This window comes from Carassius gibelio, chromosome A23 (assembly GCF_023724105.1).
Source record: "Carassius gibelio isolate Cgi1373 ecotype wild population from Czech Republic chromosome A23, carGib1.2-hapl.c, whole genome shotgun sequence".
Lineage (NCBI taxonomy): Eukaryota > Metazoa > Chordata > Actinopteri > Cypriniformes > Cyprinidae > Carassius > Carassius gibelio.
This window is the reverse complement of record NC_068393.1, coordinates 23,966,914-24,255,271: the sequence shown is the minus strand read 5'-3', so window position 1 is coordinate 24,255,271 and position 288,358 is coordinate 23,966,914. Positions and strand designations below refer to the sequence as shown.

At 37.7% G+C, this 288,358-nt stretch overlaps 4 protein-coding genes across 5 annotated transcripts in view; 1 reads left to right on the top strand and 3 right to left on the bottom strand.

Moving 5' to 3' along the window:
• The window catches only part of LOC127945121 (serine/threonine-protein phosphatase 6 regulatory ankyrin repeat subunit C), a 21,931-nt gene extending 16,282 nt beyond the window's left edge, over positions 1-5,649 (bottom strand). Inside the window, exons 1-7 of the mRNA XM_052541701.1 lie at positions 5,497-5,649; positions 4,777-4,860; positions 4,528-4,606; positions 2,849-2,919; positions 2,503-2,703; positions 1,185-1,272; positions 481-623 (exon numbers count right to left, since the gene is read on the bottom strand). Coding sequence (XP_052397661.1) covers positions 481-623; positions 1,185-1,272; positions 2,503-2,703; positions 2,849-2,919; positions 4,528-4,606; positions 4,777-4,860; positions 5,497-5,523 — 693 coding nt within the window. The 5' untranslated portion in view covers positions 5,524-5,649. The remainder of the gene's footprint in view (positions 1-480; positions 624-1,184; positions 1,273-2,502; positions 2,704-2,848; positions 2,920-4,527; positions 4,607-4,776; positions 4,861-5,496) is intronic.
• A 971-nt stretch (positions 5,650-6,620) lies between these two features.
• LOC127945141 (transcription initiation factor TFIID subunit 8) lies at positions 6,621-10,123 on the top strand. The gene is made up of 8 exons (XM_052541738.1): positions 6,621-6,818; positions 7,396-7,555; positions 7,725-7,823; positions 7,957-8,019; positions 8,112-8,236; positions 8,337-8,484; positions 8,581-8,723; positions 9,571-10,123. Exons 1-8 carry the CDS (start codon positions 6,771-6,773, stop codon positions 9,709-9,711), a joined length of 927 nt encoding a protein of 308 aa, XP_052397698.1. The 5' UTR covers positions 6,621-6,770; the 3' UTR covers positions 9,712-10,123.
• A 20,158-nt stretch (positions 10,124-30,281) lies between these two features.
• LOC127945147 (uncharacterized) lies at positions 30,282-48,493 on the bottom strand. The gene is made up of 5 exons (XM_052541745.1): positions 48,307-48,493; positions 37,232-37,408; positions 37,068-37,150; positions 32,620-32,772; positions 30,282-31,716 (listed from the first exon to the last, which is right to left on the bottom strand). The coding sequence occupies exons 1-5, from the start codon at positions 48,386-48,388 to the stop codon at positions 31,525-31,527; spliced, it is 687 nt and encodes a 228-aa protein (XP_052397705.1). The 5' UTR covers positions 48,389-48,493; the 3' UTR covers positions 30,282-31,524.
• An 18,956-nt stretch (positions 48,494-67,449) lies between these two features.
• LOC127945120 (plexin-A2-like) lies at positions 67,450-242,226 on the bottom strand. 2 transcript variants are annotated; one of them, XM_052541699.1, is made up of 32 exons: positions 241,778-242,214; positions 214,389-215,717; positions 206,532-206,714; positions 168,793-168,927; positions 140,433-140,533; positions 134,116-134,239; positions 130,133-130,286; positions 128,381-128,477; positions 124,552-124,666; positions 122,862-123,062; positions 121,734-121,830; positions 121,194-121,393; positions 114,756-114,907; positions 111,057-111,174; positions 108,674-108,810; positions 107,752-107,919; positions 106,373-106,466; positions 97,664-97,903; positions 97,364-97,507; positions 96,370-96,604; positions 94,511-94,653; positions 93,646-93,914; positions 89,094-89,160; positions 88,004-88,150; positions 87,541-87,700; positions 86,600-86,703; positions 79,323-79,422; positions 76,260-76,450; positions 75,952-76,121; positions 75,611-75,823; positions 75,271-75,421; positions 67,450-71,037 (listed from the first exon to the last, which is right to left on the bottom strand). In XM_052541699.1, the coding sequence occupies exons 2-32, from the start codon at positions 215,589-215,591 to the stop codon at positions 70,942-70,944; spliced, it is 5,709 nt and encodes a 1,902-aa protein (XP_052397659.1). In that variant the 5' UTR covers positions 215,592-215,717; positions 241,778-242,214; the 3' UTR covers positions 67,450-70,941. The 2 variants fall into 2 exon arrangements, with proteins under 2 accessions (XP_052397659.1, XP_052397660.1); XM_052541700.1 differs by lacking the exons at positions 67,450-71,037; positions 75,271-75,421; positions 75,611-75,823; ... (17 more) ...; positions 121,194-121,393; positions 121,734-121,830 and adding an exon at positions 121,845-122,731 and having other exon boundaries at positions 241,778-242,226.
• Positions 242,227-288,358: the final 46,132 nt, after the last annotated feature.

The window sequence follows — 288,358 nt, the reverse complement described above, 5'->3', positions numbered from 1 at the left end:
TCCCCAGGCGCCGCAGCATAAATGGCTGCCCACTGCTCCTGGTGTGTGTTCACGGTGTGTGTGTGTGTGTGTGTGTGTGTGCACTGCTGTGTGTGTGTGTGCACTTCAGATGGTTAAATGCAGAGCACGAACTCTGAGTATGGTTCACCAGGGACATCCGATTCACTTTTTGGCCTAAGATTTGATCTTTTAAAAATGATTCTTGTGTAAAAACACTCTACATCACAATCAGTTTTGACTCATGTCCTAGGGACGAATAGCCGCTAGGGAAATTTATATGGGTTAAAAAAAAGATCATGTTGTCCAAACACAATGTTTGAACACAGTTAACTTCATATTTCTGATTCCTTATCCCGTATTGCTAGTATTTTTAATCTAACGAAGATGTATTGTCAAAATGATTTGGGAACAAGACACCTTATACTTTTACTTGTCCAAAAGACAGGTGGAAAAATGTTAATGTCAAGGCCTGGAACTGACCTCGGCTCCATTGCGTAACAGGTACTTGACCACATCGACGTGGCCACTGGCAGCAGCAGCGTGGAGAGGGGTGTATCCCCGCTTATCCTTACAGCTCTTATCTGAGCCCTGAGACGCAAGCAGCTTAACCACCTCCAGATGTCCTGAGAGAAACAAACAGGTTAGTATTATCAAAGTCCCTTTAAGGCAAGTCACATCACTCGGCGGCCATCTTTGAAAAACGCCTCTCGGGCATGTAAGTACAGCTCCTCTCTTTGAATGGGGTAACATCAAATTCTCCAAAACTGTTCCCCAAGCTTATGATTACATTTTATTTTTGAAATCACCAATGAAATCTGACAACAACGGCCTCATAAATGTTGTTTCTTTTGCTAAAATAGCCTTAAAAAAAAAAAAAAATTCAGGCTAGAGCAGGAAGTGCACGTGCAGTCCTAAATGCACGTCTCCGAACCCTAGATCAACCTGGACTTCTAATGGCAGCTGCAGTGATGCGAGGACTTTACAGATTAGTGATTGGCTCTTTTACCCAGAAGGCGGGGCTTTGTTCAATATAGAGTCTCTGGTATCACTACATCTTCCAGAAATCAACACGAAGTAGCTAAAGGTGGTGAAACCAATCTAATACAAGCAAAATTACTATTCAGCTACAGAAAACACCAACAACACTTCTGAAAACAAAACAGAACAGAACAGTATATACTTACCGAGGTAAGCTGCCCAATGAATGGGCTGCCTATCCTTCTTGTCACTGGCACTCAGATTGGCTCCCTTGTTCAGCAGCAATTTAACCATCTATTAGGCAGTAAAAGTACAAAGTTACATTGTATGTTTATTACTCCAAATGACTCCATATTACTTATTAACTCCAAAAAGCAGAGTTTACATCACACGTTTTAACATATACAGGCTGAGATCTAAAAACAAACTGGCACCAAGGAAGTAATGGTATTTCAGTACCAAGTTACACAGCATGTGAACAATGTTGTGTCGAGAGAAAGAAACACTGACAACAGAGAGCAGAATAGAGCTCTTAGAGATCAAGGATATCTATGAAGTACATATATGTCATTAATATAAATGTGCGCGAGCTGATAGAAACGGCACGCTGAGTGTATTGTTACCCAGTATTTTTTTTTTTTTTTATTACAAATGGCATGAAAATACAGGTATCGGTACTTGGTATCGGCAAGTATCAAAAAATAAAAGTATCAGTCTATATCTGAAAAGTGGTATCAATAGTAATACATTTTTTTTTTTAATCTATTACACATCAAGTACTAAAGCATATGTAAATCATACATCTACTTGCTTCACAAACATTATTGCTAATAACTATTTTATCTACAGTGAAAGTTGAATACAAATAATTTATTCATATTCAAATTAATATATATATATATATATATATATATATATATATATATATATATATATATATATATATATATATATATATATATATATACACACACAACATAATTAAAAATATCCAAGCATTTTAATATATTTAAATTATTGTGACTGTGCACAAAAACATTTGGTTATCTCAAATATTTAATATTGAAAATTAGAAATATAAATATTTTGAAATATTTAAATAGTTGTGATTGCACAAAATGTGTAGTTTTCTCCAATTAATAATATAAAAAAAATTACACACACACATACATATACATACATACATACATACATACATACATACATACATACATACATACATACATATATATATATATATATAATTAAATGACTACATTTCAAGATTATAAATGTAATGTATTGGCATCTGCTATTGACATTTGATATTGTGACAATTATACAAACAGTTCGAAAAAAGACTAAATGCAGCGAAGGTTACATTAAATACTACATCAAAATGGAAGCATCTGTATTCGGGGCTATTCAGCAGCGTTTTGCACTTTCGGAATCTTGTGGAGAGCTAAAACAATGATGTTGAGGGCTGAAGTGGCCTACCTTGTCTTTTAATTCACCTGAGTGTGTTAGAGGAGTAATTCACCCTACCTCCTGGTATCCACTCTGAGCAGCGTGATGCAGGGGCGCTCTGCCTGTGCGGTCGGCCATATTCAGGCTGCTCACATGGGGCAGCAGGGTCTCGACGCAACGCATGGCTCGGTTGGCCGCCGCAATGTGCAGTGGTGTCTGCCAGAATTTATCCCGCACGGTAACGTCAGCTCCCTTCCTTAGCAGCAGCGCAACAGCTCTCTGGGTAAAAAAAACAAACAAAACAAAACAATAAAACAAAATGCATGAATCATATTTAAATTGCTAAAAATGCTAAACAATGGCATGAGTAAGCTGTGTCAGACAGAGCCTCCACACAAGCATATAAATCACGCAGGCTGCTTACCTCATTTCTGGAAGCAGCTGCTCTGTGCAATGGAGTAAGCCACACATGGTCCTTTGCATTGACATTCGCACCTATGCAGTTAAGTGAACCAAAAACACACAAAAAAAGGGAAGAAAGAAAGATTTAAAGTTAATAAATGACTAATGCTTAAGCAATACTTAATTATCTGCTGCAAAGCTATACACCATAAAGCAGAGCCTCCCACAAAATAATGCTTATATATGACAGGTAATCAATAATAAAACACTTAATTAATCTAGGGCCTTCATGAAACAATAGCATTATAAGCTGCATGTGTGTGTAAATGATCACAGTGCCATTCTTCACTCTGAAACACACACTATGTAACTTGTTTCATTGAAATTGAGCCTTTGATTTAATGATTGCGATTTAATAAGACCCTTATTTAAGTTTTACTTTAATTATGCTACCTGTTTGCTTAATGTTAGATTTGATTTAGTTAATTATTAGCTCTTCATTTATTTAGGAAACCCTGATATAAACCGCATTTAGACGAACGGGTATGACATGCCATTAATGTTACTATTTTGTAGTGCTGCAACGACGCGTCGAAGTCATCGATTACGTTGACTACAAAAATATGTCGACGTGTGTGAAATGCGTCGACGCGTCACACTGTTTGTTTACATCTTACGTAATGGCATACTGGGAATGGAGAAAGTTGCATTCTGTCACAAAAACAGAGACCACTGTTATCAAAAGTATGGGAATACTTTAAACAGAGGACAAATAAAATGGCCCTTTGCTCCCTTTGCCAAACCGATATGGTGTACCACGGCAGCACAACTGTGATGCGCGAGCATCTCAGAGGAAAACATCTTGGCGCTCTCCGGTGTTACGGTTTAACTGTTTACCGTGTGATTTGGTGGCCAACTTCCTGGTTCAGGTCTGATATTCTTGCGCTTGCAGCATTCTGAAAAGTTGAGATGTTTTTAACTCGATGCGGTGCGGACGCGCCTGGAAAAAACGAGAGCGTCGCACCGCATCGCTTCCATTTATCACGCGCCTACATTGGAAATAACGAACTTGAGCACGCAAAAAACGCGATATGTGAACTGCCCCTTAAAAGACAGTGCGCCGCGAGACAACAGTCACAAACCACCAGCTCCAGATCTCTGGAAACCATGCTAAACCTAAGCAGAACCCTCACTACATTTTATGGTTTGTGATGCTAAAGAACATTACGTCTCAGACAACTGTAAATTTATGGCTACTGTGGTTTAATTATAAACGCTATCATAAGCTCATATTTACCATAGTAAAATAATTTTCTTGGCCTCTTTATTATTTTATACTGTAAAAACTTCAACCACATAGGTTGAAAATGAATAAAGGTTGAAAAATTATATTAGAAGTTGTACTTATATTTTTTTTGTAAAGTTGCCCAAAGGATTCATTAGCGAATAAAAAAAAAAAAGAGCATTAGATTAATTATTTATTGTTATAAAAATAATCGTTAGATTAGTCGACTAATCGAAAAAATAATTGTTCGATTAGTCGACAGAAAAAATAATCGTTAGTTGCAGCTCTAATATTTTGTGTATGTCAACAAGGCTTTAATCCTGTATTGATCAATCAGATTTTGATACTGGAACTATCTGTTTCATAGCAAAAAATGTAACAGCATGTGTTGGCAGCACGGCTGTGTAACTTCAAACCTGCGGTGATGAGAAGCTCCATTATATGAACGTCCCCCAGCCAGGCAGCAGCATGAAGAGGTGTGCGGCGCTCTTGGTCCTGACAAAAGCAAGCATAAAAAAAAGGTTAACAGATTTTTTTTTATTTCCTTTCCACACAGCTCATATGTACAGTCGGTCATCCGGAAAATCTGTCATAGTTATGACATCGCATATGCAGATGAGACACATAATTCCTGCTCACAATAAAATACACCATTCAGAACATACCAGTGCATTGACTTCATCTTTCTTGTGCAAAAATAACTTCACTTCTTCTGCATTTCTATTAAATATGGCCTGGACCAGAGGCGGCTAGAGGAGGAAGGAAAAAAAGGTGGATGTTATTATGATCCTGCTATTAAATATGACAACAAATTCAAACATTTAGCTTGAGAAGCTTCTGATTACAGTGTATAACTTTAAGTGTCAATTATGAGGTATGATTATAATCAAACACGATGATCGTTGAGTATCATAAGACAGCTGCAACAAAACACACTGCAATTGTATCTACGTAGGTATGAGAAATTTGCAAACAGTACTGTTATATAAAGACATTATTTAACAAAAGCGTGAGTATTTGTTAAACATGTTAATAAACGTGTGCGTTTTAAAAACATTAACACATAATAGATGTGTTCCTATGCGGCTGGCTGACACCCAGCTCATCAGGCTTAGCACGCTGGCTAACGTCTATGCGTGCTAAAGGGTTATTTTTCTATTTTAACACCTCTTTGGAAGCTCTATACCCATATTATATAGTATAAACGTGAGATTTACAGTTAAATGCATAACAAAAACCCAAGTTTCGATGCGAGAACTATGAGGGAAATAGGACAATCCATCGTCAGGGAGCTAGCTAACATTTCAGGCTCTGCACACAAGCGCAGAGAGCGAACAACAAAACTGCTTGATTTACGCCATTCATGGGGTTTTAATATCTCTCACCTGGTCTGAAATGTTGTGTACCCCCATCTCCCTGTGTCAGTCGGGCCGAAAGTCCCTCATCAGTAAGGAATCGAGGCTGGGAAACCAAGACAACAATCAAGCGTTGCGATTATAGACGTAATGAGTGTGTCTGTCTTTAGCTGGTGAGGCAGTTGAAAATAGCGACCCCAGGTGATGGCCGCCCGCTGCACCAACTTTCACAATAAATGCCCGTGGACTAAACCTTGCTCTGGAAAACGGGTTTTAAAAAACTTTAAGGGGACCCAAATGCGTTCTCCGCTAGCAAGGTAGCCCCTTATGATATATAAAGTATATTAAATATACAATTAGTTATATATTTAATGAATAGAGTTCCATTTATAATGTGTGTGAAAACCAGCCTGATATTTATTATATTGAATACTATCTGGAAAATAAAAACTATGTTTAAAACTATGGCTGGAAATACATGAAAATGAAATATAGTATGTAATAAAATATATTTACAATTAATGTTATGATGTCTTTTTACAAAGCAGAATGAAACTAAATGACATAAATGTATATAAATGTATTTTTTTACTTTTTAAAGTAGCTTTTAATTGTATCTAAACAAAATTATAATTAATAATTAATGCACGTGAAAGTCAAAGAGTTTATACAGTAGATGTTCTACACTAAAGGGTGGTTTTATTGTTTTTCTTTTTGATCGAACAGGACGAGAATGCTTCTGGTTAGAAAGTATCTGCCATTATAATTAGGCCATTGTTTGCTTTAGTTTTTCGTAACGGCATGTGTATAACGCCTTCTTCTTGTTCTAACCAATGAAATAAATTCGCAAATCTTCCCCAGTTACTGTAAGACATTTTAAAATGTTGCACACAAACAGTTATCAGTCTTTTTAAACAGGAATGGAGGAGAAACGTTTCCCGCATGTTGTGGTTCAAGTCAAACTGACTGTCAAAGGCTATGGCATCCAGACAACAATTTCTTTATATCTGCAAAAATGATATTTCTTTTCTGCAATATGTCCCATAAATGACATCAAATATAACACACAAAATTCTTATCTTTATATTTCAATTTTTTTCTTTTTTTCATAGGTCTGCAAAGATATTTTTTGTTTTACTTTTATTTTGGAAACGCGGCGAAAACAACAGACTTCCGGTGGCCCTGTTGGAAATTCTGATAGGGTTGCCATTATCACCAAATATATAAACGTCCACTACAGTTATTAGGGAGTGCAGAACGCACAATGAGTTAATTTCCGAGTGCTAAACACCAGAGGAAAAACCATGGCAGATTCTGTAGTGATGGGGAGCGGATCTTTAAACTCCGGAAGCGTAAATATCTAATTTCATTGTTATTGCCTACAGTCTGCTAGCTTAGCCAAGCAACACTTACTTTGTTTTTTGTTTAATATAAGGCACATTTAAGATAAGAACTGTCATACACTTTTAAAGTAGACGTTGTTTTATATGCAAACACACCGGTCTTTTGCATTGTTATGTGTAAAAAAATAAAAAAATTATATATATATATATATATAATAGCCCTTACAATAAATGTAGTGAGGCTGTGTAGAAACAGTTCAGTGTCTGTCAGCAGAAAGTCTCAAACCAAATGGTCTTCCCTACCTAGACACTATTTTATGGCCAGACATGCTTTTGGAACACCCTTATGATGCCAAACATGCTAAGTAGGCAGTCACCACTATTTCTGAAAAGGTCTTTGCAGAGTCAAACTGGTCTCGCAGTCTGACCAGGCTGGAAGAAGACCAGCAGTACATCTTATACTGGTTTAATTTTTTCGATGCGAACCATAAGTAGCAGCAACCAAAACTTGGTTTTGAGAGAGTCAAACATTTGCAGTTGGACATCCTGATCTTTAATACTCTGTTCTTTTGATTAATAATTGCAGCGCTCGGGGAGCAGTAAGGCCAGCACAAGTCCTACGGAGAACTATCAGCTGGCTCGGAGACGCACGCTGCAGGTGGTGGTCAGCTCTCTTCTGACAGAGTGTGGCTTCGAGAGCGCTGAGAAAGCGGTGGTGGAGACACTCACGGAGATGATGCAGAGCTGTGAGTCCTTCCCTTATCTCATGCAAGACACCTGTGAGGCTTGTCCAAAAAAATACAAATTATAAATGAATTTAATAATGATTTATGTAATGGTTTTGTTTCAATTTTAGAATGAACACAAGTTTATTGTATGCATTTTAATATTAAGATTATCAATATCTTTTGATAGATATAACTGAGGTTGGACGTTGTGCGAAAGCAACCTGTGAGCACACAGCTAGAAGCACCCCTACACTCTCTGATGTGGTCGTCACACTGGTCGAAATGGGTTGGTTGTCATTTAATCAGTTTATTTAATCTTAGGAAGTATAAAAGATTCCTCTTCTCTATGAGGTTGAATCGTGTTCATATGTTAATACGATTTTAACTTATGCGGATGTTTACTTTTTCCACAATCGCAGGTTTTAATGTGGATACTCTTCCAGTGTATGCCAAAAGATCCCAAAGGATGGTCATAACTGCACGTAGGTTTACCATATTTCACTAATATATCTCTTTATCTTATATTGTCTGTAATGTTTGACCCTGTTTAAATGTACTCTTCTGTATTTAACAGCTCCAGTAACGAATGCTCCAGTCATCCCAAAAGCCCTCGTGGCCGGACAGAAGCGCACTCATCCAACATACATCCCCGGTCACTTCCCTGAATTCCCAGATCCTCATACATACATCAAAACACCAGTGAGTTATTGCTCACCTGGTGCCTTTACATAGTGTGACTTTCAACTTAACAACCAGTAACATAAAGCTTCAAAACATATCTCCCATTTCTGTGTTTTAGACCTTTAGAGAGCCTGTGTCAGATTACCAGGTGGTGAGAGAGAAGGCGGCATCACAAAGGAGAGATGTGGAGCGCGCGCTCACCCGCTTCATGGCCAAGACAGGAGAGACGCAAAGCCTTTTTAAGGATGACATCAGTGCATTCCCTTGTGAGTTTTTCTGTCCTAAATACTGCGAGTGTCTTCCTTTTACTTTGACTGCCCTTTTGACTTTCTAGTTTTATTCATCTTTCTGTGTGTAATAAGTAATTTCAGCAAAGCCGAGCGCCATCCCTTACCTCAGCGCCCTGCTGCCCTCTGAACTAGAGCTTCAGACAATGGAGGAGACCGATTCATCTGAGCAGGATGACCAGACAGACACAGAGAACAACTCTAGTCACATTATTCAGGCAAGCATGAAGCATTTTTTCTCTTCAAAATTTTTTGTAGAACATACCTGCTTGTCTGTTTTTAATTATATTTATTAGTTTATAAAGTATATATTCATACATCGATCAGGCATAACATTATGACCGCTGACAGTTGAAGTGAATAACACTGATTATCTCTTCATCACGGCACCTGTTAGTGGGTGGGATATATTAGGCAGCAAGTGACCATTTTATTCTTAAGATTCTTTTGATGTGTTAGAATCAGGACAAATGGGCAAGTGTAAGGATTTGAGTGATTTTGACAAGGGCCAAATTGTGATGGCTAGACGACTGGGTGTCCCAGTCTGCAGTGGTCAGTATCTATCAAAAGTAGAACAAGGAAGGAACAGTGGTGAACCGGAGACAGGGTCATGGGCGGCCAAGGCTCATTGATGCATGTGGGGAGCAAAGGCGCCCTGTGGTCAGATCAGGTAGAAGAGCTACCGAGAGCGCGTGCGAGAGAGACAGAGAGAGAGAGCCGTCTACAAACAACACCAGTGCTGTCTTGCTCTCTCTCCCTTGCGCATATTAATCAATTGACACAATGGTGTCGATGTTTAAATCATTTAAAATGAGAATGAACGTGTGCTCACCCCATTTTTGTTTGTAAGAAAAAATATCGCAATATATATCGCAGAAAAAAAAATATCGCAATGTCATTTTTTTCCAAATATCGTGCAGCCCTATCATAAAGTATGCCTGATCGGTGTGTGTGTGTATATATGTGTATGAGTGCGTAATATTTCAATAACTATTTATTTTTGTTTATATATCAATTATTTTGTTTTTAGTAAGTACTAATTTTGGAATCTTTTTTTCTTTCTAGGATGACCCAAGTACAGATAAGGAGAACGTAGTGCTGCCACCTGGTGGTGTTGTGCCTACAGGGAAGGCCAGTGAGGAAAACATGATTGACAACCCATATCTTCGGCCAGTCAAAAAGCCCAAAGTGAGAAGAAAAAAATGAAAACTGATATATTGACTCTGCTACTTCTACATCAGCTGGTTATGATGGATGATGACTTCTTAGCACGTGCTAATCGCACTGTGCCCCTTGAAGTTACAGCTAACATATGAAGAACAAGAGTCTTCAACAATAGCAATTTGGAAACCCGCAGTAGTCCATCATGTTACTGACGCTGGACTCTTATTGAATGACAGACTGTTCTGTACATCTGAAAAATATTAGATGGAATTCAAACAAGCAACTTCACTAAAGTTACACAGTTGATATTTGGTAGTTTGTTTAGATAAGCCTTCCCTTAAAACATTTAGTTTTTACAGTTCTTAACACATCAGAAATGTGATGTTCTCTTTTGATTTGTATGTATTTGTTACTTATTTGTGAATGATGGTAATAAATGTCTTTCATCGTTTAAGGCATCATTTCAAAAGGACAAGTTGAAAAACCAGAATTTGGGGATAATGTAAAATCTCCTTTATGAGCATGTGTCCTGTATCCTATTACTTTACTTACTGAATTAGTTAAAATTTAAGTAATATGCATGGACCATGTCTAATATAGAATGTGTTATGAAATGGAAATGGGAAAAGATGTCTTTTACAGCTTTAAAGGGATACTCAACCCCAAAATGAAAATCCCTGCTCAAGGCACAGAGGGTCAAGGTTCTTGATAGAGCAAAAGTGTCTTTACATTTTTAAAATGTTCCTCACACTAAAGAAAAATTAAAACTTCTTTGAACAGTTCTTTGGAGAACATAAAATGGTTCTTATGACATTTCTGTAAAAACCTTTTTTTTTTTTAAAGCAAGGCAAATAATCATATTTTTGGTATGAGAAAATTCATTCATTCTCCTGTGTTTTTTTTTTGTAAACCATAATACTATAGTGCAAAATGGCAAATTACCTTAAAACTACTGTATTGTTTTAAGTGTAGTAACTTTTTTTTCTTGTTGTTCATACATAATTCACACTGATTTATTACAATATTAGCAAATCGAATTTTTGGAAAGTATACAAGTAACCATACTATACAATGTTTTTGTGAAGCATCGAAGACTTTTATTTTTTTTTTGTAAGGCAAAAAGTAGATAAATACTCAAGAAAGATTGTACTTTCTTTAGAATTGTAATTTTAGCCGTTTATTGACCATATCAGATGCAGCAGGTAACAAAAAATTACATTTCTGAATACAAAAATGTGATTAATACAGCAGAATCTGTTAGATTTTTGGCTGTTTTTATCATCAAGCCTAAACAACAAATGTCAAAAATACATAATCAAATAAATAATCAAGGTTACCCAGTACTCATAATATAAAGGACATAAAATCTGATGTTTCTGGGTCATGCAACATGTCAACCGTCTGACCAAACAAATATCACAAAACTATATGTACTGTAAATAAGAAAGGTTAATTAATAATCAAATTAGACTTCGACAGTGAGCTTGACACATTAGTCAAATATGTTTTTTCATTTTTATACTCCAAAGCTCTATAAATAGTAAGTTTACATCCTAAAAATCTAAACCCTATCCCTAACCCTATCCTATAACCAGTTTATTTGATTGATATATTTCATTGGCTTGCAATAAGAATGTGACATACCGTATTTGAAAATGTCCTATTCAGATTTGATTCAGATTCAGATTCACTAAACTTCTCCTAAGACCAGCAGCCTGCGTTCCAGGTACTACAGAAGATACACTTCAGATCGACATCAGATCACATACACACACAAACCTTCAATCTTCAGCTAGGTTTGAAACAATATGCACAATAACCACACCATATACCACTTTCCAGATCAGTGCAAACCAGATTAAAATGACAGATTAAAATTTTCATATGCTATAGTTTCATCTTGACCACAAAATATATACAAACTTTCCATCTAGTGGTACTTTATGGTATTGTAACCATGTCTGACAATCACCTGTCTGACTAAATACACCCACCTTATGGATCTGTCACTTTTTGTGTTTACCTGCAAAGTTTATGTTGGATAACTTTATTTATCCCGTGTTGTATGTAATTGCACAAGTATAATAAATTCAACTTGTTTTTGTATTGTTATCTTGATTTTAATTGTTATTATCACTCACCATTCTGTTAAATGTATTAGAGGTGCTGAAATGACTTCAGTGCTCCAGCGTCGTTATCTGTCCTTCATTGTAACCGATTTCAAATGGTGCTAGAAACCCCAAAAGACTCTGAACACCAAAAGAAATCGGTCAACCTTGGTTAAAGGACACGTCTTGGCGTCGAATACAAGATGTGTTTACATAGTATAAAGCATGAATGTTGTCAGTTGTATTTCCCACCCCAAGAACACTGATTTCAAATGGTGCTAGATTCGTTTCATCGGCACTCTAAGACACCACTTGAAACCAGCTTCCAGGAGGAGACACGGTCAGGTTCCACGTCAGCTGCTTAAACATAACTTGGCATCACTCCTCAAGATGGCAGGGCTTCAGACAAAAAGACAGAAAACAAAACATTATATAGACACATTTCATCATTTCGACCTTACTGTACACGGTACAGAAATTAATGTTGAGAGAAACGTCTTCTGCTTTTCCATTAATATAACATACAACACTGGGATTTAGCAGAGCTGTCTTTGGATCATGAGCTTGCAACCCAAAACAACAAAATGCTAAGGTTTCTGAGCTTTAAATGCTATGTGAGGAATCCCTCTGAAGCTGGAGGACAATGCTGACTGACTGATGGCACCACAAGAACAAGAACAAGCCCTTCACTACTGACTATCCTGCTCTTACATGAGCTGTGATCTCAACGGCAGAGGGCCGTAAATATATATGTTTGGTTTAGCTGCTTGTAAATCATATAAGCATGTGCACAGAATAAAGAAAAGCAAATAGTTAAAGAGAAATAGATGTATCCGGCACTCTGATTTAGCTTGGGAATCATATTCTTTTACAATGTTTTGGTCATGTGACCTTAATCAGGCATTATTTGGGGGGTTTAAGAACCCTCAAAATAGTAACATTCACTAATAATAATAATAATAATAACAATAATAATTATAAGTGTAATAATATTTAACAAAATAAAATATTATTATTATTAATGATATCAATAATGTTTATAATGAATGTAATGTTTCAGCAAATAAAATACTGGTTGTAATAAAAACTGTAATAATATTTTTAATTTGATATATATATTAGTATTTAGATGCCAAACCATAAACAAAACCATACGAAACTACAGGTTCACTTGCAACAAAGCTAAACATGGTTTCTGGACTAAATTATTAACAATATGCATTTATTAAAAATACTATGATGATTAATAAAACATTATCTCAATATCAAATAATAATTCTGATTATATTCCTAATAAATATAACATTTAATAAAGTAAACGCATTTACATATTAAAGATATAATGATAATTAACAAAAGGATACATTTTTTTAATTAATATTTGAATGCTATATTTAATACATTTAATAAAATACAAGTGGTAAAACATATATTATAATATAATTAAATACTATAATTAAACTGCAATACATAGTAAAACTATAATAACTAATTCAATATTTCCAATTGGCCTATTTCTCAATGGCTGCTAAAGGAACTGTGTAGGAGCTACAGTAAATGCCAATGCTAACCAGCTGATCTCTGTTCTCCACCTTTATTAAAGACCAGCAACTCAAAACTAAATCCTTGCAGAAAGATTCACACCTCGAACCACAAAGAACACAAAAGACAAGAAAGCCCACACCTCCAATTCTGCTAGGAAACCCAACACGGCTAGATTTCTTCCACAGAGGATAATCGAGGAAGAGCACAAAAAAGGCTACTTTCATCTTGCACATCTTCTTCCACTTGGTCGCTTATTTCAAATGCGCAGAAGGAAATGCTGTTTAACGTTAAGCAATATAATTTAAAGCAATATTGATTTGAGGATAAAAGATAATGTGGTTTCGTAAGCACTTGATACAGCACCCATAACAAACAAACGCAGTGGCATAATGCCAGTGAATAATCATACACGAGACAATGCTAATTTGCAATCTGACTAAGCAAATTTGGCATGGGTGAAAAATTGTGAACAGCCTCTGTTTGTGGGCTTTAAGTTGAAAATTGCCCCAAAGGAGATCACTCCTCGCCTCCGTCTTTATAGCTACAGCCACTTTACAAACTGAAACATATTGTATTTCTTGTGTTAATCTATAACTCCTCTAAGCAAATGAGAATACTAACTTGAAAATCAATATCTGACATTTACAAATAGCTCTCTTTCAGTGTTCTAGTACAGCGAAAGAAAAAACGATTCATATAATAAACAGGCTATTTATTTATTCGTTTGTTGCTGATGCTAGCTGGGTGTCAAATCGAATTTTACTTCGCTGCAAATTCATCTCGTAGAAGCTAGTCAAATTAGGAAGATGACAAGCAATAAACAAAACTACTCCATACTACCATACATACCACATCAAAAACAGCTTCACTTATTAATATTAAAATTATTAATATTATACCATTTTTAGACTCCTAAAAACCTTATGTAAGATTTTTCCTATTTATTCTGTCATAATTTGGCATATTATTAGATCTCTCCCTCTCTCTCTCTCTCTCTCTCTCTCTCTCTCTATATATATATATAATGTTGACTTTCATATGAACAGGTTGTAGACACTAACTTTTAAGTCCTGATGCGAAAGCAGTCGAGCGCCACAGCTCTAGAGAACGGCCTGTATGCTGAGAGCAGTTTCATCAGTCACTCAGCGGCAGGGAATGTGAAGCAGCACCTACGCAGGCAAAACAGGAAGGATTAAAGAGCAAAAGCAGGACAGAATATGTGACCAAACCAAGGTGTATTCAAGCTCGCATATCAAAATGCCATTCGTTTGGCTTTTACAACTACTAGAAAGAAATCAATTTTTATTATTTTTTTAAAATTTCAATAACAACTACTCACTAGACTTGCGGCGTATAAAGTTGAGCGTCTCTAAAGAGGAGAGTTTCATTTAGGTTGTTGCTCTGTTTTGCTGCCACCGCCGCCGCAGTCTCTCAAAATGAAGTGTGCGCAGGAAATGGAGAAATCTGGAAGGGAGATTCCTGATGCCAGTGCTCTGCGAGGGTGTGGCGGCAGGTACTGCCCTGTAGACGGACGTTTGCCAAGGTTTTTTTGTTCTTTAGACATCTGTGTTCTCAGAGCTTCTCAAAGTCTTTGGCAGACTAACATCCCACTCACCGGACATATATCCCCTTAAAGATATTACACCTTCCTCCTAAACTTTCGTGCGTGTGTGTGTGTGAGAATCCTATCTTTTTAAATGTCCATTCCTTCAGATTGATTAAAAGAGTTTCCGTAAAGCAATTCAAGGATGTCAAAATATTTTCCTGCCTTCTTTAATTTGCTCAACGACTGCATTGCGTGTTTGTTTTGAGCCGTACTGCAGAGCTGAAACATGCCCCGGGAGCTCGGTAACACTTCTCCGACTGATAGGACAGAACTCGTGGGAGTTTCCCGGCCGAGAGGAGAGCAGCATGGCGACAGTTGCTGTTTAGAGGTATCCAGTTGCCCCTCTCACTTTCTTCTGGCTGTTTGTTTGCCTTCGGCCTGTTGTGCAATATTTATAAAAGACTTTAAGGGGGCAGCTTTGTTTTTCTGATGACAAAAAAAATCTAAAACCAATATACAGAGAAAAGAAACAAGCAAATAAACAATGAAAAAATGTAATTAAGAGACAAATGAGTTCATAAAATAAATAAATAAATATATAAGCATTATTAATAAAAGTATGTTTTTAATAATTAATCCCTAAAATATGAAGAGAGTTGAAGTACATGTTAAAATAATTAGTTGTATTGCATAAATAGATAAATTAATAATGTTCCCAAAAATATACACTTGAATTGATTTAACAAATTGTTGAATTCTATACTTACAATACTATACATTGCCTAGAAAACTCACAAAAAGACAGGTATGATGCTTTCAATACGCAATTTATAAGTAAACTATTGGAACAGGACAAGAACAGCTTTTAAAACATAAAGCTCAATTACAATTTAGTGGGCAGTCTGTTATAAGTATTCACTTGGAAATCTATTTTCACCAGGTTTGTTTTACTTCGTGACAAAAACAGCAAAAATTAATGAAAGTAAATATAATCAGGACGAGTTTCTGAAAGGAAAAGGCCTACACTGACATCGTTATCATAGGGAGCAAAAGTACCAAGATGAATAGCAGTGAAAAATAACAACAACAAAAAAAAATACAATCTGCGTCACAGCCTGATCCTCGGCCCAGACACCCATAGGTTAACTCCATCGTGTGGCGAGCTTCATCCATAAAAAAACGCCCCTGCCACGTGATAAGGAGGATGAGGTTGACGGGGATGCAATCCCCTCTGGCCCTCTGGTGTCTCCAACGTTTGCCAGAGCTCCGGTCTGTGGCGTTTAATGCAGCATTAACAGCTGCAGTGCAGGCCTCTGCCTCACACACACACAGACACACACTCGGACGTAACCTGGGGCCAGCACTGCTTGACACGCAACAGGTTTCAGGACAGAACTGTTTCCCTAACAGAACAAATCGCGTGCACATAAACTTGTAAGATGCTGTTTTGACACTGTCCATCTAAACAAGAAACTTGGTGGTCAGTTGGAAGAGGAAGAAGGCATCTGATCAACTGATCAAATCAGAAGAAGAAAAAAAAAGAGACTATTTTAATTGTACAATCATTTGGTATCGTAAAACAGCAAGTGCCACATAAAGTCAATGGAAATGATTGTATTATATAAATTATTATTTTTTTTTTTGTGAACTATCCCTTTAAACTGTTTTAAAATTATTTACTCACTCATGTCGTAAGATATTTTGAACACCACTGGGGAACAAAAACATTGGTCCACACTGACTTTCAGTGTATGGACAACAGAGACATTCTACAAAATATCTTCTTTTGTGTTCCACAGAAGAAAAAAGGCACAGAGGTTTGGAACGACACGCGAGTGAATAAACAATAAATGATTGTTCATTTTGGGGTGGATTATCCCTTTAAATCACACGCTTTCGCACATTTTTCCATTGTGAGGTTCTACCAATCTCTCTGAAACAACAACCCTCTACTGTAACAGAGTACTCACAAATGATAACATTACCTTGCAGCCAATCGGATGAATCCCTCCAGCTGCTTTCCAGGGCTAATCCAATGGGATTTGGAGCAGCGAGAAAGTCAGAAGCACCAACTAGCACCTGATAGGAGCAGAGCTCTGTCACTCATCTCTCTGATGCGGCTGCATTAGGAAGTCTAGCGCATGTGAACTGGATGCCTGCCAGTGCACAGTCACCAAGAGAGCAAGGTAAACAATTTCTCTCTCTCTTTCTCTCTCTCTCTCCCTATCCCTCTCATTCTAGTCCTTTCTCTGGTTCCCTCCCATGACATTTAGAACCATTTCATGAATGTACCCCTCCTTCCGGACGCAATTTAACTCCTGTATTGAAGGTGAGATGCAGGGAAAGAGGTGAAAATAGTCATACACCAAAAAGAAAGTGCAGTAAATATGACTGCGCCACCGCTTTTGTTTATAGAAACACTGCAGAAACAAACGCTGTTGATGGAAGTGTGATGTCTGCCCTCATCCCTTCCAAAAGATCACTAATTTAGCCGAGGCACCTGCTCTTCTACTCATCCTCCCTAATATATGGAACATAATTAATGCCATAAAGTAATATCTTAGTCGTCTGTCCTGATGTCTTAAGAAACCAGAGACTTATCTTAGGTCAGCCTGACAGTGAATAGCCTGTTGTATATGACTTACCTGTTAAGAAGAGGCAGAAAAGATTGGTGTAATGTATATCGGTATCAGTATCAACCGTAATTATGCGTAATGCGATTACGGTACGATACGGACCCTTGCGGTATCCGATGTGGTTCGAATAACAGGCAAAAAATTATATTTATATGAACTATTCAGATATCTCACAAGAACCTTCGAAAGCAGCATTTGTTTTGTTATCGTCGTTTTGTTGACCGTTTATTTGCCGCCTCGCGACGCCGACACACGCCCAAGCAAACGTCGACACACACCGAACCTCTGCGCACACAATCCGAGAAACTCTATCACGTTCTCAGCATCCATGTTGGAGCTGCGATTGTGGAGAAACGGACTAAAACGTGAAATCAGAGTGAGTCGAAGTGGGAGAGAAGAAGAGATGGAGAAGAGGAGGATGAAAAGCGGATGAGCAGACGAAAGGGCTGGGATACACTCACAGGTAGGAGAAAAGCACACATGTCCGAATCCTCTCCTCCTAGCTGCTGTTTTCCTCTCGACGTGAAAAAGTGACGTAGCAACTAATCCAAAATCGCTTTCTCTCTCTCGCGTCCTCCCTCCCTCTCCTCACCAGACCTCCACCCTCTCCTCCTCGCTCTATTTTCATCTCGTTGCAACAGCAGAATCGCTGCCGTTTTTTCAGACAGACACATGTCTACATAAATAGATCGCTAATAGACGCATACAAACACGCTCATTGTGATCACACAGACAGAGAGTTGCCGCAAACGCTCCCACAATCCCTCGGTCTCCTTCTCCCTCAGTTTGACTCTCTAGCACATTGTGACGCAGCACTTAATTCTTGGGTCTTTTGCGCTCTGTGTTATGACCACACAAATGCAGCGTCTCGAAAAATCCACATAACGAGTGGGAAAGTGAGAGAGAGGCACGGACACTTTGATTACAGTAGGCTTCTTTCTTTTCCTGTCTATCTGGTGTCCTCCTCTCCCCTCTGTCCTCCTATAACTGTTTCTCTACACATCACCCCCCCCCATATCTTCAGCATCTCATCTGCCTCTCTGAGAGACGCGCTGGTGTCTCGGTGAACTGAGATGACGGTGCCCCTGTGATCACCTGACAGCCTGCAGCTTTTAAAGGAACATCGCAGAGCTCCGTTTCAGTTATGTAACAACTGGGCTGTTTTGTTTCTCGTGTTTTTAATCTCTGCCTATTTGCTCGGGCTGTTTCAAATACCCAGGCTGTCGGAGGACACCTAAATCAGATAATATGTGCAGGAGAGTATCTTGAATCTATGAACATCGCAACAGACTAATCATATAATGTCATTCCAATGTTTGGACAGATTAGAGCAGGGTAAGATATGATAAAGGACTTTCTGATTAAAAGAAAACAAGAGGCAACGTAGAATCATGGGAAGGCACATCAATAGCTCATAGACTTCTTCTTCCTGTTTTGAACTACAGATCTGTAACCATGGAGACAGACAGCAGAACAACATGGATTATGTCACCATATTCAAAACTGAAGGGATGCATGAGGAAAAAGGGAGGGTGAACCTTGATAATCACATGTGGAAAAAAAGGATTTCATTATTGAAAAAAAAAAAAAAAAATTATTAAATGAATTAATACATGCATTATTAAAATAGAAGAAAATAAAATGTAATGAATTGAAGCAAACCAAATACAAATAAAATAATAAAAATATTTAATAATTTATTTATTTATATCTAAAAAAATAAAATAAAACAGGAGGTCAAAGTGATCATAACTTTGTAAATTGTAATAAAATATTAAATGGATCTCTTTCGGAAAACTGGACACAGAACTACTGCTTCTCTAAAAATCTGATCATACATTGCCTACACATATTATAACGCTAACATATAACAAGAGATGGCTAAAATTGCTCTTTGCTCAGAGTTGCCTGACACACTTTAACACGGACCACAATTCCCAGCATGCTCCTCCATGTGACATCTCAATCTAAGTGTGGAAGTGAGGTAGGTCAGCTGGCAGGGTGCGCGGCAGCCCGCAGTGTAATGATACACCACCAGCCAGTGATAATACTCCTCTCTGCTCCAGTTTATATGTTAGATTGAGAGCTGAACACAGCATGAAATGCTACATGATTTTACTCTGATATATCTTTAATAATATTTGTCTTTAAGTAATCAAAGATCTGCTTCACGCCTAAGGAGGAGTTTCTTCGTCTCCCTAATGGCTTATTGAACCACCTCTCATCGCATTACAACTGTGTATTGATTAAGGCATGCTAACTATACAAGAAGATACAGACCTATGGAAAATAGACTCTACAATGAACTAGAACCAAATACTTGTTTGAGACAGAATTAAAAGTTGATCTGTCTGTATGCTGGATTGCTTTTCTGAATGCAGATTAAAACTAGTCACAATTCATGGTGCATTTTACCAAAGCTGTCTTTCAATTTATTTGTGTCTGGTTTTATCAGGACAGCTATTATGTAACATTACATTTATGAAGGCATCTGTTGAGCTGATGGCTGGTTCGACTTCTTCAACATTTATCAGTTTGATGTGCAGCATTATAAATATCATGAAGCCAAAAATGCAGAGATGCACTTCATTAGTTCAGGCAAAGTAAATAATATCAGATATGGGAGATTTCAATGTGTCAGAATCAATGAAAGAAATATAGTTATTTCTTTATTTAAGTTTTCTGTTTAAATGTTCGCTGGTTCCCACCTCCTTCTTCCAGATCTACAAATTTTGTTATATTATAAAATTATAATGTTTTAAGTTATCACTGGCCATGACTGCAGCAAACATTTGACATTTACATTTTTAATTCATTTGGAAGATGATTTTGTTCAAACCAAACCCAGCCTTAAATATAATTGGTCCAAACTGCACTCCGCATAAGCTTAGTTTGGCCACAGGTATAGTTTCTTGGCCTTCATTTTTTGGGGAAATCCGGTCGTTCCAATAGGAATCCACTCAATCAGGTGTTTCACATGAGGGTGATAATTTTTCTCATCCAGATTTCACCTATTTTCAAACTGGTCACTTGAATGGGCTGGAATAGGCAACCGAAAACTACTCGGTTTGAAAGTGACTGTGTGAGTTGTGCTTTATACATCACTCTGCTATTTGACAACAGACAATTTGGGCATGGTGCAATCTGTTTGTTCGATCATTTTAATAGTTCACATCTACTAATTTTCACAGTCTTAAATGTAAAATAACCAATTCAATCACCTTTGAGGTTTGTTACTGAACTTACTTATCTCTTTGAACTCTTTCTAACTTCATTTTACCCCAAGGGCCAACCAATGTAGTTTAATCTCAGACAGAATTGGCCGTCCAAATCAAATTAAGGAGCTTTTTTAACAAGAGGCTTTGGTCACGGGACCTTTAAAGTCTGCTATAGCACCAATATTTTTCTCTGTCATTTCACACAGGATATAAAGCAACAGTGCATGCTAATTAGTGCCCTTCCTGTATGTCTGTCTCTCTATTTATGCAGTTGTCATTAGCAGCATGCAGGTTAATTTTAGCAGTGTCATCTCTACATAGTAGTCCAGCTCCTGTAGGCTTAATCTCTCACAGTAAGACAGCCTGGCCGACTGACTACACAATGACCCTGAATGACGCAATGCCAACGTGTTCGCTCAGATAAACCTTGGCAAAACAGAGAAATGAGATGAAGATCTTGGCATATATGCTAGTAAAGGCAGCTGATTCTCATGGGTTTTAATACATGGTGAGAGTGAATTCCCATTATTTACATCTGGTTAAGGGAAATAGCAATACAACTAACTTTGCTCTGCTTATTTGTCTTAAATAGATGAAAAACTGCAGATTTCCTCTATGAATGGAACAATAGTCCCACACCTAAGAAGTGAATGCACGTTCTTCATCATAACCTAAAAATTGAAAAAAAATCTCAGGGATGATTGCTTATATGTATACTCATACCTTTTCAATATTGTTGTCATTCGTCATCCCCGAATCATCTGAAAAACAAAAATAAATATTTTTTATTTAAGAGAAACTGGTATAAATTGCATTATAGAGATTTCATAGATATCCGCAAGTACAGTACGGCACATTTTAAACAACGGCGAGTTCACCCATTCCTGAGACAAGTTTGAGTTTGTCTGATGAATAAATACAATTCATCACCAAATTTCAAATAATTTTGGCATTGAATCATTCCCTGGACCACTTAGCACCAGATGCATTCTCAAACTGAGTTTTAACAACACTGATTTCTCCTACTATCTCCAATTATTATACTGATTTGTCATATACGTCACATATATTTGTTCCCTATAAAGTAATCTGAGGTTAAGTGCCTTTATTCAGTGGCATGGTAGTGATAATTAATGAATCATGTCATGGGACTTGAACAGAAAAACATTAAATAAATTAATAATTATTAAAATAAACAACCGGATTTTTTTTCTTCAAACATATACAACAATGAATTATTGGCATAGGAAGACACTTGTCAGCTTTGTTTACATCAGAAATAAAAGGTGCGCACTTGACTAAAAATACCATTAGCTGATAAATAAGAGGCTGATAGTGGGGTGTAAACTTAATGTTTGCCTCACGGAACATTCAGAAATGAAAATAAGGTCCACAGAGTCAATAGGTTACATAAACCCAGTCATATAATATAATGAATAGACATTATCAGTGAACGAGCCTTTCATGCAAATCAAAGTTTATTTGTGCGCTCAGGACAGCAACTCTGGTTGATGATGTCTGTGAGGAAACTTTTTATATGCTTTAAATAGCTCACCTGTTAGGTGGCATTCTGACTGTCTGCTCCAGATGAAAACACTTTACACGGGTCAGCGCAAAGCACAATGGGTTGTAAATAAGAACTGCGTAACATCCTTTCTCTGCCACGCCAAGTAGTCTATGCCAACCACTCGCGCGCGCGCGCACACCTGTGTCGCAGCAGAAAACATTCCTCCTCCCTGCAACCCTCACCTTGCTTTTTCTTTCTTTCTCAGAATCACCTTTATATTTAACAATAGACAATATTTCTAAGGAAACAAGTCTAGGCATTTCCAGAGCATCTCAGTGAACATGACTGACAGCATGACTGGGGCATTAGGACAGACTGACTTAATGGTCTCAATACCAATACAAATGGTATGAAATACTTATAAATACACAAGTCTCGTATTTGACCACAAAAACAGTGAGATAAAAAAAGTTCATCAATCTGTCCCACATAAAACAGCCTGTTTTTCCAGACGGTGGATTGTTTAGAATAATGTAAAGCCCAATGTTAAGTACTGCACAACTTTACTAGATAGAAAACACTCCTACTAACCTGAACAAACGTGTCGATAAGGTTATTCTGTGTGGTGGCCATGTCAAAGGATGGATGGTACCGGCTTCAACTTCATTTTTAAATTATAACGCGTCTTGTTGCCGAGCACATCGAATTTTCCACAGCGCCACAGCGAGGCCCCGCCCCTCTCACACACCCCCGTTTTCTGATTGGCTGTCTGTCTAGAGCGCAGTGTGTCGTCAGCAGAATCACATGCTTTTGACGCATGTTTACAAACACTCGAGCGAATCACATGTCCTAGAGCCGTATTGACATGTTTCGAGACTGCAGGGCAATTAGGATGTTAAGCAGAGGCATTTTCCTTTGCGCTTCATTGTGGTGTGAGACGTGCCTTACGACAAATTTAAGTGTCCTGTCATCGAATGTGACCACACTATGCTGCAAGAAAAAGGCGTTTCCAATCTGTTGGTGAAAGTCTGATTGGGTGTAAACGTGGTGAACATGTTTTAATTTCTGATTTAAAGGTCATTTTGATATTGTTTTTCCTCATCTGACAGAAATAATACAAAACAAAGAGAGCCCCATTAGACCCTCATGACTATTTGACAAAACTGTCTGTGTATTTATTTTCAACGTTTAATTCAAAGGCATGTGGTGATCATCTTAACATTCACATTTCTATAATGTTCTATTGATATTAAGAGAGAAAGAGCCGTGATAGTATGTAAGTGAATGTATGAGTACATTGCGCTGAACATAACTACATTGACATTTATAGATTTTCGATTAATATTAAGATAGAAAGAGATGGGTCATAGTGGGACAACGACAATATAATTTATCATAAAATACAGAGCGTGTGTACTTTTAATGTGAAATAAAATAAAATCAAACAATAAAATAAAAGACGAAGTTTTTCCAGCTGCATTTTGTTAGTATACAGTAGTAAAATAACATGACAAAATATAGGAACAGCGCATAGTCATTGTTATTACAGCAGAGGGCGAGATTTCTCCAAGAAAAACATCCAAGACGCTCACATGGATGAGTTAATGTTCTTAATCCATGATTCAAGTGTTATGATTGTTTACATGCTGGCTTGCACTTTATTCTGGGCCTAGTACACAACTTGAGAAGAGCTTTAGATTATACCCATTTTGTATATGTTGCTCTAACTGTATTTCAGTTCTATGATATTTTTTTGCCTAATATGAATCCAGAGTTGTTGTTAAGATCTAGCTAGTTTATCAAAAATTACTTTATTAAAATACACAAACAAACCATACACATTTAATACTAAATCCAGTTTCATTATAGAGAAACAAACAGTTGTATGATTACAATAGAATGGAATGTTCAGAGTTGAGCTGAGATGACGCTTGATTTGGGAGTATTTAGGAGAACAGGAAATGAAATCACCTAAATGTGCATTGCATCATGTTGGAAAGAAAGAGACATGTTTTCCAGATTCTGCATAGTCTTCGTCAGACACTGTTGTCTTGAAGAGAGTTAACACGACCCACAGAGAACAATAGTCATATTGATTGTATTTTCATCTGCTGTCCTAATCCCTCTTATGAAACCAGTTTTTTTATGCAATGATGACATTTTTCCTTTTATGTTTTTGATTATTTTTTGTATTCAGTACAATATTACCTTAGGGCCATATTAATTTAACCAGCAACCTAACATAAAATTCATTTATTTGATGTTAATAAGAGAAAGTATGTTAACATTAAAAAAAAAAATGTTTAGAGTAAAAATGAAGGTGATGTGCAATTGAAAAAAATAAACAAAAATAAAAGATAAATAAATCTGAAACATGCAAAAAAGTAAAAATTAAAAATGAAATAAAATGTAATATATATGTGACCCTGGACCACAAAACCAGTCTTAAGTCGCTGGGGTATATTTTTAGCAATAGCCAAAAAAAACACTGTATGGGTCACAATTATCGATTTTTCTTTTATGCTAAAAAATCTCATAAAGATATGTTGTAAATTCATACCGTAAATATATAAAAACTTATTTTTTATTATTTATATACATTGCTAAAAATTCATTTGGACAACCTCAAAGGTGATTTTTCTCAGTATTTAGAATTTTTTGCAACCATTAGATTCCAGATATTCAAATAGTTGTCCGATCTTAATAAACCATATCAGTGGAAAGCTTGTTTATTCAGCTTTCAGACAATGCATAAATCTCTATTTTAAAAAACTGACACTTAAAACTGGTTTTGAGGTCCAGGGTCCCATAAATATAATATGAAATATATGTATGAAAACTTTTATTTTATTTTATTTGACAAACATCCACTTTAATAAGTACATCAATACTGAGCTGTTCTATCAATACAGAAGCATTCTCCTTTAGTTCTTCTGACGAACTCTTATGCATGTTCCAAACAACAGTTGCTGACCTTGCACATGTGGGAAAAGGTGATAGCATGCTTGACCTTCATAGCTGCAGTAAAATGTTATGATTCAGTAATATTCTTAAACCAGATGACTATCACACTGTCATATGGCTGGGTTATACAGGCCTGTTCACACCCAGGCTCACAAAAACCCCTTGTCCCAGCCTCCTTGTATTGATCTCAATCAGGGATGGTGGGGGGAACTTCACGAGGCACTTATAGCTGCTGATTGTATACTAGAAATACATTAATGCTTGTGTAAGTGTGGCTTCCAGCATTGGTAGCTTGACACTATGGCTGTCCACATTGTGTATTGTGTTGTTTTTGTATATGCATAAATGTGTTAGAATCGATAATAAAACATCATACTTTTCACATGATGAAATAAAAACCCCTAGGCGTCAGAGAGGGTATATCTGTTGAGAGATCACTCTGGCTTGGACAGCTTGGTATGTGCTTATGTGTCTAGTTTAAAATGTATTATGGACACTCCCTTTAGGTCAGACTAAGGAGCAGCATGGCTGTGTCAAACTCTCACGCAAAGATGGATGGATATGTGCACACGCCTTACATGTGTAAGAGACGATATGCTTTGCACCACTTTGTCTTTGTGTATGTTTATGTCATGTCTGTTTTTACATAAATAAGCATTTTATTGCTCAGAGTTTGCTCTTTCATAGTTTAAAATAATATTTTGAGTTTAGTCCAAGTTAATGTCAACTGACAGCATTTGTGATGAATGAATTTCTACTTGGCTCCCAACAAACAAACAAATAAATAAATACATACATAAAAAAAAACATAAATACAGTAAGTTTTAATTCATATTTATGCTGCCAATATATACATATTATGCCAATATATTTTTACTAATATAAATATATTTTTAAATATATATATAGTTTTTTCCCGTCAAGTTTCATAGAAATAAGCCTATCTTTGTTTCAGATTCAATTCAATTCAAGTTTATTTGTATAGCGCTTTTTACAATACAAATCATTACAAAGCAACTTTACAGAAAATTATGTTTCTACAATATTTAGTAGTGGCTTCTGGTGGTGACTGTCAGTTTGTGCACGTTTGACAGGATTTTTAGAAAAATGAATACAAGATGTAGTCAGCCAGACGATGAACATTATTAATATTATTAATTAATAATTATTATATGATGCAGTCACACTTGTAGCAATATTTGTTAGTTCTGTTTATTGATTCAGGGTCAGCATCATCTCTTCTCAGATATTCTGGATCCAGACTGGAGCTTGTGTAAATCCTAGTTACCACGGATGTAAATAAGAAACGAAAATAGAGACATCATTAGCTGCATCCAGATGTTCCCAAAGATACATGTAAGACTTCTACTGGGGAAGTACTCTATTGAATCTCAGTGTTGTCTTGCTCAGAAACAATTTCATACTGATGAGTTTATTTCGTAATTTTTTTTTTTTTTTTTATATAGGCAAATCTGATCTTTGGATTGCTGCAATAATATTTTGTATTTTTCTCCTCCATCTAATGTTTTACAGTGAAATCTGGAGCTCATCCAGCACCTCCCTGTGACCCTCCCAGTAAGGACACTCTCTGACTGCTGTCAGTCACGTATAGCTGTGGATTATGTGTCCTCTATACTATCTGTACGCATAGGACACTGATGACAGTCTGTGTGTATTAATAACTGTCTGAGACTGGAGTTGCATGGACAATGGAATGAGGCAAGAACTAAGATGAAGAGATGGATTACTCTTAAAGGCTACACAGTCATGGATTTCCAGGCAAAATGAAGCCCTCTGGAGGGCCCTGCATCAATAAAAGGCACAACAGTCTATTTTGTTGCTTAACTGGCCTTGAATGACATGATGCTGATTTCCAGTCCTTTGCCAGTCAGGGATCAAAATTCAGTTGCTCGTCTTGCAACAGACATCTTTCCATCTTTAGGAAGTAAATGTGTCATTAAAAGTTTATATTAAATATATGTTATATGTTATATTGTGCTTTTGAAAGCAAAACACTCATTGTGGGGTTGCAGAGTTGGATGAAAACATGCATGAATCATATTCAGCATGGCTAATTCTTATATGGAATTTTTGTTTTGTTATGTACTTATTATATTGATTTTCCATATTATCAATAACATTATATTTTTTTCTTAAATCATATGTAAGTCACAATAAAACTATCTTGGAAAATGTTTTACCTATCTTTATTTACCTTTGTTACAAATTTTTATCCTTGCACCATACCAAGACTTTCAATCTTAGTCCTAAACAAAAAGCAATAATTGTTGCATTGTTATTATAATTTTGTGTGTGTGTGAAAGGATTTATACAGTACATGTTTGTACTCAAATTACAACTGCCCCTCAGTTGTGCTGTCATTCCCATCATGACCAACAATATTGCTACTAATAAATTTTTTTCCTCCAAAGGTTACTGTGGTTACATGTTGATATAAGACATGTGATTTGGAAAGAAAAAAAAACACAGAATAATCAAAATAAATCTAAATAAATAAATTTAAATATTTCTTAAATACATATAGTGTGTAGATTTCTATTTAAATATGCACTGTACACATATCTTGTAAACGTTTATTTAGAATGCAGTTAAATAATACTAAAAATAATGCACTTTTCACCCTTCATCCGTCCTCTATCTTTCTTACCCTTCGTTCACCTTTCTCTTTCTGTGACAACAACAGACTCTCCTGGGATTCTCTAACCTCTCCTCTCTTGGCTGGTGTTACATTACATTCTTGTACTTCTCCGACTCGATCCCTCAGCAAGGCTATCTAACCATCGGAGTGAGGCTAGGGAAAACTCAACGAACCTCACAGCTGCGACAACACACGCCTTCACAGAGCTGACAAGAGAAAACACCCTGCAGACTTGGGTGGGAGTGTGGATATGTGTGTGTGTGTGTTTAATCTCTGACTCCTTGTGTCACATACTCTCACACACAGAACAAAACTACATTTTCTACTAGAAAAACAGACCTCCGGAGGGGCATTGATGAATATCAGTGAAAAGAGGTCTGGTCAAAAAAAAGAACAATTGTATTACCATTTGTCTGTTTAGCTATTTTATTCTTGGAAGAAATGCCATCAAATATGAATATGGATAGATCAACAAACTGTACAGTCTGTAAACCCTTTATTTTACATCACACTTGCATTTTTATGTGTTGAACAAATGGTTCCTTGTTTGGTAATGCTGTAATAATACCCAAACCAGTAGGCCTAGTCTGTCTCGTATCTTTTGATGACCCCAACAGCCACCCCCTCCCCACCATTTACCATTTAATGTGATTTTATTGGAATTTGCAGTTAACGCTTAGTGGAATGGAGGAAGTTGTTAATTGGTTGTTATTTTTAGGAAAGTGGAAACATTGACAGGATGGAGAAAATGTGATCTTAAGTCATTGGTTCTCAATTCCAATCCTGGCGACCCATAGCTCTGCATATTTTGCATGTTTCTCTTATTTAACACACCTGATTCTGATAACCAGCTGGTTAGAAGAGAGCCCTATGCATGAACTGTATTCCGACTGACAGGGTCCCTACAAGTCTTCATTGCTTCCTGCTCCTTTAACTTCAGAACATTCATTCACAGATCTGTGCTACACGGCCTGTGGCGTCTTCACACACAGACAAAACTTATACTAGAGAAGTGTCAAATGTGACATAATATACCTCTGTAAATAAATACAATTTATATTCACATCTTGCACACTTTATTGCCCTTTGAATGGACCATATACGCTCCCTTCGATCTGGAACATACGTCTGAAGTAATATACAAAATGTGCGAAACAAGGGGTTGTGAGGACTGGAATTGAGGATCACAAGTCATGTTTTCAGTGAATGTCTTGAAGCATTTTTTTTTTACCCTGCAGTTTTTTTCCTGTTGCTTTAAAGGGTTACTTCACCCAAAAATTTGTCACAAATCAGTTACCCCACATGTCGTTCCAAACCTGTAAAAGCTTAGTTTGTCTTTGGAACACAATTTAAGATATTTTGATGAAAACCGGTAGGTTTGTGACTGTCCCATAGACTGCCAAGTAAATTACACTGTCAAGGTCCAGAAAAGTATGAAAGACGTCATCAGAAAAGTCCATCTGCCATCAGTGGGTCAACCGTAAGGGCCGTTACATAGTCAACGTGAGAAACGCGAGCAAGCAACGTGAGCGATGCGAGCGACGCGCTCCCTTTCATAGTCTAAACAGTGGACGCAAGTGTCACGGGCGATGCATGTATGCAATTCACCGCTCACGCAACAGGGTGTAGTAGAGTCGGGTGATATTAGTAGAGTCGGGTCGCGTGATATTCAGATCACAATGGCAATTAAAGAGGAGTGTATTATTTGAATGTAATTGCGATGAACTATCGTATAAATGTGGATGAATACGTATAAGTTAGCATAATTTTTCCTCTTCGCCCGCCATTGTATTCAAACCTTCTTCTTCTGTAAACACAATATACTTGAATTAATGTACAATACTTGCAATGTCGCCCCCACTGACAACGCATAGTATTGCGTGCATTGGCGCGTCGCGTATCAAAAACTAGGACGACACATTTAGCTACGCACCGACGCACAATGGCAGGTGAAGCGTAATGATGCGTAGCCTCGGGGACGCTTATGCGTACAGATGCGTTGACTATGAAATGGCCCTAACTTTATGAAGCAACGAGAATACTTTTTGTACGCGAAGAAAAACTAAAACAATGACTTTATTCAACAATTAATTTTTTTTGTAATGTTAGTGTCTGTTTTTAGTCTGGATCCAGGTTTTTGAGAGCCTGGTATTGAACTCATCTCTAGAGTATTTTATAGATTTTTATGCTCGTTTAGAAAGTTTAGCATGAGCTTCATTTCCAGGAGATTATATTTGTAATATCATGATTATCCAATTTCCATTTCCGATCAGTAGCAGAACTCAGAAAGCATGGGACAGCAGTCAGTAAGACAAACACTGACTTGCTTTCTCTTAACACAAGTGCTATGATTGAACACCAGAATGTTAAAAAGTTGAATAGTTGTTCATATAGTTGTCATAGTTGAAATAAAGGACATGATATATACATTTAAAACATAATTTTTCTGTTAGTTTATTTCAAGAGATACAGTAACCCTAGCACCAAAATCTGACCCGAATTTTCTCATTCTATTGGAATGAATTTATTATAACCAAAAGCGATGATCCAGGGTTTTATGGCTGCATCCAGTTACATAATGTCTTTGCCTTATGGCTTTTTTACTGTGTAGTAGCAAACGTAGATACAAAATAAAATGCACCCACCCAATAAATGTCTAATAATTAAGGCAGGTCATTCAGTCTATAAACACTACATCTAAATGTCAAGAATAAAAATATTACAAAAAGAGTATAATACTTGTTTACAATGTACGGTAAAGCTGTAACTTACTTCAGAAATGTCAGATAACATTTAAATGTCACCCTGAGCAACAGTGGACTTGTGCAACATATCTAATTGGTATGATTTTATGTTAAGTGTTGTTTGCAGCAATGAAATGGAGTTGATGCATTTATGCTTGAACAGAGTTTTCATATTCAGCAACTCCAGAAACAATTACTTTGTCATGTAGTGATATTAACAAAATTATACAAGACTATTAACTAGTCAAATCCTACTTTACACAAAGACGAACATATAAAACATTTCATACAGTCTAGAAACACACAAACAACCTGTCGCAAACAAAAACACAGCTCACGTCAATTGGATTCTAAAATGTTTCTTCATGGTGTGATGTGATTTACTCTCAGCTGAAAGCTGTGGACTTCTGGGACAGGAGCAAGGATCCTCCTGGCATTCCGTTCCAGCCCTGGCTGCTCTTATGGACGCCAGCAATGACTCATGGGAAAGTTCCCCACCCCACACTAGTGCTGTATTATACTGAAAGGGACTAAAATGATCTTTTTTTGCATCATATTTTGATTGAATTTATAACAATATGTTCTTGTTATAAATCACCACTGTCATAACTGGCACTTACAACTGCTTTCATAACATACAACAATCTTTCATCAAAGGTCTTTAGCATTGACACGTTTACATTTATTTTTTTAGATAGGAAGGAGGTTTACTTGACCAGTTATTTTATCCCATTTTTATATTTATTATTATTATTATTATCATATATTTAACTGCACCTCAAAAGTTGTTCCTTGTGAACATGCTGTGTCATATTTACATATAAATGTGGGAATTTCAGTCTTTTTCTCCCTTCCTACGGTCAAGGTCAATATGCAGTAGATTGAGCTGAGTTTAAGCACCCAGACCCTTTGTGGCAGATCGGCTTGTTCACAGCTCAGTGTCTGCTGTTTTGGTAGTAGAGTGGCCGTTGGTGGCAGCAGGAGAAGTCTGGGCCTTCACTGCCTCTTGTGACTCTCCGTTAAGACTTGGCTTCTCCTGGGGCTCGGGTTGATTTAGCGGGGCCACAGACACAAGAGTGTTGCCTTGGCTCTCCTCGCCAGCCATGTAAGACTCCTCAGCCTGTGGAAAACAAAATACAAGCAAATATTTTTCTTTTTCTTTTTCTTTTATTATTTAAATAGTTGTACTACGTATTATTTTTTAAGTTTACAAAGACAGTCAACCTCAGGGGTATCCCCAGAGCATAAAATGTATAACTCAGGAGACTTAATGGACTTTTTGTTAAATGTCAGCTTTAACTGAGATTATGTTTCTTCTAAAATTGGGATGAATAACAATAGACACAAATGACACAATTGTTGACTCGTATGAGTGCACTAAACTACAAAAGTTGAGAATTTCATTTTTAGTCAGTGTTTTTGTATCAGCGCTGATGAACAAGACCCTTGAACTAAGGTCATGGTGTTCTTTGAGCAGAATATGATAACTTCAGTAAAATCATTTTTGTTTGATGGAATATTTTTTTCTGATGCATCTTCAAAGCATATGGCTTATGAAATCCTGCTCTATGAATGTAAGTATTGTTTTCATTGTAAGAGGTCTGCCGAGAGTGCACTTGGTTTCACTTTCATCATTTCACATCATTTAACAGAGAAGGAAAACCGCTTAGAATTATTGGCAGAGGAGATGAAACAGTGTTTCACCAGCATGTGTTGTGTGGTTCTGAGCTTTCGATGAGGCAAGTGCTGGAGGAACTGCGCTGCTCTGATATGCTGCCAATTGTTTCCTTCTTAATTACGAACTTGGCAATGTACTGTACAATGAACTTGCAATTAAAATGCGTGCATAAAATGGTAATTTGATTTGGAACACTTCATGGTGGAAATACAGAAGTGAAAGAATGTGTAAATTTGCTTCAAAGGTTTGCATAGTGTTGAGTTAGAACATGCAATCACATCCTCCGAAAATTATATATTAATGAATGGGATGTTTTTTCTGGGGTTCAGTAAGTCTGAGACTCACCAGTTTCATGCCTTTGCTGTTGGTTTGGCAATGGTACTTGTAGTAGTATATGGCAATTATTAGGGCAGCAAGCAGCAACCCGGTCACCAGCAGAGGCACAAAAACAGCAGGAGAAGATCCAGAGGTGGGATCTTCTTCTTTGTATTCATTTGTCTGTAGAAAAACACGTAAACACCACGATGTTAACAAAAAGAGGGATTCAATATTGGGGGGTTTCAACAGCATTTTTCAACAGCATCAACAGAGTCATATTTTGTATGTTATCTGATTAAGTGATGTTGATTCAGTTTGGGTGTCTCCTAACAGCAAGCAGGAATTTTTGTCCTAGGTCTGTTTTGATCAAATAAAGCTGATTACAAATTAAGCCACTGGTATTGGTAGATATTGTATATTTAATTGTGTATGCTCATTTTACCTTTGCTTTCATCTAAAGCTCAATGAAAAGTAGTCTTTAGAAACACTGATGATTTAATAACACTGTGAAATTGGAACTTGAGCAAATCTTAAAATGAATATCCATGTTTCATATTCTACATTATACTGGTATGAGACTATATCAGGGTTCACCAAACTCGGTCTTGGAGGGCCAGTGTCCTGCAGAATTTAGCTCCAACCCTTACCAACACATCTGAAAAAGCTAATTAAGGTCTTAATTGGTATACTTGGGTGTGCGATAACATGATTTCTGATCGTGGATGATTAAAATGTCTCCACAATCTGCTTTTTTTTTAAAAGAAATATCGTAGTATGCTAGAGTGCACAACGTATCAGTAGTAATTCTGGTGCCTCCATCTCTCTATACTCTACAACATGACTTACAATGTTAACTCAACGGTAGAGTTACACTCACAGGACACTGCACTTATTCACAATCACAAAAGTTAGCTTTTCGTACACTTAAAGCGTGCACGCAGTAAAAAGCCTGTCAAACAGCACCTGGCTACTGAACTAAGTTATCTTTAGCATCTACAGATAACCAGCTGGTTTGAAAAAAAGATGCTCCATGCATAAACTGTGTTCTGATTGACAGGGTCCTGACACAGTATTCAATGCTTCCTGCTCCCTGAGAATGGAAAATTCTTGAATTTTGAAATTTACTGCTCTGAACATTCATTCAATGATTTGTGCTATGCCATGGCCTGCAGCGTCTTCACACACAAACAAAATTTACTATAGAAGTGTGAAATTTGACATAATACACCTCTGTAATTAAATACAATTTAAATGAATGTATTGCACACTTTAATGCCTTTTTTTAAACAATGTTCTTGCAATTAGAGCTGGGCAATATGGCAAAAAAATAAAAAATAATCAAAATTTTTTTCAGAACATTTGACTGATTCTTGATTTTTAACTAGTCAACTACAACATGATTCAAGTAATTTTTTTCTTTATTAACCCTAGTTAAAGAAATGTATTTTTCAAGTGCACCACGCTTGAACTTGTCAACATGATGGATTTGGAGAATGCCTATGGCTCTGGCCCACATCAGTTGATTGATTTTGCCCTCGACTTATTCTATGAGCTTACTGGTGTTATAGACATAATTCTAAGCTATTTTGCAAATTTGAAGATCTGAGCACGAAATAGTGCAGGACTTCGGTTGCCTCCCCTCCGATGCTTCATGGACGACACCACAATCCTACTCCAGACAGCAGCTTGCACAGAGTGGCTCATCAAGAGGCTGGAGGATCTGATGAGCTGGGCCAGATTGAGAATTAAAGGGTTACATCACCTGAAAATGAAAATTCGTCCACCCTCTTCTACTCACCCTCGAAGCATCCTAGGTGTATGTGACTTTGCTCTTTCAGAATAAACCAATCAAAGTTAGATTAAAAATTGTCCTTGCTCTTCCAAGCCTTTAAGTGGGGTAAGCGAGTGTTTGTTGTTGTCAACTGTTCAGAAGAAGTGAAATAAAGTGCATGCATCTGTAATAAAACATCCCTCACATGGCTCTGGGGGTGAATAAAGGCCCCCTGTAGTGAACCCCTGCGTTTTTGTAAGATAAATATCCAGATTTCAAATGTAATAAACACTTTTTTACTCACTTTTTTTAGATGGCCAAGTTTCTAAATCACTCAATCTGGAAGGATAGGCGAGTGGATACAATTTCTTTCCAAGTATGAATTCCAGTGCACTCTGAGCAACCAATAAGAAGTTTTGGCAGAGAGTACTCAGCTGAGCTCACGGACAAGCATATGGCAACTACAGTAATAACTCAGCTGAAGGATGGCCTTAAGAGAACTGACCAGAGCTACCTTTCTGGCAAGTACAAACTTTGGTGCTACCAGTTTACTCTTTACTAACATGTGATGTGGCCGCTGAAGATGCAGCAACAACAGTGGCAAAGCTGCCATTTATATCCGCAAGTGGCTTGGTCTGCCGCAATGTTTTTCCAATTCAGCACTGTTTGGAAGAAATGATCTTCAGCTTCCAATAACGAGGTACAGGCAGGCTCCAAGCGGGAGCAACCTTTGGAGAATTCCCCAAGCCAGGTTAAGTTTTATTAGATCAACTTATGACACACTTCCTAGTCCTGTTAACCTGGCACAGAGGTTTAGGACTGAAGAAGTCTTATGGAATGCAGCTCAGGGAACCCTCCACCATATTTTGTGCGGGTGTAAAATTGCTTTGGCTCAGGGTCGCTACAGGTGGCGTCATGATCAGGTGCTACGAAAGATGGCAGAATACACAGAAAGAGCAAGGGTGTTGGTAGCCACGAGGGATTACAGCCTTAAGAGTCAGCCAGTCCAATTTCTAACAGCAGGTCAGGAAGAGCAGAAATGCTTTTCTAAGCACAGGACTTCAGTCCTGGCTAGTGGAAGTGACTGGTCATTACGAGTAGACAGGTGGCTGCAATTCCCCACTTCTATAGCGCAAACCAAATTGAGACCAGACCTTGTCCAAGATGAGCAAACAGGTGATGCTAGTGGAGCTGATAGTGCCTTGGGAGGATGCAGTTCAGGAGGCTTACGAGTGAAAAAAGTCACGATATGCAGAATGCTAGGGAGAGCAATGACTTACACAGTGGCGATAGGCTGCCATGGCCTTGTGACCCAGTCGACCAGCTTCCTGAGAGGGTTAAGAAGACTGTAAAAGACCTTGCTGAAAATGCAGAGAAATGGAAGAAGCAACAAATATTTTTTGCCATATCACTGACCCCTACTTGAAACTTCAGGGCAGGTGTGTTGAAGCAAGTTGGAGCTTAATTCTGCATGACATCAGCCCTCCAGTATTGTGTTTGGTGACCCCTGCTCTATATTATACTTTATTTTATAATTAATTATTTTATTTAAAATTTATATGTCATTTATTGTTTTGTTAATATATGTAGCACACCCTATGCTTTCCTAATTTAAAAAGTTTGCACTCTTCCTGACATGCACACCTTACACCAAACTTACCTGTTGTACAAAGTTGTTACCCCTTCATATAGCAAACAAAAAGAAGAAGTGAACATGAAGGAGTCTTTGTGGGTTACCACCTCTCCCTGCCTTTCACAACACATGTGTGGGATATATTTCATCCTATGGAGCCATGATAGAATAACCAATGCCTATCATGATAAAAAATATATATACTGATCCTGTGCCTATTGCAGCTATCATCTCACCCAAGTACTTTCACCGGTTTCAGATCTCCCACCAGTGCTTCTGTCTAACCTCTTTCCTGGGTTCATAATCACATGCCAGCAGTAAGAGGAAGCCCTTATTCACTCCCACTCATTCATCTTTTGTGTAGAGGGATTATTTATAGCAAATTACAAAACAGGATCTCCCTAATCTGTGCTCACAGGCATCAACAGCTCAAACTGGCCAACTAAACAATATCCTCTCAGAAACAAAGCTTCCTTCCTTTTTAATACGAACGGCTGCAGATGACAGCAACTGAAAACATCTGAAGTCACTCTTGTCTATCGGTTTGGGGCGGCAAAGTAGAGGGTCTTGTAAAGTCTAGTAGAGATACTGAATAATGGAGTTTAGATTGTTTCTGATGATTTTTTTGGGGGTAAATACGAGATGGGTACATTTGTATGTTGCTGAAATAGCCTTACTATAACATGTAAATTTAAATATAAATTCAGTAACACAATATTACTTTGCAAAGAAATGTATTTTGTAAGTACAACAATGGAATCAAATGTAAATATTTTAAACTTTTTTTGCATATATGCATATATAAAATTATATTTATAGTAGTCTCCTAGATTTTAGTACATAGAATGTATTAAAATCCATGTACTTTTCTTTCAATAATACCATTGAACTGCTATGGTACAATAGTATTTTTTAAAGTAAATTACAAACAGTAACAAATAACAAGACAATGGGTACTAAACCAAGAACTATGTAACCACTATGTAACCATCTGTTTTGGAGAAGTGCAATGGTAGTGCTATTGTATACTTGGAAGTAGATTGGAGTAGTAGTATGGAGGAATGGTATTACCTTCTGTCCCACCTTGAAACTTTCCAATTGTCCTGTTAGAGGTGTAGTCAGGTTGACTTGAGTATCAGTGAATAATTGAGGTGCTACAAACCAAAGAATCAAGAATTAGTGGTATCATCAACTAAAAACAAAAGAAATTTGTGGACAGTATTGAGGGCTCATACCAATTTTAGTAAAGTTATCAGAACTTGGCTGGCTTGTTGTTTCTTGAACAGCAGTTCCAGAAGTTGGTTGTGCTCCTGGATCTGCTATTGAACCATTTGATGGAGATTGTGTTGATGGAACTGCTGTTGTATTAGTTTCCGAAACGGTCGGATTTGTTAGGTCCTGTCCCCAACAACCTATATGGAAACACAGAAAATGTTCAACATGTCAAATAAGACAAGCTTTAGGTTGCACTTCCAACTCACCTTGGTGAATTATGTAGCTTCATATTACATAAATAATGAAGAACATGATAAATTTGCACAAAATTGCCTTCTCGTTTATTTTGTTTGAAAAATAGCTCAAAGCAGTAGTTTTTTTTAATTCCAGTGTTAATTTCAGTTATATGTCCATTTTGCTGACATGAAATTCTCACTCTGATTCAAACTGGTAACTTGTTTTTTTGAACCATTCATTAAAAGAACTGACTCAAAAGAGTGTTTGTTTCAGGAATTAGGCTACACTAGTTGTGTTGTGTGTTACTTAAGCCCCTTTCACACTGCCATTCCGGCAAATACATGGGTAAAGTGTTCCGGCAATTGTTCCCGGGTCGCTAGGTGTTGCACTTTCACACTGCCAGTGATGACCCGGTATATGTGTTTGCTTTCACACACAACCCGTAAAGATCCCGTAACAACAGGTGACATCAGGGCATGACGTGTAATGTACGAGTCGAAAACATTAGGCACGTTATGCTTTCACTGAAGCAAGCGAACGATCTCGGCGTCAGCGCGGAAAGTGAGGAACTAACTGATCTCTGCTTCATACAGTTTGCACATATTTTTTCGTCGCGAACGTTGATCTTCCTTCAAAACAGTCGGTAAAAGAGTCGCGCGATAACGTGCGTCATCACTTTGACACGGAATTAGATCTGGCTTTTGTTCACACAGCGCTCGTCCCGGGTTGAATCTGGCAATGTTACTAGGTCCCCGACCCGGGTTCAATGCGGGAATCAATCACGGGACGTGGTTGCTTTCACACAGAAGGCGACCCAGCAATGTTCCGGCAATATGACGAGTCCAACGTGCAGTGTGAAAGGGGCTTAATTGACGTAAAAGGATCAGTTCATTGGAGTCGTTTATTCATAATGGGACTATACTGGTTGCGCAGTATGTTTTAAATTCACTAAAATAATTAGTTAATTAGAGTCATTTTTATGTGGATCAGACTACACTGGTTTTGCTGTATGGTTTTTTATTTACTAAAGAGAATTTGTTCATGAAAGTAAATTGTTCGTCAATTGGATTGTACTGGTTGCATTGTGTGTTTGTTTTTCTGTGTAGAATGTGATGTTATGTTTTAGTATCATATTAAATTCAAAATTCACTTTCTCTGTTAAGATAAAATATATTTTCATTTGCCATAGACAGGTGCTATAACTTCTGCATACATAGCACTGATGCAGGCAAACTTCTTAATGATAATATAATATAAGATATAAGATAAATATAAGATAATTAACAAAATTATAATACATATATTACTTAAAGTTTTGCAAAATGGTACAGTTTGGATTTTAGCAAAGATTTTCATGACACCCATTCATTTTATATATCATGCAGTCAATAAGGGTTTGCAGTATTTGTGGAGAGTGTCAGATCCTCCTTACCCTGAGACTGCTGCTCAGTGTTTGCCAGCAACCCTCTATAAAAATGTGCTTTGTTTCACACCGCCACTCTGCATTATTAATAACTTAAGCAGGGGGGTAAATGCTCCTGAAACCGACTTAGCAAATAAACGTCACCCTCGAAAAGTCAAGACCTTTCTTTGTCTTTGTTGTACATTACCACACTCTTTAGTGAAGAATTATGTCTCAAGTCGTGGAATGCAGGAAGTGAGTGGCCGGGTGTAAAGTACGAATGCATTCATTTGCGCATTTGTTTTAGGTGTTGCATCCTCAACTAACTACGCCATAAACGACAGTCATTGAGTGCTTGCTAAAAATAATATTATAAGAAAAACTAATGAACTTTTCACTTTTGACAGACACATTCAAAATTAATAATAACACACAATAGATAATGATTATTTTCCACACTAAAATCTTTTTTTTTAAGGAAACAGGACAACTAAAAATTAATTCTTGTGATAACGCGCCATAAATACTGTACACAAATGCTCAATTGAGCTTAAGTAGTATTGAATCTGGAACAGTCATTTTAGTGGTTTTCAGCAAAGAGTAGAAAATAGCAACTGAGCTCTAAATCTTGAACAGTATCTGGTGTCATTTAGGACACCGCACATTTTGCCATCAAACTTGTCATGCAGGCTTTAGAATGCCATCTGGAGCTCATGCTGGGTGGTCTTGTGTTTTCCTAACTAGCAATACTAGAGTCTGATACTCTGATACTAATCATAAACTGATTCTGCATTTGTCTCAACAGGTGTGACTATATCATGGCCGTTATATTTTATGGCAGCGGTGCTGGAACAACAAACCTCATTTTTTTTTTAGTTAACACCAAGAAATGACCATCTGTGTTTGGTCAAGCTGAAATCTCCTAATGATAGCTCATTTTCTGTTTGTGAATCTTAGCATTTTGTGATTTTATGGGTGCATGGCCACCATGATAGGCCTCACTCGAACTCACAGCTTGAAGCACCCCTCCCTCATTACAGAAACACCATGAATAACTTGTAAGCACTTCTATCGGGCTTGATACTGTGCATGGCGAGCCATATATTTTAATTGGCTGAACTGGGCATGCATTCTACAGCTCTTAAAAATTTTAATAAAACTAAGCGCTCATTTACACAAGCCAAAACCTGACATGTTTATTGATATAATAATTGTTAGGAAGAATGTTCTCTCTTCTCCTTATACCACATAAACAAAGCCAGTGTACATGAATGCCTTTGTATACTTCTGTATTTGTATGTTTCTACAAATGAGAAGCTGCACACTCTTTTTTTAATGTGTACGATGACAAATGTCTTTAATTGTGTACTAAACAAAATTCCTCTCCCAGCAACAGATGATCAAGCACACTAGCAATGTCCTGTTTGCACACTTTCTGCCCTAATTATTATAAGAAATTAGTGCATCGTAGTTTTGAAACTTGGGATTTGAAAGTAAATTAGCTAGATGTTATTTGCTAAAATACAAATGCAAAATAACCACAAGGTGTGTTTTATTGATATCTTACACTACAGTGAATCCATCATCCATCCATATAGCATTGAACACTGATAATTTGTGACAATTTGTGAGTAAGTCTTATAGACTAACCAATGAATTTCCATGTAAATGTTGTCCCTTAGTGACAGGGGACCTCTGATTAAACCTTGTGAACACAATTTTGTATCCAAGCGGACTGATAAAAACCTTGTGTTGTGTGAAGTCGGCCAGTCAAATCTGCAAACACAAACAAATTTCTGGAAGAGTGATAGTACTCCACCTAACCGCTTTGGTGCATGTTTTTCATTCACCAATAGAACGGAAATATGACCAGATTCATTGTTTTCCTAAGGAAAGTGATACAACAGGGACCAAAATGTGCTCTCCAGATTGGTGAATCACTCTAATCCATTCCTTGGTGTTCTGGCACATCTGGGATGATGTAATGAGACAATCTCAGGCAAAGACTCTCAAAATCCCCCATGCTCTCAGCTGTACATGAATGGATAGTAAGTAAGCTTAGCCAGACACGTTCTGACAGCTCTGATATAAACCTGAGTGTTAATTCCTCCTCCTTCTTCCAGAATCCCTGGAAACATGAGAAATGCAAATACAATGCTTAAGGTTATTTTAAAGTAAGAACGTCATTTAATGGATAGTTCACCCATGAAATAAAAACTCTGTCATTTACTTTTTCAATTATGCAGATGATAGAATTTTCATTTTCGGGTCAACTGTTAACACTTGGTTAAAGGTTTTTAGGTTTAAGATTTTTATCTTTACGTAATTGTGCAGAGCTAGAAAGACGGCAGAAGCACTCCAGATAACCCTTTTTAATTGGACTTGAAAGCATTTTAGGTCATTTTTTGATCCTTGTCTCTATAAATGTCCAATGGGCCTACTCATAAGACTAAAAAGATGTCACTGTAATTTTCCCAGACACATTTATTTCTGGGACTCTAACGGCATGTCTGCTTTCACGCTGATTTCTGGGTGGTATCCTCGGCTCAATCCCCAGTAGGAATGCAGCGACAAGCGATCTGCCTTTAACAGCTCTACCCCCATTAATGCTTAAATCACAAGCTTGTTGAACTCTTGGACAATCTCTCTGTCTTCCAAACAGAGCCCTCCTCTTGTTCTTCTGTCCTCACACAGATCTGTGATGTGATTATCAAGCGGGACAGAAGGCCATCTCAAGATCTCTTATCTCTGACCTACCTTTGGGTCGGCTTGAAACAGGAGAAACCTAAATAAACAGCTTAGTGCAAGAAGAAAGAGTGTGATGATGGATGTAGGCAACTCTAAAGGGTCAGTAATCACTCTAATAATCACTAATGTATTGTCCAGCAGGGTGGAGTCCATCTCTCTCCATCTCCAGATGCACAGATGTCAAAGGAAGCATTCTCCTTCCAGTGTACTTTGTGTTAATCATCGGGCTTTGACGTCTGCAGCCGGTTTGGCTGAACAGCATCCTGGGACTCATCGCTTCTCCACCCAGGCCATAGAGACCATGTCTTGTTGATGAGAGTCAGATGCAGCCGAGTCACCTCTCTTAAGCAGGTCTCAGCTCTATATATTCACTTACATCATTCTGTCATCTATCATTCTATCTATCATTCTGTCATTTTGTCATCAATTCATCCATCCATCCATCGCTCTTTTGGGAGGGTAGTTTTACGTTTTAAAACTTTCAAAGATGACTTGGCTTTTCTCATTTGACATTCCACTTTTTAGTAGTATTTGTTGTCTTTTTTATTGGTTTATTTTTAAAAATCTTCCAGCGGAAGCCCCTGTGATTCACTGTTGGTGCAATCTCAAAATGTTGTTTTTCAAAAGGTCAAAGAAATTTAAAGGCACTGAGAGTTTACTTAGCAATGAGGCCACAGCCCGGTTGTTTTCTGACAAAACAAAAACGGGGTGAAGGAATTATTCAAATTAGTGTCAGGCGTGGAATGTTCCCCAAGCCAGACAGGATGTAGGTATATCAGATAGAAACTATAGACAGTGTGCTAATTATTCACACAGTACTCCCATTCCCGAGCCCTTTGGACTCATTTTGAAACGTATATGTAATTAACCTATTGGTAAGCCCCGCCCCCTTAGTTACTGTTGCTTCCTTGGACAAACGAACTGAGCTGCTCATGTCTCACAATGATAGCTGTCAGTGTGGAAACCTTGTCCCACAATGTGATTGCATCATTTTGGACACAGCAGGGCCACCATTCAAGTGGGAATTAAATATTCTATGGAGGGTTATATAAAAGATTTTAAGAATAAATATGTTGGGTCACTCGAAGCAAGGGTTTACAGATCACAATGCAAGCGGGAGAAGTCTGTGTGTGAAATAAAAGTAATGTACCAATAAATCACATCACTGGTACTTTGTGTGTTAGCTGGGGATGATTTGCATGAAGGTATGATATTCATTCTTTTCAGGAGCATTTTCCATGTTTGATTAAAGGAACCCTCCACTTTTTTGAAAGTAGGCTCATTTTCCAACTCCCTAAGAGGTAAACAGTTGAGTTTTACCATTTTTGAATCCATTCAGCTGATCTCTGGGTCTGGAGGTAGAACTTTTAGCATAGCTTAGCATAGATCATTGAATCTGATTAGACCGTTAGCATCTCCCTCAAAAATGACCAAAGAGTTTTTATATTTTTCCTATTAAAAACTTGAACATTCTGTAGTTACATAGTGTGATAAGACCGACAGAAAATGAAAAGTTGCGGTTTTCTAGGCCAATATGGCTAGGAACTTATACTCTCATTCCAGCATAATAGTCAAGCAACTTTGCTGCCCTACCATGGGTGCAGCAGATGCAGTGATATTACGCAGAGCCTGAAAATCTTAGCAACTCTGCTATTGCTACAACTACACAAACTAGCTGGGACTATTATGAGGCACTGCGTAATATCACCGCCAGATCCGTAGATCGGCTGAATGGATTCAAAAACTGTAAAACTCAACTGTTTATCCCTGGAGGAGTTGGTTTTGTGTTCCTTTAACAGTCTATGTTAGTATTTTATATTCACCATGGTAACTGTTGTTACCATAACCCAAAAAATGGCATGTAATTATTATTTTGTGTTATTTTGTATATGTATAAATGACTGTGGTGGCTCATACTAAATTGTACGAACAAAAACTAGTTTGGGACTGCTATTTAATAGCCTGTTCTTATAGGCTGTTTATTCATCATTATTAGTCATGTTCTTACAATCTATTGGTATTTTAAGTAAAGGGGGACAGTACTTGTGTGTGTGTGTGTGTGTGTGTGTGTCAACAATTTTTGAGAAATAACTTTGCTTTATTTTTTTTAAACAAACTAATTTATTTCACAAATCTCCTAAAAAAGTTGGTCATGAAAATAAGGGTCTCATGGCCAAACCAAATATTATTGGTTAACGAATGTTGCAGAATCTTGTGTTTTTAATACTTTAAACCTTGTTTTTTTTTATAGAACACCCCCTACTGTCTGAAATAGGCATCTTCTTGTCACCCCCCTCTAACTGCCAGTAGCCTCCTCCTTTTGCAGCTTACTGTCAGCACCACAAGCATTGCGTGGCTGCAGATGTCCATGGACTATTTCCAAGCTCTTGTTCTGTGACATCATCATGCAGATCGATTCAGACAATGTAACTGGATCTCTCAATGTTTGATCCGCTGTCATGCTCAGCTTATACAATGCTTGGAGAAAAGGACACAACTGAAAGACGTGTAGGGGTGTTGGTCCGACTATATTTTTTCTTTCTGCCTTTTTTTTTTTTTTTTTTACTTCTCATCACACATAAGAATAACTGGGGTTGGGATTTGCCCCCTCTATCAGTTTCTGGGTAACCTTAACAAATTCCCTGTGCTCTGTAATGTGGTAGTTAAGGAGGAAAGACACAAGAAAGTCCTTGTGCTTTTGATGGCAAGCAAAGGCTACAATCTTATGTTTTCAATTAGGGAACATTAGGTAGAATTGCCCCAGTGTTGTGCTGCTTGCTGAACATTAATTACCCCGGCAATAACCCCACCGGTTCAAGAAGCTTAGCCAAGCCACATTAGCTCTGTTTATTCCTCAGGCAAAATGGCAAAAACTGCCATAGAAGTGCAAACTTATCCATTAAATTACATGCATATAACGAGTATTACTAAAACACAGCAATAATATAACTCAGTGTTTGAATGTAATAAGCAATTCATGAAAAGGCTCTTTTCACAAACAGGGTACAGTTTTCTAATAATATGTATTTCATTTGATATAAGATAATATATATTTAAATAAAACATTTTATATGTATGCAATAACATTGACATTACTAACTGACTTATATTTGATTTATTTATATATTTGTTGGACCATTAATAAAAAATTTTTTTTTACCTTAATCATGGAAAATACACAAATACATGACTACATAAAGCATGTTACATAAGTTTCTTATCAAAATGAACACATTTAAACTTGAAGGTTACAATGAAAGTTTCTGAGGATATGAAACTTTGCCATCACTTTTCAAGTTGCTATTTGACGATGATGATGATGATCCAATTGGCAGACTGGGCCCAACTGGTGTCTTAGAGTTTCTACTCGTCACAGATTTTGTTCAACCACAGTCTAATTACACACTAATGTTTAGACTCAGGATTTTGGATAGTCGTATTACCAGAGCACAGTGTCAGAGTGAGAGCGGTTGGAAGCTGCATGCCAGCTGTGAGAGACACAATAACAGCAAAACTGCATTAGAGTGCCAGGGGAACTACAGAATAACAGACTAATAGAATAACAACAAACCCTGATACAGTATATATTGAGATTGTCTTGTTGTTCTCATTTAAGATGATGTACTAATTAAACATGACTGTTAGTTGTTATTTTACATTTGTTCATAATATGCTACATAATAGTTGCTCTGCGCAATATACTTAATTATAAGTGACTTGTAACATGTAGATTGCCATGATTACTGTTTGCTTAGATGAGCAATGTCACCTTTATTTATATAGCACTTTATACAATGCAGATTGTGTAAAAGCAACTTTACATTGAAAAATGTCTGCTGATAATGCAAGAAGACAATAGAAACAGTCAGGTTATCAGTTTAAGTCGGTTCATTGCTGATTCATTGATGTCATCGTCCAGCTCATTTCAGTTCTCTTACAGTAGTGTCTGTGCAGTCAAGTCAACAATGTTGCCAGAAATTGTGTCCCTAACTAATCAAGCCATAATGAGAAAATGAACTGCTTAGTTTTCCACCCTTTCAGTTTCAGTCAATATGCATCACTGAAAAGCCAGAGACCGAGCACACCCAAATCAGAGTGATGTAAGAAATCCTACAGCATTTGTGTACAGGCTCCACACCCCTGGGTTTTACCTCATTGGAGGATTTTACCTCACCGGATTGGTCTGGGACTAGACGAATGCCAGGCAATAGCTAATGGCCATGAGAAAATGGCAGCTTCTTGTTTTTATTGGCCAAAGTGTGCATCGCCACATTCATGAGCCAAGGAGAAGGTTCCAATACAAAGGTACACAGATATGAGGTCTATAAGCTTATCATTTATCTCCTTGCACCATAGTGACCCTTGCCATTTATCTTGTTTTTATCTTGCATGATGCACTTGCATGCTTGAATTTCCTCTTCCTGTGTGCATTATCTGTGTCTTTGTGTAGCTAAACTAATGAAAGTACGCATCTGCTGTCCACTAAATAGCTTTGCTTGTACTGTCCAATGCAATAAAAATACTTTACATATGAAATAATATTGCCTTTAAACATCATCTGTGTTGGGCAGTTCAGGAATTACCATGTGTTGGTTCAGATCAGAGTGGATGAATTGGCTTCTGTTGGTACAGTTGTTCTAGGGCTTGGATTTTATCCAGATATATAACTGTAATACACCACCATAACAGTTTTAGGACCGAGAAAATATCTGCTGGGAGCTAAAGACATGTGGAGGTGTTTTCTCAGCCAGATTCAATAATATTCCATGATGCTTGGGCAGCACCAACCGTTATCCTGGCACCTGTCCACTGAAATGCCACATTGCTTCCAGGGTGTATAATGGGTGAACTCACAACTTGGGAAAACGTGGTAACTGAAATTCAGGGTGGCTAATGTAACTATGGGGAGAATGTGAGATCAGCTAAACACATTTGCCAACAGACATAGTGAATCATCGTTCCTTGCCCTTTCCATCTATAGGTTGAGGAAGGTTGCACCTCTAAAAGAGCAGTACTTGTGTTGGGAGGTCACGGTCTCATTTAAACCGTGGGTGGCCAGTTGGAATGCAGTACTTCTATGTTCTGAGTCTTTCCTTGGAGCCCTCATTCAAATACCATGTAATTTGACCCCTTTTAGCCACTTAGCTTTGGCTAATTTAATTCTGCAGTAACTGTAGAGTGTCGTTGCCTTTCCACATGGCTGAAACCACTGATCTGGTTATCATAATTTGAAAGTTTTTCATGTCATGTTTCATGTTATTTAAAACATATAGCAACAATATTGCTGACCGTCCATTGGCGAAGTCTCACAGGAGTGCCAATTGCACTGTATTGTCAAGCATTTAACAGACTAGTGGGAATGGAAACGTATAGTGCTTTGCGGTCTCTAAGTAGGGATGGGAAGTGGCTTCATTTTAACAATGTCTTCTTGCAACCTCTGAAGTCTTAACAGCAGCATGGCTTTTACAGCCTAATGAATTCAGCTGGTTTACAGTTTCACATTACTCTTATTAAAATCTCGGAGCAGAACACTTGAGGATAACTATAGGAATGTATGGCAGATTCACTTAAGACTTCTCATTACACTAAAGCTTTGACTAACTATGCAAGTTTCTATTCACTAACAAGAGATAGTGGGGGCTGCCTAATTCAATTTTTCGTTTAGCTTAAAAACTGAATTATGTTACTGTTTGGGGATAGGTATGGAAGTCTCTTTTTTGTAGTTAAGATGACTTTTTCTTATAGAAAATTATTGTATTTTTTTAAATAATGTTTCGGTTTTTCAATTTTAATAGCACTAGTTTCCTGGTAAATATTTGTTCGCTTCAGCTTGAGAAGCTGCTCCGTGTTCAAACCTTCCCACAATTAAACCTGCTCAACAGTGTTACTCTCACTTCTTGGGAAAAGGGAATAGGGTGTACAGCTCAGCCCTGAACCTGCCCACAAGGGCGTCACTAACAAACCAGCTTTTTTTTACTCCTTTTTGAAATAACGGACATGTAGTAAACTCCCTGGAAGGAGAGTGCCTTTTACTGTTCATGTAAACATCCATCTATATACCTCCATGAGAACACAAACCAAGCGATGTGATCCACATCTCACCCTACAACAACTCCACACATACACTTGCTTTTCAAAAGGACAATTTCACCACAAGTAGTCACAGAAAACAGGATGAAGATGCTTAACAGACTCCTCAGACAGTTTCCAGGCTTTTCCAACCTCTTCAGTCCCTAAACACACATATACGCCCATGTTTCAGCCAGCTCCACCCAGACGGAGAACAGGATATAGACCGCAAATACGATCAATGGCATGTTTCCACTCCACTCCAAGCCAGAGCCCTTTGTTTGAGTTTTCCCGCTAACTTTTTAACTCCGTCTTCTCTGAGTAAACACTACAAACTGCTGGCTGTCTCATCAATCAAGGTGAGACTGTTTTAGAGTAAAATTGAATAAAGGCCACTTTAACCCTAAATACTAGCATTCAAAAACAGTGATGCTTTTACACAACTTCCAAATAAAATGTATCCACTTACTGAATGATTTCCTAAAAAAGTATGAGGAAAAACACATGCAATAAAAAAGCTTGACAATAGATGATACAGAATATCAACTAAGAACATAATAAGAGTGTGCAATCATAAAACGCTGCATGTAAGGCACAAAACTTAAAGTACAGTTTACAAAAGGCTTTGTATAAACTTACTGTGAAGCAAAAGAAAGCTGAACATTAAAGCCGGAGCCATCGTTTTCCAGAGCTCATTCATTCTTCGTACAGCCATTCTCATCTCTGAGCACGCTGAGGTGTGTGAGAGTGTGTGTGCAGGCGCTGGGGCAAGGCTGAGAAAGTTTAGGGGTTTCCTGTGCCTGAGACAGAAATGAGCTGGACACAGGATAAAGCATGGCTTGTGCTCCAGGGGGTTTATATATCTCCACTCCCCCCACATCTCTCTCTCTCTCTCTCTCTCTCTCTCTCCATCTTCTTGCAGGGAAGGACACTTCTATTTTCTTGTTTTCTAATATAAAAATGTTAAATATAAAATGTATTTTTTTGACATTTTATATAGTTTTATTTATTTATAAATCTTCAGAAATGTTGTGGTTGTATTGGTAGTTTTCTAAATATATTTGTATATGTCACATGATCCTACAGAAATCATTCTATTATGGGGATTTGGGGCTCAATTATTATTATTATTACCACTACATTAATAATGGTTCATATCATTGATGTGTTCTTAACAGTTTTTGCTGCTTAATGTTTTTATTTTATTTGAAAACTGCGATAAATTTAGTATAACAACTTTTATTTGTTATTCCATAATAATATTATGATGCTTCATGGTAGATATATAAATAATTTAAATGTAAAGAATTTCCTTAATTTGTACTCGATGACATTCATTCTGATTTTATATGTCATATTTGTGGCTTTATATGTCATGATTTCACTTTTTCCTCAGTATAACCCCATAACCATATGACCACAATAAGTATTTATTTTTTATGTGTTTTTGGTGTTGCAGTACAAATCTAATTTTTCTGTATATTTGAGGACCCAGGGCTGGCTGAGTGTATGTACCTGGGTCTAAACAATTGTAAAACCCAGATTAAATTAAGTTTGCATGTCTGATTTGCAATTAACAGTTCTCTTTTGTTATTTAAACTATACCAAATGTTTGATGTATTAAGAAAACTGTTCCTTCTTCTCACTTCTCTACAGACTCTGTGTTTAGTTGATCAGCTTGTGAATGCACATCACGTCACACATGCTGGATTTGTGTGTTCCTGGACCAAGTAATACAGTGAGTCATCTTTAACCCTCAATCATCCGAAAATACCAACACATTCACAGAGAAGGGAAGCGCAGAACAGAAGACAAACTGAACAAGCCAACACGCACATGCACTAATACATTCAAACATGCGAACACCCCCATGCAAACACATATCCCCTGGACAAACAAACATTTTTCCTCAGGGCGACTGGGTGGGAATCATTCACATATATCTGTGTGTAGGTGCTGCACAGAGAACATCTGGAAACAGTGCTGTGTGAGCAGCTTTGTGTGTTCTTGGGGACTGCTCGCAAAATTACTTGTCAAACATTTCGACCAGATGGGGTAGGGAGTGGAGAACATGTGTCCTCCTCCCACGAGCATGATTTTTTTTTTTGATTTCCCTCTCATTTTGAAGTGAGGGGAGTTTGGGTGAAACTCACGCTGTAGCCCATTCCTGACCTCTCAGAGAAGAAACACACTCTCTCTCTCACACACACACACACACACACACACACACACACACACACACACACACCGCAACACTGATTTAGTTCTTCATGTTCTGTCTTTTTGGAAGTGAAACGATCGATAGGCTCAAGCATACAACATCCACCTGGTTTGTCCGGTTTCTGGCCAGCAGCAGTGGGTGGAGTGGGACCTCCTAACACCCCGGTGCGAGGAGAGTCTGAACGCATGGCCAAGACTCCACATATGGAGCCACACGTAACCTGAGCTGTTCGCGTTATGCAAAGAAGCCACTCCAGTTACAAATGGCCAACATGTCTCTTGAATGTATCAATGATGCACTAAATAAAAAGAACAAAGCTGTAAATGAATTCCTGTGGCTGTGGTTTTATAACGCAAGATGCTCCAGGCTCTTAGCATGACCATAACTCACAGGAAAACTCATCTAGTTTCTGCTTTAGAGTGGATGATTTCTTTTTTTATTCTTAAGCTGACAAATGAAAAATGAACAAGCTTGCACTTTTAACAGCAGTGTAGTACGTAAGCAACTATTTAGTGTGTGCATTTATCAAAAATGAAGTTGTACTCATTACAATCCCGAGGAAACTTAAAAATGCAAATATCTCAATTGTTATTTAAAGACAGCTATGAGATTAAATCAAGGGCAAAATAAACTCTTAATATTGTTTTTTTTTCATCTGTCATCCAAGACATAATTTAAATATTACCACCTTATGTTATGGCCCTATACTTAACAGTTGCTTTATTTGTTTCTATTTTTTCAATACCAGTCAAAGGTTTGGAACAAATATATATATATATATTTTTTTTTATGTGTTTGAAAGGTTTAATTAAGGCTGCATTTAATCAGAATTACTGAAGACTGGAGAATTGATGTTGAAAATTCAGCTTTGCCACCACATAAATATATTTTAAATTGTAAAAATGTTTCACAGTATTTACTGTATTTTTGATCAAATAAATGCAGCTTTGTCGATCTTAAGAGTCCTTTATTAAAAAGTGTATTATTCCAGTCTTTTGACCAGTAGTGTATTTTTCATCTGAGAAGAAAAATCAGAGAAAAAGTTGATGTATTAAAATATAACTGAGCTATGAAAGAACAACTTCTGAGCAATAAGATTGTCCTCACCTTTATCCCGGAGTACCTGACAAATTATGTTGTGGGATTATTAAATTTATTCTAAATAAACTACAAACATAAAATTATATAGATTTATCTTGTCCTCACATTCTTTCTTGTGACTCCTCCCTCTCAATGACACACAGCTGACTGAGAGGCTCATTATGCAGCTCATTATGCAGGCCTTTGTCTTCTCAGGTGTATATCACAATGATATTCATGATAGTTGACGCCTACTCGCATATGACTTTTACCAACAAAAAGTGTCTTAGAAAATTTTAATCAATATATTGTTTTCTGTGAGTGAGTAAACAAGATGATTTTCACATAATTTAGAAAGAAAAAATCCAGGCTACAAGCTCCAGTTCTCAAAAAGTCCCGGGAACCAATATTTTGTATGTGTTTTATTGCCTTATTCAAGTGTTTAAAAAAAAAAAGTTTTTCACTTACCACGCATACATTTTTTTTCTCAAAAACTAAATCAAGTACATACATACTGCTCACATATTATAGCCCAGTTTCTGCTGATTACAATGAGACTAGAATTGAGCCATTTAGATGTGTATAAGAAACTGAAAAAAAGCACAAATGGCAGGGGATGACAAAACTTCTCCAGGCCCCAAAAATACCATTAGATTCCCTTAGTATTTCCTCATGGGACTCGAACCAGCATCCTTCTATTCACCACTATATGGTGCACCACCCTTACATAAAAAACTGGGTGGGGAGATAAATCTTAGTAGTATGCTCATTTCATGTTCGTGATATTTTCTACTTTCTGTCATTTCTTGCTTGTGGAATGTGTCATTTTGGTTTACATAACATGAAACATTTAAACATGCAGCATTCGTGCACATTCGCACCACTAAAAAGCACATTCAGGCACCTGTTTTGAATTACCATTGGGAAGGCTAATCATCTTTTTCTTCCTTCTTTTTTTGTCTCGGGGGTTTTAAACCCTATGCCTCATATCGTTTATGTTCTGCCTCCTCCTTCCACGGCCATGCCTGTGAAAACACAGAAGGAATGTTCCTTCACTCAGTGGCTCCTAAAGAGGGCAAACAGACCCTTCCTGTGGCCGAGGGCCATGTCTTGAGCACCATTCAGGCATCATGAGGCACAGCGGGTGGTGGGTTAATGGTCAGACACTTGACCTTCTGTGACCTTGTTTATATGTCAGTCCATGCAGTGGCAAGCTGGGGGATGGTTTACACAAACTGCCACAATATTACTAACATTTCACTGGATAACTTCCACATAGAGTGCTTAAGATATGTGCTCATGCATATTAGTATTAGGGCTGGGTGTTAATAGGGCAGCTAAAATAATTGTAAATAAATATGATGACATTTGATAATACTCTGTTCCAAAGTTTGGGGTTCATAAAATGTTTTTGAAAGGAGTCTACAATGCTCACCAAAAACCTTTTAAAAATATATTTTATAGTAATTTTTTAGTAGACATTATTCCAGGCTTCAGTGTCACATAATCATTAGAATATGCTTATTCTATGCTCAATTATTATCTAGAATAATTTTTTGCTATTATTATTATTATTATTATTATTATTTGCAATTATTTGATGAATATCAAATTCAAAAGAACAGAATATGTTGTTAATTTATGAATGTTATGTTATTCATATATTTGAGCAACAACCAGCAAGTTAAAAACTTTTAATGCAGGAAGTAAAATATAGTGATTAAATATGATTAAAAATAATAAAAACTGTAAACTGTATGTTTCTACTAATAGACTGTCACTAAATGAATACAAGAAAAAAGTTTCTTAATTACTTAATTATTATTTAATAACAATTATTTACAGGTACCAAAATAACAAGACATAATAAAAACAGAAATATTTACCTACATATTTTTTTTTGTATCTACAGACACAAGCAATGCTGCAGTCAGATCTTAGAATCAGATTTATCAAACTTGACAGTCAGAAAATTTGAACTGATTCATGTTAAAATCTACAGTGTATCATATTGTTATAATGATGTTATGTCATTATGATTATTTAATTACAATTAAATCATCATAAGTACTCGGTTTATGTTTCTAGGCGGAGATAACTGGGGCTGCGAGACTGCGGTTTGCATGCAGTGATGCTCCTGTTAAGCTGCTGTGCATTTCTCCAGTGTTCATAATTCACAATTAATATGTCAGGGGATGAGCGATCCAGTGCAGTGTACAGATCAGAGGTGTCTGAACAATGCTCTTAGATGGCCACTGTCTTGAAGAGTTGAGTTCTGACCCTAATAAAACACACCTGAACCTCCAACTTCCAGGCAAGTCTGTTATACTGTAGCTGGCTGGAGGTATACTCTGCAGGACGTTGGCCCTCCAGGACTAGGATTGGACACCCTGCCCAATTTGAGCTTTATTTCATGTTCACAGCACAAATATTTTAGGATGAGTTACATACTGAAGTTTAATACTTATGATTAGAGGTTTGTACAAATTGAAGCATCAGTAACAAATGCATGTGCATGTGAAAGATCTTTAATCTTTAAAAGGCTGGGAAATAATTTGTGAAGCAAAATTGCAGATAAATGAGCACAGCTGAGCCCAAAGCTCCCTAATTGTTTTTAAATGGCAACATAACTTCCACCGGCCAACTTCCAACTGTCATGACAAAAGCTTCTGAAATCTATAAATACACTAAAACGACACATGCATAATGGCCTCTAAATTCCTCCTTTGTCTGTCCAAACAAAATGAAGGGCCTGTTCAAACAAGCAGTGATCAGACTGACCAGGACCAGGCCTGTGCTCACATCTGATGCCAAATGTGACATTGATATCTTCAATGGATACTTAAAAAAAATAAGGAAACAAACAAATGGCGAGCCAAAAAGAAACACAGCGACAAGCAGCTGTTGAGTAAAATGTGGAACGATGGTAGATTACCGGAGCCACTGAATGTGTCTATCAAACACATTCAGGAGGTGAGAATTGAGCTCCCATCTGAAAATAGGCAGATGCCGAGGAGCTCACAGGAATCTGGATTGCATTCCTGTAGAACGAATGTGACTGAAGTCACTTTCTCCAGGAAAAGCAGGAAACAATACAGGAAAACCTGTTCTCTACAGCGTGACAGCCAACGCTCCCTGCTTCCTTTCCAACTACTGCCTGCTTTCCTGTCTTTCTTTGGTATGTGTATATTTGTGAGTGTGAGTGTGTGTGGATATCTGACCCCCTGTCATGAAACTAAATGTGGACATCACTGTGGGAAATGACCCTCAAGATACTGGCCCAGGTCAGAGAAACTGTCTCACACTTATTCTATTGCACTGATGGCATCATTCTATTGTTCGGGGGGATGGATGGATGGATAGATTGACTTTTGGACATTTTTCAAAATATCTTCTTTCGTGTTACATGGAAGAAAGGAATTCTTGCATGTTTGAAATGACTCATGATGATGAGTAAATGATGACACAATTGTATTATTTTCTAGATGAACTATCCCTTTAAGTGAGAATTTTGCATACCTTTTTGAATTTCCAAGTGGTATTTTCCTCTGGTTAACTTAAAGACACAGGAAAAGAGACAGACCCTGAAACAACATTCTCCAAACCAGAAATGGACAGAGAGTGCCGTGGCGGATTGAGATATGGTTATTTTCTTTGAACTGCGTTTGTGACACATCTGTACTGGTTTTATTTCTGGACTCTTTTAAGATCAATCCAATGAGGGCATACAGATGGAATCCATTATAACTTCCTGCCAGATCCATCCCTGAATTGACTGAATTGTCTATCTTGGGGGCTTTTCATTAATAGATAATTTACAACAAGGCAGCCTGATTTAAACAAATTTTAAAGGTGAAATATGTTTTGTTTTTTTATTTTAGGATTTTTTGATCCCTGTCCCAGTTTAAAGTCTTAAAGACTTTATTCATGTGCTGAAATTAACCTGCATTGACCACTGTATTTCTGCATGGCTGCTTTATAAATATTTGTTGATTATACTTTATGAGGAGTCTTAGTATTTTTTGCAAAATGCCAAATATAAAGGCTTCAGAGGTTCAGTTGGGCTTTGAAACATTTAGTCTGGGCCAGTTAAATCACTTCAGGCCATGGCCGCTCGATGACGAAACAGACAAATGTGCAAAAGCAGAGAGACACGTGCCTTAACGTAACTTTTTAATCTCTCTTGACAACAAAAACTTTTTATAATGATTGTAGTTGAAACTGATAACATTCCAGTTGTCACCAGCAACCAATAAATGATGCTATACAACTCAATAGACCACTTACAGCTGGTTGGTTTGACTCTAATCACTTTAAAGTTATGAGGCTAAATTGTTCATGAAATGCAGTGAAAACTTCAGAACACCAATCTCTGTGTTTCTTGCTCTCTTTCCAAATTCCCCTTCATTTGTTCTAAACTCCTCCATCATTTCTTCTCTCTTTTCTTTCTTTATAGCCTGTTGTCCAAGCTGAGCATGGGCAGATGTTTGACTTTAGCAGTTGTCTCAGGAGGGAGGGCTCTCCATGTGCTAATAAAACATCCTCACCACACCCAACAGAAAGCGTAACCCCAACAGTATGGGAAACAAAACACAACTCCCATTTAATGGAGTAAAAAACAAGAATATGAAAAAACACACAATTCACATCTTACATATGTGTCTGCTTTTGCACTCACATAGAGGTCTACAGTGGCTGTCAAAATCATGGACACTTAGGATACACTTAAAAATGCATAAAATGCACTTAAATTCATTGCAGTAAAACCAAATAGTTTTTATTTGAAATAAACATCTCAGGTTAAGAATGTAACCATGGTTCCCTGAGTAGGGAACGAGACACTGCGTCCTCTAGGGGTCGCTATGGGGAACACCTCATCGTGACCCGTGTCTAAAGCATCATTGAAAAAACACCAACGAGTTGGCCGGTGACAGCCCCTGACGTCACTACTGGCTCGACTATGGATAAATAGACATAAAAAACCACATCATTCATTTCTGAAGCTTGCGACCGAAGCATGGCAGGGAACTAGAGGACGCAGTGTCTCGTTCCCTACTCAGGGAACCATTGTTAAATTTGTAACCTGAGACTAATGATTATTATTTTTTTTTTTGGGACAATTTGTTAAAATAAACAATCCATTTAAAACTATTCTAACTATTCGAGCCGTTCATGCCAGACTGAGGAGAGAGGTGTTGTAATAATGTAAAATATGTGAAAAATAATGTTTTTCGAACAACCTAGTATGAGAGCATGTTCTATTACACCCCCAAAACAAAGCATAATAGGAACCTGTTTAAAAGAAAGATTTGTTCAAAATTAGATTGATTTGATTCTCAATTTCGACTCACTGATGAAATCTGGTAATAATGGTTTTTGAGGCAACAGCTCATCATCTAGTAAATACGTAATAAGATTTTAAATATAGTACACAAGTTGCATTGACTACTTTTATGGTACATTTACACATGAGAGATGGAAACCTGTGCAATTAAAAAGACAAACGCATAACACAAAAGTCTGCCTAAACACACAAATGAATTAATTTTTTTTCTCATCATTGGTGCCAGTTGTATCTGTTCTAACGTGCGTTTGGGAGCCAAATACTTGATTTATCTGTCGTGTTCTGGCTCTGATGTCGGTTTAACCACAAGCTTCATTTCATCACCTCATATTTCTCTCTCTCACTCACTTGCTCTAAGCTTGTTCTGTCTTTAGCTGACTGAAGAGGACAGAACACACCACATGACCAGTCCTAATGGGTGCTCATTGGGTGGCTTGGCAGCTCTTAAAGTGATTTATTGTGAAATTCTCACATCTCTTTCAGACATCAATATAACCCTTAAAGTGAGACCTAAGGGATATATCAAGAAGAATAAAGCATAATTCCTAACCCTTTAAGAGCAGTCATTTCATAGCTTAATACTTCTCACAGTGCTGTTTTCACTCATACAGATTTTATTCATCGTCTACATGGTTTTCACTCCAATCTCTCTCATTCTCTCTCTCTCCGTATAGTCTGATACAATATACCAGACTGAGGCCTATCTGCAGAATGAGCATGAGACGAGAACTGAGAAAAAGAAAACAGGGATTCTGCATTGTAAATTCAATTCTTTTTGTGTGAGCCTGGAATGGCATGCAGTTGTAAAGCATGTCTGGGTTTTGGAGTCTATTTTTACAGTAAATCTTTTGAAGCATGAAGTGTTATTAGTGTTGGAGAAAGCTGGAACAGAGTGGAATGGGTTTTGCCAGCAAAGGCTTGTGAGATCGATCCATCATGGAGGGCACGCACATGCTTCTCATTATATCTGCCATCATAATCATATCTAAACTGAGGTCATGCTGTTGGACTGTCATGTTTTCATTCGACGTATTTCTCACACAAGCATTTTGCATGTGATAGATACCTTGGAAAGCTTATTCAACACAGTAACCTGATAAATAATATCTGTATGAACTCATGAAAATGACTCATGAAGATAAAGTCTTCTATCTAACATTCTAATTACAGTGCTTGCAATGCAAGGTAATCCTCAAACATTATAATTTTCATCTTCTCTATAATTTTCTGCAGTTAATTCAGCTTGAACAAACACGCTTTCAAATTCAGACTTTTTCTTTTAGGAACTTTCAAAGAAATAAAGAAATCTCTTAGAATGTTCAACATTGATATAATCAACAGCAATGAGGTCACTGAAAGAGTTGCATAAATAATTTGTGATCAGTGATTCTTCTTGCATTTATTTGCATATTAAATCGTGTCTGTTTTCTTTTTCCTCGCATCTGTATGGCAGATTCCTTCGGTTTTGTCTGATATGTATGGTTTATGTTTAGTCTAGTGTTAATTCACCTTCTGCCACTCGATGGCAACATAAGACCAGTAAAACCTACTTTCACAGCAGACAGCGATGCTGTTCCATGTTGCAGTCCTGCCCTCTAATGGTCAAACATACAATCTTCTGTGGACATCGCAATTATCATGCACATCATATTTCATAAGACAGCAAAGTCTAGTAAAAGCAAAGGCTGCTGGGAAAACATTAAACAGATTGTTTCTTTGATCCCCAAACATTCGTCATCTCCAAATGCATCACTGAGCTGCATCTGCCAATGTAATGCATTCAGTAAAATTTATAAACCTACCTACTACTAAACCATTGTATTCAAAAAGTGGTCGTTTTAAATGGATTTTGAAATGCATGAGACCTGACTGAAAGTGTTGAGCAACACTGAGAAACTAAAACCTCTATAGCTACTGAAATTATCTCTGTCTGTATGCTAAACGATTATTTTAGTAAAAAAGAAATGTACAAAGTGTTTATAGTCTTGTTGCAGGTGTGTGTGTGTGTGTGTGTGAGAGAGAGAGAGAGAGTGTATTGTTTGCCTCTAATGTATTTGCTCTGGGCTTGAGCACAGACTCGCAGGTTCTATGCATCAAATATTTATCTCACAGTAACTCTTATGTCTTAAATAATTCTCAAAGAACTCTGGCAAAAGCAAGCCCTTACAACCCCAGACACGCTTCAACCAATAGATTCAAGGAAATACAGAGAGAGAGAGAGAGAGGGAGAGAGAGAAAGAAAACTATTGGGGAAAACCCAAAACTGACACAAAGTGAGAGATGTATAGAAATTGTTTAGTTTAACTTTAAAATCATGTCTTTATCTAAACTAAACTGACGTGCAGTACAAGCATTGGCTTCAGCACTTCTTTTATATGGTTTTTGGTAAAGTTAATAAACTTGTACATTTTTCGTGTTTACGATTTGACCCGTATGATTTTCTGTGGAACATAAAAACAGATATTTTGCAGAATGTTCACATTTCAGATAAAGGCAATCTATAATAACAAAGGACTGTCAAACTCCCCCCAAAAGAAAATAAAAATTCTATATAATGTGTGTTTTTGTTTAATTTTATTTATTATTATTATTATTATTATTATTATTTTTGCATGAATAAGGTTCAATTAATTTCTCTCTGCTGTAGATTTCAAAATCTTAATTCAGATTAGTAAGGCATGTTAATAGCATATTCAATTTTGAAAGATACATAATGACAATTATTTTGGGGGGTGAACTTAAACACTTTATTCTTTTAACACTTTTATTTCCCTCCACAGAACCATAAGAATGACTGATAAAATCCTAGATCTAAAATTTCTCCATGGCTATACTATTTATTTAAGCAGAAGTGTGACTACAGAAGGCCTAATTATTTTGTAATGCAGTTTCATTGTTGTTGAAATTATAGTTTAACATTACTTAATCGAGACTGGACTGTACTTTAGCGAAATTTAATTCACTTCATCCATACATCTATTGTAACGTGACAACTGAACTCAAAGGTGCGCAAACAGAACAGGTGCCGTTGAGTATATAATTGTGGTGGTAAAGGAGAATAACAAACATTATTTATTTGGAATTTGTTGAGGAGGAAAACAAAAGCTTTTCTGTTAAATGTAAACAGGCCTGGTTCAGGCCAGCCCTGATTTTTAAGCTCAGAACTTTAAAAGTTTCTATTTACGAAATGTTTTTGCAGTGTTGAAATATGTAGCCAATCACAGACACATCGTTTGATTTATTGAATGCAATAGCCAATCAGAGGTCTTTAAGTTAGTCTTGACTGCTAAAAAAACGCCCGTTTTTGTTTCAGTGCTGAGTAGTGCACGCTCGGGAATAATCTCATTATGACAAAGTTTAGAAAATATAAAACTATAGATTCAGTGCAGTGTAGACCTTTGTGAGATTGCGATTACCTGAAATGAGAGGCTTTTTACTGGTTATAACAATTCTGAACTTCTAATTGGAGCTTTAAGGACTCGTGTCAATACAGTTTTCATGTTTATATTGAAATAAATTAACATTGTGCATGCATTTACTTATTGTAGGCTATATGTTTATGGCTTATTGTGACTCACTTACTGAGGAATAAAAGCTGCAGTCAGTTAACTAAGAAAATTGAGCTTCGACTGACCTTAAGTCATGTCACATGTAACAAGACTTTGCAGTTTTACGGATCAAATAGAATACTGGCTTGACTTTGATTGCATGTTCCAGTAAACATTCTGCTGCTAATCTTTAATTTTTTTTTTTTTTTTTTAAATTCTTTCTTTGCATTACTCTTTTCAACTACATGTCACAATCTGAGTGATCACAGTGGCAAACGTGGGAAGAAATGCCATGTGTCAACATCAAAAACCTGTATTAGTTTGTGTTAAAGTGCAGCAAGAATCTTTTCATGTCTCTTTTATGTCTTTTCATAAACACTTTTTCTGAATATGTTCTTGTCTTTTCCAAGTCTTTTACTTGGTTTGAGCCATCACATCAATTGGCAAAAATGGTAAGAAATGTTGTGTGACAACAGACCTGTATTAACATGTTAAAATGCAACATACTGTATATCTTTTATTCTGCAAATCAGTGTATTTTGGAAGATATTCTTCTGTTTCATTCTTTGCATGCCTATTTCTAACTACATGGCATGGTTTTAGCCATCGCAGTGGTTAGAACAGTAAGAAAGATCATGTGATAACAAAACAATTAACTTGTGTTAAACTGCAACTGTTTTATTTTAATTATTATTCTGGAAATTCAGTTTATTTTCTGAACATGTTCTTCTGTCCCTTTTTGTTGTTGTTGCATGACCTAACCCTTTCCATGCCTTTTTTTAAACCATCACAAGTGTGAATATGGTAAGACAGATCATGTGACAACACAAAAAAATTGAATTAATGTGTTAAACTGCAACATATTATTATTTTTTATTCTAGAAAATCACTGTATTTCTGAGCATGTTTTTGTCAATTTCTTTCTTCGCGTGACTCTTTCTCAACTACATGACATGGTTTGAACCGTCAGTTGTAAACATGGTAAGAAATGTAATCTAACAACATCAGAAACATATTCCAAGTTGTGTTGCAATGTAGCATGAATCTTTATTCTGGGAAATCACAGTATTTCTGAATACGTTCATTTGTTTCTTTCTTTGCATGACTCTTTCCAACAACATGCCGTGGTTTGAGCCACCACAATAGTGAAAAATGGTAAGATAACAGCAATACTGGAATATATTAAAGGACATTTTAAAAGATTTAAATCACTGAATCACTGGTTCAGAACAATTGATTTTGAAGTTTAAAAAAAGCTTCAGAAAGCAATGTTTCAAAAGCATGCAACACTGGTGTACTCTGTCGTATTTTGCATTTTTATGGTTTTCAAATATCGACGGACTTAGGGACCCATCACTGATGAATTATCGAGAAGTGTGAGGGGGTGTTAGGTGTTTTAATTAGCAACTGACCCTAAGAGATTCATAGGTAGCAAACATCTGCATACTGTATGTTAATGAACATGCCATCAGGACACTCTTGGCATGCATATGCCCAACTATGTCTAAAGTCAAAGTGTGAGTGTAACAATGAGACTGAATTTGGTTAACAAGCTTTCAAATGAATGCAACATTTAGATGTGTCCATCAGCAATATATATTGACATGACTCGACTGCTCAACCCAGATGGTGTGGGAGCGTGAGGGGCCACTGAGGGCCATTGAAGTACTCTGCATTTGTTTACTACACTCTTCCTACCGCTGTCAGGGGAAAAAAATGAGAAACACTCAAAACATAACGTCAGAACACTTGAGCTTAGTGAGCCGTGTAGTTCAGTGATACTGGAAGAATTACAAGTGTAACGAGACAGGGAGAACATTGGAGGAATGTAGAACCAAGAAAAACTCCACTTTACTGCTTTATTCTCAACATTTCTGACAGAAACGAGTGTATAATACTGTATGTTGACATTCTGAACAGTGACTCACAGAGCAGAATCATGCCAAGAATAATGCTTGTGTAGAGCCTTATGAAGTCTGTTTTATCTTTTCTCAAATTCCATGGTTTCATTTTCCAGTTTTCCATAGTTTTAATGGTTGATTTAAATGTAAAAAAGTCAAAAAGTCTATCTAATCAATTGAGTTCATAAAACTTTAACAATTTACTAATTTATCAGAATGTTAACACTTACAGTGCCTTATGAAATGTTTTATTCTTTATCTATTTTTTTTGTGAATTTCTAAAAACTGGTACTAATCAAATAAATCCAAACTTTAGCAATTAATTGTAATTGTGTACAATTTTAACAATTCCTGCCATTTCTGGTAAAGTTTTACTGGTTGCACTTTATTTTACAGTACGTGTACTAACGTGTACTAATAGTGTACTTACAGTGTATTTATCTAAGAAAGTTCTGGTAATACAAGGTAACTACATGGGGTAGGGTTAGGTTTAGGGGTAGGTTCAGGGTTAGTACCTAGTTATTACATAGTTATTGTAATTACTATAATAAGTACATAGTATGTACATGAGGAACAGGACTGTAAAATAAAGTGCTACCGTTTTACTGTTTATATTCAAATATAGATGGAAATTTGTGTGATATTCCTTTAAAATAAAAAAAGGCATTATTATTATAATAATTATTATTTTTTACTACTACTACTACTGTGTAAAATACATTTTATTACTATATACTTTCTTATTCCTTATAACTGCAAATTTGGCATTGAGAGAGAAAGAGATAGAAAGAAAGGAAAGTGACAGATAGATCAGGTGAACAGGCCATCACTCTATAAATAACTCTACTTGGAGGGTGATTTCACCCTGACGTTTTCTCTCCTCCACCAATTTTCCTTTAAATCAGTCTTAAGACATGCCCCTCTTTCTGCACACCTCATTCCTCCAATAACACAGAGCCGTTTTGACCTCTATCTTTGTTCCTCCTGTACTCTTTGAATCTCATGCTCTTTCATTCAGAACCTTACATGTTTTCACAGTCTGATTATTGTGCTCTTTTCTTCCATTCTCTTCCTCTTAAAGTTATCATTTCATCATTCGTTCATTAATCCCTGATTGCCCTCCTGTTCTCATCAGTATTAGCCACACTGCTCATTCTGCTTTGTCTCTCCTGCCTTCACACGTTCAGCTCTTACATCCCCTCATCATTTCCTCCCACTCTCTCTCTCTGACAGGTACCCTGTGTGGACAGATCTTTGAGGCTTAAGTTCTGTAACTATCCTCGGGGGATGTGGTGACTAGCCGCTGTCAGAGAAGCCAGGATTAGGCTGTCTGCTAGAGGCCTGCAGATGACAGCAGTGCCCATCTCCCCCCCTTTGGCATGGCTGGAGGACCCCCATAAAGTTGAACTGTAGATAAAACCAAATTACTGATCAAAGCTTCTGGATTTTGTTGTGGGTACATTACAGTTACTTTGAAATAAACATAATTTTAATGTGTATTCTATGCCACTGGCTCTCTAGTGGTCTGTGAAGGCATGCAAATGGTCTGTATATTGATTAAAAAACAAAAAACAAAGGTAAATTGTAAAAACAAAACTGTATATAGACAAAAAAATCAACTTTTTGAATTAACAATAAATTAACATATTAATCTGCTAATTGCATTTTAATATGCTAAAAGTATCGCTTATCACCTATCTCTCAAGTGAACACTCTATCTACAATCTGAATTAGGAGTGTCAATGGTCCACTTGAGAGATAGGTGATTGTAATGCACTTATAAGTCTGCGATCCGCCATAATGCAAGAAGAAGAAGAATGCCTCATGCGCTTGTTGCTGTGAAGTGCATTCACAAGAGTTCTAACAGTTCGGACATTGTGTGAATCAGAGGTAAAAAAAAAAAAAAAAAACCTTTATTAATAATTGTCAGTTTCTTACACATAACGATCATTTTGTGTCTTTACTAGGGCCGGGACTTTAACGCGTTAATTGAGATTAGTTAATTACACAAAAAATAACGCGTTAACTAAGATTAATCAATTACAGAAAAAAAATTCCCGCATTTTTAATAATGTATTTTTTGCACCGCGGAACGTTTCTCACTGGATGAGTTTCGGCGGATCGATTATACTGGAGCACCAACTAGCGTTCGCATATCACCGCAGCAGCACATCGAGCCTCAAGTATCACCTCAACGCAAAACATATAGCAGCTAGCGTGGACTTTACACTTTATGTTGAACTATGTATTATTTTGTTGGTGCAACAAGGTTTGTTTTGGCCAAGGTTATTGAGAGTTGGACTTAGTATGTTATGGCCTCTGAAGCAACAGAGAGATGTTTTCTTATAGTCAGGGTTTCCAATGTTCTGAATGTAATTGACAGAATTGTGTTTTACTTAAAAAAAAACACTTTACAGAAGGTTCCAGCACCTATAAGCTTCCTGAAAATCTGAAATGTACTATTTCTAAATTGTTTCTAAATATGCTATTGCTACACTTCATGGCAAAAATTGCACTGGTCTGCTAGACTTGGTTGAACAAAAATAAACAATATTTTGTTGCTTAAGCTTATGTATTCAGTCATTATTCAATGGTATACTATAAATCCATGTGAAAAAAAAATTACTTCTCACTGTTCTCAGGTCAAATATTTATCTGCGATTAAAATGCGATTAATTTCGATTAATTAATTACAAAGCCTCTAATTAATTAGATTAATTTTTTTAATCGAGTCCCGGCCCTAGTCTTTACACATATATGTATCGTCACAAGCCGCAGGGTTTAATATGGATTTGTCTGTGCATGTTTCTTTATACTCTCATAGATTCTGTTACCATTTTCCATGCATTGTACGGCTGAGAGACTTCAGCGACAACAGCTAAAAATCCTAATTTGTGTTCTAGTTAAGAAACAAAGTCACCTATATCTTGGATGCCCTGGGGGTAAGCAGATAAAGATCTAATTTTCATTTTTAGGTGAACTATCCCTTTAAACAAGAACCTCTTTTGACAAACATTCTTAACTTGGTATTGAAAGCTTCTTACATTCCCACATAAAAACACATCGATAAGCCATCAGCATTCACAGTGAAGCATCACGGCACTCCATTGATTTGAGCAGCACCTCAATGGCGATTAAAGGTCTCGGCAGAGCACATGCTAAAATATTTATGACTGGCTATTACGTGGTTGATGGTGGCCCTTTGAGCCACTTGGACTGTATGGGACCTTTATCTATTTGACCAGCTAATTAGCGACAACCCTCTCTATGCTAGCTAATATTGACTAGTTGCATAAGCATCAATGACAGATAAATTTGTTTAGCAAGCTACTGCATCACTCTGCAGGTAATAAGAAACAGAGCCAAACCACACATCCCCATTTTCTTCAGCAAGCCCAGTGAAGTCCCTGCTGAAAAACACTGCATAGCTGCTATCCGGCATCTGTTGTGTTGTGGTTGCTAGTTTTCTAGCATGGACTGCTGCTATGCTGGGGTCTCAACCAGGCTTCTTAAAGAGAGAGTTCACCCAATTCTGTCATCATTTACATCACTTACATTTCATTTTTAAATAAAACTGATTTTTAAATAAAGTTGATATAAATATGAGATGAAAAAAAAAAGTGAAATGTTGCCTTGGCAATAACTGAAATAGATATAAGTTGAAGGACTAAAATGACTAAAACTAAAATATAATTAAATAAAATGTATTGAAGCTATTTAGAATGACAAAAAAGTAATAATGTCAAAAACATAAAATTACAAAAACGCTTGGATTAGAGCAATTTAAAAATGTTGCCTTTGCAATTAACAAATTCAAGTTGAAGAACTAAAATGACTAAAACTGAAACGTAAATACAAATTAATTTTAATCTATATACTGTTGAAATCAACAACAACAAACTGTAATAAAATGACATAAGCACATAATAAAATTACAAAAACTGACCTAAAATTAAAATAAGTGAAAATATAGAAATAAAAGCTGTTGTAATAGAATGTGAATAGATAAAACTAAAATAACAGACCAAATACACAATTAACTTCAGTTGAACACAAATCTCAGTTTTTGTAAAATTGTACATACATTGACAGCTCAATGTCTTTATAATTCCATTATAAAATATGATTATAAAATTGATTTAATTGATTTAGTGATATGTAATGTTAATATAAAATTTTTTTTTTTAGAAAGCATGTTACAGCACACATTTCTTTGTTACTGAGCCACAGTTGCACACGTGTTTTTTTCTAATTTTTGGAGCTTGAACATCCTAGTAAAGCTAAACGATTGCTAACCACCATGACATTTCCTGCCATCACACATACATTTCCTATACATGTATTTGATGTTTTCATCTGAATGAATTTTGAATGTTTACTCAACCACAGTATGCCACTAAATCACTACCTTTCAGATGTTACGACAACATTCAGCTGTTTATGATGTACGTCTCATGGGGCAGGGTCACCTTAGTGGTCAACAGCGAACATACTTTGTGTTTTAAAACAGTGAATCAAGGTTGCAGTGAATAAAGTTACAAAACACATTGCCTCAGGCTGTATTTGTTGGTTTCCTTGCGTGAACCAGACATCTGTATTGATTAAAAACGGGCACATCCACCTCAGCCTCCTCTGGGGGCATTTTACATGGCCATCCAATCAGAAACCATTGGGCCATTACCATTGTAATGTAATTTGTCTGAGTGTGGCGTGAGAGAAATGTCCAGCGAGGGATAATGGGCACGTGAGAAGACAAACTGCAGCGCTGGGCTGTTTAAGCTCCATTGGTTTCCTTGTTATGCAGCGAGTCTGAATGTGAGTGCTCATTGATGGCAGGGTTTAAATTGCATCCCTAGATTAACCCCAAATAAGTGGGATGAATGTGTGGCCATTTTTCACCTCGGGCTGACAAAAGCGACTCGAGTAGAACCACCATTTTTAACCAGTAAATTTTATTTATATATAACAACAGTACAAAGTGAATCCTTGGCTTGCAAAATAGGTGTGCTTCATATTTACAATAGGTACACAGTAATATAATAAAACCAAACGAAACAAAAGCAATTAAAAAAACAAGACCGACTTTTTTTCTTTTTAAATACTTTAACTCTCTTACAATTTTCACAACACTTAAAAAACAAGAAGAACAGACAACCATAAGTGTTATTATTATCATCGTCATCATCGAGGTCATTATTATTTCTATGTACTATGTTACAGAAGTCCAGTGTCTACAAAGAGAGATTCATTTATAGCTTTGCGTGATTAAAAATGGAAGGATATTCACCTCAAACTGACTACAAAAGCCTTTCTCGCTCTCGCTTTTGTTTCCTACGATTAGTAATATGAAGAGAATATGAACATTTCACTTGTTCGTAGCATGCTATTCCATCACAGAGCAAAACATGAGCTAAAAACAATAAAAGTGCACTAAATTGATTCCAAGACTGTAGATTTGTGCCAAATATATAAGATTAGCAGCAGTTGTGACCGCCACAGATGACTGCTGATATTTCAGAAAGCTGCCTAGCACTGTCAAATTTTACTCTGCTCTGCAGAATAGCGCAATAAAAATTATAATTAACTTTTTTGTCTTTTTTTAGGGATCAAATATCTTCAAATAGACATTAATAAGTATTGAGCTACTGAAATCTCTCTCAACAAAGTGCAATTTCCTGTGCCACATCATTTCGAACAAAACGTTAGGACCAGAATATATTTTGTTCTTAGATTAATTTTTTTTTTTTTATGCAGGAGAGACGTCCCTCCTCGACTAATGTGGCAGCAAACAAGGTTCACATTAAAACTGAATTGCATCCTGGGAAAACCTCAGGTGCTGCGGAAGGTCTCTTGCCCTTATTGAGCTGGGATGAGCTCTGATAAACGGAAAACAGGGAAGACTATGGATAACCAAAAGTAGGAAGCTTTGTCATGTACCCTAATGTCACTAACATGCGACATGTCATGGAAATTCATATATGCTATGAATATACAGTGTGTGTTAGTTAGAGAAATGTGCGTTTGTTCAGAAATAGTGGAATTACTATAGTTCGTCCCTAACTTCAAGTAATAGTTCATCACAAAATAGAAAATTTCTTACTTTCTTCCAGTGAACACAAGAGGAGAACATCCAAACATTCTCAAATCAATATACATTTACTTGACAAGTAAAATTATGTAAGATAAGAAGTTTTTAGAAATGTTTTTAAAATCGAGTTTTTGCTTGAAATAAAAAATATTAGCGATAATTTTGACACTGACGCTATTTACTTTAAACTTCGTTACCTCTCCTAGTTTTTTTTTCATGTAATAGCTCTGAATTATTCTTTTTATTTAAATATTTTCAATGAATGTGATTCAATTTCCAAAACCAGACTAAACGATTCATTCAAAAATGTCTCTTTTAAGACTTTATTTTAGTTTATTACTTTCCCACATCAAATCATAAATAAGCTTTCCTTTGATGTATGGTTTGTTACGATATGACTATATTTTTTGTCTGAGATACAACTATTTGAAAATCTGGAATCTGAGGGTGCAAAAAAATCTAAATACTGAGACGGAGTTGTCTAAATGACGTTCTCAGCAATTTATAATTAGGTTTTGATATATTTTTGGTAGGAAATTTACAAAATATATTCATGGAACACAATCTTTACTTAATATCCTAATGATTTTGGCCATAAAAGAAAAATCTATAATTTTGACCAATACAATGTTTTTTTTTTTTTTGCTATTGCTTAAAATATACCCCAACTTTTGTGGTCCAGGGTCACATATATATAAAAATTTTTTTAATTTTTTACTTTTTTGCACTTTTATGATGCTGTTTTCCGTCCTTTGTGAAACATAAAACTGCCATTCACCATTCATTGCAACTGTATGTCAAAGATCGACCAAAATAATTCAAACCTTTCAAAATTTCTCCTTTTGTGTTTCATGGAAGAAACTAAGTCGAACATGTTTTGGATGAGGACGAGTAAACGCTGATAGAATCTTCTGGGTGAACTATTCCTTTAACAGATTCATTCATTCATTATCTTTCATGCGGCTCTTCTTTTGTAATCTCCTGCACTGGATCCTATTTTTGATGTGTATTTTTTTATCTCCTGATCACACTGTGCACACGACTAGTTGAGATCAAAGGCGAGCTTCAAAGCAGCAGAAGGAATCTGAAGCTAAAGGGGTCTGTCTCTCTCTCTCTCTCAATCTCATTCCTATGCTTCTCGAATACTCCAGCAGACACCACCCAGCACCCGTCTGAGCGAGGGCATGCTTCTTCCACCCTTCTTTATCGTCACGCTAGCTCTCTTTATCTGATTAGTCACAAACACAGCTAACAAAGACAGAGAAAAATGACACATCGCTGATTAAATTAACTAGAAATAACAGATTCAATGTTCTAAGGCCACAGGGGGAAAAGAAAACAAGCGCCATTTGAGCCGTGTCAGTCTATGTCTTCACATCCGATACTGCATTTTACCGTATAAACTGAGCTGAGGAGTCTCTCCCTGATACCTCTATGAACCTAAGATGACTCTGACCTGAACGACCTTGTCTATTTTGGTTCGGATGATCATCAAAAACAGCTCTACCTGCCATCATGCATTATAAATGAAAGCTATGTCGTCTTTTGTTCATGCGTTCTGTTGACATACTTCATGTCAGGCAGGGGAATAAAAGAAAGGGGGAAAAAAAAGAGATCGGAAAAAACTCACTCAAGCTATTAAGATCCCAGACACATAAAGTATTTTACAAATACTTTATATTTACAGATACCGTTCCAAAGTTTTCGTACCTGAATTTGCAAGTGGTAAGAACGAAACTTAAAAAAAAAAACAGATGTTTTTTACAGTATACAGGGTCCGTTCCCTTAATAAAGCATCAACCGACAAGTGTGTAAATAAGTGATCTTTTGGCACTTAATCCTGACGGGTGTGTACAGAAAGGAAGTGACATGGTATATTACATCATCGGCGTCCCTTCGAGTCATCCACAACTCACCTGACCTCTTGGCACTTGAACATAGGCGTAAATGGGAAAGGAGACATTATTATTATTTTTTTTATATATGAGGTACTGTATAATGCATGCAGACTACACACACATTGGACCATACATAATAATTAATACTCTCTGGTAAGATGATGTCAAGCGAGTCCATTTTCGTTTGAAAGGGAAGGTGGGGTTTCTCCATGCATGATTTGAGCTGAATGTGCTACTCGTCGCCGCTTTCATATCTGAATCTCAGCAGCACTATTATGGAGAGGGATTTTCAGTTCTTTAGGACGACGTGCCGTGGAGATCAGCTCAACTGACTCCTATTTTAGAAAAGCAACAAAAACGCGAAGACAAAATAGAGTAAAGTTTGTACATTCACATATGCTTACATGTAGAAACCAGGACGTATGCACATAGAGAGACCATAAAGTGGGTTTCGTCCAGTTTGACACTGGTTTCTGGTCGACTGTAGAGAGCTAGGTACATGCTGGCTGAATTTTGGCCCACTTTTGTTGGAGTTTCATTATCTCCCGGACAATGTTGATGCCTTTTGGTCTCGAAAGTCTAAGTTTGTACTAGCCTGTGTTGGTAGCAGCCACTGCTTTCCAAGAAAAGAAAGAGAATTGAACTTTCGCCACACCAACGATGAGGAATTACAATAGCCGACTCAACAAAACAAACTCAAAAAGCACTCATGTATAAAAATAAAATTTGGAAGTAAAAGCCATCAACTGGACGGTAATGGCGAGGCAGTAGATGTCCGTTTCCTTCTTTCAAATCCTCCTGAAAAGGTTTTAGCAAGCACATTTTTGAGGAAGTATTAGTGTCTTACATCCATCATGTTAATCAGTGCTAGGCACATTGAACCAGATGAACTAAAAAAGAAAGCCAACCAACCAGATAAACAAAAAATGTGCCAGGAAGCTGCTCCTCCCACAATGTTTTTTCCCTTGGAAAAAATAAAAACACAACTCCATAGTTTCCACTCCTGATCCCATCCTCAAGACAAAAGCCTTGTGACCTGCAAAAAGTTGTCCATTGGTCTTAAAGGTGACCTCTTCACAAAATTGTAGAAAAATTGTCTCTAGCCAGTGTTGCTCTCTTTTGTGTGTAGAGGCTTTGGATGATGGTTTGACTGATTAAAGGTCTTTCATCCTTCGTTCCAGATTTAACTCTCTCTCAGCTCTCCAGTGACATGGCAGCGATGAGCTGCTCCACTTTGTAGGCCAGTCGTTGTTTCTTCGCCGTCTCGTCCTGTTCCAGTGCAGCAGTGATCTAGGAAAAGAACACAGGAAGCTGTTAATCACTGTATAGCGTTAAGACAGATCTCAGGTGAGCGGGCAGATTTTGTATACTCTGAAGAATATGTGAAAAAATCAAAACATTTATATATCATTTGATGTGATCCCAGGACAGAAGGGGAACATGGTCACAAAAATGGAAAGACTCTATAGCAGAGGGGAAAAAATATATAAATAACTAAATATATATATATATATATATATATATATATATATATATATATATATATATATATATATATATATATATATATATTTTAAAAAAAAATATATAAAATAAAAATGATTGAAGTTAAATCATCAATTTTATAATTAAAAACTATAAAGCATTTAATGTGATCCACATGACAAAAACATGAAAAACATAATATATTAAAATATATAATTTAAAACATGAGTGAAAAAAAAAAACTAATTACTTAAAGGTACATTAAGGGTGCTTAAATAATAATACAATATGATGTCCATTAAAATAAAATAAATTAAATTTAAAATAAGATGTTACATTTTTTTTTCTAGAACATAAGAATGAAATGTATTGAAAAAAGTAGAAATAGGAAAGTCTCTCGGCAGATACTGAGTATGTTATCTAAACATACAGACTGACTATTAACACCTGCAAACTGACGAGAACTGATTTGAAACAACAAAGTAGAATTGGGTTCAATATGACCAAAGCAGATGTTTCAACTAAAACACGAAACTGTTTCAGACAACCATTAAACACGTTCTCCAGACGGCATACTCTATATCTAATTATCACCGACCAGTTACTGCTCACTGTGATAGGAGACTTGGACTAATTTTCAGCATCTGAGAGAAAAACTGCCAGAGACTTAATTTCATGAATATTTCATTAAAAAGGAAAGTATAACTTGAGTCTGACCCAAACCGCAGAGTGCCATCCCTCATTTCCATCTTTTTTTTTTTTAAGCATAGCAGTCAAAAATGTCGAGTCACATTAAAAGAGGGCAGGCAGACAGGATCGACCCCTCTCTGTGCCCATGACATAATCTCTGACTGCGGTGTCAGAGGAACACGGCAGGAAATGGCATCGTGGCTTCTGTCTGCCATTCATTTGCACATCAAACAGTGAAAATAATGGGAAACTAGATCGATACAGGCACATCTAGCAAGCCAAGATGGGGCTTCATTAATGATAGCTTTTTTAAAATGATGGACGTGAGAGCACTGGAGGGTGGATGTATGTAGAAATCTCCTCTTGCAACTGCAAAAGAATGATTGATTGTAAACAAAGAGTATGTGGTACATTAATCACAAACTCAAAGTGATCCACTGCTTCCAACTGACATGTTTATCCAAACTATACAAGTACTGCTATGGTGAAACCTAATTCTGATTATCCACACTTCTCCAGAAATATTTTGTAGAATGTTCACTCTGCACTTATTTAAACATACATCAAAAGCATAAAAAGTGACTGTACAGTGACTATCAAGCAGTTTTATTTTAGTATTATTTATATACTTTACTATTGTAATTTTTTATTTTGAATAAGCTTTTATTTTTAGCCTTTGAGATTATTTTAATTCTTTTTTTTTTTTTTTTTAACTGTGATAAAATGTGATCTGGCTCTTTAAATGCCTTGCTCAAAGGCACAATATCTTAATCTCTAAGAAATCTGCAACCTTTTTGATAAACTTTAGGATCTTTAATATATGCAATACCACCCAATACATCCAAACCAACCTCAGATTTAAGTTTCATCTCTCTGAAAATAAGGAATTACATTAGTCAATTTACCATTAAACTCAGAAGCATTTACATGTAAATAACAAATCTGGAAGCCATCAATTGGATCGTGAAGCACTAGATGTCTGTTTTATCTTCACTCAGCATCCCTGTATTCCCAGTACACCTGCCACTGGAGCCCAGTTGGGCCCACACCTGCTCGTTTCGCCCCTGTGGCTGTAGCTATGGGGCAGGTCATCACTCCAGCAGTCGCTGCGAGCTTGCGTTAGAGGTTCACAGCATGAGCATGTATTCAAGGAGGAGCGCGTGCACTGAATTTTTCATGCATTTCAGCACAGCTGCAGGAGCACTCTTCACATCATTGTGTCTGATTCAGTCGCCTTCATTTTAAGAGGAGCGCATATTCTCTCTCTCTGTCTAGCGCTCTCTCTCTCCCTCTCTCATCAGGTTAAGTGCTCCAGAGCACTGACAGAGGTAATTATTTTCAGTTGTCCTATTCGTATTGTATAATGAATCTGAATTACTGCATGCAGGTACGGAGTGTCCCGCCGCACACATTTGGCTGGGTGAACAAAACAATGTTCTCCTCTTAGCATTGTGCTTGCATTTTCTTTTTTGGAGTTTGGCAGGGAAAATAAACACAAGCAGGTGGCTTGATGGTCTTTACTAGTGCTTTCCAAACATTGTTTCCTCCCACATGGCTCAATTTATTGACAGCAAAAAAAAGTTCATTTTAACTATACTATATTGGATATTGAATATAGTGATTTTATCTTAAAACATTTGGAAAAGTAAAGTATCTGCATCTTGAATGGTTATTGTTTTAATGCCCTCATACATACATACATACACACACACATACATACATACATACATACATACATACATACATACATACATACATACATACATACATATATATATATATATATATATATATATATATATATATATATATATATATATATATATATATATATATGTATTTATACAGTTGAATTGCAGATTAATAATAATACATACATTAATATCTACATGAAAGATAAAATATTTGGAACTCAAATCAACATTTTATGTCCATGTATTATATATACTACATTATATATATATTTACTATTTATTGATTTATATAAGTAGCTGTATATTTACACCATTATTGTGACATCCCCCCAGGTTATATTAATTTTAGATTATAATAATTTTATATGATGAACTATTATATAGTTTTTAGTGTATATTCTAGTACTTAGTGTATTTTTTATTCATATAATTTGCTATTTATAGTCACATTCTATTTTCTGTCCTTAAAACAGTCAAAAATAAAATAAATAAAAAGAACGTCAATTGTGACACCTCTACAATTTGTTACAATTTTTAAATATAAATTGACTGATTTAATCTACAAATCAAACTTGAAATCTTTCTAAGTACCCACTGGAATCTGAAGTATGCCTGGTATAAACATACTCCTGCATTGGTAATCACTGCTCTATTTGTAGAAAGACAGACCCTGTGTGAAAAAGAATGAATGGGACACACACAAAAAAGAGGGATTGAGAGTTTGCGGGAATGTGAGGACAAGAGAAAACAGACTATCAACCAAAGAAACTATATTTACATGAGAGCGAGAGGAGAGGCTACAGGCTCTCCATGCTGCCCTAAATGCTGTGTAAAGTAAAGGTCAGACTAATGGGTCCCCTGAGTGGAGCTGCCATTACGCTCGGAACATCTCCATCGTGGGCCCTACTCTAGCTCTCTTTGTGTCAGAGTGGCTGTCAGTGATCTAGCTGTGTGTAATCTTTCTCATCACAAGCCCATTCATTCTCGCTCTCTGTCTGTACCCACACTGTGCATAAGTGTGTGTGTGTGTGTGTGTGTGTGTCTCTGTAGCTTGCAGCTGCTGGCTTTAGAGACTGGTGAAAGATGACATCATTCTATGAAACTCTATTTCATGAGTACATTTTGTTTCAAAGTGTTATTCCACAAGAATGGTTGTATTGTTTTAGCACAAAATGTATATGATTGAGGATATATAAATACTTACATATAAAAGTATAGACATTAACTGATTATTTTTTTGTGGTTTACTATCAGGGTTTATTAACCAATCATCATCTGTCAGCTAAACTTCAGTAAAACAATAAAGTTACAATATAGTACACTAAAATGAAAAAAATTAATTACATTTAGTTTAATTTAATCAAAATTTTATCCAAAGCGACTTACAGTGCATTCAGGCTATCAATTTTTACCTAATTTTAACCTTTCAATTGGGAGTCAGACTCTCTAACCATTAGGCCACGACTTCCCCTTAGCCTAGAAACACAAAATATAAATATATCTTTTATAATTTACTTTTTGTGGCTATTATCAGGTATTTTAGGCAGTGGAGCCGGAAGAGTCAGGAAGTCAGTCTTCATTAATATAATGCTAAAAATCAATAAGGATTTTTTGAAAATGAGAGTTGACAGCTCGTTTTGAAATTTCGGCTCACCTCTTCGCTGTACTTGCTAATGTAGGAGTAAATCTCGTTGAGGGCACTGAGCATGTTAAACTCATTGGAGTGCAGTCGTGCCTGTTCTGCCAAATACGCATTCATGTCCTGATCAGAGATGGCTGGAAGCCTGCTGATGTCAGCGTAGTACCTGTGGAGACAGCCATGATAGTCAATACCCTAAATCAACTTTGTGTGAGCGCTTGTTTGCATTACTCAATTATTAACGTTGTATGAAGGAAGAGAGAACTATGCGGTTTAGTTTGTTACAATACTACAAAATACTAGTAAAAACAGAAATAAGAAATTAAAACATTGTTAATACAATTAAATTTTTTACCTTTCTACCCAGTTCTTGTAGTTGGGGATATCTTTAGCATAAAGCAGCTTATTAGAGGGCGAGTCTTTGCCCAATCTGTGTTCAGATGTGGAACATGAGTCCATGAAGGTTTGAGCCACCACAGACAAACACGCGTCCGTGATGCTGCTCTTGTGGATGTCAAAAACAAACTGGGGATTCTTGATCACATTCACCCAAAAGCGAAGAGGAAGGCTGTGGGGGATTGATAGACACACACACACAGAAAAAGAATGGTTGCATTGGTTTGTATTTCAGATACCGGGTAAAAACATCATTTTCATTCCTGAGGTTAGATAGTGCGTATGAATGTGTCGTCTCACCAGTTGCTTTTCCAGGTGTGACGGACGTCGGTGTCATGGATGCTGTGCTTGTCCGCTTGTTCATCCAGGAAGTCAAACATGTATTTAATAGCTAAAGGAAGCGCACTGCCTCTGTGCACCGTGCTGAAAAGAGTCTCGAACAGATCATCCACAAATTTCTGTAGTGTCCCCTAATTGACAAAAGAAGGACAGACTGTTGTGTGTTGACAGTTGACAGACTGTTGTCGTGTGTGTGTGTGTGAGTGTGTGTGTGTGTGTGTATAAAATGTTTTATTTTTACAATTAACCACTAAAACTAGAGGTGGCACCTTAGTAGCTAGCAAGCGGGTGAGGTAGATCTCAGACACCATCTTGCTGCCGCGGTCGCCCTCCTTTTGGTCTCCGTGCTCATGGTTCTTCACCAGGTGCCAGACTTTGACTCCGCTCTCCAGGTCCGGGGTGATCATAGGAGCACGGGAGCGCAGGCTGTCTGGACTGCCTGTGTACCGGAATGTCGAGTCTGTGGGAACCGAGAGAGAGAGAGATAAAGAAAGAGGATTATGAAGTTCCTACATCTCCATTGTTCCATGTTGTCATTCGTTGGGATGAACAGAAAGAGCATGGCCCTCTCACATTTCATTTACTCTGTCTAACTCTCCTCCTCTCTCTCTCTCTCTCTCTCTGTCTGTAGAGAGAGTATTGTTCGAAACTGAGCGAGATGAGTTGACGCTCTCTGGCCTCTTCTTCAAAGGCTTCATAATTGGCTGGTCCTGATTCATTGTGCTGCAGACATGCTTTAAACGTCTGCATCGAAGGACCTAATCAATGCATCTAAAGATTTCTAATGAGTTAAGCTCCCCGCTCATCCATCTTATCTCCTTTTCCCTTCCATCTTCGCGTGTTAAGTAATCAGTCTCTTGCTCACTTTTCCAATTAGATGTGTGGCTTTTTTTTTCCGCAGTGGTTGAGTGCTCTCTTGGGAGGTTGGACTGGCTTCTCACAATGGTGCAATATATTCTTTCACGTCCTTTCAGAGTCTCTCTCTCAGTTTCTTTCCTCATCACCTGGCTTCAAAAGGAATGTGAAACAGCAAAGCAAGGCAAATAATCCTGGCTATTTGGAGACAGAAGTGGAATTTTGAGCAGATCAGCATCACAAGGGAGATGGCCAAGAGAACTGGTAGTGTTAGCAGAAGGGGGTACAGGAAGAAGTGGATTGTAGTTTCAATCCACCTTAAGCTACTGCCAATTTACAGCCCTTTTGGCCGTTGCCACAATATTGGCATTGAGGGATTACTGCTAGAGTGTATATGTGTCTGTATACTCTACAGAAAACTGGACTTGTTGTAGCCATTTAAGAAAGTGTATTTTCTTTTATATTATTTATGTTTAAATATTATTGGTTTGTGTTTTGTTTAGTTAAATTAGCTAATTAAGAAAATTGTACCCGTCATAAGGGGTGATAAATCGAATCACAGTACGCCGGAAGAAGAATAGAATTGTAGAATTATTTTCTTTGGAACGAATTTCGTTTGGTATATTTGTATCTTAATTTAAATACATTTTTTGTTGGTCTGTTACTTGTCTAAATAAATGGGAAGAATGAGCAAACGTTTCATGAAATCAAGTGCTTTCAGGACAAGGCCCGATACCATGCTTCCGCGGCCAAGACAGAACTAACTAGCCCTAGACACCACTTTTGTTGAATTTACAAAAGTCACGGCGAAAATATGTTTTGCAAATGTGCAGTCCGAATTGAATATGATGATGAGATAGAGGATGATGCTAAAAGATAGTTTTTCTGTTGCGTTTTCTTTGCTGGCCGCATGCAAAAATCATCCAGCACATCCAGTGAAGTCTAATTCACAAACAAATGATTCCTGTGATTTGGCTCTTTAGTCAAAAAATATTGTGTTCCAATACAGTAAACTATTCCAGCACATAAGAAAATAATGCTTTGGTAAGTATTAATTTTGACAAATAAGTCATAATTAAATCATTAAACGTTGAAATTAAGAGAGTCATACCAAGTCATACTTATATGTCAAAAATATAGTACTAATTATAAGATAAAAAGTAAATAAAATAAAATAAAATAGGGTATTTTAATTAATAGTGTTAGGGTTGTAATAGGGTTGCCTTTTCAATGTGTATGTTGCCCTACTCATCCAGTCAGAGGTGTGTGAGCAGTGTGTTATTTTGGGCCAGGGGGTGCTGGCATGCTAAATTGAGCCAAGCTGCTAAGTGTTGAGCATTAAATTGACATGAATCAATCAGCGGGTGCCTGTGCACAGCTGTGCCCGCTGTGCCATGGCATGATTGATGGGCACCGAGGCTCTGCCAGATGAGATAGCTGCTTTTTATGCAGTACACACAAGAGCAGGTTGTAAAAACAGGCAAAAACAGTGTTGTGCTACCTCATTCCTATTTGATGAGTTCCCTAAAATATACAACAAGCCTTTTGCAATAAAATAGATCAAAGTGTCAAATGTGACCCTAAAAACTCTTAACTACCAAATTCAGGGGGAGGACACAAAAAGACTGAGGTCTGTTGGTTAACGAGAGCATGGCTGAGAAATAAAGATAGCTTTATAGAGTATTTCTCAGGTTGCTTGTTGCGTCTTTGGATATTTGGAGTGCTCCCTGAACTTTAAATGTCATTATATTTACAGATGATAAGAGACAATAATTAAACTCTTTCATTATACCGCATATACGTGAGACACATACTCAAGCTTTGATTAACAGAATCATGTAATACGCCGATGCAGGCTTAATTTCATGTGGATCTAGTGAATTGAGACCAGGTGAGATGTGTGTGTGCATAGTTTGGCAGGGTTGCTAGGTGACAACGCACAAGGGGCTCCATTTCATCACTCGCCCTGGTTTTTGGCTGCGTGTCATTCAAGTTTTTTGCCCATGTGAACTATTTAATTAATTAACAATCAGAGAGTGGCATGCAGCTCAGTGTGATGGTAAATGAGAACGGGTCAGATGGGGAGCCCTGTGGCACTCCCTTATAGCAACGCTATGGGGAAGCAGCTAATGTGTCCATTACGGGAGGTATCCAAACTCAGCTGAGTAATCAGCATTACTGTACTTCACACAATAACTGCTAACACCGCTCTCTCTTCCTCTTACCCTTCGTGACATGGTCTCTCGCTCTCATTCTCTGGTGCCCAGAAGGCTCCCTTGGGCATCCTATGGACTGCAAAGCAAAACTGCATCCGTGGCTTGTGCTCACAATCGTAATTAAAAGCAAATCTTCAGCTTTACCTCAAAGTTTACCTGAGTTTTACCTCAAAGACCTTTGTATTGTGAAACAATGAACAAACTTCAAACTTCTAATTAGCTAAACAGCCACCATCATTATCATCTGACAAATATACTCACCATATCTACTGATAGAAGTCCGAGAGATGCTAGTTGTGGGTGGAATGTTGTAGGAGGACGTCTGCTTGGGCACCAAAGCAACCACACAGCGGTCTGATACCTGTACAAGAAATACAGTGCTAAAGTAAAGCTTCTTTCCTTTGCCTGTAATCCTTATTTCACAGTTTTTGGTTTCAAGACCTCTTATTATCAAGAAACGTTCAAGATAGTGAAGCAAAACTAATGTTGGTTTATTCTGCTTTTGAGGAGTTTATGTTGCTTCAGAATTAAATATATTTTTACTGAACAGATTCTCAGTATCTATTGCTTTACAAAAACGGTGTGAAATTGTTACGTTTCTCCACAGTCCTGAAATAAAGCGACATTAAAGTGCTTCAAAAAGATCTGTTCTAGTTATAAATGTATAAGGGGTGTTCACGCTGCATGTGTTCCTTTTCTCGGGTAAAAGCGAGAGTTTCGCTTCTCCTGTTTCTCACAGAAAAAGGATTGTGATCAGAAAAGAAACCCATATTTACATATGACAGTATATGAGATCTCCTTCACTGGGACGCTCATCACTCTACAGCACCCATAGATGTTGGAAGGAGTCAAAGAGAGAGAGGGGGAGCCTCATTGAAAAGTAATGGCATCGTTCTGCCTGTTGTGCCTTGTACACTCCAGAAAGATAGGTACAGAGCTGAATGAGTACAAAATATAGCTGTAAGCTGCAATATGAGCGGTCCAAGAATAAGAGAAAGGAAAAAGGATATTAAATGCACATGTATCACCAAGGTTTGGACATCATGAATGCAAGGTTGAGGTAACTTAAACTGAACTGATATGTTAAAAATAATAATAACTATAAATTAAACAAATATTTTTTTTATAATAAAAATAAAAGTAAATATAAAAACAATAATAAAAATCTTACTTAATTTTTTAAATCTTATTTAAAAATAATCAGTCATATAAAAATAACCTGTACTATAAGCTTTTAATAATCGATAACAATATCAATAAATAATCAACACCGTAATCAACATGGCTTCAGCTGTATTCGTGGACAAAGATTAGAGATTAGCTAAGATTTAGAATGGAGGGTAATGTAAAAATACAAACACAAAGGCAGGCCAATAGGAAGAGTTTGGCAGATGAGGGAATGTAATGTTTTAGTCATTTAGAGGATGAGAAAGTAGAAAAGAAAAGATGAGGTTATGTAGTCCAGGACTCTCCATTTTTCTCTGTCTGCTCTGGAGTGCTCACGCTCCGTCTGATCATCTGAATACATCTGAACTGTCAAGGGCTGCAGAGGAAATTAGTTCTACTCTTGTGCTGATTCAGCACAAGAAAGCAACTTCCTGAAAGCAAGCTGGCAAAATCCTGGCCGATTCTCATGCTATATCTGGTGCTTATTTTGATCTCTATGTTAAGAGCACATTGTAAAAAAGCAAGGTGTGCTCTGATTGGCCAGCTATCCAGTGTTTTGTGATTAGCCTAATGCCTCAGTCCAGCTGCTCTTCTCGTGCACATCCAATCATCGGTTCTCTTTGGCAGTTCAGTCAATGTACTGTTAAGCCCAATTTATACTTCTGTGTCAAACTATGTGTAGTACGGCATAGCCGCTAAACACACAGCGACTCCACAACATGGCGGAGGCAACAGTGAGAATAAAAGTTATGCCTTCTTTATTTGGGCGATATTATGCAAATCTTCCCACATTGTGACGTAGACATCTGGGGCGTGTCAGAACGAGCCGTTTTAGGAGAGCGTGGTTGACTCTTAACTTTTATAAAGAATATCTCTTTGGATTTGAGACTTTAATCTTTGCAACTTTACAGATGTTCTTTATGCACCAAGTGCTTGTAACACTCCAAAGAGAAAGGAAAAAACTTAAAATCGCATCATATGACCCCGTTAATGTTGAAAATATGCTGATTTAATGTTGAAAACAGGTGTGCTGCTTTTTTGTTTAAACCGTGATACATTATTCAGGTTTCTTTGATGAAAATTATGTTCAAAAGAACAGCATTTTTTAAATAAATAAAAAAATCCATCCATCCATCCACCCCCCCACACCCTTCATCTATCAATACATTTCCATACACCACCTACTAGTCATATATGATTATGATAATGATTTTATTCATTTTCTACTGAAAATAGATCAAAAACCTCATCTATAATCCAAATGTCTCTCAGATACTAGTGAACTAGATCAAGTGCCTGAGCCTTAAAATCTCCTGTCAACATAAAACATCACATTTTGAGTCCATTTCATTTCAGAAAACCTCTCTGTCCAACATAATGGAGACAATAAGCACCTTCTGAGCTCCTGTGAAGGCTGAGGGTAGTTAGGAGTCTTCACTCACCTCCCTATACTCTCGCGGCCGATGATGGTGTTACTTTAGCCCCTGTACGCCCCCACAAGCACCAGCCCTATTAGTGTAGGTTTCTCCTCAGCTGACCCTAGTAGACCTAGTGACTGGAGAGACACTTGAAAGAGTCCAGGACTGTGGACGAATCACCTCAGAGAGGTGGCCAAGTGGGATGACACTCTCAAACATCTTTTTTTATAGCTCACTTTCTACCTCCATGGGTTGTAGAACTGGTAAGCATTAAACATTAGTCATTGGAGAAAAAACAGAACATTATTTGGGGTAAATGGGTTTGTAACTTATTTTTGGCACCTACAGTAGCCTCCCGCTCAATGTACTGTACAATCTACTGTTCTTCTCTCACAGTAGGTCTCTACGGTTGAGGAGGCAGCCGTATGGAGCCTAAATGATGGAGGGGAGATACATTCGCCCTTGAGGGTTAGTCCTCAGCAGGCAAGCAGGCGGTCCGCCAGTGGGTGTGAAAGTGATAAAGGGTTAGGCTTTCCTCATGGTAACGTTTGCATCATGCAGACAACTGACCCCTTTTCACCATGTATCTCTGATCCCCCTGTCTTCATCTTATGGTGATCCGCAAGCTAACATGCCTTTAACTCAGTGGGGAAGGATGAGGTGATGTGTCCACCATTCTGTCTCCTCTTTGAAATACGGCAGGCTTGGTCACGCTAGCATAAAAAGCATGAAACGCCTTTGCCACATGATAAACACAGCAGAATGATGAGCATTTAATAGCATAAACGGATGAAAGCATCATAATACAGATGTCAAATTCATTTAGATGTAAAATAAGATGCCTGAAATCCAAGGGAATTCAACTCTATAACTGGTCAAATATACACTATAATGTACATCTACATTGCATGTCTAGTATAAGTGATGAAAGACAGTTAACAGACAGACTTGTATGTCAGACTATAAGTCCTTGAGCTTTGTCAGCACTTGAAAAGACAGCTTAAAGGGGGGGTGAAATGCTATTTCATGCATACTGAGTTTTTTACACTGTTAAAGAGTTGGATTCCCATGCTAAACATGGACAAAGTTTCAAAAATTAAGTTTTAGTTTTGAAGGAGTATTTTTGTTCCAAAAAAACCTCTTCCGGTTTTTCACAAGTTTCGGAAAGTTTTTTTCGAGTATGGCTCTGTGTGAAGTTAGATGGAGCGGAATTCCTTATATGGGTCCTAAGGAACTTCTGCCGGAAGAGCGCGCGCTCCCGTATAGCAGAGGAGAGAGAGGCTGAGCACAGCCTGATCAGAGCGAGAGCATCGCGAAAAGTCACAAAAGGAGTGTGTTTTTGGTTGCCAGGGCAAGACAACCCTGCACAGATTACCAAAAGAGAAACAGCATTAAGGGACCAGTGGATGGAGTTTATTTTTGCAGAGCATCAACGGAGTTGTGCAAGTGTTTTTGTTTGTTCCCTGCATTTCGGATTGCACATCGTTTATTTCTTAAGGATAATGCAGTCCCAACGAAAAAGGGTCACGATCGTGTGTTGGAACCGCAGGCGGTGAGTAAAACTGCTTCAAATATCTCAGTGTTGTTAGATCAGCGCGTAAGCACATCAAGTTAAACAACATGCGATGTTGTCATCAAAACTGCACTTTCCACATGTACAGCTTAAAAAAAAAAAAAAAAAAAACGCCATAAAGTGGAACTTAGTCATTTTCCAGACGCCTTTGCTGATGCTGCTCTTGTTAAATTTCAGCCTCTGGATCTGTGTCACAGCTTCCACATGCTCTCAACTCAAAAGCCTACTGGCGCTCGTGATTCTTTAGCTCCGCCCACACGTCACGCCTCTAGGCGCTCGTGTTTTTCCGGGAAAAATCGGTACAGACTATCTTTCTCTTAGAAATATAATAAAAATAAAGACTTTTTGGAGTTATGAAGGATGCAGTACTACTCTATAGGTACTCAAGATTAACAGGATATTGAGTGAAAACGAGCATTTCACCCCCCCTTTAACCCATGGCAGTCAGGACATAGGATACAGGATCCAGTACTTTGGGATTACTGTGAGTGTCAAAAATCGCTCTGGCTGTGCTTACAACAATGCTGTAGAAACATTTGTGGACACTCTGATGTACATCAAATGCTTATCTTGTATTTAAAATGCTTGCAAAGCAAACAAGCTTGTTGATCTTACTAAGTAACTATAATATAAACATTATAAAATATATAATAATATAATATAAGTATGAACATTACTCAATGTATATATATGATACTATAATCAGGAAAATTGATTTAAATATTTAAAAGTGAACTGGGACTATTATACTATTATTTATTACATCATTAGATTATTATTCCTATAACGCCAATGCACATCAGCAGCTCACCAGGAACACCAACAATCTCAGACACCTTGGTCCACGCAACATTTTTTTTTTTTTTTTTATAAAAAACGTCATAGATTATTGGGAAACCATTCACAGCAATAATCCTCCACTTTGCTTGGGAACTAATGTGGTCGGAACCAAAGTTTACAGGGCTGCGTTCACTGGAATTCTCTCAAGCGGTGGACTTCTACGTTCCGATTCGTTCCCAACGAACCGCGTCATAGCTCATTACCATAAAGTTAACCTGATTTCAACTCCCCTCGACACTCTCAACATCCAAGTTGCACGGCGCCACACCGGCTCACATTAAAAATGAATGACTTCCGGCCATTTTGACGCTCTCGATGGTGGCGGTGTGAACGCACAGTTAAACAGGACTGCTGGTGAATCCAACCTTGTCTGTTTTTAGAAAGGTTTTGAGCACTTGTCAGATAGTCAGGTTCAGGTAGACCAGCTTAACTCCACCTTAAACAAGTTAAGTCTCCAAATCTAGTTTAGGTTTAGGTAACTAGTGGAGTTTACATAGTTTTGCAGACTACTAGTCAAAGTGCCTTATTGAATGGACTGTGCTATATAAATATTGCAGTTACATTCCCTGTGAGGGATAATAATTACACACATTAACAGAGAGCTGTTTGTTTAATTTGTTAATGCCAGTATCTTTCATGCTGCTCCCACTATTTAAATTGGAAATTTGAGGAGTACGGTGGCCCCTAAGGGACAGGCTGCCAGTCCTCTGTAATGTCATTCAGCCTACGCAAGGTCAAGAGACTTACTGATTTCAAGTACGAGTGGATGAGCGTGAAAGAAGAAAGAGAGCGAGCAAGTGGGAGAAGCAGCAGAGCCTAGAGAAAAACGACCACGCTAGCGTTCAGACTAATGAAAACTCTTTTTAGACTAGTGCTCTAATCAGCGCTGTGCAATCAAATGAGCAATCAGCGAAGAACACGGTGACCACAGGTTTATGAAGCCACAGCATGAAACGTCAGCGAGACGCAGCTGCTGATTATACTGTCTGCTCTCTTAAAATATGCCCTTACTCTATTGAAGAACTCTGCGAATGGCTGAGACTAGCATTTCAGGAGAGGTGAGGGTGCTTGTGTGGAGGGCTCAGGAGTCATGTATTTTAATGCAGTGTTCTCTACAGCTCCCTGCCTTCAGTTTTCTCTGTCCTTTCTCTAAACTCGATTTCAGCAGTCTCGGTGGAAACAGCAAGCGTTTATATAGCAAATAGTGAGCTTACAGCTCCCCAAGCAAGATACCTTGTGATTTACTTTGAATCTTTAAATATGAATATGAATATCTCATCTCTTAGATGTTGCTCTTTCATAGAGACTTTAAAAGTCGCCATTTGGTATCCATCTCATTACTGTCTCAGAGAAACAAATTATATTTATGTATGTAGGGTTTCATGAATACAAAAGTCACCTTCATAGTTTTCAAGCAATGGGACATATAATATATATATATATATATATATATATATATATATATATATATATATATATATATATTTAAAACATTGTAAAACCATACCAATATATATAGGTAAAGGTAGTGCTCAACACTCTAGAAATGACATTTCCTTTAGTTTCTGTTTTCTCTCTTCACGTCTATCTCCTCCTCGGATCATTATGACAGCACATATGAGCTCTTTCAGTAGTAAATATAAAAATATCTGTGAGGATGTCCTTTGGCATCTCCTCTGGACTTAAAAAGAGGCTAAATCTGCAGTGGACATATTCTCTCTCGCTCTCTCTCTCTCTCTCTCTCTCTCTCTCTCTCAATAAGTGCTATTACTGTGTTATCAGGTAACTGCTCTGACGTGTGCTGTCTCTGTGTGGTGTCTGAAGTAAAGACAAGGTAAAGGCTGTAATTAATCCACTAAAGTTAAAGGACAAAATCTCTCTCTCACACACAGACACACACGAACACTTTTCCAGCTACACACTACAGAATTTTCAGTGTGTTTGTCCTCTATTACACTGTCCTGTGTAGTGTGATTCAGAGAGAGATCAGCTGTCACTCGCACACCACAGCGAGACATTCTGGAGCACTGTGAGATAAAGGAAATGTTTTTTGCTGTCGTTGTTGTTGTATTGAGTTTAATTGTTGTTTCATGTCCTGGATATACACAGGATTACTTTTTGTAGCATGTTGTCCTTCTTGCTGCATTTTTTTTTATTATACCTGATGTTTTCAAAGTACTATAATTTACAGTTTTCTAGCATGATAATTTTGTAATTATATTATATTGCTTTAAAGAAGTCTATATATATATATATATATATATATATATATATATATATATATATATATATATATATATATATATATATATATATATATATATATATATATATATATATATATATATATATATAAAATACTGATTAAAACACACATTTTTGCTATTTTTGCACTGGGGAGATGTTTACATAGTACATTATATTCTTTTTTTCTATCAATAGAGCAAAGAAAACCCATGAAACTTCTATTAATGTTTACTCGTTTAGACAGAAGAGGGCACCATGAGATTATGTACGAGCGTGTGTGTCCTCTTTTGTACCTGATAGTGCATGAGAGTGTTGAGCCTCTTCCAATCATTTTCAATCTTAGTGGTGATGTCTTCATCCTGCAGGACCACTCGGGCCATTCGTCCCTGACGCCACTCTGAAAAATCAACATTTGCCATTAAAACAGACACGGTGAACCTCCCCCAGCTCAAAGCAGATTGATTTGATTCAAATCTCTCAATGTGTCTTTTCACCTGGGTGAGAATGTGTGTGTACACGCGGTAGGGTATAATTAAATGCTAAAGAGTGAGCTGATAGGATATAGACGGGCTCAGAGTGAGAGTGATCATTGATTTTCTCCTCTGTTGAATGGGGTTTATTAGTTTACGTGGTTGCCAAATGCACAGATGATGCCTGCAGAAACCTACCCCCAACACACACACACACACGCAAAAGCAATGCCAGTTTTGCAGTTACAGAGAGAACATCATCATGGAGGAGATTGCTCTGGCCAAGGTGCTGGAAGGATGATTTGCACTGCTGAAAGGGGCCTTTTGTGCAGTGTGTGTGTGTGTGTGAGATGGGTGTTTGTGTGCCAGAAATGAAATGTGGAGTCAGTCTGTCAGCGCCGTCTGTCAGCTTTTACCTGGGTCACACACACACACACACCTGCTTGTGTGCATGCAAAAAGTGTACATTACTATCACTGTTTATGCATTACAGACAACATCAAATCAAACTAAAAGAAGTTTAAATTTCTTTAAAAAAATGTGAGGTCATTATATAATACTTTTTATGAGTTAGTAATTGAATCATTCAGTTAACCGATGAAACAATGAGTATCTTTGTTCAGGAACACTGATTCATTCAGGAATTAAACTGTTTTTATGGGTGAATCGCTGGATCAATACAATATAGTGTCTAAAACGTTAGTTACTCATTACTAATTCCTTACATAAGCAATATCAGACTTGTGTGCACATGTTAAACTCACCTAGGTCCATGTCCACAGCTTTGGGTCTCTGAGAATATGGCATGTTCTTATACATTGCATCCAGAATCTTTTCTTTGACCTGCGTGATGGTGTCACAGTTCAGAACCTTGACCGGGATCTCTGGGCTGTTCTCGTTCTCTGGGTTGACGCAGTTTAAGATCTGGAAGTGATAAAAAGAAGAATGAAGATGACGAGATGTTGGGCTGTGGTCTGTGAAGCCATAGGTGCGGAGTGTGGCTCTGAAAAAGGCCATTTCCTGGCACGAGAAATCTAATTTCACACCCTCTGCAGGACCCCAATCTCAGACGTAGCAGGGTATGAGAGACTAATGAACACTACCATCCCTCGGCCAGATTGTCTGCTTTCAAACACACACACATAGTAACAGAACTAAAATACTGTACGTGAGAGTTTATCAGCTGCTCTGTTTATTAGTGTGGCTATGAGGTTGTGTGATGCTGACCAGAGTCTTGTAGTCAATCTGTTGCCGGATGAGTTTGTCCTCACTGAGGGAGTATCTGGCCTCTCCGGTGATGGCGTCTATAGGGCCTTTTTCCATCTGCTGTTTTATAGCACAGTACAGCATGAAGAGAGGCTCACCTGCACACTCCTGTAGACACAAACACCAACACACATTTTTATTATTATTACTTTATCACTACTTATACACTGACTGGTCTAAGACTGTGGAATATAACACTAGCATAATACTATTTCTGCAGTATATAGTATGTACACTACAATTCATTTTTTTTTAAAGAAATGAATAATATTGAGTAATGATACATTCAACTGATAAAAAATGAGAGTAAAGACATTTACAATGTTACAAGATTTCTATTTCATAATTTTCTAGTTCATATTTTCAAAGATGTCATTTAGAGAATTAAATAGGAACATAATGAAGTCATGTGACCAGTCAATTAACATCATGTGTTTTAACAATGTATGTAGCAAACTACCATTTAAAATGTTTATTATTGCATGATGTGTACAGTTAGTATGCAGTATGTATTATATTATGCACATATATTGTTTACCTGGACAGTTTATGACCAACATGAAAAAAAAAAAAAATATATGTATATTCTCAAAAACTGACTGGTAGGTTTTATGCAATTTCCAATTGCCTTTCTGGGAAACAAATTTGTGCTTAAACATTCCCAGGTTGCTAACATACGTTTCTGCCAAACTACTCACTGACTGGATTTGCCCCATTCATGCAAAACATAAAAATATATCTTAGTTTGAGACCCTTAGTAACGTGATGTCCTTGAGCACAACTGAACTCTATACCGTTAAAGTCCGACCATAATGTCTACACACGTTAATGTCTTTAATATTTTCTCATATTTCTCAGAGACTCCAATTATTTGAATGAGCTCCTACAAACACACAAACTGTAGCTGATCGTGACATGACTGGCGCTTCCTGTCTAATTGGGCGGCTCTGAGCCAGAAAAAGCTGCAGAATGATCCAGACTTCATGCTGAGCGTCACAAGTCTGTCTGGAAGAGACTAGTACTATTACAGGAAGCCATAGAAGCAAGTTACCTTCAAGAACTTATGAAGCAGGAAAGCAAACCAGTTGGTTAGCATCTTCTCAGCAACAGACTCGGTCCTGAAACACACAAATACACCAACATCAGCAGATGACAACACTTTTTATCAAGAATACCTGCATATTTCCTCCTTCCCCTTTAATAATGGCTGGGTTCTGATGGAGAGGAAAACAGAAAGTGTGAAAAACATCAGTTGCCTTCCCTGTCAGTCACTCCAGACTCTTCTGACCACCCTGTCTCTTTCTTTCTTTCTTTCTTTGCTTTGTGGGACGACATAGAAATAAACCCGCAAATGACAAACAGGGATCCCTAGAGCTGTGGGCAATGATTTGGGAAGAGAGAAAAGGGAGCTGAAGGTTTGTAGAAGACAGAGCAGGTAGAAAGCTGAAGAGTGAGGGAAAGATAAGGCAGACGGAGGAAGAAAGAACAAACAGCACCCCGACGGGAGTGGTTAACGAGCATGAAAAATACATGAAAGGTTTATTCCCTCGTTCTGACAGCTGCCTGCGCTTGTGGAATACAAATTCCTCTCTTTGCCTGCAAAACATTCCTCCCTTCACCCCGGAAAATACTTTTTCCCCCCTCTGTCTGGCTCTCTGTGCTAGCGAGTATTATGTTCACTTATGGACATTTCAAATACACATAAGCATCAAAGGACGATGTATTATTAGCTGCATAATTGTCACGGTGATGTCTGCGATGTTATGTGCTGTCACACACACTCTGCTCGGCCGGCGTGGGGACGGTGAGGTAGCACACCGGCAATTTACTCAACAGCGGTGAGAGAAAATGACTCTCTTAATGCATGTGGAAATAGCTATGATTACACTGCTGAGACAACCCGCAAACACAGAGTGTGTGTGCATGTGTGTGTATTTTGTTTGAGGGGGTCTCAATTCAGGGTCACACGTGACCCCGTGAAAAATGAATGGAAAGACAAGATGAGGTGTGTTTATAGAGATCAGGTCTGGAGGGTGATGAACTTGAATCACTGCATATCCATGTGACCAATGCGAGATGACTAAAATTAAACTTGACACGTTGTCTCAAAAAGGTCTCATGAAAAACAAAGATATGCCCTTGCACAGGACATGTAAAGATGTCAATCTAGTACATATGTACATAAACTGATTAACAACTTAAAAACAGTCCAGACGAAATGCAAGAATGATAGCCGCCTCATTTTAGAACAGGTTAGTCAAAGCTGATTTAGGTGGTCACTGAGCCAAACTACTTGTTGGTGAAGACCTGGCCTTTTTTAATTATGACACCAATTTTGGCATATTTCATTGGTATAAAATACAGATTAGGAGATTTTCATATTCAAGTAGACAGAAGCTATACTAGAAAACAGCCATGATGGCCACTGAGTGGATGGACTGCTTTAAAAAAACAAGGTCTTTCGTGGTTTCGTGTTTGTATAGTAAGTTAAGAGTCCATTAACGTAAAGATAATGTGTTTTGCATTATACTGCATGTTTTTCTTTTTTAGTTTTTGAGGTATTCATCCATCTGGGTTAATGCATTAGCAGATAATAAATGCTAATTTTACTGAAAGAACATACGTGGCTGTCAAATAAAGAGGCCGACAAATTATGCTTATTTAGTAATGGTGCATTTTAGTGAATAAATCAATGGCAGCCTCACACAAAATGACAAAATGAGAGAGACGAGAGGTGGGCAAATAGAAGGAGTGATGCAAGATGGAGTGAAACTAAGGAAAGTCGTCATGTTTGTGACAAGAATGTCAGTCAAGCTGAGGTTTCTCTAAAGGACAGTGTGTGTTTTTGTGTTTTATTCAGCAGCATGTGTGGCGGGCTATACAAAACATTGTCATGTTTATATATTCTCTTTTAAGCCTGTCAACTTTCCTTTGTAACCAACCTTTTTTCTTCTGGGTCTGTGAGCTGAGGGACTTTGGATGCAGGAACGAGAGGATACCTGTGTGTATTTGTGCACTGATGTGTGCATTCGTGTGTGTGAGACTGAGTTATGAGCTCTGACACATACATACACTACAATGACAGAGCGTTTGATGCTGGTTGCATCAGGTCTTGCAAGAGTGTTTCCTGTCTCTTCTTTCCTGTCTCAGTCAATCAACGATAAATGATGGACGATGACGTACACCCCCCCCCCACAAATAAGGGCTGAATTACCGGTTACTGAAGTCAATTTACCTCCTTTCAAAATACAGTACCTTTGTGAAACTAACTGCATCTGGTTCAATGATTTTCATAAACTAGTTTCACAAATGGCTGAAAAATGAGTTCTAACAAATAAAATGAAGTGAAACTGATCAGGAGTCAATACATGGCTTCAAAATATAATTCCGATCCACAGAAGTCAATCTCCAAAATCTCTTCATCGCAACCGAATCACTATTTTCTTTCACCAGGAAGCACAAACACATTGCCCGTTCATCTCCCTGTGAGAGAATGAATGAAGAGGAAGTTAATAGTAGCTATTAAAGCACCTAAATTAGTTTTTGCATCCTCTACAACTTCATCACACCAGGCTTTTGTGAAATTCTGCCTCTGTCTGCTCAGAAAATGTGCTTTTCCCCTTTCTTCAGCATTTTCTGTCTTTTTGCGTGCTTGCTTTTTTTTTTTTTAAAGAGTTTCATTAATGAACTTGAGGGTTTTATTAGCTATTAGCATTTTTATGAGTTGTGCATGTGTGTGTATGTGTATGTCTTAAGGGAGTAAAGGAATGCTTCATTGAAGGGAGGACACACAACACAATGTATCTCACTAATAGTCCATTCCGAGACTCTGTGTGCATGCAAATCCCATTAGGTGAAAATACACACGCACACACACACACACGCACACACACACACACACACACAAACACACACACACAAACAGCCAGCAAGAGCGTGCCTGAGGCCATGGAGCTGTTCCATTTTTAACCACAGTCCTCCAAAGATATTAACATGAGGGAGTGAAAGATAAAAAAGAAATCTCAAAAGTTCAGCGAAGAAGTAATTTGCTGTTGGAGACGCGGCCTAATGGCTAGCACTGACAAATTGTGTCATGGTGCTCATGTGGATGGCAAAAAAAGGGGCCAAAAATGATCATTACCTGGACATTGTATCAAAACAAAAAATGAGGTAGAATCGAGGAATCAGATGTACACAACTACAACAAAACACAAACAGAAACCATGCACTATACATGCAGAGCTGTGGTGAGTTGCAGGCGATGCAGGTTTGAATCCCACATCCCTTATTTTTCTCCCAAGTCTTTTTCTGTAATGTCTCTGTCAATAAAGGATGGTAATAAAACACTGAAATCTTTTTATGCACTGTATGGCTGCATATTTAATTCATTGTGGCTTTCCCACTGAAGTGATGAATCGGTCTTCACTAAAAAAATCACATTCCCCTGCTGATCCAGATGGGACCAGAGGCCCAGAATAAGAGAGTCTTGTGTCTCCATATATTCCATAATCAAATAAAGATTAAATAATAATAGACAAGCAAATATTAATGCCAACTAAGCTTTAGGCCATTTGAAATGAAACGTACAGTCACTCTGATGACCGCAGAGACCAGACAGGCCCTTGTTATTTTTCACAGTTGGTTATCATTAAATGCAAGTGGGTCACTTTATGAAAATAAATGAAAGCACGGCAGAAAGAGACAGATTTGTTTGGTTTCTAATACAGCGTTCTTGTTCTCCAGATACTTCCTGGAAAAGTGAAGACACGGATCTGCGAACAATTCCAAAAGGAGCATGTCGAATCGATAATCTCCTAAATTCCCATAGAGAAAAAAATGAAAAAAGTGTCATCTAAAACCACGGGCCCCTGATCCCCCCGGCCCAGCCTGCCAGCGCGGGGGATTAGTGTTTTGTGTTCCTAATGACAGCAGATAACGAGAGAAAACATGGCTTCTGTCACGTTAAATAACAGCGTAATCCACATTTCCCCTGCATCTATTTACTGTGACTACTAATCAGTTAAGTCATGTAATGAAAGACCAAAAATCATTCAATAAGATCGAGAGACAGCAAACAAGGAATGGCCGTGGTGTTTGTTTGGCCTGTGTGGTTTAAATATTCAAAGTGTGATGTATAGATGATATAGCGCCGCGGTCGGCGGGAACAAATCACTTCCATCTGAAGCTAAAATACACTTGGCCTCCATCATGCACTTAGCCTTTGGGCAACTCTTTGTTTAATCATTATTAGTCTAAATCTTCTAGTTAACACACTGCTATGGAAAGACTTTGAAAAACCAATACAAATTTGGAGGGAAAGCATAAAGGAAAGCCAAGAGCAAGAGAGAGGAAAAACAAGTAGATCTGAGCTGCTCATGAATGTTTTATGAGTACATAGCGCTCAAATGATAAGTGACACTGACAATGGGGTCGTACTGAGAGACTGGAGGGATGTAGAGTTATGGATCATTAATCAATATAGCTATTATGCTCGGGTTAGAAAACACAGCAAAACTTTGAGTTCAGTTAGTAACGTATTCATTCAACACTACAAAGTAAACGAAAAACTAACTGAAACCAGAAACATAAAGTGAGCTGCAAACCTCCGGAGCAGCAGTTTGGGATGGTTCTTGCTCTCCAGGTTCTTGTCGATGAGGTCGGACAGCAGGTGTTTGAGCACATCCGTGGCGTATTCCAGTCGACCCTGGAGAGCCGTCATTATTAGGGACGCCACGTTGCCACGGTCACGCATGGAGAAGGAGCGCTGCATTTCCAGTGTACGGATGAATGTCAACAAAAACACCTTGTTGTTTATCAGCTGGGCAAACAGCTTCAGAGCTTTTTCAACGCACAGCTGCCCATTACCAGACACCTGGAACACACAACAACATCATTGCTGTTAAATACAAAAATTTTTTTATGAGCCATCTACATCTGTCAATGTACTAATATCATTAATGCATATTTAAATAAAAAACAAGAGCACATGCTACATGAAAAGTTGTAAATTATGCAATGTCCTAAACAGGTTAGACTTTGTCTTTTTCTTTCAATTTTTGTGGGATTGTACTAGGCAGTCTCATTGGTCTAAAATCCTGTTCCAAATAATTGTTAATTAAATTTCCAATCTCATTGCGTAACTTTCTAATGGTAATTAAGGATGTTACAATGTTATATTATAATGTAATTGTTGTTTTACTTTGTCCTTTCATCTCTGTTTACAAACCAACATTTAACAATTACATAACGTTTGCAATCCGTCCCTTTGCGTCACCTGGGGGTAGTTTCGCGAATTCATTTAACACGCGACTGACTTGCAGTTAATGCCGCGGCCCTGTGGCGGTGGTAACACCCATTCTGATTGTCCACCTACTGTATGATTCTGTCACATGGCACAGAAATGTGCATTAACTTGTTAGAAAAAAAGTGTTGAAGAAATAAATCCTCTTAGCATAGACCGCAGCCCACCTCCAGCTCTCTGAGCACAGGATGGTCCTCGATGCCGGGGAATAACACTCTCATGGTATATCTGCGGTAATCCAGATAGGGAATACCGGCCCGGTCTAGATCACTCGTCAACTCATTAATGTCTGTCTGCAGTTCTGCAAAAGCTGAAAACAAAAAGGGGGATGAGAAAAAAAGAGAAACAATTTCAATACACATTCATAGTTCAATGTCCAGGTCATGTAAAACACACACACAAAAAAAAAAAAAAAAAATTATATAAATTATATTATCAAGCACATTATCATAAAGTTCGAAATCTCCAAATGCAAAGTAGTTATTGTTGTACTCATATATGCTTTAATTCATGCTGATATATTTTTGATGAAAAAACAAGAAAAAACAAAAAAATGTTTTATTCGTTTAAATGATTTTTTGAAAATCACAATTAATATAATAATAATAATATAACATTATTAATATATATATTATGATATAAATATAAATATTTTACCCTCAAATGTAAAAAAGTATTATAGTAATGAGAATTTAGAGAGGATTTTTTTTTTTAACTCTCATCAAAAATATATAATTTCTTATTTCAAATTTACATATATGATATATGAACTGGAACAGAAACTTTTACTGTAAATATGATATATGAGGGTGATTCTTGAGTTTTTTGAGAAGTTGTAGTCACATTAAAGGTCCCAACGCAACGAAACCCGAACTGCTAAACTGCTAATCAGCATCTCTGAAGACTTTTTCTCCAGTTTGATGTTTTTATGAAGGTTGTTGCAGGCAAACGAAAAGAGCAAACCAAAATAACCTCTCAGCTTCTCTCTATTTATGGTCACTCACACAAACACAAACACACAGAGAATAAATTGCAGGCTGCTGAAGTGCCTGTCCCCTGCTGCTGGAGAATGGAGGTGGGATGTCTTTAATTGGGTCCATTCTGACAGAGCCTGGGGCAGCACTCTTCCCTGAGGGAGCTATCTACCTCTCTTTCTCTTTCCCCTCACGTTTTCACGTCTCTTTTCTGGAACGTTCCTTCTACCTTCTACTCTATCATCTCCCCTCACCTGTCCTCCTCTTCATCTCGGCCTGGCGTCTCTCTCTATGCCTTCTCTATCATCTTAAACTCACTCTCTCACAGGCGTTCATGGATTGCAGGACTCAGTCTGCCTTTTTAATACTTCTGCATTTTAAATTCCTTGTTGCTCCAGAATCAGTCAACACAAACCTTATCCTCTCAGACCAGCTAACCGTACGTCAGGGATGCTCTTTCTTCTGCATTGTGTGTAATAAACGGTTTTATCTGTTCTGTCCTGAAACCCTCAAATGCTGATTTGTGTTGCATCGCTCTAAAGATTTAATTGGTAAAAAACCATTAACAGAAACATTTGACACTTCAAATCCATCCTGTGATATTTCGCAATCGCCAAACCCAATCATTTCTTGTAACTAAAAGAGTGTGGTGTTTGCAACACCAAGGTCATGGGTTCCATTCCCACATCTACTGATAACACATATATATGTTCTTTTTTTTTAAATGAGCATCTTTATCAAGCTCCTATGTTGAGTTTCATTAATTTTGCTTTATTGGCAAAGAAAGGTTATTAGTTAGTTATTGAATGTTTAATTTTGAAAAAAAGGGCAATGATATTTTAATAGCAACCTGATAGAAAAGCTCATAAATCTTATACGGATTTGTCAAAAGCATATTAAAATGCTCTTATCCGACTCATTAAACTATGTCTTTTCCAGGACTCCAGTCCTGTTGTGTGGTTGTAATTAAGCAAAACATTATTTTCTCCCAAATAAACACAAATAAGCAAAAATGCAACATAGTGGAAAGGCGATGTCGGTGTCTTTCTCACCTTCTTTGCACTCCAGCGCGACCCTGGACTCCAGGTTGTCCATTTGCATCTGGAGGCGTTTGAGTGTCAGGTCGTTCTCGCGGGATTTACGCTTGTAGGCAATAAGCACAAGGATGACGATGATGAGGAGGAGGCCGCCGCCGGCAGCGATGCTGACAATGGCAGGAAGAGTCAGGAGGCTGTCAGAGAGGATGTTTACTGAGCCGGGGGACACATGCAGACCACCGACCTGCACCTGAGAGAACAAACCCACATATATTTACACATGAGAATCAATCAAGAACAAATGCACACACAGAGATACAGAGTGTAAAACTCTCTGGGCCAACAAAAACATTGAAAAACCCACACACACACACATACACATTGTGTTTTGGGCAGCACTAACAGTAATTGGTTTTCTGTTTCTAGGGAACCAGGTGACAGCGGCAAGACTGTGGTGAAGGCCTGGTCTGAGTCTCAGCCGCCGGTAGAGCAATAGTAAACATTGAGACATTTAACACCTCAACAGCACAGGTCTGAAATCTAGTAAACAAGTACTGAAGGGCCCTTCAAGCATGTAAAACAAATAAAAGCACATGAGACACTGTTATCAGAAATCTGACTCATTTTTCAATCAGATTATTAGAGCTGACTGTTTTCTTTCACAAAAACAGAGCAGAAAGGAAAAAAAAACACTTCTCATGCTCAGTAAGACTATGTATTTATATAGTAAAAATTACGATACAGTAAAATATTATTACAATTTAAACTAACTTTTTTTCTTTGTTAATATATTTAAAAACTTTGATTCTAGTGAATTCAAGTAATTTGCGCATCATTACTCCAGTCTTCAGTGTCACATGATCCTTCTGGAATCATTCTAATAGGCTGATTTGCTGCTCAAGAACCATTTCTTCTTATGATCAATGTAAAAAAAAAAAAAAGTTGTGCTGCTTAATATTTTTGTGAAAACTCATTTCTTTTTACATACTTATTTTTGCATACATCTTACCATGATTTTGTACTGGCCGGTGAGATTCGGTGGCTCGCACAGCAGTTGAGACTCAGATACAGTGACAGAACAAGGAGTCTCTCCTATCAGAACAGTGTAATTAAGCTTCACTCCTCCAGAGGCCGAAGGAACCAGGTTCTTACCCTAATACACACACACAGCACATGTGGATGATGGTTAGGTACAGTACGTTTGAAAAGCTTACACTACTGACTGTTTCTGTGTATATAAACATATTTGTGGTTAACTGATCTTGCAAGTAACATTGGGTCAAAGGGTCAATCGTGATGATGGAAGTACCTTTAAAATGATCGGTGAGCCAGGTTTCTGTTCCAGTATGCCATTGGTGCTGAGAGGCTCAAAGTAAGGGTTGGGGTAGTACATGAAGTTAGTGTTGTTGTAAACTAGAAGAGCTTGCACATTATTGAAGATGAAGCCAAACTCGTCCGCGTGCTTGACTGAGTCCAAACCCGGCCTGTACTCGGCTGTCAGCGAGGGAGCCAAACAGCTCATAGTCGTGATGTTCAGAACCTTACACACCTGGAAATGAGAGACAGAGAGAAATATGCTTCATTTTCATCAGCATATTTTCCAGAGTGATTGTTATTCCTTGTTTCATCTCACTTCAGTTCTTTCCCATTAAGATCCCTTTGGTACCATCTGTTTTCAAGTGTTTTACTGAACTGAGAAGACTGCAGATGCATTTAATTTTGTTAGACAACAACGGAGCTGAAGAACAAATGAAAGTATGAATAAACAGAAAAAAAAACAAATCAGGAACAAACCCAGAGGGAAAATATTAAAAGTGTAAATTACGTTCTTCTGAATGAATCAAGCCATGTCACATATTATTGTGAGGCTTTGTTCTTCAAGATAAAATGAGCTGCACATCTAGCACAAAACCTGTCAGGAGCATGCCTGGGTCTTCTGATTTTAGCTGGAAAAATGATTCTTTGTTATTGTCTTCTTGCATTATTGACAATTTTTTTTGAAACTTTTTGACGCTGTAAAGCTGTTTTGACACAATCAGTATTGTGCGCTATACAAATAAAGGTGACTCGACTTGACTTTGAACAAAATAAATAAGGAATCATATTTTGCTGAAAGAAAAATACTTAAATTGGGGTTATTAATACAAACTAAGAAATGTTACTTGAAATAGTATAAGCATTCCAAATATGATGCCCACTAGTTGCCAAAGGCATCATTTCTCATTTTAGTTTAGTATAACTAAGTGCTAAAATAACTTAACTAAAAAAATAATAAGAACTATATAGACGAAACAAAACAAAAACATAAAACTAAAAAATTTAGAAAAAACAACAAAATTCCAAAAACTTTATTTTAACTTAAAAAGTAATAATTGTTTTTAATTTAAAATAGTTACAAAAACTATAATAGTATATCAGCGATACTAAAACAACGATATTGCAAGTATATAATAGTGGTATTTGTTTTCAGTTATAAAGGAATTTAATATTTTGTTTTAAATAAATAAAAGTAATGGGAAATGTCATTGCATGAAAATATTTCCACAATAGAAAAAAATAATCCTTACAAAGGTTACATTTTCTGTGATATTTACATTTTGCAGAAAGATTAAACAATCTAGAGCTTGATTGGTCTCTCTGGGTTTGTCTGGAACCTGCAACACAAACAACACAAGCTCAGTGTATCGCTAAGCGCTAAACCCCGAATCCAATGTGATTACACTGTTGGGCTGAAATGATGCAAACTGTAGCCCTCTCATACCTCAAGTGTGCAACAACTGTGATCAGTACCACATAAACATCAGCAGTCACACTTGACGGATGCACTCATGTCTACGTGCACGCGACTAAACTATTCCCTTGGAGTAGCAGAGAGCAGCGCTGACTCTCGAACAACAAAATTGATTGCTGTGAAACTCTGACTGTGCCGGGAGGTTTTCATCTCATTTCTTTCTGCTCCCGACACTCAGGGGATAAACTTAATTAGAGCTAAATATCTTCAAAGCACGGCAGGACAAGCGAGCACAACACCTCCTACTCGCATCTTGCCTCCTCGCAGCCAGAGCCACAATCGATATCAACTTATTTTGACCACACAAACTTTATTTGCGCGAGTTTGAGGGTGCATCTCATTGCATAGCTTTTGGTTGCTCATTCCTTTGCTCTTCCTCTTCACTTGGTCCTTGAAGTGTGTATAATAAGTGATATTTATCAATTCTGAGATTGAGGTGGTTTTCTTGTCAGTGATTAACTGGTATTTGAACAGATAGCTAACACTTAACGTCGGCGAAACCATAACAATTAACAATTTTCTTTTACAATAGTGTAATAATATACAATAGCTCTCATTATAACGTTAGTCTAAAACGTTAGCAGTTAATGTTCTGCATTTCTGTTTTGAGCTGCGCGCTCTGAAGATGACCAGTAGAGTGACGCATTTGATAGCATGTTTTTAATCAATGGGTTTCAACTCATAATTTCATTTAGAATACGCTTCATTATTTATACAACATAACGTTAATATTAAGACTTATAGGCTATTTACAAAAAGGGCCTAAATGCACATGAACATTTCTGCATATCTGAATGCCTCCTTTTGTGGACACGTTCTTCACAAAAAATGTGCAGAAACACGGAAGCTAAACTCTAGGAATTCATAGCATTTTAGTATAATGGTTTTCTCATTATAATAGTATGTATATAACACTCCCAGTCATGGTTATTAGTATTCTACATTGTAGTTTGAACTGCTCGTGCTGTGCGCTGAAGAGATATCACCTTAGCAGCCTACTACAATGAAGTGCTTGACTCAAAACCAGATTGGTAGTCAGATTGGTAGTCGAATCAGGCTCCTCGAATCAAAGCATCGATTCGTCGACTATTCGGGGTCACCCCTACTACAGTGATGACAGTGGAGCACTGTTCCAGCACTTCTTCTGTTCATGGACCACCTCTACCAAACACTGAATCTGCAACCTTTGTGTTATTAATTTGAAAAGCCATTATAAATGCCGCACAATGCTGCTGGCCAGCTAAGCAGGCAAGATAAGGGTCCAATGCAATTGAACCGTATGTGTGTTTCTCTGTCCTTTCGTGGCAGTGCCATGTCAGAGACAGATGCTGTGGCCACAATCAGCCTGGCACGGCCTGGAAGAGCCTAGCGCTGCCTCTGCATGCCATCTGTTGCAAACTGGCTGGACGCGCACTGGCTGTTGACACATTTTGTCTTGCTTCGGTTTGTTTCTTCACTTCCGCCCACATCAAGCTACCAGTTTTCCAACAGTGGGGGAAAAAATTTAGCTTTCCACATGGCTGGATTTAATTAGCAGGTTTTAATTGTATTTTAAATAACACCTGCTGTAAGCAGAAGGAAATGCAGATACTGAGCTGGTCAAAACCAAATGTCTTTTATAGCTGCACTTCAGGGCCTGCATCAGACTTATAACATCCGAGTTACTCTCCTGTCCTTCGATGACCAGGCTGCAGTAGCTGCAGGTATTTGGCTGTGGAAATAATTGGGATCCTTTACTGTCTCTCTGAAATAATTGGATTTCATGAACTGACACATGACTCAGCACAAAGCACAGTCCTACCCACCTAAACTAATCAATCCAAGCACTTTTCTCGGGCTTGAGTTGCATAGAGATGGGGCTCCCTGGCTAAAATCTGGCTCAAGTTACTCAGTGAAAATGGTAGTGATGCCGCAAAGGGATAGTTCAGCTGAAAATGAAATGTCTGTTATCATTTACTCTAGGGCCGGGACTCGATTAAAAAAATTAATCTAATTAATTAGAGGCTTTGTAATTAATTAATCGAAATTAATCGCATTTTAATCGCATATAAATATTTGACCTGAGAACAGTGAGAAGTAATTTTTTTCACATGGATTTATAGTATACCATTGAATAATGACTGAATACATAAGCTTAAGCAACAAAATATTGTTTATTTTTGTTCAACCAAGTCTAGCAGACCAGTGCAATTGTTGCCATGAAGTGTAGCAATAGCATATTTAGAAACAATTTAGAAATAGTACATTTCGGAAATTCAGGAAGCTTATAGGTGCTGGAACCTTCTGTAAAGTGTTTTTTTTAAGTAAAACACAATACTGTCAATTACATTCAGAACATTGGAAACACTGACTATGAGAAAACATCTCTCTGTTGCTTCAGAGGCCATAACATACTAAGTCCAACTCTCAATAACCTTGGCCAAAACAATAAAGAGTTCAACATAAACTGTTGCACCAACAAAATAATACATAGTTCAACATAAAGTGTAAAGTCCACGCTAGCTGCTATATGTTTTGCGTTGAGGTGATACTTGAGGCTCGATGTGCTGCAGTGATATCATAGACAGTAGTGATATGCGAAGCGAACGCTAGTTGGTGCTTCAGTATAATCGGTCCCGCCGAAACGCGTCCAGTGAGAAACGTTCCGCGGTGCAAAAATAAGTTATTAAAAATGCGGGAATTTTTTTTCCTGTAATTAATTAATCTTAGTTAACGCGTTATTTTTTGTGTAATTAATTAATCTCAATTAACGCGTTAAAGTCCCGGCCCTAATTTACTCATCTTGATTTGTTCCACACATGCATGCTATATTATAGAATGTTTCAACTGTTTTTGTACATACAATGTAAGTAAGTGAGGAACAAAAACAACAACATTGGACCCCATTGACTTTACATTATATGGGACAAAACAAACAATGAACAAAGACGTTTTTAAAAATTGCTTATTTTATGTTCCTCCAACGGAAGAGAAGAAAGTCAAACCTGTCTCACACACACACACACACACACACACGTTTGACTTTCTACTTTCTTGTTTTTTATATATATACCACACACACACACACACACACACACAGTATATTATATATATATATATATATATATATATATATATATATATATATATATATATATATATATATATATATATATATGTGTGTGTGTGTGTGTGTGTGTGTGTGTGTGTACACAATGAAAGCCAATGGGGTCCAAAAACACAAAGTTGAGCAAATGATGAACCTTCCCTGCTTGACTGAAACTCAGTACAGTGTGAACAGCATGATATCTTCTTCTGAGCCCATCACAGCAAACTGACATAGGAGAATAAAACGTTTCATGCTAATGACTGAGCAGAGCTGCCCACCAGCTCTGAATTATGCCCTTTGTTTTTCAAGCACATGCACTTGTAACTATACAATGGCAAAAAATGAGATGGCTGGAAATAAGGACGGATGTAGAACTACTGTAAGCATCTGCACGATTGTAGAAAAATGTGGCTCGGTTAAATGTTAAGATGCTTTTATCATCCATAGTTCTTTATGTTTTTTTTGTTGTTTTTTTTTCCTTATCCGAGGTATCTGGGGAGTTCTTTGACACTGATTGGTTGGAGCATCTGATTGCTCCATTTTAGAAGGAAAAAACTGAAGTGCCTTTGTGATCCTCTCAGATAGTGGTATGCAACGCTTTAGGAATCTGACTCCAGACTTCATTACCCAATCTCTACGCCGGTGCACGTCAAGCTTTTTTTTCTTTTTCTCCTCCTTGAGAAAAGACAAAGGTAGAAAAACGAATCTTTTAGCTATAATCAGGAAAATGATTAATGTCTCAATTGCAGGTTGGTGACAGGTACAGCAGGAAGCACAAAGACAATTGTATGCCGTCCATTCAGCTTCTGAGAACCCCACCAGGTAACAGAGAGGAGGAAGAGAAGCAATTTGGGGAGGAGGCAAAAGACAGTTTGAAAGCTGCCTTAACGGGCACTCGGCTCTGATTTCTAGACTCTACCGCTGTTTTGTTCCCCACCTCCCTCCCCCAAAATACAGAGGAAAACGGGGGATGAAGAAATACATAATCTTAAACTCAACCGCTAATAAAAATGCAGGAAATCAAAGCCTGCTGATTCTTTGGTGACGATGCCTAAGAGGCAAAAGCCAACCTTTCTCTGTCTACCTGTTTTTTTTCACTCTGTTGTAAAAAGTAAGGGAGATAAAGAAAGAGACGGCACTAGCACCTGACACATCAGACAGCGCCCACACAACATATTTCACGAGTCCCTTTAAGAACTCTAAGAACTCTGGGCTCTTTGAAGCGTGGAGGAACACGGGGCTTCTGTCACTCCTCATTGCGCAGTTGGTGTCTCTTTTACTAAAAGTGACTTTCAGAAGAACTAACCTGCACATGGGTACATCTGTACTGCTGGGGACTGAAGTGCAGTTATGCTATCGGGAACAGAGGAAGGAAGACTATAGAAGTTTGCTTTCACCTCAGCAAAGTAAAAGACAATGTGTGATTACTTCTGAACATGCACCTATTGTACAAAGAGACCTGTCATACTTTATGGCTCCTAATTTAGTTTCATTAAGAGCATTTCCCACCCTCTCTCTGACTTTTTTGTTGCTTTTAAAGTGATAGTTCACCCAAAATGTTTCCCTTTTTCACTTTACTAAACTGTATATATACACGTCTGAGCCCGAAAAAAATCCTGAACGTTTTTCCGCGGCTTGGGGGTTGTGGGGGTAGTCACATACACAGGGTTATTTGGCAAAAATAAAGATAAGAAAATTATTTTACTTTAAATTAATTAGTAACGTACATTCCATTGCAATTAGCCCTTGACAAGCTCAGACTACAGATTATGGTGGGATATTTGAAACAGCAATAAAGGTTACTCACTACAATATGGTGCAAACACATGTAACATTTAGGATGCTTTTGATATCAAGTTTTGCTAGTTAGCTTTATCCTTGACAGTGTTCAAGATGACCTACAATCTAAAACTTTAAATTTTTTAAAATTGTTTTGTTTAAAATAAATAATGGTAAATGAAATGCTAGGAAATGAATATAAAATAAGAAGTATACAAACACAGTTTACTACAGAAAACCACAGTTCAGTTTAAATGGCAACAACAAAAACAACTTAACTTAAACAGGGTTCGTACAGATACTGCAAAATAAAATTCCAGGACTTTAAAGGACTTGCACTACTTTTTTGGTTTTCAAGGACTAAAAACAGATTTCACTTATTAATCAACAATGTTATTATCTTTCAAATTTAAATTAATTAACTAATAAAACGAAATGGTACAAATAAAGTGCAAACAATGCAATGACTGTGGCAACTGTAAAATTTGAAAGGATACTATGGCAAAGTTATTGCTTTCCTTATTCAAACTTTTTTTTCATACACTTGGAAAATTATTATCTTTATCATGCTCATAGACACCAGGTGTGTGACAATACGCTTAGTTCACAAGGTGAGACAAAATGCAGATACTTGGTTCAGTAGAATGAGACAATGATTAAATACTTTAAGAAATTGTTATACTTTAACAAAATATTTGTTTTGTAATAACAAAAAGTAAAAGAATGCAGTTGTATTTTGAAATGTTTTAACTAATCTAGTGCTTAACTAATGATTATTTTGCTAATCAAGTAAACTGATCATTCTGACAAGTGAGTAATCTGATATTTTGTAGTAATACTAATAAAGCTAAGTGGAAAAACAGGCTTTAATACCTGCAGAGCGCGCCAATGTTGTTTCACGATGTTTAATGTGATTCAACAACATTTAAATCCAGTTAATTTTAATATCTGGCCACATGCAAAGTAAGAAACTTTTATTTTGAAATCGTGATGTACAATAAATAGAATATTTCGAAATATGTTGAGGATTAAAAGATTTACATTACAAATCAAGTACATTTTCCCAGATGAACCTAAAGCAAAAATCTTTTCAAAAATCCTTGTAAATTTGTTCTAACAATAATATCGTTCTTATGGAGATGACGTGATTACTCAGTTGCTTTTTAATAGATTTTCTATGTAAATATGATGCTAGATGGAAATCTATGGTAATTGCGCCTCACAGCGTTTTCAATGTGTCGCGCTCGAGACCCAGACTTCTTTTCCATTCATCAGCTAATGCGCGTCTCGTGTTTATAAGAGCAAAAACTTCTGATTGGCTAGTAATGTTAGTTTGGTTGAGATTGAAAGCTGTGTTCCTCTCATACATTTGTAGGCAAACTCGTGAACACGAACATGATATTTTTTTTTACATAGGACAACTTTTTTTTTTTTCACGCAGCCAAAAGCCGCACACTGGATACCCAGCACTGATCCGGAGAACTTTAAGCCCTGTGATTGTTTATATACAGTACTGCATACTTTACATTTACAAAATAATACAAATAAATCAAAGCACAATAATACAACAGAAGCTGGCTTTACCATCTTTCTGTCTGACCACACTGACCAATCCTATTCCATTAATTAAACTCGGACCCCATGCAGTGGTGAGCAAATTGAATTTGTACTGACTCCTCAGCCCTTATTATTTTTGGGATGTCTTTAAGCTGACCAAGCCATTCTGTCTGCAGTTCATCATCCATTGAAACCTATTAACCAATACAACTCTCTTTAACTTGCCACTATCCACCAGTACCGGCTCGGATTAAGCTGGTTTTATGTAGGATTCTGCAAATAATGCCCAACAAATTCCAGTTCAACAGAGGTGGTATGAGCAGAGTAAAATGCCTCATCTGCACCACTTTGTGCAGACTGAATAATTCAGCAGGATACTTAGTCGAAATTACAGATACACAGCTTGAAAAAGAGGTCACGCAGAGGCTTGTGGCTAGGAGATATATATACGATTTCTGGAGATGTGGCAGTGAGTCAGGACGGATCTCGCCTCCATGGGTCAATAGAAAAGACAGTCTAACGCATCCCAAAAAAGGCAGAGTGCAGATTGTGTGATCCTCTCTCTTCTGAAAGTCACCGATAATTAACTCAAACCTGCAGACAAAGCATCCCACTTCTCAAGGTCGTGCATCTCTGAGGTCAAGCTGATACGATTTGGTTTCACTGCACCGGCCCTCGTGAGATATCAGCTCACATGAGAGAGCTGTTCTCCCAGAAGCCCCTGAGCTCAGGTAACTAAGGTCATTTCAAAAGTGAGGGCGGATAATTGAGAAACCAACGATAACACAAATGAAGCTACTCACGTTTACAGATTCCAGCCCGCCGTACTTGATCCGAATCCTCGGCTCCTGGATGACATCCAAGTTAGTCCCAGTCACCACCAGAGGTGTGTGTCCACTTAAAAAAAAACAGATACAAGATGATATAAATGTGAATCGGGTGAACGTAAATTTTTTGATGCAGAAGTAACTCATCTCCAATTGAACCAAAACTTCCCTTAAAACGTGTCTCTTTGTGATGTGGTGCTCAAAAGATAAGCATTTGAGAAAGTCCTGATTAAAGATGCTTTTAACTGGCTTCAGTAGATTTAATCAAACATACTAGACGTTGTCTTTGAACATACTAAAAAAACTAAACAAACAAAAGCAGCGATGAACCTGCTTAGCATTCTGGGAATGTCCACGGCTTTATAAAGCACAACAAAAGAGCCGAGCGTCTGGGACTGGATTGGGCGAGGAGATCTAGCTCTAGGTGTTTAAGTTCTTTACTCTTGAGCACTTCATTAGCCAGGCGCCGCTCGTGAACTATCTCTTTAAATCTTCAGAGCTATGAAAAAGCAACCTTTTAGCAATACAGTTTCCTTGTGAGCATGATAATATGTACTTATGTATCTATGTGTTGGATTTGGTGTAAGTGGTTCTTTCTGCGTTTCTCTCTCTAACTCCAGCTTGGAATGAACCTGTATCTCAGCATCACTTATATAATCATTCTCAGCACATTCTAATTCTGTCTCAGTTTTGCTACTGAGCTAATCATGTGCAGCACTTTCATACGAATATGTTGAGGCTCTGTACAATCAGTCCAGTTCTGAACAGTGAATTGCTTAAAAATCATTCCAAGGGAAAGCTTACCCAAATTATGCCATGATTTAAGAAATGTCTCTTTTTTTGCCGATATAATATAAGTCAATGGGCTCTCATTTGGTTCCCTTGGTATTGCATTACATGCTGTTATTTAAAGTTATATTCAGACATAAGACAAACTCTACAGACTGTGCAAAGGATTTAAAGACTTCAGCAGCAATAAATATTAGTAGCTCCTTTTTTAGATCTCAGAAGTGAATTACAAAAGCTTTACATTTATAAAACCGATCACCCTGACATGGTGCAACTCATTTTTTTTTATATAAGATGAAAGGAACTGAATGCAAGTCACTCAGTTAATAATTTTCATGAATAACACAACAACATACAGCCTTGAACAAAGCTGCTAAACTGCATTCAGTGAATCAGATCAATTTCTTGGAGCAATGTGTCTGATATCCATGCAAATGGTATTAGAATCATCAGCCTCAAAAAGTCAAAAGTGTTTGCTAATAGTGATTTAAATGCAAGCTATTTGGCCAAACTTTCTGATATGCATAATCCAATACTAAAATACTGCATCATATATGTACAGTTACCTTGCGATGCTCCATTCCGGTTCAATGCGTTGAACGGTGGGGTCGTCTATGTACTCAAAAGTCAGGCTATCTTGGACCTGGGCGCGATCCACGCTCACGCTGATCTGAACCGGCCCCACACCCGTCAGAGAAGGGGCAGAGTAACACACAATCTCCGTCATAGTCCGTCTGTGGACAAAACAAACAGATACAAACCAATCAGATTCTGACAAGAGACAAAGCATGACACAAAGTTATCTTAATAACAGATGGCATATATATGAATGGCGCTAGTGGTTGGCTTTCTGCTTTTTCAACTGCAGTCTTTTCTTACAGCTCTCACTGAAAGTGCTACCTGTGCAAAGTGAGCATTAGTCAATCTCTCTGCAGTGTATTAGAGTGTTAAGCTATTACTTATTGCAACCTCTACAACACCTGAATGCATCATCCTTCACGCAGGAACACAGAGCAAAATAGAAATCTGCAGTTAGCCAATATCGCCTTAAAGATGTATCTCTCTCGCACTATAAATCACTACAATCAGCCTCATCTTTCAATTGTGAACCTGGAGAGATGGAAAAGGAGGAAATATAGGAAGACGCCTGACAGAGGTATGATATTTACATGAAAAATTAGAGAGAGAGGAAGAGGAAACAGTTAAAGAGGAAGAAATCTAGAGGTGTTTTTTTTTTAAGAAAGTTTAAACAGTAAATAATCATTAGCTATCTTTGATTGATATAAGGCATGTGTAAAAGGAAGAGTAAGTGAAAATATTGAACATTAGCCTCTATTATTCACACTGACGTAAAAAACAAAAAACAAATCAAGCTATATTATTAATTATTATTATTGTATTTTCACATTATTACTGAAGATTTATTTTGATAAGCTAAGTCTCTTAAAATAGGGACTTAATGCGTTATTTAAAAAGGCTGACTCTTACTCATAAAACTCGCAGGTCTGGTTCCCAAAAAGCACACTGACGCTGCTGCCTGCCCCCAGGTTTTCCCCCATTATAGTCACTTTAGTTCCTCCAGACTCTGGACCCCGACTGGGAGACAATCCTTTGACCGATGGCATCTGCAAAGACAGAAAGAGAATATGGGTAGGAAACAAACAAGAGATGGAGACAATAAAAAAAAAAACTTTACTTAAAGTTCAAGATGCCGATTATTTTTCTTTTGATGTCAAATAAACTTAATAATCTTTGTAATATTAATTACCCTGAAAAAGGAAACTGTGTCTCAGTACTAAGCTGAATTATTAAATTCATTCCATTTAGTTCCACTACTAGCACAGAAATGACAGCAAAGCTTTCTGAATCATTTTCTGAATCTGAAGCTGCCTAGATATGGGTGGCTGTTCCACGGAAGACAGTTACATCTGTAAATAACAACTGTTCTTCATCAGTCTCATACGCCTTACTGCTCAGCTCATAAAGTGATGCTAGCACACGAAAAGCATGTCTAAGGATAAATAAAAGGCTTTTAAAATGTTGTACATTAACTCTCTAGTTCCCAGTTCTCTTCCTTTATTGTTCACAGGGACTGAAAATAGCAGATGGAGAAACAGAAACAGGCAGCTCTGTCTTAAGAAAGCACATGAAATGGCTGGTGGCCGACTTCACACGTGCATTGACTAAAAATGAATTAACACCAATTTTTGTCGCGCCTCGCATTGTTCTACAACTGGTGGGCCGCTTGGGGACCCCATGTTGTCCGACAACATTTGGCAGAGCTTTTGAGATAACATGCTGCTTTTATATTTGACTGCGATATGAAAGGCATGGAGGAAAATCACACGCACGCTCACACAAACATGCAGAAACGCATACAGGAAGGGGCTGAAGCGCATTTGTAAAATAAACAGTTCCCTTAATTAGCAGAGGCTGTTAATTGTGGTGGTATGGATAATTGTTGGCCTTTGTTTGCGTGTGAATGCTGCTGTTGACTATCTATTAACCCCAGGCGGGCGGATGGGTGTTTGAGACAGGTGCGCAAGAGTTCCCACAGGTGCTCCTCTACGACAAGACAACATGGCAACCATCCTTCCTTTGATTCGCTTAATGGCTGTTATTGTCTCCGTGTTCAGTGTGTGTTCCCTGTGGTGCTTCGTGTTCATAAACGCTCAATATTTTAATAACCGAGAACAAGTTCTATTATGCTGACGAGAGCTTCGCTACTTAAGGGAGGAAGCAGGGCTGCTGTTTTACCAATAACAATGACAAACACAGCGGCAATCTGTACATTTTGCAGAGCCTTTTGTGCTTGGTGAGTGCATTAGTTCAATAAACACGCTTTTCTTTTAATGTCCTAGCAAATACACTTGTAAAGAATGCTATTAACCACTAATCTGCGGTATCATTTAAGAATCTACTGATAGTGCACAAAAACACTACTTTAAAAAGGGCTAAATATAGCAATTAGCCGATATAAATGTTATGCGCACCATAAAAAGGTTAATTTAATGACCTTATGGCTTTTAATGACTCAAATTTGAATGGAGAAACAGTTCCAACACATTAATGTGGTTTCTATATAACTGTCTGGACAGATACAAACAATCCTGCTACTATAATTTAAAATTAATAAATATATTATAAATATAGTACTGGATTTGCTTCTAATTTGCTCACACGAACAAAATAGCATAAAAGAGTATGAGGTTGTATATAGTCTATAGTATTTAACCAAATAACCCCCACATAGCATACAGGAATCATATCTTCGCAGATCTATACAGGTGGAGCTGGGGAAGGTGGAGGGTTTCTGAAGCAAGCTGCAACTGCTATGGTAAGCACTAGTCATATATTTGAATGTTGAGCATTGAGTTTAGAGGCTACCGATACAGGAGATAACCAATCAGCTGTGCCATGTTATAATGATGTCATTAGGTCATCTAGAGTTTCCTGCCAGAACTATCTCTCTCTCTCTCGCTCTCTCTCTCTCGCTCTCACACTCTCGCGCTCTCTCTCTCTCTCTCTCTCTCTCTATATATAAATCGGACGTCTAATGAAGATATGGACTTTATGCCATATGAATCTATGCAGAAATATGTCTTTGTTCCTAAAGAGTAGCTATTTGAACAGTTGAAGTACAGCATGTTGAGCTCTGAGTCACTCCCTGTGATTTGACATTTTCACGGTTAAAGCTCTTCTGAGAACAAATCAACCTCGGCAAGGTTCACCTGTCTAAAGGCATAACATTAAAGTGACCTGTGAGTTTTCTTCAATGGACCAAGTAAAGCCCAGTTTAAAACCAAAACAATGGCCAGTTTCACTACTAATTCACTGCATTATTCAGATGTAACAGAGCTCAAGGTCTTACCACAAAGGAATAGAGTTGAGAAGAGCGTGTCTGGAGCTCTGGTTTACACTCCCCTACACACAAATGGACCGGGCCGGGTTTACTGTCTGTGGGAGCTGCATCCATTTCACACACGATCCTGAAAAAGAAGTACACAATGACATGTTACATATAACCTTGGCTTCAATGAAAGTCACCTAAATGGATAGAAATCTTTGTTATCACAACTTCTGTTCATGCAATCCTCTTAATCTGGATTACAAAGTTTAATGTTTCGGGACTGACTCCAGAGTGAGGAAGCAAAGCATTTAGAAGTCATCCCCAGTCCTGGCGACTGATCAGTATGTGACTTTTCCTCTCCCTCCATTGATTTCCTCTTTCAGTGTAATTTTTGCTTTGGTTCCTTGATTGCTTTAGCGCACACATTCCATTAGTTGAATTGATAAGATCACCAGCATAAGGGAATGCGATGCATAGACATCAATTTATATAATCATACCGGCTTATTTAATTTGTCTACTAACCTAGTAGTCCAGTAGTGGACATGCATACATCACAAGAGAATTCTGTCATTTTTATTATTTTCTTTTTTCTGACATTGCATCATGGAATAAAATGGCAGACTTGTTTGTCTTGCTACAGTATGGCTAATTACAAAGCTAGCATTTTATGCATTCTAAATGCACAAATTATATATATATTTTTAAAAGATTTAACAAAATTATAGCTTGGAAATGTCAAACAAGAAAACTATTTTGCTCACAAAATTATATTCCCCTTGACACTGTTGTCACACTAAATGTTTTTTTAGTGTGGTGGAAATGACATCACAACTAAGGGGGCTGTACATTTTTTTTTTTTTTTACAAATAAAAAAAGAATATTAATATGGTGAAATTTTCTCATTTTTATGATCACGGTTTAAAAAAAAAAAAAAAAAAAATATATATATATATATATATATATATATATATATATATATATATATATATATTATTTTTTTTTAAATAAAAATAAGGATGCGGCAAAACTTACCAAAAGTTGCAAATATAAATTATGTTTTAATAAATAAATAAATACCCATAACAATCAACCCCTGGGATATTTAAGTGCCTGAAGTTGCAGATACATCCAAATACAGAGAGCCAGTAACGCCCAGCACAAATCAATACAGTGTTATCATGCACTCTGATCAGGGAGCAGAATGATGCTGCTACATCATACGGGCTGATCAGGTATCGCCACAGACGGGTGGTCAGATCAAATGACATAATAAAAACACAGCCCACTGACTGGCCCTCAAATAAAGTAAACATGAAACCGACATGAAAGTTAAAATCTGAGTTGAAAGCACGCGGGGGGCGGGTGTGCTGCAGTCGATGTTTGGTTGATATCGAGTGTTCGCATCATCAGGGATGACTGTCAGAACGCATGCGGCACAGACTGCGTGATTGTGGGCGTGATATGGCTTCCTGTGGTGAGTCTGACAGGCTCGGAAGACAGCATTCACAGCTGTTCGCAGTGCACATTATGCCCTCTCAATCACTCTGAGTGGAGGACTTTCATTCTAAAGCAATTAAAGGTTGTAAAAGTTGGAATGCTCAATCATTGCTGCTGCGTGGTGCAAGTTCAGAAATAGGCTGTGGCAGATGCTGTTATCACACCATTTTGTGTATGAAAAATGCACCTTTCTTCATTGATACCCATACAAAAGTAGCCATGTAAAGGTGCAGTCACATTTACCTTTGTTCATACATTTTTGTGCTTGAAATCCAGTCATTAATATACTTTAGCAATCCATGTGATTGGGAAGTTTTGAGTGAGGGTACAAGATTCCTCACACACATAAAGTTGGCCACGTTAATTTGTCATGTTGAACAACAGAAAGTTACTTGGTTTGAAAGTAATTTATATGTAAGCTGTGTTTCATCCATCACAAATTTTCATTAATGTGACCGCAACCTAATACAAGTGTGTGTTCATACTCTGACATATTAAGCTATGGTACTTATATAAAAGGCCACAAATAAATCAAAATTAAATAATCTACAGCAAGCTTGAGTATCTTAAGTTGTACAACTTTTGTATAAAATGACCAGACAGGACTGTTGTAACACAGATGTGTGCTTCCCATTTCCGTCTTTGGGTTTGATGGGGCCCAATGGTGCATTCTCCATTTCCTCATGACACCCATTCACCGTGCCATACAAATGAATCCACTCCCACTCGGCTTCGTCCCGCTCGGATTCAACTGCTGTCAGAAGAGAGAAAGGCTGACAAATCTCCCTCCTACAGCCGGCAGCACGCCACGCATTTCAATTACCGCACGTTTCCCCGCTCGATCCGTCTAGCCCCACCTCAGCGGCAAAGAGAGGTGCTGTGGAGACAGACTCCACCTGCACGCAGATGCTGTGTGCTATTGAAAACCCCTTACAACATGATGCCACAAATGCTTGAAAGCCAAATATTTAGAATGCCTGTGTACAATAAGGTTGATGTGAGTTTTAATTTAATGTAGAATCGCCTTACATTCTGTTGAACTGGACATGATGAATGCTGACATGAGATGGCTGGATACAGTGACACAGTGTCCTAGTAACCCAGTGCTAACCCAGGGTTAATATCGTCAACTGATAATGAGGAGTGTATTAAGTGAAGAATAAAGAGCACCAAATACATCCTGGGTATTTTAAAGCTGAAATTATTTTGATGCTAATATACTTTCTTATATCACAGTTCAATATGCAGAAATTAATATAACTAAACCTGTAGGTTGAGCTCTTCAAAGTGTAAACACTCTGGAGATTTCAAAACATCTTTGTTTAAGAATTCTGACAAGCTTGACACAGCAACAGCTCAACCAATGAAATTAGTTTGGGGCTGTTTGTCTGGCCAATCAAAAAGAGGGGAGTGTTTAAAGGAAACCTGTTTGAAAGCAAACATTACTTATGCAATTCTGTAATGCTAGTGTGCAGAAATGACATATTTCACCTTTTAACCGAAATTCCTTTTTTAATCAAATTAAAATTGAAACAAAAAAGCTGAGAGCAGCCAATTTTCTGCATGTCCTAGCAAAAATTACTACTACAAATCATCACGTTTTCGCTCCTCTAGCCCAATTTTTACCCCAGGAGGTTTGATATTAATGATGAAATCCTGGCTTTAGGATATTTACAGACATGGTTAATGACAAAATCACAGGGATAAATACAAACAGATGCTGAGAAATGGGAACCACTGCAGGTCTGCTCAACCCAGGTCTGTCTGGAGTCTAATTAGCGCTTGTTTCTGCTTCACAAGAGCCCTGGTCACTGCTGACAACTAGCCTTTCAGATGGAAATGTTTTCCTGCCAATGTTAAGATGTTTCTGTCAGATAAGACAGACTCGATAGAGCATAAAGGAGAAGACCATAACCAACCCTGCCTTTCATACTTAGCCCTGATTGGTCTCTTTAAGCTTGTGATATCAAAGCAGTGTTCACTGGATCCTGTGTGTGTTTAATGGACTCATCCTGTTGTGCTTTCAAGCAAACTGGATGAAAACCAGAGGTGTTTTTTCCCATGAAACAGCTTCTCAGTATGTGCAAAGCAGGACATTATCTTTTCCAGCGCTTGCTATTTTGAAAAAGATTCAAGAAAAGCTAAACAAGTTTCATTCTAATCTCAGACACACTTTAACAGCATGAATTCATTGGAGTTTTACAGATCTACAGTCACTCACTGTTCAGCAATGATGTAGCCGTCCTCCTGTGGGGTGCACTGGATTCCTGCTACCTGCACGTTGTTGACCATGTCTGAGAAAGACAAACCCAGGTTCACACCACGGATGGTCACTCTGGTGCCCCCTTCTGGTGGTCCGGCCACTGGGGTCACCTGAAATGAGAGAGGAAGAGTCAGTGATTCATTCAGTCGGTAGTTTATTTTTTTTGGAAACCATTCAAAAGTTTGAGGTTAAAATATTATTCTAATTTAAAATGTTTTCTATCTTATTATAATTTAAATGTAATTTATTTCTGTAATGGCAAAGCTGAATGTTCAGCAGCCATTATGCTAGTTCAATGTCACATGATCCTTCAGAAATCTTTAGAAATGGCATAAAAATTATATATTATCAATGTTGAAAACAGTTGTGAAGCTTAATATTTTTGTAGAAACCATGATCCTTTTTTCAGTGTTCTGAATAGAAATAATTCAGAATAACAGCATATAGTTAAAATAAAAATATTTTGCTACATTACAATTGTATTTTTTGACACTTTTAATCAATTCATTGCATCTATGCTGCACAAAAGTATTACTTTTCATACTTTTTTGAATGCAAGCGTTTATATAACTCATACTAGTTTGGAAGGACATGAATGACATTTGGAGGGTGAGTAAATGATGACAGAAGTTTCATTTTTGGGTGCACTATGCCTTTAAAGATTTAACATTTTAATTTTTTTTATGCAAAAACATCAGGAAAGCCAGATATATATCTGCATAACACAGTGACATAATTAATCAAGTTAACACGCATAAGCCTTAACTAGTTAAATGTCTCAAAATTAACCTTTTAAAAAGCTTCCTTTTAAAGATAATTGTTCATGGCATTGTTTCACTTTAATAGCACCAAATTAGATATCAGTAAAACTCATTGTGGCAACTTCCTATCCTATTAAAGTTGCATAGTACTTTAAAATTGTTCAGTATATCTGCATGGCTTTGTCACAGGTAATAAATATATCAGGAGGCTATTTTAGCCCTTGGAGCAGCCCACCCTTTCATAAAATGCAATATGGCCACTCAGCGTGACCTTGGCTCTGGGTGCCAAAAGCCTTGTGTGCTGTTAAAACCCAAGAGAAGCTCAGCCCTGGATCCTCTCCAGAACCAAATATCACAGAGAGAGAGAGAGAGAGAGGGCAACGGACAGAAGGCCAAATGCACAGTACAGCCACTACATACACAATCAATAAACCATTTGTGTGCAGTCATGTGGAAGTAAAACCAACATGATCAAAGCTAAAGCATCTTCTAAGTGTGCCTGTTTACTGCTCTAGAGCAGTGCGGTGCAGGAAGTGGACTAGATCCTGCAGTTGCTCAATGGGAGGAGTGTGTTGGTGAGAGTTTGTGTGGACATTAATCACTTGGGATGTAAAGTAAGTGTGTCACTAGTGAACCTTAGGGTGGAAGTTTATGAATCTTTTATTGCTTCTTGGACAAGACAAGAACAATAAGAGGAAGAATGGAATGCTAAAAATATTCATATCGGTACGAGTCAGCATCCGACTCAGTATATCTAAGACTAACTAATTACAGAAAGCTAAATAAACTGCCGAAACAATTCATATATCTATATATACTTTTTTTTAAAGCATAAATGTTACAATTACATTACTTCATATTAAATAGAGCATAAAACATTTAGCATTGTTAATCTACCATTACATCATAGATTTCAGCAGTATGTTTAAATAATTATACATGGAAAAAAAAGGTTTTATATGACTTTTGTCGCATACTACACATTTGGACAAACAGGCTTGCGGTTATTCTTGAAATGCGAAAATAAAATTAGAATTATAAAAATAATACTATAATACATAAAAAGTAAAACTGTATAGCTTTAAAAAAAGGATAATCCAGACTTCATCTACATTAAACACTGTGAGGTTATGTATTTAAACATTTATGCATACTGGAATTAATTTAGCATGCAGCGTATACTGCACACTGCAAAAAGCAGTACAACTATCCCACTCGAAACATATTCACACCTTCTTTACAGATTACATACTGTAGATATATCCTTACAGATGCAACCTTATTATTTATGCTTAATGACTTGATAATGAAAAGATGGTGGAGTGTACACTGGCGGCAGTGCTTTCATCTGTAGATTAAATCTCATCAGCTCTTGTGATAATAGTCTGGGCGTCAGATTCCAGCTTCACCCCGAGTGCGGTGCTGTTCTGACTAGCCATTACAGACATCAAATGGGCTTTATTCATAGAGCAGAAATATCTCTCACACTGACTCAATACTTCAAAGTCTCGTCCGCCCACTCGGAGGTGAAAGCACTGCCTTGTTTGACCCAGAAGACGGCCTCCTCTGCCACACAGCTACTGGTTCCAGAGCTACAATTTGTGCCCGTTTGCAATTTCACCATCATTACAAAAGCGACTGTCTAGATTCTAGTCACGGAATGACAATGTAGACTTCTTGAGAAGATCTTCAGAGTTCTCATTGGTTGTTTGGCTTTGAGTTATACGGACACATGCACACAGAAACAATCCCAGCCACGGGCCAGTGTCATGTCTTAAGAGTGTCTCAGGGACAAACAGGAAGTCTCTTCATTCTTAATGCATGCTTTTTTTTTTAAAGCAGAAGCCCAGCCTGGATGCTCCTTACCTAACATATACCTGGGCATCATGTCCTTTTGCAGGTAAAAACTGTTATTGTGTGCTGCAGACAGTTTGGAATGGTTCTTTCATTAAGCTAATGCTTAATACCAGCACGTTCTAATCTAAATGGGATGCATTTCCTGTCCTCGGAGGGTTTTCACCCGCTCAATTGCTATGTATAATTAGGAAGCTGTAATGAAAGTGTGCAGCGGGAGGACGAAAGGTGTGATTTGTTCCTGGGATTCTTTTCAGCTGATTCAAGCACGTCCTAAATTCACATTGAGATGCAATTTATGGGCTTGATAAAACTCAGCTTATGACTTGTTTCTTGCTACATAAGCTGCACACTAAACACTTTATTTGCTCTTAAACGTCCCTGTGGTTGGCTGCGATAAAGCCTGAAAAAGGAGGGAAAAGTAAAAGAGGGCCTTGGTTTGAACTTCAGCCAATAAAGCGAGTGTTTAAGCAAGGAAAGAAAGGAACGAGGGACTTGAAAGTGGTGCATCCGGTTTAAAATGGGAGTTTGTGGTTGAGTAAGTCCAGCTGAATGCTCTTCTGTAAATAGACATGTGACTTTGTGGAAAGGCTGTTTTGTACTATACAAGCGTTGTAGCTCTGATGGGAGAGAAGGTTCTATCAGGCACAATATCATTTATTCATATATATAAAGGTCTCTCTCCCTGTCAGTGTTGAGCTGTGTGTACCTGTGTGTATGTGTATGTAAAACATTATTTCCTGAGGCTTTGGTCCATGTTTTGAAACAAATTCATGGATGGCTGCAATTGCATTTCAACATGGCTTGTGACATTCGCTGACCGGGAGATCCTTGCCCCCCAACCCCCAACTATACACACACAAACACACACTCAAATATATATATACATATATGAGAGAGAGAGAGAGAGAGAGAGAGAGAGAGAGAGAGAGAGAGTCTATAATAGATTCTGAATATTAAGCTATATTATGCGTATTTAAAATTTCTGTTGTATTTATTAAAAGCAATGATCAGTAATAATGAATTACTCAAAAACAAACCAAACATCAATATTGATATAAAAATGCATTAAATGTCCAAAATTCTAAATGTTTTCATGGCTGATCCAAGATCAGTTCAGTGAAGCACGAACTGACACCAACCTTTTCCGTGACTGAGCTACTAAGAAGAGGCTGAGAGACCATCTGAGGAAAAAAGCGATGTCAAGACCAGCGTCAAGTGCTTGACTTTCCTCCATATTCATCTGATGCTGAACCCTCTGCTTTCACTGAGGACTTAAGCCTCATTAATATTAATAAGTCTTTAGAGGAGGGATAGAGTGCTGCTTAATAGAAGCATTAATCATTCATGACTGTCATTTTCTTGTAGGCAGATCTCACTAATGTCTATGTATTTGCACAAATCAGCTTACGAATGTCTATATTCAGACAAAAACACACAGGAAATGACTAAATTAAGAACAAGAGACAATCGTGGAAACAATGGCTCTAGAGGACAATTTTTACATTTATGTGCTAAGTACTAATTTGCTTTGAAGGAACTGCTCCACTGTGTGTGTTTGAAACAAAATTCAGTGCTCTTTTCTACTTTGATGTGTGTTGGGGTTATCAACCTTAAATCATGGACACTATATATTATATAAATACTAAATTTTTCATAAAATTGTGTGTTGTATTTTAAGACTGGCCTATAAAAACCTGTAGTAGCATATTAAAGTCTTCACATACTTTGTTAATATAGTTGCATTGCAAAGCCATTTAAAGTAATCATTACTCATTGAAATGTAGTACTAGTGTATTTTAATTTAACTAATATATATATATATATATATATATAAAACGGAGGGATAAGTAAACATTTAGCTGAACTTAAATTTGTAATTTTGGTAAACAAAATCTTGTATTTTCACAAAAATTTACAGAGCCTCTGTTGCACATCCTTAATAAAAAATAAAAAAACAGATGAAATACAAAATTCAAAACCATTACTATTTAACAAAAATAAATACATTATGAAGTTTACTAAGTAAAAACCTTCCAGATAAAGGGTATAACATAAATTTAGTAACAAACACAAATGCATACACATACACCAATACTGCTCCATCGACAACAGAAGCTGTTCATAACCTTAATTTGCCTATTTAGCCTGAATGAAAACAGACAACAGGAAGTTATAACCCTTACTTTTTAATTGGTTGGTGTGCACATAGGGCAACAGCTTGTGATATGCAGACTGCAAACAGCCACTTGAATCAATGAATTCCATGAATCAGGTACTTTAAACACAGAGCACTGGTGCGTTACCTAAACTAATTAAACATCAAGTCTCCCAGCAGACACACACACACACACACACACACCCCGCACAGTATGCCATCAATGTTCCAACATTGTGTTAATTACAAGAAAACGTGAGATATTGGCAGCTAAAGTGAGTATGACTGACGATGAGAGTGGCAGAGAAGCTGAGACAGAGAGAGAGATATCACTCGCGATACACAAAGCTCACCTTTCTCTGAGAGTCTGTGAATAGCAGAATCAATAAAGAGCTCAGTTAGACTACAGAGTAGAAATATGCGTGGATGGAGACTCCTCCACATAACTCTGTGTGTGTGTTCATTTGAGTTATGAATGATGTAGAATACATATTGGTATCGTATACTTTCATCAGAAAAGCATTTACTCCAGTCTAAAATGTCACATGATCCTTCAGAAATCATTCTTATATGTTGATTTGGTGCTCAAGAAACATTTCTTATTATTGTGCTGCTAAATACTTGAGAGGAAACGGGGTTGCGTTTTCTTTCATGATTCTCTGATGAATTGAAAGCTCTATAGCAGTGGTTCCCAACCTTTTTCAACTCGCGGCCCACACAACCAAACACATATGTTTGCGCGGCCCACTTCAAAAAAATTAACTGACCCCGCTATTGTTGGGTTAATAACTTAGTACTCAGAAGCTAGATTTTAAACTATATTTATTGAATAAACTAGGGCTGTGCGATATGGAAAAAAAAAAAAAAAAACTATCGCAATTTTTTTGATCAATTTTGCAATTGTGCTTTTACAGTCATAAATGCATTCAGGATTAATTTGAAACATATTTCCAAAAGAAAACCAAACAGAGCTTTATCAAAAAGTTGTAACATCTCTAGAACAGACATAAGTCAAAATTATCACTATAGTGAAGATGTAAAAAAATGTATAGAAAATAAATAAAAAAAAAAATCCTGTATACAGGGACTTTTTTTTCTTTTTTGCCATGCATTGTTCATAGAGCTCATTAATTGTAGCGGTGCCTCAGGTGTTTGCAGTGTGTATACAGTATGTGTATGCGGTCAGCAGTGAGAGTGCATAAATATAACGCGAAAGCACATTAAAATAATGCACGAGTGCGAATCTCTCTGTTCGCAGCAGATTTCCTTTGCTCTGTCACAAAACCAGTTGTGCTTGCTCAGATACACGCTGCTTTGCGAGGAGAGAGTGTGCACACTTAAAACGTGTCTCCTCTCACTTAAACTGCATCCTGTTCACTAACAAATTCACTCTATGCTCATGTGTTAGACATGAATTATTTTCGCACGTTTTTATTTCTAACCTTTTACCGCAGTGAGAACGCTCTGATCCGTCAACATTGGCTCAGAAAAAAGAGATCTCTGGAACACTTTACTTGGATTGCTCAATACAGGCCAGCTGACAGTACATTATCTATATGATATATTTCCATATGTATCCTAAATGAAAACCAGAGCGAGGCCTGTAGAGAATATGTGACCCACCTCAGTGATTCGAGGGTTGGTGCACTTGACGTTTGTGCTGGCGAGGTGAAGCCAGCGGCTGGTGTAGGGGTTGGACATGGGACAGTGCTGGCGTAGGGTACAGCGGCCCTCCATACTGCACCAACCACACTGGAACTTCCTCTCAGCCTTCAAACACACGCCACAGCTGTCTCTCTGAGCGCCACACTTATACAGGTGCACTGTGGGACACAAGCAGAAATGACTGAAGTAATAAGGATTTTTTGGGGTGTAAGTTTTCTGACTTAGCTTGACCTTTGCGACAGTTTGGTAGAGCTATTGATCATAAATGTATCAGGACTGATGAAATGATGAAGCTCAGCACGACTGTGATGCTTAAGAGGTTTCGCTGAGCATGAGAAAAGTAGCTTCATGGATTTTTCTATAAAACCATGGAATGTATAATAATCAGTCCGATCAGTCACCTCAAATTAAATTTAGGGCAGAATGATTTTGGGAGAATCAGGTTACAGAGTTTTGGCTTAAAAACACACTGATTTCGTGGGTTTCTTTAAGTGTTACCTTTGATGTTCTCAGGATTGTCAATGATGAAGTTTCCATTCCACACCACTGAGAAATCCACCGGCAGCTCACTGATCCTCATCCCTTCATACAGGTACTGCAGAGAGACGGAGAGATGGAAAGAGCTTGTGACATTTTCCTGACAGTGCAAACACTCAGATAATGTAAAGTTTATGAATTGTTTTATTGGATTTTGTCTTTGCTGTGTCAATTATTGATTACAACATGCAGCCAAAAAGTGAATGAATAAACTGCAGAGTATACAAGCGAATAACACGAGAGAGAAAAAGAGAACGAAAGAGAGATGGTTTGACTGTATTAGTGCTTTTATTGAGTTACTCCACACTTGCATCATCAGTCTGAGCAATGAGGAAGACTTTCAACACTCCTATATTCTACAGCTTGGACACTGAGCTCCAATTGCCTTAATCTCTACTTGCATTATGTGTATGTATGTGTTCATTTAAAGGTTATGACAGAAAGTGAGTGAAAAGTGGCAGTAGAAAAGTAAAATATGCCTTGGCTGTGTTAATTCATGATTCATCACAGCGTGCTTTTCTGGATCTACGTTGAGATTAAATTGAGGCATAAATTGCTCTCTTACATACTGTAGCTTAGATTATTTTAGTTACATTTAATGCACTTTAAGTATCAACTTTGTTTTTCCTTAGGACAAACAAATGGCAAGTGTTGATGTAAATTAAGAGCACTGTGTAGCTCAGATCATTTAGGGTTAGAAAGAATCCAATGAGAAATGTTTCAGCACTTGAGACCTGACGTAATATCTTGGCAAATAAGAGCTCAATCTGAGATGTTTTCTGAGGATTTTTTTCTCTCTCAGCATAGAGCCAGTTAGTATAGCTCAGATAATTTGGTCTTGGAAGAATTGCATAAGAAATGTTTGAGATCTTGAACTTTTTCGATTGCACACTTGATCCTGTTTCCTAGCAAATCTGAGCACAGTTTGAGACACCGTCGAGATCTCTTATGCAACTTTTCTATGTGAAAAAAGCAGGAGACTTGAGCATATTAAAAAAATGACTTGTTCTTAGTTTGTTCTCAATAAAATATAATTGATGTCTAAGAGAAATAAATGAGATAAAAATACACATGCAAACCCAAACATACCGAGCTGTTCTGGCACTGTACGCTGGAGCTGTTGAATCTGAGCGCCGTAACTCTGTGACTGACTCCTTGTATGTGTAACACACACTCGTAGCCGCGCTGACCCGACTGAGGTTGCGGAAGGTTCCGGGCTTTTAGTGTGATGGGCTTCACCTCCCCCGCCGGGATCAGGATCTCCTCGGAGCGGACCAGCTGAGGACAGTCCTAAGGGAATGAATGGAGTGAGAGGTGAATGGGTAGTGAAGACAAACACGTGCAAATACATAAAATCATAAACCATCCAAGTGTACTCAGCAGACAACATGAAAGCTGAACTGAATGAGCCTTATAGAAACATACAGCATGCAAGAAATGCACACACATCAGCTTCAGTTCACACACACACAAAACCTTAGGTTCTCTTTAAAAGCAGGTTGACGTGTGACTCTCTAAAAGCTGTGTGTGGAGATGATGTGCACTAGTAAGTCAGCATGTGAGAGCTTACACACTTACACACACACACACACACACACACACACACACACACACATACACACACGCACACACACACTTCATTTCAAAATGAAGCTAAACACATAGCTACACACTTTATGTAAGTAGGCAAACACAATGCAAACATGCAGTCCTGTTGAAAAATAAATTAAGATAATAAAAAGATATACTTACAGATAAAAAAAAAAATTATAAAAATAGTGCAACAAAATAAATAAATTACAAAGGCATCAATTAATCTTTCACTTAATTAAGAATAACTTAATTTATGCAAAAAACACAAATAAACAGATGCTTTACTTAAATGTACAAAGTGTCTGATTTTTTTTTTTATAAAATGAAATAAAATAAAATACAATAAAATAGTGCTATTTAATAAGAAGAAATAAATTACGAGGGCAACATTAATTAATTGTTGCGTCTTTCGCTTAAAAGTATAAATTAATTTGTACAGCTAAAAGTTTATTTATTTTTTTATACTTGAAGTGGCTAATATAAACAAAAAAATATATAAAATATAAAATGTTTTATTTAGTTTTATTTATATGTAGGAAAATTGTCTTCATTTTACAGAATTAAAAAAATATATATATATATATATTTTATTTATAAACCATTTCTGCCCTTGAAGATTTCCACACAAACTTTTATTATATTTAGCTAACTTGTATGACAGCAATTTTCGCCCTAAAGGTTAACACACACACACACACACACACACACACACAAATGCATATGTACACAAACACACACACATACAAACCTGCCACACAAACACACACACACACATACCATGACTGATGGTGCACCGTAAGGAGTTTTTGCTTGTTTAAGTATGAGTGTGTGTTTATTTTGTGCATATGGCTTTGTGTGAATAAGTGGGAAGTCTGTGTGTGCTGTGAGGGAGAATATTCCGGATATTGACTGCTAATTGCTCGCTGTGAGAGGGTGAGCAAGTGTGTTTACCACCTGACAGGGTGTAATGTAGCACATTGATCAGCTGAACACCTGCAAATGCACACACACACACGCACACACATACACACACATATGCATGCTCTCTAGTGAGGCGACCGTCGACTTCACACACACACTTTTTCTGCAGCTAATATTGGAAGCTCTTCCCCAGAGGTCTGTGATCCTGTAGATGTGCTACTGAGAGACTCTAACCTGAACACACAGTGTGTGTTAGTGTGTGTACCTCTGAGGCATTGACGCGTCCCTCCTGGAAAGAGCAGCTGGAGGGGTCGTGGGTGCAGAGGTTTCTGTACTTGCACCAGTGGCAACGGAAAGAACTGGTCACACAGGAAAGACACCTAAACAGATGGAAAGAGTGAGAGAGAGACAGAATAAAGTACTATTACCACTCAGATGATGTCCCTGGTTTATGATCCAAAGCCATTTTTGGAGGGTACTGTGAAAGTAGTCAGCATAAAAATGTAGCTCTGGGTTTTAGATTAGCAATGGGGTGCAGGTTGTGCCTTTGAGACCAGCACTGCTGTGTCCTTGACCTTTGCGGCTTAATGCTGAATAAATTAAAAGTGTGCTGCGGATATTTGCATGTGCCACTGAAACCCACATACAGATGCACTGTGGCTCTGCAAAGGTTAGAACTCAGGTTAGAACTATTATCACTCTGGTATTGAGACATACAGACTTTATTAAGACATATATTCATGCTGTGATATATGATTTGCATTAGGACTATATTGTCTGTGAGTGAGACAATGGACTGCCTGAGTGAATACACATCTCAAAGGACATGAGACGGAATCTAACTCTAATTGCAATAACTAGAATACTAAGTAGTCTAATAGTTAATGAAAGGAATTTTGTTTTATAGTTTAAAGTGTAGTTTATAGGTTATATGGACATTTCGAAGAGAGTCATTTAGAGCAGTACAGGTGAATGCCTGTTTACACCAAGTCCAATACTGCTAACCAAAGTAAATGATTTTGCCTTTGACAATATCAATACACTTGTGTTAAATGTAGCCAAAAAAAGAAAATGGTTTGCATTCTCAAAATAAAATTTTGCACCAAAACATTACAGAACTTATGACTCTGATTTCAACATCTGAACAACAACAACTAGCCAAGACAGTATAAAATATTCTGAAACTGTTTAAACTGGTTTAGAACAGTCAAATTAGTTTTCAATTCATATAATAACATGATATTTCAAACCACCTAAGGAAAATGGACAGTTATTTAATTTACAGATATAGTGAAGTGTTTGAATGTACAGCTATTTTTGGTTGTTATTTAGCCTTTCACGGTACGTTAATTGCAAGCACCGTCTCACGGGAACAATATGAGTCTAAGTGTTACATTTAAGGATAAAATTTAGATAAACCAGGGTTGTGATCTTGTATTGCTTCACTTCCTGTACACAATCTTTATAGCAATATAAATAATATTCCAATATGTAGTAGGCAAACCATGAGAGAATACAGCCATACATTATGAGCATTGCGTGTCTCCGTGTGTGTGCCTCCAGCGGTAAGCTCTCTATTCATCATTTATATGCAGATGAGCACAGCTTACGAGAAAGAGCACGTGCAGAATCCATAAAACCAACATGTTCCAATAAACACTTACATCAGTCCCTCCAATTCAGAAGCAAAGGAACACGTAGAGGAACATGTCATATATTTGATGTTGAGGAATCTTGGAGACACTTCTAAAGCTATAAACCTCTACAGCACTTTGGTGTCCAAGAGTTTGTGTTTTCTGCTTGGTGGTTAAATTATGCAGAAGGATTTATGCTAAAATATTAATCAGAGCCGGCTTGCCATTGGGCCAATGGGTTCAGATGGGCCAACCCGATTTGGCGGTTAAAAAAGATATATCACAGTGTACTTAATCACTCTGTTGGGTATTCATAAAACCATTATTAAGTGTAATGTTTTTGAAATTGAGAATTATACAGCATCTGAAAGCTGAATAAGCTTTCCATTGATGTATGGTTTATTGGGATCGAACAATATTTGGCCGAGATACAGCTATTTGAAAATCTGGAATCTGAGGGTGCAAAAAAATCATAATATTGAGAAAATCACCTTTGAAGTCGTCCAAATGAATTCTCAATAATGCATATTACTTATCAAAAATTAAGTTTTGATATATTTATGGTATGAAATGTACAAAATATCTTCACGGAACATAATCTTTACTTAATATCCTAAAGATTTTTGACATAAAAGAAAAATCTATAATTTTGACCTATACAATGTTTTTTTTTAGCTATTGCTAAAAATATACCCCATCAACTTAAGACTTGTTTTGTGGTCCAGGGTCACAAATTAGAGCATTTTACAGCATTGAAAGATTAAGGGAGAGTAGAAGCGAATCTGGTAAGGCTAAACATGCCAAACATTTAGGCAAAGAGGGCCAACGGAGCTCGTTGTGATGTCTTCCACATGCAAGGGGTGCGTGATCAGAGGGTTTGGCCACAGAGTATTTGTTTGATTATTTCCAGACCTGTCAAATGCTCGAGTGACATGGTCGTGATAGAGCGAGGAAGTATCGGGAATGGGGAGGGGAGTGAGTTTTTCGGCGGCAACCAATCAGCTCACTTGGAAGCTACCTCTTCTTGAGCTTTTTAGAAAGCTTCCAGCTTCCTGGGGGGCTCTAGGATCTCCTGCATCGAGCAGCATCTGTTCTCCGTAGAAGGCACCAATATGATGTGTGGTTACAAACGCACATGAGAGGCTAGGAATATACGCTAAAGCACACATAGACACACACAAGAGGGGAGTTTGGAAGCATGGCGCAAACAAAGACACCAAGCTCGCTCAGACACAAGCGGTTGTTTATCAGCGGGCCTCCTGGAGAGTCAAGATGCAGTCAAACTCGCTCTTCTCTGATCAGCCATCACAGCAGATGAAGTGGAATTGAACTGTGACAGACAGCAATGCCTCCAGCCGGAGCGCCAAACCCACAGCACACTTAGACTCAACAATTCAGACATCTCAGCCGCCCTCGACACATGAGAAATGTCAAGAAATCAGCCAGAATTCGCCATAATGGATGCTTTTTATAGCCATGAGGCCCTCGCCAGTCATGGAAAACTGCAGCCTGGGTGGGACGTGACACTAGCATCCTGCAAAACATGATTTGGAGAGTTCAAACTCCCTGCAAGAGTCTGGTGCGGCGCCAGATACAGCCTTGATAAACTCTTTGAATATTATTAAAACGCCTGTGGGCCTAAAGAAATTCAAAGTGTTTCTGTATTGCGTAACACTTTTGAAACATTCACAGCATTCTGAGTGAGCTGGTTAAGCGCTGTGACACAACGCTGATACTCTACGACACAGGAAGTGAGAGAAATATCAGCAGGGCTGCAAATGTGGGATGAATACATCATAAAGACAAATATCACAGCAACTCGCCCCTGGGTAGATGGTATGACACATTGTGTATTTCATGATGTATCAAAAAAAGAATTCAGATTGAGTCATAACACTGAAAAACATTCGCTATACGGTAGTTGTGCAATCAAAAACAACCCTATGTAGTGTCAAACAATTTAACCAGAACCAGTTTATTCTAAGGACACATTTCTGGACTTCTTGTTACAGATTCACTTGTAAATGCTATTCCAAGAAAATCTTTTTTTTATCTTGAAAATCTTTAACTTTGAATAAAAAAAGACTTACACTTCCGCTGAAACAACTTAAATTTCTGCTGGTATCACAGACTGTATGGTCTACTAGATACAGTAATGCTAACCAGGAGCCAAATAGCTATTTAAGAAGAGTTTTAGCAGACTTGAATGTAGTGTTTTGTTTAAATATAAACTTTTCCATTAAATATTTTTCCAATAATTCTTATAATTACTAAAGATTTTCTTTGATACATGAGAGATTCCGGATGTATTTTAAAAAGAAAAACCTGTATAGAGGGACATTTGAGCCATTTTTGCTCAATTTAACCCATCAAGGGGAAAAGATTGAGAAATTAACGAGTTCTCACATGCAATTTTTCTTAGCTCTGTAAATGAGTTAAATGAAGTGTGTGTATACTCACAGCTGGTGCACGCTGCAGTTGTAGAACTTCACCTCTGTGCTAATTAGCATCTGACCCGTTTCCTTCGAGTTCAGTCTGAGCTCGACACCCGACCAGTCTGAAAAGAGAGCAAGAGAGTAAGAAATGAGAATATTTCTGTCACATCGCATTCTGTTGTGTTTGGTTTGCCACCCTTTTTTCAGCTTGCTTCACGCTCAAGCTGTCTTCTGATTAATACTTGGCATTCCTAGCATCATATTCTCACAGTCAAGCAGAGCCTCGAGCAGCTCTGCAATGCGTGGCTTCCAAACCAATATGAGCATATTTGGTGCTTTTTTTTTTTTGCTTTTTTTTTGGAGCATGCTATTGTCACACGAAACACAGCTGAGCCCTGCTGTTAATGTGAAACCGGCCTGCGGGCGGCAGCGTCGATGTAATGACGGAGGAGCGGCTGGCAGCGCCGCAGAACACCAGCCAGGCCAACCCCGTTTGGCAGGGAGGCTGCGTGGAGAATGCCGATCTGCGTTCAGACCAAACACTCGCGCTCGATAAGCGGCCAGCTCTTCATACTCAAATAAGCACAAGCTCTGTCCCAAACAGGCAGCGATTCAGCTTGCATACAGTGTGTGGGAGTCAGCCGTGACCCGAAAGCACCACTTCCTCTCTTCTTCCCTTCATCCCACCTGTTTCCGCTCCTTGTAACAGGGATGAAAGGGTAAAAGTTGGCTTTTTAAACGTTTTTGCTGCAGATGTCATGAAAAATAACTGACATGCAATTCCTAAATGCCCAACCGTCTCGTGCCTTGCAGCTATTGGAAATAAACTAGGAATAGGATTGGTCACACCAGCCACTCAATGAACAGGTGTTTTCACACATGATCGATGCTCATATGTTTCTATCGAGCCCGATTCAGTCAAGAGAGAAGCGGCAAATGTGAGGCACAAGGGGATTAGATGACATTTACCATTAGCGAGGCCACTGATTGGATAATGCTCCCCCCAACAAGAGCATGGGGGATGTTGGTAAACAGAGCTGTCATTTACTATGGGCTGGGAAGAGATTATTGTGATTCAGATGATCACAACCAACTTCTGCCGCATATGCAGCCATCTGCTTCCCAGCAGAGGTTAGAAAGGAAACACATGTCGAAATTTATCCGTAGACGAATGTTAGCTTTTAAAAAAAAATCAGTGTAATCTTGCTGTAAAAGCGTTGCCAACAAACTGAATATATATACAGTTACACCAAGTGGTTTTCTGTGGAACAGGATCCTCTACTTTTGGTTTTCCACACTGCAAACCGATCCCTGATTATATTCATAACCACAGATGACTCTAAACCGGATTGTTGATCAGCGTTTGGGAAGAACTCCCTCCCTTGAGCTATTATGGGTGGGGAGAGGGCAGAGGGCTCGTCACCTGTAATAGGCTTAAGTGTGTCTGAGAGCACGCCTGTAGCCCTGGGGCCGACCCGGGGTCGGTGTAGGCTCATTAGAGCCGCAGTTGTACGTGGCCGGTGGGATCGATGGTGTGGCTCGAGTGTGAGTCTGAATGAAGACCTCATTAGGAAGCGAGGCTGCTGGGTACACTAGTGACGGTCTATTAATAGAGCATCTATACAAGAGAATAGAGATCACCTCTCTGAGGGGAGCAGGTGGATGGTTGGATAAAGAAAAAAATGATGTCAACTGATAGGAAAAGTTGAGTACATGGAGAGCAGGAGACATCAGAATTATTATAATTTTTTTTAAATAAATAGTTTTGAATAAATACCTTGATCTGTGGGGATGATGGGAACATCTTTAGCAGCAGGAGAAGTGCAGAGAATTTGATTCCCATCCACTCTGCCCTCAACCTCTGTCAGGTTCCCGAAGGAGCATGTGATTCCAGCAGAAAGATCCGGAACATCTGTCACTTTCACCAGGAGCTAGACGGAGGAAATAAATCAGATTAGAACAGTAGTTTTCATAATTAAATAAAACTAAATTAAATAAAATAATCTGAATTACTTTCTTCTATTGAGTTCAATGTAATGCACTTAGATATAGAAATGTACATTTTGTATTTTTTTTTTATTTTGATTAAATTATATATTTTCGAAAAAAGAAAAAAAATATATATATAATGATAATTATTACAATTGTAATCATTTATGTGTAATGTATATTATATATATCAAATTATCGCGAGTGGGTAGAATCAGTACCACGGTCTACATGTCTGAACCATGAGTGCTATTCTCCAAGCTATGGCTCCGAAAGAAGCTATTTATTACTGATCAAATAACCTCAGTCTTTTCACATGGGCAAAGTTCATTCGGCAGCATGCAGCAGATGGTCTCGCACAGCATAAACTCCAGCCATCATTACAGACTTAACCTTATTAAGACTCCTGCTCAAAGAGGGCATTTGACAAATCCATCCGTTCTTTCTCTGTCTTTGTAAAACATCTCCTGCATTTCACACCAATGCTCTTCCAAAGTCATTCTCCGGGGGACCGGTGACACACAGGATCGAGCTCACAGGCTATAAATACACACTTTTCACATGCAGGCTGGTCTTCTCGTCACTGAAGAAGAGGACAATTATTAAAATAATTGTGACATTTGTTAAAAATGCTAGGCTGGTTTTTTAATTTTACAACATCGTTTTCAAAAGTTCTAACTATCATGCAGATCTTCATAGATTATGTACATTCAGCCTATCTCATTGAATTCTCTTTTGAAATTTCCAGCATCTATATGCCATCTAATTATTTCAAGACCACAAGGATGTTCATTTCTGCACTCTTCAGGCTAGTGCGCTGAGAGCGACAGCTACAGGATCGCTAATTAGCTGACTTGTTATTTGTTGTAGATACACAGGCTGTACTCATACATTGAGACAAGGCATTGTTTGCGGTTAGCGTGGTCTATAAAGAATTGTCTGACCATAACTACATTGACGAGGCGTGATTGGTGTCTCTATGTCTCTGATGTCCATGCCTTTGCTCCTTTCATTGCGTGTTTTTTTATTTTGCAATGTGCATGGAGGGCTGATTGTTGCTAGCATTTCTAATAAAGGTAATTTGATTTTTGCTGCTTTTCATGCTCCTTCGGCACACATGCGGATGAGTTTTGTTGTCATGGTAATGGTTTCCCTTCATCGTACGACGCGGCGAACAGCGGTGACCCTGTTGTCATGTTGTTGAGCGCTACGGCATGACAGAAACATCTAATTTAGAGCCAGACGCCTCATTATCTTAATCAGGTAGCTGTGATACAGGGACTCAATTATCAATTATCTGGACATCACAATTTTTTCCATTAACCAAGGTGAATACCTTCATACGTTCTGGTATGCAAAAGTGAGGTCTTTTTTGCTTGGTTAAAAATTGCGTTGCTAAAAATAATGCCCAAAACACGAGTCGTAGCCCTTAATCGATGTCTCTGTCTTCTTGAACGCAACTCCTACTCTGGCCCACACGCTTATTTGGCATCTCACCCACACAAATACCTTTCCCAAAGGCCTCTCTTTCCAGATCTCTCGCACTTTAAGCCCTCTCACACAGCACACACTTTCCAAACCCAAAACCAGTGTTGTAGTCGAGACCAGCTCATTCGAGTCCGAGTCCAGATCGAGTCCAGAGAGGGTCGAGTCCGAGTCAAGACCGAGTTCAGAAAGGGTCGAGTCCGAGTCAAGACCGAGTTCAGAAAGGGTCGAGTCCGAGTCAAGACCGAGTTCAGAAAGGGTCGAGTCCGAGTCAAGACCGAGACCAGAGAGAATCTTCAAGAGTATGTCAAATGTTTGGTGGAAACAATAAAGGTTAAAAGGGCCACATAGTATGTGGTGTAAAGGTAATTTTATTAGTATTATGAAGTGTTACTTGTCAATATTAAGTGCTCATTTTCACATAACACCGTTGTACCACTATACACATCCATATAACCTTTCTAGTACACATACAGTAATATTACTGTACGACTCTATATTGTAATTCTACATAACACTTCTAGTACAAGTAACATTACTGTACCACTATACCTGTAAATGTTCAACTGTAACAGCTTTTACATAACTTTTAACCTTGAAGCTTAACTAATGACTGCTAATATCCTTACAATGTCTTGGATTATGTGCACTTTAGATGTTGTGAAGATTACAGATGGGCATAATTACTTTTCAAAAAAATAAGTGAGGAGACCATCCTGCTACCCAACCAAGCACGATGTGGTCTCATGATCAATCCACCCCGACTAAATACTCTCTCTACTGGTGCAGAGGAAGCGGGGACTGACAACAGTTACCATTTTATCACTTTCTGTAACAGCAATGGATAATCTAATGCTAATTTCACTGGATGGTGCGTTTTAATGCAGGGTAAAATACACACTAGTCAAAGTTTTTTTTAGTTACGGAGGGCATACACACAAGAGCCGACTGACTGTCCAGGAAAATTTTATCCAAAAGTGTGTATGTGCCAGGGGAAGAAAGCTGGATCAAATGCCATATAAGTTCAATGCATTCTGTCAGACATTTTTGGGGGGGAGATGTTTAGTGTTAAGACAGTTAGTCTGTGTCTGTATTCATTATATAATTTAATTAAACAATGTTTGTTTTTTTTTCTGCGACCATTTTGTCCTACTTTGTAAAAATAACACAGTTGAGAGAAATAATGTAGCAATGTGGCTTTCTGGAAAGCGGGATCACTACAGGCGGATGGCAGGAGGGTAACTTAAGGCCGGTGACACACTGGCTGCGTGGCGTCTCTGCTGCGTGCCAGAAGCGTGGTGGCTGCTTCGCGTTTTCTGTGTCTTTACACACCAGAAGCGTGCCTGCACGCGGCGCTTGGCGCACTGCTGCTGCTGTAGGAGACATAGAGGGAGACCGCCGAAAAACCAGGATCTTGTCTTCATGACAACAATATCAACTTTTTTTTTTTTTTTTTTTTACACACCTACTGATAGGACACCGTCAACAGTATTGACGGCAAAATAGAGTATGTTTGACAGGTGCAATATTTGACAATCGATCATTATTAATTTATTTTTTAAATTACATTTATATCTGAATTTATGTCAACCTATAGACTTTGAAATATCTAAATGTCATGAATTAATATGTATTTGTGTACAAAATGACATATAAACATATTTTCCTAGTATATTTTGCCTGGAAACGCTTCCAACATGCATGCGTGTGGCGTGAAAAATAGGCGTCGGTTCTATTTCTAGCATGCACGGGTTTTCCGCGCGTCTCACGCATGCAGTCTGCAAGATCTAACCTGTTAACATGGGAGCCGAATTAAAAACAGACACGCCACGCATTGTGTTGCTGGCCTAACGTTTCACGACAAAAGAAAATCACCAGTCATTGGATTTGTCAATCATACATCAATTTAAATAAACATTAACATACAGTAGAATAATCATGAAATATTTTGATTGGGACTCGAGTGGACTCGGGCATAAGTCCGATTCCTAATATGTTCGAGTCCGAGTCAATACCGAGTCAAAATGCACACGAGTCCATGACAAGACCGAGACCATTAAAATACGGTCTCGAGACCGAGTCCAAGACCGAGTCCGAGTCTCGAGTACTCAACACTGCCCAAAACTGTCAAAATCTAGACACCGCAATGAAAATTAATTAATGGGGTAGGTAATTCTTGCTCAAAGGAATCCATGCTAATTCATTTTAGTCAACATCACCTCGAGGTTGTTAAGGTGTTTGTGTTCTTGTGAGTCAAGGTTATAAATGGTCTTCGAGGTGTCTCACCGGAACGCTGGGTTCAGACACAGCGATGCTGTCTGGGTACACTGTGGCTTTCACACACTGGGTCAGTGTGGCGGCGAAACGGTATGGCTCGTTTGCCCGCTCACAACGATCCCTTTGAGAACATCTAGAAGAGAGAGGGAGTGCATAGTAATTAGTTGTGAAAATATTGAGACAACCACAAAGACTGATGTTTATTAATTTGGCAGACACTGACAAATTACAGTCCATTCAAAGCAAATATATTTATTAGTATATGTGTTCCCTGGGAATCAGTAGAAGGTAACCCTTGTCTCAGCACATATCAAGTTAATGAATGATTAACAAACCAATAAACAAAAATAAAATTAATTTATGTGTAATATTCATTTGATATTCTTTCATCATTTACCCACCCTTATGTCAAATAAAAATAACGGTTATTTCTAAAACACATTTAAAAACAACGGGTGGATGCACAAGTGCTGTACAATAACATAACACATGCAAAAATATATAAAGCATGATAATAATTCCAAAATTCAAAAAATTGACTCAATTCCAAGCTTTCTGAAGCCAAGTTAAAAAAGGAAAACTGAAGCAAAACTTTATTTAAATCATTATTTGTTGAAAGCAATCTCTGTCAGAGTTTTCAGATCTTATTCAGTTCATGAATGTTGCATTAAAACACGTCATGCTAGATTTGATGTCTATGACAAGACATACTAATGAAGTTTGATACCAGTTAAATCTGGCAAAACAAATAAGCATTAAAGAGATTTTAGAACTATAAAAGAGGGTAAGATTTCATATTTTTGCAGTTAAACAGTCCTCATTTTAAAAAAAGAGCTTCTCCAATGTCACTTTTTTACTTGGAGGAAAAGAGAAAACATGGATTTGGAATGACAAAACGGTGAATAAAAGTTCTGTATCTGTAAAAACTGTAATATTGTGAAATATTTTTACAATTTAAAATAACTGTTTTCTATTTTAATAGAATTTATTGATCGAAAGAGTATCTCTTTGACTTTTAAGTGTGGTTCATTCACACACAAGCTACATAAGCGTCACTGCCGACTTCAGCTGCTGTCCTTGGTGCTGAATTTTTTTATACAATCACTCTCCCAAAAAGAGCAATCTGTAACTTCTAATTCCAGACAAGCTGATCAGACATCACATGACTAAAGCTGTCATTACTGCCTCAAGCCAACAATGTTCATGCCTTAGACGTATAAAATTCCAGAATACGTCCTCTTATTCCTCTCAAAGTGTTTTTACTTAGAGGAAAGCATTGATAGACAGGAAAATGCCATTTTTGATGCTTTGCATTTACACATAGACTAACAGAAGCTACTATGGTTGATATAGTTCTGGTCATCCTACAGTTATAAATCTCACTGTTCTTCAGAAAATCTTCTTTTTTTTATTTAGAATTTATATTTTACTTTTCACACCACACTCATTCAGCCTGTCACTTGGTTTCGACTCAGCCTCCCTCTCTCTTTGCTCCTCTATCTTTGACAAAGAGCATGTAGGCTTGCAATTTGCCGTGTCTTTTTAACCTGCCTAATGCTCTGGGTGGGGGTGACACTTAATGTGCTTTCAGATGTCCAGGACGGCTTGTGCATACTTCACTCTCTGAAAACGTGGGTGTGGGTTTGTCTGCACGAGTGTGTGCATCTCTCTGAGCCACCAAATCCAGGCACCAGGTTTGATTTTGGAGGAGGAGGTGGGTGTACTCAGGATGCTGCGTTGCCATGGCACCAGGAGACAGCCATTATAATTTGTGTGAACATGTAAGTGTGTGTACTTAGTGGGCAACCTCTTCTCTCTCTTTCATTAAATGAAGTGTGTATGGTTCCTGCACAATTCAAGGTTTCTTGCACCAAAATGTGGTGTTTTAGTTGGACTCTTCCGTTTTCAGCATCCACTCTGGCCCTTAGAATTAAACGGGTCGTTTTAGCAACTGCGGGCCAACCTTTAATATGCAAATGAACTCTGTTATGATTGACTAAACTCTTTGCATTGACATACTGCAAACTGAAAGCTACTGACAAAATGGTGTTAATTATGAATAAGCGTTGATATTTAAATGTGGTAGTAATACGTTAAAAGTTGTGTATTTGACAAGCTTTAAGATTTATGAATGACCTGTTTTCAGTGTGCATGTGTGTGTATGTGTGTGTGAGGGAAAGAGAGAGAGAGAAAGAGGAGGGTAGTGGTAGTAGTGAGTTAACCTTTGGGTTCTTCTCTACTGTCTGCTTTTATCCCTGCGCAACAGCCAGGCTATTACAGCATCTTTTCTCCTTCTAACACACTCAACATACACACTCAACACTGACGAGAAGAGACAGATGACAGGAATAGAAGTAGGAGTTGTGAACTCCTTCCTGGGAGGATCAGATGAGATGGAGTAGAGAACAGAAGAGCCACGATGAGATGAGTAAAGATGGGACAAGAGGAGAGGATGGGAGATAAGGGACAAAAAGAGAGGAGATGAGAAGTGGAGACAAGAAGTAAAGAAGGAGACCAGATGAGACACTATACAGACAAGGCAAAAAGAAGAGATCAATATGTAATTAGGAATTTAGCCGAGCACCATCCCATATGACCTGAACACAGACCAGCACCATTTAAGTTCAATAAGGAGACCAAGGAGTAAACGTGTAGCCATGTAATGAGCAGCGTATTATTGTTATAACCATAATGATGCTGCTTAAATGAATGTGTGCAGATATCAATGACATTTAACTGATCTGGGGTTGTTGTAGTGTGATGAGCTGTGTTATTGCTGATTGCCAAATAATTTATTTAATGTGTTATGACTATACTTCTCTATATCATTCTAAATGTGGGACACGTAAGGTCACTGCATTATGAAACGGGATCAAGATCATTCAGCATGCTACTTTATACAGTTCTGGTGATGGTAAGAAAGGTAACTGAAGATAACAAAAGCCATGATGTTCAGTTATACCTGAGGTTGTTGCCACCTATCTTGTGCAAAATCTATGGCTATAGATTTGGAATGGTCTACAAGTACTGCATTCTGCATACTACATTATTAAGTATGTGGGAAAATAAACTACTCAAAAAGCAATGATAAATGATGCATGATAAACATATATTAGTAGCTACATTGTTATCACATGATATCAACCCGTTTAATAAATAATAAAACAAAAACAATATTACACAATACATAAAAATACTATTTATTAAATTAAGCAAGTCTAATTAACACATTATTTAATAAACTTACGTATACATTTTTTATTATTCAAATTAATAACAATTAAAAGAAAATAAAATGTACTGATACATTATAAATAAAATTAAACAAACTCGGAAATTATAAAACATGAATGCATAAATTAATTATAAATTATTTAATAAAAAATTTTTGATTAATATAATTATTTTCAGAGTTATACAAGGTGAATTTCCATCCAATTAAATACTGTATTAAAACCAGGCCTGAATATAAAAATATTATAATTCCCAATAAACCTTTTTTTCAGGTTTATTTTTCACATGGAAGGTCAAGTCTTGTGCACTGCATTATGGGACACAACATCTCACATATTGTACTCTGGGCATTCAATGCTAGTCTCACTCACACACACACAACACACACACAACACACACACACACACACACACACACACACGCGCACACACACACACACACACACACACACACACACACACACACACACACACTTTCCAAACACTTATGTATTCACTTTCCAAACACTTATGTATTCCATAATGTTAAATACACTCTCATACTGTCCATGAGGGAAAAATACCCTTAGACTCCAGAAGGTTAAACTGATCAGGGCTGAGATTCCCCACCTCCCTCCTTCTCTCTTTAATGAGCTAAATCCTAAAAGCGATTAGGATCTGTTGGAATGATCCCTGCTGAGCAATTGCGGGATCACTGATATTAAAACAGCCTGTGACCTCAAAGGAGTTCAGCCAATCAGATCATCTCCAGGATTAGTGTTCTCCACGGGCCGAGGAGATTAGTCCTCATCTCTCTAATTCTCTCTCCTTAGTCCTCCTTTTTCTGTCTCTTCCCAGTTTCAGCGTCCCGTCTAACTAGCCAATGAGAGATGTATCTGGTTCTTATGCCAGAGAGACAGATATCAGACAGATGCTGTTTGCCTTCATAGTCTAAACACTGGTAGATTTAGTGATGCCTAATATACTCATAGACCATTACCGCATTACATACCTCTTCTCACTCATTTTTTTCTCCTTTCAATCACATGGTGTGCAGCAGCTGTTGGTAATTATAGGAATATCGGCAAATCACACTATTCTGAACTAAGGTAAGAATAAAGAGAGAGATGTTTCGCACACTAAGAGCAGAATTATGTTGATCTACAAAAAAGCATAAAAAAAAAAAATCATAACAACAAGGCAAGTACAATAAATAAATACACTTGCGTTCAAAAGTTTGGGGTATTTTAAAAAAAGAAATTAACATATTTATTCAGCAAGGCCACACTAGATCAATTAATTGCTGTTCTTTTGAACTTTTAATCAAAGATTCCTAAAAAAAATGACTGAGACTGGAGTAATGGCTGCTGGAAATTCAGCTTTGCCACCTCAGGGATAAATTACATTTTAAAATACATTAAACCAGAATGCAATTATTTAAAAAAATATATATATAGTTCACACTATTACAGTTTTTACTCAAATAAATGGCAGCTTTGGTGAGCATAAGAGAAAAAGTTTTGAACGTTTTTGTAAACATCTAATGATTCAAATAAAACTGGACCGTCTTTCAGGACCGAAAATTTCAACAAACAGCAAGAATTTTTTCTTACAAATTTGGAACTTATATATAACTTCATCAAATCAAATAAATGCAGTGCTTCTTTCAAAATATGACTTATTAAAGATTGTGAATTATTAACAAAAGTCTGTGATATTTGCCTGGTGTATAATTTATGTTGTTTTAAAGACGTTTTTAGGATTCATTTTTTCCTTAAACCACTTGTTTTTGTGCTTTAATTATCACAGAAAAACCCTGTGTTGATCTGAAGAATCCTTTCTAATCTCATATAATACATCAAGAATAAAAAAAACAAAAAACTTATTGATTTAAAAGGTGTCCTATGATGAACTTTTGCTGCAAAGAAACATTTAAAAAACTTTATTATAAAGTATATGCAAAAGAGGAGAAAAACAGTGCCGTGAAGAAGTTAAAAGACGAATGGAACCATTGTAGTACTTGTCAGCAATCTCTCTCTCTCTCTCTCACTGTCTTTCGCTCTATCAGATGAGGAAGGATGGACTCCATAGGGGCCGTGAGGAGTGAGAAATGAGCAAATATGAGTGTGGAGCTGGAATTAGAGCCAGCGAGAGATTTTAATTTCATTAAGAGAACACTGACTGTGAAAAAGCACTCGCCATGTGGAGGGAGGAATTCAGGCTAACATGGAGGGAAAGAGAAAATGATCGAATCTGATGTATAGCATGGTATTGAATGATTACCATATTGATATACCATGTACCATATTAACCATATATGTTCTTGCCCAAAAAACGCAACTAAAAACAACTATAGCATATATATGTAAATTATAAAAAAAGTGCCTTGCCACATGTTAAAAAAGGTATGGTACTTTCAGTTCTTTTGCTAGTGAATTAATAAATACATAAGCTTGTCTGCACAACAAAGTATGGTAAGTCTGAAATTTGAATGGCCTCTGTATTACATGAGCTTTAATACAGCAGAAATCCCCAGAGGACTGATGGAGTAATGTAATCCTGCTGCTCCAACGGCAGGCTGACGAGAAAAAAAAAAACAGCCCCATTCTGAACATAGATGCACAGATATCGCTCGCTTCGCAAATTATTTGTCCCTGTCCTGTTGGGGGTCATGTAAATTACTTTAAATGCACTTTTCAAAGGGAAGTACGCCTGCCATTACTGTAATGATGGCAGTGAAGGGTTTACACGCACTCCCCTACTGAGTCAGGACACAAGAGAGAAGACATTGGCACAAAACCACTAAAAGATGATGAACATAGTAATGTTGGTTGCCTGTTGGTCTGGAAACACTGAATTCAATATTTAAAAGAATACAAACATCTGAGGATTCAGCGTTCAGTGAGATATAAACATCTGGATGCAGCTGCAGCAGTCCACCACCAGAGGGCAAACAACCTCTGTGCCATTTAAGCACCACTGGGCTCTTCCCAATGATCATGCCTAGACTTTTCACCACATGATTTCAGTTTTGGAGAATGTGGTCTTCAAATACATAAGAATCATTTGTTATTAAGTATTAACTGTGCGTGTCAATATAAAGAAGGAACTTACATGTTATGCAGCACACACCAGCCACAGTGTGGATCTCCTGAGCTCAGACACTCTCCACACGTGCCATACTGTTCACAGGACTCGATCGGCACTCGTGTGACCTGCAGAACAAAGAAAGAAGTAAAAAAAAAACAAAAAAAAAAAACTGAGCCTATTCAACCAAGAGAAGCTATATTAATCCATTCAATGAATATATGATACTGGAGTAACATTTGAAAGTCAAAGATTCCCAAGCCATTTCATTTTGAGACAATAGCTGGATTTCCATCACCCTGCTTTTATCAGAATCGAGTGATGGAAACGCTGAACTTTGAATAGAAAATGCCTTAATTCGCTAAAAAATGTTTACGCTCGCTTGAGGAGGTTTTGGTTTTTGGTGTTAATGTGAATAATGGGAGATGAAAATGCATTTTGCAAATAAATTCCTCCAAGTACATCAAAAAAGTCATCACTCTGTGCTATGGTATGGTAAATCCTAATTAATCAGCGGACCGATCTTGCTCCACAGCATCTGAAATGTTGTTATATGGTCATTTGGAAATGGCTGAGCAAAGTTTGTCATCAAAGTATTACTGTATAATTGCCTTCCAGAATTGTTGAACGACTGTGTTCCCAAATAGTAGCATCCACCCCCGAAAGCAATAAATGCATTATTATTCGTCTCCAGAGTGAGACTCAATTCAGTGACCATTATAAAAAGCAAACTTGTCACGCCTCAAAACTCAACAATAAGCGTGTATCTGGCAAAAAGTCTGAACATATGTTCTCTCTCTCTTACACACACACATATACACACACCTAGACAATCAAACACTCCTGTAATACCTCAGAGATGAGGGCTAATCAGACACACACTCACAAATGCCCACTACAACAGACTAGAGCCTTTCTTTGCCCGCTGACCCACAAAGCCCCTCTCCACTCACACAGCCTTCTGCTGCCCACTTGGCATGCTGGGATAGCGTCACTGTGATGACCGGGCCACAGCTCTGTGATTTGTGCCTGCACTTGTAATATCTCTTTTATCTATTTATGTAATTTCAGGGGTTTGTTTTCATTGCCAGCGCTGAAGTCTGTGATGTCCTCCCTTGTCGCTGAGGGGATTTTTTTGGGTGCACCTGCATCCTATTAACACACACAAGCAGAACAGGATAGTGTGAATGAATCTATCTATCTATCTATCTATCTATCTATCTATCTATCTATCTATCTATCTATCTATCTATCTATCTATCTATCTATCTATCTATATACACAAAACAAATATTAAATTTATTTTTAAATAATCAATAATAATAAGTTATTATATATAATAATATTTAGAATTTATTATTATTGCCATTCCAAAGTACAAAGCACATCAATCGGATGCAAAATTATAATAAGTATGTGACTTTGCCTCGTCATGTGAGTAAATTCATTTAAAAATACATAGTTGAACTCATTACAGAGCATCTCAAAGGTTAGAGCTAAAAAGCTTGTCATTAAAATGAATTACGAAAGATGTATTATTTATAGTTAAATGGTCATATAAGACACAAATAAAAGTAAAAAACTTTAACAATGTTTGTTCAGTTAAGACCAGTGTGCAAGTTATTCAGAATTTAGTCATAGCATCAAACTTTTTGATGCTTGTTTTCTTTATTTTGACATTCGTGATTGGGTCAAAGGGTCGGATGAAGTGAGAGACAGTTTTAAGATGGATGAATGGGCACACAGTGTGCGTTTAGTGAGAGGGGTGGAGAAACATGCAGGGTTCCCGCTGCGCGTGTGTGTGCGCGCTGTATAGCCGTGTTAAATGTCATTAGTGTGTGAGCGGCGGGGTCTGATAGGGGTAGCCATCCACCTGTCCCTGCGACACACAGCCGCAGCGGCTCAAGAGCAAAGATGTGCATTCAACCTCCTGCTACCAGCGTCATTTCCACCAACACATGGCTGTGATTGTACACGCACGCACAGTTGTGTTTGTACATATGGTGTGACTTCATGGCAAAAACCGAGAGGTGTCCCACAAGGAGCCATCCTGTTCCCTTTTTCATTTTCACCCAGGTCCCCCTCCCTCGTTTCTCTTTATTTTTCGCTCACTCGTTGCCCCAGGACAAACAGGTGGTCAAAAGTAATGAGTCCAGCACATCAGCGTTGCCGCCCAGCCTGATGACAAACAAGCCCACCAGGGGCTTCACTCACAAAGCAACACCGACCATACAATGCTGGTTCAACATGGCAATAAGTCTCAATGTTACACAACACTGACTTAGAGCCAGACTAACAATTCAACAACATTAGATTTACAGATAACAGATGATGCCTTCTTGACGCCAACAGTCATCAGTCTGTTCTGGAGTGAAGCTAACTAGATTTGTTTTTTATTTTATGAAGAAAAATAAGCTTGTACAAAATGCAAGGGTGTTTTGATAGTTACCAGGGCATTACTATGCAGTTACTAAGGTGTTTTGAGTTGTTGCTGGAGAATTTTGGGTATTTTTAAGTATTTAAAAGAGCCTGCTGCCAAGTCTCTTTGATATTCTGCCCCCTAGATATGGCTCAGGTTTCTCTTTAAATTCTTTTTTCAATCAGATTTATCATTAGTCTAAAATCTAAAGTTATAAAATACCTGTTTTAAATAGGGTTATTATAGTTAAGTATATATATATATATATATATATATATATATATATATATATATATATATATATATACACACACACACACACACACACACACACACACTGAAAATAAACCTGTTAACTTTGACCAATTTTACCTTTTAACTTTGTCCACTTTTTGAACCTAAACCCAAGAAATGACAAACCTAGCTAAAATAAATACAACAAAAATTCCCATCGAAACACTTTGGATCCATTTCATTTCATTGCATAGACATAAAAATAAAATAATAAAATGTTTTTTGTGCGTCACAAAATAAATTAAGTCATACTGGTTTGGAACAGCATGAGTAAATGACAGGATTTTCATTTTTGAGTGAGCTATCCCTTTAACCCTAGTTTGAGCAAAAAGTACTACTGATACTAGCTACATTATGAAGATCTGCAGCAGTATCAAACTGCGGATCAGAGAGGGGACACAGCTGCCACAGGTGCACGTCCACGTCTGCACACTTGGCAGGAAGATGTCAAAGGAGAAGACAGAGACACTGAGTTTGATAGAGAGACTTACAGACAGAAGAAGTGAGCTGGATAAAGGTGTTATGGGGGTTGCGGGCAGGCAACTGGAGCAGCTGTTGACCAGCACATGCTTTAGTCAGTCAACACAGTGGGAAGCACAATAAGGCCTGTTCTCCCACTGAGAGAAGTCTGTGATTGTGTGTGTGTGTGTGTGTGTGTGTGCGTTTGAACTTTTTCTCATTAAAACTTGAGTTTAACCACAGAACAGAGAAACTCGGTTTTCACTTGAACCTATTTTTTTGATTAGTTTACAATAGAAACAAATACAAAGCAATAAGCTAGATCAAAAGTTGCAGATTTGATCACAGTAGTTAGGCATGATGCAAGCTGCGGCAACAGCGATATGATGAAAGGCAGCAATGTTCAATAAATGATGACATTTATTAATATTAATAATCACAAACTATTTTTCTGTCATGTAAGCTGTTTGTAATTCCATTAAAGGTACTTATCAACAGTAACTATGTAGCCTTTCCATAATTATCTTTTTTTTTTTTTTTGGAAAACTAAAAACAACAGTTTGACAACAAGTTGACAACTAACATGTGGTGGTGTTCAATTTATGCTGCAGTTTTTGGGTGTTTACTCAGAACTGCCTCAATGTAAATCGTTGCATAGGATTATTCATACAGTAGAAATTAATGCCCATTGGTTAATAATGTTGCCATATATTATCTTATTTGGGGGGTTGGGAATTTTTTCTAAAACTAATAGCGATTAATCCCACCTAACATTAAAGTTTTTTAATACTTTCATATTGCAATAATTTCACATTCAATCTTCAAATTAATGTAAAAACAACATAAAGACACCTATATATTTTTAAATGTTTTAAAGGCGAGTATAACTGATACCAATTCTCCTGAGGTCTCTAGAAAACCATTTGACCATTGACTAGCCATTCAACATTACATTAGCTATAACTGAGAGCTATCAATTTAAATATTTATTAGACTTTAAAAAAATAACAATTTCTAGTGAATAAATATCTAAATTAAATATAGATGAATCCTTAAAGCTTGTGTGTTCTTTGATTTACAGACATCACAGCAGTTGGGTTATTAGGTTGTTTGGCTGCTTTAAGAGCTGCCGCTGTATAACATGACACTGATCTGACTCGCATCCCATTTTCTCACAACTCTTTACCTTTTTCTGACTCACTTCAGGTCTTAAAGTCTCTGCTAATGAGCCGACGAGTTTAATCGGGTGTGTTAGGGACACAGTGCTGAGCTGCTCTAGGACAGTTTTGAAAACCACTGCATTTCAGAGACATTTTCTTAAATCTGACTCATAACAAATACTTACATGCATAATTTTAAGACAGCATGAATTATTTGTTAATTTCATGACTTAACTGACGACATAACTACAAAATTGCATGCTTGTACTTCCATTTGTGCTTTAACATGAAATGATACAGGCTAAAGCACCCGTCACCACATTTGTGCATGCAATTGAAGAGCACACACTACGAGCACAGTATAACGGCTGACAGGACAGGAAAATGGGTTTTCACTGAAATATGGCCTGACAACATTTCATCTGACCACAGTTCACTGTTGTTTTACTGAAGCTCTTCGTCACCTGTATCTTTTCAGTGCATGTTTGACTAGCGCCTGTCACTGAGGTGGAGTTGGAGCGTGCATCTGAAAAAATTCCCATTTGATGTGGTCGTAAAGATATCCTGTATCTAAATAAATGCATTAATGCATAAATGCAATTCTTTGTATTTTTACTTTAGGTGGTCACATTAATCTCCACTTGCACTTGTGAACTTTAAGTATTAATAACAGCCAATTGGCTTAAAATAAAACTGTAGTTAGATTAGTGAGGAATTCTGGGTTCAGCCCAAACTCATGGTAGGACAGGGTGCTCGCCAACTCCTAATTTCCTCTCGAGCTCTGTAATTCTTCCACAGCTTAAAATGCTTCCAGGATGCTATCTGCTAATCTCTATTTGGCTTGAATTCGATATTTTTCCCTCCAAGAATCACCTGGAGACAGGACATTAAGAAGAAAAGAAGACGGAGTTGGCACCGAATTCTTATATTATTCACAAACAGCGCTCCTCAAGTCAAGCTTGTAACCTCCAAAGAACCTCTGCTGCTGTAATCCAGACCCAGGACATTATAATTACAACTGAACGGGCTGATCTGAGACCTGTGCTTGAGATCCACATGGAGACTGCAGTGTGCTAGGGGAGCTGGATGCAGAGCATAAAAACGTACATTAGATCTCTTTTCCATATTCCTCAAAACACCCTGACTGTCACAGGCACCTGTCCGATGAATGGAGAACCATTAGAGAGAAAACAAGAGAAAGAATCATACAGAACGAAAGGGAGCTGAGGGTCTGAGGTAAAAGATTAAGAGCAGAAACATGGAGAGAAGGATGTAGAGTGAAATATCCAAAGAGTATAAACCGAGGGTAAGGGAAATCCTGTTCTTGTGTAGCCAGACTTGACTATCAGCATACGGTCTGATCAACATCACAGTTTGTTCTGGCCAAGAACGTCTGACTTCGACAGGAAAAAAAAACTGTCTGAACAATATGCAAATTGACCAATGTTTTGGCACGATGTCACATATGATGGATATTAGATTAAAAAAACAGGAGTTAGTACACGAAAAATGTATTGCAACTCAAGACTAATATAAAAGAGAGAGTGTTTATTGTTGTTAGGGAACATCTGGAAATATAATGGATATATCTAGGGTATCTTATTCATTTACTAAAACAGAAATACATTTTAACATATAAAACATGTTTTGTGTGCAGTAACATATAGTCCATTATCTTCTGAGCTGCCAGGAAAGAAATCCAGAAGCCTCTCGTGTACAAATACTTTATCCAGATGTTGACGCACAACACACGCAGACTCAAAACATTAATGAAATTCACATTGTTGTTGCCATAGCGACCAGCCCTGGCATTGACCCTCCTACCGCTCTCCTGGAGTGAGCCGTAAACAGCTGGTACCTCTGGGACAGACTGCCACCTACACACATATACACATGCTCTCACACATTCATTTTTAATGTGAGATAGTGAGCGCTGCACCCACAGCAATGAGAGCCATCGATCACGTCCCCTCACAGACACACATCAGCGCTCGTCGAAATACAGAGAAAAAAAACACATGTTTGTTTGTGTATGTACAGTACGTGCATTTGTGCGATTCATAACCCACATACACTTATAAATTATACACATCTATTAAACATGTACAGGAAATCAAGAAAAAACACTTATAATTATCTAAAGACCATGAATCGGCTCGATGAGTTTATATACATATATACAGTATATTTCCTTTTGAAACAACAACTTTGGTCGGGACAGATCAGATCACATCTGAAGGATTTCTGAATGATCATGTGACTCTGTAGACTGGAGTAATGTTACTGGAAATTCAGTTTGGCCATTGCAGGAATAAATTACATTTTAAAATATACTAAAATGGAAGAAAGTTAATTTAAACTTGAATAATATTTCACAATATTACCGTTTTTACAGTATTTTTTAACCAAATAGCCTTTTTGAACATAAGAAACGGCCAACTAATACACTATATGCTAAAATTGAAATTGTATTAATTTGATTAATGTTTAGGAGTACAGTAGCATATAATAGTTTTAAAGCTAACACTGAGTCACGCACACACACCTCAGTCCTAAGGACAAATTCTCTGGTGATAAGTTCATGCTTGGCTGAGCTGAGAGTAACAACTGACTGACTCTCATCCGCTAAGTGCAGTGTCTCTGTGGAGTCAAGCGGCCCACAAACTCTCAGACAGGAGGCTAATCTGACCCCTAAAATCCCAGCAGAGATACAGAACAACACAGTCATTTACACACACACACACACACACACACACACAAATATGCACAGATAAACACACAAACAAAAAGGCTTCTTGCAGCCAAATTGTGCATATGGGGGCTAACAAGGTCACGCTAAACAGCCAATCCTTTACCACTTCATTGTGACACACAGACTGCCTCTACGGTGGTCGCTCTCAGAAAGCCACATTACATATTCAGCAAAACCAACTGAAACTGTTGAGGAAAATAAAACATTCACACATGTGAAGTCTACGTTACCACACACGCATACAGAATCGCTCTGCTTGCACAACTCTCTCACAGCCCTCTTCACTCGCATCTCACCAACGCTCACGAATGCATGAGTATGTGTGTGGGTTGAAAACTCAATCAAAGCCTTCTTGATTGCGTGAGGAGGCCTCTTAGCAAGACTCCAACATACTGTAGGAGAACGATGGCCTGATAGAGTCAGCGAGAGAGCTGATGCACTTCTCAAAGTACTTGAAGACAACAGCTAAAGCATCACTTATCACTGTTTAGTTAGTGTTTTGAACAACCCCTTATACTAAAAACTTAAACTTCAGTGTATATCTTGTCCTGTACAATGCTACAAACATGATACTGTAATTTAAAATGTATGGTTTATTAAAGAAACATGCTATTACTGTCCTTAGAGAATTTAATTACTTGAGAAGACTTGAGAATCTAACACAATTTTGACATCCTCTAAAAACTGAGCTACCAGGTAAATTACATTAACAGAGGGATTTAAGCTATACTTACCTAACAGTATAGTTATGCACCCCCCCCCCCCCAGTATTTTCAGCATTAATTTTTATCATAGGGATTTAAAAGTTGTCTTTGAATAAGAGTTATTATTCATTGAAAACTTGAAAATTTTGAAAAAAAAATAAATCAAAATCAAATCTTATTTCTAAATCAGATAAAAAGACAAAAGGTCGAAGAAAGAACATCAATTAACAATCTAGCAGCTCACAGTCTGTCTTTAAAGGTTTATAAGCAATTTTTCAGAATCAGCTCCCTAAAATGAATAAAATAAATTGGATTTTTACTTCTGGAACCCAAGTGTTGCACTCTACCACCAAGCAAAAAAAATAAAAAAAAATAAAAATACACAGTATACCATCATAGTGGAGATCTGCGCAGAGAGGCTCATGTTTTACCAATAAAATTGAGACACAGCAGGATAGTACAACAGATAAGGAACTATATTAAAGTCAAAAACACAGCATGTGTGCTCATGAGGTGACCTTTGAAATTCCCCTCCACTCCGAACTTAAATGTCATATGGAGTTTTTACTGTCTGACAGAATAATACACATAAATAAATCAAAATGAAACAACCTCCTGGCTAGCTATCTAGCTAACAATATTACATTGCAATAATCAGAAGGAGCTTTATTCGTCAAGTGTGTGCAAACACATATGCTTGGTAACTACATAAATAAATATATGACATGAAAACAGAAAGAACATTTAAATAGGTAAGACTAAAGAAAAAACTAAATATAAATAATAATAATAATGTGGTTAACATCGAACAGAAGATTTATGTACATTTTTAAATTTTTCTGTATACGTATATACAGCTGTTTAAATAAAAATATAAACATAATACTTGTGAGAGAAGCAATAATTAATAATTAAGAAATTAATTACAGAAAATGAGTAGTCATTTTTGGATGAGACAGATTCCTGGATGACTGTGGTGTCATCTGCAAACTTCAGGAGTTTGACAGAGGGATCTTTAGAGGTGCAGTCATTTGGGGGAAGAGCAGCGGAGACAGCACACACCCCTGAGGAGCTCCACTGCTGATGGTGTTGGTATTGGAGTTTTCCCAGCGTCAGTTTACACTGGAGGGTATTTGTGATGGTGTTGAAAGAGGAGCTGAGGTCCACAAACAGGATCCTTTCATAAGTCCCTGGGTTGTCCAGATGTTGGAGGAGTGCTGACTGTGTCATCCACAGACCTGTTCGCTTGGTAAGCAAACTGCAGGGGTTTCAGAAAGGGTCCAATAATGTCCTTCTAACAGGCCAACACCAGTCTCTCAAATGACTTCATGACCACAGATCTTAAATCAACAGGTCTGTAGTCATTTAGAACTGCGATGTTTGGTTTCTTGGGTACAGGGATGATGGTGGAGCTTTTGATCTGTTGAAGATCAGTGTGAAGATGGATGACAGCTGGACAGCACAGGCAAGCTGGAGAGACACCTTGTGGGCCTTTTCCTTTCTTTATCTTCAGTTTCTGAAGGCTTCGTCTACATCATCTTCACATATCTTAAGTGCAGGCTGAGAAGCAGTAGTGGGGAGGGAGGGGAGGGTGTTGTTGGTTGTGTTGTGACATTGTAAGAGTTGGTGTGGGGTGTGAGACCAGGCTTTTCAAACAGGCAGTAAAACTCATTCAAACCGTCGGCTAAAAGTTGATTCTCCACAGAGAATGGGGTCTTGTAACTGGTGATGGCTTTCAGGCCCTTCCACACTATTGTTGTTTTTAGCACTTTTTAGCATACATACTGTAATGGTTTTTCAGCTTTACAGAGTAACTTCTCTTAACCACTCTTAACCACATCTCTCTATTCAGTGTGTATTTGGCCTGTTTGTATAAGGCTTTGTCCCAAATACAGTATGCATCTTCGTTGGCCTGGCAAAGCTGTTTGGGTTATGAACTGAACCAAGGTTTGTTGTTGTTAAATGTTAAATAAGTCCTGGTGGGAACACACATGCCCTCACAGAAACTGATGTAGGATGTCACAGTGTCAGTGGGCTCATCCAGATCAGTGGCAGCAGCTTCAAAAACACTGCAATCATCGAAGCAATAAAACAGCAAACTAACCACCTGATCAAAGGAAACATTTGCTTAGCCTTAGACCATTTCCAGAGTACAACAAATTTCAAAAAGCATTAGATAGCTTTCTGAGTGAGGCATCCTGTCTGATTGTGTTTTAGATGAAATGTGAGGGCTCTTAACCTTCGTGTTTGAACAGAGCTCTGAGCCTCCTCGGTGAACTGTTTCTTTCCCATCAGAGATATTTGTGTAATGGATTTGGCCTGAACGTGTAGATTTAGTTCGACTGAAGCATCAACCATAGTAAACCTCAGTCAAGTGACGTGACATTCAGCCAAGTATGGTGACCCATATTCAGAATTTGTGCTCTGCATTTAACCCATCCAAAGTATGTATGTACACACACACACACACACACACACACACACACACACACACAGAGAGAGCAGTTGGGAGTTCAATGCCTTGCTCAAGGGCACCTAAGTCGTGGTATTGCCAGCCCAAGATTCAAACCCACAACCCTAGGGTTAGGCTCATAGGACTCTATAGGACCATGTTTTTAATCACACATCGAAAAGCCGACACACAGTGGATCTCAGAGTGCACGCTCAGTTGGCAACGTTTAGTATATACACCTAGAAAAGTAGTGCTACCTCAAAAATAATTTTCAGACAGGTTTACATCTCAGGTAACAATTGCTTTAACTGAATAATGTAAAATACGTAAAATGCGTAAAATACTTTAGCTGGCTAACATTTGGCACTATTTACAAATTACACACAATTTATAGAGACAAAAACAGCTTTATTAAAGGGATGGTTCACTGAAATATGAACAGATTTTGTCCATGCAATGAAAGTCAATTCTTTTTAATAATTATACAATTAATACATTATTAATTATATAACTAATAAATTATTAATTACAAATAAATTTGAATAAACCTAACTTTAAATATCTTCTTTGTATCTTCAAAATAGCAAGTTATTTGGACCATGAGGTAAATGAGTAAAATATGACATAATTTTCATTTTGGTTTGAATTATCCCTTTAAATGCATTTCATATTTTGCTAACAGTTGTATAAAGTCAGATTTTACACAAGAAATGCACATGCTTTCTGGGAACATAGCAGAGTTCACAGGAAATGCACGTGGGCTGTAAAAGGGTTAGCGAGACAGACAGCGAGAGAGACAAAGGAGGAGTGGAATAATAGAGAGTTAGACTGGACCTGAGATACGGAGCTGGAAACTGCAGCCAGTCGATAGAGAGTGAGTACATCAATAATGTATGACTGAAATCCTCTCACAGGGGCTGATGAGGTGAGGGGCCATATGAGTGTGTGCGCGTGTTTGCCACATTATTCAACCATATTTTATGAGTCGCATGGGCATTTGTAGAAAATCTCTGTCAGAGCTGACAAAATACTGATCCACACTCCCTCTCCTGACAACAGTGGAATCCGCATACTGTGACACTAATGAGAGGTAGATGCACAGGCAGCCCACGATTGCCTCTTCGTGGAGCTCGGCACCTGGGTGCAGCTGCCGGCCGTGCTCAAAGCCCCCTCGGGGGGATGCCAGGAAAGCCCCGTAACCTGTCTGTCCGTCAGTCTGTCAATTAGCCCTCCTCTAAAATGTACCAGGCGGGCACAGGTCTTGAACTTTTTCTATCCGTCTGTAGGTAGGGGGCTTTAGCTCAGGGACCCGGTCAAAACCCTACTGTCAGATAAGCTAACCGATGAGACCTACAAATGTGTTTACCATCCATCTGCCTCCTCCTCCATCTAACAACACATTCAGACACAATCCTTTAAACATATAATTAGCACACTTTCAATAATACCACTTTTTATTATTTTTAAATCATACATTACATTTATATATAAAATCCATGTATATCAAACAATTGAACAAAAAACAATATTTCAAACATAATAATAGTGCACTTTAAAAATATAATTTTTCCTAGTACTTATTTACTTTATTAACTTATTTCCTTATTTGTTTATTTGAATTAGAGGTTTAAAATGATATAATTGACCATATGTTGCAAAATCTTGTCTATAAAATTTTAATTATTTTACAAAAAATAAGTAAATATTAGTGATAGATATTCAAATAGAGAGAAATTGATACTAATTATCAGATTATATTTTCTTCTTAGTTTTATTCAAATAATTTCAATAAAATTCAAATAATCAAATAATTTGCATCTCAAAAAACAATCAAAAATCAGAATGAAAATGTTAATTTTTTGATGAGATTACCATTGATTGTGTATGGGGCTAGAATTGTTGCATTATTCCAAATAAATTGATTATGATCAACAAATAAATGTAAATCGATTAACAAAAACCAAACACATTCACAAAATATATAGAATGAGATCCACAAATAAATCTTAAGAGTTTCATAAACATGAATTCAATTCACAAATAAAAAAATTAGACTTGCTAATAAAATATATATATACAGAAATATATTTTTATTCTACAAACACAACTTTATCAGAATGTTTCTGCCATTGTTTGGGGAGGAAAACATATATCATTGTGTCAAGCCTCGTTTAGAGTAGACAGCATCGCAGTAGATTTCTATTTGCTTTGGACACATTGCGAGGGTATAACTGATGATGTTCAGGATCTGTGAATGATCATAAATTGTCTGTAGGCTTGAGCTTATCCTCATTCACAGATCCTGATGGAAATATAAAGAGGCCTTACACTCCAACAATCTTTTGTAAACGTTTTTTTTTTTTAACCACACAAAAAGCACTTCAGCTTTTTGGAGCTCCTTACAGGGTTGCAAAATGCTCCAGCCCTGATAGGAAAGTAAAATGTGATTGGTTATAGAGAGAATGTGCTATGATTGGTCAGCAGAGTGTGGCTGTTATCTGATTGGCTTGAGCAGATGGTAGGTGGAGTCCACGCATTTATGGATCTGTGTGCGTCTTGATGCTAGAAATGTCTCAAAATCCACAAATACTCGCAGTGATCCACAAATGCAAAGTGACCGATCCACAAATGTATGCCGAGCGATCCCCAAATACGCGCACCAATCTACAAATGCACAGGATGTGATTCACAATTAAATGCCAGACAAAGTTGTGCTTGTAGAATAAAACTATATATTATAATATTATAATCTCTCTTTTTTTTTTTTTGTGAATTTAATTCTAACAACTATTTGTTTGTGGATCTTATTATTTTGTGAATATGTATGTTTGGTTTTTGTTAATCGCTTTCCATATATTTGTGGATCATAATTTATTTATTTGGAATAATGCAACAATTCTACCCAATAATTGTGCTGGACAAAGATGGAGAGGTTTCAATACAGCACAATAGTGGTTAGTATTAAAGCCAGATCCCAGTGGTACGGTGGTCTCTGAACTGATAATTCAGTTCGAACTGACAGCAGGCAGAGGCTGAGCTACTGTCTGAAGAGTGAATAATTCAGCTGTCAAAGCTCAGAGCAACAGGCTGAGGGCTGTGTCTCCCTCACACACACACACATGCAAGCAGTGGTGTATATCAGCAGGGGAAATGATAGGGGCCTTATTGATTTCAAGAAAGCAGCCAGACAGTGGGTCACTCTGACCCGGGGCTGCATAATATTCCAGGTTTGATCATGTGAAATTAGAGAGTGAGGATGTCAAAGTGAGAGTGTAACTGAACGAGGGCTTCTTTTGTTTGCAGAAGACAAAATACATCAAAATTTCACTCTTGATTTCAGCACAAACAACGTGTTTGTTGGGAGCATGTCATGGTTTATGCCCCTTTTTCCTGGCTCTTTGTTTTTGATTCACCCCCTCTGCATGTGTGGAGATCTCTAGCGTGTGTGTTTGTGTGTTGAATGCGTGTGTATATACAGATGGCGGGTTTGACTGCACCCCATTGCTGTCTTGGCTGCTTTGCAAGGCGTACACTCAGCGTGATTGGCTGGCCGAGGTTTGGGGAGAAGGGGGAAACACCGTGATGGCTCAGGTGGCCCAGTCTGGTACCAGTCGTACCATAAACAAGCCTCTTCCACTCAGCCATGAGCTCAATGCAGACCTATGAAAAAAACAATTTAGCAGAACCACATGGACGCATCTGATGCCCCATCCTCCAATTCACTCACAAATCATGAGATGGTGATATGATAGAGACATGTCCCAATTTCTTTCCCTCCTCTGGGACAGCTAAGGAGGAGGTAGATGAGCTCTAGCGAAGGAACCCTAAAACACCACCGCAAGAAATAATGGGCCCTCACTTTGTAGAAAATTGTGAAAGAAAACACACGCCGTTTCCACTCGCCTCATTTAATCCAGCCGCTCTGACAGGACCCTTCGGTGACACTGTCGAAGAGGAAGTCATGGAAATATTCCGGTAATGAGCCTCGGCTGTCTTTGGGTCTCATTTTGTACATCCAGCCAGCACAGCGAGAGGCAAATGTGGCTCATTTTTATTTGACTGGATGGATCTGCACCAATCACCTTAAGCTTATTTGAGCTTCTGGCTTAAAGCTAATACGAAATGTATTTCTTTATCTTATGGTTTTAGCATACAGTTTGCTTGTGTTAGTTTCTTAAGACCTGTCATTCACTATGCCTGTTCCTTCAAAACAAACTTCAGAGACAAATCTCATTCAATTATTTTGGTGCCAATCAAAAATATCACTAAATATTCAAGATTTAGTATAAACAAAATGTAAAAGTATAAAAACTAGTATTTAAAAAAAGCAACAAGTAACTTTCCCATTATTATCATTTTATTTTTTACAATAAAGATATCTAAACATCATTTAAAAGTTAAATTATTTTAGAAGGAAAACTGCATCTTATTTTTCTTTCTCCACTGGAAATGTGTTTTTGTGTCCTGCTCATAAACCCTGCTAAATTGTGCTAGACTTATTGTTATTGCTATTGTGTTGTATTAAAACTTCTACATTTTTGTCCACCACAATCAATGGTAATCTCATCAGCGAAATGTTAGTTAACATTTTCATTCTGATTTCTGATTGTTTTGAGATGCAAAAACAAAGTAAGAAAACAAAACAAAAAATATATACATTTTAAATAAATAAATAATATTCAACATCACACAAATAATCATGTTCTATTCATTTTTTTTTCATTTTTAAAAATATATTCTTCTTATTATTATTAAATAAAAACAATTATTACAAAATATACCAATAATAATATTAACAATAATAATAACAATAAGAAGAAGAGAGCAAATATCATTATTATTAATTATTAATAATACACTATAAACAAATGTAATTTATTATTACTATAATTATTATTATAGACAACAATATGGAGAAATATGGAGGGCCCAGGACCTTAAACACCATCCCAGGATCTGAATTAAAAAGGGTAATCTAGGCCCAAAAGATACTAACCACTCTAAACTAGTCTTATGCCCTGGTGCACACCTGCAATGAAAAATGATACTTCAAAAGCTTCAATATCCTTCCAGGTCTGGGGCAATTTTCATTCAGTGCTTTATATTTCCTCCCCAACATTCATCACTATCTCTGGCGTGTATCACCCACCAGTTTGCTTCCTGCTCCCTGTTGAGTTCTGTCAGCATCATGCCAGCGCACCACTCGAGACTGACATCCATGACTCACCCAGAGGAGGCAACATACGCTTGCAGCATTAGTATTATAAGCGTGATGCTAATGCACGGTGCATCACACACACTAAACAGATATAACCGAAGACAGTGCTTTCTGTCAATAACCTACACATCTAACTCTAGAGAGCAGGTCATGGAGCGGAGATGGGAAACCTGACGATGCGAAACCCAGCCTTATTAAAGTGAGTCCAGGAGGATACAAGTATTATTAATATATCAAAGGTCGGTACAGGAGGTGTGTGGTGGCATTAGCTCAGAAGAAACCGAGCGTACGTTTCAGAGTGTGTCCCTTGAGTAAATGACACAAACACAAAGTGCACAAGATGCATCCATCAGTACGGCTAGTACTGACAGCTCTCTCAAAATGATCTTCGCAGGAGGACAGATGCAGAGCCGCTAGACTGATTCTTTTCACTGTTGGCCAGCAATGCCGAAGTTGGACAAACAGTAGAGCCGCCCTTCCGGCACATGCGGTACCCTATAAAGGCAGAGCCTGCCACTACCGCTGTGTAACCAAGGAAAACAATCACCTCACGCCGTGCAGGGTGTTTACGGTTGCATCTGAGCCATTAGCAACCCAGACAAAGAGCATATGCAGCTCTGGCAGGGACCGCTTTGGTGGGATGGCAGGCGGGGGTGGGCTTCACCCCGGACTAGCCCAGACTGGCAGCTAAATCTGCAGAGGTGCTCAGGGGGAGCGCTTGATCTACAGGGGGCTTTATTTACAGTCTCTCACCACAAAACAAGAGTAGGAGAGCTGGGCCCACTGCGACATTCAACAGGGATACATTGACAGGATCTGTCTGGAAGCACGAAGACACAGTGGGAGAGGTACACTCATCTCCATTATGGGCTGGCACAGCCTGAGACTCCACTCAAATTCGGGCAGATGTAATCGATAAAAGAAGGACAGGGGTTTTGTTATTCCGGTATCTATGAAGCCAAGGCTTTAAAAAGCTTGGACTCGATTAATGAGAAGTATCTCGGAATCGCTGCCAGGCACCAGGTCAAGCCAAATGAGGATGGAAATGCAAAGAACCTGTTTTGAAAGAGAGATGGAACTGGTGAAGTCAACAGTTTCTGTAATAGGAGTCCATTATGAGTTAGCAAAAATGCTAACAATCGTTGGTAGCCGTCAACAAATTTACTAGCAATGTTTTATCGAAACAAAGAGGGATGTACAAAGAAATTGGTCATGATTTTTATATTATCTTCTAAAATACGGCAATAGTTGCACATAAATCAACAATTAGCATATAGATATATAGTAAATTTGTACAATGTAAACAAAGCTTGAGAAAATAGAATAAATCCCAACACTTTGTGATTGCTTCACATTTTCTAATTCATTGGTACTTTTGATTACACTATGATAATTAGCAAAACAATGAGGAGCATACAGAGACATTACACTCATATTCTTCTCTATCTTCTAAAATATCCAAAAGTTGCATGCAAATAAATCTTACCATCAATAAACAATGTTACCATCAATAAACCTTCATAAAACCCTACAAAAGCCTACATCTAAACAATAAAACTAGCTATAAAAGCATCAACTAATGTAACTGTGTCTTCAGTTTGCCCCGCATCCTTCAGGAAAAAAGATGGTTTGAGATATTTAGAGAAGGTTACAGTTGTCGTTTTCCGCCACGCCGGCAGGGAGCAAAATCATATCTGCATGTTCTGTCTCTTAGACAGAGAGAGAAACACACTGCCTTCGTCAAATAGACAGCTAGCGCTAATGATAACATGCTAGCAGCATGAACTCGAAGTCACTTCTCAATGAGACTCCTTTTTGTTTAATTAGGCTTGTAAATAATTATTGCAATTAAAGCCTGCAATTAGGAGACTGAAGCTATTAGTGATGTGACAGATTCCAAGGAGACCCTGGGTGTGGTGGAGTGGGCACTAAAGCTACAACATTATGCAGTCACGCGTTGACAGCTAGAATGACTGTTGATATGCTAGAACATTTTAATTGCAGATGGTATTATCTTGGCATCCTCACGTCTGATCCCTGAGACAACAACGCAGTCGCTTGAAAGTTGCAGAAAAGTTCCCGTACTCAACTGTGTAAGTTGACTGGAGGGGAAAATAACAAGCTGGTCTTTCCTAAAGTTCCTTCAGAGAAATACATTTTTTAGGTCTAGGATGATTTATTTCTCGAAAATGTATTAAAAAAAAATCTCTGAGCCACAGATTATTCTGACAAGACAAAACTCATGATCACTGATTTGCATCTGTCTCAGATTGCTTCTCCTAAAATCTCTTCGAGGTAATAATAAATTATACACTTCTGAGATACTAAGAGTCAAAACCCTTTGCTTTAATCTTATTCCATCGTTAAGGTTGCTGTTTCAAAGATCATCCGAACTTTTCTAGGATTCTTTTTGACCATGTTTTTCACAAAACAGCAGGGAACGTGTTCAGCCGCTTATCACCGCTAATGCTTATCTAGACATTTTACACTATCGACATTTCTCATTGGGTGGTCCGACTCGAGAATGATGCACAACAAAAAGATTGCAAAGTCGAATGTACCCTCTTACCTCTGCCACACTCAACAATGGCTTTGCTTATTAGCCGTGTTATCCTGCACCCCCACAGAGCAACCGCTCTCTTAACAAGGCACCCAACAAGCCACGCAAGCAGATCTCAGGTCTCCACCACCTCATTTGAGACTATTAAATCAACACCACACTGAAAGCCCCCTAGAGGCCCTTGAGACAGCTACGAGCATTCAACAGGTACAACCAGTCCTGCTAGCACCTGCCCTCAACTAATAACATCCACCGTGACACTGGCTTGTCTCTGTATGCTCTAATAAATCTAGGGCTAGCCTGATGGGTCAGAGGCAGCTAGGGTGCAACCAGGTTGTTCACTAACAAGAACAAAGACCTTTCACCTTAAGAGTCCAAATTCTTGGTTGAACAAAAACCACCGGTAGTCCATCGGGCTGCAGAGCAAATTATTTATTGACAGCACAGCTGCTGCTGGGGGCAGAAAGGAGGAGGGACGAATGGCAAGAGAAAGCACCTTCAAGGCGATGCATTTTTTAATTAAACCCTTGATGGCGGCTGACAAGAGTTTTGCTATCAAATAACGAGGACAGGACTGTCCAATGGTTCCTGTGCACCAAACCTGATTAGTGCAAATCCTTGCTTAAGTCAATTAGTGATACAATAATGTGAGAGGAAAAGATGCACTTTGTGCTCCTCCCCAAGGGTTCCTTCTAGTCTCAAAGGTGTTTCTGTAAGGGCGAATTGCAATGGTGGCCATATACAACTGACCTTTAGGGTGACCCTGGCAGTTTGATACACCGCACCAGGTTAGCTGCTGACCCAAAGACCGCAATATACGCAGCATTCAGGCGTAAAGCCTTTAGGTGTCCGGAGAGAGTGTGAGATTGGAACCGGCTTTCGCTGAATGAGTCTGCTAAATAGCTTCATCAATAATGTTGGACGCGGGATGTTTCGACAGGAGCATTTATCCTGATCTGTCCCTCTATCAATAGCAAGTGGAGCCATCACGTTGACACTCAAACGTGCACCTTATCATAGGTATTGATTCCCCCCACCTATACTTTGTATCGTACAAGCAGCAACTCCCTAAAAATCTGAAATAACAAGCATACTATAACAATAACAAGCTCAACTCGCTGCAAATAGAAAAAAAACACCTGCACATTAAGAAAACAAATTCATCTATTTGACAACACAGGCATTACAAATGCTCACAACACAACAAAATAACGAAACACAATGCAAATAGAAAAAACACCTGCAAATTTAGAAAACAACTTCATCAATTTGACAACAAATGCGCTGCAAATACTCACGACACAATCAAAGAAACGCGCTGCAAATAAAATTCTTAAATTGGTTGTCGCGCGTTTCTTTTTTGTTTGCATTGTGAGTAATTGCAGCACCTGCTGTCAAACTGATGAAGTTGTTTTCTTGATTTGCTGGTCCTTTTTCTATTTGCTTTTTTTTTTTTTTTGAAGTTGCAGTGCGTTAAGCTCTCTCAGCCACCGTAAATATTGTTATGCTAGAAAGATAGTATACTAGCAAGCTGTGATAGCTAATCAAGAAGAATGATTGACAAAAGCAAAATGCACATGCTAGCAGCTCATCACTGTTCATTTAATGGCCTGCAGATATCAGGCAGTCGTAAAAGCAGAGATAAGCGATACCTACTTTGGATAAGCTTGGACATGTCCAATTTCTCATGAATACAATGGATTTCATTACTCATTTGCTATGCTTAAAAAAAGAACATTTTCATTCTTTCCTGTCAATTACCATGGCAGCTACAGTTAATCTAAGTCTTTGTCCAGGGCAGCATGAATGACAGTGATTGGTGGATAGAGGGGAGATGGAGGTCGCTGACACTCTCCTTGTTCCCGTTTTTTAGCAAGAGCAGCTGCACTTTCACAGGGTGACCAGGGGTCAAAGAAATGCTAGGGGGCATCTGAGGCTGAGAAGGCACTTTTTTATTTTCAAATATGCCTGAACTGAGGAATTGAACAATTCCTCAGTTTAGCTCATTGTTAGTCTAGCTTGCTGTACAGACTACAGCAAAGCAGAATTCTCTTCCTGCAGATTGTGTATGAGAATCAAGAGCTGAGTGCGCATATCTCTGTTAAGTGAATATTAATGCTGCTTTCTTCTCATTTATCACATCCTCTGCTCTGTTGATTTCCTGTTAGCCCTTTCATCATATACACCCCCATCCCCCTAACCATGCTACAGTCACCCAAACGCTGACATCCAGACACACATTTACAGAACGCCACACACACAGAAAAGCCAGTGGCTGTTGGCCAACTCAATCTGCATGCAGTACGAGGGGCAGATCGAACCAAACAAAGAGAAACAAAAGACTCCAAAGGCACCGAGCGTAAATCATAGGCTATATATGATTTCTGGAGGGCACTATCTGTGCAGACAGGACTTCACTTAGTTGACATTTGAATATTTGTATATTTCTGTGTGTTTAATTAAAGCTAGTGATTTGAATGAATTCATGCTATACAAAAAAAGTAAAAAACAAAACAAAAAAAAAACATAATTGGACATTAGAATGATCAATTTTTTAAGAACTATATGCCATAAATGAGGGATGCTCAAACTACTCCCTAAAAAAAGAGATACATAAAATACAATTACAAATGCCTCCATTTGCAACGGCTCTAATTTTGCTTAGGCCAGTGTGATTTCTGAGTCGACGATCTTCAGCTGGATAATGGAAGGAGAGTGTTATTTTAGGAGCTGGCTGTAATGGACTGTTGAAGAGAGGGGAGAGACTCTAAACAATTTCACTCCGGGTGAAAAATCCCATTTCCCTGCGTTTGATAACCACACAGTTCATTTCCTACATTTCCCAGACAAAGGTAACACAGGCCCAGAATGTCCCTGTGTGTGTGTGTGTGTGTGTGTGTGTGTTTGTGAATGAAAGATCAAAATGGTAAATACATGCATATGATTCAAGGTACATAATGTGTGTGTGCCAAAGGAGGCTAAGGCTATTGCAAAGACACAGAGCAAATAATCTGGTTCTTCAAGATGGGGAAAAGGGAAGTCATGCATTGATTTTAAATTTCACAGCTGAGCACTTGGGAGTGAAATTGCCAGGGTAGAAATACGGAGGCTCGTTTATTTGGTTGATGATCTCGGATACATTGCTTTTATGAGCTGGGGTGGGGAAGCGAGAGAAGGGTTCAAGAGTAAGAAGCAGATCTTGGATTCTCAAGTTCAACCTAAACGTTTCTCGCTATATGAATGACAGCAGCATATGCAAAAAATCGGGTCTGGTTGTTAAACTCGACACTTCATTCACATGCTTCTCTACGTTAGTCACGCTGATGGAAATTTCACGCCACTCTTAATAGTTGGTGTGGGATAGACGATGTCAAATCTTGAGCTGGGTTTTTAAGGCCAACTCATGAAATCAAACTACCGTGCAAAGCTTTTCCTCTCATTTGGATGCCACTGATGACTTATAACACATGTTTTGAAAATAAAAATATCTCAACAGACATGTTCACATCATATAATGTGTATTTGAAGCTATGGTTTCAGTGGTGTGAACGGGTGCTTGGCGATTTTGACCTATGGTCTTAACTGCACTGATAATTAAATGAATAAATGATTCTTTGTGAATCGCTCGCCACTAATGTGGTGGGAGTTAATAACAATTTTATTGTGCAACTGATTAAACAACCAATCAAAACACTTACAATCTATTCTGAAGCCCTCTCCAGCCTGATTTAACAATAATTGGCACATTGTTGTGGCATTTTACTTATCTGCATCAGACCTTTCAATTAAATTTAGAGCAAAATGTGCTGTTTAGAGATCTGTTTACATCAGAACAGTGTTAATTTTGACACGAAATTTTAATTTAGTTTTAGTCTTAGTCTTTTGACTATAATTCTTTTTAGTTTTAGTCAAGTTTTAGTCATCTGATTTGTTTTAATTTTAGTCTTATTTTAGTCGACTAAAATTGCTTGGTATTTTAGTCGACTAAAATTGCTTGGTATTTTAGTCGACTAAAATAAGACTAAAATCAATAACAGATTTACTAGACAATTTTTTACAGCTGGTATAGGAAACAAACTTAACCAAAATATATAAAACACAAATTCAACTTTATTTCAACACAACTGTGTCTTTATTTCGATTCAAAAGCTTTTATGCAGCAACAAACACTGTCATGATAATGTAAACAATAACTAGCTGCCAATTGACCATCAATAAAAGAAAAATAACGTTAGGTCCAGGACCTTAAAGCTTACAGCTGAGCTGAACAATAAGTGCATACATTTAAAATAAATATTTAATAAGTTGGCAGCTAGGTGGATAAAAAAAGTAACAAGATTTTATAAGGTATTCATTTGTCTAGCAATATTGTATGTTTTAAATACTACAATATTGCTAGATTTGTATGTATAATGATAGGATGTGAACATTCATGTTTCACATGACTAATATAGAAATATTTGTGATATTGTCAACAAGTAGAACATTATAAAATATACTAAACATTAGTATTAATCAAATGTATTTATCATGATATTACGTATTAGTATTGTGCTCGCATCTAATTTGAAGAAGGGGCTATTTTACATTACTTTTCAGTTCGTAATATTTAATGCTACAACATCTACGCACTGCACTATTCCAATTTTGCTTAGCTCAATAAACAAAAGAACATCGTTGTAAAATTACATTTGAGAAAATGTCCGGGTGGCTCGTCTGTAAATGTCTTTTCAAATTGGTTGTGTTCTTGCCACGAATGAGCGCTCTGCGTGCTTTACACTTTGTTTTGTTTTGTTCGTCGTCAAACGTGAAGTGAGCTGTTTTGTCGCTCTTTTAGACAGTAGGGACTTTAAGCAACAGCTGCGAATAGAACGGCTACAGCGACCGGAAGTTTGCCGTCACACCGCTGTAGCCAAGAACGTAAAAGTCACTAAGCAACGGTAAAACAGAACAGCGCAACGCAGCATTAATTCATTTATTGAGATCCAAAAAAATATATAATTTAAAAAAAGCAAGAGAAGGATTGCTTTTGGCGGTAAATGACAATCTTTTGTCAGAAGAGGAGTTTTTAATATTGTATGATGTAAATAAGTCTAAAAACATAACATTTATTTACCTAACCTCTCACGTTGTAGCGACTCCGGCAAATCAGCTGTTCTCCCGTAGTAGACCGTTAAATTAGAACGTCACAAAGTAGCAGTTAAATTCGCGCAGGCGCAATACAACGCCAGAATGGCGTTGCCGTTCCACCAGAGGCTGTTGCTTAAAGTCCCTATCACCTCTTCGAATGCCGACTTCCCGGGAGCTCATAAAAACTGAAAACCTTCGCTTCACGTCTCAATAAGTCAGGCTCTGATTGGTTCTCTTCTCTCATGCAGTCTGTTCTGTTTTGCCGGTTCTTTTGCTCATTCCTCGCATCTCTCCCGTCTGCTGATTTGATTTTCGTCACAGTCTATTTTCGTCTCGTCCTTTATTCGTTGACGATAATGTCAATCAATTTAGTCATAGTTTTAGTCTCCATCAGTGCCTTCTATTTTAGTTTTCGTTTCGTTTTCGTCGGCAAAAATATATTCGTGACGAAAATAATGACGAAAATATTTAGTCAACGAAATTAACACTGCATCAGAAACAGAAATCTGAAAGCACTGAACATCACCTAGAGTCTCACCACACCAAAAAGTCTTTGTCCAAAAGTCCAAAGGAGTTTTGTGTGCCAATATGCAAAAGGGTGAGTCGAACAAACCTCCCAGGCAATATGTCTTTCCTCCTCACAGTTTGCATTAGGGTTTGGTTTACACGCTTCAATGAGAACGAGCGGAGTTGGTTACATGTGCTGGATTTGCATATGACAGCAGGTGTGGCTTTGTCCCAAGTGCTCAGGCTTCATTTGACTGTGTGAGGTCGCACAGATGACACACAAAGCTCTGTTCCAAAACCTAGTGAGCTCATGCCACAAGTTCATCTAAAAAGGCGAATATATTTCACACGTATATTTTCTTCAATACTGAACAATATGAATAAAATGTACAACTTTATCAAATAAGTGTATATACTATGCACATAGTAATATTTATATTATATAATAGTACTATGCAATATATTTGTTTATTTTGTTTATTTATTTGGGTCCCCATTAGCTTCCACAATGTGGTTGCTAGTCTTCCTGGGGCCCATAATTTTAATATATATAAAATACATTGTAATAAAACAAAAAAAAACTACAATATTATACTACATTACACAAATTCAGATATAATCGGTCTATTAATTTCCCCATCCATCCATAATCCATCCATCCATCTATATATACTGTACAATAAATATACAAAGAAATATGTCAACATGCAATTTGTACTAGTATCAATAATTTTCACAGATTTTTTAATCAAGAAAAACGTGATATAGCAATTCAAAATCATTAATGCTACTATTAAATCCAATAATATAAATACTGAGTAATTGTTATTTTAAGATAGATAGATATACAGATAGCTTGAACAACAGAATGATAGATAAAATGATTGACAGATGGCCTATACTGTAAGTGCAGCAGTTCAGTCCTTTCATCAGTTTCTATTCTCGTTAGGATGCTGTCTACGCAGCTCACAGAGACCCCCACTCATGTGCCATCAGTCTGGCAGAGAGGTGACAAGTAAAGACTGTTTGCGGTCGGCTGGAATGTAAAACCTAAATGAGATATTTTTGAAGCAGTCTTTGACACACATTTTGCAAATGTGCATGACATCGCTAACTCTCCATGTCTCTTTCAACGACTCCCTTTTTGTTTCCCTCGCCCGCCGCTCTCTCCCTCTGTCTGTGTAAAGCTGTTATCAGCTGAAACAGCTCTGACCTTTCATAGCTGTTAGCCTCTGGCTCTCTTCCCCAGCCAAACAGCCAAAGCACTTTATCACAAGACTATGAATTACCACGGAAAGGACACCATCTCACCGCCTGCGTGATCTGAGACTGCAGACGCTCCTGCTCTGCTCTGAACGCTCTTTCTTTCAAGCCATTCACAGACATTGGCTAAACACGGCTAACATAACCTGTGTTTTCTGACTGCTCTGGTCATGGACACATCTTGTCTGGAGCTCATTTGTCTTTCAGTTCCACGGTGTTGCTCTAACCAATAACTATGGACCATTTACATAGCATTCACACATGTAGACTGAAACAATGAGCCCTGAAGTCTATGAGTGTATTTCTCTTTATGTCAATGTGAGGCAATCTGTTTGAAATCTATTTGTGTTCAAGTGAGGGATGGCTATGCATTTGGAACGAGCTGTATTTATGCAAGTCTTTGAGGATCCACACAATATACGGCATCATAGAAAATAATTATAGATGCAGAATGGGAAAAGAGGTAGCGTGAAGCAGTTGTGGGTAAAAATGGAGTGTGTTTGTGCATGTGTCTCTGCATAAAGCAAGATTACATGCTGGTTCGAGCGTGCTTGAATACTAACTGCAAATCCATCGCTGTGTGATGCATGTGTGCATGTATGTAAATTTGTACCCACACATCCATCTGTACAGTACTCTTCACATCAACCACACTCATACGCTCAAAGATAGCAAATGACCATGGACCTTATAACCCTTGATATGACAACATAAAACAACATTTGCAACACATCTGAGTTCCATAACACGATACATTTACATATTTAAGAATAATAAGAGGGAACACAGGAAGGGACTTGATTTGATCCATTAACAGACTGACTGAATCATGGCAAAGTGAAAAGTGATAATAATACTCTATATATGGACGATTGTACAATATACTGTGTATCTATATATCTATATGTTTATAAAATATATTCTTTATGTCATACTGTACATTACAAAGTTGTGAATTTTATTTATGTATTTTACAAATTAGTAAAGATTCTCTGGCCATTTAATGGTTATTGCCCATAATATGAAAATATGGCTTTTTGGGCATCAATAAAATTATTGGTCACAGTTTTAGCTATATAAATTATTATATAATGTTATATTATTTAGTCAAACTATTAAAACATTTTATTAAATTGTTCAGTCATTCAGTATCAGTCATTTCTATCTATTTTAACATTTAAGACATTTTTACTGTGATTAAGTGCCACCTTGAATGCATTTTTACATATTTTAAAAACTATTAATATTTCAGTCATGTAAAATATTACGTATTATGGTCAAGTTGGGCCATTTTGGCTCCATTACACCCAATCCTCCACTCCGGCTCTGTTTCCTGCTAGCATAAGAGCTTGTGCTGAAAGGTGAATAGCAATCCTGCTGCTCTGTGAAGTGTGAAGCTTGACTACACCAACTGACTCCTTAAACAGTGGTGCGCTGGGGTGACGGAAGCCTTGTCTTTAGCAGTATTTTTTGTTCCACTCATCCCAACAAGTGAACGTCTCACACCTACATCCTGAATATTAACGCTACTCAAAGAAGATACGATGGGCGCCATGAAGAGAAATACCTCTGAGAGCAATTCAGCCCAAGTCAGACTGAAAGAGACTCTTAACACGGCCGATTAATAAGCTGTAATATTGAATTAATCACCTGAAACACTTAAAACAGAACAGAATTGGGTGGAGAGAAGATGGAACATTCTGATAGCTCTTTTATGATGGGATTACTGGGTGAGAAGGACAAATCCTTTAAGGTTTGGGTGAATACTATTCGTTAAAGACTGTTAAATGCTAGTGAAGAGATTCACAGGAATACGCATGCACACACACACTCGAATGGTTTTAAAGTCTAATGCCAGCTGCTATATTTGTTTTCTACAGTGCCATGAGAAAATAAGGGTTTTCAAACTTTATGATGCCAAACACCCCCCAAATATGATGATTCCCATTCCAAAATATAATATAATATAATAGTGCTATATTACAGTGTATGAGTGCAAAAAAAGAGAAAAAGCAGAATCTTTGTAAGTCTATGTCCCCTCTGTTAATTCATTGTCACCGGGTCTGTTTGATGTGAAGGCCTGGTTCCTAAGTCACAAAGTTGATCAAATGCTGGGCTCACTTCTACATCCCTGGTGAGGTTGACAGGATGTGTGTATAGACACAATGCGCTGACTCAACAAGTCTCCTTCTCTTTCTCCTCCTTTTTCTCTCATGTGCCACTTCACGTGGTGCCCAGCGGGGGTGACCCAGCGGGACACACATGTATTGGTATGATGTGAACCTGTCAGCTCGCTGTGCATCAAACCGCCGCACTCATTACCGGCCCTTCCCTCCTGCCACACCCAACCCTGTCCCAATGCCCACGCGTCACCCCACAGAGGACATCAGCCCTCTAGAAACGGATGCTAAAAAAAAAAGCTTGGAGATGTAAGCAACCAGCCTGGTCATCCATCTCTAAGCAGAGACAGTGTTTTCTCTTTCTCTTCCTTTTTAGAGGCTCTCTCTCTTTTTCTTCTTTTCTTTCACTTTGTTTCATAGTCTAACATAGGATTGGGCAGTGTATTGTTCAGAGTAAGAAATGTTTCAACTGTATGCGTTTTTGCTGTGCTGAGCAGAATATCCATAGAGCAATTTAAAAAAGCAAACAAAAATGATTAAAATAGTATTTACATTAAATATCATTTCATTTTATTATATATATATATATATATATATATATATATATATATATATATATATATATATAAATAAAATAAAGTAATTATTTTAATAATCATTAAAATAATTTTTAAATATATGCATAATTACTCCTTTATGTCGTAAGATGTTTTTTTTATGAACTTCCAGTAAAAATAACTACAACTTATGGAACTAAAATCTATTTACGCCCTCAGAAAAAAAAGGTAATTACGAGATTAATTTTAAAATAAGAAATAATGTCACACTCTGAGATTTGAAGTCATATTGTGAGATAAATAGTCAAACTTTCCTAAGTAAAGTTGCAAAAACAAGAACTTTATTCATAATAACAAGAAATTCAAGTCGTATTGTGAGATTTAAAGCTGCAATTATAAGAACTAAAGTTGGCAAAAGTGGGGTTTCCATAATACTGTGATGTATAGGGTTACTGTGATATAAAATGACTCATACCGCCCACCTCTGGTCTGCAACGTGTCCCATGGGAAGCGTTGCGTGTATTGATATAATATGACCAGGTTCTCTCTCCATCTCTCTCTCTCTCTCTTCATTATGCTGTCAAGAGAGAGTGACCTTGTTCTCACTCCATCTCTCCTCCTTCAGCTGTCCCTCCATCACTCTCTCCTTCTCTGACACAGCTACTCTACTCTCTTCCCCTTGCTCTCTTTCATTAGAGGATGCTGTCACGTTCTCTCTGTCCTACAGCTGTTATGGATGGAAAAAAGAAGAGACGACGAGAGGAGAAAGCATATACATGTATATATTCAGACCTGTCTCTCCGACATGACGTAGATGTAGCTGTTGTCCAGGGAGAAGGCCATGTCTCTAAGAATAGGGCTTCCATCTTTGATGACCGGCAGAGTTTCATACTGGACGCCACCTTGAGGAGGACCATCAACTCGAATCTGACAGAGAAAGAAGGAGAAGAATTCATGAGAAGAATTGTAATCGTTTTACAATGTCTTACATATTATATATACATACACACGCACGCACGCACACACACACACACACACACACACATATATATATAGGATAATATTATATTCTATAATAAATTTAATTATAATAATACATTATTTTATAAAAACTATTTTACATAATGTAATATAACTTAATATATTGTAAAATGTAATATTGCATAATTATTGTATTGTATAATTTTTTATACAATTATGTATATTATGTAAAAAAAATTATAATTTATTGTATGTTTTATTATTCTTTTTATGCATTTTTATATACATACACTATATTACATACAGAAGTATATATATATATATATATATATGTCATGCATTATAATATATAATTATATTATATGCATAATAATGTATTATAATAATTGACATCATTTATGATTATTATAAAATTTTATTTATTACTTTAAACAGAATTACGGTGACTTAAGGGGCTTTGATCAGGTCAAAGGTCATCTCAGAGCAATAAAATCAGATGAAATACAAACTGAAGTCACAGGTTTCACATTAAAGCGTCTCCTCCCACTGCTTTCACACACCCCAAAAGATAATTAAAAACCCACACATTGCGGCTGTCCTGCATGGAGTGTGTGTCTCTGATCAGGGTCAGTCCTAGGTCATATGTCTGTCTAGTAGTGCTTTACAATAGAGGACGAGCCTAACAGAAACCCGGGAGAGCAAAGATCATACAATTAAACCATCCAGAGTTCAAAGGCAGTCTTTCTCAACACGATTCTGGCCCAAAGCACAGGCAGGGGGAAAAAAAGCATGTCCACACTACACTAAAGCCCTGTTCAAGCATTAGTCCACTCCCCTGAATGTAAAAACCATCTGTGAGCGGCAGACTCCCAATCCACTAAACAGACATTTACAGCAAACTGACGACCCTCCGTATTTGTGAATGTGTTCATACATAAAACATGTCAGCCAGTCAACAAGACCCACCTCCTCTTGTTCAGCCGAGCGTGACCCTGATATGACCTGCCGCGCACACCACAGAGACCTTATGTCACGGAGAACTGTGTGTCCAGTAGTCTACAGAGGGCACTTTGAAAAACACACTTCATTTGCAGGCAGGAAGTGGCTCTGACATGATGGCTGTAGAGTTAAATGTTGTGTTCACTGGTCCTACAGGGGGCTATAAAGCAATCAAACATGGACACTGCAAGTAGGTTCTGTAGATGGATCTATAAAGACGATGGAGGGACGCACAGCTTTAAAGGCCAAGGATCACATGGTGGATACAGAAATGGAGCAGTGACCCCCCTGTTAGATACTGTATACTATACACACTGTGATATTGCTAAGCCGTTAAAACAATTACAAAACAATTATATAAAAGAAATTGTATAACTTTTTATTTATTTATTTACATTTATTGTCATGCTTTTTTATGATTATATACACATACACTAAAAAAAAAATTCCCACAAAAAAGTTATTTTAAATCAATCATTGGCAGACCCATTGTTCTAAGTGGTATACAATGTCTTCAGCTACACTGATCCTTTAATTTCCCCGAATGCCTTTGGAAATGGATTCTGTCTTATAGTTTCTCTTCCTCTGGACCACTGATCTGTCATTCACCTGGCTTGAGTCTCTTCCTTTCATCATTGTTCTGTCTGTCAAAGGCTTGTGTTCTCCTTACAAGCTTCTGCAACATTTGCTCATTACTTTTTTCATTATTGGCACTCTCTCGCTCTCTCTCTCTCTCTCTCTCTCTCTCTCTCTCTCTCTCCCTCTCTCGGTCCCGTATGTACATTATAGATGGCTGCCGTCCTTTTGGCTGCAGTATAAGTGCAGATGTCTTTCTCATTCAGAGATTCTCCTACAGCAGAGCCCACGCAGAACTACACCCAACAATCCCATAGCAGTCTGTGTGCTGCACCCATAAGGATGTGCATTTTATATGTGCTTGAGTATCAGATTTTCATGTCAATCAGCAGTGAGATCATGCCAATATAATGCTATGCTATGTTGAATCAATATTAACTTGACAATTTATAATTATACTTAGTTCATATTTATTAATTTATATATATTAATTTATATAGTTATATATATAGTTATACACAGTATATACATGCATGCTATATATAATCCTATGTATGCATGCTTTGCTGTTGGGGAAGTCGTGGCCTAATGGTTAGAGGGTTGGACTCCCAATCAAAGGGTTGTGTGTGTTCACTGCTATGTGTGTGTGCATTTCGGATGGGTTAAATGCAGAGCACAAATTCTGAGTATGGGTCACCATGTCACTTCACTTCACTGTTTCTTTCTCTATTTCTTTAAAATATTTCATTTTGCATATTCAATCATTGGCCTTCTACAGTATATATGAGTAGTCCTTTTATACATATTGTCTATGTGCATTTGTGTGTTTTTGTATTTGTATGAGGGACTTCTGAGACCGCCGGTTGCTTCCAGCTACACGCTCATGCCAAGAGGACGCTTTTGATGTGAGAATATAAGCTTGCTACCAAAAAGGGCTTGAAGAGAAACCAGACACGCATTGAAATTCTCTCGCTGTTTAACATAACATATTGCAAAACACTCGCTCCCACACTGTGCACTTCATACCATTAATGTGAAAGAACCTTCAGGGTACATCGCTTTGAATAGATCCCATTTCAGATTATTCGTGTTAACTAACTCTTCTCGTACTAGAAACGTACTGAATACGAATCAAACATTTGGAATGCTCACATCCACATAACCCTCCCACATCCAGAGGGAAATACAACTCTGTTTACCTCTAAAAGTATTATTAAAGCACGATTCAATATTCTAAAAGTAATTACATGACAGAGAGGGCAGGCATAAGAGAAGAACAGTATGAGGGTAATTTAATTCCAACACAAAGCACTGAAACATAAACCTGCTCGAAGATATTCAGCAACAATATTTACTCTCTTGTCTATTTTTATCCATAACCTCTAAACCACATTAAGTGAATGAATGCTCAAAGCAGAAAGAGGACCAGGAAAAAAATCTGAATGTGATTCCCATATGTATTTTTCTTTCTTTTTTTTCCCACTATATATTAAAGGCAATATAAAGCACAGACCCCAAGAATATAATTTCCAATCGCTGTGGGACTCGTGCACAATGGATGTCCTTGTTTAAATGTGTGTGCATGGGCGCGCGAGGGAGTCCGAGACAGAACTCAGACTGACAGAGCAATCTGTCCTGTGGTCAATCTCAGATCTTCTGTAATCCATTTGAAATGTGTAGGCTCATGCAGTATGTTGAGACACACAGAAAGAGAGAGAGGGACTGAGCCACCTGAACACTCAATCCAATTACACTAAAGGGGATTCCTCAAAATTGTCTGCTCTCACAGGTCAAATGTCAGCGCTTATCCAGCAAGCGAAAGGGTAATGCTAACTGAAAGGGTTAACTGTCAAAATAAGGCCAACCTGACCCCCAACTTTACCCACATTCGACACACTAGTAACAGACAGGAGGATTCAAAACACAATGGCTCTGCTCTCTATAATCTAGCAAGCTTTCTTTTTATCTTTCCATAACATAAACATAAGTTATTCAATATTTCATATACATATTTATTCATAGAATTCTGTATTATAATTATAAATGCAATGATATATTGGATATATATATCCAATGATATATGCCCATTTATGCACAGAATGACAGACAAAATAGACTGACTCGTTTGTTTTTGTGAAAAGTGGGGACATCCCATAGGCGTAATGGTTTTTATACTGTACAAACTGTATATTCTATTGCCCTACACCAGCCCTACACCTAACCCTAACCCTCACAGGAAACTTTGTGCATTTTTACTTTCTCAGAAAAACTCATTCTATATGATTTATAAGCGTTTAAAAAAATGGGGACATGGGTTATGTCCTCATAAGTCACCCTCTCCTTGTAATACCTGTGTCATACCCATGTCATTATACAGAGTTGTGTCCTGATATGTCACAAAAACAAGAACACACACACACACACACACACAAACACACACACGAAGACAGACTGACTGACTGACTCACTCACTGAATGACTGACAGACAGAAAGACAGATTGACTGGCAGACAGTCAAGACAGACAGAGATATAGATAGAAAACCACCAATAAAGCACCAGGAGTAGTCTATAAGGACTGTCAGTTCTTTCTCTTCCTGTATATGGGGTGAGATGTGGAGGGATATTTCAGGTCCGCTGGATGGAGCAGTATTTCTCTCTCTCTCTCTCTCTCTCTCTCTCTGCTCTTAGAGAGATTTTTCTGAGCCCCAGTCCTCCTGACTAACACATCTAATCCATCACCTGTGTCAGCTTGAAGAATTCTGGTGTCAGCAAGCCCTCTCTCCCTTTCTCTCTCTCTCTCTCTGTCTTCTGATGGTTTCTATCAGTGGAAAACAGGCTCTTTTGTTCTCACTGCTGTAGTACAACACTATCTCCCATAACGCATGTGTTACAGCAACAGACTGCTCGGCCCGTGTGTCATTTTCCATCCAGATGCATTTTAGCACAGATCTCAACCTCTCAGGGAGCGAGAGAAAGCGAGAGAGCGGGAGTGAGTGGACACTTTCATTCTGACTATGATGTTGACTATGACTATGATGAACTATTTGCAGGGATCAAAATTCATTTAATTAAAACTATTTAAATAAGTAATAATAATAAAAAAAAAAATCGTAATAATTTTGTCTGCTTTCCAGTAAAATATCCCTAAAGAAATAAACTGTTTAACACACTTCCATGTGAAGTTCATCATAACATCATAAACTAAACATACAGTATGCACTCATAGGTTATGTTATTTACACATACAAAAGACTTTAATTCATAATGTCAAATGTTTCTTTAATGAGTTTTCACTGTTCCCAACCAACTTTACTAGCCCATTACTTTGTCACCAACTTCTAGCTTATGGTTTTCATTAAGACACTTCAGTAAAGCACGAAAAGGAAGTTATACTCAAATAAAAGTTAAAGAATGTGTCATTAAAATAAAATCGACCACTATTCTGAAAATATATTAATGTCTATGGTGGTTTATATTAATGTCTATGTGGTTAAAGCCTTGCTCAGATTTCCAATAAAGATGGTACCCCTCATACATATAAAAAAATAAAATAAAACAATAATAATAAAAATTACAAATAATATTGATTGACAAGATATCTTTCCCAATTTGATCAGCCTTTATGGATAATCCAACCGCAATTAAACTACCAGTATCTAAGCTGAGGACAAACTAGTTAGGTATTTCACCTACGGTCACATGAGTACAAATTGCTAGGTCAGTTAACTTACATGAATGTTTGCCATTGAGATGAACAAAAGGACTTCACGGAGGGCTTCATTTCAACTTCCTAAAAATGTCACCGCTTTGATACTACCTGACCTAAGTTTAAAACCCACACAACTTAGAGTCAGCTTTGTTCTTGCTGGATACAGAAACAAGATCTGAATAAATAGGGGTTGTGGTGAAACATGATCAAAAATATCCCTAATTATCCAAAAATGCCAACATGCTACGGCCAGCCGGCTAAATTTAGAGAAGTCTTAAAACGACAGAACCACTGCCAGACTAGTGGATTGCATCCAAGTGAGCTCACTGAAAATGAGTTTGAGGTAAAACTAATGTTGAACCAGTGGTTATACGGTGTTTTTCTGCACTTAATTGGCCTGAACTCTTTTGCATTAAGATTTATTTTGCAGTTGAATTCCTTTCCTGAGGTTTTCTGTGAGAGTTTCACAGACACGATGTTGTGCCTTTTCTACTAAAGACAGCGGCTCCTAAATTCAGAGACCTTATGAGATTAACAAGAATTTTTGCTCATGATAAAAATTGAATATTGTTTAGCCTTTGTTTATGGATTTTGCCTTACTCTCAATGGCTTTATTCATAGAAGCTACGATACTTTTTCAGAGAAAAACAGTGTTCTGCTCTGGAGAGCTAGCAGAGAATATTTTATAAAATCAGACTTTCCCATTAATTGTGTGCAGAGGATAAAAATTATGTAAACATGAATTACAAAGCCCCTCTCATTTGCCCAACAACAGCAAGACTCATAAAAGGACCATCAAAACAGCATAAAAACGGAATGGTAAAATAAACCACTAACAAATGAGTAGGCACTAATGAAAACCAAGACTCAATTGTAAACATAATACTTCTCTAAGTTATAAAGTATAAAAGGTAGCTTTTTAAGATAATCAAAATAATATACAACAGCTTTTACAAGATGAACATAAGGCATTACAATCAACACTTGTCAAATGAGTGAGACAAATTTCAAATCTCAGTCGGGATTCATTGAAAAAAAAGAAAGTACTGATCAGAGAAACCAAACCGACCTTGAGTAACAGCACAGTTATTAGTGACAGCTGAGCTGTTCAGAACTGCTGCGGTGAATTTAGTATCTATAGGTGCATAATTACGCACACTCTATCTGAGCAACTTTTGTCGTATCGCCAAACCACTCGTATGAGCATAATGCATCTCTCTGACTCACTCTCATATCATTTAAATGCTGCAAGTGAAAGTGAATTAAATCTAAAGTTGCAGTATGAAAGGAAAATAGAAAAAGGGAAAGCAATGCGATACTGTTCAAATTTCACCCCTAGAGAACAATCATATTGCATTGCAAGTTATTTGACAAAGTGAAAAAAGAGTAAAGTGAAAGTGAACTAAGAGCAGACTCTTGAGGAATCTGAGATGGGTGCTGTATCCATTCAGATCAGTCAGAATCAAACCCTCATTTATTCTCTGAGTAGTCTCAGTCTTAAATGACACAACCAATGCAATGCAGCAAAAATGCAACATGTCCAAGGTTGTTAGATGATGTTTGTTGCTTTATCAACTTCATACTAATTTCATTAAAGACTCATTAGAAAAAGCATTCACTGATACTTACACTGCTACACCTTATTAGCCAGAAAAATATCATGCATATCTTGTTTATTCAGTGTATTTCTACTCTAGTGTTTTTTAAATGCATTATTCTTCTTCCTTTTGTTTCTACACAAATGTAGTTCATTGTCTTTTATCGTCTTGGGTGTAATGTTTTTTCAGTCTTTGTCCTTTGATAAGGTCAGTCTATTTCTCTCTCTCAATATAACACAAGTATATCCAGGGACCTTATCCGTTCTTCCTTTTCTTTCTCATGATGCGCAGAACACAATGGCCATCCGTTAGTCTCTCGCAGGACCTCCAGATGTTTACAGATGCCCGATTATTGTTGGAACCCCAGAATGGAGCACAGTAGGTCAGATTTAGTTTGCAACTCTTATTTTATCTTATTTCTCAAAAGCAATAATTTTGCATGTTCTTTGAAGTGTCATTTGTATGTTTTTGATAAATAAAATGAAAATAAAATGACTATTCATACAGAACCCAATCAGAATCAAGTATCGTAGAAAGCTGCATGATAATTTACCATATTTAACTTATTTTGCACTGCTTTAGTAGTTTGATTAAAGTGAATTTTACATAATTCAACTGATGGATAGACGGCGGAAGAGAAAGCTGTGATGATAATAAATCAACTTCTGGTCCACCTGCGAGGCAATTGTATAAAGGGTTTTGATTAAAGCTCATACTAATCACTCGACAGCACCATTCTACATCTATACACAGACATGACAGAGAGAGAGAGAGAGAGAAATAGGAGGTATAAAGTGTGTAAATAAAGCAGGACAGAGGAAATGAGGATAGGAGACAGAGAAAATGACTAACAAAGTGTTGAGAGACGAAGCACAGCTTTGTTTGTGCTGGAAGCTTTGTATAAGGGGAAACTTTTGTGTGGAAGCTGTGTGTGAGTGTGTGTGTGTGTGAGAGAGAGAGAGAGAGAGAGAGAGAGAGAGAGACAGGGTTATGCTTATCAGATGACCTGTTCGGCTTTCCCTACAGACCTGCTGTAGCTTTATCTGGCCCCTCACGCCTCAAATACGCCGTTTTCATTCAAAGCAATATCTGCTTTCTACTGTCCACCCAGGACTGACCACTCGTTCGATGGCCCTCCTGGGCGTAGAGAGCGATAAGGGTCACGTGACCTGTGTAGTCTGCGATGAGGGCCATGTGACCTGCTGAGCATGCTTGTTTTCATGGCCGTACCAAAGCAGGACACAACCCTAAAGCCCAGGATTGGCTGACACCATCACGGTAACTATGACAACATGTCCTGCGGGATACAGGGGGTAATACAGCGGTAAGCCCTAACGCTGACCCACTCGCGTGTAGAGAATATGCACACACAACCTCTCAAATCATGCACAATTTAGCACCCATTCTCGTTTTGCGCAGTGTATACGTCCTGCGAACAGATTTATGGGGAGTCTTGTGAGAGCTGTGCTAATTGATCACATGTGCACGTATGACAGCCTTCCACAACATATGTTCACAAACATATGTCTGACACACTTTCAGAAATGAAGAAACAAAGGTTAGGTGTGGGGATTCGTTAGAGGGACACTGGACTAATTTATCTAGATTATGTTGTGTTAAATAATCGATTTTCAAAATGGAATATTCAGTCAGTTCTGGACTTTTCAGTGCCACACAAAAGAAACACATATTTAGATTCACAAACTATCCACTCTTATAAGCATGTTCTTTTTGGTAAATCAAAAACCTACAGCTGCCAGTGTAGTCAGATTCATGAGCAAATTAATAAAAAAATAAAGCTAAAATTCAATAAAAAGCTAGCCCCTCCCCCCACAAATACAGTAGTTTTAATTATAATGTTAAAAGATTAGTAATATAAAAATAAAATAAGGTTAAAATGTATTAAGATAAATAAATAAATAAATAAAATATAAAAATGCATACAATAAAATATAAAAATATATAATTTAAATGTTAGGGTAAAAATGTAATTAAATTATTAAAACATTATTAATATAAAATTATATATATTTATTAATATAAAATTATATATATATATAAATCAGATTAATACGTTGTTGTTGCTAAAATATCCACATAATAATTAATATAAAATTATTAATTAAAATAGCTTAAAAAATCCACAAAAACATAAACTAGTCTACTGATCTATTTATAATGCATACGAATCATTGAGATTTTTTCATTTTCCTAAACAGAGAAGAGAGAGCACATCATCGAACCGCATCATAAGTGATAGTGCACACACATACACACACACACCTAATACCCCCTTTGCAGATCAATAATTGAACAAAACCTGGAGGTCTCGTTACAAAGACAAGACCACCACTAAATCAACCTCTATGCATTGTGGGTAAAGACGAGGGAGCATAACAGCAAAGCTCTCCTCTGGCTCCAACTATAAATTCAGTTGAGGTCCCTCGCTTCCTGCTGTCATCAGTGTACACCTCCATCACCCCTTAATGACATGCTGCCGTGCCCTCGTATACAGAAGACGCACACATATGGGGGGCTGGGGTAGCAGTGGACGACTATACGCCATGCTGGCTCTAAGCACTCCCCGGTTGCAGCAAATCACGTTGACAGAACCATAGGGAGGTGGAAACCAGATGTGTGTTATTGTCTCGCCGTTCAATATATCATAAGAACAGAGGTGCGGCGAGGGCTGGGGGGGGATTTGAGGCTTGACTTTCACAAATGACCCTCCCTAAGAAACACAGGAAAGCTGATATATATGTCCACTTATTAATGTTTCTTTCAAATCGTCTGTAAGGTCGTCCTATACAGACGAGCCTAAAGGAAGGTGAGAGGTGAAATTGGAAGGAAATGCATGAGCTATGACTGGCCAGAAACATACTGTATGCAAGTGTGTAGACATACATTTATTTTCCAGTAAAAACATTGTGAAATATTAGTACATTTTAAAATAGCTGTTAAGTTAGTCAGAAATCTTGTACAAGTGGGTGCATCTTGGCCGCAATAAACTGCAAAGTAGACCAGACTTGATGGCAATAGTTAAAAGTCTGGCTCTGTGAGAAAAACATGTTATTATACAGTATCTTACATCCGTTTTATTGTTCAGCTGCCACATGTTTTGAGGTTTGGTTCAGTTATTATGTATGCAAATCAAACTTTTCCTTCTTTCGTCTGGCTGCACATCCTGTGCACTCCAGACACACACGCACACAAGCCTGAAAGACACTGAATGTAGGCCAGATCCATTAATGTCATTACTGCCGGTCAGTGCCCAACCACTGTGTGTGTGTGTGTCTGTATCTAATCTGAGTGTGTTAACTGTATGCGGAAACATGGCATGATAACGTTCATCTACAAGGAAGAAGCCACAAATGGCAGGAGGAAAGTTGAGCTATATAGGCCCTAGGGCACGCTCAGATAGCCTCATTATGGAAAAGAATGACAGCTTGCTGTCCAATGTGGGTCAAATGTGAATCAAATCATTTCAAATGCTGAAAGCCCATTCAGGTACAGCTGCTTAGACACTCAAAATTAATGTTCTAGTCGACAGGATGCACAAATATCTGTTTAAAATAAAACATATAACATGTGTCATATTCTCCAATTATGATTTATTACCGAGAGTAAGAGTTGAAGAGCAGGTCTTGCGCTGGGGGTTGGGTTGATTTGTCCTGACTGGCACTGAGAAGCTGCTGGATGTCTGTGTCTGCCTGTCCGTCTTTGTGGAGTGATGTTGCACTGCATTACCTACACCATAAAGCATTTCCTCACTCTAAACTGCCTTTGTGAGATAACGTCTGGCCCTGGCAGCCCGATCGAGACACTGTGTCCACGACTGCACGAACAGCAAATCAAACCCAGTTGCTGTCGATTGAATGTGCACTATTGTTTTTGCGAGAGGCAGACGTTTGTTATAATGAGATGGAAAGCTAATGTTTTGCATTTCGTGTCGGTTGTTTAAGATTTAGTGAGATGGGCCACGTCTGTGTGTTGCTAAATATTAAAAAAAAATTAAAGCAGGAATCAATAAAAAATGGTTGTTTGAATGAGATGGCCAGGAAAGGACAGACTCTCAGTCTCCATCTGTCTTGCTGCCTCTCTATCTGAACCAGCCAAACCTTAATTCTCAGATGTTTCTATTCTATCCTACAAATGAGAGGATTGAGGATTGTTGAGATACACTATTGTACTGTAATCAGGATTCCTTTGTCTCGTTTTCATGTAAAAAAATAAAAAAATAAAAAATAATATAATTTCTACAAACCGTTATTTTTAGTTCTTATTTCTTTCTTAAATGGGGTTGGAAAAACTAAAATGTTAAGCTATTTGTAACTTATTATAAAAATAAAAAAAATACAATAGAATTAAGCACAACCAAATAATTTGGTCTTGGAAGAATTTTTATAAGAAATCTGATTTTATATTAAGTTTTGAGAAACACAATACATATGCAAACATTTCCATTTATTCTCTCTATGAGAAACAATTCAGATACTTAAAGAGATTTGACGTTTTTATCTCCTCTGAGAACAGGTAGAGTTACAATCCCGCTCTTTATATGGAAAACTAAGAGCCAAAAATGAAAGAACACACCAAATTCCTTCCCTCACTCATTCTTCCCCTCTTTTATCCTCTCACCACAGACTCCGTCCAGTCGGCTCTGTGTTTGTCCAGATTCAGGCCAGAAACACTCGGGTTTCCTGTTGGTCAATTTCAGGAACTAAACTTGTGTGCTTTCTAAAAAATTCTGTCCCTCTCTCTTCCTCTCTCTCTTTTATTTGGTGGTTAGAATATGAAGAAATTGGTCTTAACACCTAGACTATTTTGTCTACAAAACGATCTTGGTCCTGTCAAGTGTTTTGAACCTCTCCTCGTCTCATTTCCTCTTTTCCTTTCTCACAATCCAGGGCTATTTTGTTTAAGATAGTGAGAAAAAGATAAAAAAAAAAGGTTTTTGCTGATAGAAATGTAAAAATAAATAAACTATATAATACTACTTAAACCTGCTTTATACTGTGATACATGGGTTATATTGTTTTTCTTTTACTCTTTTTCTTTTAATATTAAAATGGTAATATTTGGCTATAAAAATATCTATAATTTTTATCACCCCAGACATTGTTTTTTGTCATTGACCGATATACTGAAAACCAAAATAATACAGAAAAAAGCATACAGAAACCTGATGTACTCAAAACAAAAATAACAAACAGAACTACTTAAATAAAACGAAACAAACTAAATATGGTAAACAATGAATGTTTGATTAATTATGTGTTACTTAAGAAAAATGCATAAGCATCGTATTACTGAAATGCACATGAATTGTGTTGTTAAATATAGAATTTTCTCTAAATTATAAGGTAATTCATATTTTTTTACTTCCAAAAACCATCATATTTACAATGTATCACAGAAAATTATAGCACTGCCTTGATAAACCTATCATTTTCACCATACGCTAGTGAAGTTACAGTTACTCATTATCAGGGTTTTCCAGTACCTTTTCTACATTCTTTTTATGTTCACATGACTAACATTCTGGACACTGGATATAAACAGTTCACTCATCTTTCCCTTTGTTTCTCTCTCAGTCTTTCCGTCACGTTATGGTTGGCTGGACCCCCACCTTTTGTGTGAATAAATAAAGCCCGAATAATGGGCTCCATATGTAAGAGGCATCAAAAACAGCCTTTCTAAGTGGGGATACACAAAACTATGCTTTGATGAGGTAAATGAGTTTGTGTTTGGGAGAGCCAGAAAGAGTAAAAAATGGGTCCATGTGAGCACACAGTCCCGAGGGCTCTTAAACAGGAAGTGTTGATGCTGCTCTGTGGAGCAGAGGGCTCAAAAGGAGGCGTGAAGACCAACAAAAGCATAAAGCACATTGTGTATTTGTGTGTCATTTGACCTCAGTCTTGTGCCTGCGCAATGGGGCATCTGGGGGTGGAGGGGTGTTGTGTAGGTGGATGTGGAGCCATTTTAGTATGCTGTTTTTGCTGCATTATATTTAAAAAAATACTGTGGCTCCTAAGATGGTAATGGACATGAAATAGCCCTGTATCTTCTGATGGTGCTCATGAAGATCTGGAATTAAAAGGCCTTTTGCTAAAGCATGTAGAGAGCTATGATACAAACCGACCAAGGTGATGGGTTCAGACACTCATGTGCGCAGTTAGCCGTATGGAAAGACGGACATCTCGCCAATCTACAGGCACAGATTCCACGTGGTCCTGCTCATTATGTGTTAAAGATTAAAGATGGAATCAAATGATCCCCGGATCCATCAAGTGAGCAGCTTGTCACGTCTTTGGTGCTCAATGGCACTCATCCCAGGTAGAGGAAGTCATGCTTCACGGGCCTGCACTTCCTCTCACCCTCAGCTGTGTGTCTGGGGTCGTGACCCTGGACAGATGCCCTCCCATGCATAGCCCCCTACAGAGACAGCAGGAGGGGGTAAAACTGTGATCTAGGGAGAGTGACAGGGCTGTAGCATAATTCAATAACACTAATCCCCAATGAATGGACAAAGAGGCTAGAAAAAAAGGGGGGCAGATTAACTGAGCATACCCTGACAGACCTGGAGGCACGGGGATGCCTGGGGAACGGGTGCAGCTGACACATGCCTAAAAGGAGGGGTAAAGCGGTGGAAGGGGGGTCTGCCTGGCCCCCCATCCTGTGGTGGAGAAAGAGGGATGAGACTGGGTAGTTTTAGGGTCCAGCTGGCTTGCAGTCAGCCTAGTGAATTATTGCCTATGACTGCCGAGTCTGTCTGCGGAATTGTGTATCCATCTATCTGTGCGTGCAAAGCATTCGTATCAATCAACGATCATTTGAACTGATCAATCTCCCATCCTCTAATTCACAGTAACTCACCGACCTTTGATCCCAATGCCGGAACCAATGTCATTATTTCCTACGAAGTCTCTTCCTACTTCCCGCACACACATTTTATATGGAAATGAACATATGGCATATGTGCAAATGCACGCAGTCATTTTGACTGATGTGATATCAAAACAATGCACGGTTTGTGCAGCTATTAAATCAGTTGGTCACACAAACACGGACTGCAAACGTTCTGGCTTCGCTTGACTGCTCAGTGATTAATCAGAGCAGACCGTCTGACCGCTCAATCTAGTCTGCACACAAAATCAACATATGACACAAATGAATGCTAAAACAGAAAAACAGAGTAATCCACCTGTTAGCCATGACCGAAAAGAGTGATTAAATTATTGAAAATAAACACGCATTCAATTTAATCTGTATTTCAATTATTCGTTTTCATCTCCTCTCCCAACAACTGTAATGCAGACAACAAACCTGAAAGTACTCTATAGCCTTGCAGTTTTTATGGTAATTAATAAAAAAAGCAACACCCTTAGTACGCATGTCATCCAATGAGATGAAAAATTCAACAATGTCTTTAAAAAACAGTACTAACTCTATGTCTGTGATGATAGCTAATAAGCTCATAGTCATAAGACATGGCAGAGACAGACACATCAGACAATCTCTCTGTCTCTCAGCTGCAGCCGAGAGAAAACAAAATGAATTTATCAGACTTCACCCACAGACTAGCTCCCCGGGGCTTCGACTCACATGGCTGATGTGATTTTGTGTGGAGTGTGTGTATGTGTGTCAAAGTTTCCCGCAGTATTTTGTCCTAAACAAAACGTACTTACAACACTATTTTTGGAACATATATAAATATTCAGCCAGTGTGTCAGATGCTCAGTGTTTTCATTCACTTCTCTGACAAATTCAGAAACAAATCTTATGAGTTTGTGAGTCACACTGATTGATTCTTTAACAAAACTGGTCACAGTTCTTTGTGAATCAGACAAACTTTTCACAGTATTCTAATCTGTAATCTTCTGTTTTAACTATTATACTATATTTTATTGTTAAAAATAGATTCTGTCTGGTTTTGTACAGATTCAAAATAGCAGTAAAGGAAACACTAATGAGTGTGTTCATGTGTGGTCACAAAAACAACAACAAATCAAATTGTAAAACAGTAGACAATCCACAATTGACATGCCACAAAAATGCATTCAGTGGACGACTAAAGCTGTTATTAGCAGTGGAGACTGGAAGACTATTGAAACGCCATTGCGGCTTTACTCAGAAACAACGTGCCAGTGTTAGTTAGGCACAAAAAAAAAACTGCTCATGCAATCACAACTCTATCTATAGCTTAATTGAGTGATTAACAACATATATTACAGTTTATTAGCAGCATACTATATAAAAAAAAAAAAACATTAAACACAACTGTTTTCTTGTTTATATCGCTAAAAGATACTCGCCTACTAGTCTGGGTGTTATGCATAATGAAGGCAGGAAAGAAAACCACATTTTAAAGGGCAGACAGCTGCAAGATCTCAACGGCAGCTCCTGTGGCTTCAGTTATGGCTGCAGAGTTGATATTGTATATGAGGGAGAGAGAGTCACGGCTTTTCTCGAGGACTCTGCCGCCGGCCAGACCATACATACTTCAGCCATGAGTGAACTTCCTTTTTCAGCAAGAACGAGCAACAGACAGGGAAGCAACAATGAGGGATAGTTTACAAAAACAGCACTTTACCACATAATTACAGCTGTGAGAACAATCCCATCCAGGAGGCCGTCTGACAGCCCTTTAGCTGAGCAAGCACTCTTTATAAGCTTAGAAAACAGCCAAGATGAAAACCAACTAAATTTCACAACTCAGTATTTTTGGTACAGACTTGATCTTGTTGCACCCATGCAAACAATAAAAGACATGAATTACATTTTTAATATGAGATTATAACTGATAATATATTTGAATTTGAATTTTAATCAGTTTAAGATTGTAATGATATAAAACTTTATATAATTTACACAGTTTTATAATAATATTGAATATGTATAATTTCATTTATATGCTAAAAATGTAATATAAATTAAAATTATATATTATTTTTAATTACAAAACAAATTGCAAGGTCTGGTTGGTGGTCATAAATAATACTAATCATTACATAATAACACTTATTATTACACATATTCATATAAAATAGAATTTATTTTTATATTCTCTAATAAATCTCTAATAAAAACAAACCACTATTGTGCAACTACTACAACAAAAAATACACTTACATTATCCAGAGTAAAACAGATAATAATCTTTTTTTGCCTTCCTCTATAATACAGCACTAGTTTCTGAACAAGGTCATTTCAGGGCCTCATGGGTCACTTTTAGCACATTCTCTTTAAGAGAACGCAGCCTTACGAGATTTCTCAGCTTAATCTCTGAGGCATGTCTGTCTGATGCTTGAGCAGTCAAGTCTATTGCTTTAACACAGACAGCAGTCCAAATTGTTGCAGATGTTGACTTTGAGGGCTGTGATATTCTGTAAGTAATCTCTTTCCTGTGGGAACCCACAAGTCTGTCTGCGTCTTGTTAAAAGACAAAAAAACACGCTCATGTACACGCATCCTTGTGAGTCATGGTTACATGCACACACAAAGTCCTAACTGTCAAGAAGTCTACTTGTTACATGCACCGTCAACAAACAGGTAAAGCCGTAGCATAGCCTCCGGGTCTGTCCTCATGGAAACCGGCAGTAATGAATCAGTCTGAAGGCTTACTGTGGAGCTGGGAAACAAAGTTCAACCAGGCCAGAAACCAAACAGTGGATTTGTAGATGGCCAGTGGAGCAAGTTTCCCAAGTCACAAAGAAGTGGGCAGAACAAAAAAAAAGAATCTATTACCAGCCTAAATAACAGCCTAATTCATGATAAAACAAGTTTTCTAGGTTTCCCCGCGTATTCAAACATTCCCAGAATAATTGGCGCTTGTGGAAACATGGCCAGACTGTGCTTTTAGGATTTATCAATCAAAAAAGCATATCTAGAAGTGAAAAGACTGACAGACAAGTGGAGGCAACACACAGCTATGCCTCCTAAACAAACACCTTCATGACTGGTGCAACAGCTACAAACACGTCAGTCAAAGTATTTCAAAATAACTACTGCCTATTGGAAAAATGATGCAATATGTAATAACATGCAAAAATATAAAATATATATATATATATATATATATATATTTTTTTTTTACAATAATTCTAATTGTAGCATTTGGACCAATCAGACACACAACTATTTGTTACATTTAACAAATAATATCTAACGCCTCCTCATCTAACCAAAGGGTCTATGGACGCTTCCCCCAAAAGGAAGCTATCAACTCAAAATGGACAGAACAGGCCTCTGGTTCCCTAGCAACCAAAGGGACACTTTCTGATAACACTAGGTTTACGACGCCCAAGAATATTGCTAAGCCACTCTTACCTCAAGTCTCTTAAAAACAGACACATAATGCACATAAAATGAACTCTTCTCTAATTAATCCATATAAAAAGCTTTCTTTGAATTAATACACATATACTTTAAGGCATTGTTTATGCTGTTACTGTTCTTATATTGTGTTTTGTGTATTGTATATATTTTATGCGTGCTTATGATGGATCACTAGTAAATATAACCTCATCAATATGACGTTTGTTATGTATGAGTTTGTATTTTCATGATCTAAATGAGAGTGTATATTATACTATGTTGTTGCCTATACGACACACTAGTTTTATAAGATTTTTCTCTTGAACCCCCCCAATCTAATTTCATATTCAAGACAAAAAGTTGTAAAACTTCCCTCCAAAAGGTACCATTCCTCATTGGCTCATTCAAATCCTGAGGGTGTGACATCATCCCCCTATATAGATCACTGATCACCAGATCAGGGCAGTTCTTTTAGATTCAGGAATTCCAGGAGAAGATGCTGAGCTAAGAGCTCTCAAAACCACACTAAGCTTGTGCCAGGCTTCGGTACTATTCATTCATTAAGATCCTCTGATTCAAACTGGTGTCATCTACTCAACTAGAGCCCCAAAGTGCATCAGGTCTCTTTATCAAACAGGCGAGACTTGCAAGTATCAAACTTAGTCTTATTAACTGATACATTAAGTATCATATGCACCTTTCACAAAGGTGTGTTTGAACTAAGAAACTGATGTTTCCTTCAGGCTGTAGATCTGCTGAATATCAAATTGTACCATAGCTTCATGTCTTTATTTCTTTTCTCTTTACTGCTTAAAGGGATAGTTCACCCAAAAATGAAAATTATGTCATCAACAACTCACCCTCATGTCGTTCCAAACCCGTGAGACCTTTTGGCCCAAAAATAGCAAAAACTACGACTTTATTCAGCATTGTCTTCTCTTCCGTGTCTGTTGTGAGAGAGTTCAAAACAAAGCAATTTGTGATATCCAGTTCGCGAACGAATCATTCGATGTAACCGGATCTTCTTGAACCAGTTCACTAAATCGAACTGAATCATTTTAAATGGTTTGCGTCTCCAATACGCATTAATCCACAAATGACTTAAGCTGTTAACTATTTTAAAGTGGCAGACACTCCCTCTGAGTTCAATCAAACCAATATCCCGGAGTAATACATGTACTCAAACAGTACACTGACTGAACTACTGTGAAGAGAGAACTGAAGATGAAAACCGAGCCGAGGCAGTTAACGAACGAACGATTGACTCGTTCTCGAGTCTGAGAGGTCAAGTAAATACTTACAGCGGATCTAAATATTTATAATTACTCATAACTAGTTATGATTGATTATTCATATTTCCCCCTGGAGCTGATTCGTAACATAATATTTATTATAAGTTTGGTTATTTCAGATATAATATCATTACATTACATTACAGTATATTACAATTGTGGAGTTGACGTAATTCACACCTGCATGTCAAAGCAACAGCTATGCTTTCTAAGCAAACACCCTTGTGACTGGAACAACCACTAAGCGCACATCAGTCAAGAGGGGAATTAAAGAGATTTGCTGTGATGTGTCTCGGAAAAAAGTGCACAATGCTCATAACCCTGCCTGAATTGATGTCTTAATTAGACCTCAACTGTTTGCTGCTGCTTTTTAATGAAGAGCAGCAAAATGTCAGGTGTCTGAAGAGGCCTCTCTGTCTCTTCCTCTCTCTCTCATCTGCAAATCAACAGCCTCTTAACGGCAAAGGAAATAAATAACCAAAATTGTCATAATGAAACCGTAAGTGCAAAGCCACTTATTGGAAGTGTGAAAATGAAAATATAATTACCTGAGAAACAATTGCATGTAAAAAAAAAAACACTTCCGCGGAGGGAGGGTGGTAGAGACAATGAGACCGAGCGCAGGCCTGGGAATGCAGGAAAGGATTGGGATATGGATTGAATGGTGGAAACTGGAAAAAACAAGCTTGAGAAATACTTACTCAACAATCCTGAAGTTACAGAAAGCACTTTTCTATTGTTCTCAGAGGTGTGAGCCAAAAAAGAAAAAAAAATGTGAGGGATAAATTGCACTACATGTCCAATATGAAATTCCCTTTGGATGCACGAATGGATGGATTCACACTTGTCTGAGTCTAAATCAGGCTAATTAGCCCATTAATGAGGTGGCAAATGTCAAGCCCTGCTGGCTAGCTGGGGTATGAGGACAGTGCTGCAGGCCATTTTACGAACTCAAAACTCAGCATTTTCTGTTTCAAGCTGTCAAGGGATTCCCAAAGAAATCCAGCCTGCACGAACACGAAACACTTAGCTACATTTCAGGTCTCACAGAAAACAAACCAGAAACAAAAGGAAGACAAAGCCTTTTCGTACTACGTAATGAGTAAAGAGTTTTTTGGGATCATTTCCACTGAAGACTTGAACATGTTCAATTAGCTGAATTAGAACTCTACTGCAAGAGTATCTGCTCTCAGTTTTCCAAAATACATTCATTTCTATTGGATTTTCAGTTTGGAATAGAAGGATACTATACTCAGCGCTTCTACAATAGCCATCAAGGATCATCTAACACATCTAAAAGCTTCTGTTTCCCATTTATAAAGTCATAACTTGGATACAGTTTCATGTCTTTGTTGTAAAGGAAGCTTAGCTATATTGCTCGACTCTGACAAGAGAACATAAACGACAAACAAATCCAATCAAATAAGTTCAGTCCTTTAGACTTAAAGTAACCCAAGAGACTGACAGAGAGGTTGACACTGGATCCTTGGCTTATTTTCACATTACAGGGTCTGTCAAAAGTCATTGTTTTCCTATCTCTAATATCTAATAAGCAGGTTTCCTTCAGCTGTTAGGGGTGTTTTGAGGGGTCCAGAGACAGCTCGTTGACCCCCCTTCTTCACCTTTACAGTATAACTATCCCACAATGACACCAAATCGTGACCTTGCTTTTCTCACTGGATTAGGCTCCCGCCAAGTTCAGACAAATAAACTTTCCACGACTTCAAAATAGTGCTTTGCAGAGCCCCTCTGCATGGGGTCTGGCCGTCATCCATATGGTCCCCCCTCGTGGCTTACATTAAGAAGCCAAGCCGTATAATGTGACAGACTGGAGAATCATTAATTGCAAAGTTGAAGCCTGTAGTGGCAACGGTATGCTAATATTCAAAAGTGCATAGAAGAACAGTTGGGGAGAAAAAAATTCAATAGGACAGTTGGACAAAGAGGGAAAGAACAGGAAAGAGGTGTAATAAAAAGACCACAGAATTCGGTGGGTAGCCTCAGGTCGCTGGGACACCACAGTGCAGAACACACACACACACACACACACACACACGCATGGTTGAAGAGAAAGATGCTTCAGGCATCAGGAAACAAAAGGGTCAGTGTTGTGGAAAACATCGAGTCTGAAATTAAAGTGATGTGCTTCAGCTCCATCCCCACACTCAGAACCAAAAAGTTGAGAAAAAGAGAGTAATATTTGTCACTGCCATTCTGTAAATGGTGCTTTCAACACCACAACTTTCTGGTGCACAACTCAGGCTTGACAGCAATCGAATCAAATGTGAAAGCATTTATTTGTCCTGTTGGTAAGTTGGGCTTATTTAAGGTTTTCTCCATTTCAGATGGAGCTCAGGACAAATCAAAGGGGCTAAGCTCAGTACAAGCAGCTTATCCAAATGCAGCCTAACCAGGGATTTGTGCTGTTTCATTCAAACAAGATTTATGCTTTTCACTGACAATTCTTATGCACATATATTCTCAGAGCAGAAGTTGAAGCAAATCAGTCTGCAAATAAGACAGATGTACATGTGCCATTCCATGTGCGAAAAAAATAAAATAAAAAACGGATCAGCTTAGCGACCATCAGCCATCAATCAAATAACTGAGTTAACATGGGCTTGTGGGACTGTTGAAAAGCATGATGGTGCAGCTAAACATTTTGTTCTGCATTCTGATGCCATAAATCACAGAGCAAAGTAAAAATGTTCTGATTCTGTCTGAGATGCTGACACAATAGTGTAAAACCAAAACCTCGGTAGAAATACAGTGGCATTCAGCAGTTAGGGCAATGCAGTCTCTTTCGCTCAAGTGCATTGTGGGACTTAAAGTCCCTATTCAATTGGATCAGGAATGTGACTTAGTTGGCTGAAAGGTTTTTGACTTAAAGTGTTGTCACATAGAAAACTTAAATGCTCTCATCATTTACTCATCCTCATTTCATCCCAAACCTGTATGATTTAGTTTCTTCTTCAAAACAGAAATGAAGATATTTGTAAAAATGTGTGTACATGGGTTTGGAACGACAATCAAGAAAAAGCATACTGAGTTAAGGAAGAGGATTTAGAAAACAGACTATTCAAGACTCTTAAAAAGTTAATGGAGCTGTTAGACAAAAAGCTGCTGCATTTACTGTCTATTTGATGGTTTCTTTATTAGGTCTTTGTGGCTGGCGTGTATAAGTCGAATCAGCTGTTTTGTTCTCAGATACAGTGAAGCCGTTTCTGTTTAACTCTCTGTAGCTTGTGTGGAAGATGTTGAACAAGAGGAGAGTCGAAATATTTACAAACACATCCTATAATGATCTCGTGAGGCCCATTTCAGGGTAAAAAGAGCAAAAGAGCTCAAGAAAAAGAGAAAGAACGAGAGAATACGCATTGGCATGGAGCAGAGAAAATGACTAAATTCTTCAGTTCAAACCCACACGGTCTACTTTAAATCTGATATCAGATGTGGTACTGATGCAAAATCCAAATCCCTTCTAAAGCCGAGTACAAAGAGGATGCTGGAAATACAGAAGAGAGACAGACAACAGATGCCTGCAGAGTAAATATATTGTTTTCCTCCTCTTGACAGTCGATGATGATTCTTTTATGGGGGAAGTCATTGTGGTCTGAAAGGAGAAACAATTTCCTCTACATCTCACAAGGCAACAATAGCAGGCAGCGTAAGCGCTCTACAGCTGAAGCCATGTTGCTTTCCCTGCTGCCATTGTCGGTTACATGATCCCAGCAGTCTGTATTTTTTTTCTTTTAGACGAAATTGTTGGGCTTTGTCCTCTTCCATGGCTTTGATTATAAAATAACTGTGCACGGCCAACAGACTGTCCTCTAAAAACTTTCCATAAGCTTGAATAAAGATACAAAATAACAAAACAGATTTATTTTATATATATATATACTGTATATATTTTTTTCAGTATTTTTCTATCTATTAAAATATCACTATGTCTGAGAAATAAAAATATACATAGAGACATACAACTAAACATACATGCATAGTGCTGAAATGCATTTATATATTTAGATTTTTCTATTCAGGATTAGTACTTTTAGATTTGGATTATACATGTATATCATAATATAGTTTATGGTACTACTTAGCTAGTTATTTTCTTCATATGTTTGGCCCACAGTAATATACACAATATTATATTTAATAAATAAACAATTATAAATAACAAAAATATAAACAAAAATAAATAATAATAAAAAATATTACTAACTAAATAAACCAAGAATAGATGTACAAATCCTAAATAAATAAATACATTTATTTATACAGAATGTATTTATTTAAATAATATATTTTAATACAGTGTTTCCCATTGTTTGGCCCCAAAAATAACATATATTAAATCCATCCATCTCTTGTCTTGCATCACAGGTGGAGTAAAATTATCATAATAATTATGGTAATTATATAAAATCATGATATGGGAAGTCACAAAAGCTTATGTACGAAGCGCCCTTAATCATCATCGGATAGCTAACACAAAGAGAGAAAGAGAAGGCAAAAAAGAAAGAAACAGAAAGTCAGCATTTGAGTGCTTGAAACCTGATCGTGTGCAACACAGTTAATCTCATCTCTGTCACGCCGCTCAGTGTGACCCTGTCTAAAGCAGACAGCTCTCTAGAGAGAGAGTAGCCCAAACATCAGACAGATCTCATTACATGGGGGCAACCCAGGAAGCCAAGACTGTCACCCGATCCACCGCACACCTTTCAGCTCTCACACTCGTCGTCAAAACACCCCATGCCTGCAGAGGAGAAGAGGACGGGACGGTTTCTGCCGCTAGTTAGACAATTTACACAGTGCTGATTTGATGCAACTGCATAATGAAAGTGGCTTGAGTGTAGCTGAATTGTGTTCCATCTTAATCGGCACTGTGGGGGAAATTGCAAAGGGAAAAAATCTCTAAAAGCCTTCACAGAAGATAAGGGAGATATTGGGGCCAGTAAGGCTTCACTGATGCCCAGGGAGCGTATAGACAGCGACTGAGCTGATGATGGAGCGTTCTCTGGGTTTACTCAGCCTGAGGGCCAGCTGTTTACTAGCTCTCCATGAGGGCGACAGAAAAACAAACTACGGGTCAGTGTCCAAATCTACACACACTACACCCCCCAACACACACACACAAAAACACAAACACAGCCCGTGGGTCTGGACCCCCTGACGGACCAGCAGCTGCTTTGAGCCGAGCCAAACTGTGTGTGCCAAACACACCAACAACACCAATCCAACAATACACTTACACAAAAATACAAAGGTGTTATCATGTTTTTGGTGCAGTAATTCTTTGCTTTCAGACATGGAAACACTGTAATACCATGGTATACTTTAAAATTACTTTTCATGCTACAAATTTCATATTACAGCATATAGTAAAGTGCCCCATTATGCAATTTTTAAGGTTCCTAATATTGTTTTGGGAATCTCCTACAATAACTTACATGAATGCAATTCAAAAAATTATTTAGTTTACTCTAAATATGCATTTAATACTATTTTTCAGCGATTCGTTCGAAGCAGTTCTAAGATTAATTCTCTCGAAACCCCTCCTTTCTGTGAGCTTACTCTGCTCTGATTGGTCAGATGGCTCAGTCTGTTGTGATTGGTCTACGGCTTACAGAATTTGTATTTTGAAAGGTCGATACAAAATATAAACATCTATTATTTATCACACTTACAGGTTGTGATTCAGTGCAGCCAGCTCGTCCAAAGAAACTAAGAACTGAGCTATCTTTCAAGAGCAAGTGTCTTGTGATTCCCACATTGAACTCCCAGAGATTATAGAAGCAGTCGTCAACAAAATGAACACAACAAAAAAAAAAGAGTTGTACAGCTGTGGTACAGTGTAATTTTAACCCTTTGTTTTAACCAATTACTGACAATTTGTTTCGGCCGTTCAGAGTTTATTCTTTCTTATGGGAGACAATAACTTTATTTATAGTGCACTTTCAATTTTACAACTTTGCAACTTTCCATTCACATACAGCTACATTACACACTGCATGAAAAGGGAGTTTTCTAAATGGCATAATAGGGGCACTTTAAAAGTACCATGAGATAAACATCTGACACCATCACTGTACAACTGTACTTTACTAAGAGTAAAAGGCCCATTTTAAAACCCACAGGACTCTGAGTACCAATCACAATTATCATATCATCTGTTTATGTTTTGAATACAAACAGTCAATGCTCGACTGTGACCGCATGGCTGCCTCTTTAGAAAGCGCTGTGATGGGGTTAGACCGGAGGTGATTATCGCTTAATGGATGACATCAGTTCCAGCAATGTTAGCCCTGTTAGTGTAGAGAACATACCCAAAACCACCAAGCCTTGCGCTGGGACAGGACATTCACCTCACATGCCACTTCTTGTATTATAACCCACACTCACAATTCAAGCCACTTTTACAGTAAGGTTCAATATGTTACATAAACAACCAGATATGAATAAGAAAATAAATACATCAATAAGTAAAGTAAATAAAAACGTGAGGCAATTATAAACAAAAAACAAATGTTTATTTACAAAAATTATGGATTACAGTAATTATTAATAGAAATAGAAATTCAAAAAAATCTTAATGCATACCATTTAATTAATGTTAAGCTAGTTAGTTACTATTACTACTTAGCTATTTTAGTTAAAACTAAAATAAATACATGTCCATTTATTTACATAATTTTTATTAATAACAGCTAATCTTAATTAAAATAGAACTTTGGTTAAACATAGGGCTGGACGATATGTCCAAAATTTATATCACAATATATTTCTCAATTTCGGTCGATATGATATAATTCCGATATCGATCTTAACCTTAATGAAAGCAAATAAATGCTGTAAAAGTATTGCTGGTGATATATAATGCATGAATTTAATATTGTAGTGTGTTATTTTTTTATTTCTTACAACATGTGATTATGAACAACATGTACTGATGAGTCATGTACAATCAGATGAGAAATGTGTATTAGGAAAGCAAACAATATCAATTCTCAAGTTTCCATGTTGACTTCAAGATCCTATGTATCCCTGAGTAAATAAAACAGAACTTCTTAAGTTGCGAAGCAAAGCATTATTAAGAAGTTTGCAGACAAGTTAAGCATTTCCTTTTTTCTGCTAGTCTAAATGACTGGAAGTGCATTTGGGATGCATGAACGAGGTGAGGCTGTCAGTTCACATTAGGCGGATGAAAGTGTGACGTCACAGCGAAGTCTGCCACGAGCCAGCCGGCTGAACAGGAGGATGGGGAGGGGGGTGTCTGCGCTCTATGCCAAGACGGGATGAAAGGTGGATGCGGAAAAGGGGTGAAGGCCCGGTAATGACTTAGTGAAGGAGACATTATTACCTGACGTTTGAGACATTATCGCATGCTATTAGATAAGTATCAGGATTCATTAGAGATGATGGCGTCTGAATGCTGTCTCTTAGGTGATAAAGACAGAGAAAGAGGTGGACAGGCCAACAGAAGACAGGAAATTACCAATAACACTCTGATAGCAGCAAAAAAGAAAAAAAAAACACCACATAAAACATTTCTTTTTTTTGAAGGTGTTATTTAAAGTGACAGGGAAAGAAAAGGAGGAAAATGCTCTCACAAGCACAAACAATGTGTGATAAAAAAAAAAAAAAAAAATCATTCAGGCTTTCAGTCAGAGAGCTAATAAAGCCAGCTCTTCAGAGAGGCAACAGCGTTAACAAATCACAGCTTTTCCACTCAAGGGAAGCATGTCTCTTTATATCTATTGTAAATATTTATACACATTCAAACATGTGTCATAATTGGTGATTCGACTTAATGTACAGTCACAAGGAAGCAAAATTTCTGCAAAATCTTCCATTGCCAATTGCGTAACTCATACAGGAATCTCTTTCAAACCACACATACATGGTCAACTCTGCATGATCAACTTGAACCCGATGCGAAATCTGCAAAGGAAACCTTTCACCCACAAGCAAAATTTCTTATTTTGGAGCTCGAGCACACACACATATACAAAAAAACCCTCTCCAAAGTGATGCAAAAACATACATAAAAAAAACAACTCTTTTTTTGTGTGTGTGTCACATATGAGATTTAAAATGCATTTTCTCTGAACATTGATTTCATCCATTTTTGTTGCCATACACTTTCATTGCATGGTAAGTCAGAAGCCAGCACATTGTACATAACATCTTTATTTGGGTTTAGACAGACATGAGATTGAGTAAATAATGACAGAATTTGTACTATCCCTTTAACAACAGCTATTCCTAAATGAATTGCCCCATTTTTTAACAACATAATGGGTGGTCAGACTACAACTATGGTCCATGGCTCACAGCAGTGTTTGCTGTAGTGAAAGCCAAGCAGGTTTTAATTGGTTTAAAGTGCACTCCACCTCTCCAGACATGCACATGCAGGACAATTTCAGGTTTTCCCATCTCTAGGCTTAGCTTTTATCTAATTTCCCCTCCGCTCTAAGAGACTACATTAATGAATTGGGTAATCACAGATATCTGGCCCATTCAAATGCTTTGTAAAGTAAATCGATATGGCCTGGCAACGGGCCAGTTGTCCACTTTGACGGACAGAACAAATCTATTTGTGGAACCACGGCCAAATAAATGCTTTTACTCTATCTCTCTTTCTCTCGATCACATTATCTATTCCTGTGCCCTCGCAATGTTCATGGCCTCATACCCTTCCATGCTAAAAGTGGGATATAATTTTATGAAAGGAGCTTATGGGACTTTGTTTCATTTCTGCAGTAGTGGATCAATAAGACCAACACGATTGGCAGGAATTTCTATGAATTTCAAATGCTTTCCGCGCAGTGATTATATGAGCCGGGCACTCTGGTTGAATATCGATATGCTGACGACTAGCCACACTATGCTAATGCTCACAGCCCTGCTAATATGAAATGGATGTTCCTGTGTCATTACAGAGGTTTCGCTTTTCTAAACACGCTGGAACGAGGCACCACAGGGACATCTGTTAGCAATGAGTTCACCGCACAACTCTAATCTTTTGAATGCTTCAGTGGGAAGTCTTCGAGATGGAAGTGTAGATCTTCTCTTATGTGGTTTACCAGTTCTGATTATATTGTCAGACATTAGTGGAAACCGCCACCCAAATCTCTAGATCACAAAATTTCATTTAGACCTCAAGTGCTAGAGAGAAAGACTGGATTACAGTGACTTTGACACTCTGTATTGAGTCAAACAAACACACTGGAAAACCGTGTAGTAGAAAACGGCAGGACTTGACAGATTACCAAAACGGAGGTGCTGATCACTACCCATTGTTAACCGCAGGACATAATGCTGTCAAATGCAATCAGATGCAATCTGTATTTGATGAAATGGCATTAGTTCCACTTCAGGAACTGGCTGTGATAATATCGCCAACAAAAACTATTATTTTAAGTCCAATTTGCCACATTAACTCATACATTTACATGCTTTATTCAAAGCAACTGGGAATCAAACTTAAGACCTTGGCGTTGAGTTTCTCCAGATATTCTGTTGTGAAAGGGGTTGTGGGTGAAAGGGGTTGTGGGTAATAGTTTGAAAACCATTCAGGGATGCACACACACACACACACACACACACAAAAAAAAACATTGAAAAGGCATAATCTAGGCACCATTGGCTAACTAATTGTCAGTATGTTATGATTTGGGATGCATCAAGTCAAATCTATACTATGTAGGACATGAAGCATGTGAACTGGTATGCAAAGTCTAAAGTATTCTAAACATATTCTATATTCTACACACATTCCATCAAACTGTCCTCCTCTTACAGACGGTCACAGGAAACAGAGCTTTTAATATGGACCGTATCGTGATTTTAGTCAAGAGAGAAATATAACAGCAAGAACCGTGGATGCGGGTCTCTGGTGAGGACTGACACTAATCACAAGGTTAATTCACCAACCTCATGATGTTAAGACCAATTACGGCTGGCAGTCAACAGGGTAATGCACCTCTCTCCTGAAAAGCGATATATATTAAATGAAGAGGTAGAAGTTTATAGTAAGGAGATTAATAAAGTAGAAGGGTAGGAATAAACAGATGCTGAGCGAGAGTGCAAAACATGGGATCCTGAGAGGGCACATTAGCATCAACTATCTAATCAACTTTCATGATCTGAATGCAATCAGTCTGCAAAACAAGACAATGGCTATGTTCAGAAGAGCATAGTTACATATAACTTCCATGAAAACACAAAATAAGGATTTTGCATAATGTGGTGGTGAGTCTTGCAATTACCCTGAATGGCGACTGAAGCATTCAAGCTTAAAAAAGGACACAAATGGATCATAAAGTGGTCCATTCATTATTCACTAAAAGTTATTCTCCTCCATTGAGTTAAGTGAGTTCAGCTAAAGAATCAAATGAGATTGATTCATGAACAAATCATTCAAACTGGTTTGGTGATCTGGATCAACTAACTGAAAAGATTTAATAAAAAAAGAGAGAGAAATAAAGATGAATTTAAAAACTGGAAATTGCCACTTCTATTACAAACACATCAGTCAAGATTTTCAGCAAATGTGGGGCAGTCGTGGCCAAATGGTTAGAAAGTCAGACTTGTAACCTGCAGGTTGCAGGTTCGAATCTCAGGTGCAGAAGGAATTGTAGGTTGCGGGAGTGAATGAACAGTGCTCTCTTCCAACCTCAATACAACGACTGAGGTGAGACCCTTGAGCAAGGCACCAAACCCCCAACTGCCCCAATATGCCTGTCCACTGCTCCGGGTGTGTGTTCACGGTGTGTGTTGAATGGTTTAAGTGCAGATCACAAATTCCAAGTATGGGTTGCCTCACATCACTTTAAATAACATCATCGGTTTCTCATACAAAACTTTAAAATGACTACTTTTAGCATACTTTTATGTCCTTTTCTCAGCTTGGAAGCCTTCATTTATTGTAATTCAATGGAAAAAGCTACAGGTACAATTCTTTAAAATTCTCCATTTAAGTTCCACGGACAAAAGACATTTATAAGGGTTTTTATAAAACATGAGGCAGAGCAAATGATGACGGCATTTAATCTTTGAGAAAAATATTACTTTAGGAGAGTTTCCATGCCTTTTTAACAGCACAAAGCACAAAAAAACAAGTTTTGAAAATAAAGTGGCAAAAAGAGAATGGAAAAACAAAGAACATACCGACTACAAAAGAGCGATAATTCACAGAAAGAAAAAAAAAACAGAATCTCATGAAAGAAAAAAGAGCGAGGGAGAGAAACGAAAGACAGCTAGGAAGAAAATGAGAGTCAACGAGAGAGTGCAAGTAAGTGTGTGTGTGTGTGTGTGTGTCAGTAATGAGATCACTGCAGGGTGGGCTGTCTAATGGTAATGTAATGGACTAGCTAGAAAGACAGACAGTGTGAGAGAGACAAAAATACAGAGACACAGAAAAGAGAGACGACGAAGCACTGAGCTCACAGCGGCAAGAAAAGCAAAAGGAAGACAGCTGGCCAGTACTCAGCTCTCACACACATAAGGCTCGGACACATGACTGTACGCAGACAGAAGGCCGACTGAAGGCCGTGCCAAGAAGATAAGTGGAAGAGGTCTGGGAGAAGAAGTGTATATGTGTGTGTGTGTGTGTATGTGTTTGATTAGTAAAAGGAACAGCAGGGTCCCTCTATCTCTCAGCCTTTGGCTCTTTAGCCATGCTTCAGTCCTGAGCCAGCCCAGGAACGCTTGAGATCCCTCCTAAAAAACCGTGAGGCTTGGTCTGAATAGCAGAATGAAGTCACTTGCTCTTTTAGTTGAATGGGTCAACCTGGGATCAAGGCACCAAAAATGGGTCTAAAGTAGTGGTCGACCGATCTATGTTTTTTGACAGCCGATGCTGATATCTTGGTGCGATAGCCGATATAACACATCGGCCAAGCAGACTAACTTATAATGATAAATCGTTCGACCACCAGTCTAAAGATGGTCAAAAAGCACTGCTAACCAAACTCACATACAGTATATCAAACATCGCTTTTATGATTTGAGACTATAAATCCCTGTTTAACAGAATTTCAACATTATGATACTACTGCAATATTTGAAACACCAACCTTGGCTGCCTATAAAAGGGTTTCATCAACTTGAAGAACTGGGCTCTTCCTTGCCTGATCAAGAACAAGCTCCCATTGGAAAATCAGAGCAAGTCAATCTTCAATGTGTACTCTCGCAGCTCCTAATTTCAACAGCCAATCAGAGTCTCCCACTATTGGTAGGAGGCAAATTGAAGTTGAATTGCCCAGTGTACAGTAACATGATTAGGAAGATTGCTCGCAATCTCGCTGAGAGCCAGCAAGGTGGCACTGAGGGTGCAATACCATCTGCAATCACAGCAGACAATAATGATTACTGTAATCACCTGATCACGCTATCAGGAAGCATCTGCTGGTAAAACTGCTTTTAAGACTACAAAATGTCTGAAAATAGTACACTTGTACTCAGACCATACATGTTAAAAATTTGATGTAACAGCCCCTTTTCACAAACAGGCTGCAGAACAGAGTCTTGATATATGATATATATACACATATATTAATAAAATAATATATACACACACATTTTAAATTTTAATTTTCATAATATAAGAAAAAAAAAACTTTTCAAAGTCATCGGACATCAACTGTATGATGTGGAAAATGTATAGTGAAAGTGAGACAGATGGAAAAAGATAAAGCATTCAGTTTACAGGCAGACTGATGCTAATTCAACATGAAATTAAAGGCGGAGGGATGAGATTGATTCATCATTGATGTGTATAGAAATTGTTATGATGATTGAAACGCATGTTCTATTGTTTTGCTAATTTGTGTTCAATATAATTGAAGCTTCCTTACAACACTGAAACCAAGAGGAACATTTAAACAAATGCATCTCCCGGCTATTTGTATATGGCAGTAGATACTGTATTGTAATCAATGGCCTTTTTTTATCTAAAATACTCTGGAACCAGAAAATCAAGGATAATATCAGACCACACTAAAAATGGAATTAAAACAAGAAAAAGCTTGGCTTTTACAAAAAGCACTCAGTTTAAGTAATTATGAAACTGCAGGAGAAAAGTATAACCTTAGCAAACAACACTGCAGATACACCAATTTGTGTTGCTGCACATCAGCATAATTTGTTGTAGTGTTGCAGTATGTCGAGAAACTTCCACCAGTATGAAAACCGATTTGCCGGATGCTCCCTTCACCTTAAAAAAAAATTAAAAAAATTAACACATAACTGCTGAGCAAGTTTTGCTTAGCGGGGCAAACTCTAGTAAGGGTTTTTGCTGCTGACAACCTGTTTCTAAATGACTCATTTTTGTTTCTGCTAAAGTAAAAAATGATCTCTGCCAATCTCTCTAAGAAAAGAGCAGTACAAACATCTGGAGAGAGAGGAAAGTGATTTTTATGAATTTTGTGGCTTTTAGTCCATGTGTGTTAAGATACATTCACATTGGCGAAATTTCAGAAAAATCTTGTGGGAAAACAGGTTCATTTTCAATAGCGTCGAGTTCACACAGAAGTCACTTTCAAACCAAGCAGCTTTCTGTTGGTCAGCGTGAAGAAATCGGTAGGACCAACCTGAACCCGACTTGACTGGTTGTCGCCTGAGAAATCTCACAGAACAACAGTTTTGAGAAATCTATATGCTAGTGTCCTCCAAATATCATTGTTAAACAGATATTCACCTTGCAAAGCAAATAAGTCATGCTTCCCAGCTGCGATGTGCAATGAAAGTCAATGAAATTAACTATGTCAGCATAGAAAAGAAAACTGTGTCAAGCCATTTCATGGGATCTTTAAAAATGCATACCGTTGCATTTCAGTGAGCATATGTGCTGGTTTTATTTGTATTCTCAAGAGACGGACATGCTGGAGAACATTTCCAACACTCTTTCCTGCTGTGCAACCGAGACAATAAAGCACGTCTTCAGCCACGGCTCATTACGGACCAAATCTAAGGGACGACATTGTGGAATCAGGAGGCTACAGACTGGGAAAGCTAAACATGCTAAAGCCACCACCCGGCTGTTTCCCAGCACATCAAACACCATCTTAGACCACAAGGGATGCTCGGAACAAAGTAAGGGTGTTTCTGAGAGAGCAGCGATGGAGGTTGAGCTAGCTAGCGGACACAGCTGCGTGTCAGTCCACTAAACTGCTGCTCCTTTCATGTGCCGCATTCAGCTGCAGATCACCGCTGCGTCCCTGCTCCAGTCCTCAACACATCCACCATGTCGGCAATGATGTCAGTGGGATGGGTGCCCAGAAACTCACTTAACCAGTTCAATGTGACATTTGTCCAATTACGGCCTTAAATGCCTGCCAGAAGGAAGCCACCTTAAAATGGGCTGCGACAACTAATCGATAAAATAGATTATTATCGATAATTAAAATTTTCAGGTCCGCCCACAGTGCACGTACAACTGCAGCTGGTCACATCAAATTACAGCACCGAATAACGCATTTCTATGGACAAAATGCATCTACAAATATTGGAGGAAACAGACGGAATAGCATGTAAGTCATGCAAACTCCTGTCTAATGGGTGTGCGTATAATTAGTTCAGGTGCTCTTTTCAAATGACTTTATTTATTTATTTCAGTAAACCTGAGTCACACCATTTCCTGCAGTCTCCCAGTTCACGATGCCTGCGCTCTGATTGGATTCATGTCGTACAGATTGTGTGACCATCTCAAATCAGCACTAATCTCCCAGTGGGCTAACTTTAAAGATCTAATTTTAGCATGTCAAATTTAGCAATATCAAAGAGAAAAGCAACCCTCTGGGGTTGATCGCTCCTAACGTATTCCCCCTCCTCTCAGGGAGCCCGCACTCTCCCTTGAGATTTGCACTTAAAACACAAAATAAACTTAACTTCATGTCCTATAATTAATCTGACGCAATACTGCTAACAGAGGCTGATATTTTCAATAGAGAATACGGCTGATCTTGTTCTGCTTACAAAAAAGACAATTTGAATATAAATGTTAAGTATCGGTAGAAGTGCATGTTTTCCCTCTGAATATAAGTTCACACGCTTACTAAAATCAAATGCTATCATGACCTCTAGATAAAATGGCTGAATGGGACGTTGAATGCCACTGATTTGCATTCTGCTGTCCTTGCCACCCTTATCTGCCAAAATCCTGCTGAGGTGAATGGTATCGCTGCTCTGCCACCCGTCAGCTCAGAGGGCACTGCCACCAGGGTAAGGTCAAGAGCCTATAACACACAACGCTCCTACATTTTCTGAGAGTAATATCGCCATAATATAGCGGTGCCTACATCATAAAATGAAATGAAATAATAATAAAATACTATAATACATGTCCAGCTTAAATAAAATAAAAATGAAAAATACTAGATGATACAACAGCATAGCAATGGTATCATATATTAATAATTTTCATATTCATATCAATGTACATCTAAAAAATTAAATAATAATAATATATTAAATATCTCCCAAAAATAAAATGGAAAAATGAATAAAGCAAATATATATATATATATATATATATATATATATATATATATATATATATATATATATATATATATAAATTTTCTACTATAATATCATATGGTAATACCAATTTTTTTTTTTTTTTTTTTTTGCCATTCGGTTTCCAATTAGGCCGACCCCTTTAAAGCCCATATAAAAAAACAAACAAAAAAAAAAAAAAACAAGAAAAAAAAAAAGTGTTATCTTTTTCTACTTTACATTATAACATTTTAATGCTCAATTTCACTTATAGCATGTAAAAAAAAAATATGCTTTAGTATGAATTAGTATTAATTTACAATACTGAACATCATACTTTTTCATGCATCAGTTATTACATTTAAATAAACATTGTTTTCTGTACTGACCAAAGTGATTATGGAGTTTTCAGAATCTTGCGTGCTATTAATCAATTTCGGAGCCCAGTGGATGGCTGTTAATGTTGCTTATATTCAACACGCTCCAATATTTCATTCACCCTAAAACAGCTACAGAAAAGGAGTGTGACTCCTTGTTGGAATGACTAATGTTGGAACTGTTTAACGTGCAGCAGCCTGGTGGAATGTGGACAATAGCACCCTGGGTCTGCTTTCATTAATTCATTCAAAGGGCTTTTTCAGCAACGTGTGTGTCCAGCTACAAGAGCCAATGCTGCAAGGGTCATCAGTATCTGCTTTACCAGGATATACATACAGTATAAAGAGAGAGAGAGAGAGAGAGAGAGAGAGAGAGAGAACCAGCATGGAACTTCTGCTTGGAGCGAGGGAGGGTACGGCAGGGAACCGTGTCGATTGAATGGGGAATTGGTGTATGTGTGTGAGAGCGAGCAAGAGGGAGGGAGAGAAAAAGAGAAAGTGGCAACAGAGAGTGGTGGGTTTGCTCTTTGGGAAAGGAGCCAATCCAATTACAGGCAGCAGTACAAGCCCGGTTTCTTTAGCTGAGCTAAATTTCACATTTCATCAGTCTCTTCCCTTCTTTCACTGCTGCTGTGCTACACTTTCTCCCTCTTTCTCTCATTCCATCAACCTCTTCTTGCAGGTAGAATACATAAAAAAATCTGGTTAAAAAAATATATATTTTTCCACATTATTTTTTTATACTAAATGATAAAATTATATTTTTTAGATAAAAAAAGGTGTTTTTAAATGTGTTATATTTAAATAAATTGCTTATTTATTATATATTATTAAATATTTAAACATTTTATATGCACCAGTATAATACATAGTAATTAAAAGTTAATTACATTAGATTCATATTTACCTACATAAGTATTTGAATGACATATAATATGTAAAAAATGCCAGAAGGAGACACAAGCAATCGATTGAATGAGTGGTTTGTTTGATTAAATGGATAGGTGATTCATTGAAATGAATGGAACTATCAAGCTCCAGTGCCAGTTTTGCTTCAGAAATCAGTGAATTAAAACATCTTTTCAAACATTTCAAAACAAAACTGCATGGTCCTTAGGAAACTTTGTGGCCAAATAAAAATCACTGCAATATCCATGATGCTGTTAAATTTTATATCACCAACAAACTCAAAGAGGACATATGGTGAACGTTCAATAAATATCCAAATGACTTTCCAGCCCTAGCTGGAACACAAAAGCCAGATACACAGAGTTGCACAGCAGGGGAAAAGGCTCATGGACACAAAACAAAGTATTTCACAAATCCCAGCATCCTGAGCTCTCAAGGCTCGTCTGTGTATTCTCCAAGAGATACACTTTTTGGGCCTGTGATAGCTCCCTAACCTTTCCAAAACACACAAGCTCTCGTAAGGCCATCTCATCCTCATCCTCGACACTGTTACGCCTTATGCAGATGTGACTGAATTCTCAGGGTTTGCAGGGACTATCACAAGACACTCAATTCCACCATTTCTGTATGTTTCATTCTCCCTTCTGGCCACTAGGGCGGCGATATGAGAATCCCAGCAAGCTTGAGGCTAGAAAAACATGCCACGGCAGCACTTCTAAGAGCAGAGCGCTGTTGGCCTAATTTAATTTCACCAACCGCGAGGAGAAAAAAAATAATATTAATTAATAAGCCACTAAAACAAGAGGATTACAGAGAGAGCGAATGCCTCCGATGCCACTTCCTGATTGCAGTGCTGATTCAATTAAATGAATTAATCAAGGCACAAAACACAATTTGGACTCTGCTGTTCTACCGGCATGAAACAAACACTCGGTTTGACACTTTGACATTGTCCGTTCTCCCTTGCGTCTGGGAAGGCAGCTGTTATTTGTGTGTGTTTGTAGGGGGGCAGGTGGGAACCAGGGACAAAACCAATGTTTGTAGAGCAGGTCTCTCTCTGTCTTCATCTCTTTGGCGTCTCCTGCAGCTGCTGTGGGGTGAGGACATGCCTGTTTCTACTCGTCTAACAGGGCCTGGACTGTCACTCAACGCTCTCGTGCCCGAAAAGGGAGTCCCAAAGGCAGTTGACGGACCCCTTGTCATTTTCATAAATGCCTATTGCAAGTAGTCTTGTCTTGCTACTAACCACAGCAGTTCCATTAGCCACATGCTAACATGTCAACACTTAATGAACTGGATGCTCAACAAAGGGCAAACATTTTGAACCACACAAACAGATCTGCAGAGTCAACATGAAATCAAAATAGAGGCTTTCTTATTACTCACTCAAAACACTTATTAGATTAACCAAAATATTTAGCAAATCCGTATCAGTAATTAAAATAAAGCTGAATTATTATTATTATTATTATTATTATTATTTTATAGAAGTGAAGTGTTGCTTTGGCAAAATAAATAAATAAATAAAATAAAATAAAATAAAAGTTTAAGTACTAAAATTACTAAAACTAAAACTGAAATAAATATAAAGATTTTAAGAAATATAAAAAAAATTAAAAAGTCAAAACTTACAAGTACTGAAACTAAAATTAAAATGTAAATATAAAAAAAATATATAAAGATAATTCAAAATATGAATAAATACTATAATAACATAAATAATAGAAGTAGAGTAATGGTTTCTTGTCTACTGCTGCCATTACCAACCAAAAAGGTGCATTTAACACCACATTTTCACATGTTATGCCCTTTATATGAAAGAGATTATAATTATGCATATGATAACCCTAAGAGTGTCTGGCTCTTCTGTCTAACATCCTTTCCATGGGTTTGGCTGAGAAGACATTCTATTAAAATTAATAGACTAGGGAGGCAGACAGGAACCCCTGAGGTCGCTTTAAGCTGCCCATTATGGTCAGGAAAGTGAACAGAACCAGAAGAATCCTACGAAAAAAGTATGAAATATTTATTCAAAAAGTTTCTGGTTCCCTCTTTTCCATCTCTACTTTTAAATGAGGCCAGTAGAGCAGTTCAGAGCAGTGCTCCAGAAGACACCATTAATAACTAACATGACACACCGTTTGCGATAAAAAAAATGTTTGCCTATACATGAGGTGAGAGGTCTACAACTTCTCCATTTAACTCAAACATGTCTAACTCCGTACACATCTCAGATTCTCAGCTCAACGTCCTGCGACAAGACTCACCTTTTTCAGTCGTCCACTCTTGGTGCCAACAAAAGCCACACAGTAGCCATTATAGATGTAGGAGGTCACCGAGGTCATGCGATCACGGCTTTCCGTATAAAGTGTGTGTCCAGTCACCAGCTGAGAGCCACCAAGGGGCTGGTTGATGTCCAAACCGCAGAAGGAGTCATCAATAGGGACGGGCTACAGGAGGAGAAAGGTCAAACGAGAGTCAGCAGCTTGCTTTGAATCTAAAAGTCAAGGGCGGTTCGGTTGTTTACACAGACATCAGTTAGAGGGTGAAAGGCTGCACTGGTTTTAATACAGGGAAGCACTTTGTAAGCAAATCACATTAACCGATCCAACGTCAGATGGTTGTTTTGATGTCAAGTGAGGGTAAAGAATGGAACAGGGAACACTAAAGGTTAATTTGCACCATTTGTAGGGCAAATAAATAAATAACATTAAAAACTGTTTAGACAAAATTATGGATTTTTACAACCGCTCTCACAAAAATACTGTCTGACTAACTTTTATCATTATTTATATTTTGTACTGTCTACATACTGTCTATCAAAAAAAAAAACTATATAGGTACAGTATTTGGAATTACTGTAAAAATACTACTAATATTATATATATATATATATATATATATATATATATATATATATATATATATATATATATATATATATATATATATATATATGTTTGTGTGTGTTTTTCTTTTTTTTTTTGTTGCAAGAATACATTAAAATTATTAAAAGTTACAGTAATAAATTCAAATAAATGCTGTTCTTTTATTACTTTGATAATAAACATCCAAATATCTTTCATGGGCAGCAAATCAGCAAACAGCAGAATGATTTCAGAAGGATCACATGACACAGAAGACTGGAGTAATGGCTGCTGAAAATTCAGCTTTACATTAAAAGAATACAGTAAATTACATTCTAAAATGTATTTTTTTATGGTTTTTCATTGAAACTGTAAAAACTGTTTGTTACTGTAAATCTTGGTGAGCATAAGGTACTTCTTTAATAAATATTTTAAGAATCCAACAGCCCCTATACTTTTGTTTTCAGTGACTGTGGGATTCATTTTTACTAGTGTATCACACTATATCAAGTGATGCCCAACCAGCTGGTAGTTTGCATTTGCAGTGAAGGCCAGAGAACATGGACTCTTGTTCAGTTTCTGAGGGGAGACTGTGTCAGGACAATTGAGTGTGGTTTCCCCAATCAGATACTTGGTTTTCGGAGCAGCTGGGCAGACATGTTCCCGCTCTGCTCTGGTGAATCCTGCCAGGCTCCCTGACTGCCTCATTACCCTGTGCTATAAGAATAGTGTAGCTTACCCCGGCTGGGAACGAAAGCACATTCACACGCACTTACACACCACACCAGCCGAAAACAACACCTATACAGATGAGACCAGGGACAAAACCATCATTTCCATAAGTACACAGTCTCTAATTCTGATCTAAATAAGCTAGTCAAGGACAAGGTGTTTCTATTAGTTTGGGCACTTTTATGTTGCAAATCTTTTATTTTTTATTTTATAAAAACTACCAAATTGCAACATTTTTTCCTTTGTTTTTCTTTAAAAAACGTTTTACCACGACTTTACTTCTGCTACACTTCAGACGCAGACTTTCCATCTTACCACAATATTTAAGTGTGTATATTTTCGATTAAGTTATAATTTTGTCAAATTAAGCAACAAGCTAAAAAAGTTATTGTTTGTATTTTTGATACATATTATACTAGCTATTAGTCTTAGCAAGCAAAGATAGTCAACCTTATTATTATTTATTTATTTAATTTGATTTGACAAATGTAATTTTCAATACAGAAGCCCGCGTAAACAGCATTAAAGATGTGGTGGAAAATGTACAGAATCATCTGGTTCTCCATGTCTATCCACTTTTGGACACTGTTAGTAGACAAACTAGTCAGAGTGTGAAATGTGTGTCCACAGGGCCAAAAGAAACACCCATATTTTCCCCTCGCTTGCCTTCTATTGCTCTCCCGTGCATCTCCTCCTCTCTCACAGACACACACATACACACCACAAGAGATTGAAGCTTATAAAAATCTACAATCAAATGGGAGGGTCTATGGTCAATTTTTCATGTCACATGCATGCATGACTCACTATCATTTCCCATTTGAGTTTGGGTGGCGAGTTACAACACTCAGTGGTGTTTAGATTTAGGTCATCGGAGTTTGTGACTGACACTGGCCTCAAAGTGCCATGTAGAGTAAGAGAGATGGATACTGTGCGCTCGATCATGATGCTGAACGCAGCACTGCTTGTCCTCAACTCTCCACAGCCCTTTAATATCAGCCTGCCGGACCACAGTCTCACAAAATAAAATCTTTACTGCCTCCCAGCCCTTCAAAAACGGGGGGACAGCAATAAAGCAGGGATGTAAATGCCTCATACTCTGAAAATCTCATTACAGCCCTTCTTCGTCAGGTTTTCTTTTATTTTTCAATCCAAAAATAATTGCCTTAGAGATTTTCAAATCTGTTCCTCAAAAACAGTTGGCCCTTTTGACTAAAATATGACTTATTATATAGTGTTTGTACTTTCAATAATTATTATTTAAAATAATCTTGTCGGTAAACGGTTAATAATCGGTTAAGGAGTGTTGGTTAGGAAAATAAGCAAAATTAACATACCTAGTCAGTAACGTCACAGTGCAAAGAATATATAATAATACTTACTGTATAATAAGTAACGCTGTACATGCGTCCGAAAGTCGGACTCCAAATTTCATTCTAAAAATTATTTTGAGGTTAATATAGCAAATGAAAACTGTTCAGCTTCCGGGAAATTTGAGAAGCTCTGCTAGGCTATTTTAGTCCCCCTCACTCCACAACAAACCCTTTCAATTAACTTTATTTAAAAAAGAACAAGAATTACAAAAATAATAAGCTATAGCAATATTAAAGACAAACCAAAACAAATTAATTTAGGCTAAAGCGAAACTCAAACCAACGTTGGGTCTCTCATTCGACACAAAATCAAATGTTTCCGTATTTGCGATTTATTTGAATACCAAATGATTATAAAAATAGCCTAGATATGTTTACAGTGTTTATTATAGCCTAATGTTTGTAAACATTTTGTGTCTGCAAAACGTATGTTTTTTCTTTCTTATATATATATATATATATATATATATATATATATATATATATATATATATATATATATATATATATATATATATATATATATATATATACACATAGCGTATTTTAACCATGCAGCAACATTTTTTTAATATTTAGATCATTTACTGTGTTTATGTTAATGGATGTGTATCGCAGTCCTTAATAATGGAGAAAGGTGTTCCTCAAGGCTCCTCATTAGGGCCTCTCTTATTTTCTTTGTTTATTAATGACCTTCCTCTAACTTGCTCAGACTGTTGTATTCATCTATATGCAGATGACACAGTGATTTATACATCCAATAAGTCTGTTTCTAAGATTCAATCCTCACTGCAAACTAACTTTAATACTATTCAACTTTGGTTCCAATTTAACCATCTCTTATTGAATAAAAAAAAGTCATATAGTATACTCTTCCCCACCAGATCAGCTACACAGAATCAAGTTAACAATTTGTCACTCAGATTTTTAGACGATACTCAACTATTACAAGTTGATGAACTTAAATATTTGGGCATATGGCTTGACTCACAACTCTCTTTTAGATGTCATATCAATTCTGTTGTAAAAAAGATTAATTGTAACTTGCGAATATTGTTTCGCTCTATTAACTGTTTTACTCAAAGGATTAGGTTACGAATTGTGTCGCAGTTAATATTTCCCATACTAGACTATGCGGATGTTGTCTATCAAAACACCTCAGAAATAAACTTGAAAGTATTGAATGTTATTTTCAATAATATATGTAGATTTGTGCTAAGATGCCCATTTACTACTCATCACTGTGAAATGTATGACTCACTGAAATTATTGTCACTAAAGGCCAGAAGACAGTATCACTGGTATCAGGTCATTTTTAAATGTGTGCATTATGATTATCCTTCTTACCTAAAGGAATACTTAATTCCCTATAGACCCAGCTATAGATTAAGACATACTGAATATTTCTTCTTTACTGTGCCCAATATTCTCAAGGAGAGTGGTAGACGTGCATTTAAATTTAAAGCCCCTTCAGAATGGAATAGTCTGCCAGGGTCTCTAAGATCAATTACTTCCCTGTGTTCCTTCAAAACATCTCTTTTTGTTTACCTGCAAGCAAATTGTTGCTGTAAATGTTTTCCTCATTTTTGACGTTTTTTTTTTTTTTTTTCTCTTTATTATTTCTTTAAATGTGATTATGGGTTTAGGTGTGCGAATGTATACATATTTAAGATACATATGTCCTATCCTTGTACTGTCATTCCATATTTATATGTATGAGGGGCGGATGAGGTGGGATGAGGGAGAGCTTTTGTGTGTATGAATGTATATGTGCTGTATTATTTCTATGTTGTCTCGAGGACCCCCTTGAAAACGAGATGCTTCATCTCAAGGGGTTATCCTCAACAATAAAATTTCAAATTCAATGCAAAATAAATAAATTACTTTTTAAACCGTTTAAACTGATTATTAATCGGTCAAAATTAGCTGATACAGTTAACTTAAACTGTTATCTTACAGTTATCTATCTTTCCAAATGTCGAAATTAGGTTGCACATCTATCTGTGCATAATGGTGTCCACTGCCTCCAGCGAGGGGAGCTTCTCAAAGTTGGGAATAATCAAAGGAGGGCTTCAGTCCTCAGTTGGGCAGGAAAGGCTAACCATGCTGGCACTTGAGTGACGAATGCACATGCACCAACACAGAGAAAAAATAGGCCCTTTTGGACTGCGTCATCAGGCCCAATTTGGTATCAGTCCAGCCCCCAGGACGGTGCATTGCTGGAATTCGTGATTGGTTCAAAGCAAATTTCAAAAATTGAATGGAATGATAAATTAACATTATTAACCGGTTAATGGTCATTTAAAATTTTCGATTCTGTTCGTAACTATAAAATTAGATTTTGTTTCAGTTCCTGTCAAAATTTCATTCGTTTCCAGTTTTCGTTTTCGTTCCTTCAACCGGTTCAGAGTCCTGTGTAAAAGTGTAAACAAGAAGTCAGTTGCTAGTCACTGGCAGGTTCAACAATGAGCATGATGGCGAGGAAAAGCAAGGACGTCTTTGTGTGGACAGATGATCAGGTGCAATTGTTACTCAAAGTAACTAATGATTACAAGACGGCCGAAAATGTCTATTGCGAGTCATGCCAAAAGAAATACAGCCACATACTTGACAGAGGCATGATACATTACACGGTCACAAGATACGCAACCATGCCATCATTTTCAAAAGTCTCTGTTTTCGTCCATTTACACTGAAACACAACCCCAAAGTTTTCAAATTAAAACGGGGTCAGCAGCGTTTTCAAAAGTCTCTGTTTTCGAACATGGAAATGCAGAGTAGTTTAAACGATAGGCATAACCATAGCTAAGGTTATGCGTTTTAAAACTAAAACGCACTAGTGTAAACAGGGCCTGAGTGTGAGCTTTTTAACCTTCAGTGCCAAGCGTCAAACCTATCCAAAGGGCCTGATTAGATATTCACATTGGCAACGCTTATGCTCATCACCAAAACCTGTTTCCTATGACTGCTGTTTCAGGTATGGGGTTATTGACCCATACACAAATCTGGACAAGGGTCGCCACTTTGGAGGCCACCTTATCAACAGAATGTCCTCCTTAGATCAGTTCTCAAACTAGCACTGCGATAGGCTTGATCAGGCAGCCTGATGAATCATAACACTGGCTGAATGACTGAATAGCATCAAAGGGCTGCATGTGAAGCAGTGAGCAGGTTGGGCAGGCAGGAAGACAGGCGCAAGCTGGGCTCTTTGATAAATCTTTCATTCAGCCTTCTTGGCTTATGACTTCTCTTCCCATCACCCTGTGTGTCTCTAAGTTCCACTTTCTCTGTGATTCAGCAGAGACACTGCAGCTGAAGGACCATGTTTCCAGTAAAAATAGCCTGAAATATCTGACAGGAAATTAAACAAAAACATCACGGTAGGGGATTTCTAACAGTATTTTTTTTAGGTAAAACAAGCTCTAATAGCAAATGAAAATGTCTAAGTAGGATTATTTTTCTGTAAAAATATTTTCATACTCCTACTGGTCATGAAAAGGGAGTTTAAAAAAAGCTTGGTGGCAGCAAGAGGATGGAGAATTGTGAGGTGCTTGGGGGGCGGCAGTGGCTCAGTGGTTCATGTATGTTGTCTACAAACCGGAAGGTTGGTGGTTCGAACCCCCGGCTCCAACTGACCAAGTGTCGAGGTGTCCTTGAGCAAGACACCTAACCCCAGCTGCTCCTGACGAGCTGGATGGCGCCTTGTATGGCAGACACCGCCGTCGGTGTGTGAATGGGTGTGTGAATGGGTGAATGTGAGGCAAATTGTAAAGCGCTTTGGATGGCCATGTGGTCTGTTGAAAGCGCTATATAAAAGCAGTCCATTTACCATTTTTTTTTTGTGTGTGGGCTCACAGACTTCGCTATGCTAATCGTTAAAGATCAACCTGCAAAATGCCATATATTTATTGAAGGGCATTGACTGAGGAGTGTTTACAGAACATATATATTCATATTTTAATATCTCAGACCTCCTCCTTAGTCAATCCTGACATTCCTCTAGTACCAAAAGGGAAGGCGCAGGAGGTTTCTGGTGCAATGTTTTTAATGAGGCCTAGAAAAACATGGAGTAGGGCAGGCTAACATCATAAGCCACTGACGGCCCATCTGGGGTCAGACAGGGGATCCTCTAGGGTCCTTAATGGGGACAGAGTGGAGTCTGCTACTATGAAGACCACCCTGCTCAGACACTCAATAATGTTTTCATCAGAGTGACAATCACCTCTGATATCATGCTAATGGCAAATTTACTGAAGCTAATAAAGGATACCCCGGAGGAAACCAAATAGCAATAGTTTGTCATTAAGGCTCTCTCTTAAATTTCACTCAAACAGATGCAAAACAATCAATGACGAAAGTTGGGTATCGAGATCCGGTTCTATTTTAAAACCATTTCAATTTCTGTATCTGAAATTTGTTCAGTTGCATCTATTTATTTTTTATTATATTATTATTTTTTTTTTATTATTATTGGATTCAAAACTAGGAATCTATAATAATCGGAATTGATACATTTAAAATTATACCCAGCCATACTGACAGCCAAAAAACAAATCACATATTCATATTTATATTTATTTATATATATAGATAGATAAAGAATATTTTGAAAAAAACATGTTGAAAGGATTAGTCTAAAATTATTTTGATGGTATTTGCTGGGGTGTGCTGTTAAGCTTAGACTAACCCTTACTACTCCTGATATTCAATCCTGTAGGTTGTGAGGTTCAACAGGATTGTTTGGATTGTATCCTGTTACACTGTTGAATGAAATATGACTATGCAAGAACAACAACCAGCAGCATAAACATTATGATGCAGATCATATCTTTATTCCAAAGAAAACATAAAACAAGTTTTGATCTACTGAGGTCTTCTAGTAAGTAAAAGCAGGCATGGGAACTGTCAATTCCTTAAAGGGCAAAAAATAAATACTGTGCCAAGAGAACATCATTCAAAGGCGGAGAACTCAAAATAAAGCTCTTAAATAAGCCATGGACACAAGCTCAATTAAAGTAGTACAATTTGGAAAAAGCTTCCATGATTAGGGTTTCAGATACTACATCTAACTACGCCTCACATTCAAAGCTGGTTTAACAAGCCAATTAGTAAGCTAGCTGCTGTGTCTAGTAATAACAAAAAGGTTTCTTACCGCTTTGGTACAAGGCACATCCTTTCCCAACAGCCAGTTGAGCTCCAAGTTCCCTTCTCCCTGATAGCAGGATTGCATACGCTCCTTGATCCGTGCATTGATGTCCCGGATGCTGAAGACACAGAGGGCCGAGTCATCAGGTGGATGGTGGTACTGTTTTTGACCTTTGGAAAAGACTGCAAAGAGCACATCGTTTTGAGCGCTAATGTTGAGGGATGCCGCAAGCACTCGTCCAGGTTTGCCCAAGTAGGCCGCCTGCAGAAGGCGATACTCAATTCTGTTTCGCACACATCCGATAGGCAATGACACATAGGAATGGAATTTGTGGTCATCTTTGCACAGTCGGACGATTCGAGAGGTGTAAAACAGGTCATTTGAGGGCCCGCTGGAAGACAAGCTGTTCTCCGGCGTCTCTGGTTGAACGGTCAGAAAGTAGACAAAATTGCCACTGGCAAAGCCATAGATGTAGTAGATGTCGAAATGAGATACCAACGCCAGGGTGTCGGAAGGAATCTTGATGAGAGATGAAACAAAGTCAGTGTGTAGCTCGTAGTCCAGCATAGCTGAAGACTCCGGGTCACGAGGAAGCTTCCGGCTAGAGATGGTTGGAAAGTAGTCTTGCTTCCCATCCACAGCTGTACCAATGAAGAGGGTCCCATCCTTGCCCTGTGAGGACACAATGACCCCATACATGGTGCCCGTCTGATTGACACTAGAGAGGTAGTGCTCTTTTTTGTGAGACGGCTCTACCAGAATGAAGAGGTCATCCAACCGTAGCAGTTTGCAGACACCTTGGAAGAGGCTTCCGCAGGCAAGTAGTCGGTTCTGAGAGTAGTCGATGAGTAAAAGTTTGTTGATGTTGTTGGTAGAAACCAGAGGTTCATTGCAAGGCTGAACGATAAGTGGAGGGTAGCAGGCCTTGTTGTCATCTTCCGGACCAGTACCATGGGATACTAATAGTGTCAGGTTGCCCGATAACTTGTAGACGCGGTTGACAGCACCAATGTAGAGTGCTCCTGTTGTCTTATGAACTGTCATGTGATTAAAGGCCCATTCTCGTCGCTCAGGGTGAAACGTTGTAAAGGACTGTTCACAGCACACTACAGGCAAGATTAAGACTAGTGCCCAGCATGTAAAGGACAATTTGGAACCATATCCAGGACTTTGTTTCAAAGTCCGCTTTGAATTCTGCGGTCCCTCCATGGTCCGAGGGACCTGACAGGTTAGAAAATTAAGAGTTTAAAGAAGTATCAGAAAGCTCAATCTTCGTCCTCGTAGTCTAAAGGTTTACTCTATGGTGCAGCTCCTTACCAGCATCTTCACATGTTTCTGAAAGAGAGAAGAGCAAGAGTAATGAGTACATAAATCAGCATCAGAACATTTAGACTCGCAAAAGGAAACAGACAATGGAAATTGCACCTCATTCACTAAACCAAGGCCCTCTGCCTCCTTTGAAGGAATGTGTTAACTAACCCAAGAGGAGGGGGCAGCTCTTCTAAGGGACAATTGCAGGAAGGGTTTATCTTCACATTCCAAAGGAGTTGTTGGGCAGGATAACACAAAGCAGGAAGGTGAGGCACGTCGTAGCAACGGAAATTAACATGACATGAGTCACGGTGCTTGCTGGTTCTCTGAGACAGCGGTTTCTAAGAATGGCGTTCAGTCAGAGTTCTCTAGAAAAGCGCCTGCTTTGTCAACTAACATAAAAAAAGAAAGAAAGTAACTGTAGCAAAAGCATTTCTGAATAGGTCTGACAAATCTTTTTAAATGTATTCTTCTTTTAGCTGCGGAACCATTTGATTTTTTTCCCTAAAACATTTTTTGAGTAATGCATTTATGTCAAGAAAATTGCACTTAAGAGCTTTCCTTTATGACAAAATATTAACATCGGCCTCTCATTTCTTGACTTTTGCTTCTTCTTTATTATCTACACTTCCCAACCTAGTTTGTCAGTGTCTGACAGTAAGAAAAGTACATTGAGAAAAAAGCAATTTATGTAATAGGAGTTTGCAAATGCTGGTAAAGTCCCCCATATGATAAATCAAAAGGGGCCTCCTTTCTTCTGCATTTATCCCAGGGAGTTAATTATCCAATCCACTGCACGAGAGAGGCCTGGATCTTATTACTACAACAAAGTGTGAACAAATTTGGTGCCGGTTCCATGCACCCTGTTTTTACTATCTGCTCTGTAAGGGGGCTGTTTAACAGGATCGGAATCCATTAATTATGCTTTCCAATTCTGTTCTTCTGTTTTTCTCTCTTTCTTTTTTTGTATCCCTTTGACACCATTATGTCCTGGAGGGATTAATCATTGGCACCAGAGCAATCATCCCTAAATGAATAAGGCAGCCATTAGAGATATACAATCTACACTGTCTGAGCACATTCACCATATTTCCTCTCCTATTTTTTTCCTTCCATTTGATTTGCATGCATTATTAGTGCTAGGTGGTCCAACAGGACTAACAAATGTAGGCAATGCCTGCACATCGGAGAATCACATATGATTAAGCAATGAGGTCCAACAGTCGTAATTAGCTTAAACATGTTGATGAATTTAAGTGGACAGGGCTTTGCTAGTGTGCTTGAACATGTCAAGATATAGAAGTCTCTTCATGATTTCCATAAATTTGCTAAAGGGACGAAGTGGTAAACAACATGTGCAGAATTATAAACAGCACTTTGCTTACATACAACAGAGTGCTTATATACAAGCTTAGCATCCATGTGCACTAGCTTGGTTTTGAGGTGCAGTCTGTTAGCATGGCTGTAAAGGGAGTTGTAAAACCCAGTCCTAGGGTTGGTTGTGTCCTTCTCGCTGCTCTTTTTTGTGTGACTTCACAAATGCTGGAGGTGCAATGTTGTGTTATCTGGAATCTGCAGAGCAAGCAACTTTCTGCAGCCTTCTGGCTTTTAGGCCTCACATTCACAAACATAATCACCTCTTCTCTCCAACTGTAAACCATCAAAGGATTTATCTTATAATTTTGCTCACTTAACTACCACCACCCTTCTCTTTTCTTCCTTTTCCCTACCCCTTTTTCCCCCGTTCCCTGCTGACTGCTGGCTCGGAGCGAGTGCACTTCTCTCTTTTTATGTCGTAGCGACAGCTGCACTAAAGAGGGGACCGAATGGTGTAAATAACGACTGTTCAAAGTTTAGCAGCAGTGCTGTCAGGAACAGAAGCAATAGGGGCTTTGTTTATTATGCTTTGTGTTTTTCCCTCTTTTCTTGCAACGCCTAACAGGACTCTGCTTATTATGCAGCCTGGCCAAAGAATTGAATAGATGAGACTGATTCGCCTCTTAGCTTCCTTTTATTGTTTGAAGTCAGTCCTTTACACTTGGCTCTCGGAAGAGATTACCATGTCAATGTTTGCACCTGTGAATCATGGGTTCGTCACACCAGAGCCTATAGCGATAATGGTGCGATTTAGGCAGGTTTGTCAGAACAGGCATCTGTATTGTGGAGGCAACAGCACGGGCATTTTGGCAAGAGCTGTACTTCACCATGACAGTGATTCACATCCATACAGTGCACCAATGGAAAGGTAACAGTTGCCTCATTAGCATATCCATTATGACTTCACAACCACAAGAGACTGCACATTTATTCCAATGTCCTGCCACTGTCTCTGGTTTGATTTGTAGCAAAGCTGCACCTGCATTAGTAAGTCAAATAAGAAGACCATAATTGCACTCTAGGGATTAGCATTTTAATAATTGAATATTTAAAATAATAACACTATGCAATTATACATAAAAATATATATACAAAAAAACAAAACAACAACAACATAAAAATCCATCTTGGCCTTAAAAAGATTTGGAAATGCATGCAGTATACTTTACCCCAGGTTAAATAAGTAGGCACTGTTTCTGCACTGTAACCACTGGCACTTTGGATTTTAAGCACTCGTTTTCTAATTAAGAAACCATCAGTAGTACTCCACTGAGCCCCTGACTGTTATTTCAGTTCCATCTGACTGAGCATCAGCACATGGTCCCACTGAGTGTCATTTTATCATGCGAAAATCCATCCCTGGGTTATAATCCTCTCATCACATTTACATTAAACTGACCTCTGGGATACAATGCTGTTCAGATGGGATCCAAAATGAGCACCACTAAGCTCTTGTGAACCACGGTGAATTCGAGGTTATAGTTCTAAACAGCTCCTCAGAACAGAGCTGATTTTTCAGGCCACATTGGTATCTTTTACACTGCGGTATCCAAATTGATAAGGGGTTAATGGAATTTTCTAGTGCGTTATATCCAAATACATGGTGTTGGGTTTCAATGCGGGGCTAAATGTGAGTGTACAGACTGAAGGAACAGGAAAACCGCTGCATTCCAGTGAATACTGAGGCTGTGATTACTGTACAGGAAAACTGTTGTTTTCCTTAATGAACACTAAAGGCAAAACAAACCACATGTTAGTGCTGTATAAACACACAGAAGCCTTGTGACTAAGGATTTTTTCACACTTGGTTCACTTGCCTGGTCCGAACCCGAGTTCGGATGCTCCCCCCTCCCCCTGCCCCCGCTGGACTGTGTTCATATTATAATATTTGAGTCCAAACCACAGTTCGCTTGCGTCATCAAGCCAGCTGCTGTTTACCCCACTGCTTGGTAACGACAGCGCAGGAGAAGGCGGCAAATGCATAACATTACTCTCTGCACTTTTATGTATTACGTTTTTGAACTGTTCATTTTGTTTATAAAGCTTCGTTAACATTATGGCACTTGCGTCTGTCTTAAGAGTGTACTGAAAATGCTCTAAATAACGTTGAAGGCGAACATAAATGAGATGTACAGCTCTCTGCTTGCAGCGCGTCAGTCACGCTCATCAGGAAAGTAAGTGAAACACACACACAAACACAGATTTTCATCAAATAATTTGTCATTAAAAGCGGTTCACTTCCGCGATTGGGTACGATTGCATTCACATAAGCTGCGAACCATACCAGAGTTCACGTGAAGCATAACCTAGACCACCGTTTTTAAGCGGACTCGACAGCGTTCACATCATCCAAACGAACCGAACTCTGACATCATTCGAACCCGGGTGCCCACCAAAAGTGAAATGACCAGATACCTGCCAGGGTTATTGCGATAGCTTTCTAATCTCTGGAAGTATGACCCATACTTCATATTACCATTGGCATAGGGACATTAGAATTGGTTTAGGAATGGAAGAGTAATGCTATTTTTTGATTCACTGCAGACTCAACCCAAAATTCAAAGCACAGGTGAACCGTTTCAACAGACAGAAGGGTACTTTTAAGCACTAAGGGATGATCTCTATACAGAAAGCCTGGCTCAAGGGCTCAAGCTATGGATACGAGAGCAAAGCGAACCCCCTCCCCGTGTGCCGTGACATATTTTCCCTCCTTTTATAAGCTACTTAACAATAGAACCAAAGTTGTTTGATCTTTTAAATTCATATTTACAGCTATTGTACTGCTTCAGATAAAGAACCTAAACCACAATCCCGTTATGGCGGAAAATCCTATTAATTGTTGTGCAACTGAAAAAAAAAACAAAAAAAAAAAACACTTTGGAATTTCATGCCTGGGATTAATCCATCATTCCTAATAACAACTAATCTTTCAGCATGTAATCTAAATGGTTAACAAAAATATCACTAGTCATATAGCAATGAAAAATAAACCGAAGTTCAAAAAGTTGCTTCATTTAAAAAGGCCGATCACTTGGCAGCAAAGAGTCTTATCTCTATTCCCATTTATTTAGCAGGTTAAAAATAGAAAGTCTAATTTTCCTTCAGGGAAGCAGCACTTTGTGGGAGTGTGTCTAAAAAGCGATTAGTAGGAGAGGTTAGTCTTTATTTTTTACATGAGATTCTCTGGTGGTGATAATGAGTGGCTTCGTGAGAGCAGGGTGTCGTGGCAGTGTAGAGATATTTATAATTTCTTTTGTCTCTGTGGGAGCTCTGGCTGCTTCTCTCTCTGTGCCAGCTCCCACTGCCGAGCGCATCCTTTCCCCCATTGGGAAATGACACAGTGTGAAGTAGGGACGGATTACACTCTCACTGACCACATGGCTTCCTGTTGGTCTTCTCTCGCCTACTCAGTTCCATGAAAGAAGAGTATAAAAGTGCCTAAGACTTTGAATGCATCAAATAGCAAAATTACTAGCAAAAAACATGTGCATTTACTCTTAATCTTCAAGTCGACATGAAATCAAAATGAACCCCTTTTATTTTCTTAATACACGTTTCTGGTCTTATTGTGAATAATTTGTTGGTGCATGTTATTATGATGAAAGAAAAAACATTATATATATATGCAGCACACATCGAGCCTCAAGTATCACCTCAACGCAAAACATATAGCAGCTAGCGTGGACTTTACACTTTATGTTGAACTATGTATTATTTTGTTGTTGCAACAGTTTATGTTGAACTCTTTATTGTTTTGGCCAAGGTTGTTGAGAGTTGGACTGGTATGTTATGGCCTCTGAAGCAACAGAGAGATGTTTTCTAATAGTCAGTGTTTCCAATGTTCTGAATGTAATTGACAGTATTGTGTTTTACTTAAAAAAAAAACACTTTACAGAAGGTTCCAGCACCTATAAGCTACCTGAATTTCCGAAATGTACTATTTCTAAATTGTTTCTAAATATGCTATTGCTACACTTCATGGCAAAAAATTGTACTGGTGTGCTAGACTTGGTTGAACAAAAATAAACAATATTTTGTTGCTTAAGCTTATGTATTCAGTCATTAATCAATGGTATACTATAAATCCATGTGAAAAAATATTACTTCTCACTGTTCTCAGGTCAAATATTTATATGCGATTAATTTCGATTAATTAATTACAAAGCCTCTAATTAATTAGATTAATTTTTTTAATCGAGTCCCAGCCCTAATATATATATATATATAAATAATAAATTATTTTTTATTAAAATAATAAAATGTAAAAACAAATTCAACAGAGACCACTTTTGACTATGAAATGCATTCCGCATGGATAAAATATTTTTGTTCAAATAGTAACAGTGTCACTTTAAGAGCATAAAAGGTTTTAAATTGATGATGTCACATTTACCTGGACAAGCAGACAGCTATTATTCTAGACACCATATCAACTCAAAAAGCAGAAGAAGCCTACGCCTCATTCTAACTAGTCAGTATTTAAAAACGAACAGGCCAATTTTAAGGGAGGAATTGCATTAAGATGCCCATTAGTAAACCGTGTATTCATTATGCAAATGTCAAATCCACTAAAAGGCACAGTCCTAATTAGCACGACTGTACCATTGAACTTTTGTGCTGTACGGTCGGCTACACAATGTGCATGCTAGACAATTCGATCCTTAGGCAATTTTTTAATGACCAGCTTGCCACTATTATCTCGTCTGTCTTTCACCAGGACACTGAGTGATACAGTCTGACCGAAGCATATCAAAGTCTATTAAATCCCTCACACATTGTGATTTCCCACCGAAAAAGCCATGTCAACATGACATCAGAATTAGCAGCCGTCAGCAGGCGCTCTTATCCCCGAATGCAAACAAGGGTGTGCGGATCTAATCTCTGCCTTTCACCCGCAACATGCTGCGACATCCCCGCATCCGCCACACTTGGACTCTTGGAAAATAAACTCGCTCTCTTGCTCCCGACACAGTCCTGCGACTCCACTGAGGGGAGATTATAATATCATTGTTATTCTAATGCATTTTGTTCTCCCTCCCACAGTCGCTACCTCCTTGGCTAACAAACAGGGACGTGGACACAAACAGGAGCTTGTATCGAAATCACACACTTCTTTACACACACTCCAGCAGTGTTTCGGCCTCCCATCTATTACCACGACTGGCAATCTGCTTAAGGATTTACACATACACACATACAGGAAGTACTTCTCATCAGAGCTGTCTGTCAAGCTTGGCACAGGTTTCTATTAAGGCTTATTTCCATAAATCTGAATTGTAAAGGGCGGCAGTGGGAGACGGGGGGAAACCTCGGAAAAAGACACGAGACACAAACGGAAAATGTCACCAGAGGCCACAGGATTCTGATCTACCTCCCGAGGCTCCGCGGTTTTGAATTTAATCAAGCGCTTTGATTGACGCAATGCTCGTTTATCAATCAGTGTATGCTTTTCGGTCTGCGAGTTTTGAAAGTCAACATTATGATCGAGTGATCATAGAGCGAGTGGAATCTGCTGTTGTGTGTTCAGACATGCGAGGTTGATGGTTGATGCTAGTTTTTGAAAACTGTAACAAAAGATTTATATGAGATGTGACTGATACCAGATCCTAACCCCCCACCCCCCGCCCACTGTGAAAGCTCACTGATCCAAAATCCTGCCATTCATATATTGCATCTTTTCCCTGCTCAACGTTCGTTATTTCAAGTTTAGATGCAAATTGAGAGCTACACTGTCATGACGTGTACCCGAAGCGACATGCTCACTTTTTCCAGGCACGTCCGCAGTGAGATAAAAACTTTGCTCTTTCTTATAGATCTCTCACATCCCAGAGTCAAGTGGCCGGTGTTAGGACAGAACGAGAGCAGTATTAGGTGTCCTCCAGCAGAAAGGAGGACAGGAGAGATTTGCCGGGTGCTGGATTACATAAACAGCAGCGCTCCCAGCTGTGAGAAGGGAACTTTAAGCTCTCTCAGGCCCACATCCTAAAACCCCAGACTGGGGTCAGTGTTAACCCAAAGCCACACACTGCAAAGAGTCAACCACTGACCTAGCCAATCAGCTAAATCACATCTCAGCCCACAGCCAATCAGATTGCGGCTCAGCGAAACAATGCCTCTATCTAATAATCAGCCTGAATCATTCTAAAACACCACTGAAGCTGGCTGCTCAATACAAATACACCGCTACCTATCTCCTATTTAGAAAACACAATGGAATATGATCAAATCCTCAGAACAGATTCAAAGAAGTCAAAGAACGAATTTAACCTTCATGTGGATAATGTCACGGAGTGGATTTCTCCCAAAGGAGTTACTCAGCTTTGGATCAGTGTATAAATGCGTGTGTGTTTGGGGGGGGGATTTGGCTGGCAGGGAGACGGGGCCGTATGAGGCACTGGCACCCAAGAGAGAGGGAGAGGCAGCAGAGGCCCAGCTATTCATTACTCCAGCTGGGCAACAACCCGTTACAACAGCAGTCACAACTCCAAAAACTGGCACCCACACATAGACTATTCTCTGGGACAGATTTACACAGCCTGGCACAGAGAACTAAAAAACAAACAACAAAAAAGAGAGTCAGTTAGATAGAGAAAGGAGAAACAAGGAAGATTAACAAAGTTTGTGGAAAAAGACGGCATAAATAGACGGACAGCAGTGTTATGGAGACGACCGAACTGCATAATATTACTTCAATCTGCCGCCGTGATGCTTGGCTCTCAAATCCGTTGCATTACATAAGATATTCAGGGAAATGAGAGGGCACCTGTCAGAATAATCCACTCTATTCTGCTCCCACTGTTTTAAATAAGAGCTTGCCAACAGGATCCAGCGTGCTAATCACACTGCCACTGTATGCACAGCCACTCAGAGCTACCACCTGGCTGCTCCACACACAGCGGGAGTCACAGCTAGTGCACACTCATCGCACAGCGACGGCAGGGACGCCACACGCAGAAAGATGACACTTGTGTGTGTATGCAATTCTAGCAAATGTGACAGTCTTCAGTAAGTAGCAGTCAACTGATGCCATTATCCTGCTTTTTCAACAAATAAATAAAATGGGCATGAATTAACAGGTAGAGAGCCGAGTAACTAATTATTATTATTATTAATACATGATTTATTTATTTTGATAGGTCTTTATAAATAATTATTAATTATTTCACCCATAAAATTAATGAAACAAAATAGACTTTGCAAATAATAATAATAATAATAATATTTATTTATTTGCCCATAAAATTAATGAAACAAAATAGACCTTTTTAAATAATAATAATAATAAATAATATTAATTTATTTATTGATTTGCCCATAAAATTAATGAAACAGAACAGACCTGTCAATAATAATAATAATACATTATTTTATTTGTTTGTTTGTTTGCCCATAAAATTAATTAAATAGAATAGACCTTTATTTTACTCAAATAAAATGTGTTAAAGTGCTTAGCGGTTTACTTAAATATGTATCCACTCCAGCCTGGATTCAAACCACTGTTCAAACCACAACCTCTGCTTCATTCACTATTGTCTAATCAATCAGATGCCAATCCAATTAATGTAGTTGCTGTGCAGGAGAGTGTCCCATAATGGCCAGTGGTAAAGGGGGCCACAATGTTCCAGGTTAATCTGTGACAGCGGAGCTAAAGTATCCTCTTTCATAATCCTTTTTGTGACTGCCACGTAGCTTAACAAACAATAAGGACAGCATACGGCCCTTAAAATGTCATTCAGAAATATTACAGACTCCTCCAGTCTATGCAAAAACCTCAATGTACTTCCTGACCACTAATACATGTGTTGGACCATTAACTACAGAAGTTTATGGTACAGACAGGGACAGATTTGCAGCAGTTGATGTATTTTACACCAGCATTGTTGCAGAGTACTTGAATAAATCATGCAAATGCTGCGGAAATAACTGCTTTGGTGTCATAAATCTGTCTGTTAATTATAGTCTTACTGTGTATTGCTTTCCGTGCTCAGGCATGGAATGTTAGGAAGCCACATTGAAATTCTTTACTGTCTACACAGAGAATGACAACTGTATGCAGTCTCTTCTTATCCCGGCAAGTCCTATTAAGTCAGGGATGCTCTTTAAATCAAACGACAAACCACTGTGTGGCTCATGGGAAGGTCGAGGTAAGACATGGCTTTATGGGTGAATATTATAAAAAATATGCCTGGGTCAAATTTTTGCCCAAAATCAAAAGGAATAATGGTCCTTCTGGCAGGGCTCGACAATAAGGACAGACCTATGGCCCGGGACCAGCATGGAAGACAATTGCAAAAAATGCTCGCAATCCTAAAACAGTAATTTTTCATCATATTTTATTTTATTTCGATTTGATTTTGTAGGGAAATAAGACCTGGAAATGTTTTCCTGAGATTGGCCCTTAAACACATAAAAATGATGGCTGAGGGGGAAAAAAAGATCTTATCACAATGCATAATATCTTTTTCCTGTGCCAAAGACTGCAAACTACAGCACTCAGGGGTCCAAGATAAAAAAAAAAACAAATGTGATCAAGCTTATAGATTACAACCTCAAAATGTATTTTTATAGGCGATGTTTGAACTCATGCCCATTCGGCTCTTATTTGTTCACATTTACATGTAATTAAGAGTTTCTGCATGACAACTACATCTGCGAAACAGATGCAAAACACATGATATACACATTGCTGAGTTATTCACCAGTATTGAGGGCTTAAATCTCTGTTGATCAAAACTAAGGCACTATTAGCCCTGCTGAGAGAGTGACTGTGATACAGGGTCACACTGGAAGAGCCCAGCTGCTCGTTTTTATTTATTTATGCATTTATATGGATCTAATACACCAGTTTGTTCCAGGCTCTCTCCACAGGCTTGCTGTATTAATCAGAGTAAGGAAGGACAATTTTTTTCCCCAGAGCTCATAGAGTGAGTTAACACTACTGCAAATGCAATCAAACATAAGTGAAAAGCTTCTCAAGCTGCAAGCTACAATAAGCACGTAACTTTGAGGCAGAAAGATGGAGAGGCTTTACAATGAGTGGACAGATACCTTTTCCCATTGCCATCTCATCCACTTTATCTTGATACACACCGAATAAGTGTTAAATGCGTCTTCGATTCTATTTCTCTCCTTTACGGTTAACATTCAGCACACAGACACCTTAAAATCTCATTTAGCACATACAGGACCCATTTCTTCAGTCTATTACATTAGACAAGGCCTGAGCCTCTCCAAAGTACTATTTCTCTCTCTGTCATCCTCTTGTACTCTTCCAGCAACCACAGTTTCCACAACAAAGGCCATAATTTCATCAGGGGTGATAAAAACTGAGCGAATCAAGTCGTTGGCTTGTTACTTAGCGTAATATCTGCCTCCATCGAGGCATTAAGGGAACAGCACTGCCTGTATTAGCTAGTGAAGACTTACAGGCCTTTTACAGAAGCACTGAGAGTGTCTGGTGTGGCTTTATCTCTCTAAATATATCTCCCTTTCCTCTTGCCCTTCAGACAGACATCCTTTTCGAGGATGTACACCGTGAAGCCCTGCCTGACGTGATCACTTTAAGGTTGGCTGCAGAGACAGATACGCTGCTGCTCCGAATGAATTCATGCAGATGACTGGGACAGCCAAACTTCACATGGGTATGAATAAATGAACGCAATTAGTGGATTGGTTGAATACCACATGGCGACAGAAGTAGGTCAAAAGCGAGCGGATTGGAAGGAAAGTGCCTGAGCGACTTTCAGATCATATATAGTTCTTACTCGTAGCATTTAACGGCTATTGTTATATTAATAGAGACAGGTTATCACATATCATAGACAATGGGATTTCAGTCCACTGAAACTCTTAATAGCAACTAAGCTTCAAAAACATATCATTTGGAAATGACATGGTGTCAAGGTCATTGGCATGTCTGCCCACATTTATATAATATACACTGATACAATTTTAAACTACTTGTTATTCATTTCAAATGCAAAGAGGTTACATAAACAGTACATATACGTAAATTGATGATGTGCTAGTCAATAGTGCCATTTCGCTAGTCATGTGATCTAAAAATGGCAGCCCCCATGAGGCGACCCACTCCATGTAGAATAAAACAACATTTATTAACAGATTATATTCTTTAATTAGATTTAATTATTATTATTATTATTATTATTATTACTCCTCAATAAATACTTAAATAAAGTTAAAATATTTAATATAAAAAACAGACCTGGTAAATAGGCATGACATCTGCCCTTATGTATGACAGAGGTGTCATAAAAAGTTATTATTGAATAGCCAAATCAATTTCTAGTACTTGACAGCTTCATAACTGGTGAGGCAAGAAGTGGCCTGCTGCCAACAGCACGAGGAGCATGTCCATCTTCCGGCCTGAGAGAAAGGGAAAAGGTCAGAAATATTTTGAGCGCTTGGAACTGCCAATTTATTCATCCTGAACCCTGACAACCATGGTATCTAGCCATGCTGAGTCACTGTTCTCCAGACCGCTCAGAATTCAACGCCCAGAGGAAGGAGTGCGAAGTGGAAAATAAGAGCCCTGCTTCCTGTAGGCCAAACACCTTGTGAGGTCTGGCATCATGTGACCCTTAATCTTTGACGAGATCACTTCCTTTTGCCTTGACTTCCAGCAAGACCCATTCAATGTCATAGAGTTTCGGGACAAATTAACATTTAATATTTAGACTGCGACTTTTATAGGCCACTAAATCCCAAAAAGACTAACATTACATTTGAAGAAAAATACCGATCAATCCTCTCGGCTGTTCTTTGTGGCGCTCACCGAGGGCAGCAGAGAACCGTGTTGATATCCCATTCTTCACAAATGTGAAAAATCGAGCTGCAGAGGAGCTGCGGAGAGTAGTGAATGTCACACTGACCTACAACAACGGATGAAGAATTTTGTGTCACGATACTAAGACCAAAGCACTTTTTTCCACTGAGACATGAATCTAGCACACCAGGCCAGGTGTGAGAGAGCAGGCTTTATAACAAATGCACCAGATGAAACATGAATAGGCAACATCGCTAAACAATGGAAGAGAGGAAGCCAGTACTGATGCCCTGAAAAGAGCAGAGAGAGATGCTAAAAGGCTAAAGCCGTGGGACTTTGATTTCATGCCCTTGGTTTCAAAGGCATTGCCCATCACGCTAAGTGCCCAAAAGGAGTTGCTAGCTACCATCTCATCCACTCTCTCTCTCATCTTTTATTAGCAATTCTTCTCTTCTTGTGCTTCTTTCTACATATGCGTCTTGAACAGAGGGGTGGGTGACGTGGTAGGGGGTTGGGGAATTCTACAGCATCAGTTCATGCATTCCCTGAAAAATCAGGCCCATGACCATGGTGCTGCAAGTGCAATGCTTCACTCTTTGAACAACTACATGAATGCTTTTGTACTAAACCTAAAATGTTAAGCAATCATTTAAATCAGTAAACTAGGATAATCTGAAAAATGTAAAAGTAATAATAATAAAAAATAATAATCTCAGTGAAAACAAAACAAATAAAACTGAAACCCAAACTGAAATACAAATAGAGACAAAAATGTAATTGTAATAAACCTATTAGCAGCCACCTAGCAACTGTGGCAATGCCCCGGCAACAATGAACAACACATTTACATGGTAAGGAACCACTTGCGTTTTCTTGAGTAAAATGTTGATATTTTGCTTTATAAGAATAACCCCACCATAGCCATATATCAATAAACATATGTTAATGACACATATATACTGACAGAATCATATGCTCATATGCAGGCATACATCAGAAGAGCAGGAATTGAAATTCAGAGCAGGGACTTACTAGACCAAGCCCCACATGTGAACAGAATAGTAAAATAATTATACTACTGACTAAATAGACCATATGCAACACACACAGATCCTTTGGGATTAACACTGAGGTGTGAGTTTCAGGGTCATGCTGTTTTTAAGCAGTTCAGGCACCATTTCTGTACAATCTGCATTGGTCATGGTCTCAAACCTGAATGGCTACAACCATCTAAAATGCTTCTTTCGCTCATCTGCGCCTCTGACTCTTTCCCTCACAGAGTAGATTCGGAACAGATGAAAGGGTGTTTTTTTTCCTCCTTTCAAATGTAACAGACGCTCCTTGGGCATTAAGTTTGATCAAAGACTAATCTGTGTGTGAATGATGATTCAAATTAGCATCTGTTTCAGCTGGGCAAGAGGGAGCGGCTGAACCCAAAGCTATTTGAGGAAATAAGAGGGAAAAAAAGAGAAAGAGAGAAACACAGAAAGAGATGGAAATAGAGAAAGATCTGACACTAAATGGGACCAGAAACCTTTCCAAATATGTAATGATTTATGATGTGCCATCCCTGCCAATCATGCCAACTTCAAACAGAGATACTGTGGACTGATTTACCCAGCTGAAGTTGAAGATGAGTGGGAAAATATTACTGAATGGCAATGCATTCTGGGGAATTAGTGTTCTTTCACCCTGGTCCACAAAAGCTATCCATCCATCCATCCATCCATCCATCCATCTATCCATCTATCCATCTATCTATCTATCTATCTATCTATCTATCTATCTATCTATCTATCTATCTATCATCCTCCCTCTTTCCATCCATCTATATATCCATCCACATCTCTCTAAAACCAGATATCTAACATCCATCCATCTCTCTCTCTGTTCATCCATACATCCATATATATCTATCTATCTATCTATCTATCTATCTTGTTAAAAGTTAACAGTAACAGCAATTTCTTTGAATTCGATATTCGATAATTTGATAATTCGACTTAAATGTTTGATACCTCAATTTAAATTCAATTCAAATTCAAATTGGAACACAAAGGGCATTCGCAACTCATTTTCAAGTGGAATTCTCAATGGAGATTCTGAATGGACTTCTTCCTCGAGACCTATACTGTTGCAGGCTGTGTGAGTCAGTGGACAGCTAACACATCCAACCAGGAATCAACAAGCTACTTTATTGGAGACAAGAGGCTCACTGACTTTCACTGACTTGGTCATTATCAAACACAGAAACAGAGCAGGAAATTCACCCATGGAAGCTAGCTTTTGAAGTGCAGTAAAGGGTGAAGGTTAAAAGGTACGTGATTGAAGCTACATCAGGCGAAACAAAACAGGCCAATGTCAGAGCTTGAGCAATGCTTTCAAAAACCAAGGATGTGTTTGCTAAAATCAAAGTACATTTATCAGAGAGGGAGGGAAGGAAGCAAAATTGCTGATCCTTGCTTTTTTTATTCCAGGTGTTGACAGAAATAATTTGGGTGGAGAATCGGAAATGACTTTTAGTGCAAGAATATACTTGAGTCTCTGATTAGGCGTCTCTCCAGAGAGGGTGACTTATCTTGCCTGACCTTAACATGGCAGTGTTCCAGTCATCCTCGGTGAAACAGTAAGCCACTTCTTCCGTCCTGTGAGAACGGTCACGCCAATGCCGTGCCCCGTCCATCAAACTTCCCCTGACCGCTACTAATATAATGCCCATTTCCTTTTTGCTCCCTTCCTCTTCCTGTCTGACTCACTTTCGTGAGGAACAATCAAAGAGGTCTTTTTCACATTCTTTCTTTCTCGTTTCCCGATTCAACTTATATTCTGTGCTGCCAAAGATACTGTAAATATTGTACACTCCGTACTGTCAGAGTCGCCATTAATTTTTAAGAACATAAAAGGTAAGTAGAACCCAGCAACTGTAACCATCATTTAACACTATGAGACCAGGGCTAATTAATTTGTTTGCATAACTTTCACATGCCGTTACTATAAACCACATCATGAATTTATTACAGGGACATTTCCCCTGGAGTAATTTGGGATTAGGTGACATGCTAAATGATGCAATAGTAAAGACAGCTCATTCCTGAAGAAACCAGACCAGCTGCCTTATAGTTATCAGTTCTGAGTTTTAATATACAAAATAATGATACATACAAGAGTAACACAGATGGGGTTGTGATAAAAATGAGTCTTGAAAGCGTCAAAAAAAGCAGAGAGAATAACTAATGTTTTAATATTTTAATGTTTTTGAAAAAAACATGCTCAAATCTCATTCATTTGAATAAAAAATACAGTAAAAATAGTAATACTGTGAAATTTTACAAAAACATTAAAACATGTCATTTAAGCATGTGATGGTGAAGCCTAATTTTCAGAATCATTACTTCAGTCTTCAGTATCACATGATCCTTCAGAAATCATTCTAATATGCTGATGTTGGTTCTCAAGCTTTTTTCTTATTTTTTATATATATTTATATATATATATATATATATATATATATATATATATATATATATATATATATATATATATATGTAAATATTTCTAGAAAAAAATATAAATCTTTCTGGTGAGCCATGAAAAGAAATCCACATCCACAATCCACAATCAGTACTTTTAGCTGATGAAAAAAGAATGTCATTGTCACATGTAGGAAGACAAGACAGCCTCAGAGAAGGATTTTAATGTGGAGCGACATGTTGAAGATGCAGGGGAATGATAGGCTGTGACTCGCAGTATATCGGACATCACCGCCAAGCTTACCATGATCTCTACATTCATTTAATTCATCCACTCATCACAGCGTGCAACAGAGATGATGGACACAAACATGATCACTAGTAGAGTCCCTATAACCATCGCTAGAACATCAAGAAGATTGAGGCTGATACAGTAGCAGGTCACGATATACTGATGAGGTTGTCGGATGGAGGTACTGGGACAATTTATGCCGTAACCTGAGGTGTTTCTGCAAGGATCTTATCTAGGTGAAGATCTTTTGTTCTGTGAGCGAGCATAGCAGAGTAGCCGCATGTTTTGAAGCATATTGACTCGGTGTAGAAAGCCTGAGGCCAGCTGGCTAGACAGAAGCACAAATTCACAAGAAGAACCCAGTCACGGCCGCACACTTAGACACCTTGGGCTTTGTTTTACTGATCCAACATCAGTGGAAAGACAATCAGAGACCTGCGTTTTATTCTAAGGAGGATAGGTGTGTGTGTTTCTGGTCATTAATGCAGACATGTTGGGCATCTGCCAAAGTCCTGCAAACATCAGTAGATGATGCAACAACCCAGATAAAGCTTGACAGAAGAAGGCATGGTTATATCGACACCACAGCACCAACAAACACGCACAAAACTCCACCCAACATCAGGTACGCAAGCACACATATGCTTGCTTGCAACCAGAAAGACTTCTTTCCTCCACCCCACTTAGCAAACAAAAGGGGAACAGAGGAACGGAGGAGGGACAGTGTTTAGGAGGGATGGAAACAAGCTGCTACAAGCTGTTAATTGTCAGTCTGAAACTAAATGAGTAAACAAACAAAACATTATAAAGTGCATTCATTTTTAATTGAGTACTGTTTTGCAGCATGCTTGCTTTGACAAAATTCTTCAACAAATCCGTTAGTTGACAGATTCGTTCTGATGCATAATAATGACAGGCAGAGATAATGAAATATTTATCGCCTCCAGGAACAGCAGCTCTGCCTTTTTCAAGTACGTTACATAACTGGAGTATTTCCAAAAAAGTTGATGTGGGACCAATGCAATGAACATATGAGGTGGGTGGTTGAGCTCAGTTCACCTCTGAACTCTTGCCCATGGCAACAAGTGCCGTCTTCAACTCAGTTGAAGGTTAGAAACTACATTTTGAATGTATTAAGATGCCTCGGGTTACTGACAAAAACTCACTATACAATTCAACCTAAAAGCCTCTAAAGCGCTTGTGGTAATGATAACATTTCTGCAAAGTTGTATGTTTTCAGAATTCATCAGGATATTTTATCTAAAACGATTTTAGAACATTTGTTTTCTTTACAAGATGACCATCAAGGTTGTGTGCCCTGGTTAAAGTGTAAACTAATTCATAAATGTGAACTGAATTTGAATTAACATCAGCATGATATACATTTGAATGCATATAACTGAAATGAATGGAAGAAGTTTGATTAGTACTAATATTTGGTGCCAATCCTGGCATCTGCCCAAAACAACTCAGCAACACCTTAGCAACCACCCAGAACCCCCAAGCATTTGATGTCATAGCAACCACCCAAGTGCATCCTAGCAACCACAAAATCAACATAAAAATTGCCCTCAACCCATTATCCTTCACTGATGCATACAAGATGACATATTATACAATACAATGAAACAAGATTACAAATAAATAAAAAAATAAAAAATCAGGATTAGATTTTTATCGGGAATTGTTTATCTATCAGGAATTCATACAGAAAAATGAAGTAAAAACCTGTTTATGGTTAACAGTAATATACCAATTAGATTATCATGTGGAGTGAAAAACTGCTAATGGTTTATCATCACACAATTGTACTGTAAAATCTGTGTTTTTGAAGTGCAAAATATGCAGTACCATATAATTTTATGAAAAAAAAATGGACATTAACATTCATTATATTATACTCTATATAAATGACTTTGTCTCTCCTCATTTTTGTTATTAGTATGCACTTAATGGGGTTTTATGTTCTATTCATGTCATGTTCATTGCATTATTTTAGAGTTGTGTGTTAACCTGAAGGTTTTATGTTTTTGCTTGTTTTTGTACAGAGACCATGCTTCGTATCTGTACGAGTATTGACTTATTATGTTGCTTGGTACATAATATATATATCACGTAATAAGTTCTAAAATATACAGGTACCAATATGCCATCATGTAATACCAGAACAATATATTATAATTTAATTTTTTCAGTGTAATTTCAGAAACAGAGCAAATTTCCTTGGAATAACATTCACCAATTAGTGGACACTAAGATCAGGAAGGTGTATTAAGAAAGTAAATAGTGTCCATTTTGGTTCATGCTGACTTTAAAGTTAAGGAAAGGCCCCAAAAATGGCCAACAGCTAGATAACCTGTGATCTGCCGAGCTTCCAGAAGTCCTGATATGAACCATCCAGAAAAGCTGGACTCAAGAGCACCGGGCTGAGTAAACACCCAGCTGACACCATTACATCACAGTGACAGAGTGTCACAGATTCCACGCTTTCCCTTCTTGTGTGGCAGGCATTAAAAAGCATTAACCCATAATCCTAAACTGCTACTGATGCAGACTTGAGCCACTATTCATTCACAGCAGAGAACATGCCCAAACCCCCCTTCCATTATCCCTCCCTCTCTCTTTCCCCATCCCTCCCCAAACCCCATCGGCAGGCAGTAGATTCAGTGCAGTCATATTTAATCAACATCTCGGCGAACAACACAGGGATCTTCCGTCTTCTGTTAAGACACTGCGTGCTGTCACACTTGGGATAATTGTCTTAGATACCCTAATTCGACAGTCGCTCCCCTTAAATGCTCAAGAAAAAGAAGTGTGGTTGACCTACATTGCTGTTGATCTGTGAATTATACATGATGTCAACATTTGATTATTTATTTCCTGTGGTGTAATTCAAAAGACGAACGCTTACGTGCATAATTGTGCTGCCTTTTCAACCTCAAATATGGAATGCTGAAGGGAAATGTTGTTGAGGTTTGACAGCAAGAATCACGCTATGACATCTCTGTTGTACATTGGCATGCCAAAAAAAAAAAGATACAGAAACTGTTATAAACCATGCTACAAGATGTTTTATCAACAACACACAAACAACTGATTCGTTTGATAGGAGAGCTGACAAGCTGAGAAAGGAAACCAGTTATTGTTCATTGTTATCATGATTCCGGACAGATTTGTACATGCTCAAACAATCACGCCTCCCCCAAAGGTCAGATTTGTGGTCTAATCAATCGCTAGTGCACCCAATGACCTTGATGTTTTGAAATGACTCTATATTTTCCAGTTTTATTGTGACTATCCCCTTTGAAGGACAAGCTATCAAACAACAAGATAGCTAACTGCTGAAGTCAGTATTCCTCAGAAAGAAAACCTGTAAAAGTTGAGGAACAATTGAAACGCTGGGCATGATGGGTGCTCCAAATCTGTGGAAATCTGCAGTGTTTTACAAGTGGGCCTTCTCTTTATGAAATACACATTTGAAATAACTAACAAGAACTCAAGGAACCTTTCAATCACTGTGGCTGCTAGTGCCACCCAAGCCAAAGAAAAGATTTCAAACAGAATGCTGAGCATAAGGGAAAACTTCTCAGTCCAGAATACTTTTCCCACTCTGAGTCGCTCCTTCGGTATGACCCTCTGTTCTCATTCTAAGTATGGATACTTCTTGTTTTCAAAGGAGCGTGTCCAATATTCCTGGCACCAGCTGGGCCTTCTATCAATGTGCTTGCACAAACCAGCTATGATCATGGGTACACAAAGCTGGCATGTGTCATATTTTTAACTTTGGAAGTTGAGAGTTTCATCAACTTTCATCATCATCAGTTTGTTTTTCTCTGTGCTGTGGAAAGTGTTTATCTTCTAGAGTTCCCTTCTCTCCTGCGTCTGTCTCTCTCTCTCTCTCTTTTCTGAGGAGCCCTGTTTGCTATCAGGCTCAGGAATGAATTTGGGAGGCTTATCGGAGCTCTTTTCCCAGCTGAGGCGGAGAGGATGTGTTAAGGCGTCTGTCTCCTGACAGGAAAGAGGAGCTATCTCTCCTGATAAGGCCATGGCTGACTTGAGAATTGTAACAAAGCAGACAGCATGGATGCAGGTGGGTACACGTCAGCGTACGTGCATGAGCCAAAAATCCCAGACAGGTAAAAGGAGGTTAAAAGCAATTATATTCCCACAACAAAGGAATTATTCCCACCAGTGCACCACCGAGAGACCGGAAAAGGAGATATTTGAATGTGCACTGCTCTCGAATCAAGCAGAAAAGAAAAAGAGAATTAGAAACAACATCAGTGCAACACTTCAATTACAACTTAACAGCTAATGAAAAAAATAAGGACTAGAACCTCCAGTCAACAGGGGGCAGTGTGCATATGAACCTTGTATAACATTTGTCTACCTGCCCATGGCCTTTCTTTTTTCTGAGGGACACAACAAATATCTCAGCATTTTATTTTATCCATACAAATAAACTAATTGGTTTGGACACCACTTTCATTATATATATGTTCTATAAAAGAGGAAAGTAATAACTTTGCCTGTCTGTGGTGGAATCTGAAGTATGGGTTTAGCAAACACAACATGAGGGGTTGTGCTTAAGGAAGGGAAATCATTAGCGGTTTGTGGAAGGCACAAAAGGCTTGCGTAAGCATACTGTGCCTCCTTTTAGATGCTGTGTAGAGAATCAGCATTAGCATTTTAAAGGTTTAGCATACTGATTTGATGTTACCATACAATCAGCCTACAATTCCCTGACAAGCAAACAAACAGAAGCACCATAGTTCATACATTTTTTACTGTTATTGCTGAAATGGGCCGTCTTCACATGCTGTGAAATATGGCATGCATGTGGTGGGAAGGATTACATACATGGAAGAATTATAGAGTCTTAGAGTAGTACCACAATGAGTGAACCTCGAATGCGCGAGGAACCTGTTGTGCGTAAGCTGCTAATGTGTTCCACGCAGAAGACAGATTGAGGCATTGAAGAATGGCTGTCCTATAGAAGTGTGTCATGAAGGCAATTCCATTAACATCTTAATAAAAGCAGTCTGGGCCCAAGAGAGCCTGGAGGCTCTGACTAACGCTTTCAGTCAATGGCTTGGGATGAAAAAGTAGCAGAGGGCCGCACTTTTCAGTTTCACTTTTCGTGGCAGCATTTTTCAGGGACCGTTACTCTTCCCAAAGGACCGGCCTCCGAGTTTGTATGCTCCCCATCATGGTCCACTTGCTCCATTCCCTTTGCTGTTTTTCATTTACTGTCCTTCCTCCCATCTGCTAGATTGGAGATCTAAACAAAAGCTTTTGTTTTCTGCAAGCTGGCGGCGGCTACAGGGGGAGAGAAGGAGAAGGGGAGTGCTGGGTTTAACTGGAGAACTCTTGCCTATTATGACCAGGCACACGGCAGCATGTGTCTTGCTCTCTCGATCACTCTCTCGCTCTCCCACTCCACACACACACAGTCTTTTCTCTGTCTACCTCAAGTACTTTCTTTCTGGCCAAAGTCTCAAGAGGCAAAACTCTATCATGAAGACCAGATAAAACTAAGCGCAGACACGACCCAAACATCCAAAGGGCCAAAGCTATACCCAATCCAAAGCATCTCACATAATAACAACTCACCATAAAACCCCGTTACCCTCAAAAAGTTCTCTCTCAGAACAGCATGCATTATTGGCCCACTCATTAAAAGGCAGTGGAGGCTCTGAGTTTTTATTGGAGAAATGGGAGGCAATTGATTTTTGTGTCTGTGTTTTGAGCTGCTCATATGAAAGCACTATTTCAGATAGTCAAAAGCAAAAGTGGTCTCAACAAGCTACTAGTAACCTTCTCATTTTTCCAGATGATCACAGCACAAAACAAACACACAAAAGAAAATATTTCACATTTTACAGTAGGACTGTTGTGGCATAAAATGCTGTTGGCTCTAAAGTATAATTCATGAAAAAAATGAAAATTCTGTCATCATTTATTCACCCTTATGTCAATCTAAACCTGTTTGACTTTTGTTGTTCTGTGCAACACAGACGCAGATATTTCTGAATAATATCCTAGTGCATGTATGAATGAAAGTTATCTTAGATTCCATTATCACTGTATAGACTAAAACAGCCTTTCATGTTCTACGGCAAAATAATTAAGTAAAACAGGTTTGGAATGACACGAGGATTAATAAATAATTTTGTAGAGAAAACACCCTTTTTGCTTAGGGATAGTGGCATAGACAGATTTTATGGAGAACAACATGTGTTTACATTCTCAATAAAATGTTGCATAAACTGGTAGCATGCTTAGAATGACTGGCACCTGCACATGATTGACTAGTCCGATTCTCTTGCCCACACTCTGGAGCTGTAAATGCGTCAACACCCACAATTCTCTCACTGGCACCTTCCAAGTGAGAGTCTGTCCACCAACTGTTCATGGGTAATTAGCTTCAGCAGAAAACACAGGCCTAATTACAGTGTAGCTAAACGCCGGGTCACCGTATCAACCCCATGCCTAATCCACCAATGCTGAAGACAAATTATCACACCAGGTTGTTTACATCCTGATAAAGGATGTAAGAAGACAGACAGAGAAGCTTGGCAGTGGGAGCTACATATATGGTAGGCCAGTGCACACCATTTTCAACTTAAAGTGAATCTGCAAACATCAGTGTCACAGGATAAATGTAATCGGCACCACATCTGGCTCCACTTTGGTACACTTGGATGCATATATGCGTACAACTAAAACACACTTTAAGCAAACAATAAGGATCAAGAGTGATACCAATCTTTGTTGTATCAGTTGGATGGTAGAGAGAGACCTAGATAAACAGTCGAGCAGCAATGTGGCAAAAGAGAATTCAAGATCAATGCTTTAAAACAAACAAATGTTGGATACACAAACTAATACATGAGACTAGCATTAAGGAAGCAGATGAACTCTCTCGGCAAGAGCCCATCCTGCAGGGCATAAGCGTGCAAGAGTCTGTCTGTGTGTACGAGTGGTGGGGGGACGGTGGAAAGGCTTGCATTGCAAACGCAGCCCTCTGAATGCATTTGTACTGTTCACTCATTAAGAAATAGGTCAAGGATTCCGCCTGCATGCATCGCGACTTGTCAAAATCTCTTAAGATAAACGGGAGAAACCAATATGCCATCATGATAGAAGAGAAGAGGGGGTTCTCTCGAGGTGTAGTGCACGCTGGTGACACAGCATGCAACTAAAACAAGCACGGCCTTATGTGTGACCCACCAACCTCAAATGCCCCTTTGCCTGTGGGTTAATCACTCTGGAACCCTGGGAAGGTTCGGATATTGTGGTTTGTTATTGCAATGTACTCATCAATAGGTGGCGCTACAGAGTATCGTGGGCCTACTCAAAGTTTGCTGGGGGGTTTGTTTGTGACTCTCCATCAAGTACTCATCCCAACATTCAGTCAAAGCTAGAGACAGAGGAGCTGTTCTGCAAACACTAGATGCCTGGTGGACAATGGGTAAGATGAGTGATGAGATAACATATACTTTAGGATCTTTACATTGACGTTTTCACAGCTGCAAAGTCTCCCCTGAACGGACTGATAAGGTAATCTCAATGACCTCAAAATCCGAGCCAATTAGATACAAGCACATATCCAAATTGGCCCCTAAACTAACACACTCGAGCACAGCATTTAACTGGGGCAAGGAGGATAAGCACTCAGCATGGGTCTCTTGTGGCCACCCCATTCAGAATCGACCTCAGTTTCCCCTCAGACATATACATCTATCTGAGAGCCAATGGCTAAAAAGAGAGGAACAAACCACTTTTAAGCACATAATACCCTCCAATTACCCTTCAGGAAACGCTTTATGCACCTGGCTGACATAATCAAATCAATAGTGTGCAAAGCTATGTAAAAATGCTAGAGCCAACCCAACTTAGGAAGATCATGCTGAGAGATAAGGAAAAGACGGCCCTTGATTTAATTCACGATTCTGACCAAACCGCACAGAGCCTGCAGAGAAAGGAGGAAGCAGGTAAAGTTGATGGGTGTGCACCCAGTAGAGACTTGTCCTTTCGGCTTTGTGTAGTTAACCTTATTGATTAAAGAGCCTCTGATCTAGAGATGCTCTACAGCTTTCTCTGTCTCTCAAAGCCTCAAAGGGAACAAACTATAAAGCCGCATAGTGAGCAGAATGCAACATACAGAATGTAATCATGCTTTGTCATATACAGGAGAGTTAAACCTACATAAGTGACAATTATTGCTTTCTGATGAGCAATGTTTAAACCATTGGCACTATGGAAAATATGGAGGGTGTGTGGGGGGGGGGGGGGGGGGTTGTTCTTCATGGCAGTATGAACCAATTATAATTATAAAAAATATATTATAAAAAATACTAAATTGGCAAAAAAATAACATAACTCATGCATGACATCACTAGGGGAACACCACTGATTTAAATATGAAGCTAATTTCAGACATCTAATGACTTTATGAGGTTACAAATGAATTAGACAATCAGGCAGCCAAATATGCTGAAATATTAAAAGATAGCAAATATGCTATCTCAATGAAAGTTTCATAAAACAAAAGCTGAGTGAAGAATTATTATTATTATTATTATTTTTTTTTTTTATTTATTTTTTTTTGGTTATCCAGCAGTCAGCTAGCCTATCTTTAAAATCTTATAAACACTTTTGTAATATTTGTGATATGCAAATCGATAATGTGTCGATATTGACCATAGCGTACTTATGTTTAGTCGACGTACAGTCCGATCCTGGCTCTCGAGCGACCTACTGTTGCTATGGTTACCTCCCGAACGCGAGTTCAATGAGCGTCTATTTATGAGCGCACTAATGAACTTGTAACCTAACTTTTGTTGTTACTTAAAGGTTATTTGCAAACGCAGTTGAAACATATGAAATAAAACGTTTTAAGACTTGAGTAGGGGTTTATCAGATTCATTTTTTATTTGTCTTAAATGAAATGTTGATACAGTTTTAATCTAAACTGGGTTAATTTCGTCGTTTATCCACTAGCAATTCGATCTTTCGGTTCGTGAATGAACCGTTTTCACCCTGCCGACTCGCCGTCTCAGGTCAAACCGCTGTTTCGCTTCAAGACGGAGATAAAAACGATGATGTGAAGAGGTCACGCTCGAGATGAATTCACCTCATCTTCCTCACTGAAAGCGCCGTTTGATTGTGTTAGACCGATTAATATCATCCCTGTCCTTCATAGCAGATGCCAGTGATTCTCATGCAAATGCTGGCCGATTTTCTACTTAAAGAAACATTTATTTTCTTTAGAGCCGATGTCAGAGCCGTGTGTGAGGGGAAATGAAGATGTGTGAGTGCATTTGCTGTAGTCGAGATGAACGGAGTGGAGTTTGAGGTACAAGAGCTGAATTGTGACCACTCGGCAACAACCAGCTTCACATTATGAACATGTATCATTTTCTTTGATGGAGTCCCACAAAACTGAATATATGACGGGATTCGAAGAACATTAAACGGACTCAGTAGACGATCATTCAAGTAGGATAGATAAGATAGCAAGGAGCGCACAATTGAAGAGTGTGAGGTAACGTTAGGCTATTAACTTTAAATGAGCGTAAATTAGACCGATAAAATACAATTAATGGGATTATGAAAGCGCATATAAACTATATGATGAAGATTCAAGAACAGCATTCCTATTTGCATGTTTTGTTTTGTTTTTCGCTGACATGAGAATCATTTACAAACATTCACATTTTATTTCCGATTGTGATGTCTTATATTGTGTGGGGGAAAAGACGAGGAACGGAAAAACAAACTAATATAAGCTATGTGCACAATCATTACCACTCATGGCATGCAAATTAAATAAAAAAAGTTGAAACGTGACATTGAGGATAGCGTATCTGTTTAAAGTGAATAGCTACAATGTTTGGACTGGCCAGCATCATCAACAGCACATATTTCCACATGAAGCAAAGCCACCTAATTAAACCCCATTATCCTAACCGAACTGCTCGTAATCCACAACTTCTTTGTGATTCGTGATAAATGTTATCCCGATAACATGATCTCATTTCTCGATGCTTTCCTCTAACACACCGCACGGATCACATTAGTATTCGTGACCACATCTCGCACGTAAAGCATCTCTGGGCTGAAATGAATTCATGAAGCACGTTTGTCCACTCACCTGCAGTCCAGAAGAAAGCTTTGGATGGTTTCTAATGTTCAGTTAAAAGATGTCTGGGTTCAGCTCAGTTTTGACAGATAGATCCACATGCAAACGAACGCCGAAGCCTCAATGGTAGCACCTTCAAAAATAAGAAAAAAAAAAAAAATTCTCACACAATTCCTCGAAGATTTCTTGCAGGAGACGATGGATGAACAGACGCCTCGCGGCTTCAGGTAACTGATCTATGCAGCAAAAATCAACGCTTCATCAGTCGATGCCGGAGGATGGTCATTCACAATCGCATATACCAAGTGCACGGCACATTCCCCCAGTCCTCTGACACTGACAGCGGCTTGACATCACGCCTTTTCATCAGCAGCTCTCCGTTAGACCGTCATGCACGCGCTCATTGCTCTTCTGTGAAGGTTTTACGCGAGACTGTTACAGTAGCAGCGCGTTTAAACCCAGCCCCCCGTGCTAGCACTCAATTACTGCCGACTCTGTTTGCATGCCGCACGTTTTAACTGTTTCATGTTAACTGTTTTGTTATTTTATTTTAAATTATTTTATTTTATTTTAAATTATTATTATTATTTTGTTTTTACAAATGCACAAACGAGGTCATTAAAAATAGAAATTTGTACATTTAGCTTTTGAATAATTAATTTATTACCTGTGCAATACTCACCTTAGCATATACTGTACTCGTTGTATAGTGTAATATAGTCTGTAAGGCTATATTGTGCAGACATTATACGGCAATTGTTTACAATAAATACATACATTTGTGTGAAATCACTTTTTGCACTGCAGAAAACTTGCAAATGTCAAAGAAGAATTCTGTGGCAAAATCACTTAAAGAAAATAACAATGATACATTTTCTAAATTTAACCTTTAAGCTTTTTCCAAAACAAAGATCTTAAGATATGGTGTTTAATGAAGTGTATGTGCTTAGCTCTATGACCTTTCTATGCATATAATTTTTTTTTGTTGTTGTTGTTGTTTTTTTGCAGTGAATACAAGACCCCCTCAAAATATTTAAAATCCATTTACAAGTAAAACAGTTATTTTTTATTTTTTATTTTTTGCCACCAGCTCCAAATGACTAGTAATTTTGATAGACAGTGCCATCTTTGGACAGAAGCATGTAATTACCCCATCTAAATCTAATCAACAGGGACTTTGCATCCTTTCAAACAGTGTATAATTTCCTTTTATTAAAACAATTATGGGTCCACTAAATATTATTACCTTTCAAAATAATGAAAACAAATGATTAACTACACTGAGCATTAGTATATATATATATATATATATATATATATATATATATATATATATATATATATATACATATATATATATATGTGTGTGTGTGTGTGTGTGTGTGTATGTGTGTGTGTGTGAAAGATCTACATAGTCACAAATCACTGTTAGATATTTTTATCAATGCTGATGTTAATTTGAAATACAGTGTGAATGAGGAAAGCATTTCATTCAGATCGAGGTGGGCACTTGTTTCTTAGCCAAATTTTACTTCATAATAATCAGGGCGGCTGCTTTCCATAAAGAAACCTGCATCTATATATAATCACAAGAATTTTCCTTGAACATTTCTTTCTGGAGAAATCTAAGGCTGAAACTTGTGTTTCATTTAATATGAAATATTTCCAGCATCACAGAACCATATAAACCCAACAAATGATATTTGGCTGTCAGAGAGGATTAGTGGGCCATTAATAGCCTCTTTCTACAGTAAACGAGATATTGCATCATCGATTCCTTTTTACAGGCTGCATCAGTCTTTTTTTCATTTTTTTAGTTCATGGAGGGAAAAAATATTCTTAGATCTGACAGCAGGGAGAGTTGCTGGAGGTTATAGAATAACCACAGCGAGATGCTGCAGGATTTTGTCACATCTCCCAGCTGCACATCTATCGCTGAATCTTTTAAAGTGGCATTCTACAATCGATAGTTTGATCGGGTTAGCTAAAACAGAAATGGATTACACATTGGCCTTCCTTCTGCATCTTTGTACTTAAAAGGGGACATTGAGGGAGCACTTATTCCATGATCCATCAATAATTTGAGTAGGAAAAAAACTGGTGGCAGCCATCGAAAGTATTGCAAAACTGCCAGAAGAGAAGAGCGCATACACCAAGTGTACAGCCTACTAAAAGCTGTATTCCTAAGAGAGCAGGGTCAATATCTGGAGGGTGTCTGTCCATATTGAAGTTCCACTACACTAACTCTCAAATGCATCATCACTGGTAATCAAATATAGCTTTTTTTTTTTTTTTTTTTTTTACATACATTATTCACTGTTCTGTTGAGAATACATATGTTTAAATAAAAGGCAATTACATTTGAATTGCAAAGATAAACCTCAAACCAGTTTGAGTGAGCTGAAAAACATTGTTTTATCTGTATGCCATTAATGGTGCCAAAAAGTTCTGTAGAAATTTTACTATACAAATTGTTTATTTATCAAAGCATTTATCTGATGGAGCTATTGTTTAGTGGTTAGGGCACAATCTCTCTCTCTCTCTGCAGAACTACACTTTCTTATGAAAAAATTGTAGTTGTGTTTTCATGGGTCTGTAAACATAAACGCACCAGGATCAGGCCAGATTCTCTCACATTCCTGGGGCTGCAATTACTCAAGCTCAAGCTGACGAAAAGGAAACGTTTGACTTTGGCCATCTGAAGGCAGCGGTGACAGATGTGTGTGAATGGAGACTGCAGCTGTGTACCAGAGAACACATGTCCCGTGTTAAAACCACTGCGCCGCTTGACTCAAGGTTGAGCTCAAGTGCCAGCCTTGGAACGTGTGCTATAATTGGTACAATCCATGAAACATTATCCCTGTCTGACCTTGGCTGTAGTCGTACAATCTGAGCCTTATTACTGATGATTGCTGGACTCGGAGGGGCAGTGAACGCGCCCAAACTGGGTCCAACTTCCAGATGGTGAAAAAGTTAAATGGATCTGAAATATTACAGAAGACTCTCTTCAAACATGTTAATTAAGCTTGCTAGAGATCATTAAGGTAATGACAAGTGGAAGTATTTCAAAAAAGCTTATTATTAATATGTCACTTCTCATTTCATGTGATGTAAAATAACAAGTATTTTGCATTTCCAGGTTCCCACCGAGTGCATAGATTCTCAAACTACTCTCAAACGTTTTTTTTTTTTACTTTTAAGAAATTAATACTTTTATTTAACATGGGTGCATTAAATCGATCAAATATGACAGTAAAAACATTTCTAACGTTGCGTAAAATTTCAATTTCTATTCATAAAATAATAAAAAATAAAATAATAATAATAATGTTTCTTAAGCACAAATCTGTATATTATAATGATTTCTGAAGGATCATGTGGCACCATCACAGGAGGAAAAATTACTACCTATTAAGATCATATTTCACTATATTACTGTCATATTACTATTTTTTTATCAAATAAAAGCAGCCTTGTGAGAAAATAAACTTCTTCCAAAATATTACAAATTTGAATTATTTCAAATGTCTATTTTAATAGTAGTACAGTATACAAATTGGGCAATTATGAATTTAATTATTACATTTAAATTACACAAATAAATCATCCAATATCAGTCAATACCATTACATTTAGAAGTGTCAATATAAATATTTAACCAATATGCTAGATAAAATATTGTGCCTCTTTCATATATTATAATATATAAGGAAAATGGTTTAAGATTGAAAACATTCAAATATTTATGTTTTACACAAAAGCTCTATTTCTCATTGTGGGTTTCTGTACTGATGGATGGTGTATCCTGTTCTTGATGTTGGTATCCAAAGGCTGCTCCTCCTTCTATCCTCCCTCTCCTCTTTATCCTCTCTGGCCATATAATCCTATGCAGTGGATGCAAATCGATTAGCCCATAACTCACACACACCTCTGCCGCCAAAGGATCTCAATTAACCTCCTGGGATTTTGCCACATGTGTGTGAGTTTGTATATGTATGGGCACACAGCGTCAAGCCACCTTCCCAGCATGACATGTTCAGAGCCGCACCGAACAGACAAACAAAATTGTGAGTCATTGCTCACGGTGGTGACAGCTTTCCGCAGCCATGATGTGCCGCCATGTCCCGCCAGCCATTCACTAAGGACAGTGCCCAAAATAAGCCTCTCTCCACCTTCAATGTCAATCTGTGCAATGTATGTGCAATCCAGATGCAACAAGGTGAAGAAACTCATTGGAGGAATTAGATGGTGTAAGGCTGCATTTGTAATTTTTATCCATCACAGAGGATGTAGCAAGACTTTGTGGGTTACTAACAAGGTTTTGTGGGGTTAAACTGCATTGTAATATGGAACGGTGTGATTCCACACCATGCGCTGAGCTGATTTCGATTTGTCGGGTGATCAGTTCAGTGGGCGAGCAGGAAGCGTGCTGAGAGTAATGCAGGGCGATGGCCCGCTGCAAGACCACTGCTCTTCTGTTTGCGGATCAAAGTGCTAACATGCCGTGATTTTGTAGCGAGCTGAAAGGTTTCAATGGCGCTCTAGCTTTGACGCCCGATGGCGTCTCATCTCCCTTTCTCTTGAGCCGTCTGAATGCGTCACAAGGGCAAGCGTGACTCGTCGGCTCGGCGGGAGACCCATTCTACCTCTCAGCTCAGCCATGGCACTAAGATCACATAACACAGACCAGCCATAACAACAGCTGATTCTTATACACACATAGAGCACTTTAGAACATTGTCTCAATCTGTGATTATGACTGCGTGCTATTGCTGCGAAAAGTAGTGCTAAGTTTCTGGCTTCTTTTGGAGTACACACGCACTCCGTCGATGCACTTCAGGAGATATTGAGCATTTTCACCTGCATGACATACCAGACAGTTCAACGGCAACTCTCATGGGTTTAGGAAATACTTACTATTAAATAAAGAAATAAGCCACAAGAGGATGTGGATTATTGTGAAGTAATGTATTACTGTGTTTAAACCCCCTAAAACTGTGGTAAAAATCACTGTAATGCACATCAATTTTACTTAAAGCTTTAATGCAAAAATGCCAGCAGCACTGTGGTGTTTAATTTACAGCGAAATTAATATGAACTAAGCATAAACCAACTAACTAAGCATCTAATATTGTTCAAGATCCCAAATGGCAAAATAGCAACATGGTGCAATAATATAGAATGTGGCATCAGTGTATGTTTAAATAGTAATTTTACACCGGTTTCAAACCCAGCTTTTCCAATCAGAATGAATTGGAGCCAGAGTAATTAGGCTTAATAAAACAGTATAGAATATATACAGAAATATACATCACAGTTGAAAAGTTTGGGGTCATGCTTAAGGTTATTCCTTAAGAGGACATTTAGCATCGATCAATGTTTTCTGAAGAAACAGTTATGTCTCATAGTCTCCATTCTGCAATCGTCAGAGGCACGCCTGAACCGTTCACCTCTGCTTCAACATTTCTAAACCTCTAATGTGTTTCCATGGCTAAATGATCTTTAACGTACCCATCTGATCAGGAAAGAAAGACCCTCACGCTCGACAGAGAACAAACATCATGAAAACGCTTCGATATGATGCCCTCTGGGGGACCTTCAGTTACTTTTTCAGAAAGCAAAATTCAGTTCTCCGTCTCTGTTGTGTTCTCACAAACAGACAAACACAAGAGACTCTGTAATTGCCAGCAGGTTGTGAGTTTGTGCAAGCCTTTGCGTGTGTACGTCGTGATACCTATCACGCTGAAGTGTTTATTATTGTTTTATCCCTTGCTTGAAGGCGTCTGACTGACAGCGGGTGGAGGGAGCTCACAGCAGCACTGCGTTCTCGCACATCCAGTGCGTGGGAGAGAGTGACGGGCCTCGTCAGCAATGAAGAGACAGAACCACACAGATGGCCAAGCCTTCAACACAGTGCTGCCATCCGTATCACATAAATATCATCCACACTCCTACCAGAGAAGATCATGATGGAAAAAACAATTAAGCACGCCACTTTCGCAGCAGAGCCATTTACACATTTCAGCATTTGCAATGACTCATTTTTACAAAAGATTACTGGGGCTCCAGACAAACATGAAACATTTAGGAGTCAAATGACTTAGCGAGGGCAGTCGTAGCCTAATGGTTAGAGAGTCGGATTTGTAACGCAAAGTCTTGGTACCGACTGGGATTGTAGGTGGGGGTGAGTGAATGACTAGTGCTCTCTTCCACCCTCAACGTCTGAGGTGAGAGCCAAAAACCAGCAAGTAACATTAAAGATTGTAATAAAAATGGACTTTAAAAAAGCAGAAAGAGTTATTTATTTTTTATAAAACACTCTAAAAACCTTTGATTTATAAAAAAAAACAACAACAACATTATTTCTGTCTGGGTTCAGTGACAATAACTTGAAGTTGTGTTGATTCACAATTTAATTTGATTATTTCAAACCGAGTAAAACATATGAATCTTTTTGACTGACTCTGATCAAAAGAGTCATTTTGCAGGAATCAGATGTAATGCAGTTCGTTGCATTTTTTGTTTATAGCATGAAACCGTAGGGCAAAACCGCATATGGATGCACATAAATCTTTAAATGACTAGATTACGGTCACACTGTTTTATATTTTGTCACATTTGCGACTATTTTAGTCAACGTTTGGAGTCCTGCAATGGCACACAAACATGCCTACATTCACACAGTCACATATTCAAAGATATGATCTCTAAAGACAATAGATAAACTTTGATTCACAGAGTCTGATTAAACACGTAACAGACGCGCTTGCAAAAAATTACACGCACGATAAATTGGCCTCCATTTTAATAAGATGCTTATCAAAACGTGAGTCCCTGGGAAATGACTATGGGCCCTATCTTGCACCCAGCGCAATTGACTTTGTACACCGACGCATGTGTCATTCCTATTTTGCACCCGCGCAAAGCAGGCTTTTCCGTCCACAGAAGCACGTCGCTAAACTAGTGAATGAACTTGCGCTGCCTGGGCGGTTCAGCGCAAAAAAGGAGGCGTGTTCCGGCGCAAACAATCCCTGGTGCTATTTTGCTGTTCCATTAAACAATTGCGCCACTGACCAGAAAAAACCTGGTCTAAAGTCAGTGGCGCGTTGCGCGTTGTTCATTATGCTATTTTAAGGGCGCATGCTTGACCATAATGTATAGCGTGCACAACGCGCATACACTTTGCTCATGTAATCTACACAGATGCAACAGTTATTTTTGCAAATCATAAATTGTTACACTAAAAAAATATTAACACATGAGATGACGGAAATCATTGTGGTGTGACACGAAGATGTGAAAAAAATAGGCATAAATCTAGCTTACAAATTATTCAGGCTAATTATTCTCCCATCCCCATACAACACAACTTCTCTGTCTTTCACTGCTCTTACAAGAACATCAGTCTCCTCGGCTGTGAACCGCTTCTGGCGTGCGCCTGGTAAATACGCCATAATAATAGCAATCCATAATGGAACTTGCGCACCTGCTTTTAAAGGGAATGTTGGATGACGCTCTGATTGGTTTATTTCACGTTACGCCCAAACCACACCTATGAATAATGAAGCTACTTCAGACCAACCCACTTTAGATTTGCGCCGGGCGCAAGAGCCATTTATCCCGCCGGGAAAATAGCAACAGCGCCGAGACCCGCCCACAAACTTACTTGCGCTTTGCGCTTTGACACTTGCGTTTCAGATCGTTAAAATAGGGCCCTATGTGTTTGCTGAGCTCTCTCATCATCGTGGATTTTGATAATGTATTTGATTTTAAATAAACAGATTTCCGCACCCTGCTATGCCAAACACTTCTCAATGTAGCGGCGGGTGGAAACGGGTGGGCACGTCCCAGCAATTCTGCACGGCTCCGGCCAAATCAGACGCATGGCTATTAAGCAGAACCACACTGCTTAATAGGGTAATCTCCTGTTGATTTTGTCATTATGTCCCCCACAATCAGTAATGAGGCGTAGTGTGCATACTAAATATCTACTTTGCATATAAGCAAGGAATTGTACATTTGTGCCATGTTCAAAATGCTCTTCTTAAAATATGTTTCTCTATAAAAAGAACATCAGTGACACAAAGGTTACATCTCAAATATCTCTAGAAGAACACAAAGTCATCCCTTTACTGGTACTGTTTCGTCACATAAAAAAAGCAACTGCCGTCGACAACATGATACATTCAATGTACATATCTTGTTGTTTTGCCTGAGGCTCAGTTGTTGATTTCCATTTCCCAGATGGACTAACTGAAGAACAAAATGTGTTTTCTTGGAAGCTTAGAAGAAAGAAAACATACAGAGCATACAGAGAAAGACACAGTCTTGACAGCTCTCTGCTCTAGATCACTCATCCTGATTTTGTTCAAAACCTAGACTGTTCAAAAATGGGTCCATATGATTTTTTATGTTTTTAAAACATTAAAAATAGTCTCTTAAGTTTACCAAGGCATTTGATTAAAAAAATATATATATTATAGTATTTTTTATATTGTGAAATATTATAGTTTTAAATAATGTTTTTCTATATTTCTTATTTTAAAATGTAATTTATTCATGTGATGGCAAAGCTAAATTGTATTACAAATTTTGAAAACAGTTGCTGCCTGATTTTTTTTGTGGATACACATGGTTTCCCAAATAAATAAAAAATAAAAAAATACAAGTATATATATATATATATATATATATACACACACACACACACACACACACACACACACACACATATATATATATATATATATATATATATATATATATACACACATGATATATATATTTGAAATGGAAATGTTATGTAATGGTATTATTATTATTTAGCTTTTGATCAATTTAATGTGTCCTTCCTGAATAAAAGTAGTAATGTCTTTATTGCAAAATTGTATTTTATATATTTAAATAATTTATTTAAATTAGATTTTTATTGTAATTTTTTTTTACCAGTAATAGATATTTAATTGCACATGCTCATTCCCTCTAACATTTAAATGAACCCAGTGAGCATTAAATGATGGCAGAGGTAATATTTAAAAACACCCCAAATTTAATAATTGTAATCTTCAGCGAATCTAAAAATTAACATCCATTTTTATAATTGTGACACAAGTTCCAACATCAGTTGCTTTGATATTCTGTTACCTAATGCAATGACAAAAAGCATTCCGATTTCTAGACATATTCTTGAATCTCACTGGTACACAGAATGGAAAAACATTGATATATACTTCAATACATTCATTCACTACAGTTCCCTGATGTTTTACTCTTTACTTTTAAGAGTCAGTTGCTTAGGCTGTCAATGGAGTAACAGAACATCTCTGATTTAATTAAAACGTTTTTCAATTGTGTTCCAAGGATGAACAATAGTCTTAGGGGACTAGAACAACATGACAGTGTGTAATTAATAACAGAATAGTTGAGTGAACTATCCCTTCATAAGTGTTTAATTACTTTTTTGAGGCAAATGTAGGCAAAATATGCAATAGATAAAAATGCACATTATAATTTTTTGATGCCTAAATTTAACTTGTAGCAATCAAAACCTTGCAACTGAATTCATTTTATTTTGTTTTTATTTTATTTGATAAAATTGGTAATTCAGCCAGAATCATTTCTACATACAAGTCGTGGAAATAAAAGGTTAGAACATAACCAAGCAGTTATCTATACAATATATTAGCCATGGTTCTCAAGTTGAAACCCCATTATCGTCCCAACATTTCTGTCCGTTAACCATTTACTATCAATAAAAAATAAAAATAAAAACCTGACAGGTTATATTTCAGCTTTTCCCCCATCAGACAATGATCATCAGTTTTTAATTAAGCATGTCAATGTTTGCACTGCCCTCCACAACCCAAGTGACACTGAACTCAATTCATCTTAAATAATTCCATTTCTCATGAGCAGAGCCAAAGGACACCCGACACACCCCATCACAAATTCATCCCATTACCTTTTCGTTAACCCTCCCAAAAAAACTGACAAGAATTACTCATTTCATCTGGCTAATATCCCCGACTGAGGGATGCAGAATGTACAAAGGATGAGACAGTTGCGTTCAGCATTAGGAGTCACTGCTCTCCATCGCCAGGGGAACAGATGGAGTGATGGGGAGAACGGAAGTGAGACTGATGAAGGTTTACTCGCTCACACCGTCTCTGAAGATGGGGATTTAGACCTCTCGTCCACCCATCCCAAGACACCACAGACAGCTGCTGATACTTTAATCCCACCTGGCCTTTCACTCCCAACCCCAACCAAAGCCTATGCAGATAGGAGGATGGAAATGGAGGATGGAGGGATAGGATGTGACAGAGTTATTAGAGCCGACCTCATCCGTCACACTGCCAGAGAGGTAGATGACAAGGACGTGGGGCACGGTTAGACATGTGACAGTAAGAATGTCACAGGGCCTTGCAGGATGCTAAACAGCAAGGAAATGTGGCAAATTGTATCCTCATGGCGACAAGAAAAGAAAAAAAATTCCATAGTATTACTAGTACCACTAATTGAAACATTAAACCAAGACTGTGAAATAATATCGTGGCTCCATAATTTGAACACTTACAGTAAGTCACAGTTAACGGTGCATGAAACTCCTTTCATTATATAACTAAACATCAAATTTCATTTATTTGGGAGAATGAATGCACACTCTTCAGGAGTTTCACAAAAAGATGTTTGATAGGATTTGAAGTAATTAAAAAATAGATAGTACTGGTCAAAAATATTACTGTTCAAAAGAGGCACTTTTTGGTTGTCAAACTAAAAGTGCTGTCACATAGACTTCCATTCACTGGAAGTCCATTCATCCACATGCATGCAAACACAAATTGTTTGACTTTTTTTGAGGCAAATCATGTATACGAAATATGAGAGAAATAAAGATGTGATGTGTTATATTAATTGTTGAATATGTTATCTGAAAGAAAACAGTCAAATTCACACTGGGTAACCACAAAAACAACAACAACAAAAACAACAAAACGGATCACTTTAGATTCAGAGAACACATTCCTCCTTCATGAATCACAGGCATGTGTGGCATGAATGTGAAGGAGGTAAGAGGAAAACACAGGGCGAAAAGTCTGATTACACCCTGCCTACGATGTTCTCAACGGAATGACTCGCGCATTAAAATAAACAAAAACGAACAAACTTTTGGGTCACATCAACAAGCAAAACACAACTTAAAACAATTAGGAATTTGGTGACTAGTGTTCTGAAAAGAAGGTGACAAAAATAGATAAAAAAAAACATGAATTTTACTGTATTATATTTATGAATGCCATAGCAATGTGAATTTTTTTTTTTTAAATGTATAAACTTGGTTTAGTAGCTTACATAGTAGTATTATTTTCTTGCTGATAGTATACTTTAAATCTTCTTTCAAATGTAGAAACCATTTAAACATCAAATAAAACTAACACAAACTTATACTGGACTTAAACACACCAAAGAGAAAGAGAGAGTGCCACACCACTGATGTGTGTTTCTGCTGCGTTCATCCTCCCCGTTTTCTCTCTATGAAAGTCTTCCTGCAGCACATTTACATTTAAATTAGATTCATTCCAAGTTTCATTTTTAATCATGCATTATTCAAAATAAAATCATTCTAAAGCACCACTATTTTATCCTGTAGAATGGCTTTCTTGACTATCATTATCTAAAATAACTACATTAAAAATGTACGGCATGCCTAAGGACTAGCTCCCAAATCTTTCTTATCCAGACCATAAGAGAGCAAATACGATTTAACACTTTTAGCATCTCAAAGTTCTCACATGCAAAAACATAATATATCTCCCTTGGGATGGGAAAACAAATCAAAGATCTAATGTTTCTTCATTCATAAATGGCATTAGTGCTTAGATCACAGTATTTATGCTTGATTTCAGTTGACAAATAGTAGTCTAAGGGCTCGTAAATGCAGACAGACTGTTTAAAACATAATAAAAACGTCTAAGGTGACAGATATCGAATAGATAAAGCACTAAGAAAATGATTTAATAAGAAAAGACAAGAAAGCAAGCAAGCAGAAAAAAGAGAACAGCCAGAGCCAACATCACTATCATTTTTGATCACTCAGCCTTTTTTAAAGCCCTGTACATCATAAAATACCACTAAAATATAACCCCAATCCCTCGTGATATCCAGAGACGAGACTTAGATGGTTTTGATGGCTCTCCTCACCCATCAAAGCCTTTTAAGTGCCTACAACGTCAGCACTCCTCTGAACACTTCTAACATGCCTTCGTGGGTCGGTGTGGTCACAGGATGTGTCAGGTAAGATGTATTTAAAACTCTGAAGTTAAGTTTTTTCCAAAGTAAGCACTGAAGTCCACACAAAAAGTTAAGATTTGTAGGTTTCACAGAGCGGGACGGTTATGTTTGATTTTCTCTCCACTTGTGGGAGGACTGTGAACATGTGCGTCACAAAATAACTGCACTGTTATATCTGCCTACCTCTGAACATCAACACTCTTGTATAATAGAAACAAAATATGGGGTCTATATATACAATGTAAAAAATAAAAATAATGGTAATTGTTAGCGGTTATGCTGGTGTGTAAGGAAGGCGCACGAGGAAGACTATAAACAAAAGGTACTTTTAGGAGAATAAGGGCACATCCAACATAAGACGATATACAAATGCAAGATATAACAATATTAATCACAGACCAAGAGGAACTCAAAAGACAGGGTATTTAAACACGAGGGAGAAATCAGGTGAATGGAGACAGGTGGGGATTAATCAATTAACCAAACAAGAAAAGGAAGATGACCAAATAAGGAAACAGAAAGTCACTGAATTTAACTGTAATATTCTGACAGGACATTATCCATTAATTTTTAAGGACTACTTTTAACTGATTTAACTGTAAAACACAATGCAATAATCTGCAAAATTGAAAGTACGTGTAAAACTATTATTATTATAATTATTAATAATAATATATATGATCAGATTCTTTAGTCTTCAGTTTACATTAAAATAATTTTAATATGCTGATTCAGCATAAGAAACATTCCTTATTCAGAGTTGCGCAATATGGTTGTGAAAACCATTTTTAGTATTCGTTAGTCAATAGAAAGTTCAAACAGCATTTATCTGAAATATAATGTTCTGTAACAATGTAAAAGTCCTGTCAATTTTGATCAATTGAATGCATCCTTGCTGAAAAAAAATTGTGCAAATGATTTTTATCATCCAATCATCTTTCTAACTGTCCTTATAAAGTATGCCAGTGAGTCTATTCACTGCACATGAAACAAAGTAATGTAAAACGGATGTTCACGTTACTTATGCTGATCAGTTCAATATAATTTTCTCATTGCTGTAGTTGCCAATTCAGAAAGGTAGGTTATAGTGACCTAAAAAAAAACTTGAGATTTTGAAGTACAGTCTATATGTTATATAAAGTGCATTGTGTTAGCTAAAAACTAGATGCTAGAAATGCATCAAAAATCAATACAATTATCAGCAAAGTAACCTTCTATTCAGAAGAAACACTCAGAGAGACTTATCTAGAATAAGCTCAGTTTTACTGCTGAAGCCATCTTTTCATTATTTTTGTTTCTTTACAAAACATGGGAGAATCATTCTAAAGGGCTAATGTATGAAGAAGTGTGAGGCCAAGCAATGCAAAAAACAGCGAGTAAGGAGAAAGGAAAAGTTATGAATCCCCTGTACCACAGTCTGGTGAAACAACATTCATCTCTGCTCATTGAACTCACAGCATCTGCCAATATGAAGAATGGACCAGTCACCAGAGGCCCCCAAACCTAAATCACCAGATGTGATTTCCATAGCTAAACTGAGATTTCAAAAGCACTAATGATCTACACCAAAGGCACATTATACCAGACGAGCTTCCCTGGACCATAGAGTTGTCATAAGAAAAAGCTAAAAAGCTTATTTGTGTCCATACATACACCAAACTTAAATCTGTTTTTCTCATCTCTAGGTTAGAAGCTTGTGTGGGTTTGGGGGGGACAGTTCTAAGTTGGATTAATTCTTAACTAAAGCAAGGTTAAAATTACAGGAGTTTTAAAATCCTAATCGATTGTGAAATTTGGTTGCAGCACACACATAAGGAGAATCTTTGCAGACTTTCTTCCATTAGCTCCTAAACACACGGACACTACAAGATTTGAAAATTGTGGCACATCACACACTACAAGATATTATTTTACTGTTAAGTTTACTGTGTCGAAGTGAGTGCCAGCAGTCATTGACGTTTCAGCAACTAATTTTTACAGATGTTAGCTAGCATGTTGGAACCTTTCTATAATCGCCCGGTACTTTCAAAAGTGAGGTGAATTCACCCCAGGGCCTTTCTTTGTCCTTACGGTTATGGTATGTTTTGAACACATTATACAGACAGCGAGGTTACTGCAAAACTTCCAGTTAACTAATACTCCTGTAGTGTGTAGTGAGACTTAACAAATGCACCCTTGTATAGGAAATCTGGTTTGCAGAGTGCCTCATGATTCTATTTTAGCACCTGCTCACTTTTCAATTAATATATTTCCCCTGGTTCCATTTTTAGGAGATGTGGCATTTCATGTCATTGCAATACCAATGATACGTAAATGTACCTGTCTGTGGCTTGAAACAATCAGACTGTTTTAAATTGTCTGTGTGTTTGGATGAGGTAAAATTTTGGATCTTTTCCTTTTTCAGTGCAAATAAGACGATCTTAGATCTGAATTCTATTGTGTGGAATTTGTGTGTGGAGTCTGAAAGTTGTCTAAAATTTTACATCCTGCCAAACTAAATGAGGGTAGCACAAAATAATATTATATAATAATAATATTAATAATAATTCATTATATATATATATATATATATATATATATATATATATATATATATATGCCTCCTTAAATACATGAATTTGTTCCGATAACGTGGTAAATGCTTCATAGTATGCTTTAAAAAAAAACTTCTTACCCATTATGAAAAACAAATTGAACAACAATCCAAAACAGCAGTCCAGCAACATTAATGTTACTGTCATCACATCTGTCCCAACATTACTGTAGATTTACTGGCCAGTGCTGCTCTAACACAGGTTCAGTGTTATTCCCAAGACCCTCGTCTAGTTCTGTTGCTACAGAGAGTGTGTCTCATCTCCTGGTTCATATTTACTGACCTGTTAAACCTTTATGGAGCTTTCAGGCACAAAAAGGGCAAACTAGAAAAGCCGGGTTCAGCTGGGTATCAAGGAGGACATACAAATCCAAAGCATCTCTAGCATTTATCACTTTACAGCCATTAACAGGAAACATGGGGAAATGGCCTTTAATTTGCCAGTTATTTGCAGCATAAATTTGAGTGGTGAAATGTCCATTTAGACGGAAATTGTACCCTCTGAGGGAGCTTCTCAGCTGGGTTGGCATAGCCAGCAGTTATCTGCAGATGGACATCAACTGAACCAAACGCACAATTAAAATGACAACAAGTGCTCAAACAACAACAAAAGAGATAAATTCAACAACATTTAAATACTTCATAAAACTTTGACTGTTAAAGAAACCAGACACCTGTCTTACAGCATTCATATGACAACAATACAGATAAAAGTACAATAATAGGCTAGTTTAAATAATTGCTTTTTTATTTAGCCTGCCCTGAACTTCAAAGAAAACTACTATCATGCAGGCTTCTATTATGGCACATACAGTATAATGTTTATGATATGTTTTGGTACAGTGGTTTGTTTACTGTTTTTGATAATACTTTGTTTGGAAAACTTTTACCTACAGTTAAGTTGTGAGCTGAAACATGCAGGTGTCGATCCTACAGAAGACCTTGCTTCATCGCTGTCAAACGATTGGATGGTTTGGCAGGTTTGGTCTCAGCAGATGTTGGGTAAATGTCCAGTATCCACATAATCCAGTTCATCTTGTTCATTACTGTATCACAGTGAGAAGAATGCGCTCCAAACAATTAAGTGAACTTTTCGAACCATGGAAAAGAGCCATGCTTCAATAAAGTTGCGAAACGTGCATCAATTCGCTAATTCTGATTCTAAACAAATGGCAGATTTTGCATGGCCTACTTTGTCATTTAGCTTGGGTTTTTAGGTATTACCCAAAGCACCTGGCAATTCATAAACTTGAAGTGGCATATTAATTTAGTTATAAAACGTTTATAAGATCGGGATTTATCTTGCATGCTTAAAGGAGCACTCCACTTTTTTTTTTTTTGAAAATAGGCAAATTTTTTGTATTGTGAAACAATGGTGTTTTATCATTTTCACATTTATTTAGCTGATCTCCGGGTCTGGCGGTAGAACATTTTAGCTTAGTTTAGCATAGATCATTGAATCTGATTAGACAGTTAGCATCTTGCTCAAAAATGACCAAAGAGTTTCTGTATTTTTCCTATTTAAAACTCGACTCTTCTGCAGTTACATCATGTACTAAGACCGACGGAAAATGAAAAGTTGTGATTTTCTAGGCCAATATGGCTAGGAACTATTCTCTCAGTCTGGCATAATAATCAAGGAACTTTGTTGACCTACCATGTTGTTCGGATGGCCTTAGTACACAATGTAACTACAGAAGTAAAAAAAATATTTGGTAATTTTTTTAAGCAATATCCTAACGGTCTAATCAGATTCAATGATCTATGCTAAGCTACAGGTAAAGTACTACCGTGAGACCTGGAGATCGGCTGAATGGATTTGAAAATGTTAAAAACACAACTGTTTAACTCTAGGAGAGTTGGATAATTAGCTTTTTTTTATTTAAGTGGATTGCTCCTTTAAGTAAAATGTGCTAGACTAAAAATAGCATAGGCTTAAGTTTTATATAATTTGTAATCACCTTTATAGCAGCCTATTACAAAATATTTTTCAAAGTGAAAACTTAAAATATTAGCCTGGAAAATGATAAACAGGGTTTTTATAGTTAACCTAAACCATCAAAAACGTTTTTGTCACTTGAAATAAAATATAAAAAAATATTTTTTTATATATTTTCATTCACCCAAGGCAACATTTATTATTTTCATTTAGTTAAACTTAATGTACTAAAATAACTAAAAATGAAATAAATAAAAACTGTACAGACATATTTTTTTTAAATAAATAATTAAATAAATACAGAAATAAATAATGACAAAATGAAACTAAAATGAAAATGGGAAGAAAAAAAATATTTGAAATATTAATAAAAATCACAATAGCATCTCAGTGAAACTAAAATGTCACTGGCTATAAAACAGATGAAATCCCATAGACTTACATTGAAGAAGTTATTTATAGGAACCAAAATAACATAGAAACTTGGAGGTGGACTGTTTGGACTTGGGCCAGCCAGCGGTCAAGCAGAACACACTAGCAACGATGTGAGAACGACTGAAAACACTGTAGCAATGAACACCCTAATGCCACAGCAGTGAATTTGCAATGGCAAGCTTCAATTACAAGTTAGATGTATATCTATATATATATATATATATATATATATATATGTATATATATATCTGTGAAAAAATCTAAGTTGGACACAGCTGAATTGGCTGGTTTTACTCTATCAGTAATACTAAAAATGCTCAGCATTACTGAATACCCATTAGGAAGGCCTGACACTTGCAACCTCACCTCCATTAAGTGGAAAGTCACTCAGCCTGGTTAACAAGATTCTATGGGCAATCACTCTAAAAGTGTGGAGTTTGCGTTTTTGGAACACACCAACCAATCCCGTTTGGGTGGAGAGGGGGTTCTAATTCAGTTACAACCAAGCAGCTCTGTACACAGCGACACAAATCTTTTCCGATTCACCCCCAGACAAAACAAAAAACCTGTGACAAGTGCCTCTAGGGAAAGCGGGAAAGCATGGAAGAGAGAAGCCATCTAATGTAAATACGGAGACAAACACCTCCCCATCCCATCACTCATGCATTTTCAACAGCTGACATTTCACTGACATTTCAGGCCCGGGACAAACTAAACAAAATGCTTGCCACACACAACATTAAACGGTGGAAAAGACTAAAGCGTGCCAGTATGTGCGGGTGTATTCCTTTTTTATGTCTGTCTTTTCGGTTGAGTATATAAACAGCGAACACCTGGAAATGTCAGATTTTCCACTTTAGAAGGTAAATGGAAAAAGGGAAGACATTCATTACGTTTTGCTCTCTGGGGGCTGCGTATTTAGTGCTTGATGGCTTGTTGTGCCAGACAGTTTGATCAAAGAGACCTCAAGATAAAACATGCTTTTATGTAATTCAGCGTGGAATAAAACTTCACTCTTCTGCTGAAATGATTTTACGTGTGAGTCAGTTCCTAGCGGGTGTGCTTTGCCCATGTTTGCTCACTGCTTAACTATGTTGATTGTTGACTCGGCTTGCATTAAAGCAAATTCAAGAGTATTAAACGCATTGTGTTGTCTAAGTCCTTACTTATGTAGTTTATTGTGTTAGGCTTTACAGTCAAGGTTTAAGAGGCTTTTTGAGACTAAAAATAGCTCTCCAGATGTACAGTTCCCATCTCAGAGAGCTTTATGTGTGTTTCAGTCTGTCATCACCCTGCAGATTTGACACATTTATTTATTTGTCCTGGTCTGTGACTGTCATTTTGGGCGACACCAGCACCTATAAAGCTAAAGCTAAATCCTGTAATTATTCCAGTGAGTAACCCCTCCCCCACCCTTTTTCCTATTAAACCAATTATAGTATTACCTCCTCAGGGGTCTCTGACCCGCTAATAGGGGTGAATAGCCAGAACCCAGAATCTGCGGTTGGGGTTTCACAACATGATCCTGTACACAGGACACAAGGGAGTCTAATACACACACACACACACACACACATAGATACATACATACATATACAAACTGACTGCAATCCAAAGAAAGGACTGTCCAAGGGGCCATTTTCACCTTTACCTTCACATATTGTTAATAAATCCAAATGGACAGCACAGGACATTTCAGAATGTTAATTATTAACACAGGAAATAGAAATGGGTCACGAGAGGAATCTAAAATTAACACTGAACATGAATAGAATCTTGGGGGTGGGCTGATTTGACTGGCTTATTATTCCAATTTTCTGACCGGTAGTGTAGTTTTATTTTGCTATTTTCATTCTGAGCCCACCGTTAAAGCAGGAAGTAGTCTTCTGCAACCGTGTCCACATGGTCAGCTGTGACCCTCATTTAACAACCACCATAGTTTCACCACGCTTTTCCTCTCCACCTGACAGATAATGTAAGACATGTAAGATCTTAGAAGCACTTGTGCCCTTGAACAAGCAAAAAGAAAAACTCTTGGTTTGGTTCATGTGACACAACTCATGCTTGGTGGTGAACGCTTGAGGCATTCTGTGTGGTCCACTGCTCTTGAGTCTCCATGTCGTGGTTTCTTGAAGCTGTCTGTCAGCATTCTCGGTGGGTCAAAAGCCCACCTGTGTATCAGATCACTAAAGGATTTCTCAATTTTTCGCCATGTTCTCTCTTGTTCTTAAAAGCGCTATGCTCCATAAACTATATATATATATATATATATATATATATATATATATATATATATATATATATATATATATATATATATATGTGTGTGTGTGTGTGTGTAATCGTATGCTTCTGTGGTCTGAAATCAAACTATTTTAACCTCGATACATATATATGTTATATAATTTGTTTTAAATATACAAAACTTAAATGATACAAATTAAATATATTGATTTATATGGTTTTATAGTATTATATGTTCATATAATTGGTTATTGGTCATTATTAATTTAACCATTTAAACAATTAATCATTATTAGTAATAATTTATAATTGATATTATATATAATAAAATATTTTATAAATCAAAAATATTTTTCTGTATTTATATATGCATAATGAATATACACAGCACACACACATATTATGTAAACAAAAACCTTTATTTTGGATGGGATTAATCGTTTGACAGCAATAATATATATGCACTCACTGGCCACTTTAATAGGTACACCTGTTCAATTGCTTGGTAACACAAATTGCTAATCAGATGGCAGCAACTCAATGCATTTAGGCATCTAGATGTGGTGAAGAAGACTTGCTGAAGTTCAAACCGAGCACCAGAATGGGGAAGAAAGGGGATTTAAGTGACTTTGAATGTGGAATGGTTGTTGGTGCCAGAGGGGCTGGTCTGAGTATTAAAACTGCTGATCTGCTGGGATTTTCACGCACAACCATCTCTAGGGTTTGCAGAGAATGGTCAGAAAAAGAGAAATTATCCAGTGGGTGGCAGTTGTGTGGACGAAAATGCCTTGTTGATGTCAGAGGTCAGGGTAGAATGGGCAGACTGGTCAGAGATGATAGAATGGCAACAATATCTCAAATAACCACTCATTACAACCAAGGTATGCAGAATACCATCTCTGAACACGTCAAACCCTGAAGCAGATGGGCTACAGCAGCAGAAGACCACCCCCTGTGCCACTCCTGTCAGATAAGAACAGGAAACAGAGGCTACAATTCACAAAGGCTAACCGAAATTGGACAATAGACATTTGGTCTGATGAGTCTCGATTTCTCCTGCGACATGTATATATAATGTACATAATGTATACATATATCATTTTTATTGGTTGTGTGCGTATCAAAAATCTGAAAATGACACACCCACACAAAATTACTAAAGTGCTTGCAGCTCAGAAACCCTATCAGAGGGAAAACATATAGAGGAAAAAGTGTTTTCAAATTTGCTCTCTTTTTCCCTTCTCCGTCTCCTTCTCTTTCTATCACAAAGAGTGACTGGATTGGATACTGTGGTGCAGTGGATATGTATGGGGAAGAGAAAAGACGCAGTGCAGGCATGTAGAGCGTCCTGGGGTCCAAAGGGCACACCAAGGAGAAGTGTGCCGCCTGGCAGAGCTAATAAGAGCCCACCCTGGCCAAAGTCTTCTGAAAGGCTCATTTAACCCTGCTCCAGCCTTCAGAGAATGGCAATTTGATTTGCTCGCTGGGTAATGTACTAGAGGAGCCCTTAATGAAATTTGTGGGCGCGCGTCAGAAAGAAAGCAGGGGAGAGATGGAAGGACGAAGTGCGACGAGCCAGTGGAAATTGCTATTTTGCACCAAAACCCCAGAGGAGAATGAGGGTATTCAATTTAGGCGACTGGGGCATCCATCTAGGGGCCTATAAGAAGGAGCCTCCGATTGAAGTCTAACAAAAGGCAACGCTCTTGGCCTTTATCTGGCCGGGCAGGAGAGTTTGTCAGAGGCTCTATTATGAAGTGAATGGTGGACATACGGCCGTGTCCTAATTGAATCGCCTCCACCAGTGACTCATCTTCTGACCTGCTTTCATTGTTAGGATACAGGTCCCATCAGTTCCTCCAGCACACCATGTACTTAATAACCTGATAATGTCTGTGCTCTGCTTTTCACAGGGACAGGGAGACAGAGAGATCTGCTAAAGAGTTAAAACGTGGTGGCGATGAAAAAAAGAGAGGGAACAGGAAGCATGGCTGTGTGGAGTATGGCTGTCAGGAACAGACTGTCATTTACAGACCACAGAAAGACAGACAATGGTAAGCTGACAGACGGTCCAGATGAGACAGGAAGAAAGAAAGAGAGTGAGAGAGAGCGAGTTACATTTCGGCCTGTTTCTCCTAAAAAAAAAGACTTCTAATACAATGTATGAAGTTATGCCAACATAAAATCTAGATACATCAAAAAAAAAAAAGACAACACTGAGACAACTTTTTTGTCAACATCATTTAATTAACCTGTCAGCTCACTGCTTTGAGAAATACCGTTAATGCCATAAATCACATGCCTTCTAACTCCCGAAAATCTCTGTTTCTGTCTCAGTTAGAAACCCTGATAAAAAAGACCAAGAATATAAAAATGTGAAGGGTATTATCCTGCTCTAACATGCTTATCAATATCACAGAGCAAAACTGAGAGACAAAAAGAGAGGCACTGCCAAAAGAATATCATCCAAACTCAGCTGGCACTGTGTTTCGACAGCGAAACATGCCAGGGAAACATTATCACACACTCACACACATTATAAGTAAACTTTCAGTTTCACCCCACATAAGGACGTTAAAGCAGAATTTCTTTCCCATCTGTAGTCTAATTATTGTACAAAAAAAAAAAGGACAGAATGGGAGACTTTGAAACATAGAGATTGACACACTGCCCCCTTGAGGTGAAATTCATTAATAATTATTTATTTAAACGATTTATTAAACGATGATGCATTTATATGTACATTGTTTTGGGGATTTGAGTGGTGAAGAATGTAGATAAAGAAACAGATGCAGACAGAGAGTAACACAGATTTCAACGACAGTCAGACTGCGCTGATAGTCTGTGATAGTTCTTAATATAACCACAGAAAGCCAAAACACAGAAAAAAGAAAGGTTTGCTGTGCTGAGACTACTATAAACAGTCAGTTTATGCTTTCATTCCTTTCACAGACATTTTATGTGCATGGGTCTCATGTCTATTTACTGGATTTGGTTTGATGTCAAGATGACAGAGCTGAATTGTTTAGCCGTTTCCAGCCATGATTTTGAGAGAAATGTTGTTCCGTAAAACAAATCATCCATTAACCATTCAACTCTGTTGGGAAATATTGATGTCTTTGATTGTATGTGCTGTGTATCATCAGTGCGACTGAAAAAACAAGGCCAGATCTTTCTCATAAAGACAAATACTAACCATTTAGCTTCATTCAGAGTTAAAATGGAAAGTAGAATAAACCTCCAACTACACCACAGAACCCAGAGAATAGGCAAAAATAATGCATCCGATTCAATGAGCACCAAACCATCAACCGAGCAAAGACATAATGGGTGTGAGAGAGATGTAAAATTCTATTTATTGGACTGAGAAAAATAGTGGAGGAAAAATCTTTCTGTTTGTAACAAACAGAGGGCAAAATCCCATGTAGGCCATTGCTTTTTTTAGCCAGAAGGGTCTGAAAGCTCTCGGATTTCATCAAAAATCTCTTAATTTGTGTTCTGTAAGGTCTTACGGGTTTGGAACGACACAGGGGTGTATAATTAATGACGAATTTACATTTTTGGGTGAACTACCTTAGGGATAATTCACCCCAATATATATATTTATATTTATCTTTTTTTTTCACAAATTTCAAACATGTATGATTTTCTTCTGTAGAAAAGAGGGGAAATTGTTTTTTACAGTGCATGGACAAAAACAAACAGAAACTAAAGTAATAGTGAAATGAAACAGACAAAAAGAAAAGCATAAGAAGAAAATGAAGATCGGATCATATGAGTATACACCAGCATTATTGGAATTGAATTATAATGGTTAAGATTTGATGTTGATTTGAAATCAACCAATTCCCTGATATAATACAACCACCTGACATTAAACTCTCCATGATTCTATTAATAGCTGAGATGCACAACAGAGACTAGAGTTAATAACTCATCACCGTCTCAATGCTTAGTCTGTTAGCAAAGCCACTGCCTTTGTTTCATCAGGACAACTAATGCTGCAGGGAAGTCTTAATGGCCCTTAATTTAAGGGACAGTCTCACTTGCGACCTCGATCTTCTCCCACTACGAAGGAGACGCAAGACGCTCTGGATGAGAACTCCATAATGCCATAATGCACCCAAATACACACATTTTTTCATGGTGCAGACAACGCTCAGAGCATACAAACTATCCACAAGAACACAGAACAATGTGTGTGAGAAAATGACTCTAATTGTAGCATGTGCCTCCGACGTGACAGATAAATTAGCCACTGTCAGCATGCTGAGTTGAGAAGCCTTCCCTTTTCAGTTCTGCTGCATGCAAAACGCTCTCCTCTTGGCACTTTATGCATGTGGAAATTCGAGTCCACGTCACGAGTGCCAAGAAAGAGTTCAGGTGTCGGCCGAAAGCGTAAGCCATTTCATTTCAGATGGGCATATTTTCTCGATTTTGATGAATGATCAAGGCTACAAGTTACGTGTTTGGAGAGATACAAGCTTGTGTGATGTTTACTGTGCCATTCTGGAGAACGCACATCCCAGCTTTCACTCAAAGACACAATGATGTCTGGAAATGCCTTGTGTCTTCTTTTGTTTTCTGCATAAACAGATGGCCATAAATGCATTAATGTGACTCACTCTCAAACAGCTGGGTTCAAACTGTCTCCACACAGCCAAGAAGGAAATAAACAAAACAAAGGATCCCCATTTTTTACATGCCATGTTGAAAAAAGGCTCAGCTGGGTTCTGTGCTGGTTAGAAACCTTTAGATCTCCTGGAGGTGCTTGAAGAGCCAAAGCCAGTCCTGTTGTTTTATACGCATGGAAATTTAAGTCAAAAAGAGCTATCAGTGAAATTATAATCAGTCACATTAGACAATTTATATAGGTTGCCTGTATGATGATGCACAAAGAAAGCCAGAACAGTTTTGTGTGTTTTAAGGATGGAGTTTACTTTCTGAATGAATTAGCGTTTATGAATCAATGAATCGATTTAATGAATGATTCAGTTACTCACTCATGAGGACACTTTTTTCATTACTGAACAAATCAGGATTTTGAAAAAATTGGCTGAATGAAAAACTCAATGATTCACACAGAAAGACGGTCACCAGATACAGGATACTTTTAAAAGATGATGTAAGCAGGTCGTCAAAAAAATCGGATATAGTCAGAAAATCGGATTTGGGCATCAAGACCTGCAGTGTAAATGCAGCCTTGTTTCTTTAATGAATACATTAGAATTTTGAACGAATCGACTGAACAAATGACTCACTGATTCACTAAAAGACAGAAAGAGAAAATCTTTTTTTAATGAATCAGTCACTCAAAAAGTCATTCAAATCAAATCATAAATGGCTAGGACAGATTAAAATATTTTAACATCGAAAAACAATGTCAAACAATAAAGTTGTCAGTGCCTCAGTTTCCAAACAATTTGTGAATAAAAATGTTGTTTAATTATTATATCAAACAAGAGGTCCAAATGACTAAGACGCTCAAGGGTTTGGGCCATTGTAACAGGCCCATGCTGAATGCCTGGGTATGTAAATATGCTAATAATGCCAGAGTGAACCAAACAAAATAGAGCTGACTGATGAGTCCAGCAATTAGGACAGCAATCCAAGAAACCCTTCACAGAAGAAACGTTCCCCATAAGCTCCATTATGGATGTGCGCCTGGCTCTTCTTAATGGGGCTTGCGGTAATTATGGGATGTCAGAAGCAGGTAGTGGGTAATCACTTTCAACTGATTGAAAAAGAGCATTTGCATTTGTACAAGTGTCAGACTTAGGAGAGGCTGATGTGCTTGTAATTCTGACAAGTTAATTCACATTAAATAGTTGTTGTTCAATGCAATGAAATATCTTTGCTTATATACAGAATGCCCTGCTCCAACTTCCTGTTGCAGCACAAAATCTGTCAGTACAGTGATTTTATGAAGTTTTACTATTTGTTATACCTGCAATTTCCTTTTGTAGCTAATGTTGTTTTTGTGGCCCTAAATACACATTTAAATGCTTAGACATAATATCAGAAGTACATATGTATTGTCTCGTCAATCTCAAGGGTAGTTAATTGATCCATGGCTAATTTTTTACAAACTTTTTCCATGAATGAACATGATGAACGCATGTAATTTGTAAAACTGATGGACCTTTTCTAAGCTTGCAGAAATCCAAATGAAATGCTAGGTGGAGATAGATGGGGAGATATTAAGCATAAGACGAGGATTTATATAGAATGGGATTATTTTGGGAATTAACGCAGAGGTGCTAGACTAATCACGGAAATCTGAATTTCTAATGAATTTCGAGCATCAACATGATGGCAGGTGCTAATTAGCCTCATTCAGAATGACTCTTGTAACTATAAATGCCTCTGTGCCTAGCTAATCAGAAAATGCACAACAAAAATGCATAAATACTGTCTTGTAAAATTTGTTTTAATTCACACTGGAAAAGCCAGTTATGAAACAGTTTGGCTAACACGCAAGCCTTAACTATGTACACAAATTCACTGAATAAAGTAAACTGCCTGTTCTCTTTTCAGATAGTGAACAAAATTCATTGCATACAAATGTGCAATAATATAATCTTGCTGTTTTCTGGAGTGAAGTGCGCACCGTAATAAAGTGCACATCATCTATTGTTGTTGATTTCCAGAAGTGGCATATGTAATACTCAGTGCAGCTCTTTACAGGTTTACGTTGAGTGCTGTATACAGCTAACCATGAAGCACTTGAAGTCATAAGGCCATTTCATTGCAGCACCTGCATAAGGTCAGCAGCAGTGTAGCAATGATAGGGGAATATGAGCTCAGTTAAAGGTCACAAGATCATGTTTCCGGAGTGAAAAGACTTCTGCTGTCTGATTGCTGAGCATGAGGTCAGTACATGATACTATGAATTTGTTATGAAGTCTTAGGGATTATTTTACATGGCTCAGAGAGGAAAATGGAAAGCTGTGCCAAATTTGATTGTACTTGAAGCATGTGTTTAGTGATATAGACCCTAATGTTAAACTGTTTGAGTTTTCCCCTTAGAGTGTGGATTGGAAATGGAGATAAAACAAGCTTATGTTCATTCTAAACTCTGAATTGGAAAGACAGGAAGAGGAATTTTCTAAATTCTAATCTAAAAAAAAGCAATGCATTCTAGGAAATTGAGTTTTTATCCACCCCAATCCACAACATTTTTTATTATAAATGTTGAATAATATAAAATAAATTCTAAATACAAATCTACCCATCCATCCATGTATCTACTAATCCATCTATTGATCCATTGATTGATTAATTTCATTCATCCATCTTTCATCCATCCATATGAATATATTTGCATGCCAATTTATATTAATTGAACTTTCTTACATTTAAATTTAGTGCAGTTCTGTATTTGCTACCTATTGTAGGTTAAAAATCAAATCATACTGAATTTGCGTATTAAAGGAATTTAAATTTTTACAAAAATGAAAGACAAATTGTTTATGCATTTACAAAAATATGTAAACTTCTCATATGTTAATAGCTTAGTGAACTGATAAACCTTTGTAGTCCATGGAAATTGTACTAACATTTCTACTTTTGTGTGATAAACAACAATGATTCCAGACATGTAATGTTCTGTCTGGCATGACACTGGCTCGATTCAGGAATGGTAGAGAGGATGTAGGTGGTTTGGTTGCTGCAGACCGAAGAGGGTGGGGGGGGGGGGTGAACAATGTATGTTATTTGCAGTGGCTGGTCTCTCCAAGCGACAGCTCCATCTCCGCATTAGCCCCATGCTGAGAGCTGCAGCGGTGACACCAGGAGTCTATTACTGATGAGGAGAAAGCCACAAGGACCCAGAGAGAAAGAGCACAAACGAGGATTCTCACGCTGAATATTTTAAATGCTCTATCAGAGGGAAACAGAATATTCCCTCATCATTTCCTAACGGACTCTGGGGAGCATGTCATCAGGAGGCATGTGCTCCGGGGCTGACCTCTCCCCCCTGCTGCTCTTGTTTTCCTCCAGGTGAACGATTGTGGGCTTTCACACAGGAATTAGTACAATATGATCATGTATGAATGAGGAAAATTGCCTAGAGCATGAAGAACCATGCCTTCTTAGATAACAAAGATGAACTGTTTTTATTTTCAATTTGGAGGCTTGTTCAAAGTCCCTGTTTTTGTCAAATGAAAAAAAAAAAAAACATACTTGTTGTTTTTTCTTTCTACCATCTGCTATAGTATACTGATGTTAAAAACAGATATCTTCCAATACATAGCATTCAGCATTACTGTCTACTGCATACATAGAATAATAATAAACATTTTAGTATAATTGATTTATTATTTATTTATATTTAAATATTATTATTATATATATTATTTTAGTATAATTTATATATTATTATAAGTCTATTTTTTAAATCACTTTTATATATATTTATTTAATTTATTACTATATTTAGAATTCATTTTTCTTGCTTTGATTTGGTGCCAGTATGGATTTTCATATTGACTGATTTATTTTACTAAGCTCTGTATTCTGGGAATGTTGTGCTATACTGCCTTAAACTTTGAACATAAAACGAAATATCTTAGGAGGCATAATTTATATATTTTAGATCAGGCTTCACATGTCATGTCGTACACTGCCGCATCCATAGGCAGCTCTCTAGGTTTTGGATCTAATATGTGACTAAACAGAAGCAAAGGGGGATAATAGGAAGATAGTGAGGAGGAAAATGGAAAGAGACAAGGGGAGGGAAGAAAAAGCATTTTTAATGAAGAGAGCATGGAAAATTGCCTTCATGTCAGTCTTCATTCTCCACTGAATCTCTAAAATCAAGCCTGCCATGCATCTTGAACATAATTAAAAACAGACTGGGGCATGCGGCAATCTGTCATCTTCAGCAGTCTGAAGTGATTTGCAGATATTTGTGAGCAATTGACAACATGTAACAACTGTAATCAGTTTATCATTTCCTGTATCTGTGTATTAAACACAGCCTGCTCCCATACACCTTGCGGTGCTTTGTAAAATTCAGATTTAATGGTGGGAATCTTTAGACACTTCCTGTCTAATGTAAGCAAAGGCACACTTTAAGCTCCAGGCTGTGTCTTTGGTCTCACAGTGTAAAGTTTTTCCAGCGTTCTTTGGAGAGAAAGACCTTCAAGCCCATAAAATCAATCCCACTGACATCAGGAGAGGAAATGAGAGTCTTGCGATGACACGTGTTGATTGCTATCTGCACAGAGCCATGCTCTTTCCCAGGAATGATCGATAGAGATCTATAAAAAATCAGCATTCAAATGCACTTACACGCTCCTTCAACAAGACAAATACAGCACGCAGGAAAGGAAGTACTCTAAAACTTCAGAATTCACTGATGAATGGCTGACATTATGTGCTGTTTTTTCTTTACCTAAATTGAAAATATTGTTTTCCTGTTGTTATTTCTATACCATAAGATCAAAAATGAGCTATGATGCAATTCCAATTTTATATAAAGCATGCCATTTTGGATATAAATAGTTGTATAAAAATCTCTTATTCAGTAAACACACATTGGTTCTCAGGCTTTGACTCTTAAAATGTAAAACAGAAAAAAATATTTATATAATGCTAATACCATATTATCACTACTATACAATACTATAATATTAGATTACTATATTATTATTACCAATCATACACTATTAATGTTAATAAAATAATATTTATTTTAGATTTTTTTATTTATGATCTGTATATAATTTTGAGCAAAAAATGAACAAAATTGTTAGCCAAAACCTGAGCACAATTTTGAAATGAACAAACGCATATATTTTACTCATTTGTGCACCATGGAATACATTATTTGGAAACAATAGTTTGTATTTTTCAATATGAAGATGACATTTTTTTTTAGTGATGACACATAATCAATCTCTAACCTTAAAAAAATGTATTTGTGCCCCAGGGAGGTGGAGAAACATGGAGAGATGTGGAAGTTAAACGCTTTCACTGCAATACAGACCCAGAAAGACAAGGTCAAGCAGGCAGGGACACATCAAGCACGGAAACTGTTAGGAGTAAGTCTCTAAGTCATACTGTCAAACACCAATGAGTAGAGCTCAGTGGATCACTGCACAAGGACAGGAGGGCTTCTTTCCCCCACTATCTGTCCTCCACAGAAGCTGAGATGAAACGAGAGAAGGCAGGTTTACTGCCAGGGAGGAGAGAAGGTAGAGGAAAGTGTTGTCACAATAGTGAAGTGCTGGCCTGACAAAGCAGCATTATGTCACATCTGCTTCACATATTCTGATGGATCTAGGTGTTAATTTGAAAGGGCAGATTATTATGATGATGGACATGTTAAAAGAACAAAGATGGAAAAGCTCTAATCATAAGAAATTATACTCAAACTTTAACAGGGTAATTTCATACTTTTTTTTGCAATTATAATGCAAAATTTCTTGCACCAGAAAACATATTATAGAGCATCTATCAAAAAAAAAAAAAAAAAAATAATAATAATAATATATATATATATATATATATATATATATATATACACATATACACACACATTTAATTAATATTTCACAGTAAAAACTGTATTGCTGGATACTTCTTTCAAAAACATAAAAAAATTGTACCGACCCCAAACTTCTGAATGATAGCGTACACAATAAACAAAATATATTATATAATTAAACTATAAGAGAACCAAAATATTTAATTTTTCACCTTTTTTTTTTTTTTTTTTACTTTTTCTCTGACACCATTTAAAAAAAATATATATATTTTTTTTCTTTTTCAGCTGTGTCTTTAAGAAACACCCACTTCCACATGAAATGAGCAACACTATTCAATTTTTTTCAATAAGACCAAAATCAAGAAAGTTTATAAAGAAAGTAAATGGGGTCCATCTTGATTCCATGTTTTCTTAAAAGGATAATAAAACTACAGAAAGTAGAAAAAATATAGAGGGATATAAAGAGTGAGAGAGTTAGAGGACAATAAAGAATATCAGGCATGTTTGCCGAGGTGTTTAATGGCTGTAGATCAGCTGCCTGCTGTGTGAGTGCTGAGTAGAGCTAGATTCAGACCGGAGATTGGTGACTGTAGTGCGTATGTGTGTATACAGTCTCAGTGTGTCTGTTACTCCATCACTTCCCTCAACCGTACAGCCTGAGAATGTGCTCTGGTGACACTGAGATTTACCTACCTTCCAGTTTTCACTCATTCAATAGATTTACTATTTAAGGCTAATAGGCCGATTTATATTTATTCAGTTTCTAGCTGTATATGGCATGTTGAACTGTGGTTCTAATTTGGACATCATGGCTTCAAACTTGCTTCCTTTCCACTGTCTCATTCTGCACATCAAACTACCATACATAAATAAGCAAACATTGTGCAAAAAGTAATTGACAGAGTTGCCAGTGACCTTTTAACCCACATACACTTTGTTGTATATGCTTCATTTAGCTTGTAGTTGATAACATCAACTCTAGGGATTAGCATGATTAATGGAAAGTCAATATAGTGGAATGGATGGATACATGGTTAGCGACAGAAACAGAAAGTGCAGTGGTGGTTCAGGAACACCTGGTGGATTTACGATTTCCTTGAATTTCAGTCTCTTAGAATGTCTCACACAGCATTTCCTCTAATGCAAAACGCCCTCAGCTAAAGTTTAGGGGAAGATTAATCACAACGCAACTCCTCATCAGCAGTTTTCCAGTACAAATGAAGGTCAAGGGGAAGACATTCATATTTTCTTTTTCAACAGCCCGGATTGAAGTTGTAGGAAATAAGTAGCTATGCTAATCACAGCTAACTGTTTTGTAAGCCAGTGTTTGATTTAAGTATCCCATTGAAATGTTCTCTGTTTTTTGTATTTATTGATTTTTTTCATGGCTATTGACTTTGAGGCCACTTCCATGCTACTTCCCCTCAAACACAAGACATGTATTGACCAAAAGTATTGATTATTGTTTGTATGCAATTTTGTAATGTAATGAAATCATTAGAATAAAAATGTCCTCACAATACCAGCAGCTGAAAAGCATTTGCAAGTAGCATCGTTTTGGCTTGGCTGGGATGTAAAAATGAAGCTTCTGACAATTTTTAAAGGATAACAATTTCAGTGCCTTTTCTCAAACACTTTAATGCCCATGCATAGATAGCCTTTAAACCAGAAGCTCTTTTTAAACCCGGTACAACAACAGAAAATCAAAGGTAGTGAAAGTTTCATTCATTCAGGCGACAGTGTTGTTATTATATATATATATATATATATATATATATATATATATATATATATATATATATATATATATATATACTTTTACATTTATAGCCCATGCCTTTCTGTTCTTCCCAGAAAGCCACAGAGATGGGGCATGTACTGATAGTTGGAGGAAATTAAGACTGCAAACGAGTCCATTGACAGAAACTCAAAATTTTTTTGTTATCTTTCATAGCATTCTCTGAATAGCCTGCGAAAAAGGCAACAGTCGGACTGACCTCCTCTCTGCCCCTCTGCCTTACTGCCAACAACTAACAGATCAACAGCAAGAGCGTGTCATGTAAAACACTGAAGGAAAGATGCTGTCAGGCCTTAGGACAACAGTCTCTTCCTCCATCAGGAGTTGTGACCTGAGGAGGTTGAGGAAGAAAAGAATGAAGAGCACATCAAAAGTGGGGGGAAAAGAGCAGCCAGGGGATGTTAAAATTCCAGACCAATGAAGCCAGCACTTTGTATTGGTAAGTGCTGAGGGTTTGCCCATTACTGTGGAAATGACACTCCTCAAGGGCAGTCTGAAAACATATGCAAGGGAGAATAAAAACAGACCTATATGAGCACTACTTATACACTGTCTTGCCAAAAAAAGTTGGCATCAGATTTAAATAAGGAAATACTTAATATTTTAAGATTGAATCAGTATTGCAGTGATTAACATGTTTCTGTCATATTTCACATTTGGCCAAAATTATTTCAACTGTTGCAGTGTATAGATTTTTATTTCTTAAACATTTCATAATAAATTTTATTTCTTGTTGGAAGACCTGTCCATTTTCCATGATGACAATGGCAAGATTCATCAGGCTCAAACTGTGAAAGACTGGCCACCACAGAATCCTGACCTAACCCTACTGAAAGTCTTTGGGATGTCAAAGGATTCATCAAAATGACACAAATTTTTTTATTATATTCTCATTAATTGCTATTATATGTTATTCCATAATGCTGTTTCTGTTTATAATGTTTTTATTATTATGAAAGTTCATTGCTCACTGGTTCTGCACATGCAAACAAATCATGGGTTACAGGAGGGGATGCTCCCTGTCAAATTATTTAAGCTAAGCATCAACATTCACAAACCACTGTCCACTGTAATTTTTAACAGAAAACAAATGCAACGAGCTCGTAATCATGACTTTATAAGCTGGAAATAGAAAGTTTCCTATAGTACGTGAAGACAGCAGATAAGCGGACAGTGTAGTGAATCATTTTGTTTACTTTGTGGTTTATTATTTTGAACGTGGTAACACACTTATGCCAGAAATATTCGCGCAATCATGCAGCACGTATCAGTATATCTGCACTCTGGCACGTTTAGCGCTCACACTCACTAATCGGTGTATAACGGAACAGCGCTCTTGCCCACATCTTCCAACAGAGCCAGGGACTGCTAAACAGAATGATCACATTAGTCAAAAGAACCAGGCTTTGGGGGTCAAACATGCTCCGGCATGGTTAAGATTGCCTAGTGTGAGCCCACCCTAATTATTCTACCGCATCCTGCACACACAAGTGTTGTCTCGTGCCTCACTCTGCTGCAATGGGTTCCGCGATCGTGCAGGTCTCTATAGGAAGGTGCCTGTTATAATGTTATGATCGAGGCCCTGGACTCTGAATTGAAAACTTGTAAAAGTGTTAATGTCCTGGCAGTGACAAATGGCTTATTTTATATTTAATTAAGTTGAGATTTAGGCTACAAATATTTTAACTGCTACCGAACACTGCTGTAAAAAGCACCTTATTTGTTTAAAGTGTTTGCAAAGCAAATGTTATTACACTTTTGTTCATATAGTAGTAGGCCAAGTTTAAAATTTTAAAAAAGAACACAATACACTACTTTTGAATGCTTTATAATTTTTATGCATAACAATGCGATTGATTGCTATTAATCAAGATTAAAGAATTTAATCATCGCCCAGCACTAATAACTGTATAAAAAAAAATAAAAAATAAAATAAAATAAATCTGTGGGCACGGAAAGATGTTGTCTGGTATTTGCTTTCAGTGACCTATGTCTGTCTCTGCACTACCTTAGATTTGTATGATAAGATTTCTGAGTGCCACATGTTTGTGCCCTCAACTCAGCAGAGTACCAGTAAACACAGAGATTAGATTGACCCACTTTTATAAACCATTCAAGGTCTTCTGCCAATTGAATTTGTGGAATTCTGCTGGATAGCGAGTCCAAGCCCAGACAGCAGCTGATGCAAGATTATCGTCCCACCAATCATTATTAAATGGGTTTTTGCTTTCAGTTGGGGCAGAAAAACAGGTAGCTAATCCATTCAAGTCGAGTTCAAGTGCATTTTGCTCATAAAAATAATACAAACACAGAAATAACTTAGTTCAACCAGAACTAAACTGAAGCTTTAAAGGAATTATTTATTTTTCCTTTTTTGTTAGCTTTTTTTTCAAGTTGAAGTTCAGTTTATTTATAAAGTATTTTAAAATAACAAGTTTTGTAGCATGCACGGTACAATTGTAAACAACTGTTGGCAAGAGAAAAGTAAAAACAAAAAATATGCATTTATGACGGACGGATGGACAGACAGACTGACAGAAAGACAGACAAGAACCCACACAGGACCGGGCTTTCGGGGACTATATGTTTCTTAATTAGCGTATCATCCCTTCTGGCCTTTGCTGGTATTGTGATAATCAAAGCTGTAACCGTAGAATTAGGCTTGTGTGTGTGTGTGTGTGTGTGTGTGTATGAGTGTGTGAGAGAGCAAAGAGGCTGACACCCTCCAGCTCTCATCTGCTCTGATTAATGAGTCTGGTCAGGTAGCGGACGTTGCCATTCACACCAATTAAGATGTTAGTTCAGACACATGGCTCCCTGCTCGTACACAAACAGCATGGTTGCTGGCCACTTTTTTCTGTCTGTCTGGCTCATATGCTACATTTATCATTTACATTTATTATTGGTGGTTCCACCTATTTTCTTCCTATTTGTCTTTATATTTTTTTAAAAGGACATTTTCAGTTTCAACTCTTTCTCACTAGAGCTACAGTAACATTATGCTTTGTAATAAATTTGAATTGGAATGTAATTATTTTATTTAAATCTCTGATTCTGATGTGCATGGCAAATCTGAGCACTGATCTTAAACACGTGAGATTATGGAGGTCTTTTTGACAGGAGGAAATCTAAAAAGCAGAGAACTAAAAGAAAATACAGATATTAACGATTAAAATTATTAGTAATATTTCTGTCCCTCTATTTTTTTTATCAACTACACACAGCCATTCAGATTTTGTTACGTCTCTCTCTTTATCACAACATCTTTATCTTGAACATAAAGACATACATTCTGTCACCTTTAAATACCTTAAACGCATGAACAATAAAAGTGCACAGGAGATCTGAGCTCACAAAAGACAGTTTAATTAGTTAAGACGAACCTACACGTTTAACAAGGAACCATAAACACTGATTAACAATGACCCTGCAGACGACCCATGGGTCATTTACAAGCAGGGTTAAAGACTTAATGATGTTACTGAGATGGCTGAATATAATTAAAGCAGATAAAAAAGGAATCAAATGAGGTCCTGTAAGACTAAATAGATCTGAAGCCACAATTCAGCAATATTTGAGCCACTAATATACTTCAAATGAAAAGGACATTTAAACAACAACAATGCTCTTACACACACACACACACACACACACACACACTTATTTAATGGTATAAACAGAATCATAAACTTGAAAAATAAAAATAATTTAAGTAAAAATAATAATGAATAAATAAATATAAATAATTATTTTTTTTTCAAATAATAATAATAATTATTATTATAATTATAATTATATGAAAACATTTTATATAGAATGAATTCAGTACATTGAACAGTACAAAAAGTGAATTTTATAACATACAATATTATAATAAATTATTATTAAATATTATTATTACATTTCATTTAACAGCAACAACACCCTGAGATAAGAAGGGTTTCTTTCAGAATGAAAAATATATATTTAAAATAATTTAAAAGAAAACACACATACACACACACACACACACACACACACACACACACATGACTGATTAATATAAATTTTATACAATGATTAATTTCTCATTTGTTATGCATGCATATGCCTACTCCTCCAACTAGGTTGCAGAACATAGATGCTACCTGATGTTACACAAACAGTGGGTTTGGATGTGTCTCAATGTCTTCCTATATGTCTTAGTTTCACACTCAGCCAGAGTTTAACGTCACTACTGAAGAAAACAAAAAATGTTAGTTGCCACACATGCCAAAGCTAACTGTCTTTAATGACTCATGATAATGAAGCAGTGTGGCTGAACACTTATAAACAGTCCCTGATATGAGCTGCAGAGACTTGAGTCGCTCACACTAATGAACTGAGCTACGGCGACGACAGCTAATCATGATCAGAGATTAGAGGTTTATATACGGTGGAGACTTACGCCTCTGCTCTTCTGCTCTCAATGTCGTCTCACTGCTGCCTTCACCTCCTGTTAGTGGGCCTGCCAATCAACTTGACAAGCTATCTCTCATCAAGTTGCTTTGCATGATTGCCAACGCAAGTGTGTGCAGGACTTCGTACCTCACCGCAGTGTGAACCGTGTGTGTGTGTGTGTGTGTGTGTCAGGGACCTCATCTGTCACCTGCTCTGGTCTCATGATGAGCTCTGACAGATGCGCTCAACAACACATGGGTGGCCGAGCACCTCTTTACATGCATGTTTGCATGGATTAGTGTGTTTAGATTAGACCACAAGCAGACACGTAGGTGCAACGAACTAGACGTCTCAGACCTGATTAATTTACAAAGGTAAAACTGCATGTAGAATGAAAGCACCGCTCTTCTTTATCTAGACCTGAAAGAAACAATGAAGATCAGAAAAGCAGAGGAAGCTGACATAGTTGTAAATGTAATACTGGTCTCCACATCATCATATCATAAATGATCTTGACATGACTAAATTTAGATAGAAAATCCATAAATAGATAAACTATAGCATACAAATATAATTATCTTAATTAATAATTAATTATATATTTAATATTTTTAATCGCCCCCCTAATTATAAGTATTCATCTTCAACACTTCAACACATTCATGAATTAATAAAAACCACCCAAAACAGCCTAGCAATCACATGCCAACACTCAGTACGCCCTAGCAACTACACAACAACATGCTAAAAAGCAGAACACTTTAGTACCCTCATAGCAAAACCCTGGCAACCACATAGAACACCCTGCATAACAACAGGTTAAAACCCAAAACATCTTAGCAACCTCCCAGAACACCATTAAAATACATTGAATAACACAACTTAGCAACCACATTGCAAAGCCCTGGCAACCATTCAGAACACCTTAGAAACCCACATAACAACACCCTGGCAACCACATAGAATAACTTAGGAACTGTAAAAGAAGAATGCTAAAAATCATTCAGAAGTCTTTAGTAACCTCATAGCAACACCCTGGCAACCACATAGCAACATTATATATATATATATATAAAACCCTACAGAAACATAGTAAAAAAAAAAACATTCAGAATACCTAAGCAACCACACAGCATCATCGTGGACACAGTGGCAACTACCATGGCAACTTCTTCTTAGAACACGCTAGGAACTGCATAGCAACACACTACAAATAATTTAGCAACACCTCATAGCAACACCCCGGCAACTACACAGAACAGCCAAGCATCAAGTCAGTGACTTTTTTTACAAGCACAAGCACAACTCACATTATAAAAACCCATGTACAAAATAAGGAACAAGTTTAAACATAGTTTAAAAAGCTTCAGAATTCACACATAAAAAGCTTTTATATATATATATATATATATATATATATATATATATATATATATATATATATATATATATATATATATATAAATATATATATATAAGCCAGGAAATTACATTGAAGGTATTATTTCTTTATGAAATACAATTAAGACTGAACAGCACATCTTGTAAAGTCACTGTCTTGACATAAAGCTTAACAATTTCTTTTTACCGGTTTTATTCTCAGAGGTTCAGACGTATCAATGAAATGCAAATGTATTCAAGATCTGGAATGGTTTTCTCCCAACGGAGACCGGCCCATCATTTAATGGACAATCATAGTGAAAATGTGATGACTGAAAGGTTTTATTACTACTTTTTATTGCTGACATTTTTCAAAAAAGGTAATATTAAAGTCAAGAGTGAATCAGAATCAGTCATACCTTTTCTTTCCTTATTTCACTCCAGCACATCCTGCTCTTTCTCCCTCAACCTCTCTCATACACACAGGATTGTAAGAGTCTGGCAGTGTCTTCTTTTGACTGGAGAGAGAACCAGACAGATTTCATTTGATTAATCTCCAGAGTGAAAGAGAAAGAGAAGTCAGGGGAAGGTGAGGGATGAAGATGTTTGATGGACTACTACACTCTACAGCTTTATTTCAGCTGCACTTACATTTTTCTCTCCCTGTTTGACACTTTTTTTCCACAAGGAGCACTTCTCCAATCAATGCAATCATCGCACTCTTCGAGGAACAGTAGTGAGGGGCCAAGACCTATATATGTTCAAAAATTACAAAGATAATTATGCACTCTTATTATTATTATTGTTATTATTATTATTGAAAAATCTAAATCCACATTCATCAGTATAACAATCCTTTGTTTGTCAGTGATTATATAGAAAACAACATCAGGTGATCATAATCAATAAATCTAATTGATTTTTATTTTTTTGCTTTAACTAAAAAAAAAATTTTATATATATATATATATATATATATATATATATATATTATATTTTATATATAATATATGCCCTTAGCATATATAAGGGCAGAACAATCTTTTTAATTTTTAAACAAGTGCAATACAAACACAAGCTTATTCATATATATTATATATATAATATTTTATATATAATATATGCCCTTATATATGCCCTTAGCAATACAAACACAAGCTTATTAAAAGATTACAAAATATTATTTGCTTATATTTTTAATCAGGTGAAAAAATAACTTTGCTTTTAGAAAGATTGACATGTGCAGGTTCAACTCATGCATGTGTTGGACTGGAGGGTGACACCCTACTGGGGGGGCCTGAAAAGACCCTTAGTGAAAATTCTGCCTAGGCAAGAATAAAAAAAAGTGCTGTCTCAAATCTTTCAAAGCTGCTATAGCAGCCTAACCACTAAAACGATATTGTCATGTTTGTAAATTAGCGCATGAATACAGAAATGCATGGGAGTAATCCTCTAATCGTGTTCATTTTAGAGCACCGAAAGGGACAGAGTTTGCCATTGCCCACCACTGCGGATTACTGGAGCTCATTAAACACACAGATGAATTATTGAAATGGTCTGGGGGCCTTTTGCTTCCATCTAAATTGAAGACAAAGGGGACTGGAAAATGAATGCTTTATCAGGGCCGGACAGCTCTCCCACATGCTGCAACTCCTGGGCACAACATCGGTGCAATCGACGCCTCCAAAGCTCCAAGATTAAATGCTTTATTGACTGTTGGAGGGGCATCAAAGCCAACAGGCTCGCACATGAACGCACCTCCAAATGTCATTGTCACTGTTCTAGCCTGCACGCTATTGATGAGAAGTCCTGTATTTGTGGCTTTGTGGATTTTAAATACTCGTTTTGTAGGATAAAAAAAGTCAAAGGACGCTAGACTTGAACATAAAACTAAGCTGTGTTTCTTTTAAGTAGCCACATAGAAAAACACTGGCGACCACCTAGAACACCTAAGAAACTGCATAGCAAAATGCTAAAATCAATTTAGAAACGCTTAACAACCACATAGCAACAACCTGGCAAACACATACAGTAGGAACATGCTAAATTCCACTGTGAACAGTTTAACAAGCACATAGTTACACCCTGCTACTTTTTACAAAACACTTTTACAACCCCCTAGCAACTGCATGGTGATGTGTTAAAATCCTCCTAGAACACATTAAAAAAAATCACATAGCAACATGCTAAAATCCCTAAAATCCCTTAGAACACAGCAACACCTTAGCAACTGTATAGCAACTTTCTAAATTCCACTCAGAACTCTTTATAAATCACATAGCAACACCGTAACAACTGTGTAGCATAGCATTTGAAGTTTGAAAACCACTAATGAACAGTTCATGCTAAAAGATGTCTTGAACAACAGCACCTAGTTATGTCTTTCTGTGGGTGGGAGAAAGTTGGCTTGCAGGCATGCGGTAAAGGGTAAAGCCCGACTGAGCTGAAGCAAAGGCAAAGGCCAAGTCATCTAAAGAGTGATTGCAGGTGGGCATATCGGCTTTTCCAAATCACTGGTATTAATTTGTGGAGTTAAAGTCCTCTACACTTTATAAGAGGCAAGACATTTTCAATAATTTCGAAGGAGACAGAGGTATTCATGCTCAGAGAGACTGGATTTTCACTTAGTTTTTATCTGGTCCCTGCACCTGGGGGCTGCCTTCCCACCCTCTCTTTCCAAGTTACATTCAAGCCCTTGTCAACATTCCTGGTCCACATTGTGACATTAAATTAAATAGGTTATTGACTGACCAATAAGTTGGCAATGAGTCTGATTGAATTCACGCTCACTGCCTCACTGACCAAACAGGCTCCGGGTCACCGCACCAGAAATCAACATCAATGGATGCTGATCTCCTGAACTACTTCCATGTACACGTATTATTTGTTTTTAATTTGTATTGATGCTAATCCCATTGCTTTTGATGGATAGCCTCTGGCAGGTACAACAACACCTGCAAACAACATAGTCCCTCTTACTTGCTGTCTGTAGATCCCTCATTTACAGTGGTTCTCTTATTTCATTGGTTTTGCATTCTTGGTACCTTTTACCCAGTCTCTTACAATAATGAATGCAAATCATTTAAAGTACTGGGAGTATTTGACCAGCCATGATTGTTCACTCCAAAAAAGCAAACCATGATTCACTGTTCACTTTTAGTTAATGTAAGCTCAACATTAACGAAGACATCTTTTGGAACCTTATCGTAAAATTAGCAAATAGTTTTGTAAAAAAAAAAATACCATATTAACCGCAGAACAGAGAAATCATCTTGCAAAACAAAGATACATATGTCATATTTTATACGGTAATGATCGGTGAATGACATCAAAATACCACAAGACCATTTTGAAAGTATTTGGAAGGTCTGCTCTCTTGCGTTGCTTTGATGTCTCACACCGATCCATCTGCACAGCGCCCTTGAACACACCTAATGTGTTGCAATGCATGCTGGGAAGTTATGGACAATTAAAGAGATGGTTAATTAAAAAAAAAAAAAAAAAAAAAAAATAATAATAATAATGTTGAGGCTTCATTTACATATGGACAGGAAAATAATGAACACTTCTAATTGTTGGAATGCATTAAGTAATAGCTTGCTATATTTTTCCAATTAAATTGGTTGTTATAGTTTAAGCCCACTTCAACCTATTCTGTCATGCACGCTCTGCACCTTATAAGTGTTGATGTAAAGCCACAGCAACTCCGTGATCAATTACACCTGCAGGGTGATGCAAGTCAGCTGCAGCAGGAGTTACTCTGGGCTCCTCCTGCTGAATCTCCTGTTGTGGTGTGAACAGCTGAGTATAAAAGGTTTTTCTCCTGTGAAATGTGCAAATGAAGTACTCAGTGTGGTGAGTAGTCTAAAGAAAATACTGTCATAAAAGTCACTGAAAACCAAGGAGTTGTGACTGATGTGATACCACCGGCCATGATTTAACGCATGCTGAGATACCAGAGAAGATGGCGATAAAACACTTTGTGTGGTTCCATCAAACAGAAATGTGTAAGGGCATCCAGCGGGCAAAAGAAGCTCTGCGGACATCATTATTCAGAGCACCTGCTACAATGACCCAAACAAAAGATGTAACAAAACATTTTTTCCTCTTTGACTGTGCAGATGAATCCTGGGAATTAAATATGCTCATGATATTTTTATTAATACATTTTTACTTTATATCCATCAAAGATAATAGTTTCTTCAAAAATATCAAGTTTTCAACATTGATAATAATTCAAAGAAAAACATCTTTCTTGAGCAGTAAATCAGCAGAATGATTTCTGAAGGATCCTGTGACACTAAAGAATGGAGTAATGGCTGCTAAAAAATTTAGCTATGCCATCACAGAAATAAATCAAATCACATTTTATAATATATTACATTGAAAATAGTTTTTCACAATATTATTGTTTTTACTGCATTTTTTTTATATGCAGAATTGTTAAAAACAAAAAACTTTACTAAAGTTTTGAAATATAGTGTATATTCTGTACAGTATATGCAGGTGGTTGTTTAGCTGTGAACTATCGTCTGAAATTGTAATATTTTGTAATAATATATCTATTACAGTATAATTAAAAGATGTGCACATTTATTAATCTAACAAAGATTATTTTACAGATCAAGACTAAAACCATATGAAGAGTTTTAGAATTACAGAGAGCTGGACAGCATAAAGATCATGTCTTATAAAGAACGTGCGTGTGTGTTTATTTTGGGATACACTGAAGGTCACTTCTACTTCCTACAACTTTGATTCTCTTTACTTTTCAATCCCTCCATTTCCTTCAACCTTCAAATAAACAATGTTCAGTAAGAGAGTGGCAAGCAGCAGCCAATGGCTTTCTGAATGTTTTAGTTTTCTTCTCTCAGTGGCGGTTTTGTATTTGCTTTTAATTTGTATCGATCTCTCTCATGGGCTTCCATTTTACTGATGTCAAAGGACTGAGAAAGCATTACAACATACAATGTTTTCTCTCCGCCCTTATCGGGTAGGAAATGAAAAGCAAATGGCACCTTTGTGCCGGGACGTGCGGTTGCCTGGACGGACAGGGCTTTGAAGCGAAGGCCGAAATTGAAAAGGTCACGAGTTCAACTCCCTGGACAATGACATGCGTCTCCTTCCTCATCTGACCGAGCCTGTGAGGAGATTAAACGCATCAGCAAGATAAGCCAAGGAATCAGCCGCCATGGTTTTCGGTGTCTGATCGAAAGAGGAAGAAGAGCTGCCGTTTGCCAAAAAGACTGACACAGGGCTTGGGATGGACCGAATCATTCACCACTGACCTTGGAATGATCTTTACCCACCAGACACTTTTGTCTCTTGTTTTGAGGGAGGGAGTCCTGCAGCAGACAAAACAAATCAATAGCGGAGAAACGAAAGGATCAGTCAATTAGATTAGCTGCAATATGCTAAGAGAGTTCACTGTCCAATATACTAGCTTTCTCCTCAGATTGAGTTTTAGATTGCATCCAAGCAATGGCTAAAATTAGCAGCCAATTGGAATGCAATTTGGGGTTTAAAGTATTGCAGTGAGTAAAAGTAGATAAACAACAGATACTTTTTTCAAAATTATAACTTAAGACTGACATACACAACACAACTTTCACCCAGATTTTTCCTCTGATTTGCAGTCTGGACAAGCTGGCACGATTTGCCAAAAATACATTGTATGGTTCAAAATGATTGATTTTTCTTTTATGACAGAAATCAGTAGGATATTAAGTAAAGATCATGTTCCATTAATATATTTTATAAATTTCCTACTTGCAAAATTTGATTAGTAATATGCTTTGCTAAGAACTTCATTTGGACAACTTTAAAGGTGATCTTGGCCAAATATTGCCATATCATAACAAACCATACATTAATGGAAAGTTTATGTATTCTGCTTTCAGACGATGTATACATCTCAATTTTTTTTTTTTTAAATACCATTATGACTAGTTTTGTGGTCCAGGGTCAGATTTGATATTTTGAGCTTACTTTAGAATGCATAATATTTTCATTTGTAAATAAAAGAAGCACTTTGGAACTAGTCCTTAGGACAAACCATACTTACAAAATAATTACCATACAAAATCACAGCTAGCTGACAAGCTAAACCAGCTCGGAACACCAGCTGCAAACCACCTTTTCACACTGAAAGCGAAAATTCTGCATAAATATGAAAAAATAGATCCCTATGGGGCTATTCACACATGGCACGATCATTCACAGCAATTATTATTCTTTTTTATATATCCAATTAGATTTGAGCTTTGATCACGTGTCCGGAGCAGCTGGTGTTTCACAAAAGGACAATAATAGCGGCTCTGTTTCAAAAACCAGTGCAAACTAACACTGAAGAAGAGTATTCCCGAAAGAGAAGATAATGGATGGAGTTCTTGTTGTCATTGGTATCTTGAAAAGTTTTGCTGAGTTCTTGATATCATTGGTAACTTGAAAAATGGTGTCTTTCCGCGGTTAAAACAAGATAATGCTGCAGCATTAACCTCTTATCTGAAAACTAAATTACATCTCATATCTGATTAATATTTGACATTTTAAATATTCATGACAAAACAAAATATTTGGAGCCTTGTTATTCATAAACCATCAAATTTCTCAACCGGCGAGTTGTTAATCTTGTCCCTGGGTTTTCAATTACATCTTTTGAAAAGGATTTGAATATATTTCCCAGAAATGAAGGCGATGTCCACCTGTGTACAGAACCTGTTTAAGCTTCAATCATACAGGTTATTATTTATTAAAGTCTCTGTCTGCTTAAACTCCCACATGATATCAACCTTCATTATTGACCTCATCGCTTCACACACACACACACACACACACACATTTTGTGCTGTGTGGGGCAGACGGATCCAGACTGGCGCTACCAGACAGACCTGTACAGATGGAGAAACCAGGCACACACATGCTTCTCACACCATGAGGGGTAGTTGAATTCACAAACACAATATGAAATATGCACAACCAGCTCAGGAGAGATGCCTGTGTTAAAACCCAAAGCGATGGCTGGAAAGTGAAAGAAGGGGAATATGAAAAAGAGAAAACAAATCCCTCAGCATTTAGGTCCCTCACAAAATAACTTTTTGAAAATTCAACCTCCGTCGAGTTCCATACCGGCCTGTGCCGCCGAGTCTGTCAGCCGCCGAGTCGTCTGGCCCCCACCCGATGCTGGAATTAGCCAGTTCAATTGACATGGGTGCCATGAAGGCCTGCAGATGGCGGCCCAGTGCTCCTGAGGTTTCAAAGGGCCGATGAGCGGCCAGCCAGTCACTGTCAGAGGGAGACGTGGGTGTGCGGTGAGGAGATAACCTGCTCTGGACGGGCTCTCTCTGGCCTCTCTGACAGCTTATTAACGGGAACCTGCTGAGGGAGAGCTCTCTATCACCTGAAGAGATCTAAAGGAAGGAGAGACAGTGAAAAAAAACAACCTTATCACTGGGACACCGGGGATTAGAGTCTGGCCTCCTGTGATAAATTAATTATTCCCTCTTATCTGTCACTCCACAAGGCTGTCAGATGAAGCTACCTTAAGCCAAAGCAACAGAGCCCAGGTAGAGGTGCAAATGATGGAAGGACATATGTAGAATGCACCTGTGTGACCTTTTAAACACACTGTCATTTATTTGCTTGTCATATGTGACTCTCTGATGCTAAACTCGCACTCTGATTAGGGGAGATCTGTGGGTGTTTGGACTGTGCTGTGATCTCAAGGCCAAATGTGGCCTGTTGTTCTCTTTGTAGGCCAAAAACACAAAGGATGTGCCTGAAACTTGAATAAAGATTCTATTTTTTAATAGTCCTATTTCCATGATGCTTTTATCCAAATCAACTTACAATTGCTATATAGGTCAGAGCTCGCACACCTCTAGGGGAGCAACTAGTGGTTAAGTGTCTTGCTAAGGGACACACTGGTGTCTCACAGTGGATTCGAACCCGGATCTCTCACTCCAAAGGCATGTGCCTTATCCACTGCACCAACACCACCCCATACTCCCACCCCATACTAAAACCCCAACTAGTTCCATTAGTTCTTAAGTAATAAGGAATAAAAAAAGTAGTAAGGGGTATGTATTTCTTTTTTTAAACCAATTTCGGTCACACTTCATTTTAAGGTCCAATTCTCACTATTAACTAACCATTAACTATGACTTTAGCCTCAATTAACTCATAATTTGCTGTTTATTAATACTTTATAAGGTAGTTGTTAAGTTTAGGGTATTAGGTAGGATTATAGATGTCATGCATTATACGTACTTTATAAACACTAATAAACAGCCAATACAACCAGGTAATTGATGATGCACAGGTGAACAGAATGACTTCTCAAGACACCTAGGAAAACTATAGGTCAAAGGAAATCCAACACAGAAAACCGCAGACGTTACAAAGAGGCAATTGTTAGGTAATCTGACTTTACTTGCTGTATTGTAAGTGTCTGTTTGATTCACCAAAAAGAACCAGTTCGAAAGAGCCATTTGTTCAGAAATTGTATTATACTGGTTGCATGTTTGTGTTTGATTCATAAACACAAAAAGAACCAGTTCAAGAGTAATTTGTTTGGTAATCATTTAACACCTCTTGCTCTGTATGTTTCCGTTTCACTAAAAAGAACAAGAAAAAAATATTTGAGACATAATTGCAATCATCACTAAATTGGTAATCAAATCAAATTTAGATCTTCAAACCTTGGAAGCCTAGGAGTTTTCTTACTTCTTGATCCCACTGGAAAATGCAACTATTTTATAAGATGGCGATTTTGTACGAAATTGAAATATTATGATTTTTTTTTTATTTATTTTTTTAAAGCATGAGGGTCGACATCAAAACAATAATCCTTACTGGGCCGTAAGCAGATAGTACAAAAATGAGATCATACAAACCAATCATACAAAACATAAAATAGTTACAAATTTTCATGAGATTGTTGACAAAAACACTGCCTAGCAAGTTATACACACACAGTGAGCCTGTACATTTCACCAAGCCCA

What these genes read in the sequence shown, in the direction of transcription:
- LOC127945141 (XM_052541738.1), top strand. Translation starts at nt 6,771, where the DNA reads ATGGCAGATTCTGTAGTGATGGGGAGCGGATCTTTAAACTCCGGAAGC. An exon ending in AAGGATGGTCATAACTGCAC is followed by an intron (nt 8,020 to 8,111) that starts GTAGGTTTACCA and finishes TGTATTTAACAG; the next exon opens with CTCCAGTAACGAATGCTCCA. An exon ending in ATACATACATCAAAACACCA is followed by an intron (nt 8,237 to 8,336) that starts GTGAGTTATTGC and finishes TCTGTGTTTTAG; the next exon opens with ACCTTTAGAGAGCCTGTGTC.
- LOC127945147 (XM_052541745.1), bottom strand. Translation starts at nt 48,388, where the DNA reads ATGAGAATGGCTGTACGAAGAATGAATGAGCTCTGGAAAACGATGGCT. An exon ending in TGATAACTTTACTAAAATTG is followed by an intron (nt 37,151 to 37,231) that starts GTATGAGCCCTC and finishes TTTGGTTTGTAG; the next exon opens with CACCTCAATTATTCACTGAT. An exon ending in GTTTCAAGGTGGGACAGAAG is followed by an intron (nt 32,773 to 37,067) that starts GTAATACCATTC and finishes GTTTTTCTACAG; the next exon opens with ACAAATGAATACAAAGAAGA.
- LOC127945120 (XM_052541699.1), bottom strand. Translation starts at nt 215,591, where the DNA reads ATGGAGGGACCGCAGAATTCAAAGCGGACTTTGAAACAAAGTCCTGGA. An exon ending in ACGTCATGTCGGAGAGACAG is followed by an intron (nt 140,534 to 168,792) that starts GTCTGAATATAT and finishes TTTGTTCTGCAG; the next exon opens with GTCACACGAGTGCCGATCGA. An exon ending in CCCGCTTGCTAGCTACTAAG is followed by an intron (nt 76,122 to 76,259) that starts GTGCCACCTCTA and finishes TTTGTCAATTAG; the next exon opens with GGGACACTACAGAAATTTGT.